Here is a 287,160-nt window from a genome sequence, read left to right as displayed (position 1 = left end):
GTCATAGTCTTATTTCCTACCACACAGAAAGCATCTTGAGAATCTGGTCTTGGTCCTAGGCAAATTCTCCAGACCCTTCGGTCTCTGGTTCAAACCTCCCAGACTTCTAAGGTCCTTCTTGGCTCAGGTACCTCATCTAAGAGACATGCTAATTCAGGCAATTACATTAAAACAGTACTAATCACCATAATGAATGATCTAGGCCTAGATTCCTAGTTTTTTCACAAAACTTCGCGGGCACCTTTCATTTATGATATGTTTTGTAGTAAATCAGAAATTACTAGATGATCTGGTCAATCTTATCTCAGAAATCCCTGTGGTGCATCATTAGGCAATCTGAGCTGCTGATCAGCACAAAACCCTGCACTGTCTGAGCTTATCTTCCAGCCAGAAGCAAACAATTTACCCTTTGTTATTAGTCTGTCTGGATTTATCTTAGATAAATGAGCCGTTATTGTTATGAATTTTTTAAAGATATAAAGTAGTTCCATTATAATTTTTGTGGACTCAAATATCAAGTCCACATGTAGGCAATCATTGACAGAGATTTCCAGTTACTGTCACCACCACACCAAGGCAGTAATTTTGCTCAGCTCTGCCTTTATAGGTCCACAATTTAACCATTCAACAACCACCTGAGATCCTGAATGGCGGGCCCTATGCTAAATGCTAGGACCGCAGTAAGACCTAGTGCCTGACTCCGGTTGCTCAGACTCTAAAGGAGACTATTATTGTGGCAAGTGCTATGACCAGACAAGCACAGAGCACATAGGAGGGGCTCTGTGCATTATGGGAGCACACAGGACGACTTCTGGGAGAAAGTGATAGCCAAGCTTAAACCTGGAGAGGAAGGGGAAGCCAAACACAATACACTGAGCAGTGTACCAGACAGTGGGGACACTGTGCTCAAAGACCTAGAGGCCAGAGGGTGGGGCACTGCAGATTGTTGAGTAGGCCGTGATAAAGCATACAAAAGCATGACAAAAGATGGGGCTAGGCAGACCAGATAATAAACCTGCACTTTAAACTGCACTTGATCCTGAACACAGCAGAGAGCCACTGAAAGATTTTAAGCAAGAGGGTTCCATACAGTGTTGGAATGATTCACCCGGATAGCAATGTGGAAGATAGACCAGAGAGGGCAAGTCCAGAGGCCAACAATAATCTTAGCCTCAGAGTACTTTTTTGAACACCCAAGAATACTATTTCCTTTTATTTTACTTATATTTTTAAACTTTTCTCTATAACGCTATCTCTGCTCCCCCACATTGTTGTCTGGATGGTAAACCTAGGACTGGACTCTGAGTCCTGGTCACAGCCTGGCAACAGAATGTTGCCAAGCAAACTGGGAAGGCTGCCCATGGATCCCTGGTTTCTTATCACCGTCCTCTAATTCTACATTTGCCAACCAGTCTCTAGGAACCCAGCGTGCTCTTGCGCCCCTCCCACCAGGTTTCTAGCTGCTAAGCCTGTCATGTTTGCATTTGAGTATCATCTGCATGCGTGACCGTTTTAATCTCTCTTTCCTTGACTACTTGTTCTACACTGGAGTCTAGGGTGGGGGTGTGTACAGTGGTAAAGACAGGGATAGTGGGAAATTTAGTCTTCTGTTTGGGAAGCTGGATTGTAGTGTGGATTTTCTAACTCCTTGTGGTAATTAAATTCTGGAGCACAGTTTTCAGACCTTTTCTGAAATCTGTTACTGTTGAAGTCAGCTTCATATATTACACTTTTTTTTTTTTTTTTTGAGATGGAGTCTTACACTATTACCCAGGCTGGAGTACACTGGTACAATCTTGACTCACTGCAACCTCCACAGCTCCCAGGTTCAAGCAATTCTTGTGCCTCAGCCTCCTGAGTAGCTGGTACTACAGGCGTGCACCACAATGCTCGGCTAATTTTTGTATTTTTAGTAAAGATGGGGTTTCGCCGTGTTGCCCAGGCTGGTCTCGAACTCCTGTCCTCAGGTGATCCACTTGCCTTAGCCTCCCAAAGTGTTGGGATTGCAGATGTGAGCTACCATGCCCACCCTATTTCACTATTAAGTACTCTCTTCCTGTGATATTAATGACCTTTGTTTCAAACTTTTTTGTGCCATTGAGCTTTCTGGTGATCCAGTGAAGCCTGTGGACCCCCTCTCATAGTAATGTTTTCAAATGCATAAAACTAAATATAAAGGATTGCAAAGGAAACTGATCATGTTAAAGTTAAGATATTTTCAAAGTTTTATGATCCAGCAACATACATACTTTATTAACACAAAATAAGATTGCATGGTGGTTCTAAAATTACTATAAATTCAAATTCATATTTTGAAATATCTAACAACTGTAATATATATAAATGTCTCATTTCTACTGGTGACAAAGTCACAGGTCCTCTGATCCTACTGTGGACTGTTTCCTATATTCGTAATTGAAGGAATGTTATATTTCAGTTAGCAGTTGGTGAAAAGGAGGATTTAAAATTTTTCCTATCCAAGTTCACCAGACCCCTGGTTTAGAGGTTAATTTTACTTTTGTCATTTTAAGAGTAAATTATTTTGTTTTCTTGTTCAATTTTAAATTATTTCGGCTTATTTTACTGCCTCTTGTGTGCTTTTTTATGCTTGAATTGTTTTTGCAGTGTTAGAACAGCAATCATTGAAGCCTTGGGTGGAAGAAAAATCAGCACCTGATTGAAAATGAAAGGTTTCAACAAAAGCTGTTGATAATGTTACCTCCAGGTGTATATCATGCCACCATTATTGGAGCTACAAATCTGTTAATTTATTTATGCTTAAGTATGTAAACTTTAATAAAACTTGGGTCATCTGCATTAAAAAATAATGCTATCTTGTAAAAGTGTCTAACTAGGTAATTCACAATATGGGGTTTGTTTGTTGATTCCCCATGACATTTGCAAAGCCCTTTGTAGCACTCTCACCTATCGCCTTAAATGGATTCTTATAACATCCATCTAGTGGATTAAAGACTTAAATATAAAACCCAAAACTACAAAAACCCTGGAAGACAGCTTAAGCAATGCCATTCAGGACACAGGCACAGGCAAAGATTTCATGATGAAAACACCAAAAGCAATTGCAACAAAAGCAAAAATTGATCAATGGGATCTAATTAAACCAAAGAGATTCTGCACAGCAAAAGAAACTGTCAACAGAGTAAACAGACAACATTCAGAATGGGAGAAAATATTTGCAAACTATGCATCTGACAGAGGTCTAATATCTAGCATCTAAAGGAACTGAAACAAATTTACAAGAAAAAAACAACCCCATTAAAAAGTGGGCAATGGAGTTGAACAGACACTTCTCAAAAGAATCTATACATGCCGCCAACAAGCATATGAATAAAAGCTCAACATCGCTGATCATTAGAGAAATGCAAATCAAAACCACAGGCCAGGTACAGTGGCTCAGACCTGTAATCCCAGCACTTTGGGAGACCGAGGTGGGCGGATCACAAGGTCGGGAGATCAAGACCATCCTGGCCAACATGGTGATACTCCTGTCTCTACTAAAATACAAAAAAAAAAAAAAAGAAAAAGAAAAATTAGCTGGGTGTGGTGTGTACACCTGTAGTCCCAGCTACTCAGGATGCTAAGGCAGGGGAATCGCTTGAACCAGGGAGGCAGAGGTTGCAGTGAGCCAAGATCGTGCCTCTGCACTCCAACCTGGCGAGAGAGCGAGACTCTGTCTTAAAAACATCACACACACACACACACACACACACACACACACACGAAGCTACCATCTCACACCAGTCAGAATGACTATTATTAAAAGGTCAAAAAAATAACAGATGCTGGTGAGGTTGTGGAGAAAAAGGAACGCTTATGCACTGTTGGTGGGAGTGTAAATTAGTTCAACCATTGTGGAAGACAGTGTCTTCCTTGAAGACCTAAAATGCTAAAGTCAGAGATACCATTCAATCCAGCAATCCCATTACTGGGTATATACCCAAAGGAATAGAAATCGTTCTATTATAAAGACACATGCACGCATATGTTCATTGCAGCACTATCCAGAAGAGCAAAGACATGGAATCAATCCAAATGCCCATCAGCGATAGACTGGATAAGGAAAATGTGGTACATATACACCATGGAATACTATGCAGCCATAAAAAGAACAAGATTATATCCTTTGCAGGGACATGGATGGAGCTGGAGGCCATTATCCTTAGCAAACTAACAAACAGAAAACCAAACACCACATGTTCTCACTTACAAGTGGGAGCTGAATGATGAACACATGGACACATAGAGGGGAACAACACACACCAGGGCCAATTGTAGGTAGAGGGTGGGAGGAGGGAGAGGATCAGAAAAAATAACTAATGGATACTCGGCTGAATACCTAGGTAATAAAATAATCGGTACAACAAACCCCCATGACACACGTTTACCTGTGTAACAAACGTGCACATCCTGCACATGTATCCTTGCACTTAAAAGTTAAAAAAAATCCATCTAGGAAAGCAGGATGGGGTTTAACTTGTATATTATACAGTTGAGTAAACACAGAGGAGAGGCAGCCAGCCAGTATCCCAGAGTTGTGGGAGGGATAGAGAAGGAATGATCTATGCTGAAGCAGAGGCTGGGCCTCACCAATAGGCAGGTCTAGAAGCAGATCTCTCAGGTCCCTGGGTCAATCTCCGAAACTGGAAACAGACCAAGGCATCCAGAAACAATATTCCACCCTTAGAGGGTGCAGGGCAATGTCACATATGTGCACTCACTTCATTCCAGCCACTACTCTTTGAATTAAGGATTCTTATCCCCATTTTCCTTTTTCTTTTTTCTTTTTCTTTTTTTTTTTGAGACAGAGTCTCATTCTATCGCCCAGGCTGGAGTGCAGTGGCGCAATCTCGGCTCACTGCAAGCTCCGCCTCCGGGGTCCACGCGATTCTCCTGCCTCAGCCTCCTGAGTAGCTGGGACTACAGGCGCCGGCCACCACGCCCGGCTCATTTTCTGTATTTTTAGTAGAGACGGGGTTTCACTATATTAGCCAGAATGGTCTCAATCTCCTGCCTCGGCCTCCCAAAAGTGCTGGGATTACAGGCGTGAGCCAACTGGCCCGGCCTCTTATCCCCATTTTTCAAATGAGGAAACTGAGACTGAGAGAGTCTGCAGCTCGCCACCTTAAATTAGATAGGTCTCAATTTGGCAGAGTCAGGATGAAAACCCAGGTCTGTGACTCAAGCTGAGGTTTGCTGACCTCGTGTCCAGTGACTCTCCCTTAGCCATAGCCAGGCTAAGAGGAAGACACAGAGCATAAAGAATATAGGTATAGGCAAAGGCAAAGAAGGCTCCTGGCAAGAACGATGGATTTAGAAAGGCAGAAGGAGCCAGCAGAAGTCATCCTAAGAAGTGACAAGCCACAGACTGGGAGAGAGATTTACAGCCCACATAACAAACTATTCAAATCCATCATAAAGAAATTCATAAATCAATAAGGAAAAGACCAACCACCCATAGAAAAATGGGCAACAGATACAAAAAGGCAATTCATGAGCGAGGAAATCCACTTGTGTATTTTAAAAGGAGCTGCATAACGACATAGGGCAGGGCGGTGCTTTTCCAACGTAATGTGCTTTTGAATCTCCTGGGCATTTTGTCAATATGCAGATTCTGGTGTGGTAGGTCTGGGGAGCCCTGGGAATCTGCATCTCTAACCAGCTCCCAGGTGATGTGGGTGCTGCTGATCCACTGGCCACACTTTCGAGTGGCGAGGATAAGAGTGAATTCGTAGGTAAGGATAAGAGTGAATTCAGCCAGCCAGGTCTGAATTCTGGCTCTGCCACTTAGTGGCTGCAAACTGTGGGCAAGTAACTTCACGTCTCTGTGCCTCAGTTTTCTCATGTGTAAAATGGAAATAATAATAGTCTCCATCTCCTGTGGAGGACAAAATCAGCGAATATACATAAAGCATGTAGTACAGTATGTGACAAAAGTAAAGAACTCCATAAATATTAGCAATTGGTGGTAGCAGTAGGACTAACTAGAGAAGCGAAGGTTAAACCACATCCCATTCCACACCTACCAGACTGGCAGGTGTCAGGAAGTCTGGCAATTTCAAGAGCTGGTGAGATAGGAGCTCTCACATACTGCTGATGAGAATGCAAGGTCACTCCCTTTGCAGAGCAGTTTGCTACACTATGATACTAGGGGTGTGTGTGTGTGTGTGTGTGTGTATGTGTGTGTGTTTGTGTGTAAAGAGCAGGAGAGATATGCACACTAACTAGATGTGTCTGTGTGCGTGTGTGTGTGTGTAAAGAGCAATAGAGATATGTACACTAAGATGATATTTATGTCAATGTTTTTAAAAAGCCATAAAGGCAGCACTACATATTTTTCATGCATATATACCCATATGTTAAAAATATACAAACCAGTTACCGAAGAATACATGCCATACTCAGGAAACTGATCAACTCTGGAGAGGGAGGAGAAGAAATACAACTGGGGAAAACAACAGAGGCCCTGAACTGTGCTGAAAAAAATCTGGAGCAAAACTGACTACATGTTAACATTCGTTAACTCATTGGATTCATGATTATTTGTTACATTATTTACATTGTTCTTCCTACCTTTCCATATATATATGTTTTTTTTCTTTTTCTTTTTCTTTCTTTTTTTTTTTTTGAGACAGAGTCTCCCTCTGTCACCCAGGCTGGAGTGCAGTGGTGCAATCTCGGCTCACTGGAAGCTCTGCCTCCCAGGTTTACGCCATTCTCCTGCCTCAGCCTCCCAAGTAGCTGGGACTACAGGCGCCCACCACCATGCTTGCCTAATTTTTTGTATTTTTTTAGTACAGACAGGGTTTCACCGTGTTAGCTAGGATGGTCTCGATCTCCTGACCTTGTGATCCACCCGCCTTGGCCTTCCAAAGTGCTGGGATTACAGGCGTGAGCCACCGTGCCCAGCCACCTTTCCATATTTTTCTTAAGGTTTTGAAACATTTTTCTGGGGGCCTGGCAGGGAGAAGGATTTTGGAGCAGGTGAAGAGAGTGGGCTTGGCATGGTGTTGGGTGAGGAGGGAGGACAGAGAGGTCCACCCAGTGGGGTAGGATCTCCTGTCCTCCTCTTTCTTCAGGAATAAGGGGAAAGAAGTCTAGAGTGGGAGATGGGAAAGTTGAAGCTCAGAGAGGTTACGTGAGCCAGCCAAGATCGCTCAGCTAGTGGTGAAACCATTTGGACTATCAGCTCCAAAACGTATGCTCTTGCTGGAAGTTTACCCAGCCCTAGCCCAGGGGTCCCAGTCAAGGCCAAGGGCCCAACAGGGTGGAACTGGAGGTCGTTCACTACAGCCCAAGCCATTAATCTTCATGATATAACTATCCCAACAACTGCCTCCCACCAGGACAAGAACAGGCAGTGAAAGCCCCTGCCATCAGTTCTAACTAACCAGAAAGAGAGCTGAAGGAGGGGACAACGTGGGCCCAGCATCTGAACCGTGCCCTTCAGGAGCAACTGCTGGGACACACGAGGTTGGCAGCCTGGGGCCTCTACCCTAGGCAAGAAAGACAGTGAGGCTAAAAATAATTGAGGCTGGGCAGGGCATGGTGGCTCACACCTGTAATCCCAGAACTTTGGGAGGCCGAGATGGGCAAATCATGAGGTCAGGAGATGGAGACCATCCTAACACAGTGAAACCCTGTCTTTACTAAAAATACAAAAAATTAGCCAGGCGTGGTGGTGGGCGCCTGTAGTCCCAGCTACTCGGAAGCTGAGGCAGGAAAATGGCATGAACCTGGGAGGCAGAGTTTGCAGTGAGCCAAGATCGTGCCACTGCACTCCAGCCTGGGCGACAGAGTGAGACTCCATCTCAAAAAAAAAAAAAAAAAAAATTGAGGCTGCACATGCCAATGTTCCTGAGGCCATCTGCTGCTGTGGAAGGAGTGCTCGCTGTGCTAGGGTACTGACCATGGTATGGCCTTGCGCAAGTCCCCTCTTCTTTCCAGACTTTAGGTCCCCCTTCTGTAAAATGAGGCCATTGTGCTTTCCGAGCCTCAGGTCCCTTTGACTCTGCTGATCAAAGTTCTGAGTTTCCCTGAGGGACTTTGGCAGCCCTGTTTCCACTCTTTTCAATTTCCTCCTCTAACCCTCGTATGGGCACCACCTTAAGCTGCTGCTAGAACTCTGCATCCGTCCCTCACCATTCTCCCTGCTTTATTTATTTATTTATTTATTTATTTATTTATTTATTTATTTATTTTGAGACAGAGTCTCACTCTGTCACCCAGGCTGGAGTGCAGTGGTACGATCTTGGCTCACTGCAACCTCTGCCTTCCGTTCGTTCAAGCGATTCTCCCATTTCAGCCTCCCAAGTAGCTGGGATTACAGGCATGCGCCACCATGCCCAGCTAATTTTTGTATTTTTAGTAGAGACGGGGTTTCACCATGTTGGCCAGGCTGGTCTCAAACTCCTGATCTCAAGTGATCTGCGCACTTTGGCCTCCCAAAGTGCTGGGATTACAGGTGCGAGCCACAGCGCCCAGCCTCTCCCTGCTTTAGAATGAGACACGTCTGAGGTGAAGCAAAAGAGGACTGCAAATCCTGACAGCACTGATAGTATTTCACAGTTGTCAGGCTGGTGGACGCCAGAAAGTCTGATGGTACTAAGTGTTGACGGACATGTGATCATCAGAAATTCTCATCCACAAGGGAGGGAGTGCGAATCAACTCCACAGGTCCACAGGCTTGGAGTCAAAACTGACCTGGGTTAAAATCTCTGTTCTGCTGTTTACTCACTGTGTGGCTTTGGCAAGTTACTTAACCTCTCTGAACCCAGTTTCCACATCTGTCAAGTGGGTGTAATAATATTACCTATCTTACAGAGTTGTTGTGAAGATCAAGGGAGAGGGCGTGTGTAAGGCGGTGGTGTAGTGCCTGGAGCACAGTAGCTGCTCAGTAAATAATATCTGCCTCCGTTCCATCCGTGCCCTCCCCTTGAGAGTGAGACTGTGAATTGGAGGGGATATGATTCCAGGAAGTTCAAGAATTGAGGCACCAGGGCCTCTCCTTCATGTCACCAGGCCCCTTGCAGCCTTTCCCCCAAGGGTTCTTGGTGACACCCTGAGCCCTGGAGAGCACAGTGCTTTCAGCACAATTGTATGTGGCTGTATCCGGACTCAGCAGACAAAAGTGCATTTCAAAGCCCGAGGAGTCTTTTTTTAGAGGAACACTTAAGAATCACAGAGCCAAGGAAGGCCAGAGGCTGAAGGGCATTAATAGGTTCAGGAATGGCAAATGGTCATCATGTCTGATACCCCTCTCCACTCTTACACCCACGGCAGGCATCACTGGTCAATCACAGTCCTGAACCCATGTTGCAGAGAGCCTTTTCCCATCAGTTGCAGTTGGCATGCCATATAAAATCTAGTTAGTGTCTTTAGCAGGGACCATGGGTGCCCTGCCCATGCTATCAACCCTTTCCATTTCAGGACATATTAGCCTAGCATGCAGTTGCCAAGTTGCCAACACTGGCATCTCCTTTCCTAAGGCAGCCCAGAGGTGCAAGGAATGAACACCCTCTGGCTAGTCTCTTTTTTTGTTTTTGAGACGAAGTTTCGCCCTTGTTGCCCAGGCTGGAGTGCAATGGCGCAATCTTGGCTCACTGCAACCTCTGCCTCCCGGGTTCAAGCAATTCTCCTCCCTCAGCCTCCCGAGTAGCTGGGATGACAGGTGTCCACCACCATGCCCAGCTAATTTTTTATATTTTTAGTAGAGACAGGGTTTTACCATGTTGACCAGGCTCGTCTTGAACTCCTGACCTCAGGTGATCCACCCGCCTCTGCCTCCCAAAGTGCTGGGATGAGCCATCATGCCTGGCCTCCTCTGGCCGTTCTCAACCAGGACTGGCAGAAGCTGGCAGATTAATACCCCAGTTCCCCCGACCTTGAGTGGGATAACTCTGAGGTGCATCTTCTCCCCTGGCTTCCCCGAGTGCCCCAGCAGGGCTAAATTCCACTTGCCCACAGCGGGAACCTGCTTCATAACACGCCTGTTATTGGATCCTTCTCTTCCCTGTCTCATTTCCCTCATCCCACGACCAGCGTTTCCTGGGATCACTCCCAATTAAATCTACTTGCCCTCACATCTTGTCTTACAGTCTGATTCTGGGTAACCTTAAACTAAAACACCCCCTTCATCTAGTTTACATCCTTATTTTCTGGATGAAGGAACTGAGGCACAGGGAAGGGGAGTGAGCAGCCCGTCAGAGCCAGTGGTAGGGCCCTAATGAGAGTCCCGTTCTCCTGGCCAAGGGCTCAGCTCTTCAGAGTGTTACTTCCTGCCTCCCAAGGGCTGCCCCTGTGTCTGCGCCTCCCACTTGGCCCCACGTGGATTCATCATTTTATTTTCCAATGCAAAAGAAAAGGCTGATTGCAGGTTGGAAAATCTATGGGCCTCAGAGGCAGGTGCAAGAACTCCTGAGCTCATTTCTGGAGGTAGACACCTCCCCTCCCTTGGACCGGGTCCTTGGACCTGTCCCTCAAGATTCCAGGGCCTTGGTTTGCTCAGCAGTGGGACAGGCTGCTAGGAAAACCCACTCCCTGGGGGCATAGAAGGGGCTGTTCAGGCAAGCAACCAACCTCCCACCTCTTCCCTACCTCGGGCACCACCTCAGGGGCAGTAAAAATTCACATTGCCACGTTTCTAAGTGAAATAATTTAAAATTACATTTGCTTTATAATTTTAGTGGAAAATGCATATTCTTTCAATCTAGGTTACCTATGTAGTTGAACAGAAGAACATCAATGAGAAAATGACCCCTACTTTCTAGCCACAGAAACATTAATTCTGGGAGTTTCTGCCTGCATCTTCATACCCCTGGAACCTGAGCTCCTCCGGTTCCATCACTGATGTGGAGGACAATGCACTTCCTGAAAAGTTTCTGGGTTTCACTCCTCCCATGTGCTGTGAGACTTGGGGCAGTTTCTCTCTCTCTGAACCTCTGACTCTTCATCTGTGGAACGGGGATGAAGATTCCAGCCTCACAATGTTGCTGTCAGATGGCAGATGAGGGAAGAGCCTGGCCGGAGCGGGGCCCTCCTTTCCTTGCCTCTGCTTGGAAGGCAGCTGGCAGGGGACTGCCCACAGGGAGGGTGTGGCCTGGGCAAGGCCTCCCGCCTGTCCCTCCTCCAGATTGGCCCTGGGGACAAGGCAGGGAACCCGTGCTGAGCTCTCTGCACACAGCCCTGGCCAGGGAGCTGGAAGCTGAAGACATGAACAAGGTCTTCCCCAGGTGAGAGCTGTCCCCAGGTGAGAGCTGTCCCCAGGTAAGAGCTGTCCCAGGTAAGAGCTGTCCCCAGGTGAGAGCTGTCCCCAGGTGAGAGCTGTGCCCAGGTGAGAGCTGTCCCCAGGTGAGAGCTGTGCCCAGGTGAGAGCTGTCCCCAGGTGAGAGCTGTCCCCAGGAAAGAGTTGCCCTGACCAGGCTCCTGGTCTAGGGAGAGCAAAGCTTGGGATGAAGAGTGGGCAGTACAGAGTGGGCATACATGGGAGACACGGAGGAAAATCAGCCCCCGGCCTGCCCCGGGGCTCACTCCCAGGGTGTAGGGGACCCTACCAGTGACACAGCTATACAGTCCAGGTGGCAAGTGCTGGTATGGAAACAGAGGAGCCGGGTGGATGGGAGGGGAGAGCGGCCAGCTTTACTGGGGAGGAGGGTATCAGGGAAAGCCTCACCCAGGAGTTGCTGCCCAAGCCGGTTTGAAGGATGAATGTTTGTCAGGGGGACACCAGAGAAAAAGGCATTCCAGGCAGAGGGCACAGTGCAGGCAAAGGTGTGGAGATAGGAAGCGGGCATGAAGCATCTGGGGTGTAAGCATGCTGGGGTGTGAGGGACCCGTGGTTCCACCTAAGACTCTCTCAGTGACCCCTCTGAAAACCCTGTTGTCTGCCTCCCTGAGGCTGGAGCTCACCTCACCTAAGCCCACCCCTCACTCTGTTCTCTTGGGCAGGGAGAGAATGACTACGCTGCTGCTGGACCCAAAGCCCACCCTGGAGGGGAAGGTAAAGAACCGGAGGGCCCGGGACCAGTGCCCTGTGGGGCTCCTCTGAAGCTGGCAGTTGGCTATAGAGGCATGAGGAGGCTTCGAGGCTCCCGCTTTCCCTCAGACCTCTGCCTCCAGGTTAATGTCTGCTCCCAGCTTCCTGGCCAGCCATGCTGTCAGTCACTTGCTTAATAGGGTTATTCATTCTCTCCACGCACATGCATGTATTAAGCACCTACTGTGTGCTGCCTACCTCACAGGCATCAAACTGCATACAGTGCTCTCCTCTAACACAGGGAAAAGAACCAGCACCAAATTCCTGGCTCAGTGGGTGACCTGGGCAATTCTCTTTACCTTTGAGGGATAAAGTGACACATTTTATTTAGCCCTACTATGTGCCACTGGCCCACAGTGTGACCAGGACAGTTCTCTTTACCCTTCTGAAAACAGAAGAAGGAAGAAACACACACGTACTGAGCTTTGTATATGCCTTGGCTTGGCCCACATTTGATCAATGAGGAAACACACTGAGAGAGGCAGATTAAAATACCAGCTGTGAAGAATCTCACCCCAGTTATGTGCCTGGTGCTGCACAATCCCTTTAATCCTCAGCACAGCTCTGAGACAGGGACCCTGTTATGGGGCAATAACAGATGAGGCAGCTGAAACGAAAAGAAGTTGGGTAACCAGGCCAAGGTCACACAGCCGGGAGGTTGGAAGGCAGGGTTCAAATGTGAACTGAGGTGTCTCTGGTTACAAAGCCCCAGGGCTTCTGTTGCTCCAAGCTGGTGTCTGTTTATTTCCAAGTCCTGACTCATGATGGGCGCGGTTGTGGAAAGAATCGCCTCCTTCTCCTCATCGGTCCAGGAAGGGGACTGGCACCTAAGGGCTTTCTGGCTTTGAAGTGCAACAGCTTCACCTGGGCAGGGGCCTTGGTTCCGCGGGTTCTCCCGTTGCCCCACCTTGCGCATGGTCTGTGCTGTACAAATATTTGAGGAGCTGCTTGGCTGATCAGGACACCTCTCCCTGCCCGGAGTCACGCTGCCTCCCTGGTTACCTGAGTTTACCCAGGTTGCTGATGGCCAAAGAGCCACCAGCTAGGGCTGTAGGGATGACAGGTTTTAGATTTATGCTGCCTCTCCTGCTATTGTCTCCCCTCCCAATGCACATCCATCCTGGAGTCCCACCGCCCCCGGCCACCTGCGACCACCAGGCCTTTATTCCTGCCACGCCCTCTGCCTGGAATGCCCTCTCTTTGCACCCTCCTCTTCTGCCTGTGGAAATCCCACTCTGCTTCTGAGGACACTGCATTGGAAATGTGAATGGATTGGAAATAACCTGGACTGACCCATACTGGGGGCCTTCTCTTGTCTCCCGGGCCCCTGGGTCAGCGTATTCACAGTGTTCACAAAGCCCCAGGCCCGGCGCGGTGGTTCACACCTATAATCCCAGCACTTTGGGAGGCCAAGGCGGGCGGATCACCTGAGGTCAGGAGTTCAAGACCAGCCTGGACAACATGGTGAAACCCCGTCTCTACTAAAAATACAAAAATTAGCTAGGCATGGTGGTGGGCACCTGTCATCCCAGTTACTTGGGAGGCTGAGGCAGGAGAATCGCTTGAACCCGGGAGGCAGCGGTTGCAGTGAGTCGAGATCATGCAACTGCACTTCAGCCTGGGCAATAGAGTGAGACTCCGTCTCAAAAAAACGCAAAAAAACAAAAGCCCCCACTACATGCCTGGCTCTGGGCTGGGTTCTGGGGTCACAGGGATGAATCACACCTGCTCCTGCCCCTTTCTCTGAGGTACCTGTGGCCTGGACAGGTCAGTAGCTCCCATGCTCCTTCAGACATGTCCATGCCTTGCCTTCCAAGTGCAATAACAAGCTGCAGAGGACAAGGACCAGGGCAAGCTGCACGGCAGGGCACCCAGGAGGTCCTCAGTAAAGCCTTCTTTTATTATTTTGTAAGCAGGAGAGAATTAAAGGAGAATTAAAGTGCAGTTCTACAAGAGTAGGGAGGTCCCCTGTCACTGCTATCTCCATAGCACTTAGAATAAGGCGTGGCACATGGTAAGTCCTCAACAAGCAATAACAGACCAGACACGGTGGTACGCGCCTGTTGTCCCAGCACTTTGGGACGCTGAGGCAGGAGGACTGCTTGAGCCTAGGACTTACAGGGCGCAGTGAACTACGATCACACCACTGCACTGCAGCATGGGCAACAGAGCCAGACCCTATCCCTAAAATATAAAAAATAATACTTTTTTAAAAAGCAATAATAATAGCTCATACTCACCACTTACTATGTGCTGAGCACTGTTCTAACACATTAACTCAACAAATTCTAATCCTCTCAACAAACTCGGAGGTAGCTACTGTGGTCCCCATTTTCCACATGAGGAATCTGAGGCACAGGGAAGTGAAGTGGCTTACTCAGTGTGGCCCAGGTAGGATGTGGTAGAGCTGGGATTCCACCCTGCATCCCGGCAGACTCCAGAATGGACAGTGAATTGGGACAGTGAAAAGGGCATGGGTTTTGGCATCAAACAGGTGTAGATTCACACGCCAGCTCTACCCGGGGTGACCTGAATCTTTTCTTCTTGAGCCCTAGTTTCCTCATTGATAAAATAAAAGTTTGTTTTGAAAAATAAAGACCATGGTTATGAAGGGCCAAATGGAGCTTCTGCCCCAAGGTGGGGGCTGGACACACAGGCGTCCATCTCTCCCAGTGTCCTGAGGAGGTCACCTGATGGCGGGTGGGAGAGGAGGATGTCCGCCTCTGCCATTCAGTCATCTGTGGGCCCCGGGCCAGGGTGGCATCTAGTGGGGTGGGCCCACAGGCAGAACAAAGAGCATCACAGAGGGCTTGGGAGCTGCTCCTCCAGGGAAGCCATCCCTGCTCTGCTCACCCCGGTTGGGGACGGGCTGCTTGCAGCGGGCATGGCGGGAAGGGAGCTCCCTGTTCCCAGTGCTGGCCCCCATCACCACCACCCCCGGGCTTGTTTCCCCCCACACAGCAGGCTGCAGCCCCCTCTGCTGCTCGCGTCGCAGGGCCTGCCTCTCTGCCTCTCTGCTGTTCCTCCTGGCAACTCTGGCCGCCCTCATCACCTTGGTCACCATCCTTGGACTCCCATCACGCACCCCAGGTCAGGGCGGCCAAGAAAGGGTGGGTCAGACCCGGTGGGAAGGGCATGGCGGGGCACAGAGAGATGAGGGAGCCCCGACCTGCCTGGCTTCTCTACCAGATGACTTTGGACAAATTCCTTAAGGTGCACGCACAGACACCTGCACACACACTGACTGTACCAGTCTCTGAGCCTCCATTTGCACATCTGTGACATGGTTACCGAGAGGATCCAGCTCTGAAGTCACCTCCTCCAGGATGTCTTCCTAGACCCCCAGGCTGGGTTACAAGCCTCTTCTCAGCCCCACAGTCCCTATACTTCCTCTTCCCCTGGCCTGGGCACTCTGGGGTAGTGCTATCCATCTGTGTGTCCATCTCCACCATGGGGGACAGGGTCACATCCCATACATGCCTGCAGCCCCAGCTTCAGGGGTGAACAACCCCAAGACAGTGCCTGCCCTCATGGAGCTAATAATTGTTCTGAGAGCAGTCTCGACATGAATACATATTACAGCAGGGTCCCTGGGATCCCTGAGAGTCTAGCCCCGTTGAGGAGTCAGGGTAGGCACAATGGGTATTAGTAGTGGGGGGATGCCAGGAAAAGCATCCCAGGAACAGGGAACAGCATGTGTGGAGCCCTGAGGGGTGGGAGGAAGCAGGAAGAGAAGAAGAGACTGCAAGAGGCCAGTGTGCAGGAAGGGCTAGAGTGACAAGTGGGGCCAAGGGCCTCACAGGCTGCACCGAGAAGGGAGGTCATAGTCCAGGAGCCACAGACAGGAGATTAAGTTGGGGGCAAGTGTCACCAGGTGGATGTTTCTGCAGGATGGCTCTGCAGCCGGGCAGGGTGGGTGTAGAGGGCTGAGGCAGGGCCAGGGGCTGAGATTCGCAGCTCTCCCGCTGCCTGTGCAGGAACACAGGCCCTGAGGTGGATGCGAATACATAAGCAGCTGCAGTCATGAGTCCGTGCACGCACCTGTGTGTTTTGTGTGTCTATGAGTATATGCAGCTGTCTGTGTATGCATGTTCATGTCTGTGTGAGAGCATGTGTGTGTCAGTGCATGTGTGCACATCTGTTGTCTGTGTATCTGTGAGTGTGCATGTAGGTGCAGCTGTCTGTGTGTGAGCATGTGTTCATGTGTGTGTGCATCTGTGTGTGTGTCTGTGTCAACATGAGTGTCTCTGAGAGTTGCTCCCCCGTCCCCCCACCCACACTAGCTGAGGCTGCCCAGGGACTGAGAGGTGGTTCACGCATGCAGAAACACAAATGCACAAACCGGCTCCCATCCCCAATTATGCACACGTATACACACGTGGGGCCAAGGGGTTCCCCCTACCTTGTCCGCAGGTTTCCATCTTTTAATTCTTTGCGGCAGCCCTAGGAGTGGGTATTCCTTTTCTCCTCCCATATGGGGGGCCAATGATGACGTGTCTCAGGGGTGTTTGGGGAACTATAGAATAAAGATATGAAAGTGCTTTGCAGTTGTGCCCAGATAGAAGGAATTATGACATATGGCCCTCCAGCCAGCCCAAGTATATTGCTTCTGACACTCTAACCTCATACCAGGAGCTTCACCATTACAACCACTTCACTGAATTGAACACGGTCCTCAGAAGCTTCCCGTGACACTGTAAATAAGTTTTCAATACAGGAGAGAACCATTACTTGTCCTGCACATTTTCTGTTCTATGTTTCTTCACAGAGATGCTTTTTTTTTTTTTTTTTTTTTTTTTGAGACGGAGTCTCGCTCTGTCGCCCGAGCTGGAGTGCAGTGGCCGGACCTCAGCTCACTGCAAGCTCCGCTTCCCGGGTTTACGCCATCCTCCTGCCTCAGCCTCCCGAATAGCTGGGACTACGGGCGCCCGCCACCTCGCCCGGCTAGTTTTTTTTTCTTTTTTTGTATTTTTTAGTAGAGACGGGGTTTCACCGTGTTAGCCAGGATGGTCTCGATCTCCTGACCTCGTGATCCACCCGTCTCGGCCTCCCAAAGTACTGGGATTACAGGCTTGAGCCACCGCACCCAGCCGAGATGCTTTTATTTAATCCCCACAACAGTCCCACGGGGTGTGTGCCATGATCCCCATGTTGCAGACAACCTGAGACTCAAGGTGGTCAGGTCATCTGCCCAAGATCAGGCAGCCGGCAGTGGGTAGAGCTGGGGCTTGAACCCCATTGATGGCGCTGGGTTCATCCTCCCCACTGCTCTAGCCCCTCAGGCCAGCTCTAGGTGGAGTTCAGGTGAGGAAAGTTTGTCCTTGTGAGCACCACCCCTGACCCTCCAGGGCCTTCCCCTACCCATTCAGGAGCCCAAGCTTGTATAACACTGACAAATAGGACAGGCTTCTTGTGCCATGACCAGAGGAGCTGCATTCCAGCCAGTGGGGTCTGTGATGGCGTTCGCACCTGTACCCACGGCGAGGATGAGGATGACAGCTTGTGCCGTGAGTACCCGCTCGGTGCTGCCCCTCCCAGGGGTTCCCCCACAGCCTAATTCTCTCTGCAGCCATACTGAAGCTCAATCATCCCTGAAGACACCAGACACCTTCACGTCCCCATGGTTTTGATGCTCCAGTGCCTTGAGCCAGGAACGCCTGCCCCGACCTGGTCCCAGTCAGGGACATACATGCCCCCACTAAGGAATGCCTTCACCCTGTGCATCTCCACTCCCAGAGAACCCGTATTCATCCCTCAAGGCAGAGTTCAAGTGTTACCTCCTCCAGGAAGCTTTCCCTGACTCCCACACAAGGTTAAATTGTCTCCTTGGGCTTCCACAGTCCCTGTGGTTCCCTGTGTCGCAGCCCTCGTCACACTGGTTGTCACTCGATTGGCACATCTGCTGCCCCCATCAGACTGTGAACTCCTCTGAGGCAGGCCCAGTCCGCTTGATATGGGGGCCCCAGCGCCTAGCACAGAGGGGTATTCAGAATGGCTTGCCGAATGAATGAGCAAATGAATGAATGGGAAGACCTGACCCCGGACCTCAGACACCAGAATGTTCTCAGGAGAGAGAAGCCTGACCCCACAGGAGAGAGAGAGCCCGGAGAGGTGCAGTGGGTGGGGTAGGGGAGCTCATGGAGGGTGAGTCATTGCATCAAAGACCCTCAAGACGAGAAGCAATTTCAAAAACATCTAGTCCTTGTCCCAGCTCATCCCCAGGCCCCTCTTTAGCAAGCCCAACCGAGGCCACCCGGCCTCCATTTGCACCCCCTGAGATGCAAGGGTTGGAAGGTTTTTCCATGGGAAGGTTTTCCTTGTCCCAAACTTAGAGCTGCCTCCCAGAGTGGTTCTTCCCTGATTGGTTCCAACTCTGTCCTTCTGTCAACCCTGCCCCAATAGACCATGCTTTAATCCCTCCCATCATGGTGGCGCTGCATGGATTTGAAGATTACTCCCTTGCCCCCCATGAGGGTTCTCTTGTCTAGGCCGCATCCCCTTCTCTAGGTCACAGTCAGCCCCCTTGTGACCGAGTTCCTGGCCCTCCCCATTCCATCAATGCTCCACAGAATAAATACCAACTGCCCATGTCCCCCTCCCTGGACAGGCCTCAGAAACATCCTCGGCGCTTCTGGCTGGGTCTGGGCAGTCTAAGGAACAGAAGCTTGCTCCCTCCCTGCCCGAGGTTTTCTACCTCTAGTGGTGTGGCCTTTGTGTGAATTTTTGGTAGCCCTATCACACTGCTGCCTAACAGAACACACTTTCAAGAAAGGTCCTCAGACTCTGCCTTACCAGGTGTGTGAACCCTACATCCCCTGAGCTCCGGGGCCCAACTGTAAGACTTCCACATTTATTCCTGTGATGCTCCAGTTGGAGGAGGCTTCCTGGAGGTGATGGAACATGAACCTGAACTTGAAAGTGGAATGGTTTAGGATAGGTATTAAGGAGGCTCTTTGTGGAGGGGCATAGGATCAGCAGTGGTGTGGGGCAGGAACACACCACGACTGGGGAGGAACTGAGGAAGGGAGGGGCAGCTCTCTGGGCCTCTGTCCAGCGACGGAGCTCTCCTCTCCCTCTGACTCTGCCGCCTCCCCAGGAAACCTTCTGCTTGCACCCTTATGGGCTGGATGGTCACTGATCCTGAGTTTGGCAACTGCCAGGGTGGCCAATCCTTCTCCAGATAACCCTCAGACAGCTGTGACCAGATGTGAACTTCTTCCTGCCTCCTCTGTCCCAGGAGATGTGCCCCAGAGCCTCCCCCACTTCCTCGTGGCCCACTGTGGAGACCCGGCCTCCTGGATCTACTCAGACCAAAAATGTGATGGCACTAACAACTGTGGGGACTGCTCGGATGAACTGAGCCCAGGTAGGGGTCTGGGCACAGGCTGGGCTGGAGCCGGTGGCTGGGCAGCAGCCAGAGGGCAAAGGGTGACCAGGGAATCTCTAGGGCTCCCCTTTGCATGCCTTCTCTGCATCCTAGGAAGGAGTGTTCTACCCCTGCTTGAATACATCCTGTGGTGCGGTACTCACTACCACTCCAAGTGACTTTTTCTGGAGGCTCATTCTTCTGCAGTGGGGAAGTCGCCTTCAAGGGCGCAGATGAGAAAACTGGGTCCCAGAAGGTGGTCATGCAAGGAGCACATACATGACCCTGCTCGGATTTGAACCTGGGATTCCCTCATCTCTGCACCTCCCAATAACCCTGTGAGGAAAGCAGGGCAGGAATCACCAGCCCCAATTTGTTTGTAAGTAAACTGAGGCTTTGAGCAGAGAAAATTAGTACAGTGCATGACAGGAAGGGAGCTCAGGTGTGAACCCAGGCCTCCTGATCCAAGTCCCAAGGCCTATAGCTGCCCTAGAGTTTCCTCTCAATCTCTTCCCCAGTGGTCAATCAACAAACATTTTCTGAGCACTGGTGGGGTGCTCAGAACACACCTGGTATCAGATTCAGGTGGGGGACATCAGGTATCAAGCCTGTGTCCTATCCCCAGGACTTACATCATGCTGATGCCAAAAGGAGATGCTGGGGACCTGGAGGAATCCAGGGAGACTTCTCAGAAGAGGTAGCATTCAGGAAGACCAAGAATAGACAGGTTTCAGTAGGCAGAGGCTGAGTGTGTGGGGAGGAATGCCAGAGGCCTGAGCAGAGGAGAGAAGGCTAGGAGCACTCTCAGGGAGTCATGGCAGGTAAATGTGGCTGGACTTAGGGTAAGGAAGGGCACCCATTCATATTGCAGCCTTTACCATGTGCCTGGGACTTTGCCTGACATCCTTTGCTTAATAACAAGTTTGAGCACACTAGGAAACAGGTTCAGACAGGGTGAGCAAAGTCACATAGCCTGTGAGCTGTAGAGTCTAGATTCTCTCTGCTGCAGGAAAACTAGGAACACACTCAATCCATATTAGATAGGTTGGGGCTGTGGGGAGCAGGTTTCAGAACTAGGGAGTGCCCTGCTGCACAGAGCATTCCAGGACACAGCAACTGCTCTCCTGCTGGCTCTTGTCTCCCCAGTGACTGTGTGCCCACGCTGTGGCCCTGGGTGGTGGCATTGTCCTTCAACCTTCTTCAAGTACTGCGACTGTATTTCGAGGCGTCTCTGCCGCGACCACATACAGCACTGCTCCGACTGGTCCGATGAGTATGCCTGTCCCGGACCCTGAGTGGGCTACTCAGGCCAGTATGGAAGGCTGGCTAGAATGGCACTGATAACCCTGCACATGAAAATTGAATCCTAGCTCACAAGGGCAGGAAGGAGCCTTTGAAATGGGATCTACAACCATTTCTGAAGAGGAATTTTCTCTCCTGCTTTCAAGTTGTTCAGTCTCTGCTTGAATGCCTCCAATGACCAGGAGCTCATTACCATGTTAGGTGGCTTCTAACACAGATGAGGTGATGAAACCCTGTCTCTACCAAAAATACAAAAATTAGCCAGGCATGGTGGCGCACACCTATAGTCCCAGCTACTAGGGAGGCTGAGGTGGGAGGACTGTGTGAACCCAGGAGGTCAAGGCTGCAGTGAGCTGTGACCATACCACTGCACTCCATCCAGCCTGAGTGACAGAGTAAGACCTTGTCTCAAAAAAATAAAACAAAACAAAAACATAAACAAAGAGAAAAGGAATCTACTTCCATGATTTCATGCCTGTCTCTGGGGTGTCTCATAGGAAATCTGCTAACTGCTCCAAGACAGACTTGTGGATCCTAATCTCATCACCCCTTGGAGTGATGATATGTCTGGGGCCTAAATGACAAGCCGAGTTTAGCCTTCATGGATGGCACATATGTGAAACATATGCCACTTCCTACCCCTTTGGTACCTAAGGCAGAGATACTGGGCTTGGATGCAACCTTAGCATCTCCCCCAGTTCAGTTAACCCCGCAGGCTCTACTGGTTTAACCACGTGACACAGCACGTGAAACAGGATATCTGGCATCCTACCGGTGGGAAGCCACCACAGGAAACTCCGAGCTGTAGAACAGAAGATCTGGAGAAAGAGCAGCTTAAAGGGCTCCTCACCAGTCTTCTGTCTGTCCACCCTGCTCTCCACACCACCACTCCCCGCCCTCCACTCTATGCCCAGCTGCCCGCCTAAACAGCCCAGTTTTCTGGAAGTAGGGACTATATTTTGGTCCTGGAGCCTGAATGAGCTGCTTCTCTGCTTATCTTTCCAGCTTCACACCGCCCAGGCAGGCAAGGATGATCATTTCCATTAGATGGATGAGAAAACTGAGGCCCAGAGAGGGCATTGACTTGTCCAGAATCATACAGCAAAGTCAGTGCTGGAACTGGGACCCAAATACAGTCTATGGTACCCGAGCCCAGAAGCCTTTCCAGCTACCAGTGTAATTATACCTTGGCCAGGGCAGAGTCTCTGTGGGGTATTTTAAAAGTGAGCTTGTCAGGTGCAGTGGCTCACGCCTACAATCCCAGCACTTTGGGACACTGAGGTGGAAGTGTCCCACTTGAGCCCAGGAGTTTGAGACCAGCCTGGGCAACATAGGGAGAACCTGTCTCTACAAAAAATAGGGAAAAACAATAGCTGGGCATGGTGGTGCATGCTTGTAGTCCTAGCTACTCAGAAGGCTAAGGTGGGAGGATCGTTTGCGCCTGGGAGGTTGAGGCTGCAATGAGGCATGATCATGCCACTGCAGTCCAGCCTGGGCAACAAAGACCCTGTCTCGAAAAATTTCTTTTTAATAAAAAGAAAACATGAGATTGAGGGTCAGAAAGTGTGCAACCCATATTCTGAAAGAGAGACTTGGGATCTGCCTGATGGGAGGGCTCTTGTCGAGGGAGACAGACATGTCCCCACTGAAAATTAATAAAATTGGTTTTACATATCATTTTTCTGAGTTGTGAAAACTGAAAATGGCAGCCATAAGAAGGAATGAGATCATGTCCTTTGCAGAGACGTGGACGAAGCTAGAAGCCATCATCCTCAGCAAATTAGCACAGGAACAGAAAACCAAACACTGCACGTTCTCACTCATCAGTGCGAGCTGAACAGTGAGAACACATGGACACAGGGAGGGGAACATCACACACTGGAGCCTGTCGGTGGTGGGGGGTATGGGGAGGGAGAGCATCAGGACAAATGGGGGCTTAAAACCTAGATGACAGGATGCAGCAAACCACCGTGGCATGTGTATACCTATGTAAGAAACCTGCATGTGTATCCCGGTACTTAGAGTAAAAAAAATTTTTTAGTAAGTAAAAAAAAAGTAAGACTTAAAGTAAAAAAAAAAAATTTTTTTAAAGAAAAAAAGAAAACTGAAAATGGGCATTGAAGGGACTGGTGAGCTCTGATTTATTTATCGCCTCATATAATCGTTCGCTCATCAGCCTCTGCAAACCTGCTTTGGACCAAACTGTGAGCCAGATGCTAAGCCCCCAGAGAAGAGACCTGGATCCTAGTACACGAGGAGCTCAGGGTCACCTGGAGGAAGCACCTCACACCATGGAGGGAGGGCTGCGACTGCAGGAAATGCTGGGCCGAGGGCTCCGAGGAGGGTCTCCCAGAGCAAGGACAATCACATTTCTGACCCGGACCAACTGAGGAGCTCCTGGAACAGTGTTCCTCAGGAATCTTGCCCAAAGGACTGTTAGCTCTCAGCTCTGGCACGTTCCGCTGATTTTCTCTCCAACTGCAGTGCAAGCAGGAGCTGAGAGAGCCCTCGGGCATCCTTAATTCTGACCCTGAACCAGAGGAGCCTTCCTTCCCAGAGGAGGAGGACTTTGGGCCAGCTATGGAGGCTAGAAGAATTTCCAGAGGTAGGAGGGGACAAAATGGACATTCCAGGATGAGGGGGCATGTGAACAAAGTTATGGAAGTGAACTGTACAGCTCAGCCAGCAAATGTCCAACAGGCCAGAGAGGCCACAGTAGAGGGTGGGTGAGGAGCGAGGAGAAGAGGTAAGAGGGATGAGCAGGGGATGGATTATGGAGAGCTTAGCATGGCAGTGGGCTATCATCAAGGGCAATTTAGCCTGGAAACTGGATCTACCACAATCTGTATCTACGTATATATATTTCTAGAGACAGAGTCTTATTCTGTCACCCAGGCTGAGTGCACTGGCATGATCATAGCTCACTGCAACCTCAAACTCCTGGGATCAAATGATCCTCCTCCCTCAGCTTCCCAAGGAGTTGGGATTACAGGTGTGCCCCACCACGCTGAGCCTTTTTTTTTTTTTTTTTTAGAGGTGAGGGTCTCACTGTGTTGCCCAGGCTGATCTTGAACTCTTGGCCTCAAGAGATGCTCCTGCCTTAGCTTCCCAAAGCTCTAGAATTATAGGCATGAGCCACGGTATCTCACCTAGCATGACCTTTCACTACAGCAGCCCAATAAAAGGGATGCCAAGGGCTGGGACCAAGTGGGCAGAGAAAAGGGGTGGTCAAGGGCTATTTACTGGTAGAACTCATGGGTCTTCAGCCCTCCTATGGGTGGGGGACGGGGGACAGTAAGGTGGGGGAATGAGAAAGATGACGAGTCCAGGATGCCTCAGAAGGAGTGTATTCCTGGCCTCCTGCCTTGGGCCATGCCTTCTCTAACAGGATGCCAGTCTCAAGGGAAAGAGGGGTTGAATCTGTCCTTGAAGAACAAGAAAGGTCCAGAGGTTCATCTCAGCACCCAAATGACAACATGTCCTGAGCACTGGCCACAGGAAGCCAGGCAAGATCAGAGCCTGAGCCTATGTTTGCTCATACCAAGTCAGCCGTGGCGGTTCAGGCGGCTGGAAAGCGTCCAGCTCCCCGCAGAGTCTGTTGGTGTGGCAGTTGGGCTTCTTTAGTGGGCAGCCTGGAGCTTCTCTGAAAAAACAACCAGAGGCCCCACCACTGTGGGCAGCATATTAATTTACTCCCCATCAAACCATCCACAGGCCTCTGAGGCTTAAGATGCTTCATTAACAGAATAGGGAAACCAAGTCTAAGACAGACTTGTCCGCGTCCACTCAGCATGTCAATAGCTGGGCAAGGACTAAAAGCCAGGTACCTAGGTGCACACAGCTAGTGTCTGATAAGCACTTACAATGAACCGGCACTATGGTAAGTAAGGGCTTTACCTTTTATCCACACAACAACACTATGAGGTAGGTATTATTTTTAGAGGACCTAAAACCTCTCACTTAGAGAGGCAAGGCAGCTTATTGAGGGTGTGTGACTGGTAGGCGACAGAGCCAGGATTGCCAACTCTGAAGTCCGGGCCCTTGCCATGTGATGTGGTTTGGCTGTGTCCCCACCCAAATCTCACCTTGAATTGTAATAATCTCCACATGTCAAGGGCAGGGCCAGGTGGGGATAATTGAATCATGGACGTGGTTTCCCACATACTGTTCTCATGGTAGTGAATATGTCCAATGAGAGCTGATGGTTTTATCAAGGGCAGTTCCCCTGCACAAGCCCTTTTGCCTGGTGCCCTGTAAGACATGCCTTTGCTCCTCCTTTGCCTTCCACCATGATTGTGAGCCTTCTGCAGCCATGTGGAACTGTGAGTCCATTAAGCCTCTTTTTCTGTGTAAATTACCCAATCTCGGTATGTCTTTATTAGCAGCGTGAGAACAGACTAATACACCATGGTAGTTCAGTTTTGTGCTGTCTCAGGAGGTCTGGGAAAGCTTCCTAGCAGAGGTGACACCTAAGCAGGACCTCGAAGGGGTGATTAGGAATGAGCCAGGCAGGGGGCGTGGAAAGGGCAGTCGAGGTTGAAGAGATGTTCAGCCACCAGGCAGGAAGGCAAGTTGGGTGCAATGTGGGGAGGGCACGTGACAGCTGAGGGAGTGCCTGGATGTCAGGAGAGTCTTGGACCCTGGTAGCAGAGAGGGAGCTTGACTATGAAGGCTGCAGGCTGCCAGCAGAGGTTTTCAGCAGGAGGAACACATATATTTGATTTCTCCTTCTGAGGAGGGGCTGCAAAGAAAGCTGTCCTCTGAACGTCAGGAATAAGGACACAGCGCCAAACCCTCTCAAATGCTTACTGCAAGGAAAAGTGAGCTCCGGAATGCAAATGTCACTTGGAAGCAGTAAAGCTTCATGCAGAAGAAAAGGGTGCCAGGCGCCGTGCCAGGGACTTTAATGAATATTGATAGTCAAGGTTTAGGGAGTGCTCAGTCCATGCCAGGCGCCACTGAGAAGCTCTGTATGTTGTATCTCTGGCATCTCATTTTCTGTAATCCTCACAACCACTCTACCTACCTGGTTTGGTTACTCACACTCCCCAGAGGCATGGAGAGATGCAACTGCTTGCCTAAGATCACAGTTTTTAAGATGCAGGCCCAGGATCCATACTTTGATAGGCCGCCATACCCCTGGTCATGTCTCACTCGTTTTCAGCCAGCTCTCCCTAGAGGGCAGAGCTGGGGTTCTGGCCAAAGGGCCACAGCCTGTAAACAGGAGGTGGCTGGCTTGGGCAGAAGAACCAGTGTTTATTTTTTTCCTGTTAATTGGGTCTTCCTTTCAGAAAGGTGCAGGTGCCTCAGCAACCGCTCAAACAGCACTCAATAAGGTGGTTCCAGAAAGACACAGGACCCATGGCAGCCAGGCATGCCCCTCCTTTGGCTCACGTCAGCAGAGCAACCTGGAGTGAGAACCCAGGTAGCCAGCGTCAATATTTGCCATCTCCCAGCCTCCCTGGCTCCAGCTCCAAGATCAGTACTTTAAGAACAATGGATTTTTTGCTGTGCAAACATGCAGGGATAGATTAATGGAATTTGAACTGGCTCAGGCTGGGCCCCAGGGTTTGGACTGGAAATCTGGTCTGGTTTAACTATCTGCCGTCACTGTTTGCAGGGGACTCTTTTTCATCCTTAGGTTCACAGAACCACAGACGTCAGAGCTGGCGAGGACCTCAGAGCACAGCCAGGCTTTTGACAAAAGAGGACACTACTTCCCAGAGAAGAAAGGGACCAGCCCAAAGATACACTGCCAGGTGGCTATCACTGGGATTCTGAGGGCCACTCGAGGTCAAAGTAGAAGTGATTTCTCTGAGTCCTTGAAAGAATATATATATAAAAGTATGTATGTATACATACATATATATAGTATGTATATATATTTGTACATATGTATATTGTATATATACATATATAATTATATACAATAAAATGCACAGATCTTAAGTATCTAGTTCAATGAGGTTTTTAAAAACAGCTTTATTGAGGCATAGTTGAAATACAGTAAGTTATGCATATTTATTTTTTAATTTTTTTTTTTAGGATGGAGTCTCACTCTGTCACCCAGACTAGAGTGCAATGGCTCGATTTTGGCTCACTACAACCTCTACTTCCCAGGTTCAAGCGATTCTCCTGCCTCAGCCTCCGTAGTAGCTGGGATTACAGGCACCCGCCACCATGCCCAACTAATTTTTGTATTTTTAGTAGAGACAGGTTTCACTATATTGGCCAGGCTAGTCTCGAACTCCTGACCTCAAGGGATCCACCCATCTTGGCCTCCCAAAGTACTGGGATTACAGGCATGAGCCACTGCGCCCAGTCTTATTTTTGAATTAGAGACAAGGTCTCACTGTGTTACCCAGGCTTGTCTCGAACTCCTGACCTCAGGTGATCAGGAGCCTCTCAGTGCTGGGATTACAGGTGTGAGCCACTGTGCCTGGCATGCTACACCTATTTAAAGTGTACATTTTCGCTGAGCATGGTGGCTCACGCCTATAACCCCAGCACTTTAGGAGGTCGAAGCAGGAGGATCATTTGAGCTCAGGAGTTCAAGACAAGACTGGGCAACATGGCAAAACCCCATCTCTACAAAAAATACAAAATATTAGTCAGGTGTGGTGGCGCGTGCCTGTAGTCCCAGCTACCAGGGAGGCTGAGATGGGAGGATTGTGTGAGCCCTCGAAGTCAAGGCTGTAGTGAGCTGTGACCGCACCATTATACTCCAGCCTGGGTGATGGAGCAAGACCCTGTCTCAAAAAAATAAACATTTATGAAACAACATTTTTGAAAGTGTTGACATATATACACACCCATGAACTGTCACAGTTAATACAAAAGAACAAACTCATCACCCTTAAAAGTTTCCTCATGTCCCTTTGTAACCCCTCCCTCTTACCTATCCTTGATCCTCAACCCCATACTCAGGCAACCACTGATTTACTTTCTGTCAGTATAGACTCATTTGCACCTTTCTATAATGTCATATAAATGGGATCATACAGCATATACCAGGTTTTGTCTGGCACCTTTCACTGAAAATAACTATTGAAACTCATCCATGTTGTAGCATGTCCAGTATTCTTTTTAGTGTCGAATAAAAGTCCATTGTATAAACCACTATGTGTTTATGGATTCCAGGCTGAAGAGACGCGTTCTTCACTTATGCTTCACCTATTGACTCACTTATTGATGAATTTTGGGTTATTCCCAGTTTTGGCTATTACAAATAAGACTGCTATGAACATTTATGTACAACTCTTTAAACATTTTTAAATATTTTCTTTTCTTTCTTTTTTTTTTTTTTTTTTGAGACTGAGTTTCACTCTTGTTGCCCAGGCTGGAGTGCAGTGGTGCAATCTCAGCTCACTGCAACCTTTGCCTCCTGGAGTCAAGCAATTCTCCTGTTTCAGCCTCCCAAGCAGCTGGGATTACAGGCACCTGCCACTGTGCCTCACTTTTTTAGATGAGGGTTTCACCATGTTGACCAGGGCTGGTCTTGAAGTTCTGACCTCAGGGTGATCCCCGCCTGGCCTCAGCTCCCTCAAAGTACTTTCAGATTGCAGGCATGAGCCACCACACCGACCTCTTTTCTTTCTTTCTTTTTCTTCTTCTTTTTTGTGTGTTTTTTTTTTGTTTGTTTTGTTTTTGTTTTTTGTTTTTGTTTTTGAGATGGAGTTTCACTCTTGTTGCCCAGGCTGGAGTGGTGACACATCTCGCTCACCACAACCCTCCGGCCTCCCAAGTCTTCAAGCACTCCTCCTGCTCAGCCTCCCGGTAGCTGATTACAGGTTTGTGCCACCACACCTGTTAATTTTGTATTTTTACTAGAGACAGGGTTTTCTCTATGTTGGCTTCAGGCTGGTCTTTTTTTTTTTTGAGACGTGAGTCTCACTGTGTCTCCCAGGCTGGAGTGCAGTGATGCCGAGCCTCGCTCACTGCAAGTCTCACTCGGTTCACGCCTATTCTCCGCCTCAGCCTCCCAAGTTGACTACAGGCGCCATGGTCACCTCGCTAAGCTCTTTTTAGAGTTTTTAGTAGAGACGGGTTTCACCATGCTTAGCCAGGATAGTCTCAATCTCCTGACCTTGTGATCCACCCACTGCCTCCCAAAGTGCTGGGATTACAGGCTTGAGCCATCACAAGCTTCCGGGCCGGGTCAGGCTGGTCTTGAACTCCCAACCTCAGGTGATTTGTTCACCTCAGCCTCCCAAAGTGTTGGGATTGAGAAGCAGAGCCACCACCGCCCTTTTATATATATGTGTATTTAGAGAGATAGGGTCTCACTCTGTCACCTGTGTCGGGAGGGTGGTACGATCATAGCTCGCTATAATCTCTGACTCCTGGCTTCAAGAGATCCTCCTGCCTCAGCCTCCCAAAGTGTTGGGATTACAGGCATGAGCCACCATGCCCGGCCTGTGTACAAGTCTTTCTATAGATATATGCTTTCATTTGTCTTGAGGAAACACCTAGGAGTGGAATCGCTGGATCAAGTAGGTGTGTTTTTAACTTTTAAAAATTATCTGTTTTCCACAGTGGTGGCATCATTTTACATTCCCACCATTAGAGTCTGAGAGTTCCAGTTGTTCTACATCCTCACCAACATTTTGGAGGACTTCTGTAGAGGGAGCCAGACATGTCCACATTGAAAATTAATAAAATTGGTTGTGCATATCAGTCTCTTGTGAGTTTTGAACTGAAAATGGGCATCAAGAGACTGAGCTCTGGTTCATTCATTGCCTCATTCTTTCATTCACTCATCAAACCATCTCTGTGAACCTACAATCAGCCTTTGTTTAAAAAAAGAAAAAATTCATTTCATTTTTGGGACAGAGTCTCACTTTGTTGCCTAGGCTAAAGTGCAGTGGCATGAACACAGCTCACTGCAGCCTCAACCTTCTGGGCTCAAGTGATCCTCCTACCTCTGCCTCCAGAGTAGCTGGGACCACAGGTGTGCACCACCACGCATGGCTAATTTTTTTATTTTTATTTTTGTAGAGATAGGATATCACCATGTTGCCCAGGTTGTTCTTGAACTTCTGGGCTCAAGTGATTCTCTCACTTCACCCCCGCAAAATGCTAGGATTATAGGCATGAGTCATCATGCACAGACCTTTTTTTTTTTAAGAGATGGGATCTTGCTATGTTGCCCGGGCTGGTTTCCAACTCCTGGGCTCAAGTAGTGATCCGTCTCAGCCTCTTGAGTAGGTGGGAAGCCAGCCTTTTTATTGTAGCTATTCTAACTGGTGTGTGGTTGTATCTCACTGTGTTTTTGCTTTGCATTTCCCTGATGACTAATGATTTGGGTGTGTTTCCATGTGCTTATTTGCCACCCATATATTTTCTTCGGTGAAGCATCTGTTCAAATCTTTTACCCGTTTTACTTATTAGATGGCTTGTTTTTTCATTATTGCATTTTTAGAGTTCTTTTTTTTTTTAATACTTTAAGTTCTAGGGTACATGTGCACAACGTGCAGGTTTGTTACATAGGTATACGTGTGCCATGTTGGTTTGCTGCACCCATTAACTTGTCATTTACATTAGGTATTTCTCCTAATGCTATCCCTCCCCCTGCCTCCCACCCATGACAGGCCCTGGGGTGTGACATTCTCCTCTCCATGTCCAAATGATCTCATTGTTCAATTCCCACCTATGAGTAACAACATGTGGTGTTTGGTTTTCTGCCCTTGTGATAGTTTGCTCAGAATGATGGTTTCCAGCTGCATCCATGTCTCTGCAAAGGACATGAACTCATCCTTTTTTATGGCTGCATAGTATTCCATGGTATATATGTGCCACATTTTCTTAATCCAGTCTATCATTGATGGATATTTCTGTTGGTTCCAAGTATTTGCTACTGTGAATAGTGCCACAATAAACACATGTGTGCATGTGTCTTTATAGTAGCATGATTTATAATCCTTTGGGTATGTACCCAGTAATGTGATGGCTGGGTCAAATGGTATTTCTAGTTCTAGATCTTTGAGGAATTGCCACACTGTCTTCCACAATGGTTGAACTAGTTTACACTCCCACCAACAGTGTAAAAGCATTGCTATTTCTCCACATCCTCTCCAGCATCTGTTGTTTCCTGACTTTTTAATGATTGCCATTCTAACTGGTGTGAGATGGTGTCTCATTGTGGTTTTGATTTGCATTTCTCTGATGGCCAGTGATGATGAGCATTTTTTCATGTGTCTGTTGGCTGCATAAATGTCTTCTTTTGAGAAGTGTTTGTTCATATCCTTTGCCCACTTTTTGATGTTTTTTTTTTTTTCTTGTAAATTTGTTTAAGTTTTTTATAGATTCTGGATATTAGCCCTTTGTCAGATGGGTAGATTGCAAAAATTTTCTCCCATTCTGTAGGTTGCCTGCTCACTCTGATGGTAGTTTCTTTTGCTCTGCAGAAGCTCTTTAGTTTAATTAGATCCCATTTGTCAATTTTGGCTTTTGTTGCCATTGCTTTTGGTGTTTTAGTCATGAAGTTCTTGCCCATGCCTATGTCCTGAATGGTATTGCCTAGGTTTTCTTGTAGGGTTTTTATGGTTTTAGATTTAACATTTAAGTCTTTAATCCATCTTGAATTAATTTTTGTATAAGGTGTAAGGAAGGGATCGAGTTTCAGCTTTCTACATATGGCTAGCCAGTTTTCCCAGCACCATTTATTAAATAGGGAATTCTTTCCCCATTTCTCGTTTTTGTCAGGTTTGTCAAAGATCAGATGGTTGTAGATGTGTGGTGTTATTTCTGAGGCCTCTGTTCTGTTCCATTGGTCTAGATCTCTGTTTTGGTACCAGTCCCATGCTGTTTCGAGAGTTCTTTATCTATTTTGTTTTTGTTGTTGTTGTTGTTTCATTTTTTGTTTTTTTTGAGACACAGTCTCGCTCTGTCGCCCAGGCTAGCGTGCAATGGCGTGATCTCAGCTCACTGTAACCTCAGCCTCCTGGGTTCAAGTGATTCTTCTACCACAGCCTCCCAAGTAGCTGGGATTACAGGCAAGTGCCACCACACCTGGCTAATTTTTGCATTTTTTTTAGTAGAGATGGTGTCTCACCATGTTTGCCAGGCTGGCCTCGAACTCCTGACCTCAGGTGATCCGCCCACCTTGGCCTCGCAAAGTGCTGGGATTAAAGGTGTGAGCCACCACACCCAGTCCTTTATCTATTTTGAATACTTATACTTTTTTTTTTTTTTGAGATAGAGTTTTGCTCTTGTTGCCTAGGCTAGAGTGCAATGGCATGCTTGGCTCACCACAACCTCTGCCTCCCGGATTCAAGTGATTCTCCTGCCTCAGCCTCCCAAGCAGCTGATATCATAGGCATGTATCACCACACTCGGCTAATTTTGTATGTTTAGTAGAGACAGGGTTTCTCCATGTTGGTCAGGTTGGTCTCGAACTCCTGACCTCAGTTGATCTGCCCACCTCGGCCTCCCAAAGTGCTGGGATTACAAGCATGAGTCACTGCTCACAGCCTTGAATACATATTCTTTATCAAATATATGATTTACATGATTTCTCCTAGTCTGTGGCTTGTCTTTTCATTCTTTTAATAGTGCCTTTTAAACAGCAGGAGTTTTTTATTTTGGTGAAGTCCAATTGATCAATATTTTTCTTTTATGGATCATACTCTTTTGGTATATTTAGGAATCATTGCGTAACTCAAGGTCACAAGGATTTTATCCTCTGTGTTCTTCTAGCAGGCTTATAATTTTAGGTTTTTCATTGTTGTTGCTCTCTTCAGAGACAAGGTCTTGTTTGTCACCCAGACTGGAGTGCAGTGGCTTGATCATAGCTCACTATAACCATGAACTCAAGCAATCCTCCTGCCTCAGCCTCCCGAGTAGCTAGGACTACAGGCACATGCCACTACAACTGTAGTCTAAGTTAAAATTTTTTTTCATAGAGACAGAATCTCACTATGTTGCCCAGGCTGGTCTCAAACTCTTGGACGCAAGTGATTCTCCTGCCTCAGCCTCCCAAAGTGCTGGGATTATAGGCATAAGCCACCATGCCCAGCCAAACTTAGGTTTTATAATTGGGTCTATAATCCATTTTGAGTTAATTTTTGTATATGGTATAAGTAATAGATCAACATTCCTTTTTTTGCTTTGCACATAAAATCCACTTATTCCAGCACTATTTGTTGAAAAGACAATCCTCTCTCTATTTAATTGCTTTTGCATCTTTGTCAAAAATAAGTAATCCATATGTGTATTGGTCTATTTGTTCCATTGGCCTATTTGTCTATTTTGTTGCCAATACCATACTGTCTTAATATTTGTGGGCTTTTTTTTTTTTTTTTTTTAAGACAGAGTCTTGCTCTGTCACCCAGGCTGGAGTGCAGTGGTGCAAACAACAGCTCACTGTAGCATCGACCTCCTGGGCTCAAGCAATCCTGCTATCTCAGCTTCTCAAGTGCTAGGACTACACGCACATGTCACCACACCTGGCTAATTTTTTTATTTTTATTTTTGTAGAGACCAGGTCTCACCATGTTGTCCAGACTGGTCTTGAATTCCTGGCCCCAAGTGATCTGCCTACCTTGGCCTCCCAAAGTGCTGAGATTACAGGTATGAGCCACCATGCCTGGACTGTTTTTTAAAAAACTTTTAATTTCTAATTTGTAATAGCTAGTTTATAGAAATACTTTTTTTGCATATCAATCATGCAACCTACAATTTTGTTAAACTCACTTATTCTGATTTTTTTCATAGATTTAATCAGATTTTCTTTTTTCTTTTTTTTTTGAGACGGAGTCTCGCTCTGTCTCCCAGACTGGAGTGCAGTGGCCGGATCTCAGCTCACTGCAAGCTCCACCTCCCGGGTTTACACCATTCTCCTGCCTCAGCCTCCCAAGTAGCTGGAACTACAGGCACCCGCCACCTCGCCCGGCTAGTTTTTTTGTATTTTTTAGTAGAGACGGGGTTTCACCGGGTTAGCCAGGATGGTCTCGATCTCCTGACCTCGTGATCCGCCCGTCTCGGCCTCCCAAAGTGCTGGGATTACAGGCTTGAGCCACCGCGCCCGGCCTAATTTAATCAGATTTTCTACATAGATAATCATGTTGTTTGTGAATAAAAACAGTTCCATTTCCTTTTTTCCAATCTGGATGCCTCTTGCCTCTCATTTCTTTTTTTCCTTTTTTATTTTTTTTGAGATGGAGTTTCACTCCAGTCAGCCAGGCTGGAGTGCAGTGATGCGATCTCAGCTCACCGCAACCTCCACCTCCCAGGTTCAAGTAATTCTCCTGACTCAGCCTCCTGAGTAGCTGGGATTACAGGCGCTTGCCACCACCCCCTGGATGCCTTTTTTTTCCTTCTTCTCTTGTTGCGCTGGCCGCATACAATGTTGAATAGAAGTGGTAAGATGAGATATCCTTGTCTTGTTCTTGATCTTGAGGAGAAACCTTTCAGTCTTTCACCATTAAGAATGACGTCAGCTAGGCCAGGAGCGGTTGCTCACACCTGTAATTCCAGCACTTTGGGAGGCCGAGGCAGGCAGATCACCTGAGGTCAGGAATTTGAGACCAGCCTGGCCAACATGGCGAAACCCTGTCTCTACTAAAAATACAAAAAATTAGCTGGGCGTGGTGGTGCGCACCTGTAATCCCAGCTACTTGGGAGGCTGAGGCAGGAGAATCACTTGAACCCAGGAGACAGAGGTTGCAGTGGGCCAAGATTGCACCACTGTACTCCAGCCTGGGTGACAAGAGTGAAACTGTCTCAGAAAAAAAAAAATGATGTCAGATGTAGGTTTTTGGTAGATTATCAGGAAGGATGATGGCCTTTACTGAAGGAGTGGATGTCAAATTTTGCCAAATTCTTCTTCTGTGTCATTGAGATGATCTATATTTATTTTGTCTGTTAATATGAAGAATTACATACATTAATTTTTTTTTTTTTTTTTGAGATGGAGTCTCACTCTGTCACCTGGGCTGGAGTGCAGTGGTGCAATCTTGGCTCACTGCAACCTCTGCCTCCCAGGTTCAAGTGATTCTCCTGCCTCAGCCTCCCAAGTAGCTGGGATTATAGGCACCCGCCACCAAGCCTGGCTAATTTTTGTATTTTTAGTGGAGCTAGGGTCTCACCGTGTTGGCCAGGGTGGCCTCTAACTCCTGGCCTCAAGTGATCCGCCCACCTTGGCCTCCCAAAATGTTGGGATTATAGGCGTGAGCCACCATATCTGGCCTATAAATTGATTTTTGAATGTTAAAATAATTTTACTTTCCTGAAATAAACCCCACTTATTCACAATGTGTTATTCTTTCAGTATATCTTGTGGGATTCAATTTGCTAAAATTTGGTTAAGAATTTTTGCATCTATTTCATGAGGAATATTGATCTGTATTTTTCTTTTCTTGTAATGTCTTTGTTAGGTTTTGGTATCAGAGTAATGCTGACCTCATATAATGAGTTAGGAGGTGCTCCCTCTTCTTCAGTTTTCTAGAATACTTCATGTAGAATTGGTATTATTTCTTCCTTGAATGTTTGGTAAAATTCACTAGTGGTGGTGGCAGTGGTGGCCTGTCTGGAGCAGCTGCTGCCATCATGTCAGCTGCAGCAGGGAGGTGCAGCCAGGGCTGCACCCTCTGTGGAGCCTGCGACAAGCCGAGCTGTGGCTGCAGACTCAGGCCTCTGGCTCCATGTTGTGGGCAGGAGCCCCACCCTCCCAAATTGCGGCTGTGGAGCCAGGCATCCCTGCACTCTTGGGGGCCCGAGAAGGAGCCCCTGTCCTCACAGGCTCAGAAATGCCTGCTCCCACTGCCTGGCTTCTCCCTGCTTTTGGTGCCTGATCTGATCTCAGAGCAAAGTCAGGGCCGAACCTAGGCCCAAACCTAGGTGCTTTCATAGCCTGGCCAGGTGTGCACATGCTTAGGGCAGTGCTGACACGCCAGACCCCTGCTGCCTCGGCCCCCTTTGGGACCTTGGGCACCAATGAGCATGGGAGGGAAGCCAAGTGGGGGCTGAGGGCAGCTCGGCACTGGCCTTCAGGTACCCCTTGGCATGAACAGCCTGGGTGCCATGGATGGCAGTGGGAGGCAGACAGGCTCCTGGGCAGAAGAGGGTGGGTCCCTGGTGAGCTGCCAGTCCTGCAGACAGGAGTGGGAATTGGTGGTGCCTTTTCCAGGCCCACCCATGGCTGCCCATGGACCAATCAGCATGTACTTCCTCCCCCTGAGGCCTATAAAAGCCCCAGGCTCAGCCAGTGCTGGGCAGATGTTGGAATGACCAGCTGCAGAGAGGAGCTACCCACTCCAGGGCCCCCTCTCTGCTGAGATTCAAGCAGACATTAGGGCAACCAGCTTCTGAGAGGAGCTACCCACTCCAGGGCCTCTTCTCTGCTGAGAGCTGCAGAGATGACAGGACAACCTGCCTGTAGAGAGGAGCTTTCCATTCCACAGTCTCCTCTCTGCTGGGAGCTGAATACTCGTCAGGACAGCCTGGCTGTGGAAAGGAGCTGCCCCCTGCAGGAGACTGAGGTGTTCTATCACTCAATAAAGCTCCTCTTCGTCTTGCTCACCCTCCACTTTTCTGAGCACCTCATTCTTTCCAGTTGTAGGACAAGAATTTGGGACCCATCGAATGGTGGGACTAAAAGAGCTATAACACAAACAGGGCTGAAACAGACCCCCTTGTTCACCACGTTGTGGGTGAAGAGGAGAGAAGAGCTGTGGCCCTTCAGGGAGGCCAGACCTGGGAGCTCCCCCAGCCAGGGCTGTGACTCCCTCTTCAGGGCCCTGCAGTTCCTAGCATCTCCAAGCTTCCATTTGCCACTGTGTTCCCTGGTGCCAGCCACGGAAGCTGCTTGCGGTGTGCCAGGTCCAGCCACAGCCTCACAGAGAGCTGCCCACCTCACTGTAGCAGCCGGCATGTCTGACTTTGCACAGTGGCCAGACCCCAGGCTCGTTCACACACCCCTCACTGTTCCACGCCTGACTCACCCTTGACCAGTGTGGGACCCAGGCTGGTAGCATGAGCTGAGTGCAGCCTGCCAGATCGAGTGGGCAAAATGAGCCCAGCAGGCCCGAGCAAAACCCGGGCAAAGGTGCCACCAGTCACAGAGGTTTATGGCCAGAAAAATTGACACCCCAAAGATATTTTTTGTTGCTGTTGTTCATTCGTCAAACATTTTTTAAGCACCTGCTACATGCAAAACACTGTTAACAGTGCATTGCTGTGCACAGTCATTCTCAGAACAACAATCCTGCATTTCCTGGAGAGGGGTGGCAGAAGAGGAGTGCTGCCTTGTTGTGAGGTTCTCCCAACTTCTTTCCTTCCTCGGGAATTGTTCTCTTCAATGTGGCACCAGTGGCAATCTTCATTCTTAGGTTGCACAAACCTTCAGTATCCATCTTGCTTCCTTTATAGCTATTCCACTTGAAAACTAATGTGTGGGAGCACCTCCTGCAGCAAACTGCTCTTGAATTCTTTTTTTTTATTATTATTATTATTTTTTGAGATGGAGTTTCATTCCTGTCGCCTAGGCTGGAGTGCAATGGCGTGATCTCAGCTCACCACAACCTCTGCCTCCTGGGTTCAAGTGATTCTCCTGCCTCAGCCTCCCGAGTAGCTGGGATTATAGGCATGCACCACCCTGCCCAGATAATTTTGTATTTTCAGTAGAGATGGGGTTTCTCCATGTTGGTCAGGCTGGTCTCAAACTCCCAACCTTAGGTGATCTGCCCACCTCGGCCTCCCAAAGTGCTGGGATTACAGGTGTGAGCCACCACGCCTGGCCAACACCCCAAAGACCTTATAACGGTGTAACCATCTGACTTGCAGTTTTCTTTGTGGGATGATTTTCAACTACAAATTCAACTTCTTTAATAGATGTGCAACTATTTAGATTATTTCTTCTTGAGTGAGCTTTGGTATTATTTTTCAAGGAGGAATTTATCCACTTCATCAAAGTTGTTGAATTTACTGGCATAAAGTTACTTGTAATATTTTCTTAGTATGCTTTTATATTTGTAGAATCTGTAGTAATCCCAAACTCTCTCATTTCTTATATCAGTAATTTGTGTCTCCATTTTTTTCCCTGATCAGTTTGCTAGAGGTTGATCAATTTTACTGATATCTTCTCTTTTTTATTGTCATTGGTCTTACTAGAAATACTGTATTACTCTGTGTGCACTGGAGAAGAACGTGTATTCTGCTGTTGTGGGATTCTATGAGTGGACTTCAAAAAGTTCCACTTCAAAAAGTGGAAAAGTGGAAAAAAAAATTTAAAAATTTAAAAATTTAAAAAGTGGAGATAAAAATAAAAAAATGTAGGCCAGGTGCAGTGGCTCATGCCTGTAATCCTAGCACTTTGGGAGGCCAAGGCGGGCAGATCACGAGGTCACGAGACCAAAATAATCCTGGCTAACGCAGTGAAACCCCGTCTCTACTAAAAATACAAAACATTAGCCGGGTGTGGTGATGGGCGCCCGTAGTCCCAGCTACTCGGGAGGCTGAGGCAGGAGAATGGCGTGAACCCGGGAGGCGTAGCTTGCAGTGAGCCGAGATCATACCATTGCACTCCAGCCTGGGCGACAGAGGAAGACTCCGTCTCAAAAATAAATAAATAAATAAATAAATGTAAACTTTATTTCTCAACATAAGCTCCATCAAGTTCAAGATATTTTTGTGAGCAATGATAGCAGCCATTTAGTCCATCCGTAAAGAACTGAGGGTCCTGGGAATTTAACCATGTCAATGCAATCTATTTTACATTATTAACAGAAGAAAAATGAATGCCCTTTAAAGATTTCTTAAGATTAGGAATCAAAAAGAAGTCAGAAGCAGCCAAATGAGGACTGTAAGGTGGAGGCCTAATGATTCCCTAATTGTCGCAATTGATGAGAGGAATGAGCAGGAGTGTTATTGTGGTGAAGGACTCTGGTGAAAATTTCCCGGGCATTTCTCTGCAAAAGCTTTGGCTAACTTTGTCAAAATACTGCATAATAAGCGGATTATATTGTTCCTTGACCCTCCAGAAAGTCAATAAGCAAGATGCCTGCTGAAAAACTGATGCCTTGACCCTTGCTCCTGACTGGTCCACTTCTGCTCTGCCTGGCCCGCTGCTGTGATAGTGCTTTGTCTTCAGGATCACACTGCTAGAAGGCCATGTTTCATTTCTTGTTACAGTTCTTCAAAGAAATGCTTCAGGATCTGGAGCCCACCTGTTTAAAATTTTCACTGAAAGCTTGGCTCTTGTCTGCAGCGGACCTGGGCACAACAGTTTTCACACCCATTGAGTAGAACGTTTGCTCAACTTTAATTTTTCAGTCAGAATTGTATAAGCCGAGCCAACTGAGATGTCTATGGTTTTGGCTGTTGTCTGTACTGTTAGTCATCAGTCCTTTTCAATTATGGCATGAACAAGATGAATTTTTTCCTTACAAATTGATGTGGATGGTCTGCCGCTGTGGGCTTCAGCTTCAACATCATCTCATCCTTTCTTAAAACAAGTGAACCATTTGTAAACTGCTGATGTCTTTGGGGCATTATCTCTGTCAACATTTCATAAGGCATCAAGGATTTCACCGTTCTTCCACCTAAGCTTCACCATAAATTTGATATTTGTTCTGGCTTCAGTGCTAGCAGAAGTCATGTTGCTCTGATGGGGCTCTTTTCAAACTGGAGTCTTATCCTTCTCAGTGTCTCAAGCTAGAGCGCGTTCAGACACGTTATAACAAGTTAGTATGAATTTATTTTGGTGCAAAAAAAAAAATTGAGGCAGGGCACAAAGGCTGATGCTTGTAATCCCAGCTACTTGGGAGGCTGAGGTGGGAGAATCACTTGGGCCCAGGAGATGGAGGATGCAGTAAACTATGATTCCACCACTGCACCCCAGCCTGGGTGACAGAGTGAGACCCTGTCTCAAACAAAAAATTGAAATCCACATGTAGTTTTTCATAATCCACATTTTTCATGAACGTTTTGAAGGCCCTTCATATATATCAGGTCGGTGAGTTGATAGTGCTGTTCAGGTCTACTATATCCTTGCTGAACCTCTGCCCACTTGTTCTATCAATTATCAAGAGAGGGATATTGAAGTCTCCAACTATAATTGTGGATTTGTCTATTTTTCCTTGCTGATATATCAGTTTTTGCTTAATGTATGTTGAATCTCTGTTATTAAGCATTTAGGATTGTTATGCCTTCCTGCTCAATTGACCTATTTATCATTTTGAATTGCTCTTCTTTATTCCTGGTACTGTAGTCCCTCTGTATCTTCAAGGGATCTGTTCCAAGACACCCCATGGATGCCTGAAACCACAGATAGTGCCAAACCTTATATACATTTTGTTTTTTCCTATACATTCATACCTGTGGTAAAGTTTACTTTATAAATTAGGCACAGTAAGAGATTAACAACTGACAGTAAAATAGAACAATTACACAAATACACTATTAAAAGTTAAGTGAACGTGTTCTCTCTCTCTCTCTCAAAATATCTTGTTGTACTGTATTCACCTTTCTTTTTGTGAAGGTGAGATAATAAAGTAATGACACGACGAGATTAAGTGAGAGGAATAACATAGGCATTGTGAAGTAAATGGAAAACTTCAGAAATAAACAGTTCATAAATTTAAATTGCACACCATCCTGAGTAGCATGATGAAATCTCCCACAGTCTGGCATCATCTGCCCAGACTGCCATTAGTCATTCAGTAGCTGTCTTGGTTATCAGGTTGACTGTGCTTATGTTGAAGTGCCAGTGTTCAACTAAATCTTATTTTACTTAATGGCCTCAAAGAGGCAGAGTATTTAAGTGATATTTTAGGGCCTGGTTGATCACAGACAACTAAAACCTCAGAAAGTGAAGCCATGGATAAGGAGGGACTACTGTAATATTCTTTTTTAAAAAACAAAACAAAACAACAAGGCCTTGCTCTTCACCCAGGCTGGAGGGCAGTGGCACAATCTTAGCTCACTGTACCCTCAACCTCCAGGGCTCAAGCCATCCTCTCATCTTAGCCTCCCAAGTAGCTGGGACCACAGGTGCACACCACTACATCTGGCTAATTTTTTAATTTTGTAGAGATGGAGTCTCACTGTGTTGCCTTAACTGATCTCAAACTCCTGGGCTCAAGCAGTCCTCCTGTCTCAGCCTCCCAAAGTGCTGGAATTAAAGGCATGAGCCACTCGCCCGGCCTACTGTAATATTCTTTTTTTTTGGAATCTATTTGTCTAATAATAGCTTGGCCATCCTAGGTTTTTTAAAATTAGTGTTAGTATGGTATATTTTTCTATCCTTTTACTCTTAGCTTTTCTGTGTCTTTATATTTAAAGTGTGTTTCTTTTAGTCAACATATAGTTGGGTCTTGTTTTGTAATTTAACTCACAATCTCCTCTTCTTTTAAATTGAAATGTTTAGGCCATTTACATTACATTTAATGTGAATATTGGTATAGTTTAAATATGTTGCTATTTGTTTTCTATTTAATGCCATCTGTTGTTTGTTTCCTTTCTCCTTTTTTTTTTTTTCCTGACATCTTTTGGGATAAATACATTTTATGATTCCATTTTATCCCCTTTGTTGGCTTTGAAACTAAAACTCTGTTTTATTTTCATGGTTGCTTTAGAGTTTATAGTATAAATCTTGAATTTATCAGTCTATCTTCATGTGATATAATACCATTTCACATATAGTATAAGAACTTAATTATAGTAGACTTCCATTTCTCCTGAGCCGACCTCTGTGCAATTGTCATGCATTTTATAATACATTACTGTTATTCTCATTTAAACAGCCAATGATTTTTAAGGAGATTGAAATAGTAAATAGAAGTGTGCTTAGCGATGTAGTTATTTCCAGTGCTCCTTATTATTTCATGTATAGATCCATATTCCATGTGGTATCCTTTTCTTTCTGCCTGGAGGACTTCCTTGAACATTTCTTACAGGGCAGGCCTGCTGGTGATAAATTCTTTCAGTACTTTAAAGAGGTTTTCCCACCGTTCGCAATGTTTCCAGTGAGAAATCTGTCATCTGTATCTTTGTTGCTCTGTATGTAAGGTGTCTTTTTCCCTCTGGCTGATTCTAGATTTTATCGTTGCTTTTGAGCGATTTGATTATGATGTGTGCTTTTGTGTGGTTTTCTTCATGCTTCTTGTCCTTAGGATTCATTGGGCTTCTTGGATTTGTTTTGATCAAGCCTGAAAATTTTTAAACTAGTATCTCTTTCTTTTTTCTTTTCTTTTCTTTTCTTTTTTTTTTTTTTTTTCTTTTTTTGAGACAGAATCTTACTCCGTCACCCAGGCGGGAGTGCAGTAGTGCGATCTTGGATCACTGCAGCCTTCACCTCCTGGGTTTAAGTGATTCTTGTGCCTCAGCCTCCTGAGGAGCTGGGACTGCAGTTGCCCGCCACCACGTCCAGCTAATTTTTGTATTTTTAGTGGAGACAGGGCTTCACCATATTGGTCAGGTTGGTCTCAAACTCCTGACCTCAAGTGATCCACCTGCCTCAGCCTCCCAAAGTGCTATGATTACAGGCGTGAGCCACTGCACCTGGCCTATTGTTTCTTTAAATGTTTTTTTCTGTCCCTCCCTTTCTCTCTCCTCTCCTGAATCTTCAGTTACATACATGTTAGGCTGCTTGAAGCGTACCACAGTTCAGTGATGCTCTGCTCATCTTTTAAAAATTATTTTTCCTCTCTGTATTTTGTTTTGGATAGTTTCTTTTGCTGTGCCTGCAAATCCACTAATTTTTTTCTTCTGCTATGTTTAATGTGCCCTTAACTCCACCAGTGCATTTTTCACCTTAGACTGTTTTTTTCATCTCTGGGAGTTTGACTTGGGCCTTTTAAAATCCTCCATGTCTCTATTTAACTCTTTCAACACATGAAACACAATGATAACTTTTAATGTCTCTTTCTCTGTAGATTTTAACATCTGTATCAGTTCTGAGTTGATTTAGACAGATGGGGTTTTCTCCTTATTATGGATTATATTTTCTTACTTCTTTTAATGCCTAGTAATTTTATTTTAATATAACAGTTTTATTGAGTTATAATTTACATATTATGCAATTTACCCATTTAAAATATACAATGTCGGCCAGGCACGGTGGCTTATGCCTGTAATCCCAGCACTTTGGGAGACCGAGGCGCGCGGATCACCTGAGGTTAGGAGTTTGAGACCAGCCTGGCCAACATGGTGAAACCCAGTCTCTACTAAAAATACAAAAATTAGCTGGGCACGGTGGTGCACACCTGTAATCCCAGCTACTCGAGAGGCTGAGGCAGGAGAATCACTTGAACTCAGGAGGCAGAGCTTGCAGTGAGCAGAGATCATGCCACTGCACTCCAGCCTGGGACACAGCGAGACTCCATCTCAAAAATTAAATTAAATTAAATTAAATTAAATTAAAATTAAAATACAATGCAATGTTCTTTAGCATGTCCACAGAGTTGTGCAACCATCATCATAATCACTTTTAAAACATTTTAGCCACTCCTAAAAGAAACTCTGTACACATTAGCAGTAGCTCCCCTACTCCCCATCCCTAGGCAACCTCTTTTTCTCTGTAGATTTGCCAATTCTGAACATTTCACATCAATGGAATCCTACAATATGTGGTCTTTTCTCACTGGCTTCTTGTCCTTGCATAATGTTTTCAAGGTCCATCCATATTGTAGCATGTATTAGTACTTCGTTCCTTTTTATTGCTAATAATATTCCACTGTATTGAATAGACCACATTTTGTTTATCCATATTCATCAGTTGGTAGACACTTGGGTTGTTTTTACTTTTGGACTATTATGAATAATGTTGCCATGAACATTTGTGTACCTGTTTTGTATGGATCTATATTTTAATTTATCTAGGAGTGAGACTGCTGGATCATATGGTAACTATGTTTAACCTTCTGAGGAACTGCCAGACTCTCTTTCAGGTGACTATATTGTCTGACATTCTTATCAGCAGTGTATGAAGGTTCCAATTTTTCCACATCCTCATTAACACTGGCTGTTATCTGTTTTTTTTGATGATAGCTATCCTTATGAGTGTGAAGTGGCATCTTACTGTGATTTTAATTTGTATCTCCCTGATGGCTAATGATGTTGAGTACCTTTTCATGTGCTTATTGGCCATTTGTTTATCTTGTTTGGAGAAATGTCTGCTCAGGTAAATGTCTGTTGTCTTTTTGTTGTTGAGTTGTAAGAGTTTTTTTTTTTTTTCTTTTGAGACGGAATCTCGCTCTGTCCCAGGCTGAAGGAGTCTCACTCTGTCCCAGGCTGAAGTGCCATGGTGCAATCTCAGCTCACTGCAACCTCTTCCTCCCGGGTTCAAGTGATTCTCCTGCTTCAGCCTCCCGAGTAGCTGGGATTACAAGCATGCGCCACCACGCCCAGCTAATTTTTGAATTTCTAGTAGAGATGGGGTTTCACCATGTTGGCATGGCTGGTCTTGAACTCCTGACCTCAGGTGATCCGCCCACCTTGACCTCCCAAAGTGCTGAGTTTACAGGCATGAGCCACTGCCTCCGGCCAAGAGTTCTTTATACATTCGGGATACTAGACCTTTATTAGACATGTGACATAATGTTTTCTCTAATTCAGTGGGCTTGTCTTTTCACTTTCCTGATGGTGTCCATCAAAGGATAAAAGACTTTGGTTTTGATAAATTGACAAAAATAAAAAGATAAATTAAAATTTATTTTTCTAATTGACAAAAAAGATAAATTAGAAAAATAAATTTCAACTTATCTTTATTTTTGTCTATTGTGTTTCGTTTATTTATTTGAGAGACGGAGTTTTGCTCTTGTTACCCAGGTTGGAGAGCAATGGTGTGATCTCAGCTCACTGCAGCCTCCACCTCCCGAGTTCAAGTGACTCTCCTGCCTCAGCCTCCCGAGTAGCTGGGATTACAGGAGCCCGACACCATGCCCAGCTAATTTTTTGTATTTTTAGTAGAGATGGGGTTTCACCATATTGGCCAGGGCTGGTCTCAAACTTCTGACCCCAAGTGATCTGTCCATCTTGGCCTCCCAAAGTGCTGGGATTACAGGTGTGAGCCACTGAGCCCTGCCAACTGTCAATTGTTTTTGGTGTCATATCTAAGAAGGCTTTGTCTAACCGAAGGTCATGAAGATTTATGGCTATATTTTCTTCTAAGAGTTTTATAGTTTTAACTCTGATATTTAAGTCTATGATCCATTTTGAGTTACATTTTGGATATGGTATGAAGAAAAAGTCTAACTTTATTCTTTTCTATGTGGATATCCAGTTGTTGTCTGGTACTATTTGTTGGAAAGACTATTCTTGGCTAGGCATGGTGGCTCATGCCTGTAATCCCAATACTTTGGGAGGCCAGGATCACTTGAGGCCAGGAGTTTGAGACCAGCCTAGACAACATAGTGAGACCCTGTCTCTACACAAAATTTAAAAAAAAAAAAAAAAAAAAAAGCCAGGCATGGTGGATGAGCCTGTGGTCCCAGCTACTCAGGAAACTGAAGTAGGAGGATCTCTTGAACCCAGAAGTTCCGGGCTGCAGTGAGCTCTGATCGCACCACTGTACTCCAGCCTAAGTGACAGATCGAGATCCCATCTCTAAAACAAGGAAAAATACAGAAAAGACTATTTTTTTCCCTTTCAATTATCTTGGCATCCTTGTCAAAAATCAATTGTTTGTAAAGTGAGGGTTTATATATAGACTATGCCAAGTAATTTTTTTACTGGACCACACATTAAGATTTTTCATTTGTCAGGTGCTAGGTATTTTTGATTTCCTGTAAATATTCTTGAGCTCTGTTTTTGGACTGCAGTTAAGTTTCTTGGAACAGTTTGATCCTTTAAGGTCTTGCTTTTAAGATTTATTGGGTGGGAGCAGAGGCATGTTTTGTCTAGGCTAATTATTACCTAGGATTAATTATTCCCCATGACTGAGGCAAGACTCTCCTGAGTGCCCTATCCAATACCCCATGGATAATGAGGCTTTCCTGTCTGACTGGTGGGAACAGAAGCTGTTCTGTTTTTTGTGACCTTCAAAGTTAGATTCCTCTCATCCTTCTGGGTGGTTCCCTGGCCTGGAGTGGGTTCCTCACACGCACATGCTGAGCAGCACTCTGCTGAATTTCTCTCTCTCTGCATTATCTCTGGAGCTGTCTCTGTGCTGCTCCTCCTCTCCAGTATTCTGTCCTGGGAGCTCCTGCTGCCTCCGTTCAGGAATTCTGTTGGGCTCCGCTTCTGCTCCCCTTCCCTGTGCTGCAGCCTGGAAACTTCCCCCGCAGTCAGCTGGAGCCATCGCGGGGCTCACCTCATTTGCTTCCTGTTTCTCCGGGATCACTGTCCTTTGTTGCCTGCTGTCTAGCATTTTGAAACTATTGCTTCACACATTCTGCCCAGTTTTTTCCAGGCAGGAGGGTAAATGTGACGCCCGTTATTCCTTCTTGGCTGCTTTCTGAAGCCTTTGAGCAAATAGTGATGTGTTTGTCTTAGTTCGGGCTGCCACAACAGAATACCATACCCTTGGTGGCTTAAATAACAAATAATTATTTCTCACAATTCTGGAGGCTGGAATTCTGAGATCGGTGCCGACATGGTCAGGTTCTTGGTGAGGGCTACCTTCCTGGTTATGGCCTCCGATGGCCTTTCCTTGGTGCAAGCATTTAGGGAGGGAGAGGGAGAAATAGGGGGCAAGGACGAGGAGGAGGTGGGTAGAGGAGGAGAGAGCAAGAGAGCACTGTGTCTCTTCTTCTTTTTATTTAGTTTTTTAGAGATGGAATCTTGCTTATCACCCAGGCTGGAGTGCAGTGGTGCAATCTCAGTTCACTGAAACCTCCACCTCTCTGGTTCAAGCTATTCTCCTGCCTCCAAGTAGCTGGGATTACAAGCATGCACCACCACACCTGGCTAATTTTTGTATTTTTAGTGGAGATGGGGTTTCACCATGTTGGCCAGGCTGGTCTCGAACTCCTGACTTCAGGTGATTCACCCGCCTCGGCCTCCCAAAGTGCCGGGATTGCAGGCATGAGCCACCGCGCCCAGCCTCTTCCTCTTTTTATAAGGGCATTAATTCCATCATGGAAGCTCCATCCTCATCATCTAACGTCACCCTAATTACCTCCCAAAGGCCCTACCTCCAAATACCATCACCCTGGGGATTAGAGTTTCAACATGAATTTCAGGGGGACACAAACATTCAGCCCACAGCAGCTTTCTCCAGAGTGTTCCAGCCCCACTCAGTCCATACTTTGCAGATTTGTTCTCCCTCGTTCATGGAGAATATAGGCCCAACCACCATTACTTCATTTTATAGACCAGGAGACTGAGGCAATGATTTGAGCCTCCTGTTCTGTCCAGGTGGGAGTGATGAAAGTGAATGAGATCAAGGCCTGCAAAATTCTCCATTGAGCCTGCTCAATGCCAAGGGAAAATACCTGGACCTGAGGTCAATCTGGGATTTACACTTGCCTCCAGCCTGTCCCGGCACACGTTCCACACTGCTGAGCCTTGTTTTCCCCAACTGCAAAGCACATCGCCATTTATAGAGCACTTTATTTGGAGAATTGTTGCTATCCTCAGTCCGTCATCACCCAGTTTCTCAAAAGAGGAGTCCTGGGATCTGCCACATCAGATTTTTGATGGGGGTGGAGCACTGTTGCTTATTTAAAACATAGATTCCTGGGTCCAACTTGGGTCCAACCTGGGCTCTTAGAGTTAAAATAGCGGGGTGGAGGTTATCTGCCCTCAAGTGACCTTTGGGAACCACTGATCCAAACCCTAGTCAATGATTTCCTTCTTAAGAGATATAATACTTGCTAGATGTGCTATTTTTTTAAGCCACACTATCCCTTTCTACCCCTAACCTCATGAGCCTTATGTAGCATGATTTTTTAAAAATAAAATGCATCACAATAGTCTTTTTGACCATTTTCCAAAACCCTTCAAGATGACAAAGAAATCTGATAAGTGTTAGATATTCCTAAGTCTGGAAGGGACCTTAAAGGTCATGGAATCCAACCCTGACCTGAGGTTTGGATCATCTGTGTGCCAGCCCTGCCAAATAATCACCCAGCCTCTGCACACTTCTGAACACAAGGGCCTTGCTACTCCTCTTGGCTGCTGGGATTTTAGAAAATTCCCTCTGCTACTGAATCCACTCTGTCTTGCTTTAATTAGTCCTGGATCCAGAAAACATACCTGTTCCCTCTGCCCTAGGAAAGCCCTTCCTCTGAAAACAGTTGATCATCTCCCCGAGGCCTCTCAAGTTGCAGAGTCCCAAGCTCTTTGGCTTGGGACTGGGATTTGGCTGTTCCTCCTGGGATCCAGGTTTTCAAGCACCTGAGCAAACCTCCCTAAACAGCTGCATGTGGCTGCTATCATTCACTTATCACTTGGTTTCCGTTTGCTCCTTGGGGGCCACCGCTTTCCCAAAGGGCAAGGACTGATGCAGCCTGGAGCTTGGTGGCCAGAGACCGCTCTCATTCTCCTGGCTTGCTCCTTGTAGCATATGAACGTGTGTCGTGCTACGGGCTTCCTGATATTAAAACGGCTTTCTTCTCTGGGAGGTTCTTCTCTGCCCACCTCTTCAACTCCAAATCAAATGACTGGTGTCTGCGGGTCTCCTTTACCTGCTCTGGACCAGGAGGCGGTGCTGAGCAGTCCTTGGCTTCTTGGGACGCTCCCCTCTCCAGGTTTCCATAAGGCTACACTGTCCTGTTTCCTCTTTCTTTGCACATTTCTTCTCAGTTGCCTTGTCCTTTGCCTCATTTTTTTTTTAAGATAGGGTGTCACTCTGTCACCCAAGCTGGAATGTAGCGGTGCGATCACGGCTCACTGCAGTCTCGACCTCCAGGGCTCAGGTGATCCTCCCACCTCAGCTTCCCGAGTAGCTGGGACTACAGGCGCTCACCATCACACCCAGCTAATTTTTGTATTTTTTGTAGAGATGAGGTTTCACCATGTCGCCCAAGCTGGTCTCGAACTCCTGGCTCAAATGATCCCTCCACCTCAGCCTCCCAAAGTGCTGGGATTGCAGGCGTGAGCCACTGTGCGCTGCCTGCCACCCTTTCAATATTGCCATTCCCAGGGGCTCCACCCTCCGCCATCTGCTCACTGCATTCTATTTCAGTGTTTCCTAACTTGGAGGGGATATTTTCTCCCCTTTGAGAATGTGATAATGACTGTAGATCCTCTCTACAGAGTGGGGGAAAAAACCAACCAAACGCGCAATATTTTGCCTACAATTCCAGGTTCTTAACACAAAGCCTATTTTTCCTCCCTGATTTTAGTTTCACCCTAGCTTCTTCCCAATCTCTCTCTGACCCATAGCTCTCTTGACCCTCAGATGAACAGATCAATAGTCAATGCCAAGGCCCCTTTGTTCCATCACCAAGCTCCCTAGAAGCAGAGTCCGTGTTGTTTATTATGGAGCTTCATCACTGAGCAGAGGGCCTCACTGGTAACAGGAGCTCGGCCACATGCTGAGGGAATGGTCACCTGTCATTGCCATCCCTCCTCCATCCTCTGCCTCACATCAGACCTCAACTGGCTCCTCACAGGTCCCCTCCAGGTCAGCTTCCACCTGGTAGCAGAGGCACTCTTCTGAAACACAGTTCCCTGTCTCCCCTGCTTGGAGTCCTTGAGGGCTCCCTGTGACTTCCAGGATAAAGGGCATCTCTAAAAGGGGTCCCCTGCTACTGCTCTTGCTTCACTGCTCAGCTCTCTCCAACACCCCTCAGCTCCAGCCACCTGGAACTCCCGAGGGTCTCATGTGCAGAGATGCTGTCCCTGCTTCCCATACTCCTGGGCCTGAAGTGTCTGGCCCCTCTCTTCTTGGCTTTGCTAATCCATATTCATCCTTCAAAACTCACTCAGGCATCACTATCTTGGGAAGTACGTCCTGCCTCACAGCTCTGTTACCCATTTTAATATTCCTCCACTGTGGATCCACAGTTCCCAAAGCACAGCCCACACACAGCACTGGTCCCACGCTACATTGTATGTGGGAAGTCACTTGTCTATTCCCTGCCTGAGGGCAGAGACCCTGTCTTATTTGCTTTGCCTAACAGAGCCCACAGTAGGTGCCTAATAATTATTTGCTTCATGAGGGACAGGATGAATACATCAGTAAGGATTATTCAGAGAAACAGAATCAATAGAGAGTATCTGTGTATATGTACCTAGATCTATAACCTATCTATAATCTATATCTAAATATATACATAGAGAGAGGTAGGGAGAGAGACATTTATTTTAAGGAATTGACCCATGCAGTTGTGGGGGCCTAGCAAGTCTGAAATCTGCAGGCCAGGTCAATCGGATGGCAATTCCAGCAGGAGTTGTTGCTGAAGTCTTGAATTCAAAGGCAGTCAGGAGGCAGAATTCCTTCTTCTTTAGGGGACCTGTCTTTTCTCTTAAGATACTCAACGGACTGGATGACTCCCATATTTTGGAGGGTAATCTGCTTTACTCAAAGTCCACTGGTTTAAAAGTTAAGCTCATCTGAAAAATACTTTCACAGCAGCATTTTGGACTGGTGTTTGACGAAACAACTGGGCACTGTATCCTAGCCAACTGGACACATAAGATGAACTATCACAATGAGTAAACTTATCTCTGAGCCTCAGCTTCTCCATTTGTAAAATGAAGAGCTATGAGAATATTCAAAGATTCCACTAAGGAATAAATATAATTAGATAACTTCTGGATTACACTTTATAATTTAATGCACTTTCACCATATCGTATCATTTAATTCCTATAACAATTCTATCAAGCAAGTTTGTTATTGTCTTTTTTTTAGTTTTTTTAGTTTTTTTTTTTTTTTGAGACAGAGCTTTGCTCTTATTGCCCAGACTGGAGTGCAGTGGCGCAATCTCGGCTTACCGCAACCTCCGCCTCAGCCTCCCGAGTAGCTGGGGTTACAGGCACCTGCCACCATGCCTGGCTAATTTTTTGTATTTTTAGTAGAGATGGGGTTTCACCACGTTGGCCAGGCTGGTCTCAAACTCCTGACCTCAGGTGATACACTCACCTTGACCTCCTGAAGTGCTGAGATTACAGGCATGAGCCAGCACGCCCTGCCTTTACATTAAATTTATTTATTTATTTATTTATTTAGAGACTGAGTCTCGCTCTATCGCCCAGGCCGCAGTGCAGTAGAGCAATCTCGGCTCACTGCAAACCCCACCTCCCAGGTTCAAGCAATTCTCCTGCCTCAGTCTCTCGAGTAGCTGGGATTACAGGCATGTGCCACCCCACCCAGCTAATTTTTGTACTTTTAGTAGAGATGGGGTTTCACCCAGGCTGGTCTCGAACTCCTGACCTCAAGTGATCTGCCTGCCTTGTCCTCCCAAAGTGCTGGGATTGCAGGAGTGAGTCACTACAACCAGCCTATTTATTTTTTAAGAGACAGGGTCTCTGTTGCCCAGGCTGGAGCGCAGTGGCACCTTCTTAGCTCACTGTAGTCTCAAACTCCCGGGCTCAAGCAATCCTCTCTCCTCAGCCTTCTGAGTAACTGGAACTACAGGAGCGTGCCACCACACCTGGATAATTTTTTTGCATGTGTGGAGACAGGGCCTCACTAGGTTGGCCAGGCTGGTCTCAAACTCCTGGCCTCAAGTGATCCTCTTGTCTTGGCTTCCCAAAGTGCAGGGATTATAGGTGTGAGCCACCATACCCGGACTTTTTTTTTTGCGCTCCTCATTTCCCAGACGGTTAGTGGCCAGGCAGAGGCGCTCCTCACTTCCTAGTCAGTTGGGTGGCCGGGGAAAGGTGCTGTCTTCTTTTTTATGGCTGAAGAAACCAAAGCCCAGAGAAGGGAAGAGATTTGTTGGCAAGTGGAAGAATCTGGACTAGAGCCTGGATTTTCCAATTCCAGTCTCAGGCTGATCCTTCTGGGCCTGAAGAACCATCTTTGAAAGCTGAGGCCAGGAGGCAGTTGCTGGGAGCAGGAAGCTGAAGCAGGGGCAGAGGAGACCTCTACTACGGAAACTCAAGAGGAAAACCACAACAGCAGGAAGTCCAAGTGGGCCTGGTCAGGCCAACCTAGGAATTCCATGATATAATTTCTCTTCTCCAATTGAGAGAATACAAGTATGGCCAGGGCTCAGCACCCAGTGTATTAAGGACTCCTAACTTGGGGTTCATGATAACTCATAAAAAATATGGCAAAATATACATTTTAAAGGTGGTCAGAAAAGCTGGGCCATTGATCTTTACTCACCAGGAGTCATGTAGCACTTACCATTGCCAGAATATTCTCTTACAAATCTATTCCAAAGCTACACCTTCATGGCTCTCCCAAAACAAAGCTGCAAAAAGACTTTCAGAGGAGAGATCAGAAACAGAGCAAGGCCTTCTAGTAAGACATTCTATTTATTTTGACTTGCTATTACCTCTGTCTACTTACAGGATTCCAGAGGAGCAAAGCTAAGTTTAACATTAAAACTCAGTGTTAATGGAGTAGGGAGTAGGGAGTAGGGAGTAGGGAGAATCTCAAACCAGAAAAAAATCTGCAAGTCAACTCTGCAAAACCTGTCAAGAAGCTCTCAGTCCCATATTGAACTTGAGTTGGAAGAGGCAAGTCCGGTCTCCAAATGGAGGTAAAACCGCCACCTGTTGACCCCAGCCTGGCTCTAGCCGTCGCTGCTGGAGGGAGGAGGGCCACGATCCAAACGAACCAGAGCAGTTGAGAAAACTGTTTATTGGTGGTCTGAGCTTTGAAACTACAGATGATAGTTTCAGAGAACATTTTGAGAAATGGGGCACACTCATGGACTGTGTGGTAACGAGAGACCCCCAAACAAAACATTCCAGGGGCTTTGGTTCTGTGACTTGTTCTTGTGTTGAAGAGGTGGATGCAGCAATGTGTGCTCAACCACACAAGGTTGATGAGCGTGTAGTCAAACCAGAGAGAGCTGTTTCCAGAGAGGATTCTGTAAAGCCTGGCGCCCGTCTAACAGTGAAGAACATTTTTGTTGGTGGTGTTAAAGAAGACACAGAAGAATATAATTTGAGAGAACTACTTCGGAAAGTATGGCAAGATTAACCACAGAAGTTATGGAAGATGGGCAGAGTGGAAAAAAGAGAGGATTTGCTTTTGCAACTTTTGATGATCATGATACAGTTGATAAAATTGTTGTTCAGAAATACCACACTATTAATGGGCATAATTGTGAAGTGCAAAAGGCCCTTTCTAAACAAGAGATGCAGTCTGCTGGATCACAGGGAGGTCGTGGAGGTGGATCTGGCAATTTTATTGTGGAGGAAACTTTGGAGGTGGTGGAGGTAATTTTGGCCGTGGTGGAAACTGTGATGGAAGAGGAGGCTATGGTGGTGGAGGTGGTGGCAGCAGAGGTAGTTATGGAGGAGGTGATGGTAGATATAATGGATCTGGAGGTGATGGTGGCAACTATGGCGGTGGTCCTGGTTATAGTAGTAGAGGGGGCTATGGTCATGATGGACCAGGATGTGGAAACCAAGGTGGTGGATATGGTGGCGGTGGTGGAGGATATGATGGGTACAATGAAGGAGGAAATTTTGGCGGTGGTAACTATGGTGGTGGTGGGAACTATAATGATTTTGGAAATTACAGTGGACAACAGCATTCAAATTATGGACCCATGAAAGGGGGCAGTTTTGGTGGAAGAAGCTTGGGCATTCCCTATGGTGGTGGTTATGGATCTGGTGGTGGAAGTGGTGGATATGGCAGCAGAAGGTTCTAAAAACAGCAGAAAAGGGCTACAGCTCTTAGCAGGAGAGAGAGCAAGGAGTTGTCAGGAAAGCTGCAGGTTACTTTGAGACAGTCACACCAAATGCATTAGAGGAACTGTAAAAATCTGCCACAGAAGGAACGATGATCCATAGTCAGAAAAGTTACTGCAGCTTAAACAGGAAACCCTTCTTGTTCAGGACTATCATAGCCACAGTTTGCACAAAGTACAGCTATTGATTAATGCAATGTAGTGTCAATTAGATGTACATTCCTGAGGTCTTTCATCTGTTGTAGCTTTGTCTTTTTCTTTTCATTATATCAGGTATATTGCCCTGTAAATTGTGGTAGTGGTACCAGGAATAAAATATTAAGGAATTTTTAACTTAAAAAAACAACCTGTCAAGAAGCCAAATGTCCCAAGCACTTCATGATTGGAAAAGCTAATGGCTGGCTCTTTAACACTCCGTGGGCTTTTCCATTCTCCTGCATTTTCCTTCTGCCTAGAGGTTTTGTGGGAGAATCCATTTCCTTGCCTTTTTTAGGATCTAGAGGCCACTGCATTTTCTGGCTTTTGGCTTCTTCAGTGTGTCATTTGAACCTCTTGCTTCCATCTTTGTATCTCTTACTATTTTTTTTTTTCGGGGAGAGACAAGGTCTCACTCTGTCACCCAGGCTACAGTGCTGTGGTGTGATCATTGTTCACTGCAGCCTTGAACTCCTGGGCTCAAGTGATCCTCCTGCCTCAGCCTCCTGAGTACCTAGCACCACAGGTGCACACCATCATGCTTGGTTAATTAAAAAAATTCTTTTTTGTAGAAACAGGGTCTTGCTATGTTGTTCAGGCTGGTCTCAAACTCCTAACCTTAAGCGATCCTCCCTACTTGGCCCCTCAAAGCATTGGGATTACAGATATGAGCACATCTCCTACCTTTTTTTTTTAAAGAGACGAGGTCTCTGTTGTCTAGGCTGGAGTGCAGTGGCACAATTATAGCTCACTGCAGCCTCCAACTGCTGGACTGAAGCAATCCTCCCTGCTTAGCCTCCAGAGTAGCTGGGACTACAGGTACATGCCTCCACACCTGGCTAAATTTTTTATTTTTATCTTTGTAGAGATGGGATCTCACTATGTTGCCCAGGCTGGTCTCTAACTCCTGGCTTCAAGTGATCCTCCTGCCTTGACCTCCCAAAGTACTGGGGTTACAGGCATGAGCCACCACTCCTGGCCCATCTCCTGACCCATTTACTATTGACTTTGATCCTCCCGCCTCCCTAAGGGTCTATGTGAATATACTGAACCCATCTAGATAATCCAGGATAATCTCTCTTCAAGATCCTTAATTTAATCACACACACAAAGTCCCTGTTGCTGTGTAACATATCCACACGTTCTGTGGATTATGACGTGGACATTGGGGGCCATTATTCACCCAAACACAATGGATAATGAGTACATGGGGGTTTGTTCTACTTTTGAATATGTCTGAATAAAAATTATGAAAGAAAACCTTCTTTTGACCCCAAGACCTGTTATTACCAGAAGTTTGAATTTTTACTCCCTTAACTAGTAAAACTTCCTGAACATTTTCTGCAGTTCTTGTCTCTACTTCCTTGTCTCCCATTCTCTTTAAGCTACATCCAGTCAGGTTTTTAACTTTCATCTCTCCACCCAACCCAATTAAGGCCACCAACTCCAACTCACCTCTTCTAATAGTCATTCACTAGTCACTTCTTGTTGAAACATTTACATTTCTAAGTTTATATTAAATGCTCTCCTGGGTTTAATCTTCAACCTCAACATCTACTGCTCTCTGCCTGATCTTAAGTGTGGGAAGGATTGAGGCCCAGTCTCAGGCCCTCTACTTGTCTTTCTTTCTGTCTCTTGAATGTGCCGAACATTTCCCACCTTGACTTTTGCACTCTTCTTTCCTTCCCTGAGACCCTTCTCCTCTAGATGTGTGCATTATCAGCTCCTTCTTATCATACTTCTCAGCTCAAACGTCACTTCCCCTGAGAGGCCTTCTGTAACCCCCTAAGTTAATTAAAAATTTAAATTAACTTTCCATAACTCCCAATATCCCATTACCCTATTCCATTTTCTTTACTTATCGCTATGTGAACTTAGCTTCTTGATTGACTGTTCTGTTCACTTAACTTTGTGTCTGTCTCACCCTGTGCTCTTTAAAGGCAAATACTGTATTTTGTCTTGTTCATTGCTGAGTCGCTAGCACCTGGTACATGTTAAGTGTCCAACAGACACATGTTCAAATAAACTGATGAATGGCTCAGTTTTTAAAAAATGAATAAATGGAAAAAAAAAAGGCCTGATATCAGATTCTTAAGTAATTTTCATAAACTAAAAGATTCTGATTCAGGCCAAGCACGGTGGTTCATGCTTGTAATCCCAGCACTTTGGGAGGCTGCACTGGAAGGATCACCTGAGGTCAGGAGTTCGAGACCAGCTTGCCCAACATGGTGAAACCCCGTATCTACTAAAAATACAAAAATTAGCCAGGTGTGGTGGCAGGCACCTGTAATCCCAGCTATTCAGGAGGCAGGGAAAGGAGAATCACTTGAACCCAGGAGGCGGGGGTTGTAGTGAGCTGAGATTGCACCACTGCACTCCAGCGTGGGCAACAGAGCAAGACTCCATATCAAATAAATAAATAATAAATACGAGATTCTGATTCAATAAACATGGGTGGGGTCTAAGAATTTTCATTTTAACAAATACCACAGAAAACTCTGGGGCAGGGGTTCACAGAACATGTTTTGGAGAAATACTGATTTATTCATTTTTGTAAGCATTATGTAGGTAGGCAGCATAGTTTTAAAGAGGTATGAGGATTTTCGGAATTGAGTCACTTTGCAAAGTTCATAACGATTCAGTAAGTAAATTCTAAGAAGGCAGAAACAAATTCTAATTTTAAAAAACAGCCTATCCTCACATGTAAATTACACGAACACACAAATTACCCTATCTATTGTATGCTGGTCATAAATTCTTAGCCTTCATCTCAGTCATGAAAACAAAGCCTAGACTTCTATAACTCTGTTTCAAAAAATGAATTGCTCAGACCAAAACAAGAAATATTTGTTTAAAGGAATCACCAGCAGAGAAAAATGTGCTTCTTGAAAAAAAGGATTGAAGAAAATGAAATCTTAGCTTTAAAAGTATACTGTGTTGATAAAAGAGAAGTGAGCACAAGTTGCTCTTAAGGGGTAAATGTGGAAGGAAGATTTGCCTTCCACAGTGATCAAAATGGGTGGATGTTTGAAGAGTAATTCCAGATGCTACTTGTTAACATGGCATTGCACCACAGGCAACAGTGGAGTCAGGTGGTGGTGGTATTGTGTGCATGAGGGGGTGATCAAATTAGACTCTGGTTTGATGAACAATACATGCCAACTTTGACAAGTAAAGCCGGCTGTTGATTGGCATTTGGAATTTGGCAAGGAGTGCTACTGTCCACTCAAATGATTTTTTTGTTTTGTTTTTAAAGATGGAGTCTTGCTGTCTGTTGCCCAGGCTGGAATGCAGTGGCGTGATCTTGGCTCACTGCAACCTCTGCCTACTGGGTTCAAGCAATTCTCCTGCCTCAGCCTCCCGAGCATCTGGGATTACAGGCACCCACCGCCATGCCTGGCTAATTTTTGTATTTTTAGTAGAGACGGGGTTTCACCATGTTGGCCAGGCTGGTCTTGAACTCCCGACCTAAAGTGATCCGCCCGCCTTCGCCTCCCAAAGTGCTGGGATTACAGGTGTGAGGCACTGTGCCCGGCCTCAAATGGTATTTTAAAACTCTAATTTTGTTACAGAGAAAACCAATCTGCACTGTATTTGCTTTTTCATCTTATAAATTTCAGAAATCAGAGCTTTTGATATGATCCTGGGTAATGGCCCACCTTTACAGAGGTAAGTACCTTGCCTAGCTCAGAGTAGCAATTAACACATACTATATCTAAGATCTACCTTTATTAAAATCCTGGTTAGACAGAAAACCACAGACTGCATGTTCTCACTTACAAGTGGGAGCTAAACACTGAATACACATGGATACAAAGAAGGGAACCACAGACACTGGGTGCCTGTTGACGGTGGAAGGAGAGGATCGAAAAACTACCTATTGGGTACTAACTATGCTTATTACCTGGGTGACGAAGTAATCTATACACCAATCCCCTATGAGATGTAAGTTACCTATGTGACAAATCACCACAAGGACCCTTGAGCCTAAAAGTTAAAAAACAATAAAAATAATGAATAAATAATAAATAAAATCCTGGTTAAACTCCAGAGCACTTGCAAATGTCAAACTAACGTTGTCAATTTCTTGAGGTATTTTCTCCCTTCCTTTTATTTGCCAGTAACTCTTGCTTTTAGCTCATGTTTTAAAGATGAATATGGTCTACAGCGGTCCTGTCCAGTAAAAATAAAATGCAATCACAAATGCAAGCCATGAATGTGATTTTAAACTTTCTAGTAGCCATATGAGAAAAATAGAAACAAGTGAAATTATTTTAAATTACCACTTTAACATGTAACCAGTATTTCAAAATGGAGACATTTTTCTTTTCTTTTTTTTTTTTTTTTGAGACAGAGTCTTGCTCTGTCACCAGGCTGGAGTGCAGTGGCACGATCTCAGCTCACTGCAACCTGCGCCTCCCGAGTTCAAGGGATTCTTCTGCCTCAGCCTCCCAAGTAGCTGGAATTACAGGCGCATGCCACCACACCTGGCTAATTTTTTGTATTTTTAGTAGAGACGGGGTTTTACCATATTAGCCAGGATGGTCTCGATCTCCTGACCTCGTGACCCGCCCACCTTGGCCTCCCAAAGTGCTGGGATTACAGGCGTGAACCACCATGTCCCCGACCGAAACATTTTTCATTCAAACTTTTGGATACTAAGTCTTTGCTATCCGATATCCAGCGTGTATTTTATAGCACATCTCAATTTGGACCAGCCACATTTCGAGTATTTAATAGCTACATGTATCTAGGAGCTACATATTGGACAGTAAAGGTCTAGAGCTTTGCTACTCAGTGTGTAGTCCACAAATTGGAGGCACTTTCAAAATATTTCTGTTCATAGATAATGTACCTGATCACCTACAAAATTACAAGATGAATGTTGTTTTCATGCCTGCTACAACACCACCTATTCTGCAGCGTATGGATCAAGGAGTAATTTCAACTTTCAGGTCTTATTATTAAATATGTTTCATAAAGCAATAGCTGCCATAGATAGTGACTCCTCTAACAGATCTGGACAACGTAAATAAGTAAATTAAAAACCTCTTGGAGGCCAGGTGAGTGGCTCACGCGTATAATCCTAGCACTTTGGGAGCTGAGGTGGGCAGATCTCTTGGACCCAGGAAACCAGCCTGGGCAACATGGTGAGACCCCATCCCTACAAAAAATACAAAAATCAGCCATGTGTGACAGCATGCACCTGTAGTCCCAGCTACTTGGAAGGCTGAGGTGGGAGGACCACCTGAGCCCAGGAGGTAGAGGCTGCAGTGAGCTGTGATCACACCACTGCACTCCAGCCTGGGCGACAGAACAAGACCCTGTCTCAAAAAAACAAAACTAAACTAAACTTTCCCTCCTGGAAAAGACTCACCATTCTAGATGCCATTAAGAACATTTGTGATTCATAGGAAGAGGTCAAAATATCAACATTAGGCCAGGTGTGGTGGCTCACTCCTATAATCCTAGCACTTTGGGAGGCTGAGACGTGGATCACTTGAGATCAGGAGTTCAAGACCAGCCTGGCCAATATGGTGAAACCCCATCTCTCCTAAAAATATAAAAATTAGCCAGGCATGGTGGCATGTACCTGTAATCCCAGCTACTTGGGAGGTTGAGGCAGGAGAATCACTTGAATCCAGGAGACAGAGGTTGCAGTGAGCCGAGATCATGCCACCGCACTCCAGCTGGGGCCACAGAGTAAGACTCTGTCTCAAAAAAAACCCAAAAAAGTCAACATTAACCAAGGTTTGGAAGTTGAATCCAACCCTCATGGATGACTTTGAGGGGTTCAAAACTTCAGTGGAGGAAGAAACTGCAGATGTGGTAGAAATAGCAAGAAAGCTAGAATTGCAGCCTGAAGACAGGACTGACATGCTGCAATCTCATGAAAAAACTTGAAAGGATAAGGACTTACTTCTTATGGATGAACAAAGTAAGTGGTTTCTTGAAATGGAATCTACTCCTGGTAAAGATGTGACCATTGTTGAAACAACAAAGGATGGAGAATATTACATAGACTTAGTTGATAAAGCAGCAGCAGGGTTTGAGGGGACTGACTCCAATTTTGAAAGAAGTTCCATTGCAGGTAAAATGCTATCAAACAACATCGTGTGCTCTAGCAAAATATTTTATGAAAGAACAGTCAATCCATGTGGCAAACTTCATTGTCTTATTTTAAGAAATTTCTACAGCCACTCCAACCTTCAGCAACCACCACCCTGATTAGTTAGCATCCATTCACCAACAAAGGAAAGACCCCCCCAGCCACCAACAAAACAACTGGAACTTGCTAAAGGCTCAGATAATTGTTAGCATTTTCTTTTCTTTTTTTTTTTTTTTTTTTAGCAATAAAGTATTTTAAAATTAGGGTATGTACTTTTTTTGTTTTTTGGAGACAATGCTATTGAATATCTAATAGACTGCTATATAGTGAAAACATAACTTTTATATGCACTAGGAAATGAAAAAGTCTGGTGACTCACTTTACAGTGTTTGCTTTACTGCAGTGGTCTGGAACCAAATCTGCAGTATCTCTGAGGTATGCTAAGCTGCCTTGTTAGTTCACCTGGCCTTCCATTCCAAACCAACGTGTTATTTCCTGCGGCTCCAATCTATAATCCACAAGCAGAACTTAAGGACAGCAAAAATGTTTATTTGAAAAAATTACTATGTATTGAAAATATACATTAGAAATTATTACATACTTCCATAGCATTCCCCTCCCCCACCACAAAAGTAGAAATATCTGCTTGCTATGCTAATGCCATAGGTAAATTCAAACAAAAAGTAAATCATCCTCAGTCTCCTTTACTCAAACATTAGAGCTGGGGGCCAGAGAAAGGTCAACCTGTATCTACTAATCAATAGGAATTTAACAAGTCCCAGTCATCCACAGCAAGACATACATATTTCTGCTTTGAAGGTTGTGAAGAATTATTCTGTTCTGTCTCTGACTCCTCAAAAGGTCTCTTCTTGCTCTTCTTTGACTCCTGGCTTGAGATAGCTTCGTGTTTCAACACTGGCCCGTGGCAATCTGGGGCTTTCTCTTTATAGAACTGGAGTTTCTCAGAAGAGTTCATGTGGGGGTCTGCCAGGGGACACTTCAGTGGGGCTTCTGCTCGAGACCGCTTCCCATCTGTGACAGAGGTGAAGGGTGATGAGTTCACTACACTGGCATGCTAATCCCCTCATCAGTCTAGGATACCCCCAGGGATATGACAAAGGCCCAAACAGGGTGATATCTGCATTGACTGCATTTTGCCTTGAGTGCCCTGTAAGGTCGCTGTGGTATGCATGCAGGCATAGGTTGAAGGCAAGGACTCATACTACAGTTTGACAGATTTGGATTTAAATCCTAGATCGGCCTCTTCCTAGAAGTGACTGTGGGCAAGTGACTTGTCTGAAATTCTGTTTAATCACCTCTATAGGGATACAAAACCTATTTCATAAGGGTAATATGAAGATAAATGAAATAATGTACATAAAGTGATTAGCACAATGCTTGACACACACTAAAAGCCCCCGAAATGTTAGCCTTCATTATTTGAAATCTGGATTTGACTCCGTCTTCTAAGGGCCAAAGAGCAAACGATACAACCTATTTTACATTTTTTTTGGTATGTCCTGGATTCTTACTTGGTACCTTTATATTTTCTTCACTTTGATTTCATCAATTCCTTCTCTTTTAAAATCATGATAAAATATACATAACATAAAGTTTACCATTTGCGCCATTTTTAAGTGTACAGTTCAGCGGTATTAAGGACATTCACATTGTGGTGCAATCATCACCATCCATCTCCAGAACTCTTTTTACCTTGTACAAATGAAACTCTGCACGTATTAAACAATAACTCCCTATTCCTGCCTGTGCCACCCCTGCCTCCCTAGTCACCACCACCATTCTGCTTGTTCTATGAATCTAACTATTCTAGCTACCTTATAAAAGAACAATCACATAGTATTTGTCCTTTTGTGACTAGTTTATTTTGCTTAGCATAACATCTTGCAGGCTCATCCACGTTGTGTGAAAGTTTCCTTACTTTTAAAGCCTGAAATACATTGTACGTACATTTCACATTTTGTTTATCCATTTATCTGTTGATGGACACCTGGGCTGATTCCAACTTCTGGCTACACTTAATTCCTTTTTCATCTTCTGTATTCTATCTACTTTTGTACCACCACAAATCTTTTTTGGAACAAGATGGTACATAAGTAATTTTAAAAAGCTGTCTTCCTGGTGCTGATGCTCAAAGCTAAGTGTGAACTTCTACTGTAAGCTATGCTAAGGGAATACAAGTCTTGGTGATCATACATAAGCCAATACTACCATAATTAATTTTTCCAAGGAGGGAAAACAGGTGAAACTGCTTTAAGGATGCAAATAAAGGGCAAAAAACTTCAAAGGAAAGGGAATTTCTCACAGAAGCGCTGAGCTGCCGTTCTAGGCTCTGAGGTTTCCCGTGGCTTCACAGCTTCCGCAGTCACACGCTCCCACTGCAGAACGATCTGAAACATATTTGGAAAGATCTGAATCCAAACAAAATCTCGAGATTTTAATCTCAAGCCTTTCTTGTTCCCCCTTTTTCCCTCTCCATAAGCACAAACCCCTCTGGGAAATTTTACTTCAGATGCCTGGTGATAAGAATAAGAACCAAGTCAAGTCTGAGTTTTCTGTTCTAATGCAGGAGTTGAGTCAGAATGCAAACACGTTGGATATATGTATCTGCATGACTAAGGGAAATCTATAAAGCTGATTTCCCTGTCTATTTTCATCTTTATTCCAAGCTGGAAATAAATTACATATCCTTAAACTAAATATTAAAACTTAAAACTTTAGTCATAACACTTTCCACACATTCCTAGACTTACTCTCGTGCCTTAAAATACTCTAACTCAAACTCTTGTATGTAAAACGCCCATGTTTCCATACTCTCATAACATTATCATGACCAGTTTTTACTTTTTAAACTGTTACAAATATATTTTTATTATAAGCTGCTACCAATTCTTTTAGAAATAAGTGGCTGGGCCCGGTGGCTCATGCCTATAATCCCAGCATTTTGGGAGGCCGAGGCGGGCGGATCACGAGATCAGGAGATCGAGACCATCCTGGCTAACACGGTGAAACCCCGTCTCTACTAAAAATACAAAAAAAAAATTAGCTGGGCATGGTGGTGGGCGCCTGTAGTCCCAGCTACTCGGGAGGCTGAGGCAGGAGAATGGCGTGAACCCGGGAGGCGGAGCTTGCAGTGAGCTGAGATCACGCCATTGCACTCCAGCCTGGGCGATAGAGCGAGACTCAGTCTCAAAAAAAAAAAAGAAAAGAAATATGCCTGAATATAAACTATACATAAAGAAAAGCTAGGCCAGGCGTGGTGGCTCACGCCTGTAATCCCAGCACTTTGGGAGGCCGAGGCAGGCAGATCACAAGGTCAGGAGATCGAGACCATCCTGGCTAACACGGTGAAACCTGGTCTCTACTAAAAATACAAAAAAATTAGCTGGGCGTGGCGGTGGGCGCCTGTAGTCCCAGCTACTCGGGAGGCTGAGGCAGGAGAATGGCGTGAACCCAGGAGGCGGAGCTTGTAGTAAGCTGAGATCATGCCACTGCACTCGAGCCTGGGCGACAGAGTGACTCCGTCTCAAAAAAAAAAAAAAAAAGAAAGAAAAGCTAATGATCCTCTCAGTATACCACGAATAACAAGAACTTTAAATTTAATATTTTTTTTTATTATGGAATACAATGAAATGACCATAAAAAAGGTCAAGAAAAACATTTTCAGGACATAGGCAGTACAACACTGAATTTAAGAATATAGCTCCAGGCCAGGCTCAGTAGCTCACACTTGTAATCCCAGCATTTTGAGAGGCCGAGGCAGGCGGATCGCAGTCGAGACCAGGCTGGCCAACATGATGAAACCCTGTCTCTACTAAAAAATACAAAATTTAGCCAGGCGTGGTGGTCCCAGCTACTCGGGAGGCTGAGGCATGAGAATCACTCGAACCCGGGAGGCGGAGGTTGCAGGGAGCCAAGATCACGCCACTGCACTCCAGACTGGGCGACAGAGCAAAACTCTGTCTCAAAAAAAAAAAGAATACAGTTCCAGGCCAGGCATAGTGGCTCACACCTATAATCTTTGCACTTTGGGAGGCCGAGGTGGTAGGATTCCTTGAGCCCAGGAGTTCGAGACCAGCCTGGGCAACATGGTGAAACGCCATCTCTATTTAAAAACAAACAAAAAACCAGTTCCAGAGTTGGCTCCACTACTTAATTGCCAGGGGACCCATGGCAAGTGATTTCTTAGTCTCAATTTCTTCATCTGTTAAGGATCAACGATAGTACACACTCCATAGGGCTATTTTAAGGATTAAACAAGATAATATACATAAAGAGTTTAGCACAGTGTCTGGTACATAAAAGGCACTTAATAAATATTAGTTGCCATCTCTTCTATAATTTCCTGGTGATAAAAATGGGAACGGATTTCAGGGAACACCAGGATGGATTAATCAAACGTGTTGACTCAGTGGGCAATAGGGAAAATGGTGCTTCCTTCCATTAAACAGAAATAAGAATGTCAGTAAGAGCTGGTCGGGGATGGGGAAGAAGAAAATGAGTTTGGTTTGGGACAAGCAGAATTTGAGATGGCAGGTGGAGATTTACAGAGGATACCTGGGAATGGGTCTAGTGTCTAGAGAGGAATGCACAGTCATCCTCACAAGGACAGCTGGAGCTCTAAGAACACTGAAAGAGCACCTGGGGAGTGTGGAGATGTGGGAGAAGAGGAGAGGAAGAAAGAGGAATCAGCCACAGCCAGAAGAGCGAGAAAGCTGTGGGAGAGCCAGGAAAGAGGCCCAGAGAAAAATAATAAGGCATGCATGTTTCTATCAAATGCTGCAGGAAAGCCAAAGAAGGTAAAGAATATCACCACCCACCTTCAAGAGGACCCTGTCAGGAGAGCAGGAGAGGCCAGAACTAAGTCGCAAGGGAGTAAGAACTGAGTAGGCACCGAGGGGATGGGGCAGACTGGACAGGAAACAATGCACAGCTGCACTGGGGAATGAGAATCATGCTAGAATAAGGACATCTTGCATTTATCTACAGAAAGCAGATGGACAACAAAGAGGGACAAATGAAGACATGCTGGGCAGGGGCAGGAGGGAAAAATCATTATTAGTAATTATCACAAGGGAAACTGGATATCTTCAGGAACAAAATTTTTTAAAAAAGAAAAAAAAGGGCTTGTGACTAGAATAAAGGAGCATACTTGTTCTCTCCAATAGTAGGGAAGTGGAATACGGTTGAAGAAATGGAGAAATTCTGAGACAGGAATAGGGAATTAAGTGGACCCCTGTGAGACAAGAATGAGGGCAGGTGAGTGGAGTCAGTACGCAACAGTTTCAATAACAGATCCCCAAGACATAAGCAAAGCAAAGCATTGCTACCAAGTCCTAGGGGCCCAGCTGAGGGTGGAGGGCAGGACTGCACTGGTCATCAACTTACTCTCAGGTCAGGCTGTCAGGTATTCTGCTTGATCCTTCCCAAGCCCTGCTCAAGAGAGAGCCTGGTTTCTGCATTTTATGGATGAAGACAGAGACTGAAAGTTGCTTTAGGTTGTACAGCTATTGGGCTGCTGAGCCAGGATTCCGTGCCCAGGTCTTTCTGGCTCCACAGCCTATGCTCTTTCCACCATGTCACCTGCTATCAAACTGCAGCAAGCCTTTGTTAAGACCATCCCACACCTGTCCCAAGTCCACTGGATGCATCTAGGTCTCATACAGCACTAGAAACTTTATCTGGCAATGCACCATGGTAATTCTTTCATCATGCATGTTCTGGACCAAGCTCAGTGTGCTTCTGAAACACAACTCACCAGTCTCCCTGCTTACTGTGGAGAGGTGATGCTACAATCCAGCAGGTAGACAGTTCTACCATTATGCATTATGGCTTGGAGCTAAGAAGGGATCCTGGACAGTTTGGTGGGTCCTCTAGGCCTCCACCAAGAAACACTGGTTAAAAGCATCTAAAGGAGAAAGGCACCAGTCACAGGGAAGGTGACATCTACTTGTGCTGTCCTACTTGGTTACTTTCTCACTTCCAACTTACATAGAAGACTCTGAATCTCACTTAAGTCTGTACTTTACCAAGTGAAGAAAGACCATCAAGACAAAAGGGAGTCAAAGTAAAGTTCTCTCACTGGTAAGACTCAGTGAGAGACGGACACGAAAGACACTTTCTCACTAAGGCCGTGGGAGGTAAGAAACTTTCCCAAAAGAAAGAGAAGAATCATATTTGAATCCTTATTTGCTGACACCAGAGTTTATTCTCTCTCCTGTATATACATACTACTAAGAGAATCCGTCCTTCTGAAGTTGGGTCAGACTGCTTTTTTGTATAGCAAGCCAGAATTCACTTATTTTCTGAGTCATTTGTAAGATGACATTTTCTCCTAGGTCCAGTAAAGATAAGGCACAATCTAGTGACCAGAGCATGAGATATAAGGTCTGGTATCAATTCTTTAAGTATATGGGCCAGTTATAGCCCATCAGTGTCTCCAATTTGACATGAAGATGACAATTTAGCCAAGGAATACCAAGTGGATTACTGTTTATTCAATGTGTTGGATAAGACACTTGGAATTAAGATGAAAAACTGCATCAACAGCAGGGAAGAAAAATCTGGAGTACCTGGTCAGCCCAGCCCTCTGTCTTGCAGTTACTATGATCAAATTCCTTCAAAGGCACTTTGGAGTGAACAAGGCCTATGTGGGTCTGGAGCTTGTGCTTGACGGTTTTGATATCCTAGTGAGGCAGAGACAGATCAGAAATGCAAATGCATTTGGTTAATTCTTACTTGCTTTCAGTAGTAAATAAAGACCATCATAAATACCAGCCCTTTCTAAATACCAATTAGCACAGGCAAAATATCAAATTGCTGAGTCTAGAAAAATGAGCGAAGGAACCAAAAGTCTTACCTTGAGCCCTGTCCCAGAGATATCTAAGCAGTTTAGTTTCCTAAAAGAAAAGAGGTATCCAATGCCTGCATCTGTGATCTCAGGGTTACCTAGATGTCAAAAACAAGGTAGCATTCTGTTACAATATAAATGTTGTTAAAATGACAACCAAAAATAAGCTCAGAAAAAAGTCCAGGCAATGATAAACTACAAAACATTTGAGTTGGCAAACTTTTCAAAGTAAATTAAATGCAGAAGTCTGATCTTTACTATTCATAATATAGAAGAGCTACACTCAATGATCCTTAAAGATCCTTTACAGCTCTTACTTTCTAGGAGTTGGGGATGAGCAGAAAAATAAATGAACCAGGTAGTTATCCCAAAGGGTTTAATTTGGAACCATATGAAAACATATATAAACATGTATTAAAATGGTTCACCATACTTTATTCATGGCCATTTCACCTCCAAAGTAAAAGCATTTATTTTAAAAACATATTCAAGGGAACTTAGACACAGATACTATCATCACTCTTACCAACTTGCATTTTTTTTCAGAATCCTTTCTTATATATTACTTTCTCGCATCAGAGAGTACTACACTTAGCATCGAGTCCTCAAGGCCATAAGCATACTGCCTGGCACATTATAGATGCTCAAAAAATATCTGGTGAATGAATACACTTCCCTGGGAGGCAGACAGGACATTCATTATTATCCTCATTTTACAAAGGCCAAAACCAATGCTCAAAGTGGTTAAATAACTGGTCCGAAGGTATATAACTGGTAGTAAAAGTGGCAGAGCAAGAAGGGTCCTCAGACCTCAAACCCCTGCTCTTTCTATTCTTTTGGCACCATACTGTCCTGCCATAGAGTCAATGGATGCTCAGTTCAATTGCAAATGATCTCTGTCAACCTCTTACCATTGGAGTCAATGTCTTGTTAATTCGAGTAAGTTATCCGTTCATCCAGCTTTTCATCAGGCAAACATTGATAAAAAAGGACCTAGCTGACAGATACCAAGGATCAGAGGCTCAAGGAAAATAAAGATGAGTCAAAAGTCCTTTAAGTATGCAATGAATATGATGAAAGGTATCTCTGTTTGCACACAGCGAGTGGCATGGATGAATGTGAAAGGGTTTTTCCTACCCTAAAGAGGTGGTATATGCTGGAAAAGTCATTTGACCAGGAGTCAAGAGTCTCTGGCCTCGGTCCCGCTCTGCCACCAAGTTTCTATGGCACCCTGGAAAGTCACCTTTCCTTTCTTACCTCTAAAATGAAGGGGAAGAACAAGATGATCTCTAAGGCCATTCTTCCAACATTAAAATAATCTATAATTTCTAAGAAAACTTACATGATAAGTCTAATAACGTTAGATTCTCAAGGCCTCTTTTCATCACTCGAACTGGTGCTGTCATCTTCCGCACCCCAGCATCAGATAAACAATTATCCTTCAGGTGGAGCTGAGTTACACTAGGGAAACAAAGTACATACATAAATTATTCAGAGTTTGAGACAGTCTAGGTATAAAAACATGCTTTCAACATTTTCATTTAAAAATACAACATATCCTCTACCTCTTGCTATTTCATACCCAATGCATTTAAGAGAGTTAAGCTCTTTTGGGCTGGGCATGGTGGCTCACACCTGTAATGTCAGCACTTTGGAAGACTGAGGCTGGAGGATCACTTGGGCCTGGGAGTTAGAGACTCCATCCCTAAAAGAAATTTTTAAAAATTAGCTTGCCAAGGTGCTGTGTGCCTGTGGTCCCAGCTACTTGGGAGGCTGAGGCAGGAAGATGGCTTCAACCAAGGATTTCAAAGCTTGCAGTGAGCTATGATCGCACTACTGCACTCCAGCCTAGGAGACTCACAAAAAGAAAAAAGATTTTTTGGTGCCACTTCAGTTACCAAGTGAGGGTTAATTTAGTGTCATGCAGTACTAATTTCAGAGGGCAGAGGGCACTAAAGGTATATTGTTGAATAAATGGACTTCCACTAAGGGGATAAATATACTTTAAAACAAAAGCTGTTTTTCTGACACATCGTGTGAAAATCAAAAACATTCTAAATATGTCAGGAAAGGCTGCTAAAGAACTCCTATGAGAATTCTTTTTGCAGAGCACACAATCCTCTAAATTTAACCAGCTTTATCAATCTAGATTTTCAGATTGGGTTAATAAAATACACCCATAACCCAATCCATCTGCTGCTAAGCTGGAATTGGTGTATTAATATGCTCCATTTTCACATAAGAAATCTGAGCCTTGGTGCTGCCTAGGCTCACACAACAGTATCTTTTTATGGGGCAGTGGGTAGGTGTCACTGTCAGAAGCAGGCCTCAGGTAGCAGGTTAGACCCAGGTTTGTAATGCTGTTGTTCTGGGTGTTTATAAAACCACAGAGGAATCCATCTGTCCTCGTCTTTGTTGGTCAGAATAATCTGAGAGCAGTCAGACTATTTGTGAATGGTATGAGCTGGGCTATTTCTTTAAATCATGGTTCCTGAAAATAATTTCTTTGGCTATCTTTAATAGCTCATTTCCTTTATAGTTGTAGCTCATTGATAGTTAAAGTAGCAAATGATAATGATTATTGACTATGGTATAATGTCTCATCCCTTGCTAGAATAAACTAGGACTGGATAAATAAAGGGCAAAACCCGAGGCGGGCAGATCACCTGAGGTCAGAAGTTCGAGACCAGGCTGGCCAACATGGCAAAACCCCTGTCTCTATTAAAAGTACAAAAATTAGCTGGCGTGGTGAGAGGCACCTATAATCCCAGCTATCAGGAGGCTGAGGTAAGAGAATAGCTTGAACCCAGGAAGTGGAGGTTGCAGTGAGCCGAGATCGCACCACTGCACTCCAGCCTGGACAACAAAAGCAAGACTCCATCTAAAAAAACAAATAAATAGGGCTGGGTGCATTGGCTCACGCCTGTAATCCTAGCACTTTGGGAGGTCAAGGCAGGCGGACCACCTGAGGTCAGGAGTTCGAGACCAGCCTGATCAACATGGAGAAACCCCGTATCTACTGAAAATACAAAATTAGCTGGGCGTGGCGGTGCATGCCTGTAATCCCAGCTACTTGGGAGGCTGAGGCAGGAGAATTGCTTGAACTCTGGCGGGTGGAGGTTGTGGTGAGCTGAGATTGTGCCATTGCATTCCAGCCTGGGCAACAAAAACGAAACTGTCTCAAAAAAAAAAAAAAAAAAGAATAAATAAAGGGCAAAACCATTTTTCAACCCAGGTAGCTTCAAGTATTACACGTTTAAATAAAAGTTACTTAGAAAAAGAGAATCAACTAACTGACTTGAGTCAACTGACTGACTTTCTAAGGGTTGTCTAATCTACATTGCTTGTACCAAGTAAATGGAGATTTGGAGATTGACAATGTTTTAGAAAAAAATAAGCAAATCAACATAAGAAGAGGAAGTAATCAGCACTCCTGAAGATAATCCTGTTGGATCAGCCTTTAAAACAATACTGAAACAATTCATCTACAAGTGGTGACAGGTCAGTACCTAGATAGGGCTTCATTGGTGAGATGTTCTAGAAGTTCATGCTCATCTCCAAGCTTGCAACATGAAAGATCCAGGCAGGTCAGCTCCCGGAAAGACTTAATTTCCTCAAGTTTTTCTGAAATCACCAGATACCTATAAAGCATGGAGAGCAATCAATAGCTTCCCCCAACTCCTCTTAAAGCATTACCATTTGCGGATTTCTATCATAGTCAACATCCCACCATCCTATCAGGACACAGTACTATGGAATAAGCAGACTTCACTAATTACTATCAGGGCAAAGGCAGAAGTTTTCAATTAGTAAATGCCTTGAACATCTTTTTATGTGATGGTGAAATAAAAATTCTGAATAATAAATAAAAAAATGTATATTAGCAAAGGAAAGTCACAAGTGAAGACATCTGCTTTGTTATCAGACAGACCTTGGCATTGGTGTTGGGACCTTACCTGAGAATTTCCAAACTTTAGGATACTCAAATTTTTAATTACTAATTCTTTTAAAGTCGCTTTTAATCTAACGCTCAACATCCTGTGATTTGAAAACTGGAGCAAGGTCAAGACCAGTTTCCAATCTGCACATCCCCCAGAACATACCAAGAGATATTTGGCACATCACATTTTATCTTTCCTGAACACTCCCCTGTGCCTTTGTTACCCTAACTTTACTCCAAAAGTATGTACAGCAAGACTGCTACAAGGACTCACTCCAGTCTAGATGGATATTAAGACAAACCCTGAGCACCAGCAACTTAATTACATTGTAGCACCTTGCCAAGTTGTTATCTGGAAGCGTCAGGGAAGCCTCTGGAGAGGGAAAGGAGATCAAAACAGCATTCCACAGCCCAGGCTGGGGCCTCCGCCCTGCTTTCTAGTGGTTCATCTATCTCAGATGAGGTCAGTGAGAAAAAATGAAAGGGATTAGGTGTGACAGGAAACGGAGAAGAGAGGAACCTAAGAGGACAGGGAAACTGACTTGTGGCAAGAGCAGGCCTCTCTCATCCACCTTCCTCTTGGATGTCTAGAAGTTTCCACAGTAAGATGGTGTGTTAGGATCAGTGGGGTTACACCTAAGAGGTCACACCTCTCTTCCATCAGCAGGATCACAACTGCCAAAAACAGGATGGAATAATCAGAGGGCAAGAGGGGAGTTAATCTCTTTTCTTCCTACTTCCAAACAAAAAAAGATGTACTCAAACTAATGACTGGCCTTGCTGCTAGGTACAGATGGCCTGAGGCACTGATACCCCTTTAAAGGGTGGAACCTAAGCTGTCAGGAGATCGAGCTCAGCTGGGTACACAAAAGAGCCTTATTTACTCAGATGTATTTTAATTGCACTGTAAATACAGCTGCTGTTTTTCACCTTCCAATCACAGAGTTGAAGTGTGTTAATGGGGATTTAGGGGATTACTGGCAATCAGAGAAAGGAAAACACATATCCTTTGATCAATTAACCAAAAGATTTTTAGTAATTCTGAAACAAGGGTTCTCTGCAAAGGACATAACACTGTGTAATGTGATTAAGAAACATTACGAAACTCAAGGTTGAGGAACAAACGTGTTAGGCCGTAGACACTACTAGATGCTAATCTAGGACATAATCGAAGCTCTAGGTTCTTGCTTGCAACCAGTCTTCCAAATTTTCCCTTAAAGGGTTCAGAACGGTACAGTGGAAAGGCAATAGAAAGAGCACAGACCAGATCTGAGTTTGGATTCTAACAGCCCAATTACTTGTGTGATTGTGAGACAGTTACTTAACCTTTCTGACCCTCAATTTCTCCAGCTACACAATGGGGCCAATGATTACTTCTTTTCAGGATTATTGAGAAAAAGAGAAACAGTATTTTAAAATTCCATGGCATCTTGCAGAACCTCATGAAATAGTAGCTATTACTATTATGTCAATAACAAAAGGTGGTATTTTAAGGAAAACATACTTGCCTCCCCGTGACCACCAGCGGGATTAAAAATCACTGGGGTTTCAACACAAAGAAGAGAGTTTTCGTAAGGTTGGAATCCAGTTGCAAAGACACTTGCTTCTGGCAGGTAGCTTTGTGACTTAACCCCAAGATAGCAAGTGCCTGCACCTACCCAGTTATTTTATTTTCATTTATTTTTTCAAGCTCATTACTTTTGACCTGAACCCCTTTGTGCTGACAAAACCTCTTGGACTGCAGCTACAGCCCTGGATTGCAAATGCAGCCTCAAATTTCCTGCCCTCTATTTTCCTTCAAGGATTCAAAAGAAGAGGGGTTTTGATCACAATTCAAAGTCTTACATTTGAATGAGACAGTCAAATCTGGAATTGCAGCAATAAAATACGGGCTAAAAGATTATGTTCAAAATGTTTCCTGTATTTTCTGGCTGGGCGTGGTCGCTCATGCTTGTAATCCCAGCACTTTGGAAGGCTGAGGTGGGTAGATCACTTGAGGTCAGGAGTTCAAAACCAGCCTGGTCAACATGGTGAAACCCTATCTCTACCAAAAAATACAAAAATTAGCTGGGCACGGTGGCAGGCGCCTGTAGTCCCAGCTACTCGGGAGGCTGAGGTGGGAGAATCACCTGAACCTGGGAGGCGGAGGCTGCAGTGAGCCAAGATCACGCCACTGCACTCAAGCCTGAGCAACAGAGTGAAACCCTGTCTCAAAAAGAAAAAAAAAAAAGTTTCCTATATTTTCTGATTATTATATAAATGTAAACGTTTCTTACATTTTCTGATAATGTATCACTTTCATTGAAAAAAATAAAATATAGAAAAGTATAAAGAATATAAAATCAATTCCAATCCCACCATCTAGACTACTTTTTGGTAGGTTTCTTTTTTCTATCTATGCAGTACATACATTTTAAAAATCTCTTTCTTAGAATATTATCTTAATAGTTACATAATATTTCATCATATAAATATACTATAATTTGCTTAACCAATTCCCTACTGTTGAACACTTAGTTTTTAGATTTTCACTCATACAAACAGTACTACAATGAACACTCTTTTGTAAAAATATCCGTTCCCATCTTTGATTATTACATTAGGGATTAGAATAGATTCTTAGTAAGTAGAATTAATGGGTCAAACAAACAGTATGGATGTTTTCAAGGTTCTTGATACATATTGCCAACCTGCTTCCAGAAATGCTACACTAATTTATGTCCTCATCAAATGTGAATGAAAAGTGCTATTCTCATTCCAGTCCGACCAATCTGCCACTACAACAGTATCCAGATATTGCAAATGGATAAACAGCATTTTCAATAGCATGGGAAATATTAAGCTATAAAGGTAGGTGGGGAAAAAACAGAATACGAGTTGTACAAAGTATATATTCCCAAATGCATAAAAATAATATATTTGAAAATGATCACATGAGATTATGAATTTTTTAGTACCACAATTTTATGTATTCCCCAAATAGTATATATTGCTTTCATAAAATAATTTTAAAACAAGATATACATCACAATTCTATTTTGCCACTGTTCTAACTTTTCAACAATGAACATAAATAACTTGGAAGAAAAAATGAAGGGTAAAATGTATTTTAAATGCATAAGCTACAATGAAATATTGCTTGACTTTTTCCTTTAGGCAAGGTAATTTTTTTCCTTTCCACTGGCAGCAGCTCCAAGCCCAGCCACGACTGAGACCATAGTCCAGAGACAGAGCTTTCAAGGTGCCTGCTCAGTTTATGAGCCAAGTTTCTGTCCTTTTCTACATGTGTTTATGTCTTTTCTTTTTAAAATATAGTATTTGGCCTGTGGTGAAACCATTAATTCTATGAGCTGATTAAATAAAGATCATTTTTCCTTTATTAAGCATATGAGTTTACCTTCTGTTTTCAGATATGGCTTTCTCTTACATACATTTTTTGTTCAGCCCTTGTTATAATGCTCATACAGATAAGCTGCCGGCTGGGCACAGTGGCTCACGCCTGTAATCCCAGCACTTTGGAAGGCTGAGGCGGGTGGATCACCTGAGGTCAGGAGTTTGAGACAAGCCTGGCCAACGTGGTGAAACCCCGTATTACTAAAAATACAAAAAATTAGCCGGGCGTGGTGGTGGGTGCCTGTAATCCCGGCTACTTAGGAGGTTGAGTCAGGAGAATTGCTTAAATCTGGGAGGCGGAGGTTGCAGTGAGTCGAGATTGCACCACTGCACTCCAGCCTGGGAAACAAGAGTGAAACTCCATCTCAAAAAAAAAAAAGAAAAAAAACAGTAAGCTGCCTTTCAGGTCTAATCACAGAATAGTTCATACAGTAGTATACAATAAAGCTATTTTAAAAACCTACAAGTAGGCCAGACATGGTGGCTCACGCCTGTAATCCCAGCACTTTGGGAGGCTGAGGTGGGTGGATCACGAGGTCAAGAGATCGACACCATCCTGGCCAACATGGTGAAATCCTGTCTCTACTAAAAATACAAAAATCATGGTGGCACATGCCCGTAATCCCAGCTACTGGGGAGGCTGAGGCAGGCGAATCGCTTGAACCAGGCAGTTGGAGGTTGCAGTGTGAGCTGAGATGCCACTGCCACTCCAGCCTAGTGACAGAGTGAGACTGTCTCAAAAGAAGAAGAAGAAAAAAAAAACCTACCAGTATTGATGATAAATGATTTTCAAATTATGTGAAGAAAGCAAGGTCCATTAGAATGTATGCAGCATGCTGCCATTTGTATAACAAAGAAGGGAACTACATAAACATGTATGTGTGTAGAACATCTTTAGAATGGTATTTTAAAAACTGGTAACAGTATTTGGTCTCTGGGGAGAGGAAACTGGAGATGAGATAGGAAGAAGGCTTCTGTTTCATTTTATGCCCCTCTGTGTTTGTGTTTAAATTGTTTGCCTTGTATATTTTTATTGTTTTTTGCAAGTTTAAAAAGAAATTAGATGTTTTGAAAGTGTTTTTACATGATGGTAGAGTAAAAATTTTAAATAAAGCATATGAGCAAAGGCAAGTCACAAGAGAAAAAATATCTGCTTTGTTAGACTATAGACCTTAATGTAGGGACTTTATCTGAGAATTGCCAAACTTTAGGATATTTGAAATTTTAATCACCCAATCTTTTAAGGTCATTTTTTATCTAATGGTCAGTATTTAGTGGTCTGAAAACCAAAAACAGGCCCCAGAACTCTGGATACTAATCTCCCCATCTGCAAGAGCATATCAAGAGATATTTGGCAGATCACATTTTGTCTTTTCTATTTTCTCTTTGAAAGCTGGTAGAAGAATATTTTCTACTTAATGGAGGAGCTGTGACAACTAATCCTTGTAAAATGATTTCAGAATAAAGTTAAGTGTCGTCTCGTCTAAGACATGAGGAGAAGGAAGAGTGATTTTTTTCAATATGGTCTTTCACTTTGTATATGGAAGTTCTAACCTGAAGTGCTATTTGATGAGGGAAGCCCCTGAGCCCACTAAGCCCCAGAGCTTGACAGAATTAACACACCCAATAAAATACTGAATAACCTAATTAGAACACCCACCTGTTTCGCAAACACAGGGAGCAAAGCACCAAACTTCCATAGGCCTCAGTGAATTTCTGTAAAGCCCTCAGCCCTGCACCTGGCTCAGTGAATTTCTGTCTGGCTTCAGCAGCAGAGAACAGCTTTTCGGCAATCTGCTCAGGAAAGCCAATAAGGGAATCAATGTGATCCACATTGTCGGAGATGAAGCCCAGGACAAGGCTGAAGAGGGATTTGGCGGAGTACCGAAGATTCCCCTCCCGGGTATATGTGAAGATGAAATGATCAGTCTTCTCTTTCCGTGCAGTGTCGTCTTCCCTGTTCATGCAAAGCTCCACAGAAAAGCCTTTGGGGAATAGTCTGAAAGGCCTTGGCTTCTGCAGGCTACTCCTGACACCATCCAGAGCCAGATTGACCATGTGCAGCTGCCCATTTTCTCGCACGTAGATGGGCCCTGGGTCTAGGTGGTTTTCTGAGCTGAGGTAGTAAGACATTGCCTTGGTAGCAACTGTGAAAGCAAGGCACAGGGAAGCAAATCCAATTAAAATGCCATTTGTAACATGTAACTTCATCTTGCTGTGCCCAGGGCTTTATGAGCCTACCAGGCAGGACTGGTGGCTGTTTTAGGAAAAGCAAAACTTACCAGTTGCCTGGGAACTTTGGCATTCGAGGTTGCCTTTATTGCCTCTACCTGGAATGCCCCTTCCTACTCTCCCCTTTTTCTTGTTTATCTGGCCATCTCCTACTCATCTTTCAAAACCCAGGTCAAGGCCAGACGCAGAGGCTCACGCCTGTAATCCCAGCACTTTGGGAGGCCGAGGCGGGTGGATCACCTGAGGTCAGGAGTTTGAGACCAGCCTGGCCAACATGGTGAAACCCCATCTCTACTAAAAATACAAAAATTAGCCAAGTGTGTGCCTGTAGTTCCAGCTACTCGGAAGGCTGAGGCAAGAGAATCGCTTGAACCCAGGAGACAGAGGTTATGGTGAGCCAAGATCGTTTCACTGCACTCCAGCCTGGGTGACAAGAACAAGACTCCAAAACAACAACAACAACAACAAAAACCCCAGGTCAAAATCTCATCTTTAAAATTCACACTAAGGAAGTTGTCACAGATGTCAGCAAAGATTCATTTATGTGTAAATTAATGGCAGCAAGTTTATACTAGCAAAACAATTGGAAAATAACCTAAATGTCCAATAATTGGGATGTTAATAAATACGTTACGACTTATACGTACCATGGAATGTGATAAAGTGATTAAAATTACAAATTTTTTAAAGATGTGTTTACACACAGAAAAAAGACTAGAAATAAATAACTTCCTGGCTAGCTTGACACAGTCCACAAACTTCTTGGTTGCGCTTGGTTCACTGTTCTATTTATTTGTTCCTGAGTCTGCCATCTGCTGCTTTGAGCTCCTTGAGACGAGGAACCATGTTGAATTCATGCAGACTGTATAATACAGTCCCCTGGCATCTTACAGTCCCTGAGCAGATAGTGTGCAACCAACGTTTACTCATTTGCTAAATTTTACAAAGCCCAAAAGTAACAGGATTTTTTTTAAATCTAGAAATAAACACCTCCACTACAAGAGCTACATAAAAGCTATTCTAGCCTTTGGACACTTCGTATCTATTAAAGTTCTATTAGGGCAGTTTTAACATTAAAAAGTCAAACAGTTGGGCATTTCTGCAGTCATGTGGGTAATATTATGTGCCCAAGAACTGGAATACTTGTTTTCCTCCTGAGTAACCGTGAGATTTCAAAATACATGAAAAAGTGCTATGTTAAATAAAATGAAGGTATTTATTTGATGATCATTTCTACAATTTAAAGGGAGAAGAGAGGTAGACTATCATACAGGCCTGATAATATCCCTAAAAGAATATGATTGAGTTTTAGAGTGAACCAACTCAGCTTCTTCTGCATCAATGTGGGGCCACAATGTGGCCCTGAAGCCACTTACGAGTGTCAGCCACATTTAAGTCCGTGATCAAAAATGCTGAGTCTCTGGAGATGAAACAATGGTCCTGTGTGTGGGAATCAGTACTATCCATGTTTCTCTCAAGGATAATTATGTGTATAAAAGCACGAGAGAAGAGTATTCTGCCTAGCTCTAGAGCCTCACCCTTTCCTGCTCATCTCCTTATGTCCTACAATCTTTGGCCCTGTCATACTACCCAGGTAAACTGGCCATGCTCTCAAGTCCCACTGGCCATTGCCTGTTCTGTTCCCTTTGGCTGGAACATCCTGCTCTGCCTCCCTGACCTAGCTAATTCCTACTCATCATTAACATCGTTCCTCTTCTGGGAAACCTTCCCTAACCCCTGCACCAGTATGTGCCTGTCTGGTTTTCCCAGAGCACCTAGTCTCTCCTACATAGCACTTAGAACCATGTACTATGTCTGTTCACTTGTTAATGTACCCAGAGTGGTGAGCTTTTTGAAGGCAAGGTACTTATTTGATTCATCTATCTTTCCCAGGCCTGACATAGTGCCTAGTACTAAGTAAGCCCTCAAAAGATATTTGCTGAACTGTATGAAAGGAAGGGTAAGACCTCAAAGGACAAACTTAGTGCTCTCAGTTGCAGGGCCTGCTGATACTGTTGCTAGGAGCCAGCTCCTTTTCCAGGCAACAGCTGCAGGCTCCTCCCCCACTTGCCAGACCATTCTGCAGGTGGCAAAGGCAAAGCAGACGATGGGAGTATATTGCTACTGGTACTACAAGGGATGGGAGACAACTAAACTAAAAAACAAGGGGAAAAAAATTCTGTCACAGTGCTAGCTCTTACAACCCATACTTTTCTCTTGCCAGCATTTACAGCGCCTGCTGCTAAGGAGATGCCTCATTTATTCTGAGCTCTTCTTCCAGTAGGGGTGAGCATCTGGACCCTCCAACCTTGCAGACCTTAATTTTGACTGAGGAAGTAAAGCAGATGTCCTTTGGTTTTTATCCCTGTCATTTAACATTCAGAGCTCTACTCTACCTGTAGATCAGAAAGCAGATGCTAGATATGGCCCTAAAAAGGACTGATGTGATTTTAACAACAGAAAGACAAATTCTATGGAAGATACCCTATTATAGTGGATGAATACACTGTGAACTCCCTGAGCAATGAAACAGGGTCTGCCTATCTGTATTGCCCCCAACCCTCACCCCTAATAGTGTCTTCCACAAATACTGTTGTAAAATGGACAAATGGATGGATGGCTGGGTGGGTGGGTGACCACTTCAGATGAAAATTAGAAGTCTGATTCCATCCAGCAGAGGGCACAAGCAGCTTGGGACTAGAGTAAGGACCCTAATCTGGGTTCCTCAAAATCTGGGATGCTTTGGCTTCCAGGGATCATTTTCAAAAAAAGGGAACGGTTCTGGTTTTTTGTTTGTTTTTCTTTAGATTACCCATCAAATACCATTTCTCTTTCTAAATGAGGAAAAAATAAATACAATTTTTTCTTGGAGAGTAAACCCACATCATTTGTCCAGAAGCCACTGGAGGAATTGACTTTGGTTCAGGAATCCTGGTGTCCTTTAATTTCTACTACTAAATCAGCACATCCTGCATTCTCCCAAAAAGGAGCTTCCTGAGAGTCTATGAGGTACTATAACATGATCTGAGGTACTATAACATGATCTAAGCATTAAATTAACATTTGAACCCTTCAAGGTTAAGGACAAGAAAGGCAAGAGAATTCTACATAAAACTTCTCTACTTGGGTTTATTTGACCCTCGCTAATGTACAGGATGGTGTACAGGGTGGTGTATTACAAATGGACCTGTTCTAAACCATGGTGAAAACCCCATCCAAATTAAAAAATTAAAATACTTAGTCACTACAATAATAACAATGTCCAATGTAGATCGTAGTAGCTGTATTATATATTGGATCAAGAGTAACAGCGACATTTTGATAGTCTCCCAGCCTGCTACAGTAAGGCAGCTTTGTAACCCATACGACAGCATAGAAAAATATTATAATCATGTATGTTCTGGCATTTGGTCACCACAAGAGAGCCAAAGTTACCACGAAGTGTACCATTTCATCAAATGAATGAAACATAGCTGTATTACATTAAACACTCAGTTCTATACAGCTTTCTTGAAAAAGGTCAGATAAAATTCTTGATACTACACATGACAGTTTTTTAGACCTTGAATCCAGTTTTCCAAGCAAAAAGCATGACTATCCCAGTCAGGTGAACTGGGGTTATCAGGGAGCCCACAGGGTAAAATTATGAGCTGAATTTACAGCTAATTTGAAGAGAAGAAGAAGAAAATACCTAACTTCAGAAGATAAAGTAAGATAAAAATCCCCTAAGAATAGTAAGTTGTAGGAATAACTATGATGTTTAACGATACTGGATGATGGCTACCATTTATTAAGCACCTACCAGTTGCCAAGCACTGTTAGGTACTATATAAAGTGATCTCATGTAATCTCTAATGAACCTATGAGGTCAGTATTGCCTTTTAATAGACAAAGAGACCCACGGAAATAAAATAACTTACTCTAGAACAGAGCTAGTAAGTGGCAGAGCCAGAATTCAATCTCAGGGTCGCATTACTGCAAAGCTCAAGCTCTTTCCTTGGCATGATGCTGTTTCTCAAGACTAAAAATATGACATCAGCCTTAAGGATAGAAAAAAAAAATGTGAAAAATTAATCTCACCCACCTGTTTGATCCCTCTAGTATTCACTGGTTGAACCCTGAGGGGAGGGGGAAGGGATAAGATTGAAAAAAAAAAAAAAAAACGAAAACCGGTGCACATCTAGGGAAAGAGCTGGTGGGAACAGAGCCAGGACAGTTACAACGAGGCCTCCCTTCTTCCCTCTGCCAGGCCCAAAATGAGCTACATCCATATACCAGGAGAACATCTGCCAGCCCATGGCCTTCATCCCAAGGCTGCCCACACTTAGTTTATCTGAAAATGCAGTATTCTTGGGAAAATTTCTAAATAAAAACCTGAACAGAAACTAAACTGTGGGTAGTTCTAAACCAGCAATAACCAACAATCCACCTTCATTGTTCTGTGTGTCCCCATTCTTCAATTTTCAACTTTCCTCACTACTTTTTTCCTATAATATGCACTTTACTGCCTTCTCACCCATACCTTTTCCTCTCTCAGGCTCCCTACTGCCCCCCAAGAACATGCCAATCTCTCCCACAATGTGACTCTTAACAACTCTAGCGCTTCTCACACCAAAAATCCTAACCCCACTCCCTTCGCTCACCTCAGCTCCCCTGCCCGCCTCAAGCCTCAGACCCTTCCAGCCCTTCCGTGCTCCTGCTGAAAGGTGGCTTGCTTGTTCCACAGACCCAACCCTTCCAACCTCCAATCTCCCAACCTCCACCTGCCTCCCTTTCTTCCCCAACTCCTCCACCCCCACTCCTTCCCTCCACCATCTATTCTTCCCGTCTTCCCACTCTAGGGGCTTCCCTCTCCTAGGCCCCCAATCTCTCCAACCCTTTCCTTGCCTTCTGTTCTCAATCTTCAAGACCCTCTTCCTTCACGCCTATCCCTAACTTGGCATTCCACACCCCCAACTTTTCTTCCCTGTCCCCAAGACCCCACCCTCTCTATTCCTATCCTAGCTCCTTTCCTCCTTGAACCCCTAAAATCCCATTTCCTTTCCCCATTCCTTCTTCCCGCTCTCTCCCCACGCATGCCTTCGTTCCGCTCTCTCCCCACGCGTGCCTCTCCCCGAGTCCACCCAGGCTAATCCTGCTCCCTATCCCACCCCGGCCCCGAACCCCAATTCTCACACGTCCCCATAGCCTGCCCCCGCACCCCTACGCCACCCTTAAACCCATCGTCCACACCCATATACCTCATCCTCCCCTCAACCCGCGCCCCGCCGTCCCTCTCGGGCTTCCCCTCCCCCACTCCGCCGCTCCCTAACACCCCGCCCCCGCTCCCACACGCAACCCGGGGCCCCGCGAGCGGCCCGGCCCGCGGCCGCCACCTACCTGTGCCCCTGCCCGGGGCAGCGAGCGGCAGCTCCTCTGTGGCGGCTCCCTCCTCCCGCGGCGCGGCTGACGGGGAAGGGCTCAGCACCCCGGGCACAAAGCTAGGGAGGGTGGGACACAGCGAAGGTGGGAGGAGGGAGAGGGCTGGGGGCAACCCGGCGCTGTGGGACCGCGGGACCAGCGGGGACGGGGGCAAGGCTGGGCCGGGGAGGCGCGCGTGCGCGGGCCCCGGCACGAAGGCGGGGCCGGGTCTGGAGGCGGGGCCGGGCCCCAGGCAGGCCACCCGAGGGCCGAGGGTTTGGAACTAGCAGAGGTGGGCCCTGCGCGTGCGTGCTCGCGGGAGGGCGGATCCCCTGGGTCCTGCGGGCCCCAGGGATACAGCTGAGCTGGGGGAGGGTAGGCAGCGCAAGTCCTGGGACTGCCCTGGGGAAAGGCGCTCGGGAGTGGTTGCGCATCTTGGCCCGCGAAGTAATGGGAGCTGGAAAAGGCGGGGTCAAGGGCGGGCGGGGCCTGTGGGAGGCGTGGCGCGAAGAGCTAGGGGTAGGAGGGGCCGAGGCCGCGGCGAGGGGGCGGGGCTGAGGCGGGGTGGGGCCTGTGGGAGGCGTGGCGCGAAGAGCTCGGGGTAGGAGCGAGCGCGCCCGGGAACTCTGCGGAGGCCGCGGCGGCGCGGGGGGCGCGGCTGAGGGCAGGGCGGGCCTGTTGGAGTCGTGGCGCGAAGAGCTCGGGGTAGGAGCGCGCGCCCGGGAACTCCGCTGTGGTCGCGGCGAGGGGGCGGGGCTGAGGGTGAGACGGGGCTTGTGGGAGGCGTGGCGCGAAGATTTCGGAGTTGGAGCGCGCGCAGTCCCGAACTCCGCGGAGGCTGCGGCGAGGAGGCGGGGCTGTGGGTTGGGGCGCTCTGCGTGGGGCGGGGCGAAAGGGAGGTTTCGAGCCAGGAAGGTACGGCGCCCAGAGCTAACGGGAGTCCCAGGCGAGCGGGCCGCGGGGTGGGCAGGCTGGTACCAGGGGGTGTGGGGGCCTGGCCGGGCAAGGCAGAAGGAAGGGGATGCTGGTGGGAAGGGAGCAACAGTGGAGGGTGGTGAAGAGACGAGCAACGGGAGGCGTGGAAGGGCCGTCGCGGGAGGTCTGACGCGGACCCGCCTTCTCTAGACCCTGGAGGCGCCAGTGCCAGCCCTCGAAGCTCTTTGAGGCCAGAAACAGCGTCTTGACCACCAAAAGGGAAAACCAATTGTAAATCGAAATTAATTAGCCTACCAAAATGTAAGCTGTCAGCCGCAACGTAACCCATCTAGCTATGAGTTGTACTTAAGGTCGGGGGCATTTATTATGTTCTTTACATAATTTGGGGCGAGGCCTCCACAAGTCTGAGGCTCTAGGGCCCTCGGAAGTCTGTCTCCGCAGGGCCTTGGACTGAGGAGGAGGGTTTGGGATGGAGGTGAGAAGGTGGTGCCAGGGCTGGTTTGTCTTGGAAGCCGTGGCCTTGTCCCCGCGGAGACAAGCCGTAGGCCGGGTCCGCGTTTTCTAAAGTACACCACGTTCCCAATGGATGGTACTTGAAAGAGCATGAGGAGTCCAGCTGTAGCACCAGAACCAAGGGGGCTGGTCAGGTTGAAGGTCCTCTAAGGACTTGACCTGAAGAGGTTTGGAGAAAGAAGGACCACAAAGGGCATGTGAGCTAGCGATGAAGGGGTGAACTGGGGACGAAACCAGTGGCCCTAATTTGAAAGACAGGATAAAGCATCAGGGAATTCCAGGGTCAGGGATTGTAAAAAATGGAAAGGATAGCACCCCAGAGTGTACCACCTTTGGTAAACTGCGGCCCTGAGGAAAAGGGGTGGGGGATTAGACTACCTCCCAAACCTACACTTTTGTTTTGTTTTTTGGAGACATCATCGCTCTGTAGCCCATGCTGGAGTGCAGTGGCGCGATCTCACCTCACTGAGCCTCCGCCTCTTGGGTTCAGGCGATTCTCCTGCCTCAACCTCTGGATTAGCTGGGATTACCGGCGCCCGCCACCACACCCGGCTAATTTTTATATTTTTAGTAGGGACGAGGTTTCACCATGTTGGTCAGGCTCGTCTTGAACTGCTGGCCTCAAGTGATCCGCCTGCCTGGGCCTCCCAAATGCTGGGATTACAGGCGCCTGCCAACAGGTCCGGCTAATTTTTGTAGTTTTAGTAGAGGGGGTTTCGAGGTTTCACCATGTTGCCCAGGCTGGTCTTGAACTTGTGAGCTCAAGCTGTCCGCCCATCTCGGCCTCTCAAAGTGTCAGGATTACAGGCGTGAGTCACTGGCGTCATTGTATGTATTTCTCTAAGGTTGGTTGCTTCTTGTCATTAACTGCAACAAAAGATAAAGAAAACCCAGTCTCTGCCATTTCTACTTAAGTAATTCTACCCAAAACAGGAAATAGGAAGGATAATGTTGAATATAGAAGGTGTGAAATGAGTTTTGCATTAAAGCATGTGTTTGCTTCTCAGAAAACTTAAGAACGTGAGGTAAGAAAAGAACTGAACACTTGGGAAGTACATTCTTTCCTATTCATCTGCTCCATATCAACCCTGAAGTGTAACTCTTTTTTAAAAAACAAGTTCTTGGCCGGACACAGTGACTCGCTCCTGAAATCCCAGCACTTTGGGTGGCCAAGGTGGGCGGATCGCTTGAGCTCACGAGTTAGAGACCAGCCTGGGCAACATGGCAAAACCCCGTCCCAACAAAACAAAAAAATGAGCCGGGCTTGGTGGTGCGTGCCTGTAGTCCCAGCTACTAGGAAGGCTGAGGTGAGAGGATCGCTTGAGCCCAGGAGGCAGATGTTGCATTGAGCCGAGATCACATGGTTGCACTCCAGCCTGGGCCATAGAGCCAGACCTTATCTCAAAAAAAAAAAAAAAAGTTATCTCCCTATAGCTCCAACCCTCACATTTCCACCCCCAAATAGATTACTGCATAGTTTCCCCAGCTTTACACTATTTATACATGGGTCCAATAATTACTTGTGGATGTGCTGTCCTCTATATGATGGTATATTTAGCAGCATTTTCCCTCCCAAGTTGTGACAGCTAAAACTTCACATGTTGTGAAGTGTCCGTTGGAGGCCAAAATCTACCCCCAGTCCAGTTGAGAACCACTGGAGTATGAAGTACAAGATAAACTTCATTGCCGTTAACTTGGCTTTTCAGATCTTTCATTATCTTTTCCCAATCTACCTTTCCTAGAATTTGACTCAGTCCAAGAGAACTACCAATGCAGGAATCCTGTCTTTGGCTTCCTCCATAGATTTCTTTGGCTTCTTCCATAGATTATGATCTTTTACTGACTTTTCTTGGATGTTTCCAGGGATGAAAAAAATTTAAAATCTTTACTTTGCACGAAAGTCCTTGTCTCTCCAAAGTTCCTGCTCAAAATGTGTATTTGTTGAGTTCAGTTCACACCCCTGGAGGTGTAAAAAAAAAATCCTTTTTCCATTTGTGAGCACCACTGAGAATAAAAATGGTAGTCATATTTCTATTTTTCACCTTCCTCTATGTAATATGGTTTATAGATCATCATGAACTTTTTACTCTCCTCTGAACAATATCGCGCCTGACGATGTCCTACTTAAAACATACTACCCAGAACTGAACACAGTGTTGTGGATGTGCGTCACACGATGCTAGTACGTAGTATATTATACTATTAGTTTCATGCTTATTCATCTTCCTTGACTCTGAACTTGAAGGCAAGAACCAAGTCTTAGTCACTAGGTTGTTATATTCGTCTTTGCAATACTAGCACAGTGCTTGGCCCTTAGTTCAACTGGTGTTCAAAAATGTTGATGGAATGTGGTACTTCCTTAAACTCTAAGATAGCATTCCATTACCTTTAGGGGCAGATAGAGTACACTGTTGCCTTATATTGACTTTGTGATCAACCAAACCTATATGTATCAGATCAGAGGTTGGCAAACTTTTTTGTAAAGGGCCAAATAGTAAATATTTCAGGTTTTATGGGCCTTGTAGTCTGTTTCAGTGACTCAGCTATGTCACTGTAACATATAATCAGCCATAGGCAATATATAAGCGAATGAGCATAGCCACTTTCCAATATAATTCATGGACATTAAAATCTGAGTTTCATGTAATTTTTGTGTGTCACAGTATATTTTGATTTTAAAAAATATTTTAAAATGTTAAACACATTTTTAGCTTGTGGGCAGTACAAAAACAAATGGCAGGCTAGATTTGGCTCACAGGCAGTAGTTGATTTAGACTAACCCTTGTATGATTGATTTTTTCCAAAACTGAGTAAAGGTTTTTACTTTTATCCTTATTAGATGACTTACTCATTGCAAGCCATCTTTCTAGCTTGCTCATTTCTTTTTGAATGCTAATTCTGTCACCTAGCGTATCAGCTGACATCCCAAGCTTTGTGTCTGCAAAATTGATGAGCATACTTTGTGCATCCTTAATTAATAAAAATGTTGAGTAGGATAAGGATAGAAGTCCTCCACAAGTTCATTTTCTTCCATTAATCATCATTCTTTGAGTATAGCCACTCAGAGTTAGAAATATCTACCTAGAGTACTGGCTGTCACCCAATTCATATTTCTCTGTCGGGTTCACAGGGTATCTTGAGAAGCTTTGTCTGAAGCTTTGTCGAAATGTTTAGAACATGTTCCAAATGGGTAGGAATTCCATCAGACAAACAGAAATGTATAGGTTTGGTTTAGCTTGTAAACTAATGTTACTGCTACTTCCAATTTTAGTACTTCCTTGGTTACATTTTCAAGGCTACCATTTTAATAATGAAATTTAATAATTTTAGGGTTTTGTTGAGAATTAGCATTCAAGTTTATCAATCTGTATTTACAGAATTCATCATCTTTCTCCTCTTAAAACTAAGGCTTGACAATTCATCCCACACTGACTGTTTCTCTGGTATCAATAGTGTCAAAAGCTGTGGTAAGATTGATAGAGAAAAGAGGCACAAAAAATTAAAATATATGTGTTTTCTTACCAATGTTACCACACTTTTAATACTATCGATACTAGTTTTTAAAATATAATAGAAAGTAAACTGTATTCTAATAAAAACTAAGAATAAATGCATTTTTATAAAATACTGATACTGGCCGGGCACAGTGGCGCATGCCTTTAATACCAGCACTTTTAAACGCTGAGGCAGGAGGATCACTTGAGGCCAGGAGTTTTAAGACTAACCTGAGCAAGCTGGGTGTGGTGGCTCACGCCTGTAATCCCAGCACTTTGGGAGGCTGAGGTGGGCGGATTACGAGGTCAGGAGTTTGAGACCAGCCAGGCCAACATGGTGAAACCCCGTCTCTACTAAAAATACAAAAATTAACCTGGCGTGGTGGCGGGTGCCTGTAATCCCAGCTACTCAGGAGCTGAGGCAGGAGAATCGCTTGAAACCGGAAGGCAGAGGTTGCATTGAGCCAAGATCGTGCCATTGCACTCCAGCTTGGGCAACAAGAGTGAGACTCCGTCTCAAAACAAAGACTAGCCTGTGCAGCATAGCAAGACCCCATCTCTAAAGAAAAAAAAAAAATTTTTTTTGGCCTCCCAAAGTGCTGGGATTACAGGCATGAGCCACCGCACCCGGCCTAATTGAGTATTTTTATGGTATTCCATGTTGTTCTCCTCTGTTGACCTTCTTCCTGTACCTCTGTGTTTTTGTGTTTTTGTTTGGCTAGGGTAGTCAGGGACTTATTTTGTGAAGCAGAGTGGCAGAAATAGTCATGTCATATAGATTATCCCTGGGAGAGGTTTCTTATACAAACAAACATGTTAGAGTCCCTCCCACATGTTGAATAGCTTGGCTGTTAAACCATCTGCTAGGCAACAGCCTGTCCTTCTCACTTGGTTTTCTCAGATAAAGTTTAGAGAATCAAGAAGTTGCTTTTTTTGTTATTTTTCGATTTGCAGGTTAAACATTTTAAGATGAGAAAAATTGATCTCTGTCTGAGCTCTGAAGGGTCCGAAGTGATTTTAGCTACATCAAGTGATGAAAAACACCCACCTGAAAATATCATTGATGGGTAAGAGTTACTATAGTTTGTTGTTTACAGTCTTAAATCAGTGAATCCCTTGAGTACTTGAACTGTGTTTTATAACAACTTGCCCTATTAAACATAGTTTAATAAATGTTTGGTGAATTATCTGATATCCACTTTTGGTACCATTTCTGAAACTAATTCAGTTGTGTATATTTAGGTTTTTGATCCTTTTCTTTATAATGCCTAAACTGAACTCTTCATACAAATAGGTTTTTTTAGAAGTGGTTTACCAAGGCAAAAACTCAAACAACTTCATTTTATGGAAGTGTAAATTTTAAGGTCTGGTTTTGGTTTTACTCCAAGTTTTTCTTGGAATAAGAATGTAAATATTATAACTTCCTATATACTACCTATTTCCTTACTGGTCTAAGTGATATCTTTGCAGAACTGAATGCTTCATTCCGTGCTATCACGTATTGTTTTGCCTCTCCCCTTGTTGATATCCTTCCAATTTCTACTCTTCATTGTGCTACAGCTTTTTCTAGGTAGATATTTTTCTAAATATTGTTCTTAGACTTCTGATTCCAAGAAAAAGCAGTTAATGGGAGAACTCCTTTTTTTCTTTTTTTTTTTTTTTTAAAGACAGAGTCTCACTCTGTCACCCAGGCCAGAGTCCAGTGGCGCCATCTTGGCTCACTGCAACCTCTGCCTCCCGGGTTCAAGTGATTCTCCTGCCTCAGCCTCTTGAGTAGCTGGGACTACAGGAGTACGCCACCACACTGGGCTAATTTTTGTATTTTTTAGTCAAGACGGGGTTTCACTATATTGGCCAAGCTGGTCTCAAACTCCTGACCTTGTGATCCACCCACCTCAGCCTCCCAAAGTGCTGGGATTACAGGCATGAGCTACTGAGCCCACCTGAGAACTCCTTTTTATTTTGAGACAGAGTTTTGCTCTTGTTGCCCAGGCTGGAGTGCGATAGCACAATCTCGGCTCACCAAAACCTCCACCTCCCGAGTTCAAGTGATTCTCCTGCCTCAGCCTCCCGAGTAGCTGGGATTATAGGCATGCACCACCATGCCTGGCTAATTTTGTATTTTTAGTAGAGATGGGGTTTCTCCATGTTGGTCAGGCTGGTCTTGAACTCCCGACCTCAGGTGATTTGCCCACCTTGGCCTCCCAAAATGTTGGGATTACAGGCGTGAGCCACCGTGCCTGGTGGAGAACTCCTTTTTTAATACTTCTGGCTTATTACATTCTTGAACCCTCTTTCTTGGTATATGTACAGTGACCAGAGTTTGACTCATAGAACCATCTAATTTTAGGCCTGGAAGGACTTGTGGGTTTATTTTGCCAAAACCCTTTATTTCAGACTTGTGGTAAGAGAGGTCTAAGGAGGTTAAGTACTACTTTTAATTATTGAAGGCAGAACCAGTTGTAACAGAGGTTTCATGATACTTTATGTATCTTGAAGCCCATGTATCTGGATGAAATTCTAGCAACTCAGCCTCTTCCTTGAAGCCTAGTTGTAGTCTTTATGACAACTGACTTTTCCCCTCAGATTCCTTTATGTCTTTGCTGGGGTCCAATAACAGTTGGTATATACCTCTGTTACCTTACTTTTTCCTTTATTGTATTGTTTATTTTTAATGTTTATTTCCTCTCTCAACTGTGAATTCCTAGAAGTCAGAGACTATTTCTATGAGTCAAACTTGACTAATATTGGAAAGTAATCAACATCTACACACACACACATACATATAAACACATATATATGCACATATTACTCTACATTTGCATAGGGCTTTATAATTTCATAGATACTTTGTCAGTTGACCCTTACAGTAATCTTGGGGAATAAGAAGCACAAAAAAGTATTTTCAACTCCTTCGTAAAGATGAAGAAAAGAATGATCAGATGACTTGCTCAAAAAATGACTTGCTCAAAATTACACAGATAAGCAAGAGGCAGAATCAGCTAACACTCATGTCTTCTAACTTGTACTCAGGGATCTTTGTGCTACACTGGGTTAACTCAAACTTAGTTTGAATCAAAAATTTAATATCTGCTTTTTGCCTGTGTCTCTTCTTTCTTTTTCTTAGTTGTTTACTTCCTGAAATTCAGGTAATAGTTACTATCCTACTCTGACTTGGAGTAGAAAAATTAATATGGGAATTGCTTTAAGAATACACAGAACTGTGGAGATTTGCCTTAAGTTGTTTGCCAGAAATAGAGGACTTTCCAGAAACACTGCTTGATTTTGATTGGAGATAGATTAGTTTTCCAAGACAAGATCAATTTACCTTGCAATACTTTGGTGATCTTTCTCTCAAGCGAGTCTGTTTTATATGTTTATAGAATGTTAGGATTAGCTATCATATATTGCAGTTAATATTTTAGGCTCTGTCCATTTTGATAAATAAGGACATAATATTTTTTAGATTAGACAAAAACTCTAGTACAGGAAAACATAAGGAATAATGTAGTTACTGTCCTGATAACTGAACAGAGTACATAGGGGACTTTTAATGCATATGCAGTTCCAGAAAATATAATTAGACTGTATATTGTAGACACTAAAAGTTAATTTCTGGCCAGGCGCGGTGGCTCATGTCTGTAATCCCAGCACTTCAGGAGGCTGAGGCAGGCAGATCAGTTGAGGTCAGAAATTCAAGACCAGCCTAGCCAACTTGGTAAAACTCTGTCTCTACTAAAAATACCAAAAAATTAGCCAGGTGTGGTGGCATGCGCCTATAGTCCCAGCTACTCGGGAGGCTGAGGCACCAGAATTGCTTGAACCCAGGAGGTGGAGGTTCAGTGAGCTGAGATCGTGTCACTGCACTCCAGCCTGGGTGGCAGAGCGAGACTGTCTCAAAGAAAAACAGAAAGTTATTTTCTGTTCACAGTTGCTTTATCTAAATAGAGTAACCATAGAATTATTTGGAGAAAACAGTGCTATAAATGTGTCCCTACGGGATAATGGAATATTGTTTTATGGCCCTGCTCCAAACTCTCCATTCCTTCAGAAATAAGAGTTAAATAAATAGCCAGGCATAGTGGCTGAGGCAGGAGGATAGCTTGAGGTCAGGAGCTTGAGACTAGCCTGGGCAACATAACAAGACCACATCACTAAAAAAAGAAAATGATTATACTTCTACTTTTCCTCTGCTCTTTGTATTTAATGTGTCAGTGAAAAAGAGGAAAAGAGGTTCTACACTAGGGAAAAAAAAGCCAAGTAAAAAAGAAGAGAGAGAATCAGTTCTTTTGGTGTAGTGTAGAAGAATACTGTATTTAGAATTAAAATTCCTGGGTAAGTGAACTATGTGTTATCTTGGTCAAAGAGTATATATATTACTCTTTGAGCCTCAGTTACTGATCTGAAAAATGGAGGATAATACCACCTTTCCTGCTGACCTCAGAATTGAGAAAAAAATCACATGAGATAATCCGTGTAAAATAGGTGTTAGCTATAAAGTCATATTTAAAAGAAAACTACCACTTTGATGACTTCCTTATATATAATTACAAGATTTAGTTAGATGTCTTTTATTTATTTTTTTTTTTTGAGACAGGGTCTCACTCTGTCACCCAGGCTGGAGTGCAGTGGCATGATCTCGGGTCACTGCAACCTCTGCCTCCTGGGTTCAAGCGATTCTCCTGCCTCAGCTTCCCGAGTAGCTGGGACTACAGGCATGCACCACCATGTCTGACTAATTTTTGTTTTTTGTTTTGTTTTGTTTTCTGAGATAGAATCTTGTTCTGTTGCCCAGGCTGGAGTGCAGTGGCATGATCTCAGCTTAGTGCACCCTCCGCCTCCCAGGTCCAAGCAATTCTTCTGCCTCAGCCTTCCGAGTAGTTGGGATTACAGGTGCACGCCACCACGCCCAGCTAATTTTTTGTATTTTTAGTAGAGACAGGGTTTCACCATGTTGGCCAGGCTGGTTTAAAACTCCTGACCTCGTGATCGGCCCGCCTCGACCTCCCAAAGTGCTGGGATTACAGGCATGAGCCACCGCACCCGGCCTAGTTACATGTCATTTTAAAATTCAAGTGTATCTCTACATGATATTTTATGTTATTCTATTGGTTATGTTCATTGAAAGCATCCAAAGAAAAACATGGGGCAATTAAAATTAATTTAATTAATTTCACTAAGTAAAATTTAAAATAATATAAATATGAAAGGAGACTGTAAAATATTAAGCATTTTATAAAAACCCAGAATTTTGAGTTAGGAGAGCTGACCTTGGCTGGACACGATGGTTCATACCTCTAATCCCCAGCACTTTGGAAAGCCAAGGCAGGAGGATCACTTGAGCCCAGAAGTTTGAGGCTACAATGAGCTGTGATTGTGCCACTGTATTCCAGCCTGAGTGACAGAGCAAAACCCTGTCTCTTAAAAAAAAAAAAAAGTAGTTCTGGCCTTTTTTTTTTTTTTTTTTGGTAACAACCTTATTGACATATTATTCACATACCATACAATTTGCCCATTTAGAATATACAATTCAGTGGCTTTCAGCCTATTCACAGTTACACAGTCATCTCCACAACCAATTTTAGAACAGTTTCATCATCCCAAAAAGAAACTACACACACACAAGAAACCTCACACTTGTTATCAGTCACTCTGTATTTTCCCATCCATACTAGCCCTAGGCAAGCATTAATCTACTTTGTTTCTGTAGATTTTATCTATTGAGATATTTCATGTAAACAGAACCATACACATGTGGTCTTTTGTGACTGGTTTCTTGGTTTCTTTTTTTTTTTTTTTGAGACGGTGTTGGAGTGCGGTGGCGTGACCTCGGCTCACTACAGTCTCTGCCTCCTGGGTTCAAGCGATTCTCCTGCCTCAGCCTCCTGAGTAGCTGGGATTAAGGCAGGCACCACCACATCTGACTAATTTTTGTGTTTTTAGTATAGACGGGGTTTCACCATGTTGGCCAGGATGATCTTGATCTCTTGACCTCATGATCTGCCCACCTCTGCCTCCCAAAGTGCTGGGATTACAGGCGTGAGCCACCACCCCCGGCCATGAGTGGTTTCTTTCTTTTGTTTTTTGTTTTTTTGAGACAGTCTTGCTCTTTCATCCAAGCTGGAGTGCAGTGGTGCAATCTCAGCTCACTGCAACCTCTGCCTCCTGAGTTCAAGTGATTCTCATGCCCCAGCCTCCCGAGTAGCTGCGACTACAGGTGTGCACCACTACACCTGGCTCATTTCTTTATTTTTAGTAGAAACAGGGTTTTACCATGTTGGCTATGCTGGTCTTGAACTCCTGACCTCAAGCAGCCTACCTGCCTTGGCCTCCCAAAGTGCTTGGATTACAGGCATGAGCTACCCACACCTGGCCTGGTTTCTTTCACTTACGTGTTTTCAGGGTTAATCCATGTTGTAGCACTTATCAGTACTTCATTCTTCTTTATTGTCAAGATTTCATTGTATGGATATAGCACATTTTATTTATGCATTCATCAGTTTATGGACACCTGGGTTGTTTCTACTTTTGAGCTGAATTTTCCCCAATTTTATTTTAAAATAACAAATTATGGATCCAAAAAACTCAGCAAGTCCCAAGCTAGATAAATACAGAGGTTGTATCTTAGTCAAACTGCCGAAAAAGAAAAAGAAAAAAAATATTTTAAATAGCTAAAAGGAAATAAAAACTATTATATACAGAGGAACAATAGCACTAATGACAGCTGACTTTACATCACAAACAGTGGAAACCAGACAACAATGGAGCAATATCTTTAAAATACTGGGAAAGGGAGAAACAAGCAAATATTTAAAAACCCTGTCAACCCAGAATTCTGTGTCTAGCTAAACTATCTTCCAAAAATTAAGATAGGATAAAGGCATTTTTCATCACAAGTAGACCTGCATCACAAGGAATGCTAAAAGAAATTCTGCAGTTTGAAGAGTATAATACTAGGTGGAAAATCAAACCTATAAGAAGAAATTAAGTGTACTGGAAATGGTAAATATTCAGGTAACTATAAAAGACTGCCTTTTTTTCCTCTTTTAATTTTTTTGAAAGATAACTGACCACTTAATGAAAAAAATTGTATTATGGGGTATATTATATATATAAAATATATGACAACAATGGCACAAAAGTGATGTTCAGTGTAAATTGACTATCATGAGGATTTTATGTTGTAACCTAGAGAGGAGCTATTGTAAAAATTTCTAATAAAAGAGGTATAGCTAAAAAAGATAGATGAATTAAATGGAATGTAAAAAATTTATTCACTCAGAAACAGGAAAGGAGAAACAGAACAAGAATAGATGGGAGGGATGAAAATGAATAGCAAGATAGTAGATTTATACTCAGCCATATCACTAGTTACACTAAATGTCAATGGGGCTAAACACTCCAATTAAATATCAGAGATTGTCAGATTGGATAAAAAGCCAAGACCCAAATATATATTGTCTAAAAGATACGGACTTTAAATATGAAGATACGAATAGGTTGAAAATAAAAGGATGGCCGGGCGCGGTGGCTCAAGCCTGTAATCCCAGCACTTTGGGAGGCCGAGGCGGGTGGATCACGAGGTCAGGAGATCGAGACCATCCTGGCTAACATGGTGAAACCCCGTCTCTACTAAAAATACAAAAAAACTAGCCGGGCGTGGTGGCGGGCGCCTGTAGTCCCAGCTACTGGGAGGCTGAGGCAGGAGAATGGCGTGAACCTGGGAGGCGGAGCTTGCAGTGAGCCGAGATCGCGCCACTGCACTCCAGCCTGGGTGACACAGCGCGAGACTCCGTCTCAAAAAATAAATAAATAAAAAAAAGAAAATAAAAGGATGAAAGAAGATGCATCCTACAAACAGTTTACATAAGAAAGTCGCTGTAGCTATATTCATATCAGACAAAGTAGAATATAAGACAAGGAGTATTACCAGAGACAAAGGGGACATTTTATAATGTTAGAGGGTCCATTCATTAGGAAGAGAGGATAATCCTAAGTGTATATGGACCTAATAATAGTTATTTAAAATACATAGAGCAAAATCTGACAGATAAAAGGGAGAACTAGATAAATTCACAATTATAGTTAGAGATTTTAGTACCCTTTTCTCAGTAATGATAGAACAATTTGGCAGAAAATCAATAAAGACATAGATGATCTGAATAATATCATAACCTCGACTTTGTTGATGGTTATAGAATACTATAATCAACAACATGGAACAAGAACATATTGATGAGTTGCGTGTGGTGGCTCACGCCTGTAATCCCAGCACTTTGGGAGGCCAAGGCAGGCAGATTGCCTGAGCTCAGAAGTTTGAGACCAGCCTGGACAACAAAAAAAAACCCCGTCTCTACAAGAAAACACAAAAATTAGCCAGGCATGGTGGCGCATACCTGTAGTCACTGTTCCTTTTGGAGCTGAGGCAGGAGGATGGCTTGAGCCCAGGAGGTCAGTGCTGCAGTGAGCCAAGATAGTGCCACTGCACTGCAGTCTGGGTGACAGAGCGAGACTCAGTCTCTTAAAAAACCTAAAACCCAACATGTTGAACATTCACTGAAATGTGCTGAAACATAAAATAAGTCTCAATGTATTTCAAGATTAAAATCTTAAAGAGTATGTTCCCTGACCACAGTGTAATTAAATTAGAAATAAACAACAAAAAGATATTCAGAAAACCCCCCCAAAACTTAGTAACTAACCACTACACTTCTAAATAACCCATGGGTCAAAAAAGAAATCATAAGGGATCTTAGAATTTTATTTTATTTTATTATTATTATTTTTTTTGAGATGGAGTCTCCGTCATCCAGGCTGGAGTGCAGTGGTGCAGTCTCGGCTCATGGCAACTTCCACCTCCTGGCCTCAGCCTCCCAAGTAGCTGGGACTACCGGCGTGTCCCAGACACCTGGCTAATTTTTGTGTTTTTAGTAGAGACGGGGTTTCCCCATATTGGCCGGGCTGGTCTTGAACTGCTGACCTCAGGTGATCCACCCTCCTTAGCCTCCCAGAGTGCTAGGATTACAGGAGTGAGCCACCATGCCTGGCCTTAGAAAATACTTCTAACAGAATGATGTTGAAAATATAACATACCAAATTTGTAGCATGCAGCTAAAGCAGTGTCTCAAGGGAAAGTAATAGCATATATACTTATGTTAAAAAGGAAAAAATTGTAAAACCAATAATCTAAATTTTCACCTTAGGAAGCTAGAAAAAAAATGAGCAAATTAAACCCAAACTAAGTAGAAGAAAATAAATAGTAAAGGTAAGAGCAGAAATCAGTAAAATAGACAATTATTAGAAAAAATAATAAAGCCTAAAGTTGATCATTTGAAAGAATTAATAAAAGTTATAAAGAACAAATTTAAGCTAATACATTTGACAACTTAGATGAAATGGACAGATTTCTTGTAAAGCTCAACTTATAAAAATGACACAAGATCAATTGGAAATTCTGAACAGCCTCATATCTATTATAGAAATTAAATTCAATAAAATATTTAGAGAAGAAATACCAGTCTTCCACAAACTTTCTCAAAAATAGAGAAGGAAACATTTCCCAAATTGTTTTATGAGAACATTATCCGGATAGCAAAGCCTGACAAAGACATGACATGACAAGAAAGAAAATGGAGTGCAAAATAGTACAACCACGTTGGCAAGCTGACAGTTTCTTATAAAGTTAAATATACTTTTACCCTATGTCCTAGCAATTCCACTCTTAGTAATTACCCAGAAAAATGAAAACATGTTCACAAGCACTTGTACAAGAATACTTATAGCAGTTTTGTTCCTAATAGTGAAAAGCTGCAAGCAATTAAAATATCCAACAAAAATATCAAACAAAATCACGAATGAAAACGTTGTGGCATAGTTGGTGGTGATAGAAATCAGAGCAGTGGTTGCCTAAGGGAGGTAGGGATTGTCTGGAAGGAAAGTTAAGGGAGATTCTGGGTCATGGAAATGTTCTGTATCTTCATTGGAGTATTGGTTACATAAGCATATACATTTATCAAAACTCACTAAGTTATGCACTTAAGGTAAATTTCACTGTAGGTAAATTTTACTTCCCAAAAAAGTAAAAAGCTTATATAGTTAAAATAGAAATGATTATTTCTGTAGTCAAAACCATATATACTATTTTGACTATATATGACTTAAAATTCAGTGCATGTTTTAATTTTGTTTGAACAAACATTTAGCATATATCTACTATGCGTGAGCATTGCAGCAGTTGTAGGGTTATAAAGATGAGTAAGAGAAAGAAGCTGGACTCAGAGCTCAGCATCTAGTGGGAGCCATAGAAACACAGGAGATTAAGTGCCAATGTAGAGATGGAGGCTGAGTATGAGATAAGTGCAAAAGAGGGAGGAAGTGATTCTGATTTGGTGGTGTTAGATAAATGGGACCAGAAAGTGAATTAACTTATGCAAGGGGAAGAAGGGTTTTTCGGGTAAAAAAAAAAAACAAAAAACAAAACCTCATGAATGAGCTAAGGTACAGAAGCAAGAGCCTGCATAACGTATTTGCAGAATTTTAAGTGGCCCAGTGTGACCACAGTGGTGGAAGAGAATATAACTTAATGATGGAACCAGATTGTACAGTCTTAAATGCCATACGAAGGAGTTTAGAATTATAGGCAATAAGGGACCCCTGAGGCATTTAGATAGGAGTGACATCAATTCCGTTTCTGTGTTTTAGAAAAGAATACCTGGTAGTAGTAAAGAAGAATTATTAAAGTTGGAGAGAGATTAGAGGCAGAATTAATAGAAAGGAGATGTAAGAATCCAGTAGTCATTTAATTTTAAAAAAACAGGTATTCAGTAAAATTTTATGATTAACCATTTGTATTTGGCTATTCTTATTTTTTCTTTAAAATTAACAATAGGAATCCAGAAACGTTTTGGACCACCACAGGAATGTTTCCCCAGGAATTCATTATTTGTTTCCACAAACATGTAAGGATTGAAAGGCTTGTAATCCAAAGTTACTTTGGTAAGCAAATCTTACATTAATTTTTTCTTCTTTTTTTTTTTTCGGTGCTCCAGGTAAGGCTCATGTGTTGATTTTCATTTTCCTTTCATTTTTTCCATAGGCAGAAGGCATGTATGTAAACTTTTGGCAAAACACTAGTTTTTCTTTATAGCATGGAATCCAGTTTTATTGCTGGGGTGAAAGGATGGGGATTATGGGTTAACTGCCTTGAGCTCAACTGGCCTCTCTGAAACTGCAAATTTGAAACCCTTCCAAAGCACATAATAATTTCCATGCAATTTACTATGTAAAAGTCTGGCAAAAGGCCCTATTAGGAATATAAGATGCCAGCTTGCCAGAACACTAAGTTCCATGACATCTTTATTCTAGATTCATTTGTCCTGGAGTTCTTTGTCAAATTCTTGTTGAAAATCTGATAACCCTGATTATTTACATTGGATAGTTGTGATTCTTCTATTACTAGTGGCATTTTCTCAGGAATTTAGGGGGATAATCTCCCTTGGGACATCATTCTAATCCTATTTATTTAAGGATAAAATGTATCAGACAAAATCATAGCAGGAAACAGAATACATCCCAGATGGTTCAAATGAAGAGGCTCTATTGATGGGGCTACTTGCAAAATTATGGCCTGGGTTAAGGGAAGAAACAAGGCAAGGAATGATGAGGCCCTCAGAAACTAGCTGTAGCAGGAAGCTGTGACCAGCCCTGGCACAAGGGAAGGAAATAGTGTTATCAGAGATCTGTGAGAGCTGGAGCCTGTGTAAAAGGGCCTAATAGGAGCTGTAGGCAGGAGAAACTGTCAAAGATGTCACACTGAAGCAGGAAGGGAGTGGAGATAAAATTGGCTGATCTCCCTTCCCCACCCCAATCTCCCCCTGGTGTCTCCCACTGGACAAATCCAGTCAGAAGGCAGTGGTAAATTAATCCATGTGATACAGTCCACAGAGGTTAGCCCCTCATGGCACAGAACAGGACAAAGAAGAGGAGGAATGGATCTGGAGTGGTAGAGACTGGACTGAGAACAGTGGAGAAAAACCAGTTTAGAAGGAAGATGATTGTATTCTTGATAAGTCTCTTTTCTCATTAATTGTGGAGGCTCTGGGTTTGAATTCCATTTCTGGTACTTACTAGCTGTATATCATTGAACACCTTGCTTGGCTCCTCTAAACCTGTTTTCTCACCAGTAAAGTGGGTTAAAATACCTTTCTCATAAGATTGTAGTCAAAAGTGAATGGATAAATATGTTTGACTCATCATAGGCTCTCCATAAATGTTTATGACCAAGACCACCAATAGTATTATTATTGCCAATACACACAAAAAAATTGGAATAATGCCAAATTCAAAAAAGCTCTACTTGCTCTGTGTTGTATGGTTGCAAACATTTGGAAGATTAGTTATACAAGACTATATTTTACCATAGGGTTTTTTGGAAAAATACAGAGTAACTTCCATGATGTTTCTGATCCCAGTGTTTGTGTAGTTCCACTGTGCATGACAATCTCAGGCAGAGGGAAAAAGAAATATAGGGTCAAAAACGTAGAGACAGATTAACACTTTACTTACTTTGTTTGTTGACAATGTCAGTACAGACCTTGAAGATTGAAAAGAGCACGTCTAAAGAGCCAGTTGATTTTGAGCAATGGATTGAAAAAGGTATGTGTTTCACCAGCATTGTTCTGAGCATGAAGGAGTAGATAATATTCCTTTGACTCTACATTTCTCATCTAGCTGCACATTGGTGAAAAAAGATGACTTCAGTGATCCTTGTGACACATTTAGGACCTAGAAAGACCCAGGTTTGAACACAAAGCTGCTGCTTCATTTACTGGTTATATAACTATTAACATGTGACTTAATTTTTCTCAGTTTCAAAATCCTTATTAGGAAAATGGCGATGATATCTATCATTTAAGGTTTTGGTGAACTAGTGTCTGGCATATAATAGACAATAAATATTAGTTTCTCATCTTCTTTCCTTTCCTCCCGATTAATGGTACTATTTAAATATCACCAGCAGAATTGATAGCCTCTACTTAATTAAACACAGCATCTTGCCTTCATATGTCTATCTCTTTTCCCTCTCAAAATATCATGAAAATAATAGTAAAGGAATAAAAACAGGCATAAACCTACAAGGACAAAGATTAAACAACCAGCAAACTAAAGCAAATGTGAGAAAGCAGATGGAAGAGTAGTAACTTCTTTAGCTGAATGAACTAGGTTATAACCTAAGGTCTTGCCAAGGAGCATATCAATAAGAAGCAAGCCACTTTGTCACACAGAACCCCAGAAAGGCCTAGAGCTCAAAGGCAACAGGTGCCATGGGAAGTATGAATGAGACCTGGGTCAGAAAATAAGGATGATTAGTTGAACATCTATATACAGAGTAATCAGACTCTAGGTACCTTCTTCCATCCTGCAAAGCTAAGTGACCACTCCTTTCTCCCACAGACCTCCACCACCACCCTCAAGAGACAACTGCAAATATAGAATGTTGAGGCTCAGGAGACCAGATACATAGTAGGGAGTGAGTGAGACATGGAGTTGAAAATTGGATACTAGTGGAAGTCTACATATTGAATAGCGGGAACACCAGCCTCCTTCCTGTGTTCTGGTATTAATGTCAGCAGCCAAGAATATACCCTCAGCTGGAAGACTGGAACATTCATCTTTGGAGAAACTAAATGGCCCTAGAAAAAAGACCTATGGATACTGATAAAGGCCAGCTCATTTCTGGTCACCCTATGGTCCAGTAATCAACAAGTGTAGCTCATGCACACAGTTTTCAAATGATGCACAGTTTTCAAATAATCCAGAAGTAACAAAAGACAAAGATCACAAGACATTGATGAAGACCTCAGACCATGAATATAATCAAGTTTTTAGCTCTAATTTCCAATCTATAAGAAATATAGAGGATAGAGGAACAAATTAAGTGAAACTACGAATAGGCAAGATGATAAAATCTAGAATGTGGGGCATGGGCACAGTGGCTCACGCCTGTAATCTCAATACTTTGGGAGGCTGAAGGAGGAGGATTGCGTGAGCCCAGGAGTTCGAGACTGGCCTGGGAAACATGGCAAGATGTTGTTTCTACAAAAAAATTTTAAAATTAGCTAGGGATGGTGACATGTGCCTGTAATTGTAGCTACTTGGGAGGCTGAGATGGAAGGATCACTTGAGCCCAGCAGGTTGAGACTGCAATGAGCTGTGATCATGCCACTGCACTTCAGCCTTGGTGACAGAGCAAGACCCCATCTCTAAAAAAAAAAAAATCTAGAATGTGGGACACTGTACGGGACAACTGACCTGGTGTCTTCAGTAAGTCAGAGCCATTAAAAAATGGGGGAGAGAAAGCAGTTCAAGGTTAAAAGATACTTAACTCTGATTTTAATAAACCAATTATGAAAAGACAGGGACAATTGGGAAAATTTGAATAGGAATTGGGTTTCATATTATATTAAAACACTATTTTTAATGTTGTTATGATGGTGGTATTATGGTTATATAAATAATTACTATTTAGAAATGGATAATTAAGTATTTAGGGGAAGCTAGGCTCACGCCCATAATCCCAGCATTTTGGGAGGCTGAGGTGGGTGGATCGCTTGATCTCAGGAATTCAAGAAACTACCCTGGGCAACATGGAGAAATCTTGTTTCTACAAAAAATATATATACATATTTGCTAGGTATGGTGGCATACACCTGTAGTCCCAGCTACTTGGGAGGCTGAGGAAGGAGGATCACTTAAGCCTGGGAGGTGAAGGTTGCAGTGAGCTGAGATCGTGCCATTACACTTAAATCTAGGTGACAGAGTGAGAGCCTGTCTCAAAAGAACAAAAAAGTATTTAGAGGTAAAATGTCAAATAATGTCTTGAACTTAAGCTTTAATTTTTGTTGTTTTTTTTTTTTGAGGCTGGAGTGCAGTGGCACAGTCTTGGCTCACTGCAACTTCTGCCTCCCAGGTTCAAGCCTCAGCCTCCTGAGTAGCTGGAATTACAGGCATGCACCATGATGCCTGGCTAATTTTTGTATTTTTGGTAGAGAAAGAGTTTTCACCATGTTGGCCAGGCTGGTCTCAAACTCCTGACCTCAAATGATCTACCCACCTCAGCCTCTCATAGTGCTGGTATTACAGTAGTGAGCCACCACACCTGACCTAAAATACTTTAGTGAAAAAAAAAATTGATAAATCCACTTTGATGAAATGTTAGTAATTATAAAATCTAGCTTATGGGTATATGTGGGAGTTTTGTTATGTTCTCTCCTAAGTATGTTTGATATTTTTCTTTTCTTTTTTTCTTTTTTTTTTTTTTTGAGATGGAGTCTCTCTCTGTCGCCCAGGCTGGAGTGCAGTGGCACGATCTTGGCTCACTGCAAGCTCCACCTCCCAGGTTCACGACACTCTCCTGCCTCAGCCTCCCGAGTAGCTGGGACTACAGGTGCCCACCACCACGCCTGGCTAATTTTTTGTATATTTTTTAGTAGAGATGGGGTTTCACCGTGTTAGCCAGGATGGTCTCGATCTCCTGACCTCATGATCTGCCCACCTCGGCCTCCCAAAGTGCTGAGATTATAGGCGTGAGCCACCGTGCCCAGCTGATGTTTTTCAATTTTTCATAAATTAAAAAACTATGCAAATGAAAAAGTTTATTATTAATTTCTGGTGATAGAGTTGTACAAGAAAGAAAATATCATTATAATTCATTACTTATTTCAGGAGTAAATAACCTTTAGATAGACAAAGTAATGTAACCATCAAGTAGGATTTCAAATTTGAGAGGAGGGAAAGAGGGAGAAGTTGAAGGAGGAAAAAGAGGGATTTCGGCTTTAAAAAGCTAAAATTTCACCTAGTATACTATAAAGTCAGTAAAAAATTTATCAAAAAGGAATAAAAGCATATAATTTCAGGAAAAACAGCTTAAATAGTTGAGAATGTTTACTTTTAGGAAGCAGGACTAAAGGAGAAAGAAGGGGTAAAGCAGATTACTGATTTTCATTATTTCAGAAAAGGGTTAGGAAACAGAAACACTTCTTTTAATACTATGGGGCTTTTACATTGTATACATTATTTTATATGAAGTTAATTTTGAATACTGTCATTAGCTATCATTATAGCAATTAAATCTTTCATGTTTCCAAAAGAATGTTTGATATGATTAACTCATGATCAAATAAATTAATCTGCTCTAAAATTAGATAAGGAAACATTTTTAAAACTTGGATACCAGAAAAGATTACTTCATGGGCCACACAATTATGCATCATAGTGAAAGTCTCACTGAGAAACTCAGCTCTAATTGTTACCTTTGGGTATGGCAAAATGGCTCCTTTCTGTTAGTAGCTGGATCCTCAAATGTTCACTTTTTTTTTCTTGAAAAGGGGATTTTTTAAAATAAATGTTTTAAAAAGAAATTTTCACATTTTATCAGTTCCTTATATTCTTTTACTATTAATATAATTGACATTTACTTTTCCTTTTGCTTATACTCACTAGGATATTTTATAGCTCATAGATTATCTTTTTTGCCTTATATATCATATACTTCTATTTTTAAATCAAATTTCAACATGCAAACGATGAGTCCTTCAAACCTGGTCTTATAATTTACCAGATATCATATTTTGCTGAACATAAATTTCAGTAGCTATTCTCATGTATTTTGACCCTTAACTCATTTCTTCTGTTACATTTGTGTTTTAGATTTGGTACACACAGAGGGGCAGCTTCAAAATGAAGAAATTATGGTAAGTGAATATACTTTATAGAATTAAAAATTAACGTGCACAATGTATTTAGACTTTAAACCTATCTCCATAGTCATATATAATAAATATCCTCATGATATTATAGGTTCTGTATCTAAATCAACCAGTAGAGAAAGTTATTCTCAATAATAATATAAGCTAAATGTACATTCATAAATTAGGCTCTTTCATAGAGAGTGACGGCAAGATAAAACAATTCATTTTTTTGTTGTTTTATTTTTCTCATTCATTTACTTTGAAGTATTTATTTGGTTTGCTTTTTTTCGTTTGATTCTGTAGGCATTTTAGAATAGGAATCAAAAAAGGTAGAGATGCCAAAATTGAATGTTAATTTAAGCATGAAAGGACAAGGGAGATTCAGATAAGGGGAACTAGAGCATAGGATCAGCAACAAATAAGCCAAAGAGAGGTGAGGTGGAAAGAGAACCAGTATTTTTCGACAACATTCCATTGGGCTTTGCTTGTCAAGTGAAATGAATGCCTGTTGATGAGGAAGCTGCTGCCTCATCAGGAGTTCCTCTGTTCCTGGTAGTTGGTCAGGCCCCGGTTTTAGACTAACACAAAAAAGTAAAACAACTGAATATCTATTAGGTGGTCATGCTTTGTTTAATTAAAGTTTCCCTAAGTGAGGGTTAAAATCGTACCTTATGCATTAAGTTTACTTCTTCACAACTTGCTGGAAGCTACTATTAAATCAGTGTTTCAAAAAATTCTGTAGGAAGTTTTTGAATCCCTTTTGTTCCTTTCTCTCCCACCAAAATTCACCCGAGTACTGGGGAGGCCAGTGAGGTCCTGAAAAATAATTAATGTTACTGAATTTTATCTTCCTGTTTTTTTCTGTCTTTACCTAGTGGGTTATGATTAGTAAGTCCCTGCTACCTTTCGTATATTGTTTCAGGACTCCACTGTGGAGAGTCACAGCATTATAGAAAATTTGAAAAATAGCAGGGGGGAATGGGAGGCTGGAAATCACCCATAATTTTATTACCCTGTCACAAAAACTTTTACTGTATTTATTTTCTTCTAGTTGTTGACCATTTGCTGTACAGTTAGAATAATAATGTGTGGACAATTTTGTGTCATTTTTTTTAACTTAGTATTATATTATACAGGCCTCATAAGTATATTATACAGGCTTCATAAGTACAATTTTAAAATAATGTTTGCCAATTGGCATACATTTAAACTAATTTTCTTTTTGTTCCCTCTGTCATTACACAGTTTGTCCCCTCTGTATACACAGGGGACATCTATGCATATTCCTGCTACTGTGACCTCCACCTTTTTTCTTACTTTCTAAGATTAAATTTCAAGGAATAGAATTACTGGGTGCAAGGTTATAAGCATACTTACAGCTTTTAAAATATATTGGCTAATTGCTTTCCAGAGAAATTATGTAAATATAAAAATGTAGTCATGCTTCAGGGTAGTATATTCTGAGGCAACACTAACCAAAGGAAACTTCTTTATTATGAAAAATACTTCAGAAAGACACTTTTTTTCTTTTTTTTGAGACCGAGTTTTGCTCTTGTTGCCCATGCTGGAGTGCAATGGTGCAATCTCTGCTCACTGCAGTCTCCACCTCCCGGGTTCAACCAATTCTCCTGCCTTAGCCTCCCGAGTAGCTGGGACTACAGGCATGTGCCACCACGCCTAGCTAATTTTGTATTTTTAGTAGAGACAGGGTTTTTCCATGTTGGTCAGGCTGGTCTCGAACTCCCAACCTCAGGTGATCTGTCCGCCTCAGACTCCCAAAGTGCTGGGATTATAGGCGTAAGCCACCGCACCCAGCCGACACTTTTAAAAAATTAGAAACTGGGCATAGTAGCTCACACCTGTAATCCCAGCACTTTGGGAGGCTAGTTTTGAGGCTAGTTCAAGACCAGCCTGGGCAACACAGCGAGACCCTGTCCCTACAAAAATGAGAGTTGCAGTTTTTAGCTCCAGTTGCTATTTTTCATCAAACCAAGGCTTGTATTTAGCTGATACGTACCACAACTATTATATGTAGCTGGCATTATATATTGTTATGTATTTAGAATATTACTCTTGCATCAAGCCATTTCTTCTGCTAACTGCTTGTTAACAGTTAACTAGCACTGCTAAAAGCATTTATATTGATTTTTTTCCCATACAGGCACGTGATGGCTCCGCTACTTACTTGAGATTCATTATTGTATCAGCCTTTGACCATTTTGCATCTGTGCATAGCGTTTCTGCAGAGGGAACAGTAGTCTCAAACCTTTCCTCATAATTATAACAAAATGCTCTTGCATGATTTTTTAACAATATATTTATTTAAACAGGAAGTTGTCACTGATATACTTTATTAAAAGGATTTGTATCAATTTGTTTCAGTTTTTATTTACATTGTTTTCAGTATTTGGGGTAAAGGAATTTTGTTTTTGTCAGTCAGCAGTACTGGCCACCATGGAGGAAATGAGGAAACTTTGGCTTCAGTATATAGCTTAATCGAGGAAGTGACTGCACATGAAAATTTAATGTGTAATACATTGCATCCCCACAGCATCCACTCTGGTGCTCTTCAGATTGTAGTGTATTAATTTTTTAATTGATTGATTGATGCAAAGAACTAAGTGAGCAATATAGACAGTAAACAATTTAAGAGGTCGGAAAAGAGAAAGTACTTATGGACAGGTTTCATTGAGGTCATGGAACCTGAGGTGGGCCCTGTAAAACAAGTGATTTTACTTTTTCTTTTAATTAAAAAAAATTTTTTTTGTAGTAGGGTCTAGCTGTCCCCCAGGCTATAGTGCAGTGGCTCAATCTTGGCTCACTGCAACCTCTCCATCCCCTGGGCTCAAGTCATCCTCCCACCTCAGCTTCCCAAGTAGCTGGGACTACAGGTGCATAACACCATGCCTGGCTAATTTTTTTTTTTTTTTTTTTTTTTTTTTTTTTGAGACGGAGTCTGGCTCTGTCACCCAGGCTGGAGTGCAGTGGCCGGATCTCAGCTCACTGCAAGCTCCGCCTCCCGGGTTCACGCCATTCTCCTGCCTCAGCCTCCCGAGTAGCTGGGACTACAGGCGCCTGCCACCTCGCCCGGCTAAGTTTTTGTATTTTTTTAGTAGAGACGGGGTTTCACTGTGTTAGCCAGGATGGTCTCGATCTCCTGACCTCGTGATCCGCCCGTCTCGGCCTCCCAAAGTGCTGGGATTACAGGCTTGAGCCACCGCGCCCGGCAATGCCTGGCTAATTTTTGTATTTTTTTGTAGAGAAGGGGTTTCACCTTGTTGTCCAGGATGGTCTCAAACTCCTGAGCTCAAGCGATCTGCCCACCTTGGCCTCCCAAAGTGCTGGGATTACAGGCATGAGCCACCGCACCCAGCCTTTACTTTTACTTTACTAACCTCAGAGAAGGGTTAGGAAATACATCATCCTACTTTTTGTTGTTGTTTTTGAGACAAGGTCACCCAGGCTGGAGTAAAGGCTTGTCTCAAACTCCTGGGCTCAAGCAATCTGCCCACCTCAGCCTCCCAAAGCGCTGGGTTTATAGGCATGAACCACCACACCTGGCCCTCTTTCTCTTTTTTAAGAATACTATTTCTTAAGTCCATGAAAAGATCTAGAAGCAGTGACATCCAAATATCAGTGAGCATATAAAGTACCCAGATTGTGATCTCTAAATACCTTTTCCATTAATTGGAACCAAGACTCTTTGGAGGAATGGCCAATTCCAAAAGTGTGACAAGAAATAGACAAGATGAGCCTGGGACATTTTGTTGTGCCAGAAAGTAGAGACTAATGGATAATGTCAAGAGGATACAGAAGCCACCATGAAAGTACTATTATTAGCAAAAAAAAAAAAGGGCAATTTGAGCAGGAAAAAAAAATTTACAATTGACTACAACCATACTGAATGTATTTAAAAGTGAATTCATATTGATAGAAGAGAAAAAATAAAAGACCAAAACAAAACCCTCATTGGACTACATAGGATGTAACTAGGGCAGAATTACTCATTTGAATATTTGTATTTAAAAAGAAAGAATTGGGCATCTATCTATCATGTACAGACTATATTTGAGAGTTACTGGATAACCCTAGTAGATGAGAGAAAGTGCTTTGCAGAAGAATTCCTGCTCAATAATGTGCAAGATATGATAGAATTAGAGAATCATCATTAGTCCAGGCATGGTGGCCCATACCTATAATCCCAGCACTTTGGGAGGCCAAGGTGGGAGGATGGCTTAAGCTGAGAAGTTCCAGACTAGCCTGAGCAACATAGCTAGACCCCATATCTACAAAAAAAAAAAATTAAAAATAACAAAACCAGGCAGAGTGGTACATGCCTGTAGTCTCAGCTGCTTGGGAGGCTGAGGTGGTAGGTTTGCTTGAGCCCAGAAGATCGTGGTTTCAGTGAGCCATGATTGTGCCACTGCCCTCCAGCCTGAGTGACAGAGCAAAACCCTGTCTCAAAACAAAAAAAAGAGGAAAAAAATAATCATTGATTTGCATGAAATTAAACATTGATATAGGCAACAATCAGTGGATGAGCTGATTGAAAGATTGGTGGGGAAGTTTGCAATGCAGGGATCTGAGTCTATTGATTTATTAAAGATGGATTTGTGTATCAGTTAGCTTTTGCTCTGTTACAAACCACTTCAAAGCATAATGGCTTAATGCAACAATTTCATTTGCTCACAATTCTGGGGATCTGCTGGCATTTTTTTCTGGCTTGTGCTTGCTTTGCTGTACCTGTGGTCAGCTGGCAACTCCTATGGTCTAGATAGTGTAGGATGATTTCACTCACATGTTTTAAGGTTTGCAGGTTTCTGCTGCAAGTTTTTTCTTGTCCTCCAGGGGGCTAACCCAGGCTTCTTCAGATGATGGTCTCAGAATTCTGAAAAGTAGCAAAGAGGGAAATCCCCAGTATGCAAAGTTTTCTTTTTCTTCTGCTATCTCTAAACACAGTGCAAATGATTTTTGAGTCTCGGTTTGCCATCAGATTTGCTGTTGTCTGTTTGCCAAATCATGTCATGTGTCCAAGCCCAGAGTGAAAACAAGAGGTGCCTGCCCAAGGGCATAAATACAAGGAAGTCTGAAAAAATTGGGGCCAGGCACGGTGGCCCATGACTGTAATCCCAGCACTTTGGGAGGCTGAGGTGGGCAAATCACCTGAGGTCAGGGATTCAAGACCAGCCTGGCCAACACGGTGAAACCCTGTTTCTACTAAAAATATAAAATGAGCCAGGTGTGGTGGCATGCACCTGTAGTCCCAGCTACTCAGGAGGCTGAGGCAGGAAAATTGCTTGAACCTGGGAGGCAGAGGTGGCAGTGAGCCGCGATCACGCCATTGCACTCCAGTCTGGACAACAAGAGCAAAACTACATCTCAAAAAAAAAAAAATTGGCTGGGGTGAGAGGGAGCCATTACTGCTACAATCTACTACAGTCAAACACGGTATGCTTCCTGATGTGATTTTATGTGAAGCACACAGACCAACCTATGAAGTCCTCTTGCCAAAATTACTGAACCTGAAATTTAATCAAACTCTAGCGATAACCTCCATTTTCAGGAAACTCAAGAGATAGAGGAACAAGTAAAGCAACACTGCAAGGAATGAAATACACTAGTAGCCATTAATGCAACTTACTGAAATGTCCAGATCTGTGCTTTTCCTGGACATGGCAAGATAATACTTCCTGGCATTTGTTTTTTTTTTTTCTTTTTTTTTTTTTTGAGACGGAGTCTTGCTCTGTCGCCTAGGCTAGAGTGCAGTGGCCGGATCTTGGCTCACTGCAAGCTCCACCTCCCGGGTTCACACCATTCTCCTGCCTCAGCCTCCCGAGTAGCTGGGACTACAGGCACCTGCCACCTCACCGGGCTAGGTTTTTTTTTTTTTTTTTTTTTTGTATTTTTTAGTAGAGACGGGGTTTCACCTTGTTAGCCAGGATGCTCTCCATCTCCTGACCTCGTGATCCGCGCGTCTCGGCCTCCCAAAGTGCTGGGATTACAGGCACTTCCTGGTATTTGTTTAGGTAGTACCATGTGACCAGTTCTGGCCAATGAGATGAAGAATACTTGACTTCGCGGCTGAGGCATTTAATTGCCTATGAGAGCTCGTTTCCTCCTGTGCCCCTTGGGGCTCTTTTCCTCCTGTGCCATAATTGACCAACGATGTTCTGCATAGTAACTACTTTATCAGTCTGGGTCTGGAAATGATACTGATGTTTGACAGGTAGCAGAGCTCCTCAAATCTTTCCTAGTAATAACAAAATGCTCTTGCATGATTTTTTAACAATATATTTATTTAAACAGGAAGTTGTCACTGATATACTTTAAAGTATTTTATCAATTTGTTTCCATTTTTATTTACATTCTTTTCAATATTTTGGGTAAAGGAATTCTGTTTTTATCAGTCATCAGTAGCTCAATCTGAGATGGGTATATAGGAGAAGTAAGAAATTAAGCCTCATTGTTTTAAGCCAATTAGATTTTGGGATTGCTTGTTACCACAGTATAACCTAGCCTATCCTAACTGATAGACAAGTCTAGAATGTGGCTAATCCTACAGGGCAAGTGACCTGGTTTCTTCATAAATTCAGTGGCATAAAAAATGTTAATTAAGGAAAGGGGCCAGCTGTAGATTCAAGGAGACCTAAGAGCTCCTATAACCACATGCCATGTATGGATCGTGATGGATGCTGATTTGAATAGACAAACTGAAAAATGACTTTTTTTTTTTTTTGAGATGGAGTTTCTCTCTTGTTGCCCAGGCTGGAGTGCAGTGGTACAGTCTCAGCTCACTGCAACCTGTGCCTCCTGGGTTCAAGTAATTATCCTGCCTCAGCCTCCTGAGTAGCTGGGATTACAGGCACCTGCCACCACACCCGGCCAATTTCTGTATTTTTAATAGAGTTGGGGGTCTCACCATGGTGGCCAGGCTGGTCTCAAACTCCTGACCTCAGGTGATCTGCCTGCCTCGGCCTCCCAAAGTGCTGGGATTACAAGTGTGAGCCACTGTGCCTGGCCAAAAAAGGACATTTTAAGATAATTGAGGAAATTTTCTTGTAGACTGGATGTTATTCATTTTACTACGTGTGAGACTGGCTTTAAGCTTATGTAATAAAATGCATAAGCTTAAATGCATATAGAACTATGGGTGACTGAAATGCATATAAAGCATATGAGATGCATATAGAACTATGGATGAAATGCATATATACATGAGATGCATATAGAACTATGGATGACTGAAATGGTCTGATAATCTGGAATTTGCTTACTATTTAAGCAGAGACTTTATAAAGGAAAAGGGGTTAGTTGAAGAAGCAAATGTGACAATAATTTATTGAATCTGGGTGATAGATATATGGAGGTTCATTGTACTAGTATTTCTACTTTTATATAAGCTTTAATTTTTTTTTTTTTTTTTTTTGAGACAGAGTCTCACCAACTTTTTCTTTTTTTTGAGATGTAGTTTTTCTCTTGTCCTCCAGGCTGGAGTGGGATGGCGCTATCTTGGCTCACTGCAACCTCCACCTCCTGGGTTCAAGTGATTCTCCTACCTCAGCCTCCCTAGCAGCTGGGATTACAGGCATCTGCCACCATGCCCGGCTAATTTCTTTGTATTTTTAGTAGAGGCAGGGTTTCGCCATGTTGGCCAGGCTGGTCTTGAACTCCTGACTTCAGGTGATCTCCCCGCCTCAGCCTCCCAAAGTGCTGGGATTACAGGCATGAGCCACTGTGCCTGGCCAGTTAGCAACAGTTTTAAGGCTGTTGGTACTTATTGATAAGTCACCTTCTAAGATTTGTTACACAGATTTACTCTTGGAAAAGCAGGGGTTTCTTCGTTTGTTTGTTTAGATAGAGTCACATTCTGTCGCCCAGGCTAGAGTGCAGCGGCATGATCTCAGCTCACTGCAACCTCCGCCTCCCAAGTTCAAGTGATTCTCCTGCCTCAGCCTCCCGAGTAGCTGGGATTACAGGTGCCCACCACCATGCCCAGCTAATTTTGTTGTATTTTTATTAGAGACGGGGTTTCACCATGTTGGCCAGCCAGACTGGTCTCGAACTCCTGACCTCAGGTGATCCACTGCCTTGGCCTCCCAAAGTGATGGGATTACAGGCGTGAGCCACTGCGCCCGGCCTGGAAAAGCAAGTTTTAAATGGAGAAGAGTAGGAAAGGCATTTCAAAAGTCACACTGGTATAACAGATAAAAGATGTGAAGGTGAGTAGTCATTCATAATAATGAATTTGGGGAAAGATGAATAGAAAAGTCTAAGTAGAGCAAAAAGTAAAACTAAAACTGAACATTACAGCTATATCACAGGCTTTCAGGTATTTTCTTGTAACACTGGAACCATTTAAGGTTTTTGAGAAGTAATGTGAATTACAGCAATTGTGTTCATGTTCAATAAAATGAAATGCTGAGCATTTTCTTTTTGCCAAGTTTCTAAACTGAAATGGCAATAACTCTTTGTGTAAGAAACACTGTGTTGAGGCTTACAGATTGCTAAAAGGGGTCTCCAGAGGTTATCTGATTGATTTCTTTGGCATAGGCCTGGTGAGTTATCTTTAAGTCTTTTTTCTCTGTCTTCTGTGGATGCAGGAAACAAATGATGACTGTAGAACATCCACTTCATATATAGTATTTGAAAACAGCATGCTTTAACCTTCATTTTTCTAGGCTTTAAAAAACTCATTATCACCTTAAACCACTCCAAATTTCAGGCAATAAATATGACATGTAACTTTACCTTTTTGCTTTGTTTTGTTTTTCACTGCTGAACTACCCCCTCACCTCTTTTCTTTTTTTGAGACCAGGTCTGTCGCCCAGGCTAGAGCTCAGTGGTGCAAACACAGCTCACAGCAGTCTTGACCTCCCAGGCTCGGGTGATCCTCCCACCTCAGTGTCCTGGGTAGCTCAGACTGCAGACATGCCACCACACCTGGCTAATTTTTTCTATTTTTATAGAGATGGGGTTTCACTATGTTGCCCAGGCTAGTCTCAACCTCCCGGGCTCACAGGATCGTCCCGCCTTGGCCTCCCAAAGTGTTGGGAATATAGGTGTGAGCCCCTGCTTCCAGCCCCTCACCTTTTTAAAGTCTCATTTGTCCTCAACTAGCATCCTTTCTCCCCCTCATGTGGCCTTTTCTCCACCTGCCCATGGACTCCTGACTGCCACTGTGCTGTGTGTACTACGTAATGAGGCCTTTGTGTTTGCTGTTTCCTCTGCCTGTAGTGCTCTTGCCACTGGTATCGGTATAGCTGGCTTCCTCATTGACATCAGGTCCTTACACAAAATTTCCTTCTCAATAAGCCTTTCTCTGGCCTCCCTATCTAAAATTAGAGTGTTCCTGCACCTTTCCCTCGCAAGAGAAACACATTCAATCTTTTTTCCCTGTTTTATTTTTCTCCTTTTCTTAGGTTAGGGACCTGACGCAGCCACCCTGTGTTCTGTATTTGGGAGTTTTTATACCTGACTCTTCATTTCTATCATTAAAATTCCACTTACATTTTTTTCTTTTAATGATATTAATGATAGCCCAAGTATCCTTTGAAAGATGAGGGCAGTGCCACCTGCATTCAGGTGTGAGTCTCTTGAGTAGGAAGTTTAATCAATTGAATTACCCCGGGCGCTCTCACCCTTATAGGGACAGCCCTGCTTATCACTCTCTAACATATATTTTTTCTATTTATCATGTATATCATGTTTATCAACTCTCTCACTAGAATGTAAGCTCCCCAAGGCAGGGAGTTTTGTTGTTTCTGCTCATGACTGTATGCTCAGGGCTTAGAATAGTGCCTGGCATATATATTCTCAATAAATATCTGTTGACTGAATAAGTGAACATTGTTCATTTATTTGCATGCTTGTATCTCTTTATACTATAGAATCTTTGAGGAGCTTTGAATAAAGCTAGTCAATAATATATGAATTTTTGGATCACTTACTGTGGACCAATGCCTATCACAGCGCCTTGCATAAAGTTTAAACCATAAATACTTATTTAAAGGGATGAATAAAAAAGTAAAAATCTAATGACCTTTTAACCATGTACCAAGTCTAGGCAAAGAAATATTACAGAAATGAAAATTGTGTTTATCACTCATTTATACAGATTTTTTTTATAGCACATTGCATTTATTGAGCCCTCTCTCAGTAATGCCCCTCTGCAGGGGCCAGGCTAGGGGAGGCATCCTTTGTGGGCTTCACCTTCTAGGTGATGTTCCAGTAGCCCTTTGTAACTTGACCCTGATAGACAGCCTTCTGGGAGATAGTGTGTGGCAGTGTACATCAAAGTTTTAAACATGCATGTAGTCTTTGACACAGAAATTCCATTTCTAGAAATATATCCTATTAATCAGATAAAGGAATATACAAAGATAAGTGGACAAAGATTTATAGCAATGTTTATAAGATAGAAAAACTGGAAACTACTATGCAGCCATATATTAGAAAGTATGATATATACAAACATCATTTTATAATGGGATATGAATTTTTTATATATATATATAAGCTTATAAATACAAAATGGATACTTCTGGTTAAAGATGATGGGGTAAAGGGATTTTTACCTCATCCCCTTTCTCAAAACATTCACAACAAAAGGAATTATAAAAAGAAAAACATTTTATCTTCGAGGAAGCAGCTATAACCCCTAACATCAAAATGGGACACCTACTCACTAAGTACTGTGAAATGAGGATTTTGGTAAAGGAAGAAGCTGAGAACTGGCATATGTTCTCTCAAAGCTAGAGACTTCATTAAACGTGTCATGGTTATGAAAGGCTTATCCAAGAGTCCCTTGTTTAGATTGAAAAAGGCTGCAGGTGAGTCAGGAGGATGGCGAATGTCTCCAGAGAGCCTTGAGGTTAATCACAGAATGGCAGGGAAGATGGAGCTGGAGGAGAATCAGGCAGGATACACCAGAGGAGACTGCTAGAGGTAAAGCATGATGAAAGAAGTTGTCTTAGCTCCAGCTGCTCTAACAAAATACCATAAACTGGGTAGCTGAAACAACAGACATTTATTTTCTCACTGCTCTGGAGGCTGGAAGTCTGAGATCAGGGTGCTGGCATAGTTTCTGGTGAACCCTTTCTTCCTGTGTTGTAGGTAGCTGCCACCTTGCTGTGCTCACACGAGCTCTTCTTTGTGTGTGTGCAGAGAGTGCACTCTGGAGTCTCTTAAGGAACACTATTCCTGTCTTATCAAGGCCACACCCTTATGACTTCATGTGATTTTCATTACCTCTGTAAAGGCCCTATCTCCAAATAAAAGGAGGTTAAAGCTTTGACATAGGCATTTCGGGGGTTAGAGGGGCACAATTCAATCCATAACAGAAGGTGGAAAAGCATCCAAAGCAAAGGGAGTGTAACTGAACGGGATTTCCCTGAGCCCCATCTCAAAGGAAGGAACTTAGTTAATAATAGGCGACTCAAGACAGCGAACGTCAATGAAAGTTGCAGATTGCGCCAGCTGACTCCTCATCCCACACTATGTTTCAGCAGATAACAAGCCCCACTAATGAAGACTCATAATCAGAAAAGACCCAGAAGGGAACTGCTGTGGGTCAGGTTCTCTAGAAGCAGAGCATCTGACAAGGATTCTTTGAAGAGTGATTTATTGAGGGAGCGCTCTCAGGAGAAACCTCTAAGGTAGTGAGAGAGAAGCAGGATCAGGCAGAGGGAAAAATTAAACATATGGCTTCTGCTGAAGTCTAGCGTCAGTCTGATCCCATAGGGAGCTCTGGAGCATGACTGGCACCAGAGAAGTAGACTGCCCCCACCTTGCAGCAAGGGAGCAGGCTTTTATAATTTCAATCCATCAGCCATTGGCTGTGGGCCACACTCAGGTGGAGGACATAATCTCACAGGTATTTCTGGGTAAGATAGCTCCTATCATGAGGGCAAATTCTCAGGAAAGAGTGCATCTGTGAGTCATTAGCAGCCAACACTCACAGCAGCTGGCTGATGAGTACAATGGCTTGGTAAAAGCATCTGGGCAGAGCACCAACACCACCTACTATAGCAGCGGTTCTCAAAGTGTGGTTCCTGGGAAAGCAGCATCAGCCTCACCTGAGAACTTGTTAGTAATGCAAATTCCCTAGCTCAACCCCAGACCTATTGGAATCATAAACTCTGGGGATGAGCCCCAAGAATCTGTGTTGCAGCAAGCCCTCCAGGTGATTTTGTTGCATGCCCAAGTTTGAGAACCATTGAACTACCCTGGCCTATGGCTAGCACTGTAAAACAAAAGGATTGGAACTGACCCCAAACTTCTTGCAGTCTCCTGCACATAGCCCTTTTTCCACCTTTGCCCATGTAGTTCTCCCCACTTGAAATGCCCTTCTCCCTTCCCATCTTCTCAAGGCTCCCATCCCAACTTATGGAAGTACTGGGCATCTTTGAAGACCAAGCTCAAATGCCACCAGCTCCAAAAAGCGTTGTTGGATTCACCCAGCTCTGAGCATTTAGTCTTCACTCTAACATATATTCCACCTTGAGTTATTGTCATTGGAGTGTATGTCTGGTCCCCTGTGAGATTAAGCTGCTGGAGGACAATAGCTGTTCCGTGTCTATCTTTGCATAACTCTGCACCCAGAAAAGTATCAATGCTCAATGTTTGATGCATTAAGTTGAAGAGAATCGAATTGGAAAGCCGGGGGTCTATTTTTATCATTCTGAAAACCTCCTCAGTTTCAGCTACTATTACTTGTTGAAAACGGGGAGATTTCTGTGCATTTATAGACATGAATTGGAAGACCATCAGAGAAGTGATTCAGAAGAGCCTTGCCTTATATGCTGTCTCCTTTTGTGGAACTTAGGAGGGACAGTGAGTGCTCAGCTGTACTTCAGTCCTATCATTCTCACAGCTTTTCATTTTCAGTATAACCTCAAAAACTCATGCCTGTATTGGTCATGAGTGGCTTTGGTAGGATGGAAAATTTTTATTCAGCGTCCCTATTGTCTTGTCCTCCTTCCACCCCCAACCTCCAAAAAGAGGGCCTGAGGAAGCAGTTGTGAGACAGTAATTATGATAATCATAATAGCCAACACTTCATGACATTTTCTCCAAATCAGGCACAGTTCTCAGTGCTCTACTGATGAATCTATGGACTAGGCACTATTGAAACCCTGTTTTATAGGTCAAGATACCAAGGCAGCTTGATCAAAGTCACCCAGCTGGCAGGAACAGAGCTAGGACTCTGGCCTTCGAGTTAGAGATCCGGTTTGAATCTCGGCTTGTTACTTACTAGTTCTGAGAAGTTATGCAAGTTACTTAACTCTCTGAGCCCTGATTTCCTCATCTGTAAAATGGGGATAATCATCTCCTCTTTGAGATATAGAGAGATTAAATGAGATAACATATCTGAAAGTGAAAGTGACTGTGCCTGGTAGATGATTAATAATGACTTTTTTTTTTATGGAGTCTCGCTCGGTCACCCAGGCTGGAGTGCAGGGGCACCATCTTGGCTCACTGCAACCTCTGCCTCCTGGGTTCAACGGGTTCAAGTGATTCTCCTGCCTCAGCCTCTTGCAATAATAACTATTTTTAAAATAATAAAGTGACAACATTAATAATATTAACTTTGTAGCAACTAAAGTATAGCTAAAGACAATATGTTCTCATGCTAGCAAAAGGTCTCCAGATCCATTCTTTGATGTCATGTTGTAAAGGCAATTTGATTCCAATGTGAAAAATTGTTTCACTCCAGCAGGAGTTCATAAGACAAAACCACATTTAACATGTAACATAGGGCCTGAATGTTCTTCCCCCCAGATGAGGCCCTTCCAGCATATGGTAGTTTTGCTGGTCAGATTACATGGGTAATCAGATACAAATTGGAAAAGAAAATGTAAAGATCACACTGAAGCCATCCAAAATAGCCTGATATATTTTAATCATTCTGTTATTAGCTTACTGCATCTTATAACATTTTCTTTTGAATCAAGTCACAGCCGTGTGTACTTTAGGCTGTGGCCATCATAAACAAATATGTAAAGACACAGAGTTGAAATAGATGAATACCAATGGTTATCCGTCAGTTTGATGTAATCTAACACAAATGACCATTAAGAGACTTGCGAAGAAATCAGAGAAACAGAATTTCACATATGAGCTTCTGCATAACTGAATGACAGCATTGCTGGTGCCTATTGTTTGGTTTGGTCAAGGTTATACTTTTGGGAAGCCAACCCTCCCTTCTAGATGACTCTGTTGAAAAGTAGACGAGTGGAAGATTTCAGGGTACAGAGAGCTAGATTTCTATGAAATATATTCAAAGATGGTAAAGTGAGTACTCTCCTCTTCCCTGGTAAAATTAGAGATGTGTTACCATGGGAACTCACCCATCATCACCAGCCATGTGGACAGGTTTAAATCTTTTGGCAAGGAGAGGATGACTGCCTCCTCCTGTTTCTAATCCCTCCTCTTCCAACTCCTCATCTCTTCCTAACAACTGGAATTCTTCCCATACTTGGTTCTAAAAACTAATTTAGTGTCTTAAATGATCAATTCCATAAATGCAAATTGGATAAAATGAATTTCCCTAGTAGAAGGAATGTCAGCTTGAATTACTTGGTATCGGAGTGGCTGGAGAGAGATCCCGTACCTCAGAAGTGTGCCTGTACAGTGCAACTGCTCTTTCAAAGATGGTGTGCAGGGAATGTGGTCTCCACAGTGGGAGCAGTGTCAGGCTGTACTTTCTTCAACAGGGAACTAGCCTGAACAGCTCAAGTGTTGCGTCATTTTCTGATAATAACAATTTGTCTTGATTGGGTGCTGTGGCTTGCATTCCTCAGCTGGGAATTGTTTGCTTAGATCAGAAAAATTTGAGCTAGCGATTCAGCTAGGGACACAGGTCAAAGGTAAGAGCTAGCTGGGTCTCAGGGAGAGCCAAGCCTTGAGAAGCCCTCCCGTTGGTCACCTAGAATTGAGGTATCTGTCCAGATTAACTGTAGAGCTTTTCCAGAACAGCACGAACTTCTTCTGGATTGTAGTTCCAAGGGCCAGATTTACCCTGCAAGAGAAATGAATCAGGCATTCCCAGATTTCCAACTTGCAAGGAACATGTAGCTCTGGAGGTTAGTTGCAAGATCTGGTCAAATGATGTCTATGTAGGAGCTGTCAGCATGGCTAATTCAGTGGCAGATGCAACCGTGAGGTGGGTGAGAAAGTGTGTACAGTGGCATCAGCAGTTAACAGGAAGGTTGGACAGAGAAGCAGGAAAACTAGAGGACATAAAGTGACATAGTCTTTCAAAAAGAGAAGAGTTCTGTACAAATAAGCTTTTCTTCCATACTTAGACCTTCAGACTGACCTAATCTTCTCCAGCCTTCACATCAAGTTCTACCCATCCTGCCTCAGAACCATCTCTGCCTCTCCAGTTCTACTGCCCTAGGTCAGCCCTTCTCATCCACAACTTGGGCAGCTGCCACCCCTCCCAACTATCCCCAGTCCTTAGTCCCTGCTCCCTCCTGTCCATTTTTCAACCAGGAACCAGTGAACTTTCTTTTTTTTCTTTTTTCTTTTCTTTTTTTTTTTTTGAGACAGAGTCTCACTCTGTTGCCCAGGCTAGAGTGCAATGGCGCAATCTTGATTCACTGTAACCTCCGCCTCCCAGGTTCAAGGGATTCTCCTACCTCAGCCTCCTGAGTAGCAGGGAATACAGGTGCACTCCACCACGCCTGGCTAATTGTTGTGTTTTTAGTAGAGATGGGGTTTCACCACGTGCGCTAGGCTGGTCTCCAACTCCTGGCCTCAAGTGACCCACTCGCCTTGGCCTCCCAAAGTGCCAGGATTACAGGCGTGAGCCACCACGCCCGGCCATGGAACCAGTGAACTTTCTTTTTCTTTTCTTTTTTAGAGAGTCTCACTCTGTCACCCAGGCTGGAGTGCACTGGCACAGTCTTTGCTCACTGCAACCTCCGCCTCCTGGGTTCAAACAATTCTCGTGCGTCAGCCTCACAAGTAGCTGGGATTACAGGTGTGCGCCACCACGCCTGGCTAATTTTTTTGTATTTTTAGTACAGACAGGATTTCACCAGGCTGGTCTTGAACTCCCGACCTCAGGTGATCCACCCACCTGGGCCTCCCAAAGTGCTAGAGTTACAGCCGTGAGCCAGTGAACATTCTAAGTACAGGTCTGATCATGTCTCTTTCCTGCTCCAAACCTGTCAGTGGCTCTCCTTTGCCCTAAGATGAAGGCCAAACCCCTTGGTCCAGAATGAGACCCCTGTGTAACCCCAATGTCCCCAATTCTTTATTCACACTCTGCCCTACTAGGCCTCAGTGCCTCTGCCCACCCTCTTCCCTATACTGCAGTGATTTTCACTCACTGTGCTCACTGGGCCAACTCCTTACCCTTTAAGGCCCAAGCAATTGCTGCCCCCTCTGATAAGCCTACCCTTCCCTAGAGGTTGAAAACCTTACAGTCTGAGAGCCAGACCAGTCCTGATGCCTCACATGCTTTCATTTGCATGTTGTCTGCAGCTGCTGTTGTGCTATAACAGCAGAATTGAATTGTTGCAACAGGGATTACTTGGCACAAAGTTGAAAATATTTACTATCAGGCCCTATACAGAAAAGGCGTTCTGACCCCTGCTCTGGAGTCCCCCAGCAGTTGGGACACTGTAATAGTCTTATTTGGGTCTTCCTTATCCCTCAGCCTGTGAGTAAGGGTGTGGGCCATTTTCTTTTTTTCTTTTTTTTGAAACGGAGTCTCGCTCTGTTGCCAAGGCTGGAGTGCAGTGGCACAATCTCGGCTCACTGCAACCTCCGCCTCCCGGGTTCAAGCAATTCTCCTGCCCCAGCCTCCCAAGTAGCTGGGATTACAGGCACATGCCACCATGCCTGGCTAATTTTTGTATTTTTAGTAGAGACGGGGTTTCATCATGTTAGTCAGTCTGGTCTTGAACTCCTGACCTCATGATCCACTTGCCTCGGCCTCCCAAAGTGCTGGGATTACAGGCGTGAGCCACTGTGCCCGGCCGGTCTTTTTTTTTTTTTTTTTTCAAGATGGAGTTTTGCTCTTGTTGCCCAGGCTGGAATGCAATGGCGCAATCTCAGCTCACCGCAACCTCTGCCTCCTGGGTACCAGCTATTCTCCTGCCTCAGTCTCCCAAGTAGCTGGGATTACAGGCATGCACCACCACAGCCATCTAATTTTGTATTTTTAGTAGAGACAGGGTTTCACCATGTTGGTCAGGCTGGTCTCCAACTCCCGACCTCAGGTGATCTGCTTGCCTTGGCCTCCCAAAGTGCTGGGATTACAGGCGTGAGCCACCGTGCCCAGCTAGGTGTGGGTCATTTTCAATTCATTTTTGTGTTTCCGGTATTTGCACAGGGTCTAACTCAAGGTAGGGACTCAGTGCCCAGGGTACCTCAATCATGCCTGAACCATGTCCCAAGGTACAGGAAAGGATGAAGGACCCAAATTCTTCTACCGTGACCGTTGCACCATGGGGAATTTGCCTGCAAGTTTTTGCTTGTTTTATCTGAATAAGTAGGGTCAGCTTGATCTTGATCTGTGGACAGAGGAGCATCCATATACTTGGTTTCATCTGCTCCCTAAGGCTTGAAATCCCTCCAATCGCTTTAAAACGTAGTTTCTACCTTCTTAAGGGAGGCCAAGCCAACTGTGTCTAAAGAGTCAGAGGCTATGCACTTACCTCCCTCACCCTGACCAGGCTGGAACTTTCGAGAGGAAGCAATCACAAGAAAGGGAGCCTGAAATGCATTTCTGCCTCACATCCCTGTGTCCAGCATTTCCAGCTCCAAACCACGGGTTCCATTCCCCTTGAGCCTTCTACACCACCAGTCCTGGTTCAGGCCTGTCTCACATGTTAGCAGCTTCAGACCTTCTCATTTCTGGCCCACCCGATCAGGGGATTTAGAATCGAAATCAGAGCCTTGCCCAGTGTGACCTTGGACAAGTCAATTCCCCTCTCTGAATACTGTTTATAAAACAAAAACAGACTGGGCATGGTGGCTCACACCTGTTATCCTAACACTTTGGGAGGCCAAGGCGGGCAGATCACTTGAGGCCAGGAGTTCAAGACCAGCCTGGCCAACATGACGAAACCCCGTCTCTATTCAAAATACAAAAATTAGCTGGGCATGGCGTGTGCCTGTAGTCCCAGCTACTTGGGAGGCTGAGGCAGGAGAATCGCTTGAATCTGGGAGGTAGAGGTTACTTGGGAGGTTGAGCCAAGATCACTCCACTGCACTCCAGCCTGGGCAACAGAGTGAGAATCTGTATCAAAAACAAACAAAAAACAAAACAAAAACAGAACAAACAAAAAAACCCCAAAAACCAAAACCAAAAACAACATTCTCTGTCTCTCAGTTTGAAGCCAGACCAGGACTGGGCCATCATCTGGGTTTGAAAGGCAGCCGGGAGGATGCAGCTCCAGTCCAAATGCTAGGGACTTTTGTGTGCATTATTTCATCCCCTGTGAGGTGGAGACCAACATTCCCATTTTGCAGAAGAGGAAATTGAAGGTACTCCAAGAAGTGAAAACACTCGCCCGTGGTCACATGGTTGGTAAATGGCTAGGTGGTGATTTGAATCCAGTTCTGCTTGATGCAAAACCTTCTCTTTGCCCTTCCCCTCCCTGGGCCCCTTTGCCCTCCCTGGACCCTCTGTCCCCAGGTCACCACCTTGTAGAGGATCCTGCCCTCCTGGATTACGTAGAGCCTCTCAGGCAGTGCTGCGTAGAGCTGGCTGCTCTGGTTCTGCATGGTGTCCACCACCACAGGGCACTGGGGGCTCCTGGCCAGCAGTAGATGGGCTGCCTGCAGGCGGTCCTGAAGGTTCTGGTGATTTCTGATGTCCATGTTGTTCTTAAAAGCCCAGCCATCTACAAGAGAAAGGCCAGGCACCAAGTCCCACTGACATAGCACACACTTCCTGCAGACTAAATAGCCCCTCACTTTTTTTTTTTTTTTCTTTAAGACACAGTTTTGCTCTTGTTGCCCAGGCTGGAGTGCAATGGCGCAACCTTGGCTCACCGCAACCTCCGCCTCCCAGGTTCAAGCAATTCTCCTGCCTCAGCCTCCCGATTAGCTGGGATTACAGGCATGCGCCACCATACCCAGCTAATTTTGTATTTTTAGTAGAGAAGGGGCTTCTCCGTGTTTAGGCTGGTCTTGAACTCCTGACCTCAGGTGATCCGCCTGCCTTGGCCTCCCAAAGTGCTGGGATTAGAGGCATGAGCCACCGCGCCCAGCCAATAGCCCCTCGCTTTTAACTGAGGTTCTCAGAGCCCTTGGCAATGATTTGGTCTAGTTTCCTATTATGGTTGAATGTGCAAGGTCACATCAGGAATTAGTGATTGATCCAGAACTGAAGCCCAGGGCTCCTGGCTGTCAGGCCCCTGCTCTTCAATGTGAAATAGTCCAATAAACCAGCACTCCTTGATCTTGAATGTGCATGAATCATTTGGGGACCTTGTTATAGGAAGATTCTGATTCGGTCTGTCGAAGGTGGAACTGAGAGTCCTTCTAACTCCCAGGATGCCAAGACTGCTGGCACCTAGACCATACTTGGAGAGGCAAGGGTTTAGATCAGTAGTTCTCTGAGTGTGTGTCCCCAGACTAGCAGCATCAGCATCACCTGGAAGTTTGTTAAGTAGTGCAAACCCTAGACCTCAGCCTAGATGGACTAGGAATGGGACCCAGACATCTGCATTTTAACAGCCTTCCAGATGATTCTAATTCATACTGAATTTAAGTACTACTGCTCCAGAGTCTAAACACTTTTCTCCTAATTCTTCACCACAGTGTTCTTTCAAAAATGCAAATATAGGCTGGGCGCAGTGGCTCATGCCTGTAATCCCAGCACTTTGAGAGGCCAAGGTGGGCGGACTGTTTGAACCTAGGAGTTTGAGACCAGCCCAAGTAACACGGTGAAACTGTTTCTACAAAAAAATACAAAAATCTAGCTGGGCGTGGTGGCGTATACCTGCAGTTCCAGCTACTTGGGAGGCTGAGACGGGAGGATCGATTTAGCCCAGGAGGTTCAGGCTGCAGTGAGCCATGTGAGTGCTACTGCATTCCAGCCCCAGCCCAGACGACAGAACAAGACCCTGTCTCAAAAAAAAAAAAGTTCTTCTCCCTTAACTTCCCTATTTATCCAATCAAAATGTTAGAATCCTCTCCTAGCCAGACCCTGTCACTCCAGGTGTTCTGCTCTCTGTACCCTGGTTGAAAGCACAGACTGTGAGGTTAGCCTAGTGCAGGGCCTGGGAGTGATGGGTGCTCAGTGAATAATGGCTCTTTCCCTCTCCCCTCCTCTTCCTTCCTCTACCTCCCAACCTTGAGATGGGGCCTGGGGAAAAGGGAGAGAGAAAAGAGAGTGAGAAGAGCTAGAAGAGGCAGAGAATCTTTCTGTACCTGATGCATGTGCTTCTTCAATGTAAATGATGAGAAAATCTGCTATGGATCTAAAGTCTTCAATAAGCCTCTTGAATTGGTCGAATTTGAACATAAATGAAGGTCAGGTACAACTTCCAAAATTCAGCACCAGTGGCCTATTGCCTGAAACAGCAAGAGCCATCACAAACTGAGAATCCACACACAGTTTTCTTTTACAAGCACCATTTTCACTCCTATGTTCAATTCTGTTATTTTTATTGCCCCCCCACCCCCAACCCCAGGATGGGTCCTAGGCACTGGGGTCCAAAGCCTAGACGGCATGACTTAGCAGGGGATGAAACTGGTTTACTCCTCTCCAAAATGAGAGGTTTTTTTAGGTGGTCTCAGTGGACCACCTGTAGTTGCTGCATGGTAGTTTAAATATAAGAGGAGTCCCTTTCAGGCAGTTTATAAGGCAGGTATGCATCCATTCTCTCCTGCGATGGGATTAGTAATACAGCAAGGTTGGTAATTTTTTCCCCCATTTTATAGACAAAGAAACTGAGTTTTACATACTTGCTTCAGGTCACACAGCAGGTCAGTGAGGAGTTAAAATGAACATTCTGGTTTCTGAACTCTCAATTCAGTGCTTTCTATTCATAGCACTTCAGTTTCCTCATCCACAAGGGGGCATAATAATACTTTGTAGCATTGTTATGATGATTAAATAAATTAATAGAGATAAGGGCTTAAACTGGTTCCTGGCCCATAGTAAGTGCTTAATAAATGTACGCTCTTGCTATGAGCTTTTATCTCCTCCCTGAGCTATGAAGTAGGGAGGCACCGAAGGCAGCTCCACAAAGACAGTGAACGCTAGGAGCAGGACCAGCTGCATAATTTGCTGGGCCTGCTGCCAAATGAAAATGCAGGGTTCTTTGTTCAAAAAGTGGGGGAAAGTGCCGTTAAATTTATCAAAATATAAAAACTTTTCTTTCTTTTTTATTTATTTATTTTTTTGAGATGGAGTCTCGCCCAGGCTGGAGTGCAGTGGTGTGATCTCAGCTCACTGCAACCTCTGCCTCCGAGGTTCAAGTGATCCTCCTGCCTCAGCCTCCTGAGTAGCTAGGACTCCAGGTGTGCGTCACCACACCTGGCGAATTTTTGTATTTTTAGTAGAGATGGGGTTTCGCTATGTTGGGCAGGCTAGTCTTGGACTCTTGACCTCAAGTGATCCGCCAGCCTTGGCCTCCCAAAGTGCTGGGATTACAGGCCTGAGCCACCATGCCCGGCCTAGAATACAAAGACATTTCTAATCTTCTGCAGTCCCTCTCTTGACCTGGCATCGTGTATTTTAGTTGCTATTTAATGTCATATTCCCCTGGCACAGGGATATTCATAGAGTGAGAGCAGATCCTCACAGCTACCCAGCACCCCAGAGACCGAGTGTGCGTGCACTTCCCTCTCCCTCCAGCCACCAGACCAACATGCCATGCCCTGCCCAGCATCACAGAAGTTGAGCCAGACATGGCCCCTTCCCACCTGCCCACCACTCCAACCCACAGGGTACTGCAACCACTGTAAGGGACATACTAGGTACCTTGATGGGGGAAAGGATGGGCAAGAGGCTTCCCCCACCCTCAGTCACTTGGCGAATTGCACCATGGCACTGCGAGTCCAGGATGGGGACAGCTGCCATGCAACACGGGGATGTGACACCTGCCCCCACCTTCCTCACATCTGTATCCAGGCCCACTCTGGGGTCAGGAGATGGCAGAAGTCACTGGGTGGGAGCAGGAAGGAGCACCTGGGGATGGGAGAGTGGGCCTTAGAGAACATGTCCTGGAGGGGCAGGGAGGCTGTGGAAGACAGGAGCCTGTGTGAGCAGAGGCTCCAAGTCCTCGGGACATGCTCCATTGTCCCATAGGGTTTCACTTACAAAATGCAGATTCAAAGATAAAATTACGAAGAATTTCAAGACATACTTTGCAACTCTGGTGTGCTAAAAACAACAGCAACAAAAATTCAAGACAGCTGCTGCAGAACATTAAACCTCAAGGACAAGGCCCTTTTGAGTGTAGGTCCCTGTGTGCTTCACTGGTCCCATATCCATGAAGCCAGCCCTGAGTGGAAACCTTCTGTAACTCTCCATCCTAGACCAAGGACAACTCTGAGGAGCAGCCGACCCCCTCTGGTTTACGACCAGAGCTGACGTTGTTGAGCCCTTACCATATATTTATTGGAGCATGGCTGGTCTTGCACTGTGACATGGCCTGTTTAAGTGTCCACATACCCCCAAATCCCCCTACTCATTGTCCCCTGAGGGCAGGGCCTGTTCCTCATTCATCCTCAAATCCCCCGCATGTAGCACACTCTCATTCTATCTACAAGTATTTATTCAGCACTTTAAATATGCAAGTCTCCCTGCCACACACTGGGGATCTGGCAGAGAATGAGACCAGCAGCTCTCTGGCTGTGTGCAGTTTGAAGTCTGCTTAATGGGGAGACAGGCAAAAAAAAGGTAAGTAAATGCATAAATGAAGAAGTTTCAAATTGTGATCAGTGTTATGAGAGAGGCTGTAAAGGAGTGACCTACTTTAGACAGGTGGGGTAGGGAAGGCCTCTGAGGAGCTGCCATTTAACCTGAGAAATGAAGGACAGGAGAGAACCAGCCATGGGCAAAGGGAGAAGGAGATTCTAGTCAAAGAGACTCACACAGAGCCCCCAAGGAGGGACAGAACTTGGTGTGTTCAAGGCCCCACAAAACCACTGGCAGGAAGCAGGCATGGAGAGCAACAACAGAAGGGCTAGAGAGTTAGGGATGGACCAGAACAGGCAGGCTCCCATAAGCCTTTGTAAAGAATCTGGATTTTATCCTAGGTATGTGGGCTATCATAGGAATATAAAGCAAGGGTGGTGAATATTGTTGCATATTTTCTTTCTTTTTTTTAAGAGACGAGATCTTGTTATGTTGCCCAGACAGGAATGCAGTGGCTATTCACAGGTGCTATTGTAATACACTACAGCTTTGAACTTCTGGGCTCAAGTGATCCTCCTGCCTCAGCCTTCTGAGAAGCTATAACTATAGACACACTTGACTATATCTGACTCATTTGTTGCAATTTTGGCTGCCCAGCTCTTAACTCTCCTTTCTACTTAGAATTCCCTATTTTGTATTCTATTTATCAAACAGTGTGCCCAGCCTTGCTCTATGGAAGACAGAAGGGCCGGGTTCACACTCTGCCCCTGGCAGCCAGGGCTCGGGCAGTGAACCCAGCTGGGCTAATTATACCCTTCCACATAGATCTTTGATTCTGGGAGTCATTGAGATGGCAGAATTCATCCACAGCCCAGTTGTGGTGCCCCGTAAGGGATGGTGATGGGTTCCCATGGCAACCACAATGACAGCAGGATCCAAGCCCAACTATTGATGCTAAAAGACAGTCCAATCAAGACCAGCTGGTATTGTTTCTGGAAAGCACTCAACATCTTTCCAGTATGTTCCTTTATGTACAAATGTGTGTGTGACCAAGAAAACCAGAGGGAGCTTCTGTTGCTTACAAGCCAGAACCCTGACAGCTACAGTAGGGCCATGTAATGACCAGACGTACACTTGAAGATCCCTCTGGCTGCTCTGCGGAGAAAGGACTAAGAGTGAAAATGAAAGTGAGGGATAAGCAGTTAGGGGGCACTGGAGAAGTCTACATGAAAGACAACGGGCCTGGACGCAGTAGCTCACACCTGTAATCCCAGCACTTTGGGAGGCCAAGGCAGGAGGATCGCTTGAGCCCATGAGTTTGAGACTACTCACAGTGGGCAACATAGTGAGACCTCATCTCTGTAGTCCCAGCCACTCAAGAGGCTGAGGCCGGAGGATCCATTAAGCCCAAGAGGTTGAGGCTGTGGTCAGCTGTGATTGTGCCATTGCACTCCAGCCTGGGCCACAGAATGAGACCCTGTCTCTAGAAGAGAGAGAGAGAGAATGGGAGCCTGGGCTAGCTAGTGTAGGGCAGTGGAGCTGGGGAGGAGGCAGAATTGACAGAGTTTGCTGAGAGATGGGGAGTAGAGGGCATCTTAACTTGCATGTGGTTTATTTGGTTAACTATATCCCCTCTGTGTTCTGCAAAGAATTTAAAGCTCCTTACACCTATACTAACACATTAAATCGAATTTTTTATTTTTTATTTTTGAGACGGAGTTTTGCTCTGTCACCCAGGCTATAGTGCAAAAGCGTGATCTCAGCTCACAGAAAGCGTGATCTCAGCTCACAGAAACTTCCGCCTCCCAAGTTCAAGGAATTCTCCTGCCTCAGCCTCCCAAGTAGCTGGGATTACAAGCGCACACCACCATGCCTGGCTAATTTTTGTATTTTTAGTAAAGACAGGGTTTCTCCATGTTGGCCAGACTGGTCTTGAACTCCTGACCTCAAATGATTCGCCAGCCTTGGCCTCCCAAAGAGCTGGGATTACAGACGTTAGCCACTGTGCCTGGCCAGAATTTTTTAAATCATGCCCCTCTGGGAGGCAAAGAACAGGAGGGGAAAATGGAATACACACAGGCCATAGGTCCCATGCATTTGTTGTAACTGAGCTATATTTTGACTCTGAGTTTCCTGGTGGCCAAGTAAAAGAAGAAACAAAATTGGCTTATAGTCCTCAATGTTTAGTATATGAGAGGAAAGCAGACTAGTTTCACTGGACACACGCAGCAGCTCTCCTTGTCTTTGGGTCACAGACTTTTTCCTAAGAGGCCTGAGGAGGCATTAAGTGACCTCAGTCTCTGCTGGTTGACTGCACTATGATTCCTCACCCACGTGACAAGGAGGTCCAGGCTTCAGGAGGGCAGCTAGCTCAGAGGTCAACTGTGGCCAAGTGGCCGGTCACTGGCCTCCGATGACCCCAGAGAGTCAGTCACTGTGTCACTCTTTAGGTAGGAACCCAAAAAGCCTGGGCAACATAGCAGGACCCCATCTCTAACAAAAAATTATCCAGGCGTGGTGACACATGTCTAGTCCCAGCTACTTGGGAGGCTGAGGCCTCAAGACCGCTTGAGCCCAGGAATGAGGCTGCTGTGAGCTATGGTCATGCCAGTGCACTCCAGCCTGGGCAACAGCGTGAGACGCATCTCAATAAAAACAAAAAATAAAGAACCCGAAAGACTTATGGTCATGATCAACTCTAAGTATCAGCGGTATGAAATTTTGTTTTTAATTGGGAAAAAAACTCAACATCCACTGATTCAGATGCTGGAAGAAACAGTCATTTGTTTAATTATTTATAGTGTGGGTGGGTACAGTGGTCAGTATTGAGGGCAAAGTTTAAACTAAGTTCTCTGCTTTCCTCAGCAGCAGAGAGATAAAGGATGGGTGCATGGGGGCTGGCACCCTGCCCATGTCCACAGACCACAGTGCAGAGAACACCATTTCCAGAATCCAGTGAAGACTATCAAGTCCAACTCCTTTGTATAAATGGGAAAACAGCCCAGACCACTAAATTACCCCCGACATCAGGATCTCTCAACAGAGAAATCCTATTTATAGTTACTGGACAACACTTGTAAGTACACTTGGAAAGATGTTAGAAGATTTTAAACAGGGGCTGAAATAAAACCAGTTTCAGATTAACTCTCAAGTATCCAGAAAGTAAATCATCCAGAACTTGCCTTCTGCCACACCATGCCAGTTACTCGATGTTTTATTCTGTGTGTGTCCAAGAGTGTGTGTATATTGTGTTATTGTGTTTGTGCATGTGCATGGACACACAGAGGACTGGAGGTGGCTGAGAGTTTCCCTGAGCTCCTGTTGTCTTATCCAGGAACAGCAAGTGCACGAGCTGAGAGTCAGAAGTCCAGTTCCGGCTCTTCTAAGAATTCACTGTGTGACGCCAAGCAAGTAATTCACCTCTCTGGGCCTTTGCATCTCAAAAACGAAGCAGTTGCTTTAGATTATCAGTAAAGATTCTTTATGTCTCTCTGTCTGTGGCTCTGAGTTCAGAGTTCATACACAAAGCATACAACAGAGCTTTTTGGTGGCCGGGTGGGTTTCCAAAGTAGTTACAACATGTCTTTTTTTTTTTTTTTTTTTGAGACAGAGTCTCATTTGTTGCCCAGGCTGGAGTGCAGTGCTGTGATCTCAGTTCACTGCAACCTCCACCTCCCGGGTTCAAGCGATTCTCCTGCCTCAGCCTCCCAAGTAGCTGGGATTACAGGCGCCTGCCAGGATGCCTGGCTAATTTTTGTATTTAGTAGAGACAGGAGTTCATCAGGTTGGCTAGGCTGGTCTCGAACTCCTGACATCAAGTGATCCACCGGCCTCGGCCTCCCAAAGTGCTGGGATTACAGGCGTGAGCCATCGCGCCTGGCCAATGTCTTTCTAATAAGCAGAACTGATCATGTTTACTTCCTGCTTGGAAACCACTCCAGAACTCACCAGTACTCTCAGGATACAGTCAACCTGCAGCTATGACACACAAAGCCCCATAAGCTCTGGTTCCTGATGATGCCTTCAGCCTCATCCTTCACCCCTTCCTGCCTCTGGGACCCGACTTGTGCCAACCTGAATGTTGCTCCTCCACTGACCTCTGCTCCTCCTCCTCTCTGCCCTGCCCAGCTCCCCATGCCCCTCTTCCTCACCCACCCCAAGGTTTCACTGCCCCTAGACAATCAGCTCACCATCCTTTCCTCTAGGAAGCTTTCCCTTGGCCACCTCCTTACCCTACTCTTCCCCTAGTGCCCTCTGCTTCCCTGTCATGACACCATCTCTCACTCTGGGTTATGAGGCCTTCCAGGACAGAGGCCCATGGTGTTTATTTCCGTATTGTTAGTACCTATGATTTCAGGGGACTTTAGGTTAATGTGTTGAAAGTAAACTCTATTTTGCAAATAGATTTTTTTTGCCTCAGTCCCCTCCTCTTACCATTAAAAATTTTAAATTAATTAATTAATTTTTGAGACAGAGTCTTACTCTGTCACCTAGGCTGCAGTGCACTAGCACGAACACGGCTCACTGAAGCCTAGACCTCCTGGGCTTAGTGACTCTCCTAACTCAGCCTCCTGAGTAGCTGGGACTACAGGCTCACACCACCTCATCCCACTAATTTTTAAATATTTTGTAGAGACAGGGTTCCACTCTGTTGCACAGGCTGTTCTTGAACTCCTGGGCTCAAGAAATTCTCCCACTCAGCCACTCACAGTGTTGGGATTATAGGCATGGGCCAGTGCACCTGGTCACTCTTACCATTTTTTAGTCTCAGCTGCAGCAGCAGGGAGCAGAGACAAATTGAACAGTTTTTTATTTTATTTTATTTTATTTTTTTTTATTTTATTTTGAGACAGAGTCTCTCTCTGTCACCCAGGCTGGAGTGCAGTGGTATGATCTCGGCTCACTACAACCTTTGCCTCCTGGGTTCAAGTGATTCTCATGCTTCAGCCTTCTGAGTAGCTGGGATTACAGGTGCATGCCACCATGCCTGGCTGATTTTTGTATTTGTAGTAGAGACAGGGTTTCATCATGTTGGCCAGGCTGGTCTTGAACTCCTGACCTCAAGTGACCTGCCCGCCTCAGCCTCCCAAAGTGCTGGAATTACAGGCATGAGCCACCGGGCTCAGTCCAAATTCAACAGTCTTTAACATGTAAACTGCCTCACTGAAAGTGGACAGTTACATGATGCAAGTACATTCGTTTCAGGGAACTGATCTGCAGATGATTGACATTCAGCAAATTGGCCTGGTTCTGTTATAGTGCTTGGCACATGGGCATGTGGTAAGTTAGTTATTACCATTCCTCTTACTACCAGTGGAATTGGTGAACATTTGTTGAATAAATTGAGGTCATCTGTGCACTGTGGTTTAAAATTATGAATGAACAACAACAACAAAAGAAGCTCTTGCCTTCCCCTCTGAAACACTCTTCCCTTTTTCCTTGTCAGGCTACAAAAATCTTACTCATTCTTCAAGGCCTAGTTCCAGAATCACCTCCTCCAGGAAAACTTCCAAGTCCTCCAGGCAAAAGTTCTATTTTTTATAGCCTCCCCCATTTCATGGGACTGTAAGGATTTGTTTATTACCTCCATCTGTTCTATGGAACTGTAAACTCCTCATGTGCATACGCTCATATGCACATGAAATTCCAGGAGGAGGATATAGTATTCAGGGATTCCCAACTACTTGGACCAGGCAACACTACATAGTGAAGCATATCTGTGGAACTTAGGTTCTAAAGAACATGCTTTCAAAAACACAGGATAGGCCAGGCACAGTGGCTCATGCCTGTAATCCCAGCATTTTGGAAGGCCGAAGTGGGTGGATCACTTGAGTCCAGGAGTTCGAGACCAGCCTGGGCAACATGGTGAAACCCCACCTCTACAAAAATTGCAAAAATTAGCCAAGCATTGTGGTGTGCACTTGTAGTCTCAGGTACTAGGGAGGCCACGGTGGGAGGATGACTTGAGCCTGGGAAGTCGAGGATGCAGTGAGCCGTGATCATACCACTACACTCCAGCCTGGGCAGTAGAGTGAGACTCTGTCTCAAAAAAAAAAACAACAACAAGAAAAACACGGAATAAACCAACTGCCTCAGGTGCCTTCTCTACCTGCTGTATCTAGGCCCTGGGCCAAGCATGCTGAAGAATCCAGAGAAAAATCAGACACACACCCTCTCCTGAGGCTCTCCATTGGGCAGGGAAATAAGACTTGTGCTTAGGTACCAGGTGCTGAGCAGGAAGCAGCAGTGTACAAGGACAGGTGCAGACAGAGAGGCATGAGCCGAAGGGAGAGAGCACATGCCTAGCTGTAGGGAGCTGAGGTGGCTTCACGGAGGACAAGGCGGCATGAGAGCTGGACCCACATGAATGAGGGGGATTTAGACAGCAATGGAGAGGGGAAGGGCATTCCTGACCAGCTGATATCAGCAAAGGCAAAGACAAAGGAAAGTACAAGAGATGCATAAGGCCCAACAGTTTGTCCGAAAGAACTGAGTGTGGGGGGGAGCTTGGAGGTAGAATTGAGAAGAAAAGCTGGAGCCTGACCAGAGAGGACCTAGAATCCACGGCTGAGCCTGGGCTTCATCCTAAATGCAGAGGGGAGCTGCTGAAGGTGGTTGAGCTGGGATATACTCACAGAAGAGTAATCTGGCAGTCATTCACAAGCTGGGATGGCTGAGTGGGCAAGTAGGGGAGAAGGAAGTTCTGGCAGGAAGAGAAGCTGGGAGGACAAAAAATAGAAAACTGGAGAGGTCAAGAAAAGTAGATGAAACTGGTTTTCCTGGACTGGGGAGTGGGTGCAGTTAGAGAAAACTGAGACTTTTTTTTTTTTTTTTTTGTGACGGAGTCTCGACTCTGTCGCCCAGGCTGGAATGCAGTGGCGCAGTCTCTACTCACTGCAATCTCCGCCACCCGGGTTCAAGCGATTTTTCTACCTCAGCCTCCCGAGTAGCTGGGATTACAGGTGCATGCCACCACGCCCGGCTAATTTTTGTATTTTTAGTAGAGACAGGGTTTCATCATGTTGGCCAGGATGGTCTCAAACTCCTGACCTCGTAATCCAGCAGCCTCAATCTCCCAAAGTGCGGGGATTACAGGCATGAACCACCACGCCCAGCTGAGAGCTCTTTAACAAGTATTTACTGAGCAGGTACCATGTCCCAGCATCAGGCATGGGTGTAATAGTGGGTGAGAGCAATGGTGTCGACCTGCATTGAGTTTGCAGGCTAGTGAGGGAAACAGACATGAATCCTAGCCAGCCATACATAATTACAAACCACGACAGGTGAAATAAAGAAAAGTTTAGGATGTTAAGCAGGCAGATGAGAGAGGGTACTCTAGTATGGGGGAGTTGGGCTTGGCTTCTCGAAAGAAGTGTCGTTGAGCAACAGTCTGAAGATTGAACAAGAGTTAACCAGGCAGAGGGGTGGGCAAAGAGCAGCCCAGGCAGATCAGCCTGTACAGTAAGAGCAGTGTTCCAGGGGCTGAAATGCCAGACAGGATGGTTTGCGATTTGAGTGCCTGGGAAGGTGGTGATGTTTCTTAGAGAAACAATCTACAAGAAGTCCTAATTTCAGGAAGCAGGAAGAGGACAAGAAGGTCCAAAAGGAGCAGCAAGAGTAGTAGGAGAATTCAGGACTTTCCAACCCATCTCTTCATCCCCCTCTACCACTGCTATTTCAAGCACCCCTCAAGTGTGCGGCAGCCTCCTGACCTTGCATAAAGTCCCAAATGTTGCACCTCTGTCCTGAGAGGCGGACCACTGGGCAGTTTGGGGCCAGACCCCCTAGCTCAGTCGTGTCCTCTAGTCGCTGCCAACGGACCTTCAAGACGAACCAGAAATACTGGGTGCTGAAAAAGGTCGGGATCCAGTTGTCGTGGCTGAAATGGGGGTTCCTGGTCATACCGGTCTTCTCGCCCATGGCCAGGATGTTCCGCTTGACTCTGTCTGGAAACAATATCAGAAGCACTTTACCCACGACCACATGGACAGCCACCTCCAAGAGCACCCAGAGCTTCTTCACCCACAGCCCTGACTGGGGCAGCCCCATCTCGGCACAGCCAGAGTAAGCTCTGAGGCCTATGGGCAGAGAGGCTGCAGCCAGGCGACACTGGGCGGAGCTGAATGAAGGCTCAGGGTAGAAGCAGCCAACCCTGGGCCAGGGGAAGGAGTCAGGTCAGAAGGTGTTTGCCTTTCTGTCATGAGACAGAAAATTCCTAACCAGGTGCTCAAAGGTCTGTTCTAATCACTATCATTTCCGATTCTTTGCCTTAGCTTTTGAGAGATTCTTGGATTGGTAGATTCCACATCTTAAATTCTCCCTCTGATTAATTTTTTAAAAAACAAATACTTAAAAAGACCACACTTAAAGAGACCCTGTTAGATGCTCTCTCACAAGTCAGTAGGTTTGGATGTTAGTTATTCTTTATACACAAACTCTTCTGCTACTAATGAAAGATGTTTTTCCCAATCATGGTTTTTTTTGTTTTTGTTTTTGGAGATGGAGTCTCACTCTGTCACCCAGGCTGGAGTGCAGTGGCATGATCTCGGCTCACTGCAACCTCCGCCTCCGAGGTTCAAGCAGTTATCCTGCCTCAACCTCCTGAGTAGCTGGGATTACAGGCGCCTGCCACCACACCCGGCTAATTTTTTTTTTTTTTTTTTTTTTTTTTTTTTGAGACAGAGTCTCACTCTGTTGCCCAGGCTGGAGTGTGGTGGCGTGATCTCGGCTCACTGTAACCTCTGCCTTCCGGGTTCAAGCAATTCTCCTGCCTCAGCCTCCCAAGTAGCTGGGATTACAGGCATGCACCACCACACCCAGCTAATTTTTTGTATTTTTAGTAGAGATGGGATTTCACCATATTGGCCAGGCTGGTCTTGAACTTCTGACCTTGTGATCCGCCCACCTCAGCCTCCCAAAGTGCTGGGATTACAGGTGTGAGCCACTGTGCCTGGCCCCCCATCGTGGCTTCTAGCTGGTGGTTGACTATTTCTGTAGTCAGAGCCCTCCCCAGGGGACATGGATCTGAAACCTTCCAGGGCAGAGACAGAACTGGGACCATCCCTAACAAAACCTGGGGCCTGCAACTCCCCTTAGCACTGGGAGTAGAGCAATAAATAAAACATCCTCTCCTCTCAAGAAGTCATGGTTTAGTGAGGGGAATAGACAAGTAAACAGAAAACTACCATTTCCTAAATGAAGTCCAGAGGCGGAGTGTGTGTGGGGGCTACCAGAGCAGGGAGAAGGGGAAGCTTATTCTGATTAGAGAAGTCAAGAGGACTTCACTGAGGAAGTGATTTCTATGCTGAAACCAGAAAGACGGCAAGCAGTCAGCTGACCAAAGTGGGGCTAGTGTACTGGTGGAAGGAAGCACGTGGCCAAAGGCCCAGAAGCCAGAGACAGCATGGCTCATTGGAGAAACTGAAAGAAGAATCATAGAGCTCAGAGTTGGAAAGTGTTTTAAAACACAACCAAGATTTTGTTGTTGTTGTTGTTGTTGTTTTTAAATAATTGAGAGGGGGTTTCCTTGTTCTGTCACCAGGCTGGAGGGCAGTGGTGTGATCATAGCTCACTGCAGCCTCAAACTACTGGGCTCAAGCCATCCTCTCACCTCAGCCAGGGTAGTTAGGACTACAGGTGTGCCACCCAAACCCAGCAAATTTTGTGACTATTATAGTGTCTCCTTATGTTGTCCAGGCTGGTCTTAAACTCCTGACCTCAAACAATACTTCCTTGGCCTCTCAAAATGCTGGGATTATGCGAATGAGCCACCACGCCCAGCCCCCAACTTCTTAAAGTAATCAGGGCCGATTTTCCCTACCATGTGTCACATTTATTTATTTATGAGACAGAGTCTCGCTCTGTTGTCCAGGCTGGAGTGTAGTGGCACAATCTCGGTTCACTGCAACCTCTGCCTCCCAGGTTCAAGCAATTCTCCTGCTTCAGCCTCCTGAGTAGCTGGGATTACAAGCGTGTGCCACCACACCCAGCTAATTTTTGTGTTTTCGGTAGAGATGGGTTTCGCCATGTTGGCCAGCTGGTCTCGAATTCCTGACCTCAGGTGATCCGCCCACCTTGGCCTCTGAAAGTGCTGGGATTACAGGCGTGAGCCACCGTGCCACTCTTTTCTTTACCTGCTGGTGCAGTGGTATGAGAAGCCAAAAATGCTTAAGTGGCAGTTACAGCTTCCAATTCAGCGGAACTGTAACTGGAGTGGAAGTGTTCTCTCTCCTCCTTCCCTACTTCCCTGGGACCAGGATCTCCAACCAAGCAGAACTTGTGAGGCAGGAGGCACACATTCTATGTGTGTAGGTTTCACTGAAAGTGATAGTAAGAAGTGCTACCCCTTGGTTTGCAAATCTATAGGTATTTAGAACAAAGTACCATTATAAATAATTGATAAACCATTGGTTTAGTGTATGTACTCCGTGCTGGAAGACAATGCCTCAATCTCCTGAGTGTTTTCCCCAACCTGGAGCCCTAACTGTGCCTTTAACAAGCCATTCCACCATCCTATTAGGCCACCTACTGTTGGATGACTGAGTCACATGGTAAGACCAGTGGGTAAGACCCATGGTTTTGTGTCACTGTTGCATGTTCTTTACAATTAAATTGGTCCCTTAGTCCAAAGCAATGTTGTGCAGGTAATCATCACAGGATCTCTAAGCAAGAGGACTTCGCTTTCCTCTAACAAGGGGGAAGGGACTACTTCTGCCACCGCCACCTTTCCCTTGAAGGATTCAAGAGAAACTGGAAACGAGGGATGGTCAAGTCTCAGGCTTTCCCACCCAAATATCCTCATCCCAGTTCTCCGGTTCCCATTCATTTTCTGACAATGCCCCAGCTTTGATGGAGGAGACCTACAGAGGCTGTGCATTCAGTCTTCGTTGCAACTTTGCCACCCTTACAATTAGATCTTGGGCCTGATTTTCAGTCCAGTCTTTCTCAAGGCTATAGAAGAATAAGAATCTTCAAAACTTCCATAGAGGCTCTCTAGCTTTCACAAAGTGCCTCAAGTTGACAGTTGGCTGTTCTAACTCTGCCATTTTATTTTCAAGGTTTCCAATGGAGTTAAGAAAACCCAGTTAATTCCATAGTCCTTATAATTACCATTGTCCTCTTAATGTTCCAGTGCCACAGCCACTAGCTAACTTAGCACCTTATCTTCTACTTGCACCTTATCCCAATCAACTGTAGACAGACACCTTAGTAATTGTGATGCCATTCTATTCTAAGTGTTATCACACCACCACCACCATCCTCCTTCCCTCTGCCCTTAACACCAGCAATATATTTGTTGTTGCCATGTGACTGGTGAGCCGTTCAGTTGCAAAATGCCAACCTCAGGTTTTATTTTCTGGGGCCACTTTTGGTACCAACATGCCTTCATATTGGTTCCTCATATGAGTAGTTTATTGGTAAGTATGAATCCAAGGACCAGGAGTGAAGGACAGGGCTTGTAAATCAGGGAAGGAAGGAGACCTACTGTGAAGATGCATTATCAAATGCGTCACTTCTAAAGGCATTTGGTTGCTTAATCCTGCTAGGTAGTTTGAAAGCTATATGAAAAGGCGCCTGAGGGGAAAAACAGGAAAAGCATGTATTCATCAATTGTTGACCCCATTGGTCAGAGATTTGCCTCGTGAGAGATTAACAACTCTCTACCTCTACACTTCTGGGATGCATCTGTCTGGGTGCTGAGTAGTTCCAGCAAGGTCCCATGACCTCATAGTATCAAGAAACAAGCCTTGAAGCAGAAGGTGAGAAGCCTGAGGCATAGACTGGAGGCAAAACTCAGTCAGGTTATATCTGCTGACGCTGGAATAAGATGAGTGGCGGTGAAATAAGCAGCAGGCCAGGCCAAGATGATCTGAAATGGGACATAAGAGGTGGCTGATATACTAGCACAGCTGAATTCATGAACTGAGATTCATTCCTGGTACATATTCAACCAAAAGTGCCCTGCGCATGCTCTAAACCTCAACTTTCTCTTTGTAAAATGAGGATAATCACCCTAAGATAGCAGGATTATTCTGATAATTAGAGATCCTGCATGTACAAAGCCTGATCATAATAATCTTGGGGAAAAAAAATACACTATATATGGCTACTATTAGATGTAAAGTCTTTCCGATTGCTCACTTACTTGGGGTGTTCATATGAACAGACATCAAGCTTTCGATCACTCATTCAGAATGTAATTGACTCATGCAACTTCTCACTGGTGAAATTTTTATGGCCAAAAGAAACTGAGGGACTGGTAACACAGGTGACTTATTTTTTTTCTTTCACAGTCGTCTTCCATTACCCGATTTTATATTTCCATAGCAAAACAGGTATAAACACACAGTAAGAAAACCCTAAACTCGAGAATTTTCTGCGTTCCCTGGAGCAAGGCCAGCCAAAGTAGTCACACTCAGCGACCCCACCACTCCGCCCTCGCCTGTCTCTTTAAGAACCCGAGACTCACCCTCGGGAGAAGGGCGGGAGGGAGCGGGCTCTGAGCGCCGCAGCACGCAGGTGTCTCTGGGAGCTGCTGCCTCTTTAAGGAGGCGGGGCTCTTCCCGGAGGAGGCGGGGAAGTTCCACCCCCCGGATCTCCGGCTTCCGGCAACTGGGCTGGACCGAAACCGGCGCGGAGCGACTGAGGCCCGAGCTTTGCCGGGACCCGGGGGACGCCTAGCCCCGCGAGGTGAGGCGGCCGGGTTTGCGGGACCAGTACGGGGCTAAGGGGACTCAGGATCTCCTGCTCGCCGGGGCCGCCGTAGCCCAGCTTCTCTCCCTGAAACACTGCCTCTGCTTCGCGGTGTCCCGGGCTGCAGGGTCCCCGACACCCCATTGCCTACTAATTGCCTGACTCCGCGCTAGGCATCTTACACGCACTGTCCCATTTAATGACCCCCGCACTGTGTGACTAGGTACCATTATGCACCCATTTTACAGATGAGGAAACTGAGGCCGCGGGGAGCGCGCACACAGCAGAGAAGCAGCAGAATCGGGAATCAAACCCAGCTCTGTCTGACCCCAGAGCCTGTGCCCTTAACCACTGGCTAGGCTGAACTGCCTTTGTTCTTCACTGTCCCCATCACCTCTTTCAAACCTCAGCCTCATCCTTTCTCATCGTTACATCTCTAGGCTGCACCTGGTCTCTAAACTTACACAGTGAGTTGAGATTCATTCCTGGTACATACACAACAAAATAAGGTTGAATTGGAACCTTTGGACCCCCGGGGTTAGTTTCTTTGTAACAATTTTAATATTTAATAATACCTGACGCTTAGTGGTTATCTTTATATAAACCTATTAAACCCCACTGAAAAGGGAGGCAAGGTAAAGTGATAACATTTCTAATACTGAAATAAGATTTGTTTGCAGATACTTTATACTGTTATCCTATTACGTTTACCTGTTTTTTTTTTTTCTTTTAGACCCCTGCAAATTTTCTTCCTCACAACTGGGAGAAGATTCACTGGCCGAATGGCAGCAGTAGATGACTTGCAATTTGAAGGTATATCAGTTGGGTGCCCACCTTTATATTCATGATTACTATTTCCACGGTTACAGCAAGTACTTTCATTGCTATACTGCCTCACACATTGAAGGATATTATTTCAAACATCTTGGTGGCTGTTGGCCACATCCAGGTATTTTCCGTTTGTCCACACCAGCTGTTTTTGTTTTTTTGCCAGATAACCCTTCAAATTGGTAGCAAGTATCATAAATTTAGTACAGTGGTTACAGAAAATGTTTATACAGTTCCTGCTTTAGTTCAGAAAACATTTATTGAGCACTTACTTTGTGCTTAGAACCGTACTAGATACTGGAGATAAAAAGATGAAGAAGTTTATCCACTGGTGGAGTAGATAAAAATGTAAAAAGATCATTAGGATGAAATGTGATCAGAGCATTCCCTCATTGAATCAGTAAATATCTCCTGATTGTGACCAGGAACTGGGCAATTGTTCTAGTTATCAGAAATAGAAGAGTGAACAAAGTAGTCAGTTTCCTTCCTTGTGAAGCTCTCAGTCTAGTGAGGGGGACATTTATTTATTAAATGATCATTTAAATATATACCTACAAACTATGAAAGTGCTAGAGGAAAAGTTCGAGATATTAGAACTCATAACCCAGAGCCTGACTTAGGCTGGGTATTGATGAACACTTTGTTTGTTTGTTTGTTTTGACGGAGTCTCGCTCTGTCACCCAGGCTGGAGTGCAGTGGCGTGATCTCAGCTCCCTGCAACCTCTGCCTCCCGGGTTCAAACGATTCTCCTGCCTCAGCCTTCTGAGTAGCTGGGACTACAGGTGCCCGCCACCACACCTGGCTAATTTTTGTATTTTTAGTAGAGACGGGGCTTCACCATATTGCCCAGGCTGGTCTCGAACTCCTGACCTTGTGATCCACCTGCCTTGGCCTCCCAAAGTTCTGGGATTACAGGCGTGAGCCACCATACCCGGCCCACTTACTTGTTTTATTAACACCTTACCTAACACTTACTATATGTCAGGCACTGTTCTAAATGCTTTACAGATAACTCAATCCTTATATCAACTTTATGAAATAGTTACTTTATTCCCCTGTTTTATTAATGAGGAGACTGAGGCACAGAAAAATAATTTGCCTAATAGTCACACAGTTAGTAAGGGATAAAATCAGGATTTGAACCCATCCAGTCTGGTGTCACAGCTTATGCTGTCTCTGTTATCTAAGGAAGAGATACACGGTTTAAAAATAAATCTATTTCATTTGCAAGTACTAGAAATCCACCTCAATTTGAAAATACTGTCAACTCCATCTTCAAAATTAATCTAGCATCTGACCACCTCCGCCACTACTCTCACCATGCTCAAGGTCACTGTCACCTTTTGTCTGAATTATAGCCCTTACCTTCCTTCTGGTCTTTCTGCTTCCTCCCTTACTCCTCTACAGTCTGTACTTTGCAGCTAGAGTAGTCCTTCTAAAACTCAACCAGATCATGTCATTCTTTCAGAACCTTCCAGTAGCTCCCATCTCACTAGAATAAAAAGCCAGGCAGTGTACAGTGGCTCACACCTGTAATCCCAGCACTTTGGAAGGCCGAGGAGGGCAGATCACCTGGTGTCAGGAGTTCAAGACCAGCCTGGCCAACATGGTGAAACCCTGTCTTTACTAAAAATACAGAAATTAGTCGGGCTTGGTGGTGCACGCATGTAGTCCCAGCTACTCTGGAGGCGGAGGCAGGAGAATTGCTCAAACCCAGAGGTTGCAGTGAACCGCGATTGCACCACTGCGCTCCAGCCTGGGTGACAGAGCGAGACTCCATCTCAAACACAAACAAACAAACAAACAAAACCCGAAAAAGCCAGAGCCTTTACTGTGGCTTAGGAGGCCCCTACATGATGCAGCCTCTATGCCTCTTATTTCATCTCCTACTGCTCTCATCCTTTCTCTCTCTGCCCAAGCCGCATGGGCTGTCGTAGTTCTTCCTATGCACCAAGTACATTCACAGCTTGGGACATTTGTGCCATCTTTCTGTGTGGGACATTCTCCCTTCAGATAGCCTTATGACTTGCTCCCTTGCTCTGTTCGAATCTCTCCTCATTAGAGAGGCCCTCCTCAGCCATCCTGTCTCGGAGTGCAGTGCAAGAAAGTTCAAGCATAGACATTGGCCCTTGCAAAAGTCCCTGTGGAGTGAGGAAGTTTAATTTTTTTCCTGAAGGATTGGGAGAACGCCTGTGTTCAGATCACGGATGGTGGGGGAAGCTGACACAAGGTGATGCTTAGGAGGAGGCAGGTGACAAATCACCTAGGGCTTTATCAACTGTGTTACGGACTTGGGTCTTTAGAAAAGCACACGGGATGCTGGGGGTGGGGTGGGAGGGGTGGGTCATGGAAGGCTTCTCTGGTGGGGAACGGTAGTGTTGGATGAAAAAATGGAGGTCAGAAGCCTTCAGGTGAGAGACATTGTTTCAGGAAAGGAGCAGAGGCCAAAACTAGCTTAGGATATGCCAGGATGTAAAAGCAGAGAATGTTGGTGGCAGAAATAAGACACATACCAGTTTTATGCTCAAGGAGCCGAGATGGACAAGAATAACCAACACAGCGGACTGTGAAGAGTTGTCACGTTAGGGGTGCACGCAACCCACACTCCAGTCAAACTATGCCATCACTGTCCCTACATCATGGGGCACACTTTCCATCTTCTGGGTCTTGCTCATGCCCTTCCCTTGGCATGAGATGCCATCCCCAGCGCCTCTGGCCATCCTTCTCATATGGTATCTTCTCCAAGAAACCTTTCGTGATCCCAACAACTAGAGGAGTTACTGTCCTCCTTGGAGCCTTTTTACCCTTTATATTTGTAAAGTGGTACTGTCTGTTCCTTCTTTTGGCATACCTTCCCCCTGGTAAACTACTGCTTTTGAAAAATTTTTTAATTTTCGTGGGTACGTAGTAGGTGTATATACTTACAGGGTGCACTCATGTATTTTGATACAGGCATGTAATGTGTAGTAATCACATCAGGGTAAACAGGGTGTCCATCACTTCAAGCATTTATCCTTTGTATTACAAACAATCCAATTACACTCTTCTTCTTCTTCTTCTTTTTTTTTTTTTTTGAGACCGAGTCTCGCTCTGTCACCCAGGCTGGAGTGCAGTGACACGATCTTGGCTCATTGCATCCTTCACCTCCCAGTTTAAGTGATTCTCATGCCTCAACCTCCCAAGTAGCTGGGATTACAGGTGCCCACCACCATGCCTGGCTAATTTTTATGTTTTTAGTAGAGATGGGGTTTTACCATGTTGGCCAGGCTGATCTCGAACTCCTGACCTCAAGTGATCTGCTCGCCTCAGCCTCCCAAAGTGCTGGGATTATAGGCATGAGCCACTGCATCTAGCCCAGCTATACTTTTCTGTTTTTCTTTCTTTCTTTTTCTCTCTCTCTCTCTCTCTCTTTCTTTCGGCAGAGTCTCACTCTGTTGCCAGGCTGGAGTGCAGTGGCGTGATCTCGGCTCACTGCAACCTCGGTTTCCTAGGTTCAAGCGATTCTCCTGCCTCAGCCTCCCAAGTAGCTGGGACTACAGGTGTGCGCCACCATGCCCAGCTTCAGTTACACTTTTCTGGTTATTTTAACTACTGCTTTTTGATTGTGAGACTTAAGTATATCCTCATTGGTCTAATTCCCTCCAGCAAAGTTGTGACTGTCTTTTTAAATGTCATTGCCCTGTACAATCAATAAGAGGTACCTGTAATGATAGTTACTATTTCATCATCCTCAAAATCTCTTTGTGGGGTAGGTATTATCTATGTTTTATAATTGAAGAAGTAGAGACTCAGAGCCATGGAGTAATTTGCTCAAGGTCATGGAGCTATTGAGTATTAAGAGTCTTACCTTGAACAAAGGACCATCTCACTCCAGAACCTCATGTTGCCTAAACTACCCAAACATTGCCAATTGAGGCTTCAGTAATTGTTACATATTAGCTACCCAGTTAATTTCAGTCAGAGAAGTTCAGATAACTTTAGTGTTCTCCATAAAATTGCTCATATAGTTGAGAGGCAATAAGAGTGAACTCAGTTGTCCTACTACCAGGACTGGTGCCCTGCTTGTAGTGTTATAATGGTGCCCTGCTGGCACTCTTCCTTTGGCCTTCAAAGGTTCAGAGCTGCCCTGAGTTTTATTCAAGGGCAGCTGAAATAAAGTATGTTAGGATATTCAGAGACAGGAAGTCTCAATCACTGCTGGTGGACATAAATAGGGAAGGTTCTTTTGGAAAGCAGTTTAGTAACGTGGTTCAGGAGCCTTGAAAATGGTTTGCACCCTGTTGACCTAGTGATCATACTGATAGGTGTTCATCTTAAGGCTGCCCCCCAAAAAGCTTTTTCTACACAGACACTCCTTTTGTATTTGTAATAAAATCTTCATTGATGGAATATTATGCAGTCACATAAGTGATCATTTTAAAAGACTGTTATAATATGAAAAATCATTTTTTTGTATAATCCCGAATTATACATAGTCTTGACAAAGCAGGATGCAAAATTAATTATAGTATCATATTCTAGATCAGTACTTGGCACATTGGGGACATGCAGTAAATATCTGTTGAATAAATGAATGATCATCAGTGGCATGAATCTCACTATGTGAAGAAAAGGAAATATACTAAAATGTTAATAGTGTTTGCCTTTATATGGTGGAACTAAGAGTGTTTTTTTTGTTTTTTGGGTTTTTTTTTTCTTTTTTTTTGAGACAAAGTCTTACTCTGTTGCCCAGGCTGGAGTACAGTGGCATGATCACGGCTCTCTGAAGCCTCTACCTCTGGGGCTCGAGCAGTCCTCTTGCCTTGGCCTCCCAAAGTGCTGGGATTACAGACATGAGCCACCATGCCTGGCCTAAGAGTGATTTTTATCCTGTGATTTCTATTTTCTTTTTTCCTTTTTTTTTTTTTGAGACATAGTGTCTCTCTGTCACACAGGCCAGAGTGCAGTGGTGCGATCTCGGCTCACTGCAACCTTTGCCTCCCGGGTTCAAGTGATTCTCCTATCTCAGCTTCCAGAGTAGCTGGGATTACAAGGCATATGCCACCACAGCCGGCTAATTTTTGTATTTTTAGTAGAGACGGCATTTCATCATGTTAGCCAGGCTGGTCTTGAACTCCTGACCTCAGATGGTCTGCCTGCCTCAACCTCCCAAAGTGCTGGGATTACAGGCATGAGTCACTGTGCCCGGCTGATTCCACTTTCATTTTTGTTCCCATATTTTCTGTAGTGATTATGTAGACTTACTGGAAAAAATAACTTTCATTAATATTTTTTGGACTTGAATCGAGAGAAGTTTAGGACTTAGGTTATATTCCTAATTCTCCCAAAAGTATTCAAAATAAATGTTATTCTACCCATGATACAGATGAAAACACTGAGGTTTAGAGAAGTTTAGTTGCTTACTTAGGCTTGTTTATTTAGTAAGTGGCTAGCTGAGCCAGGACCAAAATCTAGGTCTGACTCCAAATTCTGTTGTCTTCATAGTCATTTTTCTGTCAGATTGATCTGATGAGATTTTTTTTTTCAAAGCTTTTGCCTTTTGTATCAGGTAGGGTCTATAGCAAAGCTGAGGTTGTGACAGCTTGTCTTTAAATGGAAAATAGAGCATTTCTAGTGTGGGTAAGGTTTCTGAGGCCCTTGTGCTCTAATTGATTTCAGAATTTGGCAGTGCAGCCACTTCTCTGGCAGCAAACCCAGATGCCACCACAGTAAACATTGAGGATCCTGGTGAAACCCCAAAACATCAGCCAGGACCCCCAAGAGGCTCAGGAAGAGAAGAAGATGATGAGTTACTGGGAAATGATGACTCTGACAAAACTGAGGTTTGAACTTGTCTTTGAGATCTTTTTTGAACAATTTTTAAAACTTGTTTATGTGCTTATTCACTGTCTACTGTGTGCCAGGTATAGTGTCAGGCAGTGACAGCTCAGAGATAAATGACACATGGCCTCTTCCTTGGTGGGGGAAACAAGCAAGCAGACCGTTATTATTTGTAAGTACACTGGTGGAAGGGAACACTGGGGTAGTGAGCAGAGAGCCTAGCTTATGGAATGCGGGACTCCCATGCTCAGTATTTTTTAATATTGGAGTAGGAAAGAACCTTCATGGCCCCCTGTCTTAGCGTCTCTCCCAAGATATTCCTGGCTGTGTAGGAAGGATAACACTTGGAGCCAGGCGTGGTGGCTCACGCCTATAATCCCAGCATTTTGGGAGGCTGAGGCGGGCAGATCACTTGAGCCCAGGAGTTGGAGACCAGCCTGGGCAACATGGTGAAACTCCTGCTCTACAAAAAATACAAAATATTAGCCGAGCATGGTGGTGCACACCTGTAGTCCCAGCTACTCGGGAAGCTAAGGTGGGAGGATTGCTTGAGCTTGGGAAGTGAAGGTTTCAGTGAGCTGAGATTGCACCACTACATTCCAGCCTGGGCAACAGAGTGAGACCCTGCCTCTGGAAAAAAGAAAGATTGAAAACCCTTGCTTGAATACCTCCAGGAATGGGCTGCTGTTTACCACCATGTAAGGCAGTTGCTGCCATTGTCGACTTTAATTGTGAAAATGTTTTTGTTAATTTTTTTTTCTTCAACTTTTAAGTTCAGGGGTCATGTGCAGGAGGTACAGGTTTGTTACATAGGTAAACATGTGCCACAGTGGTTTGCTGCACAGATGACCCCATCACCTAGGTATTAAGCCTAGCATCCATTAGCTATTCTTCCTGATGCTCTCCCTCCCTTGTGTCTATGTATTCTCACCATTCAGCTCCCACTTATAAGTGAGAAGATGTGGTGTTTGGTTTTCTGTTCCTGTGTTAGTTTGCTAAGGATGATGGCTTCCAACTCTATCCATGTCTCTGCAAAGGACATTATCTCATTCCTTTTTATGGCTGCATAGTATTCCATGGTTGTATCTATACACACACACACACACACACACACACACACACACACACACATATATATATCATATTTTCTTTATCCAGTCTATCATTGATGGCCTTTTAGGTTGATTCCGTATCTTTGCTATTGTAAATAGTGCTGCAGTGAGCGTATATGTGCATGTATCTTTATAATGGAATGATTTATATTCCTCTGGGTATAAACCCAGTAATGGGATTGCTGGGTCAAATAATATTTCTGCCTCTAGGTCTTTGAGGAATTGCCGCACTGTCTTCCACAATGGTTGAACTAATTTACACTCCGACCAACAGTGTAAAAGCATTCCCTTTTCTCTGCAACTTCATCAGCATCTGTTGTTTCTTGACTTTTTAATAATCACCATTCTGACTGGCATGATATGATGTCTCATTGTGGTTTTGATTTGCATTTCTCAAATCAAGATATTGAGCTTTCTTTAATATGTTTGTTGGCCACATGTATATCTTTTGAGAAGTATCTGTTCATGTCCCTTGCCCACTTTTTAATGGAGTTGTTTTTTTCTTGTAAATTTGCTTAAGTACCTTGTAGACTCTGGATATTAGACCTTTGTTAGATGGATAGATTGCAAAAATTTTCTCCCATTCTGTAGGTTGTCTGTTCTGTCTGAAGATTGTTTTTTTTGCTGTGCAGGAGCTCTTTAGTTTAATTAGATCCCATTTGTCAATTTTTGCTTTTGTTGCAATTGCTTTTGGTGTTTTCTTCATGAAATCTTTGCGCATGCCTCTGTCCTGATTGGTATTCCCTAGATTTTCTTTTCTTTCTTTCTTTTTTTTTTTTTTGAGATGGAGTCTTGCTCTGTCGCCCAAGCTGGAGTGCAGGGGTATGATCTCGGCTCACTGCAACCTCCACCTCCTGGGTTCAAGCGATTCTCCTGCCTCAGCCTCCCGAGCAGCTGGGACTACAGGTGTGCACCACCACACCCAACTAATTTTTGTATTTTTAGTAGAGACGGGGTTTCACCATATTGGCCAGACTGGTCTCGAACTCCTGACCTCGTGATCCACCCATCTTGGCCTCCCAAAGGGCTGGGATTACAGTCGTGAGCCACCACACCCAGCTGGTATTCCCTAGATTTTCTTCCAGGGTTTTTTTAGTTTTGGGTTTTCCATTTAAGTCTTTAATCCACCTTGAGTTAATTTTTGCATATCATATAAGGAAGGGGTCCAGTTTCAATTTTCTGCATATAGCTAGCCAGTTCTTTCAGCACTATTTATTGAACAGGGAATCCTTTCCCCATTGCTTGTTTTTGTCAGATTTGTTGAAGATCAGATGGTTAGAGGCGTGCATTCTTATTTCTGAGTTCTCTATTCTGTTCCCTTGGTCTATGTGTCTGTTCTTGTACCAGTACCATGCTGTTTTGGTTACTGTAGCCTTGTAGTTTAAAGTCAGGTAGCATGATGCCTCCAGCTTTGTTCTTTTTGCTTAGGATTATCTTGACTATTTGGGCTCTCTTTTGCTTCCATATGAATTTTAAAATAGTTTTTTTCTAAGTCTGTGAAGAATGTCAATGGTAGTTCAGTGGGAGTGGCATTGAATCTATAAATTACTTTGGGCAGTATGCCATTTGCACAATATTGATTCTTCCTAACTATGAGCATGGAATGTTTTCTCATTTGATTATTTCTTTGAGCGGTGGTTTATAGTTCTCTTTGAAGAGGTCCGTTACTTCCCTTGTTAGCTATATTCCTAGGCATTTTATTCTTTTTGTAGCAGTTCATTCATACAAAAGAATGAGAGTTCATTCACAATTTGGCCCTCTGCCTGCTTGTTGTCGGTGTATAGGAATACTAGCAATTTTTGCACATTGATTTTGTATCCTGAGACTTTGCTGAAGTTGCTTATCAGCTTAAGAAGCTTTGGGGCTGAGACCATGGGGTTTTTTAGATATAGGAACATGTCGTCTTGCAAACAAAGGTGATTTGACTTACTCTCTTCCTATTTGAATACCCTTTATTTCTTTCTTTTACCTGATTGCCCTGGCCAGAACTTCTAATATTATTGAATAGGAGTGATAAGAGAGGGCATCCATGTCGTGTGCTGGTTTTCAAGGGGAATGCTTTCCTTGGTTGTGGGGGGTGGGTGTTCCTTTGTCTCCATGCTGCTCCTTGGTGAGCCATCGCCCCACCCTGCTTTTCTTCATTCTCCATGGGTCGAGCTACTTGCCTAGTCAGTCCCAGTGCAAGAACCTGGATATTTCAGTTGAAGGTGCTGGATTCATTCAACGCTTTCACTCCTCTCTGTGAGTACTGCGGACCACAGCTGCTTCTAATCGGCCATCTATTTTCCTTTATAATGAACAAAAAATATCTGCCTATAGCACCTACCCTTGTCCTGCAAAGCAGCTCAGTGTTCACCTGTACTTTTTGCTGTATGAATTCCCTTCATACAGCAAAAAGATGACAGGCATAATTCCTGGCATTGGGCCTGCATTCCGCCACCAGAGAGCTGTGTTATTGGGATAGGTGTGGCCCTCCTCGTGTGCCTCTTCTCAATTGGAATTTTTTTTTTTTTTGTCAGAGTAGTAATATTTTTAGTACTTTAGAGTGAGTCAATATATCAGATTTTTGAGAATTCAGGTGGCCATAGTAGGGAGGATTGTGGATGGACTGGGGAGGAAGAGATATTTACACTGCTGGGTGCAGTGGCTCATGCTTGTAATCCCAGTGCTTTGGGAGGCTGAGGTGGGAGGATCACTTGAGCCCAAGAGTTTGAGACCAGCCCGGGCAAAATAATGAGACTCTGTCTCTACAAAAATTAAAAAATCAGCTGGGCATAGTGGTGCATGCGTGTAGTCCCAGCTACTTGGGAGGCTGAGGTGGGAAGATTGCCTGAGCCCAAGGGTTCAAGGCTGCAGTGAGCTATGATTGTGCCACTGCACGCCAGCTTGGGAAACAGAGTGAGATGCCATCTAAAAAAAAGAAAAAAAAAAAAAGCGAAAAGATATTTACACTGACTGCCTTCTGTATGTGTTGTATGTATGTATATGTATTTATTATTGTACATAATTCTATATACTATTGAATCTAGATGAGAGAACTAAGCCTGACAAGAGTCTAGTGATTTGCCAAAGCTCCCGTCAGTGCCGGGGGGCAGGATTTGAACCCTTTTGCTGTGACTTCAAAACCAATGCTTGTTTTTCGAATCAGGCTGGGAGCTGTGAATTGGCTATTTCAGAGTTAGTTACTGAATGCAGATGAGCCTATTGTTTCAAATGTTTTGATTTTCCATTAGATCAGATCCCTCCTGCACCCCCACGCAGCTGGAATTAAGAAATTGCTTATGTGTTCGTTATGTTTTATTTTATTTATGACAGTTACTTGCTGGACAGAAGAAAAGCTCGCCCTTCTGGACATTTGAATACTACCAAACATTCTTTGATGTGGACACCTACCAGGTTTGGAAACCAATTTCACCTTCGCTTTTACGTGTAATAGAGACTTGTTTCTTTAATGGTTGAACAACCAAATAATGTGAAAGCCTTTATATGCTGGAAATGGTCTTACAAAAGTAAAGGGTTATAAGCATTTGAAAATACTGTCATAAAAGCTCTAATGACTGAGTTTCAGTTTTGTAGTAGTTGAATTTATTAAAGTTAAAAAACTTCAGTAGAATTACTGCTATGTTGTTTTCCAGGTCTTTGACAGAATTAAAGGGTCTCTTTTGCCAATACCCGGGAAAAACTTTGTGAGGTTGTATATCCGCAGCAATCCAGATCTCTATGGTATGTGTAGTACTGATTTGTTTACCATATTTCAGTTGACTTGGGTGAGTGTGAGGGTTGCCTGGAAACGTGGAGAACTGCACTATTGGTGGGGCATGCCATGTTTTATTTGACTCTTCTGAACTTCAGTAGCAACTCTTGGAAATAATTTTGGAGAAATACAATTATGTGTTATATTAGTGCCATGTCGTCATTACAAGTACTAGTATATCTTTCAAAGGTCTTTAAATGGGGCTGGGTGCAGTGGCTCATGCCTATAATGCCAGCACTTTGGAAGGCTGAGATGGGAGGATCACCAGAGACTAGGAGTTTGAGACCAGTCTGGGCAACATAGCGAGACCCTGTCTCTACTGAAGGCTGGGTTGGCACAGTGGCTCCTGCCTGTAATCCCAACACTTTGGGAGGCCGAGGCAGCAGAACTGCTTGAGCCCAGTAGTTTGAAACCAGCCTGGGCAACATAAGGAGACCCTGTCTCAACTAAAAAATAAAAATAAAAATAATTTAAAAAAAAATTCTTCAAATGACATTACAACTTGAGACAAATTTAGTCACTTTGACTAAGTGGAGGTTGGACCATTTGATGTTGGAGGAGAAGGTATTCTCACACTTTTTCATTGATATGCTGAGTTCCAGCTCTGCCCTCAGATGAGCTGGCTCCTTTTAGGATTTGGTCACCAGCAGTGGAAGTCTGAAACAGGATTGGGCCAGGGATGGTTGTCATCCCTGACCTTAATGCTGTCTGAGAAAAACTCAGAGGTCCACCCAGTACTCCTGAGGAAAAGGCCCCAACAGTGGCCTGTGTTTGAGGGGAGAAGAGAGTGCTGTCCGTGTGCCAGGTGCTATACCAGAGACTGTGTGTGTACTTGATCATATCTCATTCTTGCAACAACCCTTGCAAAGTATCCCCACTTTTCAAATGAGGAAGCCGATGCTCAGTGAGGATCATTGATATATATGCTGAATCTGAAATGATAAATAGTAAAGCAGTCATACATGTTGATTTTAAATATGGACTCTAGGGAGCCTGGTGTGAAAACCATTGCATTGGCCCATGCTTTTCATCTGAGGGTTGTCAAGCGGGTGTCGCTGTCTATCTCATTCATTCTTACTTGTAGCCTGAGAACATCCTGAGGGGCAGGCTCTGTGTGTCAGTGTCTTTAGTGCCTGGCAGAGGCCTTGGCACACAGCAGGTGCTCAAACAATTTTTAGCACCTTATTTTATGCTAGGCCCTGCGCTAGAGGCTGAGGATTTAAAGATAAGGCCATAGTCCCTAGCCCCAGTGAGGAAGAAGAGAGAACACTAACATCTGTTGAATACCTTATAAGTGCCAAGCGTGGAGATAAGCACTATTTTAGTATTTTATGCTATTTTATTTCCTATACTCCAAGGTGGCCTTATCTTACAAAAGAGAAAACTGAGGTTAAGGAGATAACTTGCTCGTAGTTACAGAGTTAGCAATAATAATGGCAAACACACATATAGTGCTTATTATGTGCCAGACACTATTATGAGGGCAGTACTTATATTAACTCATTTAATCCTTATGACAGATCCAACTTTATGAGGCAGATACTATTATTATGCCCATTTTATAGATGAGGACACTGAGTCACACAGAGGTCCAGTAACTTGCCTAAGATTATACAGCTAATAAGTGCTGGGCTCAGTTTTCAAATCAACACTGTAGCTCATAATCCATTTTTTCATCACTGTGCTATGCTGCCTCTCATGACAAAGCCAGGGCTTGAATCTAAGGCTTGCTTCTTTTCTGTGACACTAGTAGCCTCATTAGCTCATAGACATGGTTAAAAGAAGAAGGTACAATATAGGTGAAGTGTTTGACAGCAGAGAGGATTAGGTTTTGTTGTGGGTGGAGGTTAGAGGAAGGCAGTTAAGAAAAAGATGACAATTTGGCCGGGCGCGGTGGCTCAAGCCTGTAATCCCAGCACTTTGGGAGGCCGAGACGGGCGGATCACGAGGTCAGGAGATCGAGACCATTCTGGCTAACCCGGTGAAACCCTGTCTCTACTAAAAAAATACAAAAAACTAGCCGGGCGAGATGGCGGGCGCCTGTAGTCCCAGCTACTCGGGAGGCTGAGGCAGGAGAATGGCGTAAACCCAGGAGGCGGAGCTTGTAGTGAGCTGAGATCTGGCCACTGCACTCCAGCCTGGGCCACAGAGCGAGACTCCGTCTCAAAAAAAAAAAAAAAAGAAAAAGATGACAATTTACAGAGTGTAAGGAAAAGATTGATAACTTTGACTGAATTTCAACTAAAATTTAAAATTTCTACACAACAAAATAAACCATAAACAAAGTAAAAAAAATAAACCACAGACCAGGGGACATACTTCCAATGCATGTAACTAACAAACAGTGAGAAACAAGAATATATGTCAAACTCCCACAAATTACAAGAATAATAACAAGCAACTCTGGAGAAAAAATGGCCAATAAATATATGAAAAGATGCTTAGCCCTACCTGCAACCAGGGAAATAAAAAGTAAAATAAGATTATTTACGCTCATCATTTTAGTAAACATATACAATTTGGCTTGTCTTCATTTATTCATTCAATTCATTCAACATTGAGCTCTTACTGTTCTAATACTGGAGATACAGCAGTGAAAAGAGATAAAAATCTCTACCCTTAGGCAATTTGTAATGTACTGAGCTTAACAATAAGCAAAGAAAAGTAAAATATATAGTTTTCTAGTAATGAATGCTTAGGTGAAAATTTAAGAGCAGACAGAAGAAGGACATGAAGTGTTTGTATAAATGTGTGAATTTGAAAATTTAAAAGGGTGAATTTTGAGTAATGACCTGAAGTAATTGGGAGTGATTTATGTAGATAGATCTAAGGGAAGAGCACTTGAAACAGAAGGATCAGCAAGTGCAAAGGCCCTGAGGCAAGAGCTTGCCTAGTACGTTCAAAGAACAGCAAGAGGCTACTGGCACTGGATGAGAGTGAACATGGGGACCTAGAAGGAGATGAGGTGAGAGAGACTGTGGAGGGGCAGGTAAGGTCTCATAAGTCACAGTGAGGACTTTGGCATTTGCTTGAATGCAAAGCCATCGGAGGGTTTGGACAGAGGAGTAACATACTTTTTTGTTTTTCGGGACAGGATCTTGCTCTGTTGCCCAGGCTGGAGTACGGTGGCATGATAATGGCTCACCGCAGCCTCAAAATCCTGGGCTCAAGCTATCCTCCCCAACCTCATCTTCATGAGTAGCTAGGACTACAGCCATGTGCCACCATGCCGGGCTAATGTTTGTATTTTTTGTAGAGACAGGGTCTCACTATGTTGCCCAGGCTGGCCTCAAACTCCTGGCCTCAAGCAGTCCTCCTGCCTCACCCTCCCAAAGTGCTGACCTTACGGGCATGAGCCACTGCACCAAGCCAGGAGTGACACACTCTAAGTCAGATTTCATGAACATTGATATTAAGTGTGGTCAAGGATATGGAGCAGTGGAAACTTTTGTATGGTGGGTATGTAACTGCTGGGCAGGTAACTGGTACACAAATTGGAGCAGTTTGAAGATGCTCATACCCTATAATTCAGCAGTTTCACTCCTAGGTAGATAATTTTAGAGGAATTCACATATATATGGGACAACATATAGAAGAATATTATTCACTGTAGCAGTATTGCTTGTAATAGCAAATATTTAGAAACAACCGAGATATCCATCAGCAGGAGAATGGACACATTATACTACTGTATTCATACATGGAATTCTGTAGCTTAAAAAAATGAATGAGAGCTAAAAGCATAAATATAGATAAATCTCAGCACAATGATTTTAAAAAGCATGTTGTGGAAGGATATAAATAGTATGACACCATTAAAAATATATATATATTTTTGAGATGGAGTCTCATTCTGGTACCCAGGCTGGAGTGGCAAAGGTGCAGTCTTGGCTCACTACAACCTCCGCCTCCTGGGTTCAAGTGATTCTCCTGCCTCAGCCTTCCCAAGTAGCTGGGACTACAGGCATGGGCCACCACACCCAGCTAATTTTTGTATTTTTAGTAGAGACGGAGTTTTACCATGTTGTTCAGGCTGATCTCGAACTCCTGACCTCAAATGATCTGTCTGCCTCGGCCTCCCAAAGTGCTGGGATTGTAGGTGTGAACCACCACGGCCGGCCTAAAAATATTTTTTAAAAGTGACATGATAGGTAACCAGTGTTTGTGTTATTCTTCGTGCTTTTCTATATGTTAGAAATTTCATAATATAAAAATGCATAATATGAAATTTTAATTATAAATACAACCTAAATTAAGGCTCTCTCCCACCCCCATCCCATAATAAGAGTAGGAATTTGGCAAGAAACAGGGAGAAGGCAGTATGAAGCAACATGGCGGGTCCTGGGATGAGTGGGTGTCGTATGTCTCTGGAGTCCAGCCTTCTGCTGGGGGTAGCTGGAGAAGTTACAGAGCCCAGATCCTGGGGCCTTTTATATCAGCCTCAGGAATTAGGATTTTGTCCTTAAGCAGTGGAGGTTCACTGAAGAGTTGTAAACAGGGGAGAGGGATGATAATAGGAGAGGGACAAAAATGCTGAGGGCTGGGAAGGTTTTCTTGTTTGTGTCCAAGGATGAGCATTGGGCCACATAGAGGTGGTGGGTGCGCAGGTGTTGGACCTTTCAGGCCACCTGAAAATATTGTTTCTCCAACTGTTCCTGTGCCAGAGTTGTTAGGTAACTTAGAGCATGGGGCAGCTAGAGAATGCTAGACAAGTCTTCAAATTAGTATAAATATCTTCCCATACCAGCCTGCCTTTAAAAAAATTAATTAATTAATATTTTAGTGACAGGGTTTCATCATGTTGCCCAGGCTGGTCTTGAACTCCTGAGCTCAAGTGATCTGCCTGCCTCGGCCTCCCAAAGTGCTGGGATTATAGGTGTGAGCTAGGTGTGAGCCACTGCATTCTCCCCCGCCCCCATCATTTTTTTTTGAGATGAGGTCTTGCTGTGTTGCCAAGGCTGGAGTACAGTAGCTATTCAGAGGCATAATCATAGCTCCCTGCTGCCTCAAACTTCTAGCCTCAAGTGATCCTCTCACCTCAGTGTCCTGAGTAGCTGGGACTACAGGCTTATGCCACCAGGCCCAGTTCACAGGCTTCCTGTTGCCCTCAAGATAAATTCCTAACTCAACAGGGCTTCTAAGACCCCTCATGATCTGACTCTGGCCCATCTCTTCAATCTCTAGTTACTCCTGACCTGAAACTTGGCCTTGAACTGTTACCTCTTACTTCAGAGTCTCTGCTCCTGCTGTTCCCTCTTCCTGGACCTCTCTTCAGTCCTCACTTGGTGAACTCCTGTTCTTCTTTAGATCCCAGCTTACACATACCTTTCTCTAGGTTTTGCACCCTCCCTATCTGCTCCCATAGGCACCCTGTACTACCCTCTGAGATTAGATATTTTATTGACTGTCTCCCCGAAGTGCATGGATGCACTAGAGGCAGTGACTGTGTCTCTGTTCCACATCATCGTGTCCCCAGTAGAGGGTAGTGGGTACTTAGTAAATAATGACTGAGAGGACATGATATTCTTGGTTTTCTAGTTATATGGGTATCGTAAGTTAATATTTTGGCCACTTGTGGTCATATGCTTGGATGGTCTCAGCTCATCTATAACACATGGTCAGTTTTATTCATTCATTCAATAAAGCTTTTTGGCTATAGGGGTTTTGTGGTGTTTTTTTTTTTTTTTTTTTTTTTTTTGCCACTCTTATGTGTGGGCCCTCAGAACAACACTGTGAAATTTAGTCCTTGGCTACAGCAGAGAGTTTCCGTCTAGTGAGTAAAGAGACAGTTTGTGGAGAGCTAATATTGGTGACTTTTTGAAGCACCCCATTTGATTGCTTGTGTTCCTTTTCCCACACTCAGAAGCCAGTGCTTGGCTTTGAAAAGTACTAATCTGTTTCTGCTAGTCATGTCGCCTATGATAGTAATGTTCTTAATTTTGTGACGTGTCAGGGTACCTGAAATTATCCCAAAGGGTGTTGCAAAGTATTAGTGAAATTGAAAAATGAAATTCATGTAATTTATTAAAATCTCTCAATCTAAAGATTGTATTTCTTCCACATAGTACTTTTTCTAGATGGGGAGAAACAAGGATAGTATTCATGAAATCATGCAAATAATGTAAGAGATTTGCAAAACATGGTCCACTCATCTGCTCAGTGGTATATCTTAAAACTATTAAAAAAGAATAAGCTGATTTTTATGAATAGCTGTGATAGACTCTCTAGGCTATATTAAGGTGAAAATAGCAGGGTACACAGGAGGACATGTATGTATCTTATCTGTATAAAGTGTACACATACACACATATGCATTTGCTTATGTACATGAGTGGAATATTCCTGGCAGTTTTCATCAGAAACAGGTTACTTGGTGAGCTTTAGGGAGGAACGATACAGAGCCAGGGCACAGAGAGGGAGTGGATCTTGCTGTTCTCCATATTCTTTTTGTACCTTTTGAAACACTGGACCATATACATGTATTACTTTTTAAAAATTTTTTATTTTAATTTTTGTGGGTACATAGTAGGTGTATATAGTGCATTGTATTACTTTTTCATTAAAAAAAAGACAAAGCCTTAAGCACACACACACACACACACACACACTCACACTCAACACGGCCGCGGTGAGCTGGTAGGTTTCATCGACTCTGCCCTCGTGGGTTCTGCTTGCCCTGCTCTTTCTGTGTGCTGCAGAAGCTCTGTCTGATTTCACTTCTTTTTCTGTGATGCTAACGTTTGGCACTTAGATAAGGGAAGTAATCTTTACTTCATGTATTCTGGTGGAAGGTTTAATAAAAAGCCTGTGAATTTTTCTTTGTCGGTGGTGATCCTCCAATAAAAGAAGCTATACACAAATCAGTGTCTTCATTCACCTAATTGTGGAAGGCATTTTGGCCTTTGGATTGGAATACCAACCCCCCACCTTCTTTAAGGCAGCTAATTACTGAGTTGTGTTTAACCTTTGAAAAAAGAAAATTTCCTTTAAGCAAGTGTTGATCCCATCTAGAAAATTCATTTTCTTTTGCTAACATGAATTCAAGAGGAAGATAAGAAATTCTGTAAGAATCTAAAGGCTTGTGCTTCATTTTCTTGTTTCTGAATTTTCTGGTTTCCTTTGCAGGCCCCTTTTGGATATGTGCCACGTTGGTCTTTGCCATAGCAATTAGTGGGAATCTTTCCAACTTCTTGATCCATCTGGGAGAGAAGACATACCATTATGTGCCCGAATTCCGAAAAGGTTGGTGAATAGCTTCACTTATTTGGAATGCTGTCAGTTTCTAGCTTTGAGTTCTTTTTACCCCCTGAGCTCCTGGGCCCCATCTCTAGGTGCTGTAGCCCTGCTTTTGTGTTTTAGGGTTCAATGTATCTACTCAAATGTGTAGATGAGCTTACCACCCATCTATATAAATCCACTTAATCTTTTTCTTCTTACAGTGATAAAATACATGTTACATAAAATTTACCATTTAAATGTGTAATTCAATGGCATTAAATACATTCACAATGTTATGAGTCCACATAATCTTTGGGAAAGCTGTAAATCAAGGCCCAATAACAACTGCAATTTATTCCCCCTCCTTTTTTTGAGATAGTATCTCACTTCATCGTCTGGGCTGGAGTGCAGTGGCGCAATCACTGCTCACTGCAGCCTCCACCTCCCTAGGCTCAGGTAATCCTCCCACCTCAGCCTCCTGAGTAGCTGGGATCATAGACATGCAACACCATACCTGGTTAGTTTTTCCATTTTTTATAGAGACAGGTCTTCCTATGTTGCCCAGGCTGATCTCAAACTCTTGGGCTCAAGTGATTCTCCCGTCTTGGCCTCCCAAGGTGCTGGGTAGGATTACAGGTGTGAGCCACCACAGCTGGCCACAATTGGAATATATTCTAAGACAAGGGTACAAAATAAGTTAAAGGTGTGCGTGAAGGTCTCCTGTGTGGCATTATTTGTATTATCCACATTTTGGAGACGATGGAAACATTGTTTTAAGTTGTGATGGCTCAACTAGCTGGGGTCATCTGCAATTGCCAATCACAAAGCACCTAGAGCAATGTGGAAAATTCATAACTTATTCCAAACTGGTGCCTATTCTGTTAGCAACTTAGTTGAAGAGAAATCTGGGTTGGGCATGGTTGCCCATGCCTGTAATCCCAGCACTTTTGGAGGCCAAAGTGGGAGGATTGCTTGAGCTGAGGAGTTTGAGATCAGCCTGGGCAACATAGTGAGACCTTGTCTCTGAAACCCAAAGCTAAAAAAAAGTTACCGGGTATGGTGATGCATGCCTATACTCCCAGCTACTCAGGAGGCTGAGTTGTGAGGATCACTTGAGCCCAGAGATTGAGGCTGCAGTGAGCTGTGATTGTACCACTGCACTCCAGCCTGGGTGACAGAGCGAGTCACTGTCTCAAAAAAAAAAAAGAAAAGAAAAAGAAAAAAGACACCTGGTGTGGTGGCTCACGCCTGCAATCCCAGCACTTTGGGAGGCCGAGGTGAGTGGATCACAAGGTCAGGAGTTCGAGAGCACTCTGGCCAACATGGTGAAACCCCCTCTCTACTAAAAATACAAAAATTATCCGGGCACAGTGGCACGTGCCTGTAATCCCAGCTACTCAGAAGACTGAGGCAGGAGAATTGGTTGAACCCGGGAGGCGGAGGTTGCAGTTAGCCGAGATCACGCCACTGCACTCCAGCCTGGGCAACAGAGAGAGAGACTCTGTCTCAAAAAAAAAAAAAAAAAAGAAAAAAAAAGGGAGAGAGGTCTGTAAATGATCAAAGACTGGAAGGGAAAATGCAGAAATGAATGTGTCCAGGGATGGGCTTGTGAATGACATTCTTGTTTTAAAACGTCCTTTCTTGTGTCAGTATTGATACTTAAAAGAAAAAGCAAAACAGCTTTTAGAGACCTACAGGTGACAGCTGCCCCCAAATGAGGAGGTTTGGCTTTGTCAGAGATTGACCTGTACCACTTTCTCGGTTCCCTGGCTCCCTCCCTGCCTGCTCTGCTGTCGGGGGGCTCTAAGTAGCCTGGATAAGAGCACTAGTTCTGGAACTAGATTGCTAGCTTCAGTTCCAGCTCCACCACTCACTAGTTTCTACTCTGTTGGGCAAGCTATTTCATCTGTCTTAGCCTCAGGTTCTTCGTTGGTGAAATGGAAATAATAATATTTCTGTTACAGGACTATTGTGAGAATAAAGAGTTAATATATATAAAAAGCTTAGAATAGTGGTTTGTACCAAAAAAAGTTCAATAAACATTACCTATTACTACACACACACACACGCACACACACAAATATGTACACATATATTCAATCCCATTATTTATCCAGTAACCTTGGTTTGAGTTTAACTCAATAAATATTAACCATGAGATAGAACCCTGCCTTCAACTAGTCCAATGTATGTGCATAGAAAGATATGTATTTGCCTGTGTGTGTGTGTGTGTGTGTGTGTGTGTATGTGGAGAGAGGTGAGAGAGACAGAGAGAGAGAGAGAGAGAGAGAGAGAGAATGTATCCATGTATCCTTCCTTCTTTTCTTCCCCTCTACCTTCCATGCCCACTTTCCCTTCTTGTCCATCATGGAGTCAGACTTGGATTCAATCCCAACTCTATCAAATAACCTTGATTTGAGTTTAACTCAGTAAATATTAACCATGAGATGTAGATCTTGCCTTCAAGTAGTTCAGTGGTTAGAAAGCTAGTGAATGACTATTGCTGTAAACAGTTTACAGCAATAGAGCAATAATATGTTTACAATGTAAACATATTAACCTCTATATCAGAGATAAGTGTAGGTATATTGACATAGAAGAAGGAGTGACCTACTTTGCCTGGGGATCTGGAAACTCAGGAGAGTCTTTATCTGTTCTTATCCTCTTTGGCTGGGCATCCCAGTATCAGGAAGAGTTGTCATGTATATACTGGTAAAGTGGTCATTGACCCTATCAATAAACATTTTTCCATTTCATGTAAAAAGTATGAGTCACGTCTGAGATGAGATCCTGCTTCTACCAACTTGTTAATTATGTGACCTTGACCAAACAACTTAGCTTCTCTGACCCGTTTTCCTCATCTCTAAAATGATGATATAGATTGTATGAAATAAATGTAGCTGCATATTAGTTAACAAAATAAACACTAATTCTTGACTGAGCATTTATTATCGATCAGTCACTCTTCTACTTAGAACAGTTCTTACCTGCTTTTATTCATTTAATTCTCCTATTAATCTTAGAAGGTAGTATATTATTTTTCTTCCCATTTTATAGATGAGGAAACTGAGACAGGAAGGCTAAGTAACTTACCCCCCAGAGTTACTTTTCCTAGGACTAGAACCCGTGGAATCTGCATACAGAATCTGTGCCCTTGACCATTATTCTACATTGCCTCTCAAAAAAGCACCGAGTGTAATACCTGATGCCCAGTAGTTGATCAGTAAGTGACAGCTATAGCCATGGGAGTAATTCCCTCCTCGTCCCTTAGTTATCCAAGAAAAAGGCAGTATATCAGCAGAATTACATTTGGCCTAATGAGGCAATTCCCAATATGAAAAAACTGTTCTGGGAGCTCAAAAAGTTTTGGGCATTCATGTCTTAACCAGAGTCTGACTATAATTGTTAGGGGTGCCTTTGTTCTTGCCAAGATGCATTAAGTGAGTTACCTGCTGATTTCATGTAGAAAGGGCTGATGCCATGGTTTACCCATAACTTCATGACCCTCCATTCCAGAAGAGGGAAAGGAAATCCTCCAGGGCATGCTGCTACTAGAGGAAGAGGAGAGATGTACATGGATATGCAGAATGTTGCTGTTCTGAGGAGCCACTCAATAGCATTTTTTTTTTTAAGAGACAGAGTCTTGCTCTGTTGCCCCGGCTAGAGTACAGTGGTGTGATCTCAGCTCACTGCAAGCTCTGCCTCCCAGGTTCACACCATGCTCCTGCCTCAGTCTCCCGAGTAGCTGGGACTACAGGCACCCGCCACCACGCCCAGCTAATTTTTGTATTTTTAGTAGAGACGGGGTTTCACCGTGTTAGCCAGGATGGTCTTGATCTCCTGACCTTGTGATCCGCCCGCCTCGGCCTCCCAAAGTGCTGGGATTATAGGCATGAGCCACCACGCCTGGCTCTATTCAATAGCATTTTTGCCACAGTGGCAGAATTATTTATTTAAGGAAGAAAGGAAAACTGGAGAATATTTCAAGCAGTTAATCAGTGAGCTACATCTCCCAATTTCAGAGACAGAGGAACTCTAGAGAGCATGCAGAGTGAGTTAATCTCTACCCAGGGCTTTTTGATACATTTGCTAAAGAAGTCAGTGTCAGCTCTCGTTATACCAAGGAAGAGAACGTGTTCTTCCAAGGGGATAGTCGGTTTTTATTTGATTGAAATATCTCCTATATATAAACATTTGCAGTGTGGCCCTCTGAAGTATTTCATTTGCATAGTTCAACTGTTTAATAATATTAGTTGTTAGTTATTAAATGAATTATAAAAACCATATGAGGGACTATTGTTCCTCACCACAAAGACGAATGGTAAAGGTTCATTAATTCAACAAACATTTCTAGAGTACCTACTGTGTGTTAGGTATTGTGCCAAGCTCAGGGATTACAGACCAGTAAGACATGATTTCATGGTCCAGTGAAGTCAATTGACATGTTAGGATTTAAGTACAATAAGGTGTTGGAAGTGCTCTGATAGTCTATTAAGGCATAATGGAGATTGAAACTTGTATCCTGTCATCCTCAGTGTCCATAGCAGCTACCATCATCTATGCCTATGCCTGGCTGATTCCTCTCGCACTCTGGGGTTTCCTCATGTGGAGAAACAGCAAAGTTATGAACATCGTCTCCTATTCATTTCTGGAGATTGTGTGTGTCTATGGATATTCCCTCTTCATTTATATCCCCACCGCAGTAAGTACCACACTTAGGGAGCAGATTCTGAGTGATGCCCTGTTCTTGGTGGAAACTTCAACCAAGAATTTGACCTAACATCATTATTTCCAGTGCAACACTCATGTGCTCCTGAAAAATCTCCTTTGAATTTAGAAGTTCAGCATGAAAGGGGTCTGGGGAGCCAAATGCCTTCACTGGATCTTGGGCCCTTTGTTATGAAAGTCTATGCCTCAGTCTACATGCTGGTGGTGTTCCTCCAGCCTATACTGAAAAACCAGGGTGGCAGTGGGGGCCCAGCTGCCGATTGGCTCAGGGGCCTTTGTAAACATATGTGCCTGGAATGAACGAATGCCTCCCAAGACCTCCCCCCTCCTCCTTTTCTCTTCTTTCAGATACTGTGGATTATCCCCCAGAAAGCTGTTCGTTGGATTCTAGTCATGATTGCCCTGGGCATCTCAGGATCTGTCTTGTCAATGACATTTTGGCCAGCTGTTCGTGAGGATAACCGACGGGTTGCATTGGCCACAATTGTGACAATTGTGTTGCTTCATATGCTGCTTTCTGTGGGCTGCTTGGTATGGGTTCATTCCTATATTCTTTTGGTGTGTTTTATATCCAAATGCTAAAAGACCTCAAACTGTTAGACACAACAGTTCTTTTAAAATTGACTCCATAGGCTGGGCACATTGGCTTATGCCTGTAATCCCAATATTTTGGGAGGCCCAAGTGGGTGGATCTCTCGAGCTCAGGAGCTTAGGACCAGTCTGGGCAACATGGTGAAACCCCGTCTCTACTAAAAATACAAGAATTAGCTGGGCGTGGTGGCTTAAGCGATCCTCCCACCTCAGCCTTGCAAGTAGCTGGTACTTGGGAGGCTGAGGCGGGAGGATCGCTTGAGCCCAGGAGGTGGAGGTTGCAGGCAGCTGAGATCACACCACTGCACTCTGGCCTGGGTGACCAAGGGAGACCCTGTCTCCAAAAAAAAAAAAAAAAAAAAAAAAAAAAGGATTCTGTGAAATAAAATTTCATTTTAAGTAGACTCATCTACATGGAAAGTGGTGAAATTATGAGAATTTGGCTTTAGTCTTTGGTTTTGCCTAATTTCAGTAATCTGATCAGAATTTGGGGTCTGACCAGAGCAAATAGAGATGGATGAGTGTCTATATACATTTGTTCCTCAGTATTGGGGTTGTGGGGGTATGGTTGGTTCCAGGACCCTCTATGAATACCAAAGCATGGATGCTCAAGTTCCCTATATCAAAATGGTGTACACACATCCTCCTATGTGCTTTACATCATTTCCAGATTACTCATAATACCTAGTGCAATGTAAATGTTATGTAAATAGTTATTATATTGTTTTTTAAAATATGTGTTATTTTTATTGTCATATTGGGTTTTTTTACTTATATATTTTTTAAAAATATTTTTCATCATGGTTGGTTGAGCCTGAGGATGCCGAGCCTGTGGGTGTGGAGGGCTGACTATATAGGGTTAGGGAGCTGGGGTGGGGGATTCTGTTTTTGGATGCCTTTGCTGATTTTCTGCACATACCTAGAAAGATTTTTGAAATTTAAAGTTTTATTTAAATGTAGAAAGTTTAAAGTTTAAATTTAAAGGTAGAAATTAAAAGTTTTAAATTTGAAGGTAGAAAGCTTGAAAATGAAGTCAGATATGGGAAAGTGGAGTTACTTTTAAGGTGAACAACATTTAAAATAGTGTTTGGGTTCATATGTAGATTCTTTTTAGGGAGAGCATGTGCTTTTGAGTCAGATTAGCAGATTGAAGAGCAGCTCTGTCACTCATTGGCTGTGTGAACTTGGAGATGTTATTGTTCCTCTCTGAATCTTAATTTCTTAATCTGTGACATGGGTATATTTCCTGCCACAAGATTGTTCTGAGAGCCAAATAAAATGATATCTATAAAGCACTTAACATGGAACTTGTCCTATAAATGCCCATAAATTAGGTCCCTTTCCTTTGATCCTAAGGAGACATGGTTCTGTGTCTTCTGTATGCATTGTACACAAAATTTGCTGTCCACGGCCTTAACAAGCCCTGTTGCAGGTTTTGAAAAAAAAAATCCGAGTCCAAGAATGTTAAGGTCCCTAATGAAGGAAAGGACATGGCCATGGGAAGGTGTCTTATAGCACTTAGAAAATTGTCCACATGGCAGGTTTCCAAACCCTTGGTCATGTTTTGCAATTTTAGGAGTAAATGTTTCTTTGGCATCATTTGATCTTCAACATTTTTGTGTAGATAACCTGTCTCATTAAATGCATCAATGAGATCCCAATGCTTTATCATTAAACAAGTTTCATAAAAAGTGCCAAGTTGTGAAACACAAACCTAGTTTTCATGCACTTTACATGTGCGTAAGCTTTAAACCCTTGAGGCGGGCCTGTTGGTTTGACTCATGGCAGAATGACACTATTCATTTCTGGCACTTGGAATCTCTGAGTTGATCAGTTAAAATGCTGCCGTGATTCTTCTGGAACTTTTCTGTCTGCTGAAGAACATCCTTTTCATTGTGACCAACTCTCACTGGCATCTCTTGTCCCTCACTGGCATCTCCCGTCTCTCTTCTGAAGTTCTTCCGCTCATGTACATGGCTGAGAAGTTGGTGAGGAGAAGGAGGCAGGAGAGGAAGCATTGCCTTTCTCATTTCTCTAAGGAATAGGAGCAGGGCAGGTTGAGCAGTGGAGCAGGGAGGTATTATGGTTATTATTAAGAACCCATTTCAGGCCAGGCTTGGTGGCTCACGCCCATAATCCCAGCACTTTGGGAGGAAGTCGCAGGCAGATTGCTTGAGCTCAGGAGTTTGAGACCAGCCTGGGCAACATGGTTAAACCCTGTCTTTACCAAAAATATAAAAAAATCAGCCAGGTATGGTGGCATGTGCTTGTAGTCTCAGCTACCAGGGAGGCTGAGGTGTGAGAATCGCTTGAGCCCAGGAGGTGGAGGTTGCAGTGAACTGAGATTGCACCACTGCACCCCAGCCTGGGTGACAGAGCGAGACTTCATCTCAAAAAAAACCAAAAAACAAAAAAAGAACCCATTTCATCTAGTACCTATGGCAGGACCTTTTACCTCCTGTGCCTATTGTTCCGTTTCGGGGCAGAAGGCGCTGAACCCAGCATTTACCTGCCCATCTCGCTGCTCAGGAACTTTCTCAAAGAGAGTATAATTCTGAAGCAGGGAGTGCCCTGGACTGAGAGGTGCTCAGCGCTGCAAACATAGGCAACAGACTTGCTTCTCAGAACCTTGGTTTCCTCATCTGTGAAAGGGATTGTTGTTTTCATGGGGTTTTGTGAGATGCCGTGAGCTGGCTGTGAAAGCCCTCCACATACTGTGAAGTGTTCCTCAGATGCAAAGTCATTAAAGGAGCCTGTGTTGTCAGACGCGGCCAGGGCCAGTATGCTGCTTATTCCTCCACAGCACCCAAGTGAGAGTGGTCCAAGGTCCCACAACTAGTACTGAGGCCAAAGCTGAAGTCTCCCACTCTTAATGACAATGCCCTTCCTTGATGCCTCTCACTGACATCTTCTCATCTCTCCTGAACTTTTTACCCATTACACACCTGGATGAGAAAGCAGTGGAGATGAAGAGGCAGGAGAAGAGGCTGTTCAGTCTGTAAGGGACTCAGAGGAGCAGGACGGGTTGGACTGTGGAGCAGGGAGGTCCTTGTGGGGTGCAGGGCCTCTTCCTGGAGCGGAAGGCACAGTTTTCTCCTTCTGGAGGAAGGGAACCATCCTGTGGTCAGGTGTCTAGCCAGGGGCCTACCATGTCTGGGTTTTGTTCTCCACAGTGACCAGCCCCTCCTTTTTCTTCTGGAGGCGTTGTTTACTGCAGAAGGACTGAGCCAGAAGTTAGGAAACTTGGGTTCCAGTCCCAGCTCCACTACCGCCTGCTTGGGTGATTTCCCTTCTCTGGATTCCTGCCCTCAGTTAGAAACGGGCCAATCGTGCATGCCATGGCAACGTCTTTACTGTTGCAAGGATTGAATGATATATGCAGCATGGAAAATATGATGAGTCATGTAAATGGAAGACATTATTGTTAAGGCAGAGGGAGGAACTGGCAGGGGAGTTATTTGAGCTGAGGGGTACCGGCTGAACCAGACAGCTTGGCTTGCTCACTCTCCCCTGGGGAACACAGATTGGTGTTTTTGCCTTAGTGCAGTGAAGCATATAACAGCCCCACACCTGCCAGGGGCCCCTTGGTGATTGCACATGTAAATGATGTCTAAGTTATACCAGAACACACCTGGCAGGGATGACTAAGGAAGCACCTAGAAGCTGCACCCTTGGTGTATGTTGGGAGATGTACAAGCCTAAGTTTGAGGTGGTTACTGCCGGCTTTTACAAAGAACTGTGCCCTGTCTCTACTCACAGAAAGCCTGCTGATTCAGCTTCGAGGTCTCCATGGTGCCTAGATCTGGACTGGACATAGACTAGGCAACAAATCGCAGGAAGTGGTGGAGAATTAGAAGAGCACAGACTATGGAGATGGACTCAACTGGATTGAAATCCTAGCTCAGACACATAGTTGTCTAGCCTTGGGAAAATTCCATCTGTTTGAGTCTCAGCTTTCTCATCTTTAAAAGGGATAAAATGGCCTGTTATAGCATTTTTTGAGCAGATTAATGATCAAGTATGTGTCTGGTGCACAGTAGGCATTCCCCAAATGATGGCTGTGATTATTATTAAGCATTTGTGGAATTAATGAATCATAGAATTCAAGATTGTTCAAGGAATGGTCCTAAGAGATCATCTTTTCTTTTTCGAGTCAGGGTTTCCCTCTGTCACCCAGGCTGGAGTGCAGCAGTGTGATCTAGGCTCACTGACTAACTCTCTTTCGCTCTCTCTGGGCATCACACGCAATTCTCTGTCCCTCAGCTCTCTCTGAGTAGCTGGAATGACAGCGCATGCGCCACCATCAGCCTGGCTAATTTTTGTATTTTATAGATCAGAAAGCTGAGGCTTTTGCCATGTTGGCTGTGCTGAGTCTTGAACTCCTGGCCTCAAATGATCCACAGTGTGAGCTAATAGCAGAGCCAGGTGTAGAACCTGGGCGTCTTTGCTCATTCTGTCTTACAAGGGTGTCCTGCGGTAACCTGGAAGAAAGACTTTGTTCCTGCATCCTGGGGGCCTGTGGCACAGTGCACCTGTGGGAGAACTGGAGGAGCCCAGCACTAGCACTGCGGCCCTATCCCCCACTTAAGTTAGGGACTCTTCTTTTCTTGCCTCAGAAAACAGCTGCTGGAAGGGTTCCTAGGGAGGAAGCTTCTTAAAAGTAATAGAGTTACTCTGGGAATGGGGCAAACTAGAGGGAGTCTGCAGAGAAAGGCATCATCTGGAAACTTCAGAAAGTTAACACGGAATAGCAACAGATAGGGTAGAGCTCCAGCATGTTGTGTTGGTGCCCCCTTCTGGCTGATAGCAGAGCTGGTGAAAGATGGTTGTTGGCTTTCTAACAGTGTACCTTCCTAAGGGCACTGACCCCAAGGTGGTGTCATGAATATTCAGTGGGCCTTGATATAGTAACAAATTCACCTTTCCTTTGAACAACCAGTATTCAAGGGTAGTGAGATTGGTATTTTCCTGGGCTCAAGTTAGGCTTCGCTCAAGTTAGGCTTCTCTAGACCTTGAGATGGGTGGAAAGATTCTCCTTATGTCTTCCCTCCTCTACCTCCGTCTGACTTTTGACAGCTAAGTTGTAGATGGTGAGTGGAAGCACTTAGCAAACCTTTCGTTTCCCAGCTGAAAAATTTTTAGGGAAAGCATGCCTAGCACTTTCTTTTCAAGGTCTTCGCAGAAAGCCAACTAACTAGTTTAGCAGCAAGCTAATGTAGTTCAGTTCATTCGGTATTGATTGGTTACCTAGTATGCCAGGCCCTGTGCAGGGGTGCTGGTGACACAAAGATGAAGAAGGATGCAGCCTTTGCCCTGGAGGAAAGACTGTATAATGTAGTGATTAAGAGCTTGTGCTTTGGAGTCAGACAGACCTAGCTTTGAGTTCTGGCTTCACCACTCATTAGCCATGTTCACCTGATCAAATGACAGTCTCTCTGAGTCTTAGTTTCTTTATCTGTCTAATGAGGATAATCCTAACAACCTCATCGGGTTATTAAGAGTAAGTCATGTAATATAGTAAGTGCTCAATACATGGTAGCTAAATTTTTAAAAGTACTCACAATTTAGTGAGACAAAGGTAAACAGATGGTTGTAGTTTAGTGTGATGACAAATATGGTGGGAAGAACTTAGGGACCGTGAGAGCCCAGAAGTACTGTTAGCATGGACTCTAAAAAATACTTACCCGGACCATTGTCTTTTTAACTCCCTGCTGGGTCTTTGTTTCCCACAGGCATACTTTTTTGATGCACCAGAGATGGACCATCTCCCAACAACTACAGCTACTCTGAACCAAACAGTTGCTGCAGCCAAGTCCAGCTAATGAGGAAAGTAAGAGATTCTATTTTTATTTTGCTGTGTGGTGCCATAAAACATGGGCAGGTGTATCAATTCTGTTACTGTTAGCTTTAAGCACAGAGGGCCAGACCCTTTTATCCTTCTGCCAGTTCAGTGTGGGTTTGTGCATGTGCATGTCTGTGTTTCTGTGTTCCTCTTATTGAAGGCCTCTATTTTGAAATCCACATGATACTGGCTTTATACAGTTGGATAACATGAGCTGTTAGGTTCTTCTGTAAGAGGAGCTCCTGCCTTTGGTCCCAGCAGAGAGGACTCTCTTCTCCTCCCTGAACCCTTTCCTAGAGCACAATATGGGTTTGTTCCATTTTATAACAATCCTGGTGATTTTTTTCTTTTTCTTTCTTTTCTTTTCTTTTTTTTTTTTTTTTTTTGAGACAGAGTTTCGCTGTTGTTGCCCAGGCTGGAGTGCAATGGCATGATCTCAGCTCACTGCAGCCTCCATCTCCTGGGTTCAGGTGATTCTTCTGCCTCAGCCTCCTGAGTAGCTGAGATTACAGGTGCGTGCCACTAGCGCCTGGCTAATTTTTATATTTTTAGTAGAGATGGGATTTCACCATGTTGGCCAGGCTGGTCTTGAACTCCTGACCTCAGGTGATCCACCTGCCTTGGCCCCCCAAAGTGCTGGTATTACAGGTGTGAGCCACCGTGCCCGGCCATTTGTCTGGTCCTATCATTTATCTGGTGATCCCATTACACTTTGTATTAAGCATCACTGTCATGGTGCTTGAAACACTAATGGCTGACTAACCATGTGTCCGTCTGCCTATTCATTCATTTGTTCAGCTATTTATTCATTCATTTGTCCACTGTATACTACAGTGTTTCCCCAGTTAGACTGAGCTCCACAAGAACAAGGAATGGTGTTACTCTGTATCTTCATTGCCTACCACATAACCTAGTATACAGAGGGCACTCAGTAAATGTTTGTGGCAAGTATAAATGAAGCACACTCTGCACATGATCTTGCTGCAGGCCAAGAACCTTTACTTTGCTTTGTAATCACAGACTGTCCTTTCTGCCCAAGCTGCTCTCTCCCAGAGCCACGAGATATGTGCAAAAACCAGGGGCTTAGAATTAAATAAAATTACAATTTAATCCCAGGCTGGCTGTGGTGGCTCACGCCTGTAATCCCAGCACTCTGGGAGGCCAAGGCAAGCAAATCACTTGAGCTCAGGAGTTTGAGACCAACCTGGGCAATATAGCAAAACCCCATTTCTACAAACAATACAAAAAATTAGCTGGTCTTGGTGGCATGGTCCTGTAGTCCCAGCTAGTTGGGAGGCTGGGGTTGGAGGATCACTTGCACCTGGGAGATGGAGGTTAAAGTGAGCTGTGATTGCTCCACTGCAGTCTAGCCTGGGTGATAGAGAGAGAACCTGTCTCTAATAATAATAATGATAAATCCCAGCCCTACCATGTACTATCAATGTGCCTCGGGTAAGGGGCTTATAACTCTTTGAGCCTCAGCTAACTTGTCTTTGAAATAAGAATGACACAACCTATATAAGATTGTAGTGAAGGTTGGAGATCATTTTTATAAAAGCTCCTGGCACATAGTTAAGGTGCTCAGCAATAAAATCAAAGCTACTACCCCTCTCAGAGTGCATCAGTAGTTTGTGTTCGGTGGCTCCCACTGACTTTACCTTGATCCTTTTTTCCTTTTGTAAAACAAATGGAGATTTTCCCTCTTAGCTGAGGAATCCAGGTTGTAGGCCCTGCAGGTTGACTAGATATGACTGGTCAAATGCTTCCAGTTCCTTGATGGTAAGACAGTCACCCTGGCCAGTAGAATGACTGGGGAACTATTGTAAAATGTCATAGTCTACCACTTTTGCCTCTTTCTCTCTTCTCATGAGTATGCGATGTTAGAATCAAAGGAGGTCAGGCCGGGCACGGTGGCTCACACCTGTAATCTCAGCACTTTGGGAGGCCAAGGTGGGTGAATCACGAGGTCAGGAGATCGAGACCATCCTGGCTAACAGGATGAAACCCCATCTCTACTAAAAATACAAAAAGAATTAGCCGGGCGTGGTGACAGGCACTTGTAGTCCCAGCTACTCAGGAGACTGAGGCAGGAGAATGGCATGAACCTGGGAGGCAGAGCTTGCAGTGAGCCGAGATTGAGCCACTGCACTCCAGCCTGGGCGACAGAGCGAGACTACATCTCAAAAAAATAAATAAATAAATAAAAATAAATAAAAAATAAAAGAATCAAAGAAGGTGAGAGCCCTTGTACACATTAAATAGCATGGGCTTCCCTCCTCATTTTACAATAAGGGAGCTGAGGCTGAGAGAGGACAGTGCCTTACCCAAGGCCACCCCAGAGTTCTGGGGCAAACTAACATGTGTCTATCACATTCCATTTGACAAACCACTTTTTTTTTTTTTTTTTTTTTGAGATGGAGTCTCACTCTGTCGCCCAGGCTGGAGTGCTTGGTGCAGTCTTGGCCCACTGCAACCTCTGACTCCCAGGTTCAAGCAATTCTCCTGCCTCAGCCTCCCAAGTAGCTGGGATTACAGGCATCCACCACCACGCCTGGCTAATGTTTTGTATTTTTAGTAGAGACAGGGTTTCACTGTGTTGGCCAGGCTGGTCTCGAACTCCTGACCTTGTGATCCACCCACCTCAACCTCCCACAGTGCTGGGATTACAGGTGTGAGCCACCGCACCCGGCCTGACAAAACACTTTCTAGTTTATTCTTTCATTAGCCACTCTTACCCGCCCTATTGACCACATTTTATGTATAGATGAGAAGGCTGGGCTTAGTAAATCTGGGTTGACTAAGATCACCTATCTCTTAGAGGCAGAGCTGGGACTCATATCTAAGTCTTGGGGAGCCAATTTTTGAGGTTTTTCACTTTCCCATTTTTTAGACAAATGTTCTTTTTATCACTAAAATGCAGGTTCTTAACAGCCTTTGGCTGTTTGATGGAGCCTTCCTCTGCGCGTCTAAAGGTGTTTAGTAGCAGTCTCCACACTCCTTTGATTGCATGTCTTATCAGCTGAGAGTTTGCGTGCTGTGTTGATTATCTATTGCTGCCCAGTGGCATTACCACAATACACATTCTCACAGTTTCTGTGGGGCAGGACTCTGGGGATAGCTTAGATTGCTCCTCTGCTTCAGATTCTCTCCCAAGGCTGCGGTCAAAATGTTGGCCAGGGCTGGTGTCTCACCTGAAATCTAGACTGGGAAAATATCTGCTTCCCAACTCACAAGGTTGCTGGCAGAATTCTATTCCTGTGGCTTTGTAGAATGAGGACCTTCTTGCTGACGGTCATTTGGAGACCACCCTCAGTTCCTTGCCACGTGGGCCTCTCTGTATGATCACTCACTTCATCAAAACCATAAAGGGAGAGAGAGGCAATCGAGTCTGATAGTGAAATGGAAGTTGCTGTCCTATATAATGTAAATATAGAAGAGATGGTCATCACCTTTGCCATCTTCTATTGACTCGAAGCAAGTCACAGGTCTTGCCTACCTTCTAGGGGAGCGAATTACACAAAGGCATGAATGCCTGGAGACAGGCAGGGATCATTGGAGGCCATTTTAGATTCTTGTACACAAGCATAAACTAGTGATATGTGTATATTTGAAGTATTTGCATATACTGTTGTCAATCCATATAGGAACTATTAAAGCTTTAAATGCCATAGCCAAGTTGTCAGTGTAGCATTATAGGGTCAAGAAGGGTGGGACTCAGTTGGAGTTGGCCGGGAGGGAAGCGTCAGAGAGGGGCTCTTGTTTGAACTGGGTCACGAAGGTTGAGCACAGTCAGTTAGCTGTTCTGGAAAAAGCAGTCTGTTTCCCATGGCTTTTGGGAAGGTGAAGACCTAGGCTGTACAGGGGAACATGATAACACGATGTGGACTCACATCACTGAGAACAAGACAATTCGAGCCCAGCTGGAGAGGGACAGAGGTAGAGAACGCAACGGCAACAGTTTCCTGGGTCTCTCTTTTGGCCCAAAGTACCTGACATCGCCATGTTGAGGTCTCTCTCAACCTGGCCCTGAGCTAGGACTTAAGTTACTTCATTTCATTTTGGTTGTAAAGGCCTTCAGAGAGTCAGAGCAGCATCTGAGAAGAGCCTGGCCCTCAGGGCCCTTGAAGACTTCACAGACTGGTGTACACAGATTTGACACCTCTGCGCTTTGCTCAGATCTATAACGTGGGTGTTAGTGTCTCCATTTGGGTGTCAAGTCTCCAAATGAGATAGTGATTAACAGCTTCTTTGCAACCTCCCTGGCAGAAGCATCAATTGCTTCTGAGAGACTGTCCAGAGCCCTGAATGCTGCTGATTTATGAGCTGGCTGTGCCTTCTACTGTCATCTCTGGACTCCCAGCTTTCACTGAAAAATAAAGGTTTCCTTCTAATCTCACCAGTAACCTACCTTCCCTGTGTAAATCTGTGTATTGGAAAACTTAGCTTAGGGCACATTCCCAGGAGAGCATTGGAAGGCTTAGGTTAGAACACATTCTAGGGAGAACCCCTTCTCTCCCTGGAACCTCAGGATCATAGGGGAGCTTCCAGTTACAGTCATGCATTGCTCAATGACGGGATACATTCTGAGACATGTGTCATTAGGCAATTTCATCATTGTGCAAATATCATAGAATATACTTAAACCTAGATGGTATAGCTGACAACACACTTATGTGGGATAGCCTATTGCTCCTAGGCTACAAACCTGTGTGGCATGTTACTATACTGGATACAGCAGGCAGTTGTAACACAATCGTAAGTGTTTGTGTATCTAAACATAGAAAAGGTACAGTAAAAATATGATGTGATCTTATGGGACCACTATTGTATATGTGGTCTGTTGTCAACTGAAACATCATTATGCAGTGTGGGACTGTACTTGTAATCAGCATGCTACCCCTACGTAAGTTACTGAAATAATATAAAGAATATCTGGCTTCCATCCTTCCTTCTTCATTAACTTTTCACCTGAGGGCAGTGCTATGTCTTCTCTGAGCCAAGACCCTGGTAGAGCCTGGAAACTGTACCTGGGAAGCCCTGCTTTGGCTTGAGGGATGGAGTATCTGAAGGGCAGCATCCAGATTGGGGCGAGCTTTTGAGGGGCACTGACAGGTGGGGCTGTGCAGAGGAGGGCCATCAGCAGATTATCATATCGCAGTGTGATCAGGGCTTTAATTAATGATGCAGAGAGGGCTTCTGGAGAGTCCTGTGTCATTAAACCCTCCTGACTGGATACACAGGGTTTGTATGCTGGTATCCTTTCAGTCACTCACGTTGTCAAGAGTGTGCATTTCACAAGCCTTGTCTACTTGGCAATTTCCTGTTTATTTTTCAGGACTCTATTCAGATACCCTCTGCTTGCTGAAGTTTTTCTTGACTTCTCCAGGTAGTATTACTTATTTTCTTTTCTGTGCTCTTCTACAGCTCTCGTATGTTCTTTTATTATGGCAGTTTGCTTATTCACTGTAACTTCATAGACTGAGAGTTCCTTGAGGGCAGAACTTTATTTACCAATATAGCCCCCTAGCACCCAGCAGACACTCGGAGAAAGCTTCATTTGAACAAGTTGTTAGGCCTATCATATAGCATCAAAACTTTCCTGGGTTTATGTGGCAGGTTACTTGGGAAATCTTTACTTGTTCATTCATTGAAATTCTACTGTGTGCTGGTGAACGATGGAGATCGGTCCTTACCCTCCCAGATTCTATACTCCAGTTTTACATCTCATGTGCCACACAGACTAGAAGGCCCTTTTACATTGAAGAGAGAATCATGATTATAGGAACTTCTGTTTGGAACATCCCAGATCAGACAGTGGTGACATTGGAAGGCTTGGCTGCAGGGCTGAGCCGAGGAAAGGGACAGAGAATGCCCATGCCATAGTGTAGCCACCCAAGATGGGAGCCAAAAGTGGTCAAGAGTCAGGTCTTAGGCCAAGAGGTGGTAGAGGCAATCTTCAAGAGATAAGGAAGTGCTGGCTGATGGTGACACTGGGGACCAAGTTTGGCACAAAGGACAATAGCGTCTTACTTTTCTCCCTCTGGCCTAAGTGCCAAGAATTCCCAACATCTTTGCTTCCGGCCCCCCATTAAAAGTTGGCAGCAGGAGAAGGAAATTTCTTTTTTCTTTTCTTTTTTTCAGACAGTCTCACTCTGTTGCCCAAGCTGGAGGACAGTGGTGCATTCTCGGCTCACTGCAACCTCCACCTCCCAGGTTCAAGTGATTCTCATACCTCAGCCTCCCGAGTAGCTGGGATTACAGGAATGCATCATCATGCCTGGCTAATTTTTTTGTATTTTTGGTAGAGATGGCATTTTGCCATGTTGGCCAGGCTGGCCTCTAACTCCTGGCCTCAAGTGATCTGCCTGCCTCGGCCTCCCAAAGTGCTGGGATTACAGGCATGAGTCCCCATGCCCGCCTGAGAAGGGAATTTTCTAGTCTTCAAATTCTTCCCTAGTTTTGACATTAATTTGGAATAGACAGCCAGAAAGATGAGAGAAAAACAGAGTACATATCTATGCAAATAAAATCTTGAGTGCTTGCTCTGTGGGCCCGTTTGTCCCTGCCGTTACTTAGCATTTCAGAACCCAAGTTGATGGTTACTAAAAGGCTGATCAGGGCTTTAGGTTCTTTCACGCCTGCAAATTACAGTGTCTGACCTTCTCCAGCCACTTTTTACAGATATTTCGTTAGCAATGTTTCTCTTTTCTTGAGCCGGTAGACTTGGGCAGATAGCCCTTGCCTCAGCCTCACCTTCGTGGTATCATCAAACGCTGACATCTGAATGTGGTATTGCCCTGTTGATGTCTCCAGGAAGGCCTAGCTCATTCTCCCAAGTGGAAGGCTATGCATTAGGAACTTATTCTCCAACATACTCCTTAGTCTCCCCTGGATTTAACTCTCTCTCTGGCCCCTCTTTCCAAGTTTCTGTCTCTTGCAAATCCCCAGCTAGGTATTCCAACAGTTGCCTCTAATTCATTACATTCCAAGCTGTACTCATCCCCCACTACAACCAGATCCTCCTCATGTTTTTCTGTCTCAGGGAATGGCACCATCATTTATATTGTCCCTGACTGCAGAGCAGGTTAGATTCTTTATTACACCCTCGCCTGGCAAGTTAAGATTGTAATTAAGGCCGGGCATGGTGGCTCACGCCTGTAATCCCAGCACTTTGGGAGGCTGAGGCGGCGGATCATGAGGTCAGGAGATCGAGACCATCCTGGCTAACACAGTGAAACCTCATCTCTACTAAAAATACAAAAAATTAGCCAGGCGTGGTGGCAGGTGCCTGTCGTCCCAGCTACTCAAGAGGCTGAGGCAGGAGAATGGCGTGAACCCGGGAGGTGGAGCTTGCAGTGAGCCGAGATCACGCCACTGCCCTCCAACCTGGGCAACAGAGCGAGACTCTGTCTCAAAAAAAAAAAAAAAAATTGTAATTAAATAAATAATATTTTCTATATTTGTTTGCCTGCCCTGTTGCTTCTCTTGGTAGACTGGTTCCTCGACAGTTGGGACCGTGTCTGTCTTGTTCATCACCATACCCAGTACCTGGCACATGGGTCCTCAATATTTGTTGGATTAATTAAGAAATCCATCCAGTCACCCAAGATAGAAACCTCAGCATCAAAGTAGATTGTAGATTTCCCCCACTCACCTTCCACATAGTATCAGTCAGCAAGACTTGTCTTTTCTACCTCTGAAGTATTTCTCGTCTCTGTCCTGTCGTTACCATACCTAGCCTTCAGGACCGATCATTTCGTATTTGAACTGTAGCAGTAACATGATGGCTTTCTCTACTTCTTTTCTTTTTCTCCTTCCAGTTCATCCTATACACAGCCACAGGGGTCTTTGAAAATTTATAATTCTGACCACGCCTTTAACTATGTCACTTCCCTACTTAGAAACTTTTTTTTGGTCCCCTATTGCCCAAAGAACAAACTTGAAACCCCTGTATTGCCACAATCTATCCCTGATTTATTTGACCTGCCTCATATCCTGCCATTATCTCCTGTATAACTTTCCATTTCAACTACCATGGTTTTCCAGGTCCCAGATCTTTAAGTCCCTCCATATCCACTCTTACCTTTTCTCCTCTAGTGCTTAACACAGTGCTGTCATGGAGAAGAGAGAGAGAGAAGGATGGGCAAAGGTAGCTTTGGGATCTGGCTTGGAGAGAGTCACTGGGTTTCCAAGGAAATAGAAGAAAACTTTTTAAAGCATCATCTTTCTTCCAACAGTAAGCTCTACTTTGAGCATCAAAATCAGACTCAAGGCTCAAGATTTGGGGAATTGGTGGCAGCAGACTGCTCTGGTGTTGGAGTTATACCTCTAAACATACATGAATATCCTTTTCTACAATGTGGCTCTTTCCTTTTGTGGGGGTTCTTTATCTTGAAAGTGTCCCGTTTTGTTTTTCAGTTCTCTTTTGTTTTTTGGAGCATGGTTCTTTGGGAAGTGGCATCCACTGCAGGAAAGCAGAATGAGCAGAGCCAGCAGAACTGATAGAGTGGCACAAACTCCCAGTGTCTGGATGGGGCCATACTGGTGCCTAATCACCCATTTAACAAGCAGAAATTAAATGTTGCTCAGCACATGTGTCTTTCAGCTCTTCTTTTTCACACATGGATGGTCATTGTGAGCATGCGCTGATTGGACTGAAATGCTGGGGAATGGGTTAGGCATGCTCAGTGTCGTCCCTTTGCCACCCACAGTCAAATGACATGCTTCACTGTGGTACCTTAATACCCAAAACAGACCCATGCTAAATTCTGATGTCCTCTCTCTGAATTATGTACAGACTACCTGGGGGATCCTCTTCTCTCCAAATGCTAGCCATCCTGAAGTAACCGAACAGTAGAAACTTTGGTGGAGATTAACCGGGAGCTTGAAAATTTGTCTTTGGTAACCTGATACTGGACAGCTGAACTGAATGGTTGCAAAATAAATACCTCACATGATGTCTGTGACTGCATTTTGTGACTTTGACCTTAAATTTTTCCTTGATGGGTTGTCTGTACTGGAGGCTGCTGGGAATCGGATTGAATGTGCTCGGTGTTATGATGTGTGGGTTAAAACGGGACATCTGAATGTTTCCTCCTGTAAGAATGGAGTATCAGTTTTAAAGAACACATTTGGCCAGAAGTTGTGGCTCACGCCTGTAATCCCAGCACTTTGGGAGGCTAAGGTGGGTAGATTGCTTGAGCCCAAGAGTTGAGACCAGCCTGGGCAACATGGTGAAACCCAGTCTCTACCAAAAAAAAAATACAAAAAGTTAGCTGGGCATAGTGGCGCATGCCTGTAGTCCCAGCTACTCGAGAGGCTAAGGTGGGAGGTTTGCCAAGGTGATGTTAAGCATCCTCAAGAAGCTGAGCCCAGAGGTTGAGGCTGCAGTGAGCCCCTCCCACCTAGGTGACAAAGTGACACCTTTTCTTTAAAAAAAAAAAAAAAAGCTCATTTACATCCCATTTTGACAAATTTCAGAAAATTCTCTTAGGGCACTTTGAGTATCTGGCACTTTGACTTCTTGGCTAGTGTGCATTAAAGAGAGAAACCAGTGACACTGCAAAGATAGCTTTAACATACTTTTTGTTCAAAATGCCTATGATCTGGGAGGCTGAGCTTCTGATGGTCAGGATTGCTGATCCCCTACTGTTTCTGTTGTTCTCTGTATTAGTCTGTTTGCATGCTGCTGATAAAGACATACCCAAGACTGGGAAGAAAAAGAGGTTTAATTGGACTTACAGTTCCACATGGCTGTGGAGGCCTCAGGATCATGGCAGGAGGCAAAAGGCACTTCTTACATGGTGGTGGCAAGAGAAAATGAGGAGGATGCAAAAGCGGAAATCCTGATAAAACCATCAGATCTCGTGAGACTTACTCACTATCATGAGAAGAGTATGGGGGAAACCACCCCCATGATTCAAATTATTTCTCACCAGGTCCCTACCACAACATGTGGAAATTATGGGAGTACAATTCAAGATGAGATTTGGGTGGGGACACAGAGCCAAACCATATCATGCTCTTCCAGACAGAGTTCCCTATGTATTTCTGAGATAGCTACAAAGACACATTTGGACTTAAAAGGTTGACCATGCAGGTAAAGGAAGACACACAAATTAGGCTATAAGGAGCTTAACATCACCTTGGCAAACCTCCCATCAGATGCTGAATATATTCTGAGCACCTACTCTGTGCTGGGTAGTATTGTAGGTACTGAGGCTAGAACAGTGAACAGAACAGACAAGCTCCCTGTTCTGGATCTCACAGTCCAGTGATCACTGCTCAGTGGCTGCCGGCGTCCGGCTTTCTCCAGGCAACGTTTCCTCCTTCAGTGGCCTGTTCTGTCAGAAGTGCCTCTGCAGCCATCACTGGGTGGTCTTAGCTCTGCCCTTGGGCCTAACAAAACAAGTCTGAGCCTTATTCCCTTCAGATATTTGAAGACAGCTGTTTTGTGTCCCCCCGCTTGAGTCTTCTAGGTTTTTTTTTTCTTTTTTTTTTGTCTTGCTCTGTCTCTTACGCTGGAGTGCAGTGGAGCCATCATAGTCCATGGGCTCAAACCCCTGGGCTCAAGGGATCCTCCCACCTCAGCTTCCCAAGTTGCTAGGACTACAAGCTCCTAAGTACTTTTAAGTTGGTATCACTGATCAATTTTTCCAAAAATATGTTTAGAGATTCTATAATAAAGTGGCCAGGATTTAATTTTTGAGTAAGGATTTTAGACACAGCATTGTCAGCACCATTATCTTTATAGAAGAAAGGACGTTATAATATCAAATAATCTGGAAGGGCAATATCACTAAAAACTTGATAAGTTTAGCTTTATGAAAAACTGTTAATTTTTTCTCGCCTAGCCAAGACCAGTGAAAGTTTCATGAACCAACCAGCACCACCATTTGGGAGCCACTGCCCTTGGGACCTCCATGCAGCTCTTACAAATTACATTCAGCTGTAAAAGAACCCTGAGAAGCAGTAGCTTAAATAAATTTACCATTTTGTCTTTCCTATGTAAATAGAAATTTAGAGATAGTCTGAGGTTAACATGGCTGCTCCATGATGCCATCTCTTTTTATTTTTCTTCTGCCCAGCAGTCCTTAGCATGAATTTGTCATCTACTCCCAAGATGCCTGTCTTACCTCCAGCAAAGAGTAGGTGGTATGGTATGTGGCTCTAGGCCAAAAGTCTGTGCCTGATCTTTCAGGCCTGACAAGAGCCTTACCCAACAGGCCTCTTGGGAAAAGCTGCCTGCCCACACCAGACTGGGTGCCCAGTGAGTGCCACGTGTCTCTGAAGGGACTACAGTCAAGGATACTTTTATGCATATTTGCGTTTCATGCCCAGGGTCCTCCATTTGGATGCCTCCTAGCCGTAGCCTTTTTCAGGTGCCTCTGCAGAGACCGATTTATCTGTAGGGGACCGGGGAACTTGAAGATATTTTTTTCACTCCCAAGGCTCAGTACTTTCCTACTCCTAGCTCTTCCCCCTCTTCCTCCTCTCAGCCCCCAGGCCTGTGAAATGGCAGGAGCCTTTTGTTTAGGGATCAGTTGGCAGTGAGACCATCCCCACGTTTGCGCTGATCCACTTGACCGTTGCCTGGCACTGGTCCATGGTGGGAAATGGAACATTAGGGGAGCCAGTGCTTTCTCCTGGTTAGCCTCTTGCTTATACCATCACAGTAAGTGATGAAAGGCTTGCTGTTACTTCATTTTCACTTGTCTTAACTCTACTCCAAGTCTTGGCAGCTCAGCTGTTTCCAGCTCAACTCAGATCTCGACAGGCAGCAGGAAGGGAAAGGGTAAAAGAGGGTTGGCCAGTGGAGTTGGCCTGCCTTGTAATGAGCTTTCTCCAGAGAAAAAGGTCATGTCTTATTGGTTAGAACTGTATCCCATGGTTACCCCTAGCTACAAGGGAGGCTGGGAAATGCTCTTTAGCTGGGCACACTGTCACCCTGAATGAACCAGAATGCTGTTGGTAAGGAAGGAAGAGAGAATGGGTTTTAGACAGATAACTAGTACATCTTGGAGCTCCTACTTTTACAAAAGTTGATGGTGGTTTGTCCATTATCAGGTTGATTTAATTGGTTGGTATCATACAAAGAATTGAGAGAAATGATTTTTGGGAAATTGGCAGTGGCACTAGTATACTTTTTGAAGCTCTCTGAATTCTCTCATAAAAACAGGGCATCTGGGATAGCAAAATCAAAAACAAATCGGCATCTACAACAAAAGGTGAAAAGGTATCCGCACAAACACAAAAATTCAAGCAGAGAGAATCTTCTGGCAGTGCCAAGACTTACACGGTATCAGCATTTTTATAGAAAGAAGCACAGGAAAGCAACAGAGTGTCTGCGAAATTGGAAAATAAGAGCACTCCAAAACAGCCTATAGGTACTCCCTGGAAAGTGTAATGGGCTAATAGGAGAACAGCAGCTGGAACTGGAGTTTCGTAATACCCAGTGTGCAGCACATGCATGCAAGGGATCCGCAGCAAGGTCTGAAGAAGCTGGAGCAACCAGGCACCAGAAAGCAAAACGCAAACAGAGCAGGCCAGTGATATTTGGGGCAAAGGAAAGAGAAGTCCAGATGAGAGTCGGGGAGGGGAACAGAGCAATGTCAGAAAGATGAAGCTGCATTTTTGAACATGTCATGAAAACAGAAAAGGAAGCTGTAAAGCCTTGAATTTAGAGAAGCTATTCTGCCTCACCTCTTCCTCCTAAATGTTCAGGAAAACTAATTTCACGTAAGAAAGAGTAACAGAAAGGATCACAGTCAAATCTTGTAATGAAGTTATTGTGTGAAAAATGAGAACAAGGAGCAGAATAACATCCCTAATGGTAATGAAAGCATTCCAGACAGTCATGCCCACAAAACCAGATAAAAGCCATAACTTAATGTTTTAAAATGAGCTAAAATAAGAAAATGGTACAGGATATGAAAGAAAATCACTAATCAGAATTATAAGGCAGAAATTAGGTAATAGTACTCAGGAAAGAATTGGAAAGAAAAGAGAAAACTCATTTCACAAATGAAGGCTGAATTATAATAGAAGGGATATTAGAGTGAATAAGCACAATAGATAATGCTTTAGGGAATACAAAGTGAAAAAGGAGGAAAACAGATTAAATTCCAGAATGAATAAAGAGAAATCAAAGAACTTAAGAAAAAGCGACCAATATGGGCCAGGCGCAGTGACTCACACCTGTAATCCCAGCACTTTGGGTGACTGAGGCGGGTGGATCACCTGAGGTCAGGAGTTCAAGACCAGCCTGGCCAACATGGCGAAAACCTGTCTCTACTAAAAATACAAAAATTAGCTAGGTGTGGTGGCGGGCGCCTGTAATCCCAGCTACGTGGGGGGCTGAGGCAGGAGAATAACTTGTACCCGGGAGACAGAGGTTGCAGCGAGCTGAGATCGCACCACTGCACTCCAGCCTAGGCTACAGATCAGGACTCCATCTCAAAAAAAAAAAAAAAAAAAGAAAGAAAGAAAAAGTGACCAATATGGAAGATAGGCAGAGAAGATCTAAAGATTTATTATAGATGTCCAAAGAAAAAACAAAAGCAATGGAGAAGAATACACTTTAAAAAAACTGTAATTAAAATTTTCTGGAATAAAAGACTACATATAAAACAGGCACACTCATACCTGGGGAGATCAACACAGAAGATCAACACTGAGACATAGTTGGTGACACTGATTTATGTCCAAAGACAGTGGTAACATATCTAAGATACCCAAAGAAAGAAAATATGAGCTAAGGGTTTTATATCTAACCAAACTGGCCACAGACAAGACGTTATGAACGTGGAAGAACACAGGGAATATTCCCATGAGACCTTTCTGAGGTATCTTCTAGAGAACGTACTTCAGACAACCAAAATGACTGGTAAGACATTGAAATAGCAGGTGGTGAGCACTAAATATGTGTTCACCTGTAGAACTAAGAGTAAATAATGCTTATGAGGGAGAAAATAGAGTTTATAATGGTTATGTGCCCTTAAAAGAATCTACAGTATAACTAAAAAAAGAAGAAGGAGAATGGGGAGAGCATGTTTAAAGCAGAATAAGCCTGCTGGTTGCCTTATAGATATAGCAAAAGAACTTTGCTTCAAATCACCTGCTGGAGGAGAAGAAGGGGAGGAGGTAGAAGTTACTAAATAATGTCTATGTTGTTCATAAGAGGAAAACAGTAGACAATCATTACCTCTCTCCCAAACAGAGGGGATAAAAGATGTTATAGATAGGAAATGAGGCTGGGTGCAGTGGCTCACACCTGTAATACCAGCACTTTGGGAGGCCAAGGCGGGCAGATCACCTGAGGTCAGGAGTTCAAGACTAGCCTGGCCAATATGGTGAAACCCCGTCCCTACTAAAAATACAAAAATTAGCCAGGTATGGTGGTGTGTACCTGTAATCCCAGCTACTTGGGAGGCTGAGGCAGGAGAATCGCTTGAACCCAGGAGGCAGAGGTCGCAATTGAGCTGAGATGGAGCCACTGCACTCCAGCCTGGGTGACACAGCAAGACTCCGTCTCAGAAAAGAAAAAAAAAAAGGCCGGGCGCGGTGGCTCAAGCCTGTAATCCCAGCACTTTGGGAGGCCGAGACGGGCGGATCACGAGATGAGGAGATCGAGACCATCCTGGCTAACCCGGTGAAACCCCGTCTCTGCTAAAAAATACAAAAAACTAGCCGGGCGAGGCGGCGGGCGCCTGTAGTCCCAGCTACTCGGGAGGCTGAGGCAGGAGAATGGTGTGAACCCGGGAGGCGGAGCTTGCAGTGAGCTGAGATCGGGCCACTGCACTCCAGCCTGGGCGACAGAGTGAGACTCCGTCTCGAAAAAAAAAAAAAGGAAATGATTAGAACAAAAATACAAACCTTCACAAATTTTTTTTTAAAAAGCAAGCAAGCAAATAAGGTATAACAAACTGAAAAATTATTTATATAAAAGAGCTGAAATGTTAAAATGAATGTGGAGTGTGAGTCCATATTTTGTTTCACCTCTCAGCTTGGCTTACTCTCCAGTATCTAAATATCCTAGATATATATATATATCTATCTAGATATCTAGATATATAAATATTTATATATATTTTATATATTATATATAAATATTTATATATATTTATATATATTATATAAATATTTATATATTTATATATATTATATATAAATATTTATATATATTATATATATTATATATGATATTTTTGGAGTAAAGCCAGGCTGAAATCTCCGGGCATATCTAGATATATTTTTGGAGGCTGACCAAGCTGAGAGAGGTAAAATATATCTAGATATATATATATGAAATCATTCTTGAAGGGCAAGTGTGATAATTAAATTTATATGATGTGGCTTAAGAGTGTCCAGTATATAATAAGCATTCAACCAAAGCATGGTCTCCAGCCTTCTCATTTAGGAAGGGGCAAAGCTAGGACTTAAGCCTAGGACTGTCTGGCTCCAGAGTTTGCTCTTTCTCTACGATGCTACTGATGGCAGGATGTATTCAATAAGGGGTAAAATTCTAGGGTTTTTAGAGGAGGAGGAATTCAACAGGAAATACTTCATGGAAGACATGGAATTTGAAGATGCAGAGAGTCCAGATGAAGCAGAGGTATGAAGGCAGAAAAAAAATAAACATGATGTCATGATGTGTTGGTGAGGGGATGAAGGATCTGTCAGATCGGCTTTAGTGTCTTAAACCTGTACTTCGAGCCTTCTTCCATTTTCCAAGGACAGCCTGTAAGGTAAAAACAGATAAAGCCATTTCTACCAGATGCATGCACTGGTTGGGAGTATGGTTGAAGAGTGTGTCTAAGGATGAGGCCTTGTGTACTCGACAGAAGGGTCCTGACAGCAGAGACTGCACTCCTGTGTCTACCCCCACAGAGTCTAGCAAAGTGCCTGGCCGATACTTATTGCCTGGTAAATGCTGGTGGGGTGAATTAATAAGGTGATGCATAAAACAAAGTTTTTCAAGGACTTTTAAAGTCCTCTTCAGGTAATTGCATTTATTGATTTACTACTGGCATCTTTGGGGATAGGTTAGGCTCTTTTAAAATAATCAAGAACTGGCTGGGCGCGGTGGCTCACGCCTGTAATCCCAGCACTTTGAGAGGCTGAGGTGGGCAGATCACAAGGTCAGGAGATCGAGACCATCCTGGCTAACATGGTGAAACCCTGTCTCTACTAAAAATACAAAAAAATTAGCTGGGCGTGGTGGCGGGCACCTGTAATCCCAGCTACTCGGGATGCTGAGGCAGGAGAATGGTGTGAACCTGGGAGGCGGTGCTTGCAGTGAGTCGAGATTGCGCCACTGCACTCCAGCCTGGGCGACAGAGCCAGACTCCTTCTCAAAAATAAATAAATAAATAAATAAATAAATAAATAAAATGAAATAAAATAATCAAGAACTGTAAATGATAGTTTAAAGCAGCTTAAATCAAAGTTTTATTTCCTGCTCATGTTGTAAGTCAATCACAGGCTGGCAGGAGACTGTTCACTGTGGTCACTCAGGCATCTGGGGGTGATGGAGTAACAAACATCTAAAATATTGTTGATCCGTGTGCCAGAGGAAAGAGAGCTCTGGAGAGTCTCATAATGGCAATTAAATTCCACCAGTAAATGATACATGTTATTTCTCACAATTTATTGGCTAGAACTGTTACATGGCCATACCTAACTTCAAAGGGGGCCACGAAGTGCAATCCTATCATGTGCCTGGAGTATTAATGACTGTCACATTATTTGAAGGGTGGGGGCTCAATTTAGATAGGTCCATAGAAATAAAGGTCCATAGAAATAAGGAGCAGTGCACACTGCACCTGTAATCCCAGCTACTCGGGAGGCTGAAGCAGGAGAATTGCTTGAACCCAGGAGGCGGAGGTTGCAGTGAACCAAGATCGCGTGCCGTTATTGCCCTCCAGCCTGGGCGACAGAGTGAGACTCCGTCTCAAAAACAAAACAAAACAAAACAAAAAAACAGTGCAGAACAGTGCACACTATTATCCCCCTTTTCACAGTTGAGAAAACTGGTGTACTAAGAAGTTGAGTTACTTGCTCAAGCTAACCACCCTGCCATGAAGCACAGAGCCAGGACTCACATCCCCATTTGACTCTAAAGCCTTTACCTATTGCCTTGCATATGTATTTATGTGAAAAGCCTTTGATCCTGCCTCTTCCTCATATCCTTGGAAATGAGACACTATGGAGCCTTACCTTCAACCACAGATTTTATTTTACTGTCTCTGTGTCACAGGCAAAGGGGTAAGTCAGTTTTTTTAACAAATTAGGCAGAAAAAACCTTTTAAAAAACCTTTTAAAAATCTAGGAGAGAAAACGTTAAAAAGCCTAGATTACACACTTTGCAATATGATATGAGTTTCCCCTCCTGGATCTCCTTCTCTCTTCATCAGCCTTTACTTTGAGATTTCACCCCAAAGAAGCAGGCAGCAGAGGACAGCCCACCAAACTGCCAACCAGGAGTGCAGCCTGGCTCCAGAGAGGGGGCATCAAAGGAAGAAGGAGGAGCCTGACTTTTCTTTCCACGTTGCTATGCCTTTTGAATTGTTCCCAGAGGCTTGGAGTTTGGCAATAAAATAATAATAATAATAGATACTTCAGAGTTATTCTGGGATATGTGTTCTCCATACCCCACAGGCAAATACCATCTATATGTTTTAAATTTATTTTTTGTTTGACTCACCACAAAAATGCTGTTGTACAAGAGATGTTGTATGTCCAAGGAGCTGTCTTTCAAAGTGAATGTCTTTTATTTTGTCTTTGCAAATGGCTAATCACTTTTTTTTTTTTTTTAGATAGAGTTTCACTCTTGTTGCCTAGGCTGGAGTGCAATCTTGGCTCACTGAAACCTCTGCCTCCCAGGTTCAAGCAATTCTCCTGCCTCAGCCTTCCGAGTAGCTGGGATTACAGGCACGCGCTACCATGCCCGGCTAATTTTGTATTTTTAGTAGAGATGGGGTTTCTCCATGTTGGTCAAGATGGTCTTGAACTCCCGACCTCAGGTGATCCGCCCACTTCAGCCTCCCAAAGTGCTGGGATTACAGGTGTGAGCCACTGTGCCCTGCCGGCTAATCACATTTTATCACAAGTTAGCAGCCTTTCTCTTGGATGGACTGAATTTGAAACAGGTTACAGATTGGGAGAAAGAAGGGCTATTTGCCACCACCACCCTTTATATTTTTTAGGCTATAAAATATTAAAGGCTATGCAACAAGTGAAGATTTTGAAGGAAAAACTTCAAGCAAATGTCAACTCATTTAAAAATATTAGAGTAATTTAAAAACAAAAAGGAATTCCCACATCCCTGCGTGTTGTTGGGCGAGACAGTGATGGTTTAAAATGAGATTCCAGAGTCTTCAGGGACTCCCGTTATTCATATGTTAGATCTTCTTTGCCTATTTATTTGTCACTTAAAATTGTTTTTGTTTCTTTGTTCCTTTTTTGATTAAAAAATGTTCTTCTTGGCTGAGCGCAGTGGCTCAAGCCTGTAATCCCAGCACTTTGCGGGGCCGAGACGGGCAGATCACGAGGTCAGGAGATCGAGACCATCCTGGCTAACACGGTGAAACCCCGTCTCTACTAAAAAAATACAAAAAACTAGCTGGGCGAGGTGGCGGGTGCCTGTAGTCCCAGCTACACGGGAGGCTGAGGCAGGAGAATGGCGTAAACCTGGGAGGCGGAGCTTGTAGTGAGCTGAGATCCGGCCACTGCACTCCAGCTTGGGCAACAGAGCAAGACTCCATCTCAAAAAAAAAAAAAAAAAAAAGTTCTTCTTTTGTTATGACATCACTGTTGTGTTTCTTTGCTCTTCTAATTCAACTTCCATTTTATAATAATTATTTAAATTTTGATTTCTTCCCTGAGTTCTATCACATAATTTCTGAGTTTTTCTAATACTAACTGGTATTGTTCTTCATGTCTTGTATCATTTTTTTTTTTTTAAGTTTTTAAAAACCAGAACTTTTTTTTTTTTTTGAGACAGAGTCTCACTCTGTCATCCAGGCTGGAGTGCAGTGGCGCAATCTTGGCTCACTGCAACCTCTGCCTCCCGTATTCAAGTGATTCTGCTGCCTTAGCCTCCCGAGTAACTGGGATTACAGGTGCCCACCACCATGCCCAGCTAATTTTTGTATTTTTAGTAGAGATGGGGTTTCACCATGTTGGCCAGGTTGTTCTTGAACTCCTGACCTCAAGTGATCCACCTGCCTCAGCCTCCCAAAGTGCTAGAATTACAGGCATGAGTCACCACGCCCGGCCAACCAGAACATTTATTGGGTGACTAATCATCAAAATTCTTTTTTTCTTTTCTTTTTTTTTTTTTGAGATGAATTTTCGCTCTGTTGCCTAGGCTGGAGTGAAATTCTCAAGATGAACTGGATGCTGCAACAGCTGCCTTCTTGGGTTTAGGTGTTGTTCCTTCACGGGATCCATACCTGAATCTGTGATACACACTTTTTAGGTGCCTTATTTGACTAGCCCTGGTGGTGTTTCATCTTTCAGCACTGGCACTCCAGTTTTACTTCCTCTTGTGCTTGGCAGCGTAGCCACATTTGCCACGGGTTGACTTCTGAAGGTGGTAGGTCTTAGAGGCACAGCGGCAGCACAACGTGTGTGTCTTATTGCAATGCTTTCCAAACGACGATGTTCCCTTTGTCTCGCTTCTGTGACTGAGACCAAAGAGGTCTTGTATCATTTAAAAAATTTATTTTATTCTATTTCAAATAATTAGTTTATAGCTTTCTTTTTCTTTTTTCTTTTTTTTTTTTCTTTGAGATGGAGTCTCGTTCTGTCTCCAGGCTAGAGTGCAGTGGGGCGATCTCGGCTCACTGCAACCTCTGCCTCCCTAGTTTAAGCCATTCTCCTGCCTCAGCCTCCTGAGTAGCTGGGACTACAGGCACGTGCCACCACGCCCAGCTAATTTTTGTAATTTTAGTAGAGACGGGGTTTCACCATGTTGGCCAGGATGGTCTCAATCTCCTGACCCTGTGATCCACCCACCTTGGCCTCCCAAAGTAATCCAAACGGATTACAGGTGTGAGCCGCCACGCTTGGCCAGGTTATAGCTTTCAAAGGCTCAGAGAGCAACTCTGGATAGTTGCAGGCACTTCTGGGTAGTGCTTTCAGCAGCTACAGGGTGCTCAAAACAATAGTTCTGACAGCAGCAGGGGCACCACCCTCAGTAGCTCAGCATTCAGTGTTGTCTCATGGCTCTAATGGAAGTAGTAGCTTCCTGGTATTTGGGCAATAACTCCTTTCTGCTGTTTGCTACTGCAGCCCCATTCTTTCTTTCCCATACTTTTTCAGCCTCTCCAACAACTTTGTTACCAATTCCCTGCATTAAATCCCCCTTTGCCATAGGTATCAAAAGTTGTTGTCCTGAAGAAACACTGTCCAATATAGTTAATTTCCTCCACTCATTCATTATTCATTAAATAAAAATTCATTGATTACTTACTAATGTAATGGCTACTTTGGAAGCAATGATAAACAAGACAAAGTCCCTGCTGTTGTGAAGTTTGTATACTAGTGAGAAGTCAGACAATAAGAAGTAAACAAATACACAAGATGATTTAAGATTGTGATAGGTGCTATAAAAATAGAAGCAGAGGCCAGGCGTGATGGCTGATGCCTGTAATCCCAGCACTTTGGGAGGCCAAGGCAGGTAGATCACCTGAGGTCAGGAGTTTGAGACCAGCCTGGCCAACATGGCAAAACCCTGTCTCTACTGAAAAATACAAAAATTAGCCAGCATGGTAGTATGCACCTGTAATCCCAGCTACTCAGGAGGCTGAGTCAGGAGAATCACTTGAACCCGAGAGGTGGAGGTTCGGTGAGCTGAGATCACGCCACTGTACTCCAGCCTGGGCAAAGGAGTGAGACTCTGTCTCAAAAAAAAAAAAAAAAAAAAATATATATATATATATAGATAGATAGATAGATGTGGCTTAAACAATAAATAATTGTCTCTCTTGTATAAATGAAATTAGGAGGTAAAGGCAGGTAGCCTAGGACTGATATGGTTGCTGTAAATAATCAAGTCTCCTTTAAGCTCAGTACTTCATTTTCCCTACAGTGTGACCCCCTTTCTGTGGTCCAGTATGGTGCTAGAGCTCCAGCCAACACATCCCAAATCCAGGCGGCTGAATGGAGGATGGGATTAAGAAGAGGCAAAGACCACCATGCAGAAGCTCCCTTTTAAGGGGGTTTCTAGGAAGCTACCATGCAATACTTTGATTATATTTTATTGGCCTGAACTCAGTCAGCTGGCCACACTTAGCTGCAAGAGAGGCTGGGAAATGTAACTATATGCCCAGTTAAAAACTGGGAGTTCAATTATTATGAAAGAAGGGGAGAATAGATATTGAAGCAGACAACGAGTAGTCTCTACCACAAGAACCTTAGAACGTGAGGTATCTTTATGAACACTCATTTGGACTAATTTTTTTTTTTTGGACAGGGTCTCACTCTATGGCCCAGGCTGGAGTGTGATGGTGCCATCACTGCTCACTTCAGCCTCAACCTCCCAGGTTCAAGCAATTCTCCTGCCTCAGTCTATGGAGTAGCTTGGACTACAGGTGTGCACCACTACACCTGGCTAATTAAAAATTTTTTTTTTTTTTTTTGGTGGAGATGAGGTCTCACTATGTTGCCCAGGCTGGTCTCAAACTCCTGGCTTGTGATCCTCCTGCCTCAGCCTCCCAAAGTGCTGGGATGACAGGTATGAACCACTGTGCCTGGCCTGGACTAATTCTTTACAAGTTTTCTCCACCACCAGATGGGTCTCTTCACGGCAGAGACTTGATCTATCAGTTGTATTCCCAGTTTGTCCTGCAGTGCTTTAGACACGATTGATAGTAACATGGTTTTGGAAGTGAATAGGATATAATCTTAAAGCATTCAGGAAGCCGTTGTGGGCAAACATTGCAGAGCAGTAGGTGCAATCTCAATTCCTCTCACCAGCCTATGCATTTCTTTAGTCAGTAAATCACTGAATCTATTTCTGTCTTGAGTATTGAATGTTGTCTGTGGCATGTGATTGAGCATGAAAAGGTGTTAGCGATATGCATCCAGGGATCTCACTGAGGTCTAAAGCACTGAGAAGACTTCATTAGATGAAACTTGGGTTGCTGAAAAACCTTTTTTCTTACCGGCAGTATATTAATGATAATATTTGTATAGCATATTATTTACATCCTCACAGTATCACCAGGATATTTTTATTTTCATCCTTATCTTACAGTTGAAGAAATGGAGGGTCAGAGAAGATAAAAATATTCAATTTAGCAAGTGGCAGATCTGGAAGTAGAAACCAGATTTTATGAAACCAAAGGCATCTCTAGAGAATTTTTTTTTTTTTAATTTCTGTAAAATTACTGCGTACCTATTGTGGAGAGGACCACCACATCCTTTGATTTCACTTTTAGGTGACTGATAAAGTAATAGGGAGAAATGAGGGCAAATCATTTTGCTAGCTCTTTCTAACTGCAGAATTCCAATCAATCAATACTGTGGCTGTTATCGGCTTTATAAAAGACTACTATTCCCAGCATGCCTCAAGGCACCTCCAGGAAGACCTCGACTCCCTGCATTCTGTACTTTGGAACTCCGAGTCCCAGAATGCAACACTCCTTCTATTTTCTCCCAGGGGGCCGTCGAGACTACAGTTCCCAGCATGCAGCGCCGCCACCTGCTTCTGGCGCCCCGCTGGACCCTGCTTCGAAGAGACCTTTCGGACGCCACAGGGCGGTTCCTGTAGTTACAGCCCCGTTTGCGGGATGTGTCTGCGCGGCAGTCCTGGCCCGTTGAGCTTGTCCAGACGAGGCCTCGCAGGGATGGGTTGAGGCCTGGGCCAGGCTTCGCTCAGGCAGCGTTTGAGGCAGCCCCAGCAGGGTCCTCCTGGGGCTTTCCTCCCTTTGAACTGCGGTGGCGGGCGGGCTCACTGTCTCCCGTACTCCCTAGACTGGGGGCCGCCATCTCCATGGCCACGGCCGTGAGTGGGCCCTGCGCTGGCAGGTCGCGGGACATACTGTGGCGCGTGAGTGCGGCGTGCACTGTGGCACGCGCTGCCAGGATCGGGCCGGGCGAGGAAGCTCTGACCGCGCGTGCGCGCTGGGCGGGGGAGGGCCCGTCCCAGGGTAGCGTGGAGAGAACGCGTGTGGAAGGCACCACCTGGGGGTCTGATTGCGGGGTTGTGGGGCGTCCTGAGTGAAAGCTGGTTACGGGGTAGGAGAGGGGTCCCGAGTGGAAGGAAGTTGGTCAGAACGGGACGGATGTACTGAATGGAGATTGGAATAGGGAGTAAGGCGGAGTTTTACGCAAGGGTACCGTCTCCAGTAGGTGCAAAATAAATAACTTTCGTTAAGAAGTGGGAAGGAATGCACGGAATTGGAAAGAAATGTGGCATTAATAGAGGCTGGGGTTAGGGTCCAGTAAGCAGGGCAGGTGTTCTTTGTAAGGTAGAGTGGGACTGAGCTGAGGGTAATAGTACTTCCTCCTTAACAAGTTGTAGAATTAACAGTACTACATCCTTTCTCTTGAGTGCAAAGAGAAAGAGAAGAAAGATCCCTTTTGGAAAAGTGCTTCTATCCCAGTGCACTGCCATCTCCCCTGTATTCCAAACTAAAAACTTTTGAGTCCTTAAGTCTTATCTTTTTTTTTTGAAACGGAGGCTCGCTCCCTGTTGCCCAGACTGGAGTGCAATGGCGTGATGTCGACTCACTGCAACCCCCGCCTCCCGGGTTCAAGCAGTTCTGCCTCAGCTTCCTGAGGAGCTGGAATTATAGGCACGCACCACCACGCCCAGCTAATTTTTGTATTTTTAGTAGAGATGGGGTTTCACCATGTTGGTCAGGCTGGTCTTGAACTCCTGACCTCAAGTGAGTCATCCACCTCGGCCTCCCAAAGTGCTGAGATGACAGGTTTGAGCCACCGTGCCTGGCCCCTAAAATTTTTTTTAAAATTATTTTTATAATAGAGATAGGGTATCTTCTCCAGGCTGGCCTTGAAATCCTGGGCTCAACCAGTCCTCCGGCCTCAGCCTCCTAACTATATGGGACATCAGGTGCATGCCATCATGCCTGGTGCATGTTTAGAATGCATGAGTACTTCATTCCTTTTTGTGGCTGAATAATCCACTGTATGGACATACCGTATTTTGTTTATCCATTTATCAGTATGTGGGTATTTGGGTTGTTTCCACCCTTGGCTGTTGTGAGCCACCGCACCCGGCTGGCAGTGTCTTTTAAGCAAAAAAGTTTTAAATATTGCTGATGTCCAGTTTATATTTTTCTTTTGTTGCTTATGCTTTTGGTGTCATATCTAAGAAACCATTGCCAAATCCAAGATCATGAAGGTTTACTCCTATGTTTTCTTCCAAGAGTTTTATATTTTAGCTCTTACATGTAGGTCTTTAATCCGTTTTGAGTTAATTTTATATAGAATGTGGAGACTGGGCACAGTGGCTCAGGCCTATAATCCTAGCACTTTGGGAGGCTGAGGCTGGAGGATCACTTGGGGTCAGGAGTTTGAGACCCCGTCTCTACTGAAAAAAAAAAGATTAGTTGGGTGTGGTGGAGGGCACCTGTAACCCCACCTACTCAGGTGGCTGAGGCAGGAGAATCACTTGAACCCAGGAGGCAGAGGTTGCAGTGAGCTGAGATGGCGCCATTGTGTCTAGCCTGGGGGACAGAGCGAGACTGTCTCAAAAACACAACAACAAGAAGAATGTGGGACAGGAGTTGAACTTTATTCTTTTTTTTATTTTAGACAGAGTCTCGCTCTGTCGCCCGGGCTGGAGTGATGCTTGGCTAATTTTTAAAAAAATTTTTTGTAGAGACAGGGATTTACCATGTTGACCAGGCTGGTCTCAAACTCCTGGCCTCAAGTGATCTGCCCGTGCTGCTCTCCCAAATTGCTGGGATACGGGTGTGAGCCACCACGCCCGGCCTCAACTTTTTAGTGGACTGCCTCCTAACTGCTTTGTCTCCTGTTTAGTTCTTGTCCCTTCTGATCCTTCTTCCTTAAAGCCAGCTTTCAGTAAAAAGACATGTTTTACCTTGAGCAACTTGAATTTGATTGTCACTTCCATGTTTAAAACCCCTCTATATCTTCTTGTATTATTCAGCAGTAAAGATTTTCCTCCTATGATAGATACTGGCAATTCAAACATGAATAGAATACTACAGTGCAGTAGTTGCCCAGTAAAGGTTCATGTCTGATGATTGTAAATACAGTATACAGGTGGTTCCCATAAAATGTGTACAGCCTTTATATATTAATATAGCTATCAATTAAGCCTAGAGGGACAAGTATTAGTTGCTCTAAAACAGCTGTAAATCAGTGCCCACCACCCCTTATACAAAGTATGATATTTGATGTTGCACCTAACTTTGTACTAATGCAAGCATCAGCTCACTGATATTATAAATTCTTTAGTGGTATGTAATGTTATTAGTAGAAGTGAATGTTTGATTAACGGATTATGATCTGAGTTAGTGATTTAACATCCTGTATGAAAAGATAGGATTTGCATAACTGAAATAATTTAACTGACTTCATGATTGAGGGTTTTTCTTTTTGTTTTTAGGTTTTGGGCTGGAGGATAGTTGCAAGTATTGTTTGGTCAGTGCTGCTTCTACCCCTCTGCACCACAGTGTTTATAATTTTCAGCAGAATTGATTTGTTTCATCCTGTACAGTGGCTGTCTGGTAAGTGATACTCAATTTGGAGAGAAAGTTATAGGACCTACTTCTCAACATAAAATTTGCATTATGTTTCAAGCAGTTTATTTTTAATTACTGCCTATGTTATATTGACACATCAAAACATTCACTTTGAGATAATTTTAAGATGTCTCCTTCATAACATAAATCACCTTTTTATTATGTAATAAGATTAATAAGCTTGTCAAAGACTATATGTGATCATAGGAACAAAAACATCATTAGAAGACCCCATAAATGAAAACTTAGTTTCATTTGTTTTTTCTTTGGACAGCTTTATTGAGATTGTTTGTCTCTTTAAAATAGAGAACTGTTCCTGTCATTGATTTGAAATTGTGGGTAGAAAATATGACATGTAGCTCTTTTAAAAATACATCTAAATTAAGAGCATTTGATTTCTTTTTTTGAAACAGTCTCGCTCTGTCACCCAGGCTGAGTGCAGTGGCTCAGTCTTGGCTCACTGCAACCTCTGCTTCCCATCTTCAAGCAATTCTTGTGCCTCAGCCTCTTGAGTGGCTGGGATTACAAGCATTCACCACCATGCCTGGCTGATTTTTGTATTTTTAGTAGATATGGGGTTTTGCCATGTTGCCCAGGCTGGTCTTGAGCTCCTGACTTCACAAAATCGACCTGCCTCGGCCTCCTGAAGTGCTGGGATTACAGGCGTGAGCCACTGCACCTGGCCTAAAATGTGCCTTAAATTCCTTAGAGACTAAATAAGATTACTAAATTTATTAAAAGTAACTTGTTTTCTGTTAACAACTACCCATTATTGCCTGTTTACTGTATGCCAGCTCCTTACGTATATTACCTCTTATCCTTCCTGTAACTGTGTAGTTAAGGGTTATTATTTCTACTTTATAAATGGGATAACAGATTCAGGTTAAATAATCCATGCATAGATATACAGCTAGTGAGGAACTGATTTAGGATTGAAAATTGGTCTTTCTTTTGCCTTGTGAAGTGGGAAGTGAGTTTTTAATTTCTTTTTTTCACAAGAAAATGCCAGTTTTCAAGGAGTTGGACTCTTTACCTATGACCTTTGGAGATAATTGGTGTTAAGTTTCTTGTTGACGTATGTCCATCACGTTTTTGATAGGTCCCACTGGTCAGGTGAAATTAAGCCATAAGTCAGCACAGGCATAGCAAATATTTCTTTAGCCACCTTACCTGTGTCTGCTTTACTTACTGATCATGACTGTCTGGTGGCAACCTCAGAGTACTCAATATTGTATTTGAGAGCCATTACCAACTGTTCACAATTGGCACTGGGGACAAAAACTTTTTGCCATTTCATGGCCAGAGGTTTTTTAATCCTCATAACACTTTCTCTCCAGGTTGGATTTGATTTATGCCATTTTCCTCATCAGAAGCTTGAGTTTAATTGTGGATGCTTAGTAAATATTCCTCATTAATTTAGGTCCATGGGCCAGGTGTGGTGGCTCACCCCTATAATCCCGGCACTTTGGGAGGCTAAGGTGGGCAGATTGCCTGAGCTCAGGAGTTCATGACCAGCCTGGGTGTGGCAGCGTGCACCTGTAGTCCCAGCTACTCGGGAGGCTGAGGCACGAGAATTGCTTGAAGGGGGAAGGGGGGCAGAGGTTGCAATTAGCTGAGATCATACCGCTTCACTCCAGCCTGGGTGACAGAGTGAGACTCCATCTCAAAAAACAAAAAAATTTAGGTCAATGAATCGTACTTTTAAAAATAAGTGGTTTTATTAAGTCTTAGCCTATTTAGCAAATATGTTCTTGTTTTTATTTCTTTTGTTCATGTTTTTAGGCATAATATATATATATATTTGAGATGGAATATCAATTGTTGAACTACTCTAAAATGTGAATGTATTAGTATTTCATGGGGACATCCTAATTTTTTTGTTTTTTAGTTCTGCTCATTTAGATGATGTGTGGATTATTCTATTTCCAAAAATGTTACTTTCGCTATATGAGGTAATTGCATTTATGAAGAAGAGATCTGAAAAATACTCTTTGTATTTTAAGAAAAAACTTTGTTAGTGTATAACTAAATATGGTACTTCTCTTTCACGTGATTAAATATTTGCATATGCGTGGCTGAGTGGCTCATACCTGTAATCCCAGCATTTTGGGAGGCCGGGGTGGGTGGATTACTTGAGGTCAGGAGTCCAAGACCAGCCTTGACAAAATAGTGAGACGCCATCTCTACTAAAAATACAAAAAATAGCTGTGGCGGGCATCTGTAATCCCAGCCACTGGAAGGCTGAGGCAGGACCCAGGAGGCAGAGATTGCAGTGAGCCAAGATCGAGTCACTACACTCCAACCTGGGCGACAGAGCAAGACTCTGTCAAGAAAGAAAGAAAGAAAGAAAGAGAGAAAGAGAGAGAAAGAGAGAAGGAGAAGGAAGGAAAGAAGGAAATGTTTGCACATTCTAGTATTTTGTCTGATGTTAGCTAGGTCATTTAAGAAATTCTAGTATAATTTTAAAGTACCTGGGGCCAGGCACAAATAACTCGTCCTGTACCTCCTTTTTTTTTTCCCCCTTTGTTTTTGAAACAGGGTCTTTCTCGGTTGCCTAGGCTGGAGTGCAGTGGCATGATCACTGCTCACTGCAACCTCAAACTCCCAGGCTCAAGTGATCTTCCCACCTCAGTCTCCCGAGTAGCTGGAGACTACAGGTGTGTACCACCACACCTGGCTATTTTTGTATTTTTGTAGAGATAGGGTTTCGCCATGTGCCCAGGATGGTCTTGAGCTCGCTGGCTCAGTGATCCCCCCATACCCAGCCGACACTTTAGTTCTTGAGTTGATCTCTCATTGAACCTGTCAGCAGTGTACAATTAAATTCTTGAAGAAAAGATGACCTTTAAAATTAATGATAATTGTGGTTCAAGCTCTTTTTATTTTGCAGTGTACTAAACATGACTACATGACTGAATAACCTTTACTAATTCATCTCTCTTGTGTTTTAGATTCTTTCAGCGACCTGTATAGTTCCTATGTAATCTTTTACCTCCTGCTGCTGTCAGTGGTAATAATAATAATAAGTATTTTCAATGTGGAGTTCTATGCAGGTGAGTTTTCAAATGTTAACCTTCTTAGAAATATCCGAATGTATTTAAGGGAAAACTTAGTACATTTTATGTGTGAATGTGTTTTGTGTCAAAATTTTAAAAATGTATACAGAATCATATGCTTTGAATGTTGTACCTTAAAATTTATTTGGGTGTTACTTTCTGTTTTTAAAATATATTTAGACTTTTTAGGACAAATATGATTCTACTTATATGAGGTATCTGGAGTACTCGAATTCATAGAGAAAGAAAGTAGAATGCTAGCCTGGGGGAGGGGAGTGGAGAATTGCTGTTTAATGGGTAGAGTTGTGGAGATAGAAACGTTTGGGAGCTGGATGGTGGTAATGGTTGTACAACAATATGAATGTACTTATGCCACAGAACTTTGTACTTTAAAATGATTTGAATTGTGAATTTTGTTATTTTACAACAATAAAAAAATTTAGACCTTTTAATAGTTCATAGCTAGTATTAAAGCTGTGATTTAGTAGATACATTATAAAAAGAATTCCTTTATAGGGAAGACCAGGTGATTTCTAAGTTTTTTTTTTTTTCAAATATAATAATCTATAATACTGTGATTAAAAAAAACTTGTTTTTCCTTGGAGAATCACCTGCTGGATTCCAGAACTTTTAATTTTTCTGTTTCTCTTCATACTCTTTCTGCCTTTTCAGATTCCTTGAGTCTGCCCTTAAGATACAAGTTGTGGCAGATTTCACATAAGGAAAAAAAGATAACAATAAAAAGCTTTTCCTGACACTTATTTTTTAGCATTTTCCTTTTTTTGTTGTTTTTTTGGTTTTTTTTGAGACAGAGTCTTGCTCTGTCGCCAGGGTAGAGTGCAGTGGTGCGATCTCAGCTCACTGCAACCTCTGCCTCCTGGGTTCAAGCGATTTTCCTATCTCAGCCTCCCAAGTAGCTGGAATTACAGGCATGTGCCACCACGCACGGCTAATTTTTGTATTTTTAGAAGAGACGGCGTTTCACCATGTTGGCCAGGATGGTCTTGATCTCCTGACCTTGTGATCCGCCCTCCTCGGCCTCCCAAGTGCTGGGATTACAGGCATGAACCACCACGCCTGGCCAATTTTCCTTTTTTTAAAATTTAAAAACATTTTTTTAAATGTACATGTTGAATGTGCACTAACATGTCTAAACCTTAGTTTATCATAATGACATGTTTTAGATTTTACATTTCATTGATTATATGAATATTTTGTTTATTGATTTATTTATTATTATTTTTGAGATGGAGTCTTGCTCTGTCTCCCAGGCTGGAGTGCAGTGGCGCAGTCTCAGCTCACTGCAAGCTCCGCCTCCTGGGTTCACGCCATTTTCCTGCCTCAGCCTCCCGAGTAGCTGGGACTGCAGGTGCCCGCCACCATGCCTGGCTAATTTTGTTTTTGTATTTTAGTAGAAACGGGGTTTCACCATGTGAGCCAGGATGGTCTCGATCTCCTGACCTTGTGATCTGCCTGCCTCGGCCTCCCAAAGTGCTGGGGTTATAGGTGTGAGCCACCATGCCTGGCCTTTTTTTTTTTTTTTTTTAAAAGAGAAAACAGATGCAGTGGGATCATAGAATACTCAGACCGGGAGGATTTTTTTTTTTTTTTTTTTTTTTGAGACAGAGTTTCGTTCTTGTTGCCCAGGCTGAAGTGCAATGGCATGATCTCGGCTCACCGCAACCTCTGCCTCCCTGGTTCAAGCGATTCTCCTACCTCAGCCTCCCGAGTAGCTGTGATTACAGGCATGCACACCACACCCAGCTAATTTTTTCTATTTTTAGTAGAGACGAGATTTCTCTCTGTTGGTCAGGCAGGTCTCAAACTTCCAACCTCAGGTGATCGGCCTGCCTCGGCCTTCCAAAATGTTGGGATTACAAGTGTGAGTCTCCGCGCCCAGCCTACATCATTTTCCTTTTTAGCTCTTCAGTACTTCTTTGTAAAATATGGTGTAAATTTTTAAATTCTAACTCTGGATGTTACAGTACTTATCCTTTTCCCTTGCTTGCTTTCTTTTTTTGGTCTCCAAGACGGAGTCTAGCTTTGTCGCCCAGGCTGGAGTGCAGTGGCGTGATCTTGGCTCATTGCAACGTCCACCTCCCAGGTTCAAGCAATTCTCCTGCCTCAGCTGCCTGAGTAGCTGGGATTACAGGCGTATGCCACCACGCCTGGCTAATTTTTGTATTTTTAGTAGAGACGGGGGTTGGGCAAGCTGGTCTTGAACTCCTGACCTCAAGTGATCTGCTTGCCTTGGCCTCCCAAAGTACTGTGATTACAGACGTGAGCCACTGGGCCTGGCCTCGCTTTCTTTCTTTCTTTCTTTTTTTTTTTTTTTGAGATGCAGTCTCGCTCTGTTGCCCAGGCTGGAGTGCAGTGGTGTGGTCTTGGCTCACTGCCACCTCCGCCTCCTGGGTTCAAGTGATTCTCCTGTCTCAGCCTCCTGAGTAGGTGAGATTACAGTTGCCCACCACCACACCTGGCTATTTTTTTGTATTTTTAGTAGAGACGGGGTTTCACCATATTGGCCAGGCTGGTCTCAAACTCTTGACTTTGTGATCTGCCTGCCTCGGCCTCCCACAGTGCTGGGATTAGAGGCGTGAACCACTGCACCCAGCCTGCTTTCTTAATTCCTCTCTATTGGCTGGTAGGCTTTTTCCATGCAAGCCCTGTTCAAAACTCTTTGGCTTACAGCCACACTTAAACAGAGTGTTCTTTCATACTCTCCCTTGTGCGTGGGTCATCTTCTGTATGTAATATGTCAGTCGAGGGGTCCCCAGCCAGTCCTTCTTAAAGCCTGACTATTCACTTTGGCTCATTCCTTTGGTAACCATCCCTTATGCATTTACTATGTGCTATGCATTGTGTGAGGAGAAGAGAGAAATGATACGGTTCCATCTTTCTCCAGAGGATTGTGGTTAATGGAGAGACAGACAGTAAACATGAAGCATATTTGATTACAGTACATTGGATGGTAAGAGCTTATATAGGAGCACCACTTGCCCCAGCATGGGGGAACTTGAGGAGATGATGCTTAAACCAAGCCTTGCAGGATGAGTTGAATTAAGTAAACAAAGAAGGAATATGATGTTCTAGAGAGAAGGTATAGCATATAAAAAGGCTTAGTGACATGAGAGGATTTGGTATATTTAGAGTGTTACAAGTTAGTTGCACAGTCAGTAGGACCTTGTGGGCATTTCTGGTAGGGAGGGAGAGGTGATAGGAGCCTCTTCCTCAAAGTGTAAAGCACCTGAAACTTGTCCCTTCATACTTAATTTTCTACCTCCTGCCATCTCTTTACTTTGAGTATAGTAAGAGGAAAATACCTGCATAGATAGATCAGGGAACCCTAGGCTAGCTGTTTCCAAAGGTAAACATCCCTCATGTCCTACCCATACTTGCCTCCCTAGCTCATTTGCAGAAAATGTTTTTGGATTGTCTGAAGGGTATTAAAAATCCCCATATAAGCATTTATCTTAGCATTTATGTTGTCAGTATTTACCTTCTTTATGGTTTTTTTTTTCATAAGTGGACTATATATTGACAGTTTCAAATGCTGATGGTAGGAGCTCTTTTTAAAAAGTAGGCCAGGCATGGTGGCTCATGCTTGTAATCCCAACACTTTGGGAGGCCAAGGTGGGTGGATCACCTAAGGTCAGGAGTTTGAGACCAGCCTGGCCAACATGGTGAAACCCTGTCTCTACTAAAAATACAAAAACTAGCCGGGCATAGTGGCAGGCGCCCATAATCCCAGCTACTTGGGAGGCTGAAGCAGGAGAATCGCTTGAACCCGAGAGGCAGAGGTTGCAGTGAGCCAAGATTGTGCCACTGCACTCCAGCCTGGGCAACAACAGTGAAACTCTGTCTCAAAAATAAATAAAATAAGATAAAATAAATAAATAAATAAATAAAAAGTCAGTATTCAGGAGCTGAGCCCAGTCACTCTCCCACACTGCAAGACCATTGCAGTAGTCCATATATGGAAAAAAAAAATCATTACTCTTTTATGGTGCTTATGAGAATACTAGGATAGGCACTATTTGAACTATTAGGAAATTTTAATGAAAAATGTTCATCATGGTGCCCTTAGGTTTCATCTCTAGATTCTTTGGATTTTTTTTGTGTCTGTTTATTCATGCTTTCCTCAAATTTTTTTAACTTAGAATTTTTAACTTTACATTTTTCTGTTTTGTGTTTTACATTGACTGTGGGTTTCTTTCTGCCTTTGGAGCATTTGTGCCAGCATGAGAGGGGACAGTTTAGATCCTCTAACTGCATATGCTGCAGATTATAAAGCCACAGTAATGTGTTTCCTTTGCAGTTGTGCCTTCTATTCCTTGCTCCAGACTTGCTCTGATAGGGAAGATCATTCATCCTCAGCAACTCATGCACTCATTTATTCATGCTGCAATGGGAATGGTGATGGCCTGGTGTGCTGCAGTGATAACCCAGGGCCAGTACAGTTTTCTCGTGGTCCCCTGCACTGGTACTAACAGGTAATATTAAATATATTTTTCCTTAGGAACTTCGTTTAATTACTAAGCCAAAGGTGACCTATATAGGTTAATCCTATGAGTAATCTTTGCTTTCCAGACTTCTGTGAAAGGTGCTTTTTTGTATACATCAAATGTTTTTAATATTTTATGTTTATTGAATTCAGCAATTAAAAAAACTATGTGCAAGGTGCTATGCGATTTATGAGAGTGATTCAAACATAGACTATAAGCTCCTTGAGAGTTGAGAACAATAGAGAAATTAAGACATGGATGCAGAGGAATGTAATAGGACGAAGAAAGTGAGATGTGCAGATAAAACCTGTGGAAGTTCAGAAAACGAGGGATCCACACATGTTCTTGGAGGAGGTAGCATTTGGTTGGAGTTTGAAGGAAGGGTAGTATGGAAAGAATGAAGAAAAAATTTTAAGAAATTGTAACTGCCTTTTATAGAGCGCTTTTATAATTTTGAAACTCCTATAGTTCTTGAACACATGGCATTGATACTAATTGCAAGTTGATATTCTGACTTTAAAAATTAGAAAAGATTACTGGGAGCCAGGAGTGGTGGCATGCGCCTGTAGTCCCACTGCTTGGCAGGCGGAGGCAGGAGGATCCCTTGAGTTCAGGAATTGGAGGCTGCAGTGCCCTGTGATTATGCCTGTGAATAGCTCCTGCACTCCAGCCTGGGCAGTGTAGTGAGACCTTGTTTTTGTTTTTGTTTTTTTTTTTTAAACAAAGATGATTGGAGTGATCTTAAATTCTCTGTTTTCCACTGACTTTAAAACAGTGTTACATATTACTACTGAATACTTGATTTTCTTTTTGCCTCCAGCTACTATTATATAAGGCAGGTAGTTTTTCCCCCCCTTAACCTCATAAGCTTTCTTGGTGAAACCTGTCCTGTTGATAAACATTAAATGATAAAAGACTGTGAGTACAGGATTGCTATGAAAAAGGAAATCCCAACTGCTCACCATGGATGAGTCTTGAATTCTTTTTTGCACTTCTCTTCCTAATGGAGGTGGCAGTGAAGTTCCAGGGAGCAGAAGGCAACCGTAAGCTACAAGTTGTTGAAGACATTATAGTGCCTATTACAAATACATTTCCTGATGATTTCACAGTCAGAATCTTTAACAAAACGAATCTTTCTTCATCATTTTGTAACTCGGAGTTCAGATAACAGTTAACCTTGAGTCTTACCTCTCCTGGAGTTAGATGGTGGGGCAGGCCTACAACGTGTGTGCGTCTGTTAAAAATGGCGTTCTACTGAATTATGATGTTGTCTCTGTATACCCCCAGATATCTGATAGATCATAGAGATTCTCAAAAAACTCGCAAAGGAGTTCTTTTTTTTTAGAAAGGAGTTTGAGAGCTTGTTGTTTACCAAATAGATCTTATGCTTATAATGAAAGCTATTGTAAAATAATAGGGGAGGGGGCTAAGAGCAGTGTCCAGCAGGGGGATCCTCTTAGATTTGGGAAGCATCAGGAGTTCCTCTTCAGCAGGAGTCCTTCAGGCAGTTCAAACAGATGATAAGTCCCATAGCCACGTGGGAGCTGCAGTCTTGTCTGTGGATACAACTCAGGTACAAGGAGGAAAAAAAATCAGTATCAGACATGTATGGGACTCTCTGCTTTAAAGACCTTGTGCCCCACAAAATCCAGTAGTATCTCTTGTAGCAGTTTTTTGGGCACAGCATCCAGGATCCCCATGAGGGAATACTCAGTTTTAAAGAGATAACACAAACCCAATGTTATGGCATCTCTATCAGGTATGTGTAACTCATTTATAGTTGCTCTCAGCCCGGACACAGTTTACCAGCTTGTAAGCAACACTGTTTATTATTATAGTAGATATTCTTAATCATATCAGATTTCCAGGGGAATAGAGGTAGAATTAATTAAAGATCAGAGTTTCATGATTCAGGAAAAAAGGTTTTGTTAATTTTGTTCACACTTACCGAAAACGAGCCATCTTGTTAGAATTTGGGACATTTCTTAAGTCTTAAGTCATTAAAGTAATTAAGCTTTGCCTTCGGTAAACATTGAGCCTAAAACAGTGATATATGTCCCTGACTGTTGAATTAATAACTTAATTTTTTCCCTTCAGCTTTGGTAGCCCTGCTGCGCAAACCTGCTTGAATGAATATCATCTTTTTTTCCTACTGGCTGGAGCATTCATGGGCTATAGCTATAGCCTCTTGTATTTTGTTAACAACATGAACTATCTTCCATTTCCCATTATACAGGTAAGATCACTTGAGCATTGCTTTATGTCAAAATTTGGCTGAGGTAAAATTGCCTTGGTGCTTATGTATATAACTGGATTTATCTGATTCATTCAATATTTGGTAACCAAAACTTAGAACTGAAATCCTCAAAATGCCATTTAGAGAGAAAATATTTGTCTTCATGAGACTTCAGCATGTTTTTGAGAGTTGTAGCTACCTTTTGCCATTCTCAGAATACCTCTTTGCTACACTGTTTCTCTTCCTGCTAGGTAGTGGCACTTGCTGTGATCCACCAGGGTTTGATGACGTTCATACATAGTAATCTGTAGCTTCTTTTTTTTTTTTTTTTTTTTTGAGACAGAGTCTTGCCTTCGCCCAGCCTGGAGTGCAGTGGGGCGATCTCGACTGACTGCAACCTCCGCCTCCCGGGTTCAAGCAATTCTCCTGCCTCAGCCCCCACATGCCACCATGCCCAGTTAATTTTTGTATTTTTAGTAGAGACAGGGTTTCACCATATTGGCCAGGCTGGTCTTGAACTCCTTACCTCAAGTAATCCACCTACCTCGGCCTCCCAAAGTGCTGGGATTATAGGCATGAGCCACCACGCCCAGCTGCTGCTTTTTTTTTTTTTCTTTTTTTTGAGACAGAGTCTCACTCTGTCACCCAGGCTGGAGTGCAGTGGCGTGATCATGGTTCACTGCAGCGTTGACCTCCTGGCTCAAGCAGTCCTCCCACCTCAGCCCCACCGAGTATCTGGGGCTCCAGGTGTGCAGCACTGTGCCTGGCTAATTTTTGTATTTTTTGTAGAGACGGGGTTTCTCCATGTTGCCCAGGCTGGTCTCAAGCTCCTGGGCTCAAGCTATCTGCCCGTGTTGGCCTCCCAAAGTGCTGGGGTTACAGGTGTGAACCATCGTGGCTGGCCTGCTAGCTTCTTTTTGAACTTAAGAACCTTGTGAGTTTGGGGATGTGCAAGTAATTTTAGAATATGTCACTTACTGTCTCCTACCATTTTCAGAACAAGGCAAAGTTTGTATAAATAAAACAGTTTCAGCTGGTTTGAGTGGTAGAGTATAATCTACCTTTCAGTTAGGTCTTAAAAATGTAATCTGATAGGAGTCATTCCTGGAACTGAGAAGCAGTCCTCTGGCAGGAGAGGGAAAGATGGTTGAGATGTCTCACGGATGCGTGAGGGCTCTTCCCAGCCTGTTTCTGCTGCTCCTCATTTGCACAATTCTATTACTTCCTTCATTCATGCCCTGGTAGACTAAAGACTGGACATTGGAGCAAAAATTATTGTTTCTACAATGTAATGTCAAAATTTGTAAAATTTTAGTACTTTTTTTTTTTTTGTGATTTCTTTTGGTAAAATGTTAGATTTATTCTTAATCCCAAAAGTTTATTCTGTGATGGTAATAGCTTTGGCTTCAGCTTTGGCAGAATATTGATTTTTAACAATTGGTGATTCAGTATTTGGTCAAAAAATGTATTTGGGGCATGTCTTATAGCCATGAGTGTATAGTGGTATTGGTCTGCTGAGTTGGGTGCTGTTCTCCAGCCTGGGGATAGTTGGAGCAGGTGTTTTGCTGGGTGGTGCGGTGGAAGGGCAGTGGAATGAAGAAGCTGAAGATTTGGGAAGGCTAGTGGAAATGATGGCTCTTGATGCCTAGGACCATAGTTTCCTGCCCATCAGGTTTGTAAGTGTCTTGCCCAGCAGGATAGGTTTGCCTCCCGAGAAGACTAAGAGGGAGGGATGACACCATAGCTTATCCTTCTTTCATTAATTCTAGGAGTGCGGCATACGGTGTATGACCTTTCCATATGCATTTTAAGTTGCTAAGGAAGCAAGTTGGATTGTCAGGAAACTGTGAGAAGTCAGACCCATTCCCCTTCTGACCCTCTGTAGAGCGCGATGTGGTGATTAATAGCCAAGTTGACCAGAGAACTTTAGAGCTTAAAGAATTTTATAAGCAATAACAACAATTAACATTATCATCGTTATTTATTTATTTATTTATTGCCAGACAGTCTGAGTATGTTTATATCACCATTATTTTTGATGCTACCTGTCAGGTAGCTTTCCAAGAATGATAATATTTTTATTATAAAATATTTAAATATCATATTGATAAGTTGAATGTTCCCTTGACCACCCCGTGGCCAGTCTCAATCTCTGTCCCACTGGTAACCATTGTTACCAATGGGATTAAGGATAATACACTAAACTGGTAAAGTTTATATTCTTCCAGACCGTTTAGTGTACATTTACATGTATGTACTTATAACATTATATATTTTGTGGAGTGGGGTTTATATAAGTGGTTTTATCTTATATACATTATTCATTAACTACTTTTTTCATGTAACTATGAAAATTTAAGGCTTTTTTTTGAGACGGAGTTTTGCTCTTGTTGCCCAGGCTGGAGTGCAGTGGCGCAATCTCGGCTCACTGCAACCTCCACCTCCTGGGTTCAAATGATTCTTCTGCCTCAGCCTCACGAGTAGCTGGGACTATAGGTGTGCACTACCACACCCAGCTAATTTTTGTAGAAAAATTAAGGCTTTTAAAAGATCTACTAATTTTAACCAATTTGCCATTAGTCCATTAGTTTTTTCTTTAAACTTGCCTACACTACTAAAACCAATTCTATTGCCTTTATCAAATTCATTGTTCTATGAGTTACCAGGATTGTAAAAAATACAAATAATAAAAAAGATGAAAACAAAACCAACCAACCAAAAAAGAACATTAACAAAAAATAATTCTTAATGATGGACCGATAGGGAAAAGCAGACTGTTAGTATGAAGTAGGGCACAAAGAAATGTACATCAAGACAGGGCTTGGCAAACTATGCCAACAAGACTGTTGAAAGTATTAAATGAGATTTATAGAGCGTTTAGCATAGTGCCTGGCACATAGTAAATATTTAGTGAAGGGTAGTTCATAGCCAAATCACAGAAGAAATCCAACAGAGAATTGAAAAACACTTCAGCATGGGAGCAAGAGGTGGGGGAAATGGTATTTTCTGCCTGTCTGCTGAAATGTCTCCCTGCTTCCCTAGCCTCTCTGAACCTTTGTGAAGAATGGTTGAGGTGAAAGCTGTGGTAGGAATAGTATAGGAACTATGCCGTTTTTATTGGGGCAGGTGTGTGGTAGTGGTAGCACCCAGTGGCTACACAGAATAGTGCAATTCCACATCTTGTACTTCGAAAATAGTTGAACAGACCAATATAATTGAAGCAATATGATTAGTGACCAAGTATTTATATGGACTACTTTTTGTTTGTTTTCTTTTTGAGACATAGTGTCGCTCTGTCACGCGGGTTGGAGTGCAGTGGTGCAGTCTCAGCTCACGGCAACTTTTGCCTCTCAGGTTCAAGCAATCCTCCCGGCTCAGCCTTCTGAAGAGCTGGGATTGCAGGCGGCTGCCACCGTGCCTTATCTTATATATATTATTTTTGTATTTTTAGTAGAGACGGGGTTTTACCATGATGGCCAGGCTGGTCTCGAACTCCTGACCTCAAGTGATCTGCCTACCTTGTCCTCCCAAAGTGTTGGGATTACAGTCGTGAGCCACTGCACCTGGCCTGGGCTGCTTTTTGTAAGATACTGTAGGCATCTCCATTCATGATATGAAGATATAGCTTCTCAGTACTATAATTCTTTGCTATTCTTAAGCTTCTGAAATTCCTTAAGGAAGGATCAGTCCTAATATAAGCATACAGGTGCAGTGGCTCATGCCTGTAATCCTAGCACTTTGGGAGGCCAAGGTGGGCAGATTGCCTGAGCTCAGGAGTTTGAGAGCAGCCTGGGCAATATGGCAATACCCCACCCATCTCTACTGAAAATGTAAAAATTAGCCAGGCGTGGCGCACCTGTAGTCCTAGCTACTCAGGAGGCTGAAGCACAAGAATTGATTGAACCTGGGAAGTGGTGGTAGCGGTGAGCTGAGATGGTGCCACTTCACTCGAGTCTGGGAGGCAGAGCAAGACTCTTATCTCCAACAAAAAAAAAAAAAGAGAAGTTCATCTTTTTTTCTTTTTCCTTAGATTCCTTCTAATCATTTATCTTGTTTTCCATTGGTATTTTAGAGGCAGAGAGTGAGAAGGAGAGAGAGGCAGACAACCTTTGTTTCAGAAAACGTGTAGGTTTTTCAAGAAAAGACATTTGATTTTTTTTCTTATTTGATTCCTTTCTCTTAGATCAAGCTTTTCCAACCTGTGGCCCAAGGGCGCATGTGGCCCAAGACAAATTCATAAACTTTCTTTAAACATTATGAGATTTTTTTTTTCCTTTCTTTTTTTTTTTTTTTTTTTTTTGAGACAGAGTCTCACCATTGCCCAGGCTGGAGTGCAGTGGCACAGTCTTGGTTCACTGCAACCTCCGCCTCCTGGGTTCAAACGGTTCTCCTGCCTCAGCCTCCCGAGTAGCTTGGATTACAGGAATGTGCCACCACGCCTGGCTAATTTTTGTATTTGTAGTAGAGACGGGGTTTCACCATGTTGGTTACGAACCCCTGTCCTCAAGTGACATGCCTGCCTCAGCCTCCTAAAGTGCTAGGATTACGGGTGTGAGCCACTGCACCCCGGCCTCTTTTTTTTTTTTTTTTTTTTAAGCTCATCAGCTATCGTTAGTGTATTTTATGTGTCGCCCAAGACAATTCTTCTTTCAGTGAGGCCCAGGGAAGCCCAAAGATAAGGCACCCCTGTCTTAGATCATTAGAATTTTCAGGTTCCCACTAAGGAACTATTTAGCTGGTTCAACTTTCTTATCTTTCACATAATTAGAGAGGAGGCATGACTTACTGAGGGTTATACAGAAAGAGGGAGCACTAGAACTCACAATTCTTTATTCCTAGGCTAGTATCTTCTTCACTGCCTCCCATTTTTCTGCAAATAGCATTTTAAAAAATTTAGTACAAAGGCAGTATGCATTATTTTTAAGGTTGGAGGCTCTGAGGCTAGCCTGCCTGGATTGATAGCTCAGATTTTCCTTTTGCTGGCTGATAACATTGGTTGTTATTTAATCTCTCTGTGCCTTGTTTTCTTCATCTCTAAGATGAGGGTAGTAGTAAAAACTCCCTCATAGGGTTCTTATGAGGTTTAAATGAATTCAAATATGTAAAGTGCTTAGGACAGTACCTGGTACATGGTAAGCAACAAAAAAATGTTAACTGCTGTTGTTACTGTGTTTCTTGTACTTTCTTCATCTCCATAGTGTTTAGTACCAAGTATGGATTGATACGGTTAATTTTCTTATTTCTCATTTTATATCAGTGAGATGTTGAATAATATAAATATTAAATTTTTTAACATCTGAAATAGTTGATGTTTTTGCTTCTGCAATACCCTTTGTCTTCTTGTACAATAATTATGTTTTTTATGTAGACTGACTGTTACAGCTAAGTGCTTGCTTTAAGATGATGTTGAGTGTATCATTTGATTTGGATGTGTCATTTGATTCTGGTTTTTTTCCCCCACAGCAATACAAGTTCTTGCGTTTTAGGAGATCTCTGCTTTTACTAGTTAAACACAGTTGTGTGGAATCACTGTTCCTGGTTAGAAATTTCTGCATTTTATATTATTTTCTTGGTAAGAATTTCTGTTTTTTGATACAGTGATATATTATCTCATAACCCAGAAAATGTCAGTTACAAAGTCATTCTTGTGTTTGTGCGTTTTCTACATTTATAGGTATGTGATTAGCCCAGCTGATTCATTGTTTAAATTGTCAAAGAGAATGTATTTAGTCGTATGTATTTAGGAAAATATTGTTAAAGAAAATGTTACATATACCTATAATGAAATATTGTTTAGCCTTTAAAAAGAAGGAAATCTTGTTATGTACTACAGCGTGAATAAACCTTGAGGACATTATGCTAAGTGAAATAAGCCAGTCACAAAAAGACAAATACTGTATTATTCCACTTATATGAGGTATCTAAAATAGTCAAACTCTTAGAAAACAGAATGGTGGTTGTTGGGCTAGAGAGTTGGGAAGGGGTGGAGTTTCAGTTTTGCGAAATGAAAGGTTCTAGAGATCTGTTGCACAAAAATGTGCATATAGTTTACTGTACTGAACACTTAAAGATGGCTAAGATGGTAAATTTGTTTGTTTTTTTTTTTGCGCTCTGTCACCCAGGCTAGAGTGTAATGGCACGATCTTGGCTCACTGCAACCTCCACCTCTTGGGTTCAAGCAATTCTCCTGCCTCAGCCTCCCAGGTAGCTGGGACCACTACCAGGCATGCACCACCACGCCCGGCTATTTTTTGTATTTTTAGTAGAGACGGTATTTCACCCTGTTGTCAGGCTGGTCTCAAACTCTTGACCTCAGGTGATCCGCCCACCTCTGCCTCCCAAAGTGCTAGGATTACAGTCATGAGCCACCACGCCCGGCCTAAGATGGTAAATTTTATGTTATAGGTTTTTTACCACAATTAAAAACAAATGCATTCTTTTTTTAAAAAAGAAAAAATACTGTGCATCATTTGGTCATTACTTTGTCTAGAAATGACATACTCCTTTTTATAACTCGTAACTCAATACTAATATGATGTATTTTGTTGGTAAAGGAAACTGATGGCATTTATTAACATGACTATTAAGCACAAAAATGCAGTTTATTATTTAATATCACGAATAGTGCAAGGTGAAAACATTAATCTTGTTAGCAACACGTAATAATTTAAACAAAATCCGACCTTCAGGTGTTCTTTGTGCTTCTTGTGTTTGGATGTCTAGGTCTAGCAAGGCCAGGGAAATTTTCTTTGATTATTCCCCCAAATAATGTTTTCCAAGGTTTTAAAATTCTCTTCTTCCTCAGGAACACCGATTATCCTTAAGTTTGGTCGCTTAACATAATCCCAGACTTCTTAGAGACCTTGTCCATATTTTCCTATTCTTTTTTTCTTTGTCTTTGTTGGATTGGGTTAATTTGATGATCTTGTCTTCAAGCTCTGAATTTCTTTCTACTTGTTCAGTTCTATTGCTGAGACTTTCCAGAGCATTTCACATTTCTAAAAGTGTGTGCAAAGTTTCCTGAATTTTTGTTTGTTTTTTCTTTAAGCTATCTATTTCTATGAATATTTCTCCCTTCACTTCTTGTATCATTTTTTGGCTTTCTTTGCAATGGGCTTCGCCTTTCTCTAGTCCCTCCCTGATTAGCCTAATAACTAACCTGAAAAAAGAATTTTTCAGGTTAAGTCAGGAATTTCTTCTTTGTTTGGACCCATTACTGGTGAACTAGTGTGATTTTTTGGGGGTGTTGAAGAACCTTGTTTAGTCATATTACCAGGGTTGGTTTTCTGGTTCCTTCTCATTTGGGTAGGCTCTGTCAGAGGGAAGGTCTAGGGCTGAAGGCTGTTGTTCATATTCTTTTGTCCCACGAGGTGTTCCTTTGATGCAGTACTCTCCTCCTTTTCCTATGGATGTGGCTTCCTATGAGCCGAACTGCAGTGATTATTGTTTCTCTTCTGGGTCTAGCCACCCAGTGAGTTTACCAGTCCCTGGGCTGATACTGGGGGTTGTCTGTACAGCGTCCTGTGATGTGAACTGTTTCTGGGTCTCTCAGCCATGGATACCAGCACCTGTTCCAGTGAAGGTGGTGAGGGGGTGCAGCGGACTCCATGAGGGTTCTTAGCTTTGGTGGTTTAATGCTCTACTTTTGTGCTGGTTGGGCCTCCTGCCAGGAGGTGGCGCTTTCCAGAAAACCTCAGCTGTAGTAGTATGGAGAGGGACTGGCAGTGGGTGGGGCCCTAGAACTCCTGAGATTATATGTCCTTTGTATTCCAGTAGGGAAGGACCATCAGGTGGGGGTGGGCTCAAACACTCCTTGGTCAGGTTTTGCTGCAGCTGCTGTGGGGGATGGGGGTTAGATTCCCAGATCACTGGAGTTGTGTACCTAGGAGGATTATGGCTGCCTCTGCCAAGTCATGCAGACTGTCAGGGAAGTGGGGGAAAGCTGGCAGTCACAGGCCTCACCCAGGTCCCATGCAAACCAAAGGGCCAGTCTCACTCCCACTGCCCCACAACAGCCCTGAGTCTGTTTCCAGGTGGAGGGCGAGATGGGCTTGAAAACTTGCCCTGGGCTACCCGCCTCCCAGCTGGGAGAGAAAAGAGCTTGGTTGGTTCTTGCCCGCCTGTGGAGTCTGCACATTAGATTTGCCCCCTTCCCCAGGTTCTGGCCAGGAGGCTTCTTGCCTTGTTCAAATTGTTACAGAGTTCAGCTGGAGATTTCCTTCCCCCTGTGGAGTTTTACCCCCTGCTCCTCTGGTCACCCGTCCGATGAAACCCTGTGGTGCCAGGCAGGAATGGCCTGCTAGGGAACGCAGCGAGCTCCCAGGGCCTTTCTGCTGCTTCCTCTACCCCTGTATTTCTCTTGACTCTCTAAATTGGTTCAGCTCCAGGTAAGGTCAGAAACTTCTTCTGCAAACAGACCTTCAGCTTCTCCAGTGGGGGTGTGTGTTCAGGAGAGGAGGGTCTTCCTTTTCCACTTCCACAGTTGGGGCACTCACAGTATTTGGGGTGTTTCCTGGTTCCTCAGGAGCAGTCTGCTTCCTTCAGAGGGTCTGTGGGTCCTCTTGGGATTGCTGGTTTGTTCTTGCAGTTGATCTGGAGCTAAAAATCACGACACGAGCTTCTGCAAGCTGCCCTGTGTGGAGTTTTGCCACCCATCCGCCATGATGATTGGTAGCGGCTCTTTTCTTTTAGAGATGGGGTCTTGCTGTGTTGCCCAGACTAGTCTTGAACTCTTGGCCTCAAGTGATCCTCCCACTTTGGCCTCCCAGAATACTGGGATTATAGGCATGAGCCATCATGCCCAGCCTCATTGTAATGTATTAACCTACTACATACAGTCAGCCTGGTTGTTCCTCTAGAGTTGTATATTTGGGCTAATTTAGTGACTATGATCATTTCCTTGATTTGCTTTTTCTCTTATAACTTCATTTATGTTCAATTCAAGTTTCGTTTTCAGCGTTATCACTTTTCATTTCTTTGTTGCACTTTGATTTTTTTTTTTGCCAGTTTCTTTTTTTTTATTAAAACCATTTTTTTTTTTTAATGGAAGGCTTCATGAATTTGCATGTCATCCTTGTATGGGGGTTATGCTAATCTCTCTATCATTCTGATTTTAGTATATGTGCTGCTGAAGCAAGCACTACTTTCCTGTTTTAGCTATTCATTTTTTAAAAGTATCATTTGGATTTATTATGGGAAACAAGGAGGCAACACAACTACAGGCTTTGCTGTCCGTATCTGTACTGAATAACAGATCCAAGTGACCAATCAGCAACAGACCTTGAGAGAACTGATGGGATTGGGTCACAGATTATAGTGCGCATCTGTTATCTACATATTGATTTGCATACTGAAAAGTACTGTATGCAGTCACTTATAGTTAATATACCACAGTAACTAGAGTTTGAACTATATTTTTGGGTGACTGGTATTTTTTAACTAAACCGTGGTAACTGAAATGTGTGTATATCAGAACTGTGCAAAGCAAAGACTGCCTGTGTTAGTAAGTACTGTCTTTCCTACTGTCAATTGCTAATCAGTCTAACATTTTGACTGAGGTCTTGGTGTTTATGTGGCCATGTCATTGACCTTATATTCTAAAGCTTGACTAAAACTTGTTTTATAACTTTTTATGTTCATAGCTTGGTATTTTTTCCCCTCAGGCTATATTCCCAAAGCTTGGATTAGCACTGCTATGAACCTTCACATCGATGAGTAAGTGATACATAAAAAGTCTAATTTTAACTCTGTTTCCATTCTCTTAGATGTTAGCTGTTTTCCAGATATTTTGTTTAGATTTTGCCTTTAACATATTTTAAAAAATTGTATTCATTTTTGAATACATATAGTTTATATGGTTTAAAATTCCAAAGGTGTATAAAAGGGTAAAATTAGCAGGAGATGGTGGTACATGCCTGTAGTCCCAGATACTTGGGAGGTTGAGGCAGGAGGGTCGCTTGAGCCCAGGAGTTCAAGGATGCAGTGAGCTATAATTGTGCCACTGCACTCCAGCCTAGGCAATAGGGTGAGACCCTGTCTCAAAAAGTAAATAATAGTAATAATAGGGTATAAAATGAAAAAGTCTCCTCCTCTGTCTCCACTCACCCAGTTGTCTGCAGAAGTAAGCAATGATAATTGTTCTTAGATGCAGCTTTTATACTCTACAAAAGTGGATTTCTCGAGTTGCATGGTCCAGTCCTCTGCTTTGTCTTTCTCCCCAACAATCATTCGTTCTCTGGTGTCTCATGAATATACCAATGCTGTGGCATTGTTCTAATTTAGCCTGTGAGGAAACCAAAATTGAGCAAGGTCAGGTGATTAGTTGAAGGTCACAAGTGGCAGTCGAGTGACAGCAATGGTGTATATTGTTCTGGTTATCCTCTATGCACTTTGCACATAAAGGTTTAATCTCTTGTATTTGCTGAATAAAAGTCAGTTTCTCTTGGTGTTTGTTCTTATTGTGTATTCCATTGTAAGGGTTTTTGTTTCATATATGAAATTCACTAATAGCAGTTTTAGGGAGTGGGAATATTGACATGCATGGTATTTAAGAGATATTATGGTTTCTCACTTTTCAAAGTTTCTAGGCAAAATTCAGTTTTGTCTTCTGCTTAATTGCTAGGCATGAAACCAAATGCATGAGTCATTTATTGTTTTAGTCCAGATTTTAAACTAGGTGAAATGGAAAGAGAAAAGTAATAATGGCATTTGATAGAGATTTAACAATATTTTTTTCTTCTTTGCACTCAAAAAATGTTTTGTGGGTATGGCTGAGTGCCTGATATTCTGTCCTTCATTTATGTCAGGGCCTCAATAAATGTTTACTTAGAAGTTAAAAATAACTTCATCATTGGTTGACTCCCCCAGTGAATGTCAAGCACTGTATTGGGCACTCCTAATGTAAGCTGTTTTAAAAATTGTGATAGGATTAAGAGGAAGAATGAAGAGATTATGCCACTGTTATATGGATGAGGAAACCGAGGGTGGGATGGGTGGAGTGATTTACCTAATCACAACACTTAGAAATGGCAGAGTCAGGTTCCAATCCTGGTTTTCACAGTGCTGGTTGTAGGATTATAATAACTTTGCCAATTGATCTAGTCAAAGTTTTGGAAAGATGGCAGCATTAGCTTTACTTAGCATTCTAACAGAGTATCTTAAATTGCTTTAACATTGTTTAGGAGCATGTGCTTTTAATGACTGCGAATCTGTGGTTTATAGGGCATAAGGATAAAGCTGAAATCTGGTCCAGGAGAGGTACTAGTCATGTTTAATGGTTTTGCGGCATTAGACTACAAAGCAACAATAATAATCTTTTATCCAGCTGCTCGTAGTAAGGCTTATAAGCTTAGCTCGTTCTTCCTTCGTAGTAAAAGTCATTGAAGATTTTTAACACGAGAAACTGTAGTCCCGATTTAGGTCTGTGCTTTCCTTAAAGCTCCCTCATGTACCTTATAGAAAGTATTAGGGAAAGAGCTCTACAAGGGTACCAAAGGAGAGGAGTCTGTCAACATTGTTATTTAGAAATAATATTTGTGTCTCAGTGTGGAGACTTCAGTGTGTTAATATTTAGATTGCATTTTTCCTAGAGGATTAATAGTAATTTCTGTGTTCACAGGCAGGTTCATAGGCCACTTGACACAGTGAGTGGCCTCTTAAATCTCTCACTACTCTACCATGTCTGGCTGTGTGGTGTCTTTCTCCTGATGACTTGGTATATCTCATGGATACTCTTCAAAATCTATGCCACAGAGGTATGTTTTTTAAAATACTTTTTGTTAATACGTCTGTGTTTTGGAGTGCACGGTTGATTTTTAGCAGAGCATACTGATCAGCACGCCCAAAACGATTTCCCTAAGTTGATTTTTGGTCTCTCTTCTGAGACTATTGGAGCTGTATCATTTGTAACCACCATTTATGTGGTATTTTTTTTTCAGAGGAACAGTGTGGATATTCACTTAATTTTTGGAAATTAAACTGAATGGACTGCCACTATGCTTTATTGATATCCTAGTTGTCTTCTGGAGGCTCCATTTCTCTACTGAGTACATACTAAATGGATTTGAATTTTAAATTAATTTTCCATGTCATTGGCACAGCTACTATTAAAATATTTAAATATGCGGCAGTAAGAGGTTTTTTTTTTTTTTTGTGATAGCGTCTCACTCTGTCACCCAGGCTGGAGGGCAGTGGCCTGATCTCGGCTCACTGCAATGTCTGCCTCCCGGGTTCAAGTGATTCTCCCACCTCAGCTTCCCGAGTAGCTGGGACTACAGGCGTGTGCCACCACGCCCGGCTAATTTTTTTTGAATTTTAGTAGAGACAGGGTTTTACCATGTTGGCCAGGCTGGTCCCAAACTCCTGACCTCAAAGTGATCTGCCCTCAGCCTCTTAAAGTGCTGGGATTAGAGGCGTGAGCCACCACACCCAGCCAAGATATTTGTTTTCTGAAGGGAAGTTTTAAAATTTATATTAAAGAAATGATTTTGGAAATTGAGGTGAGCTTCTGGATAATTCCCACAGAAATCTTTTTAAGTGATTGAGAATTACATTGTTTTTGTCATCCAAATGTTTGTCTTAGAAAATTAGTGTTTCTGTTTTATTTTACCATCTGTGTAGGTTTGTATTCTTCAGTGGCTTCAGAGAATCCTTGTTTGTGAAATTGGTTTTTGTTATTCAGAACCAGAGTCTAGTAAAGTTGGGAAAGTAACATTAAAAAAAAAATGGTGTGTTTGGGTTTATTTAACTTTAACCTGTCTTTGCAAGGAGCACGAAATATGTCAGTTTGGTTGTGCTGTCTATTTTTATAAGAAGTTTTAATTTGTGCATGCTTATTGAATGTAAGATGATCATGAAAATAATCATTTTTGGTTTTTAATTATATTTGATAGGCTCATGTGTTTCCTGTTCAACCACCATTTGCAGAAGGGTCAGATGAGTGCCTTCCGAAAGTGTTAAATAGCAATCCTCCCCCCATCATAAAGGTACCAAAACTGTGTTTCATATCTTCACATAGTTATCTCTAACTTTATTCAATAAACTTAATATTTAGCATATTTAAGTAGTTGTATTTTTTGAGGGCCTATAATATTCTCGTACTGGTATAATAAAAATCACCTACTTGTTAATGCTGTCTGTTTTTTCAATTTTCATTCCAAGTGACTAAAATGCAGGTGCACAGTACAGTCTATGTGTGTAAGCTAGTTAATTCTATATTCAGAAGCAGAATATTTCCAAGCATAAAATACAGTGATGTGCAGTCATCTACATTAACTTCTCACAAACAGTTTATGATAGCATAACAAAACATTATTGATTTTTTGATCACTGGATCAAAACTTTCACTCTTGTAGTATTAGTTGGCTTTTGTGATCAAAGATAGTGCTTAGTAATGTATAGATATTCGGTGAACTCTCCTTAAGTATGAATTGCTGGTAATGATCCTAAAACTAATTACAATCAAGAATTTAAAGAAATTGCAGTAATTTTACAAATCAATCTAAGTAAGCATAAATGGTTTCGATTGAATTTGCAAGTTGAAATTTTAAGCTAGATCTACAATATGTGTATTCCTGTTAAAAGGTCCTTTAGAAAGAGCTAAAAGAGGCCGAGTGTGGTGTTCAGCACTTGGGAGGCCGAGGTGAGAGGATCACTCGAGCCCAGGAGTTCAAGACCAGCTTGGAAAACATAGGGAGACCTCATCTCAACAAAAATTAAAAAATTAGTTGAATGGCATGGTGGTACATGCCTGTGGTCCCAGCTACTTGAGAGGTGGAGGCAGGTGCATTCCTTGAGCTTAAGAGTTGGAGACTGCAGTGAGCTGTGATCCTGCTACTGCATTTTAGCCTGGGTGACAGAGTGAGACCTCATCTCTAAACAAACAAACAGAAATGCTAAAAGAAAGTAGTTAGAACCCAGTTTTGATCACACTCTAAAAAATTTATAAACAAATAAAGAAATGAATTGAATTACTTTTAAATACTAATTATAACTAATTTGTTAGAGAAACTTAAAAGTATCAGTTACTCATTTGGTTATTTACCAAATATTTATTTGATGGTACATCAGTCTCTGCTAGTTTGTGGTAGAATGATGAATAAGACATAGCACAGCCTAGTGGAAAGTACAGACACCCAAAATAATTAAAATGTACCGTGGCAAGTACATTGGGACCTCTTACTCTGCTTGGGACCAATAAAAGAAAACTTCAGAGAGGGATGGTGTCTTGAAGGGTGAGTAAAGAGATTTGCCTGGGAAAAGATGAAAATTTTCAGTAAAGAAAAAAAAAGTGATAGGGCAGGTGGGCGTGGTGTCTCATGCCTGTAATCCCAGTACTTTGGGAGGCCAAGACAGGTGGATCACTTGAGGTCAGGAGTTCGAGAGCAGCCTGGCCAACGTGGTGAAACCCCATCTCTACTAAAAATACAAAAATCAGTTGGATGTGCTGGTACGTGCCTGTTGTCCCAGCCACTTGGGAGGCTGAGGCAGGAGAATCGTTTGAACCCAGAAGGTGGAGCTTGCAGTGAGCCGAGATCACGCCACTGCACTCCAGCCTGGGCAACAGTGTAAGACTTTGTCTCAAAAAAAAAAAAAAAAAAAAAAAAAAATTAATAGGTATCACGTGCTAGGCACTGGCTTTGGATGTGGTAGCAAGATTTTCCATTTTTTTGTGGGCCGTACAGTTTGGTGGGTGGAATCAGATGAGACAATAAACATTCAATTACGATACATGATGTTAGTGCCATGGTCGAGAGCTATGTGAGTGTACGTTTGTGTGAGGGAAACCAGGGAAAGTTCCAGGAGGAAGTGATGTCTCAGTTTCCCACCACAGAGATAGGAAAGAGCGCAGAGAATTCTGTAGTTCCTTGTAGCTGGAACTTGTTGTAGGTAGGGAGGGTAGAGGCAGGAAAGTTCTGAAAGTCTGGAAAGGAAGGTTATGGTTCTGAGATTTTTTTTTTTTCATGAAAAAGTTTAATTAATTTCCTCTTGGATATATAATGATGAACCCAATTAGATTTTATATAGAGGTTAAAAAAATTTAAATAATATATGTTTTTTCCCCCTTTTAGTATTTAGCCTTGCAGGACCTGATGTTGCTTTCTCAGTATTCTCCTTCACGAAGACAAGAAGTTTTTAGCCTCAGCCAACCAGGTATTGCTAAAAGTAATAGACCTGATTAGGCATATGTGTGTAGAAAGTAGTTCACTTCAAGTTTTTGGTGAGAATGATGTATTTAATAAAATATCAGACGTCGGTGAGTCCATTAAATGAAGTATTGAATTAAATCTTACACAACTTAAGCATTTATTTCCTTCAGCTCCTTCATTTCCTTAACCTGAAGAAATTATGCAGTACATTGACAATTTTAGGGCAGAAAAATACAGTTTAAGAATTCTAAAAGTTTGACTAGACGTGGTGGCTCACCTCTGTAATCCTAGCACTTTGGGAGGCCAAGGTAGGTGGATTACTTGAGCTTAGGAAATTGAGAACAGCCTGGGCAACATGGTGAGACCCTTTCTCTACAAAAAATACAAAAAATTAGCCTAGTGTGGTAGCATGTGCCTGTAGTCCCAGCTACTTGGGGAGCTGAGCTGGGAGGATTGCTTGAGCCCAGGAGGTTGAGGCTGCAGTAAGCCAAGATTGCGCCGCTGCACTCTAGCCTGGGTGACAAAGTGAGACCCTGTCCCCCTCCCCACCCCCAAAAAGAATTCTAAAACTTTTAATGCTATGACGGATCTTAAAAATTAGGTGGTCTAATCTCTAGATGGGAGATTTAAGTCTCAGAGATTGGCTTAAATAAAGTTAATGTCAGAATTGGAATAAGAGTCCTGTCATTTGGCTCCATGTACAGGACTCCTGCTATGCTACTCTGCCTCCCTTTAAAAAAAATTAGGAAGAAACTAGATTTGATGGTGACTCAAGGATGCTCTCAGCAACTCTGAAACACTTATCCACTGTTCTTGCCATGCTGTTCAAGACTGTGACTTTGCCAGTTCTCTGTTGTTCCTAGAGGGAAAACAGTCCAGTCCCAGGCACCGGTGGGAAACAGAACCTGGGTAACTTTTCTTTTGTTTTTTTAAGAGACAGAGTCTCACTGTATCACCAGACTGGAGTACAGTGTCATGATCACAGCTCACTATAACCTCAAACTCCTGGGCTCATATGATCTTCTCACCTCAGCTTTTCAAGTAGCTGGTATTATAGGTGCACACCAGGTGTGCACCACCACACCTGGCTAATTTTTTTTTAAGTTTTGTTGAAACACGGTCTTGCCATGTTTCCCAGGCTGACCTTGAACTCCTGGGGTCAAGCAGTTCTCCTGCCTTGGCCTCCCAAAGTGTTAGAATTACAGGTGTGAGCCAGTACACCCATCCAGCTTTTCATCTTCTTTTTAATGATTTCTTCATTATTTTGCCAAGCTTGCGAATTACCAGATAAAACACCGGATAATAAACCTTCTACAGTTCAGTGTTACATGGAAATAAAATCCAGTTATATAAAAATATAATTGACTGGAACCACTCTCCTTTTAGTAGCATGAGAAACCCAGAACTGATACTGTGGAAAATTAGCTATAACAATGCTTTTCTATCAGATTTGAGTTAACCTAGGAATTCTATACTCTAAATGTTTTTTACCAGAGATTCAGGTAAACCGTAAAAGGGTGGCATTTGCTCTGCCAGAGAGTGTGCATTCTAGCACATAATAAAATTTAATTGGCTGGGTGTGGCTCACATCTGTAATCCCAGCACTTTGAGAGCCTGAGGCAGGAGCATCATCTGAGGTCAGGAGTTTCAACATGGTGAAACCCTGTCTGTACTAAAAATACAAAAATTAGCTGGGCTTGGTGTTGCACACCTATGATCCCAGCTACTCGGGAGGCTGAGGCAGGAGAATTGCTTGAACCCTAGAGGCAGAGGTTGCAGTGAGCTGAGATCCCACCACTGCACTCCAGCCTGGGCAACAGAGCAAGACTCCATCACAAAAACAAACAAACAAAAATTTAATTGGATGGTTACACAGTTCCTAGTGTACCCACATTACAGTAGTACAAAATATCCTGAGGCCTAGTGATAAGAGTGTTGTGCGTGTGTGTTTGTAGGTGAAGTGGTATTCCTTCTGAGTTGTGCAGTGCAGGGAGTGTTTAAGGAGAGATCCAAGTGAAGAGGGAATGATCATTTGGCACATAGGATAGGGAAGCCAGTTTTCAGTGGACTTCTCTGCTATTTATGCATAATGAACCTTGCTTGATTTTTATATAATAACTCTAGGAGACAAAGATCTCCTATGAGAAATAAGGGAATTTTTAAAGGAATAGGACGCAGTAGTTTAAGTTAAATAATAAGATAATAGAACTGTAAGCTCTCTGAGTGTGAAGTGTGATCATTATTAATGAGTCATTCCCACAGATGTAACAGCAAATAGGGGCTATTATATACATGAAAATGTAAGGAAGCCCAGGGGTCAGACACAACAGTTTAGAGGTCACTGGGGACCATGGAGGTGCATCTCATTGGACATCTTAGTGTTCATTGTCTTAGTTCATTGTTCACAGTCATAGCAGTCTGTTTAATACTGCTAGTGTGGTAACCCTGGTCTTTCTCACTCAACCTGTGATCTAGTGTTTGGCTTTATTTTAGCGACCAATTTGAGAGGTTTTTTTTCTTTTTCTTTTTTTTGGTATGTATGTGGTAAAATAGTAAAATAGCAAGTTTTTGCTTGTAGACTTTTGGGAAACTTAATTCATCCAAATATTCATTGAACTCCTGCTGTGTATTAGATGTCATGAGTATAAACAGTAGCTTCACTAAGAAAAGTGGGTCCTGATGCAAAGCGTAAAGTAGAATTTCTTACTGACCTTTTCCCCCACTTCAAGAGGAGAATATAAGATTATTTACATTTTAAAAGCTGGTGTTTGGACCTCCTAGGTGGACATCCCCACAATTGGACAGCCATTTCAAGGGAGTGTTTGAATCTTTTAAATGGTATGACTCAGAAACTGGTTCTCTATCAAGAAGCTGCTGCTACGAATGGGAGAGTGTCTTCATCTTACCCAGTGGAACCTAAGAAATTAAATTCTCCAGGTAATCCCTAGGACTACTAAGAGGGGAAAACATTTACATTTTATTTCCTAAGAAAGATGTCCGTAGTAGACTGGGTGCGGTGGCTCATGCCTATAATCCCAGAACTTTGGGAGGCCGAGGTGGGCGGATCACAAGGTCAAGAGATTGAGACCATCCTGGCCAACATGGTGAAACCCCGTCTCTACTAAAAATACAAAAATTAGCTGGGCGTGGTGGCATGTGCCTTTAGTCCCAGCTACTCAGGAGGCTGAGGCAGGAGAATCGGTTGAACTGGGGAGGCGGAGTTTGCAGTGAGCTGAGATTGCATCACTGCACTCCAGCCTGGCGACACAGCGAGACTCTGTCTCAAAAAAGAAAGGGAGAGATGACCGTAGTTAATCTAAGGATACATATATGAGTGTGAGGTGTATATTTTTAGGGAAAATTGATCCAACATGGCATCTCATATTGAACCAAAAAAAAGACCTGGGTATCATTGTAGATTGAAAAAATTAAGCCCAAGACATCACGTTGTACACTCTAAGTATGTGCAGTTTTTCATTGGTAAATTTCAAACAAATTAAGTTCAGTGTGGTGGTAGCGTTAAAAACACTACCAAAATGATGGCTATTAAATAGGAGACTTCAGCTTACTTTAGTACAAAGCCAGGTGAATTTTCGCAGATAATATTCGATGCTGTTCTGGTTGCAGTAGCCCAGAGACAAAAAGTTGCTGTCCCAGAGAAGAGCAGCTGAGACGATTGGGTGATTTGGGAGTGGGGCATAATGTTAGTACCCCCTCCATTTAAAAGACAAAAGCTGAGGAGAAGTAGAGGTGGAGGAACCTGTCTTGTGCACCAGATCCCTTAAGTAGAAGATACCTGTGAATGTAAGACTGATAAAAGGACTTAATGTTTCACGTGTTTTGGAGCCAGGCATTTAGTGAAAATGGATGAAACTGGCTGGGTGAGGACAGTGGTGAACCTGCAAGGACGGGCTTCATCTGAAGGGGGAAGCTGTTGGTTAGCCCTGCTTCATTGTTCCCGTATGGGACTTTGGATACCATTTGTGAACTTCCGGTCTTTTTGAAAAAGAGAAGGCTGAAATCTCAAAATTTTGAGATGAAGTCTTTTAGTTTTTAAACATTGGCAACTAATCTTGATACTTAAAAATCACTATATGGATCAAAGCAAACTCATCGGGTTTCAAAGTCATTACTCTGGTGGGGTCATAGCCCCAAAACAAATAGATTACATATGAAAAATGATTTAAATAAATTCACACATGTCAGATTTTGAAAGGTTTGAGAGTGTTTCAGATGTTAATCAACTTTCAGATCAGCATTCCTCTATTCAACAAATACTTATTGAATTCCTACTGCATACCAAGCAGTGTGCTAGAAGCCAGGGAATCACAGATGAAAAACACTCTTGGATCTGATCTTTTAGTGGAAGGCACATAAATAATGATGCAATATAACTGCCAAAAGGAAATCTGTCCAAAAGGAGTCCGATTGGGTAAGATGATGTTTGATGATGAAAGGAAGCCTTGCTTGCAACAAAAAAAAATTTAGATTTTATTCTATGGGGATATGGAGCCATTGGAGAACTTTGAATAGGCTAGTTCCATCAAATTAGCATGTTAGAAAGATCATTGTAATTCTGAGTCGGGTAGATCATGAGTCTGACCAAATATGGAGCATTCATTATTGTAAGTTTTTGTCATATACCATCACTCAGCCATATTTTGAGGAATAATTGTAAAACTCTTAAAAACTCCAGTCTTAATTTTTTTTTTTTTTTTTGAGACGGAATCTCACTCTGTCGTCCAGGCTGGCGTGCAGTGGCCGGATCTCAGCTCACTGCAAGCTCCGCCTCCCGGGTTTACGCCATTCTCCTGCCTCAGCCTCCCGAGTAGCTGGGACTACAGGCAACCACCACCTCGCCCAGCTAGTTTTTTTGTATTTTTTTAATAGAGATGGGGTTTCACCGTGTTAGCCAGGATGGTCTTGATCTCCTGACCTCGTGATCCGCCCGTCTCGGCCTCCCAAAGTGCTGGGATTACAGGCTTGAGCCACTGTGCCCGGCCCCAGTCTTATTTTTAAATTGATTTTTCAAAGATTTCTAATTTCCATTAACTTCTAAAAAGTCATATAATGGGCCAGTTGTGGTGGCTTACGCCTGTTAATTCCAGCCAGCACTTCGGGAGGCCGAAGCAGGCAGATCACTTGAGGTCAGGAGTTTGAGACCAACCTGGCCAATATGGCGAAACACCGTCTCTACTAAAAATATAAAAATTAGCTGGCTGTGATGTTGCACACTTATAGTCCCAGCAACTCAGGAGGCTGAGGCAGGAGAATCACTTGAACCCGGGAGGTGTAGGTTGCAGTGAGCCGAGATCATGCCACTGCACTCCAGCCTGGGCAACAGAATGAGACTCCTTAAGAAAAATAAAAAAAAGAGAAAAGTCGTATAACGAAAATTTGGTATTTGGGATGTTTAATTTCTTATATTTCTTGTGGTGGTTTTATTAAGATGGAACCCAGCTGGGCAAGGTGGCTCACATCTGTAATCTCAGCACTTGGGGAGGCTGAGGCGGGCAGATCATGAGGTCAGGAGGTCAAAACCATCCTGGCCAACATGGTGAAACCCCGTCTCTACTAAAAAATACGAAAATTAGCTGGACGTGGTTGTGCGTGCCTGTATTCCCAGCTACTTGGAAGGCTGAGGCAGGAGATTCACTTGAACCAGGGAGTCGGAAGTTGCAGTGAGCCAAGATTGTGCCACCCATAGCACTCCAGCCTGGCCACGGAGTGAGACTCCATCTCAAAAAAAAAAAAAAAAAAAAGAAGATGGAATCGGAATCCTAATGCAGTGTATTTGTTTTTGTGGTTTGTGCTGGAGTGGCAAGAAAAGTTCCTTTGTTTTTGTATAACAGACTCTATTACTAAATTGGAGAATCATAAGATGACTTTTGAAAAAGTTGTTTACAGATCAGATTTATAGATATTCTGGGCAAATTATCCTTTGGTGTGACTTTTGTTAACTTGAAAGAACTTTCAGGCCAGGTGTGGTGGCTCATGCCTGTAATTCTAGCATTTGGGGAGGCCAGTGCAGGAGGATTCCTTGAGCCTAGGAGTTCAAGACCAACCTGGGAAACATGGCGAAACTGTCTCTACAAAAAGTTAAAAAATTAGCCAGGCATGGCAGCGTGTGCCTGTAGTCCTAGCTACTCAGGAAGCTGAGGTGGGAGGATCGCTGGAGCCCTGGAATTTGAGGCTGCAGTGAGCTGAGATTACACCACTGCACTGCGTCTGGGCTACAGAGCAAGATCCTGACTCAAATAAAAGAAAAGAAAAAGAAAAAGGAAAGGAAAGGAAAAAACTTTGGAGAAAATGGGGTAAGGTTAATATTTTTTTCCTGTATATGTTCACAATATAGATTTGTTTGTTCAGTCAAGTAATACTTAAAATAGTAATGCAGTAAAACTGGATGGATTCTAATGCAGTAATTAAAGTTGCCAATTAGAAATAAAATGTGAATTGATGAGTTCATTCAAAATTGCTTAAAGTTAGATAAACTGACCTTGAAGATGAAGATGTTCATGGAGGGGGAAAAAAAACAAGAGAGACTATATCAGTCTGACAGAAGAAGATGTATAAAGCTCTTTGAGTGGAGCTTGAATTGCAGTAGTAAAATCTGAATCTTGAGACTGTAATCCTAAATGGAAACAATCTACTGAGCTTTGGGTAAATGTGTTACACGAAAATTTGGTATGTGTAAAATTTGAAAGCATTGCTTCTAGCCCGCTTGGATCAGATTGCCTCTTCAGCACTGGATCTGTTCTTTTACAGAAGAAACTACTTTTCAGACACCAAAATCTAGCCAGATGCTTCGGCCTTCAGTGCCACCATTAGTTAAAACATCACTGTTTTCTTCAAAATTGTCTACACCTGATGTTGTGAGTCCCCTTGGGACCCCATTTGGCTCTAGTGTAATGAATCGGATGGCTGGAATTTTTGATGTAAACACTTGCTATGGGTCACCACAAAGTCCTCAGCTAATAAGAAGGGGGCCAAGATTATGGACATCAGCTTCTGGTGAGAATTATATATTTTCTAAGATTTTAAATGTCATAGTTGCAGAGTATCAGACAGCCTAAGTTCTTATCTTGCCTTTTCTTTTTTAAAAATAGATCAGCAAATGACTGAATTTTCTAATCCTTCTCCATCTACCTCTATTAGTGCTGAGGGTAAGACAACGAGACAGCCCAGTGTGATTTATTCATGGATTCAGAATAAACGTGAACAGGTAGGATGATATGGTTATAGGATGTATATTTGCATGTAAAATTGAGAACATTAGGGATCTCATATGAGTAAGTCATCAGGAATAATAAGGGTTTTTCTCTTTTTTTTTTTTTTTTTTGAGACGGAGTCTCGCTCTGTCACCCAGGCTGGAGTACAGTGGCGCGATCTCCGCTCACTGCAAGCTCCGCCTCCCGGGTTCGTGCCATTCTCCTGCCTCAGCCTCCCGAGTAGCTGGGACTACAGGCGCCGCCACCTCGCCCAGCTAATTTTGTTTTGTATTTTAAGTAGAGACGGGGTTTCACCGTGTTAGCCAGGATGGTGTCGATCTCCTGACCTCATGATCCGCCCGTCTCAGCCTCCCAAAGTGCTGGGATTACAGGCTTGAGCCACCGCGCCCGGCCAAGGGTTTTTCTCTTGATGCTTCATGTATTAAGTTGACTCAAATGAAACAGCCAATATTTGACTGGTTTGAGCTATACACATTGTAATTTCATATGGCTTAACCTGATAATCTGTGAATTATTTCATGTAAGAAATATTTGAGTTCTTTGTATATCCAAGGTATGCTTTTAGGCACTGGGAAAAAAGCAAACAAAACAGAGTCCTTGCCCATGTAATATTTACATTCGAGTGAGGGGAAATCAGTGAGTAAGCAAATGTATTATATTCTGTTTCTCTGAAATATAAAATATCATTAATTGTAAGACTTATGTACTATTAAGAAAAAAATGATACCTTAAACCATGACATGCTATTATTGACTGTAAGATGCATCTCAATAGGTCATATTCAAGATATGGAAAATATGCATAAGAAGGAAGACATTTGAAATGTCTTAAGTCTTATCTAGAAAAATAGAGCAAGGAAGACAGAGAGTTCCTAGGGGAGTGGGTATCATTTTATGTGGAGTGATAAGGGGAAGTCTCACTGATAAGGCAATGATTGATCAGAGACCTGAAGGGAGAGCAGGGAGCAGCCCAATGGATCTGAGATGGGAATGGACTTGGCTTGTGTGAAGAACAATGTGGATACCAGTGTGGCTGGAGCAGAGTAAGTGAGAGGAGAGTGGTAAGTGGGTGATAAGATCAGAAATGTAACAGACACCCAGGGCTCACTGGGTCCATCGGCTGTAGTAAAGACTGGCTTCATCTCTGAGTGTGATGGAAAGCCACTGTGTGGTCTTGCCCACAAGAATGATATGATGTAACTTACATTTTGAAAGTGCTACTCTAGGGGCTGTGTTGGCACTAAACTCTTGCAAGGTAGGTGTGGAAGCCCAGTTAAGGCTGTTGCAGTAATCTAGTGGGAGATGGTGGTATCTGTGAGCAGAGTGGTTGTGGTGGGGGCTGTAAGATGTGGTCAAAGTCTAGGTATGTATTTTAAAGTAGATGGAATAGGATTAGCTTATGGTTTGGTTGTGGTGTATACTAGAAATAGTGTTAACTGTTAAAGATTTTGGCCTGAAGATCTGGAATCATATAGTTGCAATTTATTGAATTGGAATTTACTGATCTTTCTGGAGAAGGAAATTTGATAGAGGTGAGGGGAGGGAAATCAGGAGTTTGATTTTGGAGATGCCAATTTTGAGATGCCTATGAGACAACCAGGTGAAAATACCGAGTAAGAAATTAGGCATATAGCAGTAGTGTAGGGGAAAGTTGTGGACTAGAAATGTAACTTTGGAAGTTTTTAGAGTATAGATAGTATTCAAAGCCATGAGACTCGATGCAAACTCTTGAATGAAATACAGAAGAAAAGAGATATCGAAGAAAGGGGCCCTCCAATGACTAAAGGTCTGGGAGATGAAGAATAGCATGGAGACTGAGGAGCAGCCTCTGAGGTGGGTAGAAAACCAAGGAAAGAAAGAGTTTCAAGGAGGAGGAGGTGCAAGTGTCAGATGCTGCTGATGGGTAGCCTGGGCGGGAGCTAAGAATTAACTGTTGAGCTAGAAATGTGGAGGTCACTGAGTCCTTGACAAGAGCTGTTGGCTGGAGTAGTGCAGACAAAAGCCAAAATGCATGAGTTCAGGAGAGATTGGTAGATGAATTGGAGACCACAAGAAAAGCCACATTTTTCAAGGAGTTTGTTGTAAGTGGAGCAGAAAAATGGGGCAATAGCTGCGAGGAATTGAGGGGTCAAGGAACTTTTTAAAAATTTTGAGATGGGTTCTTGGTCTGTCTGTTGCTCAGGCTGGAGTGCAGTGGTATGGTCATGGCTACACTGCAGCCTTGAACTCCCAGGCTCAAGTGATTTTCCCACCTCAGCCTCCTGAGTAGCTGGGACTACAGGTGCATGCCACCATGCCTGGCTAATTTTTTTAATTTTTGTTTTTTGTAGAGACACAGTCTTGCTATGTTGCCCAGGCTGATCTCAAACTCTTGGCCTCAAGCAGTCATCCTGCCCGAGCCTCATAAAGTGTTGGAATTACAGGGGCGAGCCACCACGCCCAGTCGGGAGAAATTATAACATGTTTGCTGATGGAATGACTTTATTAATAGGGAATTAATGGTTAAAGGCATTTTATAAACTTCAGGATCCCATATGGCTCTATATGCCATTAGTACTGCCGTGTCACTTTTACCCAACCAGACATGTGCTGCTTACTGCAGCCTTCTGACTAGTCATGCAGCTTTGGGTGAGAGTATGGTAGGAGCAGATTCACTTTTAAGTTAGTTCGATTAGCTTTTAGCTGATACTAAGAACATTTTTCCCCCGGGATTGTCAACTAGTAGAAAACTACTTTGTGTCTTAAGATATTTTTTTTCCTGTAATCTCAGCACTTTGCGATGCCAAAGTGGGAGCATTGCTTGAGCCCGGGAATTTGAGACCAGCATGGGCAACATGGCAAAACTCCATCTCTACTAAAACTACAAGAATTAGCTGGGCGTGGTGGTGCATTCCTGTAGTCCTAGCTACTTGGGAGGCTAAGGCAGGAGAATCACCTGAGCCCAGAAAGCAGAGGTTGCAGTGAGCTATGAATATGCCACTGCACTCCAGCCTGGGTGAGACCCTGTCTCAAAAAACAAGATTTTTTTTTCCTGTGAGAGAAACATACTCTTTTTTGGGGTATTAAGAGGTTAAAGGGCAGGACAGTTATAGAGAATTGAGAAATAATATGGCCTTGAAAAATATCTCCAGTCTGTAATCCTAGCACTTTGGGAGGCTGAGGTGAGAGGACTGCTTGAGCCCAGGAGTTTGAGACCAGCCTGGGCAAGATGGTGAGACCCTGTCTGTACAAAAACATTTAAAAATTAACTAGGCATGGTGGTATGCCTGTAGTCCCAGCTACCCAGGAGGCTGAGGTGGGACAATCTGTTGAGCCCAGGAATTTGAGGTGGCAGTAAGCTGTGATCATATAACTGCACTCCAGCCTGGGTGACAAAGTGAGACCCTGTTTCTGAAATAAAAAGAAAAAAATTTCAACAAAATCACTTAGAATTTTTTTTTTTTTTTTTTTTAATGTCAGGCCTCTAATTTGGGGGTTAAATGTGTATACATGGGAATACAGTTTAGGTTAGTTGGCTCATCTTGGTTATCTAATTTATAGTACAAAGGTATTTAGTTACATGGCGTATCTAAGTATTATTATTCTTTGCCCACAAGATGTGAAGTGTTTCATTTTTTTATTTAAGTTAGTGTCTGGAAGAACTAGGAAATGTGTTATATTAGAATAGAATTTAAAAGGTAAATGTGTTAATTCTTCCTTTTTTCCAACTCAGGTTAAGAATTTCTTGTCAAAACGGGTGCTGATAATGTATTTTTTCAGTAAGGTAAGAATATGTGGTTATAGCGTTGGGAATGGGGAGGGAGGAAATGAAATATGAAATAAAGTAGCAGATAGGATCTGACTTGTAAATATTTTATAGCTTAATCCTATCAAGCCAGGCAGCTTTGCATAGTGCTTCACTGAACCTCCGTTTTAACAATAGTTGCCCTAGACACACATCTCACTTCAGTGGCTTCCGAAGCTTGACTGTCTAGTTGCCTCTCGAGTCTCTTGGCTGCTGGCAGCTTTGTGTTGATAGGCAACACGGACCCCTTCCTGCTGTCTGGATCTTCACAAAGTGAACAAATTTGTGTGACTATCTGGTGCTTCTTGACTCATGTCCTACAAGCATCTTTGTGACCAGTTTGGTGTTCAAAAGAGAGATGATGATATCACAGGTGTTAAATTTATGATGAATAAAAAGTTATAATTCAGACCACACATGAAATGACTCCCCAACTTGTGTATCCGCTGTTCCAGCTGCCACAGGAGAGAAAATCTTAGTTGTAGAAGCTAAAGATTCATTCCTGTTTTTGCTGGCTATGGCTATTGTGTCTTTAATCGTTTGATGTGCAAAACCTTTGCCCTTATGTAGGAGAAAGAATTTTTTTTTTAGTTTTTAAAATCTAGCCTCTCTTTCTGCAGATATTGCAGTATTATCTAATGTCACACTCACTCCATTAATACCTTCAAGTGAAAATTTATATTGGCATCTGTTATATTTATTATTTGGGAGTCATACTCTGGTGGAAAAAGAGGTCTAAGCAACCCTGATAGAGTATAGATAACACATAACACAGTCATTTCAGGGGCTTGAAACTGCTTTTCCACTATGGTGGAAGGGACGATCCACCCAACTAGCCATTAACCTTTACCAAAAAATAATCCACTCTGGGCTACCCATTAGAGGAAGGTGTCTTGTCTTCCACCAAAAGGAAGAGAGTTTGTCTGAAGTTTTACCTCAGTGCTTGATTTTAAAAGAAGGAGAAAATAACTCACCGTGAGTGTCTTATGTGTGCCATACTCTGTTTTCGCTTCAGTTCCCTCATTTAATTCTAACAGCATTCCTGTGAGATATGTATTCATGCTGGGCGCGGCGGCTCAAGCCTGTAATCCCAGCACTTTGGGAGGCCGAGACGGGCGGATCACGAGGTCAGGAGATCGAGACCATCCTGGCTAACACGGTGAAACCCCGTCTCTACTAAAAAATACAAAAAACTAGCTGGGCGAGGTGGCGGGCACCTGTAGTCCCAGCTACACGGGAGGCTGAGGCAGGAGAATGGCGTAAACCCAGGAGGCGGAGCTTGCAGTGAGCCGAGATCCGGCCACTGCACTCCAGCCCGGGCGACAGAGCAAGACTTCGTCTCAAAAAAAAAAAAAAAAAAAAAAAAAAGAGATATGTATTCATTTTACAGATAAAAAGTAGCCAGGTGTGATGGTGGGCTCAGAGGAGTCAGGTAGCTAGCCTAAGGCACAGAGACAGTAAGTGGCAGACCACATGGTGACCAAGATCTCCTGTTTTCTTGAAAGTGAAAGGCTAATTTTGATCCCAGTTTTGCAAGTGGATCTATTATGTGATAAATTATAGACAGTGCTGCTATTTGATGTTAAAAAATGTAACTTAATAGGCTTGTTATATGGTACTCAATAGGCTTCATTGGGTAAATAACCAAAGACAGCATTTGTTAAAATGGACAAATTGTTCCACCCCATTCCATAGTGGTGAAACCCCGCCTCAATAAAAAATACAAAAAACTAGCCGCGCGTGGCAGGCGCTTTTGCAGTCCCAGCTACTCGGCTGGAGGTGAGAATGCATGAACCCGAGGCTGGCAAGTGAGCTGAGATCCGCCACTGCACTCCAGCTCATTAAGGACACCTGGCCTCCAAAAAAGAAAAAGAAAGTTTAGGTAGCTGCAGTACCAAGGCTATTCTTAAGTAAATATGGATAGAATTGACATCATAATCTTTTTTTTGAGATGGAGTCTTGCTGTGTCACCAGGCTGGAGTGCAGGCGTGATCTTGGTTTCATCGTAAGCCCGCCTCTCCTGGTTCACTCCATTCTGCCCTAGCCTCCTGGTGAAGCTGGGACTACAGGCTTCGCCTACCTTTTTTCACCCCCTGGCTAATTTTTTTGTATTTTAGTGAGATAGGGTTTCACCATGTTAGCCAGGATGGTCTCTGACATCTTCTTGGATATCATATGATCCTCCTGCCTCGGGCCTCCTAAAGTGCTGGGATTAGTTAGGAACCACTGGGCCCTCTTATTGACACGTAATCTTTATGAAATAAGGTTAGTACAGAGATAAATATTGTATATTCTTATATAAGGAAGCTAAAAAATGACATTATGCTGGAGAAATGGTGATAACAGAGACTGGGAAGGATGGGTAGAGGGTAGGAGGAGGGTGGAGAGAAGTAGGTTAAAAGGTATAAATACACAGATAGATAGAAGGAATAAATCCAGTGTTTGATACCAGAGTAGGATGATTACAGTTCACAAAAACGTATTATACTCAGGTGATGGATACCCAAAATGCCGTGACTTGATCGTCATGCATTATATACATGTAACGAAATTTCACATGTACTCCATAATTTGTACAAATAAAAACATTTTTTAAACGAAGGTTAGGTGGTTTTTCTTTGAGTGGGGTTGAAGGTAGACAATTTAAGAGCGATAACAAGTAGGCAGTTTTGTTGTTGTTGTCTTTATTTTGGTTTTTTTTTTTTTGAGATGAAGTCTTGTTCTGTCGCCCAGGCTGGAGTGCAGTGGCGCGATCTTGACTCACTGCAACCTTTGCCTCCCGGGTGCAAGCGGTTCTCCCACTGCAGCCTCCCAAGTATCCAGGACTACAGGCATGCGCCACCACGTGGGCTAATTTTTTGTATTTTTAGTAGAGATGGAGTTTTACCATGTTGGCCAGGCTGATCTCAAACTCCTGACCCCAGGTTATTGGCCCTCCTTGGCCTCCCAAAGTGCTGGGATTACCGACATGAGCCACTGCGCCTGACCAATTTATTTATTTTTATTATTTATTTATTTATTTATTTGTGTTTTTTTTTTTTTTTTGAGATGGAGTTTCGCTCTTGTCGCCTAGGCTGGAATGCAATGGCGTGATCTCAGCTCACTACAACTGCCGCTTCCCAGGTTCAAGCGATTCTCCTGCCTCAGCCTCCCAAGTAGCTGGGACTACAGGCATGTGCCACCACGCCCAGCTAATTTTTGTATTTTTAGTAGAGACAGGGTTTCACCGTGTTGGCCAGGCTGGTCTCGAACTCCTGACTCAGGTGATCCACCCACCTCGGCTTCCCAAAATGCTGTGATTACATGCGTGAGCCACCACGTCTGGCCATCCCAGGCTGGAATGCACTGGTGTGATCTTGGCTCGCTGCAATCTCAACCATCTGGATTCGAGCAATTCTCCTGCCTCAGCCTCCCAAATAGCTGGGACTACAGACGCATGCCACCACACGTAGCTAATTTTTGTATTTTTAGTAGAGATGGGGTTTCAGCATGTTGGCCAGGCTGGTCTCAAACTCCTGACCTCAAATGATCTACCCACCTTGGCCTCCCAAAGTGCTAGGATTACAGGCATGAGCCACTGCACCCAGCTAAGTTTTTTTCTTTTTCTTTTTCTTTTTCTTTTTTTTTTTGAGATGGAATTTCACTCTTGTTGCCCAGGCTAGAGTGCAATGGCGCTATCTCAGCTCACTGCAGCCTCCACCTCCCGGGTTCAAGCGATTCTCCTGCCTCAGCCTCCTGAGTAGGTGGAATTACTGGCGCCTGCCATCATGCCCAGCTAATTTTTTGTATTTTTAGTAGAGACGGGGGTTTCGCTATGTTGGCCAGGCTGGTCTCGAACTCCTGACCTTGTGATCCACCTGCCTCGGCCTCCCAAAGTTGTGGGATTACAGGCCTAAGCCACCGTGCCCGGCCCCTGCCAAGTTTTTTAAAAAGAGTTTCTGTAACCATTCACTTAAGTGATCTTTGTGCTAATCCTCCGAGGTGGTTTGAGTATATGTAACTTTAAATTAGAAACTGAGGCACAGAGATTTAGAGACTTGGCAAGAGCCACACAATGAGTTGATGGTAGAATGCTTTGTTGTATTAAATGAGTAATTACCAAGTTAAATATAAAATAATTTATTTTAAATTTTAATTCTTGAGAGGCAGCTGTGAATTTTTTATTTTATAGTCTACATATTTAATTAAAGGAAATAATGGAGTTTTCAGGGGAACTCACTTAAATGTTTTTGTTTTTATTTGTAGCACCCAGAGGCCTCCATTCAGGCTGTTTTTTCAGATGCCCAAATGCATATTTGGGCATTAGAAGGTAAGCATTGGCTGTGAACTGTAACTGTGATTTTAACTGTCAGTTAAATATTGAAGTATCATCCATGAAAGATGAAAGGTCAGTTCTGGTCCTTGATCTCAGTCTTTGAATGTACAGATTCGTTTTTATATCTTTGTTTTATGTAGATCATTTTGAAAAATATATTTAGGCGTACGTCGATTTGGGCACAATTTTTTCTTGTATGTAAGCAGAGAAACTGAGCCTGGGTTCTTTTTTTTTTTTTTTGAGACAGGGTTTTGCTCTGGTCCAGGCTCAAGTGTAGTGGTATGAATGCGGCTCACTGTATCCTCCACCTCCTGGGCTCAAGCAATCCACCTCAGCCTCCTGAGTAACTGGGGCCACGGTTGCACACCACCACGCCCTGTTAATTTTTGTTTTAAAAAAATTTTTTGGGCCGGGTGCGGTGGCTGAAGCCTGTAATCCCAGCACTTTGGGAGGCTGAGACAGGTGGATCACGAGGTCAGGAGATCGAGACCATCCTGGCTAACACGGTGAAACCCCCGTCTCTACTAAAAAATACAAAAAACTAGCCGGCCGAGGTGGCGGGCGCCTGTAGTCCCAGCTACTCGCGAGGCTGAGGCAGGAGAATGGCGTAAACCCAGGAGGCGGAGCTTGCAGTGAGCTGAGATCCGGCCACTGCACTCCAGCCTGGGCGACAGAGCAAGACTCTGTCTCAAAAAAAAAAAAAAAAAAAAAAAATCTGGACCAGTTGCAGTGTCTCACGCCTGTAATCCCAGCACTTTGGAGAGGCCGAGGCAGGCGGATCACCTGAGGTCAGAAGTTCGAGACCAGCGTGGCCAGCATGGTGAAACCCCTTCCCTACTAACAACACAAAAATTAGCCAGGCATGCTGGCATGTGCCTGTAATCCCAGCTACTTGGGCGGCTGAGGCTGGAGAGTCACTTGAACCTGGGAGGTGGAGGCTGCAGTGAGTCGGTATCATGCCACTGCACTCTAGCCTGGGTAACAGAGCGCAACTCCTTCTCAAAAAAAAAAAAAAAAAATTTTTTTATAGAGACGAGATTATCCAGTCTGGCCTCGAACTCCTGGGCTCAAGTCATCTTCCTGCCTTGACCTCCCAAAGTGCTGAGATTACAGGTGTGAGCCACCACACTTAGTCTTTTTTGTTTGTTTGTTTTAAGAGATGGAGTCTTGCTGTGTCTCCCAAGATGGAGTTCAATGGCATGATCATAGCTCACTGCAACCTTGAACTCCTGGGCTCATGCAATCCTCCTCCCTCAGCCTCCTGAGTAGTTTGGACTACAGGTGCATGCCACCACACCCAGCTAAAGAGACAGGGTCTTGCTATGTTGCCCAGGCTGTCAAGCCTGGATTCTTTTGTATCTTTCTCTACTTCAAAAAAGTGCAACAGATAGATTGTTTTTAACTTATGTTAACTTATGTTAATTATGAAAACTTAGTTATTAAAGAGCTGTTTCTTTTCATCATATAGATACAGCCTTCTCAGTGCTTAAATGATGCTCAGAGGCCTTTGCTGACCATTCTCTGAAAAGTATCGTCCTCATAAACCGTATGCCCTTACCACATGGTTTTTTTTTTTTTTTTCCTGGCACATATCATTACCCAACACTATATTATTTTTAAAATTTTCTTCCTAATAGAATGTAAAGCCAGAGACTGTTATTTTATTCATAACTAATGCAGTTGAGTACTTTTTTCAGTGCCTATTCCGATTTTTTTGCCCATTTTTCTATTGAATTGTTCCTCTGTTTATTTGTTTATTTATTTATTTCTTTATTTTTACTTTCTATTTTCGAGACAGTCCCTCTCTGTTGCCCAGGTTGGAGTGCAGTGGTGTGATCTTTGCTAACTTCGACCTCTGCCTCCTGGGCTCAAGTAATCCTCCCACCTCAGCCTCCCGAGCAGCTGGGACTATAGGTTTGTGGTGCCACACCTGGCTAATTTTGTATTTTTTGTAGAGAAGGGGTTTCACCATGTTGCCCAGGCTTGTCTTGAACTCCTGGGTTTCAGCGATCTGCCCACCTCAGCCTCCCAGAGTGTTAGGATTACAGGTGTGAGGCACCATGCCCAGCCGTTATTTCTTTTTATATTCAGAATATTAATCCTTCCTAAAATAGATGTATTTCAAATAGTTTTGCCTAATTTTGATTTACTTTTAACCTTTTTTTCTTTTTTCCCTTGAGGTCTGTCGCACTTAGTAGCAGCATCATTTACAGAGGATAGATTTGGAGTTGTCCAGACTACACTACCAGCTATCCTTAATACTTTGTTGACGCTGCAAGAGGTAAGCAATCTGTGGGTTGGGAGGGGGTAGAGATCATCTTCCCCTCCCACCCAGTGCTTTGCTTGTTTCCTATATATCACATTTATCGAGTGACAGAACATGTTGGAAGTTAAAATAATGTACTTTTTCGCCCTCAGGAAATTACAATCTAAAAGACAGAAAAGAGGCCGGTGTGGCTCATGCTTATAATCCTAGTGCTTTGGGAGACTGAGGCTGGAGGGTCACTTGAGGTTGAGAGTTTGAGATCAGCCTAAGCAACATGGCAAGACTCAGTTTTTACAAAAAATAAAAAATTAGCTAGCCATAGTGGTGTATGCCTGTAGTCCCAGCTACTCAGGAGCCCGAGATGAGAGAATCATTGGAGCCAGGAGTTTGAGGCTACAGTGAGCTACGATTCCACCACTGCATTACAGCCTGGGTAACAGAGCGAGACCCTGTCTCTGTTTTAAAAAACAAAACTAAAAGTTTAGGAAGAGAAAACTTTTAATCTGCGTATAACATTTTACAGAAACAGAAAAAGAAAGTATACTAAACCTGTAGGGTATGCCCCTGGTATTAAACACATTGTTTAAAATACTAGACTTCTGTTCACTGACAAAAGTGAATCCTTACACAATTTGTAGCTACCGAAAGTGACCTGTAATTAAATGACCCATACAAAGTGCCCTTTTGGGTTGAGGCTCAAGAGCTGAGGCCAATAGATGCCTATCACCAGGCTTGATGGCTAGTTTTAACTAATAGGTTTTCTTGGTCCTAGACTTAAAGAAGGGCAAAAAATAAAACACATGCTTTCTGCTTTGCAGCAGGCTTCTTTTTCTAACTTCATGTTGCTTGGTACTTTTTATGTCACCTTATGTCACATGACAGCTGTAAACACTAAGTGCTAGAGGCATGTAGAGATAGCATCTGGAGGCCAGGTGCAGTGGCTTGTACCTATAATCCCAACACTTTGGGAGGCTAAGAGGGGCAGATCATCTGAGCTCAGGAGTTCAAGACCAGTCTGGGCAACAAGGTGAAACCCTATCTCTACAAAAAAAAAAATAGAAAAATTAGCTAGGCACAGTGGTGTGAGCCTATAGTCCCAGCTACTCGAGAGGCTGAGGCAGGAGAATTGCTTGAACTCAGGAGGCAGAGGTTATAGTGAGTGGAGATCGTGCCACTGCACTCCAGCCTGGACCGCAAAGCGAGACCTTGTCTCACAAAAAAAAAAAAAAGGCATCTGGTGGATATAGTAGGCCTTCTGGAGGAAGTGGAATTGAACTAGGCTTAAATGATAAAATGATAAAACTGGGGCATCTTTTGGTCTTGGGAAACCATTTAAGATATGAAGAGAAGCTTGGGCAACATGATGAAACTCCGTCTCTACAAAAAATTTTTTAAAAATTCGCGGAGTGTGGTGGTGTGCACCTGTAGTCTCAGCTACTTATGAGGCTGACGGGGGAGAATCTCTTGAACCCAGGAGGTAGAGGTTGCAATGAGCCAAAATTACGCCATTGCACTCCAGCCTGGGTGACAGAGTGAGACCCTGTCTCAAAAAAATAAAAGATAACGAAGAGAAAATATGCTTCTCCATTTCTTTCTTTAAAACTCAATTCATTTTACCTATTAGAAAATCTTATCCATCAAAACCAGTGATTTTTTTGCTTTGAGCACTTTTTGTGAGTACTTTCTCATGTGTGTTACTTGAGATGTGTGTGTCTACATGGATAGTTTTATTATTTGTACTCTTTCCCAAGTACCTTTCTGTAAATAAATAGTTTCCTAGTAATTCCCTGCAGCTTCGAGTATTTGGTTTTTCTGACTGCACAATAGGATGACCATGATTTGGGCATATCTTTGATGCTCATAACATTATTTTTTTTCACTCTCTCAGTATAGTTAAAATAACAATAATGGTACAGTGCTTATAGTCTAGAGAGTAATTTGATATCATTATTATTTGATCTTTATAACTGTCTTGTGAAGTCAGCAAGGTGGAAGTGTTTTCGCCCTTTTTTTAATAGATGAGGGAGGCTTAATAGTGCAGCAACTTACCTCAGATCTCACACACAATCTCCTAGGTGGCAGAGCTGAGACTAGAGCCCAGTCTGATTGCAGGGCATTAGCAGTGCAGTAGACCTGGGAAGAAGCTACAGATCCACATCCCTTCCCCGCTTTTTTTTTTGTTGAGACAGAATCTCTGCTCTGTTGCCCAGGCTGGAGTGCAGTGGTGTGATCTCAGCTCACTGCCACCGCCGTATCCTGGGTTCAAGTGATTCTCCTGCCTCAGCCTCCTGAGTAGCTGGGAGTACAGGTGCATGCCACTATGCCCAACTGATTTATGTATTTTTTTCTTTTTTTTTTTTGAGATGGAGTCTTGCTGTGTTGTCCAGGCTGGAGTGCAGTGGTGCGATCTCAGCTCACTGCAAGCTCCGCCTCCTGGGGATCACACCATTCTCCTGCCTCAACCTCCCAGTAGCTGGGACTACAGGCACCCGCCACTATGCCCAGCTAATTTTTGTTTTTTTAGTAGAAACAAGGTTTCACTGTGTTAGCCAGGATGGTCTCTATAATCTGCATTAACTCATTCTTGAGAGTGGAGTCCTCCTGACCTAAATACCTCCCATTAGGCCCCACCTCTCAACACTGGTGCATTGGGGATTAAGTTTCTAGCACATCCTTTTTGAGTGACAAATTTAAGTCATAGCAGGCCCTGTTTACTTAGAAACAGGGGAGTTGGAATGGAGAATACTTTGGAGGATACTTTGGAGGGGTAGAGTAGAACAAGGCAAAGAAGCATATTTTTGGATGTTGAGAAAAGGTAGAACAAAGAGAACAGGACCAGTGACCTGATACTTAGCTTCTCAGTATAAAACTCCTCCTTATGTGGGCTTATAATGTCTATTTTCCCTTAAACCACATCATGGTCAACCTTTTGGTCATGCTCTGCCATCATCAGATTTTGCAAACTGCCTCACAGTCTTTTTTTTTTTTTTTTCCACTCTACATTCTGAGGTTGATTGTAATGAGTAATTCAGAGTCTGTGTGGGTAATCTGCCCGACACCCTGTCTGCACAATTCTTTGACTTCCTCCTCTTCACTACCCATTTGTATACCCTCTCAACCCACAACTATCACCTAGGCTCAATTATCCCCTGAATACTCCACCGCCAGAGCTTGAAACTCCAGGATTCTACCCTGTAAGCTAGAGTCCTTAAATGTTTTTGTTCCAAGGATTCCTTTGGCAGTCTGTTGAAGCCCATGAACTTCTTGTCGGAATCATATTCTTAAATGCATAAAGTGCTTAGGATTAGAAAGAAAATCAGTTATATTGAAATATAATTATCAAGATGTTAAATTTATGATACAGTAATATGTGGTTTTTAATTATTGCATTACATAACAAGATCTGTCAGTGAGTCCAGTAACTTATTTTGAGGTAGGGATAGGATGAATGGTATTTCAGGATAACTGTAACAATTGTATTGAGATATGGAGATATTGGTGATTTCTGTTGGTGACAAAGTCACAGGAATTGCTAATGCTACTACGATTTGTTGCTTACATTCATAGTTGAAGGAAATGCTGGATTTTAATTAGATCTTAGTAAAGATAAATGTGTAATTCAAGTTTGTACCCCCGGAATTTTTCCCTTAGGTCTATGGACCCAGTGTAAGAGCCCTTGCTCCAGGTGCAGCCCTTTCATGTCCTTGCTGCTTCTTACAGTTTCTTTGATCCTACCAGGATTTCCAGTTCCTTTTCCCCATGTTCTTTGTCTTTCAGCTCCCTCCTGACTACGTATATGCCTTTCTGTATCCAGTTTGGACCTTGTAGTCTATTATTTCAACCACTTTATTACCAATTCCTTCAACTCCTTTGTCCCCATGTCCTTGAGCTGCACCCATGTGGCAGTTCCACTATCTACCCATTCTCTTGCCGATCCCTCCTGCCTTGCTTCAGGATCTTGGCATTTTTGTCCTGAATTATTACATCCTCTTGCCCCTATAGACTCTCAACTGAGTTACTTCATGCTCTGATTCCAGCCACTCTGCTATTCCCATGAGTCCTCTGCTCTTATAACCACCATAGACTATTCAGTCTCTGCCTCCCACCAAATATATCTTCTTTTCTTAACTTGACTCTAACTCTGCACATGCTGCCTTTTTTTTCCTTTTTTGTCTAGAACATATTTTTCTCCTTTGGTCTGACTCTACTTTATAACTCCCCCCTCAATACTTTATTGTCTTTATTGACTTTTATTGTCTCCTCTTCATATTAGCCAGAGTAGAGGTGGGGACTTTGTCTTACCTCTATTCCCATCATCTGATATAGTAGCTGGCAAATGACAGGCACTTATTTAATGCTTGTTGGATGGCTGCTGGATTGCGTCATTGCTGGTTCAGTGGACAAAGGCTTCTGTTTTGGGGCTTAAATTTAGTGACAATTCTGATGCAATGGGTTGATTAAAATGCTCCCAAACCATCTTTTTGTTTTGAGAGGCAGGAATGTGATGTGACTCATATGATCCCTGTTATATATTTTTGGCTTTCTGTTCTTTGGTCTAGAAGGGATCAAAGTGAAGACAGTAAGTTCTAAGTATCTCTGTAATTTAAGGCAAGTTGTACATTACTGGCTTCTGGGTGTTACTAAGGAACAATTGTGTGGAACTGTTCTATCCTTTTGTTTTACTTTTCAGTATCAATAACGTCAGCCATTTCACTGAATCATTAAAGGCAAAATGTGAAAGGGAAGGGGAGCCTTTCACTCTTCAAACTATTCAGAGGGCAAGGAGTAGAGTGATGGAAATGCTAGCCAGCTCAGTGGTTTCTGCCAATGGCCAGACCATCCTGGAGATCACAGTTATTATAAGGGACATACATACTTTCATTTGAATGATTACCATTTCTCCAACATGTTTGCAGCTGTTTTCTCAGATGTTTTTACATGCTGTTTTGGTTAATTAAAATACAAATTCATTTGAAAACATTGCTGAATTCATAGTAGTTATTTCCTTTATCAGTGGATGGACAGCAAGTATTAACCTCTGGAAGTCCACAGGATTTTATTGTTGTTTTTAAAAAGGGTGCTTACATACAAAATATTAGGAACCAAAATGACATATTTTATAATTAAAATTTTTTGGCTAAATGCGTTGGCTCATGACTGTAATCCCAGCGTTTTGGGAGGCTATGAGGCAGGAGGATAGCTTGAGGTCAGGAATTCAAGACCAGCCAGGGCAACATAGTGAGACAGTATCTATAAAAAAACTTTAAAAATTAGCCGGGTGTGATGATACTTGGGAGGCTGGGGCTAAAAGATCATGTAAGCTCAGGAATTTGAGGCTGCAGTGAGTTATGTGACTGTACTCCAGGCTGGGCAACAGAGTGAGACCCTGTCTCTAGGAAAAAAAAAATTAAACTTAGTAAAATATACATAACATAAAAATGACAATTTTTAATCTATTTTTTAGTGTATGGTTCTATGACATTGAATATATTCACATTGTTATGCAGTCATCAGCACCATCCATCTCCAGAACCTTTTCGTCTTTAAAATATGTTTTACATTCTTTAGATAGCCTTGGTTTCTGTGGAAAGGCCGATGTCATCCTGATGAAGTTGATCAGCCCTATCTATTATATTTTTTTGCCTCATCATTTGAAGGTCAAATTTTGATGTACTTGGAATATTGATGTTTACCTTTATGCCATTCACAGATCCATCCCTCCAGTAACTATTTAATTATCAAGCAGTTAGCATGTGATACGATACAGAATGGAAAAAGACAGGGTTCCTGCCCTCCAGGAGCTTCCAGGATATAAAACAGATAATCATACAAAGAACTACAGTTGTAGTCAGTGCCACTGTGCAGAGAAATGCAGGATGAGGCTGGGCACGGTGGCTCACGCCTGTAATCCCAGGACTTTGGGAGGCTGAGGCGGGTGGATCACCTGAGGTCAGGAGTTTGAGACCAGCCTGGCCAACATGGTGAAACCCTGTCTCTACTAAAAATACAAAAGATTAGCCGGGCGTGATGGTGGACGCCTATAATCCTAGCTACTTGGGAGGCTGAAGTGGGAGAATCGCTTGAACCTGGGAGGCAGAGGTTGCAGTGAGCTGCAACTGTGCCATTGCTCTTAAGCCTGGGCAACAAGAACAAAACTCTGTCTCAAAAAAAGAAAAAAAGAAATGCAGGATGATCAGAGAACATATGACAGGTGAATCTGAGCTAGTCTTGCAAGTAGGGGATAGAGAGGTGAGATAATTAATGGCTCCTGGAGAATGTAGGGGTTGGAAGGAGGAATGGGGGAAAGAAAGGAATATTCTTGAGGGCCAGAGCTATGGATTTGAAGGCCCAGATACCCTTGACCAACATTGTACCAGTCAGAGTCTATTCTTGGTTTCTGTAAAGTCCTATGCTGCTTTACCTAACATTTGCATAGTATTCCAAAAGAAATTGTTTAAAAATTTTTTTTTGTAAAACCCTGTGAGGTTAAAAGAAGGCTTATTTTGCATCCTGAAGTCTCTTTCAGAAACTGTTTTCTGTGTGAGTACAACTTATTCATGATTGTACCTAGTAAATGGTTGAGTCAAAATTAGAAACTAGGGTTTTGAACCCGAAGTCCTTCGCAGGCCACCCTTTTAGATTACCTTTGGGAGAGCTTGGCAGAGGTTTGCATTTCTTAACCTCCTTTTTTACAATAGAATGGCAGTATGGCAGATATGTCAAAGTGTGAGATCTGGAGTCAGACTGACTTGTGTCTGAATTCCAGCTTCTACTGTTTCCTAGTTGGAAAATAACATTTATTATATTTCTTCGAATCTAAGATGCCATTAATTGGAACATATATCTTCATTTCAGAAAGCATTAAATGTAGAAACAAAAACAAAAAGTATAGAACCAATAAATATGGCGATCACTAAACATCAGTTTTTGTATCTGGAAGATGGGAATGATGATAATGGTAGCTAGCTAACTCATAGGGTTGTGAAGAATAAATGAGATTATCTCTGTAAAGCCCTTGGCATGTATGACCCATAATAGGTGCTTAGTAAAGGTTAGCTCTTATTACTTTGTTGTCATTTTTCCTATGCTGCATGACTTTTTTTTTTTTTGCGTGACAGAGTCTTGCTCTATCACCCAGACTGGTCACTGCAACTTCACACGCTGGGCTTAAGTGATCCTCCCACCTCAGCCTCCCAAGTAGCTGGGACCACAGGCATGCACCACTATGCCCAACTAGTTTTTTGTACTTTTAGTAGAGACAGGGTTTTGCCATATTGCCCAGGCTGCTCTTGAACTCATGAGCTCAAGCGATCTGCCTGCCTCGGCCTCCTAAAGTGTTGAGATTATAGGCGTGAGCCACTGCATCCAGCCACCTGATAATTCTTATACAGGAGAAAAGATCTTTCAGATTAAAAGAAAGGTTTAAAAAAAAGTATTGCTGTCAATACTATTAGCAAGCAATCTAGCAGACATAGTGTCAGATACCCAGTTTAAACCATTCATATGTTACCTTCATAATTTTTGTCATAACTATATTATCACATACTGTTGTCATTTAGTCATATCTTATTTCCCTGAGCTTTTATCTACTTAGTGTTTTAAGTCATTCATTTATTCTTTTTTTTTTTTTTTTAATAAAGAGATAGGGTCTCCCTTTGTTGCCCAAGCTGGTCTCCAACTCCTAGGCTCAAGTGATCCTCCTGCCTTGGCCTCCCAAAGTGTTGGGATTACAGGCGTGAGCCACCACGCCCAGCTAAGTCATTTATTTTAAACATAAATTTATTTAAAAGGAAATTTTATGACTATTGTAAAGGAAAACTAGTTTGACTTGCTACAAATCGAATATGGGTCTATAGTCCTTTATCTCAAACCCTAACATATATTTCAGAATTCAGATGTTTTTTAATTTTAAAAATGTGACATAGTGTGTGTGTATATATATCATATACTATATTACATTCCTTTTGGTATCTGAGGTAGAATCCCCTTAATCAGATACATTAATGCTTTTCTCCAGTTAACTCTCTGAATATTCAGATTAAGTGGGGTAAAGTGGGATGAAGACTGTAAATAGCCTGTGTCAGCACAGGTCATGTTTTACTGCCAGATGAGTCCAGGTCAGGTCAGCTTTGCCACCAAAAGATTTACATCTTTTGTTACAACATCACATCACTTTAAAAAAAAAGATTGTCTGGGCATGGTGGCACACACATGTAATCCCAGCACTTTGGAAGGCCAAGGCTGATGGATTGCTTGAGCCCTTGGTCAATATGGTGAAATCCTGTCTCCAACAACAGCAACAACAAAATTTAGGTGGGGAGGTGCACAAGCCTATAGTCTCGGCTACTTGGGGGCTGAGCGGGGAGGATCACTTGAGCCTGGGAGGTCAAAGCTCAGTGAGCTGTGGTCATACCACTACACTCCAGCCTGGGCAACAGAATGAGACCCTGTCTCACAAAGAAAAAATAAGGTTACAGAAATTTTTTTGTTTTCAGTGCTTTTTGATATCAGAATTAAGGATAAGGCAATTAAAGTGAGAAAAGTTAATGATTTTAAATTCTAGCTTGATACTCTTATTTGCTGAGGTCTCTAAACCTGAGGCCTGCTTATCTTTTGTTACAAATGTGGCTAGTGTGAGATTAGTGAGAATAAGAGAGGGGTTAAGGACACATTTACTCTAAACTGAGATTTTCCTTCTTAATTTAATGCTTATACCATTAGGGTGTGTTGGACCTAATTGATTTTTTGCATTTCTTTTTTGAGCATTTCTAACTACTTATAAAGATTGCTATTTTAGGACCTTTATTCTTTCTTAGAGGTCTTGTACAGAACAAAGAGAGCAATTACTTATTTAAAAAATTCAACAGGGTTGGGTGTGATGGCTCACATTTGTAATCCCAGCACTTTGAGAGGCTGAGGTGGGAGGATTGCTTGAAGCCAGGAGTTCAAGACCAGCTCGGTCAACAAAGCGATATCCTGTCTCTATAAAAGGTTTTAAAAAAATTAGCTGGGTGCTGTGGTGTGCACCTGTAGCCTCTAATAGTGAGGAGGCTGAGACAGGAGGAGTGCTTGAATTTGAGACTACAGTGAGGTATGATTGCACTATTGCACTCCAGCCTGGGCAACAGAGTGAGACCCTGTCTAAAAAAGCAAAAAAAAAAAAAAAAAAAAAAAAAAATCAACAAAATGTATTCTCTTGCAATTATCCATATAGGTCTGTTGGGCCCTTTCAAAATCTAAGGTATATTATAGATCTAGTGATTGTACATTTTCACTATCTCGTAACAATTTGCTGTCGATTATCCTAGGAATTATTTTATCATTACTCATTAGTTATTATGTTGTAAAAAAGACTAATATGAAAACAGAAGAATGATAAAATCATGTAGTATTGCATGATTTTTCATGAAAAGCTATATAAAAAGTCTAGACACACATCTTTGTAGTCTTTTTTAAAGCTTTCACTGAATACAATTGATAATTCATAATTTTTAAATTTTCTGTCCACAATGGTAAAGGGAAGAAAATTGCCAATAAAACAATTACTGAGACACATTGGAAGACAAATGCAGAGAGACAGATAGCAGCACTCTAGACCAGTTCTGTCCAATAGAAATAAAATGCAGTCACCTATGTACTCTTGTATTTTCTGGTAGATAAATTGACAAAATACAGGTGACATTAATAGTACAGTTTATTTAAACCAGTATTTAAGGTAGTATCATTTTATCATGTAATCAAGATAAAATTACCAATGAGATCTTTTATATCCATTTTTACATGCTAATTCTTAGAAATCTGGTGTTTATTTTTCACTTTGTAGCATATCTCAGTTCAGACCTGCCACATTTCAGGTGCTCAATAGCTACATATGGCTAGTGGTTGCCACATTGGACAGCATAGCTCTAGACTTTAATGATGATGGTGAAATACAAGTGGAATTTCGGGACTGGGCGCAGTAGCTCACGTAATCCCAGCACTTTGGGAAACCGGGGAGGGCAGATCACTTGAGGTCAGGACTTCGAGAGCAGCCTGGCTAACATGGTGAGACCCCTGTCTCTACTAAAAATAGCAGTAAATTAGCTGGGCATGGTGGCGCATGCCTGCTAATCCTAGCTACTAGGGAGGCTGAGGTGGGAGGATTGCTTGAACCAGGGAGGCAGAGGTTGCAGTGCGCTGAGATCATTAGTTATTGCACTCCAGCCAGGATGACAGAGTGAGACTCCGTCTCATAAAAAAAAAAAAAAAAAGAGGAATTTCAGACTGTGAACCTTCAGTTGATGTATTCTAGATATGTTTTCCTGAAACCTAAGGATTACAGAACAATATGTTTTTAAGGAGAGAAAGGAAATGTATCTGGTATGGTATGCTTATCTAGTAAGTCATTCAACAGGAAAGACTTCATCCCACAGTATTCTATAATAAGAACTTAAATCTCTCATTTTGCTAAGAGTACACATGACCAGTGTTCCTTCATTTTCTGTTGTATTTGTGTGCCAAAATTTACTTTATACAATTTGTAAGGGGATAGGTGCTGAAGGTGGGTGTGTGTATACAAAGATAAGAAGGCAATAGGTGATGTCAAAGAAAAAAGCCACTGGAATTGATCATTTGAATTTGTATTTATAAACCTAAGAATGAAAATGTTTTGCAGCTGGGTGTGGTGACTCATGCCTGTAATCCCAGCACTTTGGGAGGCTGAGGTGGGCGGATCACTTGAGGTCAGGAGTTCGAAACCAGCCTGGCCAATATGGTGAAACCCTGTCTCTACTAAAAATATGAAAAAATGGCCGGGCGCGGGACTCACACCTGTAATCCCAGCACTTTGGGATGCTGAGGCGGGCGGATCATGAGGTCAGGAGATTGAGACCATCCTGGCTAACACAGTGAAACCCCGTCTCTACTAAAAATACAAAAAATTAGCCGGGCGTGGTGGCGGATGCCTGTAGTCCCAGCTACTCGGGAGGCTGAGGCAGGAGAATGGTGTGAACCTGGGAGGCGGAGCTTGCAGTGAGCCAAGATCATGCCACTGCACTACAGTCTGGGCAACAGAGCAAGACTCTGTCTCAAAAAAAAAAAAAAACCAAAAAACAAGAAATGAAAAAATTAGGTGGGTGTGGTTGCGGGCGCCTGTAATCCCAGCTACTTGGGAGGTTGAGGCAGGAGAATCGCTTGAACCTTGGAGGCAGAGGTTGCAGTGAGCCGAGATCGCACTACTGTACTCCAACCTGGGCGTCAGAGCGATACTCTGTCTCAAAAATAAAAAGAAAGAAAAAGAAAATGTTTTGCAATTAAGGTGCAAAGAAAATGGCTGTACTTCTTTGTTCAGCAAAATTATGAGTTGTCTAAAGTTTTTTAAGGTACTGCATTTTGATGGTGCAAATACAAGAAAAAGAACCAGCAGTATTGATGAGCTAGAACCTATTAGAGATACAGCTTAAATTTGGAATTAGTATTTACAAGATGGATGTATTCCAGATTTATGCATAATAGCTGGTGAACAGCTGGTTGCATTCAAAGGACATTGCTCATTTCAGGTGTGTATACCTTCAAAACCTAGAAAATACGGAATAAAAATTTGGATTTGCCATGTTTATATTCTTATTTTCATTTTTATTTTGTTTTATTTATTTATTTTTTTAGAGACAGAGTATTGCTCTGTTGCCCAGGCTAGAGTACAGTGACATGATCATGGTTCACTGTAACCTTGAACCCTTGGGCTCAAGTAATCCTCCCACCCACCTCAGTCTCCCGAGTAGTTGTGACTACAGGTGTTGGACCACATCCAGCTAATTTTTAAATTTTTTGTAGTGACAGAATCTTTCTATGTTGCCCAGGCTGGTCTAGAACTCCTGGCTTCAAGCAATCCTCCCGCCTCAGCCTCCCAAAGTACTGGGATTACAAGTGTGAGCCATTGTGCCTGGTCTTCTTATTTAAAGTTTTATGATGTTATTTTACATTACCTTGTCATCTGTAAATTGTTTGTAAAATGATTTTAGACTACCGATATAAAGTATTCATAGGACCCAGGCAGTAATGATGATGACTGTTTTTCTTGGTATACTGAGGGTTAATCAGGACGTTTGCAAGAAAATTGAAAAGAATATAACTTTTCCATTATGATGGAACAAAATTTGATGCATTTGTTCAATCTGCCACGATAACTCTGAGTCCAATCATTTATTTTTTCTACTATCAACTTTAAAAATGTTTCCCAAGACTGGAACATGCTTGAGATAATTTTAGGTAGTAGTTGAAATTCAGTGAAATACTTAAATAGCACTAAATTCAGTGAAATTCAGTGAAATATTAAATAACACTGAAGTTACTGTGGCAGACTGAACACATGCATCAAATTTTGTTCCTTCCCCAAAACTCTACTAAACTATAGAAAAGGTATTTTATAATACATAAAACCATAAACAGGAGAGGACATAATAGCAACAAAACTTTCAAAGCTGGAAAGCGGATGGTTGAGATAGCTAACTTAGCAGATTCCAGAGGCAGATTTCAAATTGGTGGTGGGAGAAGCACAAGTAACTCAAGAACCAAGGGTGAAGGGACAGGTAGCCAAAATAAAGAGGTTTGGGTGAGAGCTGTATGAAAATTAGTTAGATCCCTAGATCCTATGCTGTGGGGTAATTGCTCCTCCTCCACTGTCGTCTGAGGTTTATCCTTTAAGAGAGAGTAGAACACCCAGTCTGGGGGAGTTGTGGGTGCTGTACTAAAGAAGAGGGATGAGTTCAGAAGCCCTGGTGTCCTCTTGGCTTCAGAACACTGGGGCCAGGCCCTGTAGTCAGGATACTAGAAAACTTTCTTTGGGCACTCTGACCAGTCCAAGAAGAAAGACGTAACGTGACTGAGTTGAAGGTTCACCCTGCAAAATTCCCTGCAGATGACCCACTGTGAAGCCCCTTGTCTGTAATTCCCAGTCATGCACTTATAATTGGTGCTCAGCTCTTTAGCAGGTCCCACTTGCATTTGTGAGCGAGGATCGCTAGATTTCTGAGGAAAGTCTCTCATGCAGAAGTTAGAGACTAAAAGGAGCAAAGGGGGAAAATCAGCTTGGAAGAAACTAAAAAACAAAAAAGCTATCAGAATCCTCAGAAATAAAGGATATTGCATCTGTGAAACAAAAATGGGATGCTATTAAAAAAGAACAGATGATGTTAAAGAGCTCTTGAAATTAAGAACATGATGGCAAACATAATTTTAATTATTTTTGTTTTCAGTTCTTTTGGTGGTTACATTCATAACTATAAATAGTATGCTTATACCGTTATATCTTGTCAGTTTATTTTTCCATGGGGACCTCATGATGTAACAGTATCATCTGTCATTGCTCATAAATGCCTTATTTGAATTGAAAAGGAAGATAAACTATTTAGTGAATAGCTATTTCTGTAAAGTGTAAAGTTTGGTCTTTTTTTTTTTTTGCTGAGGTCTTTTAATAAAGCTCCTCCTGCCTGTCACACATCATAAGCAGAGTAGGACATCGGTGTTTGGCTTCAGGCTTTGCATTTTCAAGGCTATTGAATGATAGCTTCGTTTCTGAGGTCAAGTCTGGATTTGTGGGGGGCCTGGTAGCTGTCATAGTAGCTGAGCTTCCCTATTGCATTGTTTATGAAAACTATTTTGACTGTGATCTACAATAAGAAATGTGTTATAGCATATCTATAGATATGTATATATCTCTCTGTATATATCCATTTGTATCTATCTCAAATCTTAATTCTTTGGACTAAAGTGACTTTTTTCTTTTTAATGTTTAATTTAATTTAATTTAATTTTTTTGAGACAGGATCTCTGTTGCCCAGGCTGGAGTACGGTGGAACTCCTGGGCTCGAGCAGTCCTCCCGCCTCATCCTTCCAAAGTGTTGGGATTACACATGGGAGCCACAGCACATGGCCTAGGTTGACTTTCTCTATAATCTAAACTGACGTGTTTTCTTTCTTGGTGTAGGCAGTCGACAAGTACTTTAAGCTTCCTCATGCTTCCAGTAAACCACCCCGAATTTCAGGAAGCCTTGTGGATACTTCATATAAAACATTAAGATTTGCATTCAGAGCATCACTAAAAACTGCCATCTATCGAATAACTACTACATTTGGTGAACATCTGAAGTAAGTTTACCTGTTTTGATCCATGATGAGACCCCTTCTGGGGAACTTTCCTTAGAAACAGGTGTGGGAATGATGAGGCTCATGTGTTGAAAGTGTTCTCTTGGGACCTCGATGATTCTCATTGGGAACTTACAGCTTGGATATGGACTTAATATTTATATTTTAATATTTGGCCCATCCTAAAGCTTTGGGGATTTCTTTCAAACGGACAAAAGAGGACAGAAAGTTATAAATGCAGCAAATTTAATTATATATATATTTTTTAATTACCAAAAGATCCTTAAGGGAGAAAAAAGGGCAGAAAATCCGGATACCTTTCCAGAAAAGTGTATTAAAACAATTCTGTTGTTATATCTTGGTCAGCAAACTGAAGACTTGGGGTGAGCAAAGTATTCCAGAAATGAATCCCTGGTGCTTTGTGATTCATGCTGGAAAAACACCGACAGATCACAACACCTTGAGAAACAGAACCAGAGAGAAAACCACAAATGCCAAGCCTGTTTATATTTAGTTTTATTGATGTTTACTGCTTTCCTCTTGTGAAATGATCTAGCTAGGCAGGATGAGGGATACTAGCTTAGTAACTAAACTATATTTATATTTATCATAATTATAAATGAACTTTAGAAGACACGAGAGATTGCTCTGTTGTTTTTGTTTGCAATCAATGAATAGTTTAAGACTTCCAATTTAAATTAAAGTTAAGTAAAGTTAAAAATTCAATTTGTCAGTCACCCTAGCCACATTTGAAGTACTTAATAACTACATATGTTTAGTAGCTAATGTATTGGATAACAGAAGTATAAAATCTTTCCCTAATTCTAGAAAGTTTTATCAGATAATGCTATTCGACAATTCACTTAGAACTTTGTTTTTTCATTTACTCTTTTCAAATACCCTGTGAAGTGTAGAAATTATCATAATTGTACAGATATGAAAACTGAGGCACAGAGATGTTAAAACTTGCCTGATAGCACAATCTAGTGCATGTCAAACATGAACCTGAAATCAGGTCTTTCTTACTCTTAAAAATCTTTCATCTTTATCTACAACACTAGACTGCCTCCAAGATATAAATTAATATGTAGGACACATTCAGAAAATACTGATGAATGTAAAGAATGAAATAAATATGACGTATATTAATGATGGAACAAAAGCAAGGAGAAGGGCATACCCGTAGACCTTGCCTGACTGTGCTCATGGCCAGGCAGGGGGGACATTGTATGCGAGATTAATTTGAAGTTCCTGCCAGCTTTAGCCAGCTTAATCAGTGGCTGGATAAATAGCAGGACTGTAACATTGCCCTGGGGGAAAAACGACAAGAAGAAAAGGGGAGCATAGGGATTTATTAGATGAGAAAGAGCTATAGGCCAGGCACAGTGGTCCATGCCTGTTATCCCACCTCTTTGGGAGGCCGAGGTGGGCGGATCACCTGAGGTCAGGAGTTTGAGACTAGCCTGGCCAACATGGTGAACCCCATCTCTACTAAAAGTACAAAAATTAGCTGGGTGTGGTGGTGCTCACCTGAAATCCCAGCTACTTAGGAAGCTGAGGCATGAGAATCGCTTGCACCCAGGAGGTGGAGGTAGCAGTGAGCTGAGATCGTGCCACTGTACTCCAGCCTGGGCAACAGAGTGAGACTCTGTCTCAAAGAAAAAAAAAAGAGATATAGATGACTGATTAAAAATTATGAGAATAGGCTGGGCGCAGTGGCTCACGGCTGTAATCCCAGCACTTTGGGAGGCCAAGGTGGGCAGATTATCCGAGGTCAGGAGTTTGAGAACAGCCTGGCCAACATGATGAAACCCCTTCTCTACCAAAAATACAAAAATTAGCTGAGTGTGGCAGCAGGCAACTATAATCCCACCTACTCCAGAGGCTGACACAGGAGAATCACTTGAACCCCGGGAAGTGGAGGTTGCAGTGAGCCAATATTGCACCATTGCACTCCAGCCTGGGCAACAGAGCAAGACCCTGCCTCAAAAATAAATAAATAAATAAACAAATAAAATAAAAATTGTGCGAAGGAAATTCTGCCTTAGTTTCTTTTCTCTGAAAAGAGCCATATTTTATATATGCGTCAAAGTTGATAAAATCAGTGGAGGCTATTTGTACAAATGTAGGATAATGTCGTATAGTGAAAAGAATGTTAGATCTGGAGTTAAAATATCTGGATTTCTGTCTGCTTACATCATTGGCTATCTGTGATTGTGAGCAAGTTTCCTAGTGTTTTAAGTAACTCACCCAAGATTATGCAGGTAGTGAGTTGCAGAACCAGGATTCAGATGCAAATCTTCCTAACCCTAGGGTTCTGTCTATAGTGTCTGTACTCCTAACCAATAGACTGGTGTTTCCCCTAACTGCTGAATTTTTCTGATACAGCTTATGTCTCCATGAAAGGGAACGTTCTCACACCCACTTGGTTTCATTTGTTGTTAGTAAAGATAAAATGGATCATACATAGGTAAAGCCCACTGTGCAGTCTGCATTATCGTGATACTTATTACTGTATAATACCTGATTATTCACTATTCAAAGCTCTACCTCTGAGAACTAGGTATAAATGAAGTTAGCTCTTGAGGTCTGAAAATCAACTAACAAACACAGGCTACTCATTGGACACATTCATTCAACACTATTTACTCATTTTTTAAAAGATAAATTGTATTGTGTATATTTGAGATTTATAACATGGGGTTTACATATAAAATGTTTACTGTTGTGAAGTAAATTAACATGTCTGTCATCTCACATAGTTACTTTCTTGTGTGTATGTCAAGGGCAGCTAAAATCTGCTTATTTAACAAAAAACCTAGTACAATACAATTTTGTTAGCCATAGTCCTCATGTTATCATGTTATACATTAGGTCTCTAGACTTGTTCATCCTACATGTGTGCAACTTTCTTTTTTTTTTTTTTTTTTTTTTTTTTTGAGACGGAGTCTCGCTCTGCCGCCCAGGCTGGAGTGCAATGACGCGATCTCGGCTCACTGCAAGCTCCGCCTCCCGGGTTCATGCCATTCTCCTGCCTCAGCCTCCCGAGTAGCTGGGATTACAGCCGCCCACCACCGCGCCCGGCAAATTTTTTGTATTTTTAGTAGAGACGGGTTGTCACTGTGGTCTCGATCTCCTGACCTTGTGATCCGCCCGCCTCGGCCTCCCAAAGTGTTGGGATTACAGGCGTGAGCCACCGCGCCCGGCCATGTGTGCAACTTTCTATCCTTTGACCTACATCTCCCCATTCCCTGCCACCTCCCATTTACTCCTAATTTAGGCTAATTTAATTCTGGTTTTCCAGCCTATAACATATCAAAAAAATTTTCTTTTGAGTCCAAGTCTTGCTCTGTTGCCCAGGCTATAGTGCAGTGACAGGATCATAGCATAGTTCACTGCAGCCTCAAACTCCTGAGCTCAAGCAGTTCTCCTGCCTGAGCCTCCCAAAATGTTGGGATTACAGGTGTGAGCCACCATGTCTGGCCCATATGAAAATTTATTTGAGGAGCAGAGATTGCTACTAGAGTCAGGAGTACTAACAGTAAATTGTAAGGGACACTTTACTACCTGCTAGCAGAGAGCAATGTCATGGAAAAGTCACAGATTTGGTGTTTGAGAGAGTTTCAGAGCCATTAAATTAGAGAAGACAGCCTCACTAGCACCTAGAGGGCATCTTTGTGCAGTAAAATACTTGAAATGGTTCAATTAGAGGGTACATGGTTCAAGAAAGTAAAGATGTCTATAAGACATTTTAGGACGATTCATAACAAAATTATTAAAATAAGACTGTTTTGGCACTTTAAAAAGCGGTGACCTATTCAAGAACTAGAAAACCGGAATCTTTCATTATATTCAATTTTTGTCCAAAAGCTTAAGAGGAAGTGTTATACTAGTTTCAGTATATATTTGCCCTAATTTTGTCAAGGTAATATATTTTTGTGATGGTGAGGGTGGAGAGAGAACTCAGTGTTCCCATCTAAAACATAACTTATGTTCAAAGGGAGAGGTAAATCTAAACCACCAAGCTGTTACCTTTGAAGGTAATTAATGGAATCTATTGTGTTTTAACCAAACATTTAAGTTTAAAGGATTTTGTATTGAAGGCAGTTCAGATACTCTGCAGCTCAAAGATAATGTTGGAATCTGGTTTAAATAAAATAATAAAATCCAGAAAATCTACTGCAAGGCCTGGAACTCTGCACAGCAGGTTCCATCGCAGAGCAGGTTAAAGTCAATGCCTTCACTTGTCGGTCTTAATTTGCTTTGGTCTTTTAGAAGATAGAAGCATGCCATTACTGAATACAAGCCCTCCTCTTCATTAGATTAAAAAGACTTTTCATCCAGCTTTTTCAGAAATACTAAAGAAGTGAAGATTTCTATTCATTTTTAATTGTTTTGAAAAATATTGACTCTGTGCTCTGTGGTTCACTTAATATGCTTAATGTAAAATAAAGCTTATGCTTTGAATTTATGTTTCATTTAGTGCTGTGCAAGCATCTGCAGAACATCAGAAAAGACTTCAACAGTTCTTGGAGTTCAAAGAATAGTTAAGTAATATAAACTGTGTTCATTACACTGCTGATACAACTACAGATGGGACAGTAAATGTTCAGCATTCTTGGATCAGAAGAAAACGGACTAATTAGATGCTTCCTTTGTCGTGGTGGTTGCTTTGAAAACTATACTTTAATGGGAGAAATCATGGAAAGAAATTCTCAACAGAATAACTGAAAACTGCCTTTTCTGTACCAATTGCTTTTTGTGTGTGTGGTATAATAAAATCTTTATTCAATTTTACAGAAGCATTGAAGGCAGTCGAAATGTCTCTAGCTCATATAACTTAGTAATAATAACTAAAAAACTTTTAGAATTTACTTTTGAAAAGAGGGAAGCCAGTTCTGAAATGAGTATAGGTTGACTTCATAGTCTTCTTAATTAAGAGTTTAGCTCTTTGTAAACTCAAAATACATAAACTTTTTAAGTGTAGTTTCATTTACTGAAGGATAAAAATGGTAACAGTGCAGCAAAATTCACGGAAAAAATATTGTCTAAAGGACATACTTTGTTAATCTGTTAGGTTGTGTTTTTGTTTCCAGGGACAAATTAAATTTGTATGATTACCCAAAAAAGGGTCTCAGTTTACAGATGCTAACTCTATATAAAGGAATGTGGAAAAACTCAGTTCTTAAGTTACAAGATTAAAAATTCACATTTGATCTTTAAGAAACAATTGACTGACATCTATGAATTTATTTTGTATCATGCTAGTAAACACCGAGTATTAATGTATGGGTATTTTCCCAGCTAGTTTTGCTTTCTTTTTCCAGAACAAAACATTAAGTGATTGCAGAGTTTTTCAAGCAAGAGAAAAAGGTTTGCAAAAAAACCCAGGAAATGTTCCCTTTTTTCCCCACCATTCATCTTCATTAGATCAAATTCTGTGAAACTTGTCTGGTCTCTCAAAGGGAGCAGCCTCTGTAGTGTTAAATGGCGAATTAAAATAGGAAGATCTTTATAGTCAGAAACAACTTAGTCATCAAATAGCAAGTGAAACCAAAACGTCAGAGGGATTACTGTACTTGGAAGTATGCTGTGTGTCCCAAATGTGAACGAAGTATTGTTAGAATTTATTAGATCAGCTTCTTTGGAGATCAAAGATTGGAAATCCTAGTCATAGATATTCACTGGACTAGCTTTGGACTGAAATGCTCCTTTGTAATTCTTTTCCTTCTAGTGTCCCAAAATATTTTCTTTAAAGTCAGCACAGTATTGTATATGAATCTTTAATGTGGTATCATATATGTCTATTTTTGTCTGATTCATCAATGTATTATTATATCTTTATAATTGAATATTTTAGCTCTGGGTCCTGTTGCCCCTTCAACCAGTACATGCCAAATTATAAATGGGTGCTACTGGCCTTGAGCGTATCTCTGTGGGACAGTTCCCCGATTGTCAAGTGTTTAGATATGTAGGCTATTGCCATTTGTTTTTTGTTTTTGGCTTTGCTTTGTGTCTGAAGCTGAATTGATTTCTTTTGTTGAATGTGAAAGTTGAATTTCAAATGTAGTCATTTCTTGTAGATGGCCAAGACAGAAAATTGTGGCTAGGTTGACTGAGAACTGTTGTATTCCATGTATTAACACAATTAAGCTTTTTATATTCCACTCTCTGTGCTGACCCTGGCTGAGGCATTTTGGGAGACAAGGACTCGAATCTTCTGCTTCCATTAAAGAAGAACTGTGGTATTCAACCCATTGGATTTCTGAGAATAAAGATAGGATGATTCCTTTGAACTTTGACTTCCTTGTATAAAATGTCCAGCTAGGTTTAGGTTTTTGCCATTTCCTATATACTTTGGGTAAAACTACATTTGATGAGCAATGTGAATGTTTCTGAGAATGTTCATTCCTGTTTTCTCTCAAGAGAATATGCTGTGTACTAAATACAGGCCGCATAATGTCTGCCTGTTGAAGATCTGGAAACTGCCTCCCCAGATCTGTATTCTATTTAGTAGGTAAGGGGGTTTTCTTTTTCCCATTGTGTGTGGATAATCTACACACCATCTGTTGGAACTAGGGTGTTATTATGGGGAGCTCCTCCTGCGTACTAGGAGGAGGACCTTAGGGAGACCAAGAGGAGAGAAGCATTTCCTCTGATGAAGTCACATCCTGTCTGTGAGCCCACTGATGCTGTAACATTGGTCTGAAAGAGAGTGTTCTTCAAAAACCTTTCTCGGCTGTTAGTATAAAAACATGATGGTATCAGCTCTTAGCATGTTTGCTTGACCCTTATGGAAGGTATAAATCCACAGAACTTCTTTCCCAGAGAACTGGGAAATTGTCCTAGAAATAAACCTTGTACAGTTGAGTGGACATGGATAAGCAACAATTTGTTATTTTGCAGGATTTGTTCCTTGGTAATTGTTTGGTGTGTCATCTTATAAATATTCATGATAGTCTGTTTATATCCTTTTGTATATCATTGATACTGGATTGGGTAGAAAAATTAATTGGTGATTTTAAAAAATGGAACATTAATTGAAATATGTGTGTCTGTAAGGTCAATTATTTAATTTCTGGGCGGGGGTGGTGGTGGTGATGCTTCCTTAATCATTTCAGTTTAGTCTCAGAGTTGTTGCTTATAAAACCTAAAAGAGCTGAACTTTTTGAGAAGTCAGCTTTTGCCCTTAGCTTAGACTGATTTGGTGGGTTTCGTGGTAACTCTAAGGAGCCTGAATTCAGAAAGTCTCATTTCTTGTTGTCTCGGCTGACAAAACTAAACAAAGGGTGAAGGTGCTGAAAACCATCTCTTAACAGAAGTTTCTTTTCTTGCCAAAATAGCGTTTCCAAACGAATCGTATTCCCCTAGGCTAACAGTTACGTCTGTCAACGTTACTTAAATTAATCTGAACTTCACCGCTAGATAGTTGAGGTACCTCAAACTACCTCTAGCTGTCCCAACCCATAGTTATCTTTCTTTACAACCAGATCGCTTAAAACAAAGATGACTTTCATTTATCAGTTAACAATCCAGCTATGCTTAACAAGCTGCTGACCGTTTTTAAGTAAGCAAAATCTTTATTAGGGCAAGAAAGGGGATGGATAAACACATACCTCTACAGTTCTGCCATGCTCCTAAGCAGCCTTGGCACAAATTGCTGTCATGATGGGCAAGTTGATGTGGAACTAGCTATCATTCACAAACCTTCACTGAGTGTCTCTTACGGCACAACAATTAGAAGTAAACTGAACAAGACAGTCCCTGCTCTCGAGGAGTTTATAATCTAATGGGTGGTATTTGAAACCTGCTGTGCATCAGAATCACCAGGAGTGCTTAGTAGCTGTGTGGAATCTGGGCTCCACGACACTGCAGATTTTGCTTCAAGAGGTCTGAGCTGGGCCGGGCGCGGTGGCTCAAGCCTGTAATCCCAGCACTTTGGGAGGCCGAGACGGGCGGATCACGAGTTCAGGAGATCGAGACCATCCTGGCTAACACGGTGAAACCCCGTCTCTACTAAAATACAAAAAAAAATTAGCCGGGCGAGGTGGCAGGCGCCTGTAGTCCCAGCTACTCGGGAGGCTGAGGCAGGAGAATGGCGTGAACCCGGGAGGCGGGGCTTGCAGTGAGCTGAGATCCGGCCACTGCACTCCAGCCTAGGCAACAGAGCCAGACTCCGTCTCAAAAAAAAAAAGAGGTCTGAGCTGGTTCCCAAGAGATCTAGTTTTTAATAAAAGTCTAAGCAGAATCACATTGTGAGAAGGGTTTATTCTAGATCAGACTTTAGCATGTATCAGAATCTCTTGAGGAGCTTATTAAAACAGATTCACTGTCCCCACCTCCAGAGTTTCTTTTCCTTCCTTCTATCCTTCCACAGGGTCTTGTTCTCTATCACCCAGGCTGGAGTGCAGTGACGTACATGATCCTGGCCCACTGCAGCCTTGACCTCTCAGGCTCAAGCAATCCTCCCACATCAGCCTCCCAAGTAGCTAGGATCATACTGCACACCACCACGCCTGGCCATATTCTCTATTTTTTGTAGACACAAGGTCCCACTATTGCCCAGGCTGGTATCAAACTCCTGGGCTTAAGCAATCCACCCACCTCAGCCTCCCAAAGTGCTGGGATTACCGGTGTGAGCCACTGTACCCGGCCTAGAGTTTCTGATTCAGTGAGTCTAGGGTGGGGCCCAGTAATTTGCATTTCTAGCACATCACCAGGTGATGCTGACGCTGCTCGTCCTGAGACCATACTTGGAGAACCACTGTTCTAGTGGATTGCTAATGTGTTCTCTCAGATGAGTGTCTGAAGCAATATGAACTATCATTTGCTGTAGAGTTCTTCCATCTGATTCAGTTACTGAAAAGCTTGAAGAGTACAGTTAAATCTCTAGGTAATGCAGGAATGCTGAGCAATGCTCAGGTGTTCAGATACTTATCTTGAAGTTGCAGCAGGTGACATGACATGGGTTGCCTTTTCACACTATTGTGTGCTGGTGCGTGGTCCCTTTACCTGAATTTCTTCCTTTTTGGCAAACTTCCCATTTAGTCCTATTTAGAATGAACTTAACCATCATTATCATTAACCATAGCATGTCCTTAGATGTCCTGGTGCTAGCCCACTTTGTCACCCACCTCATTTTGCAGAGCTATGTGGCTGGACCGCCCTCAAGTGCTCATGCTCTCCCTGCTCACATGTATTTTACCAGATTTTGAGTGTGCCTTATAAGTGATTCTGGTGGTAAAGTGGTTCTGGAAGTCCCATAGAATGCCTGGCGGAGAAACAATGGAAGGTGATCTCTAAATCAGACTTTTACCTTGATAGTCGTTTGAAGATGTGTTTACTGTTGATTGGGTTATCCTTTTACCTCTCAAGCCATTAGTAACAGTGGTGTGTAGTCTTAAAACAAACAAAAAAAATTAAACGCTAGTCTCTTCCTAACTATATTATGATGTTTGGTTGCAAGGACACAACTTCTACCTCAATTAGGTTAAGCATAGAAAGGAGAGTTGATTCTGAGGGCACAGGAAAGTCTTGATGAGCACAAGTATAGATTCCAGACCCCAGGAAGAACCTGAAGAGCTCTCAGGGTCTCCTTCTCAGCTATTTTCTGCACATATGTTTTATTCTCCCTCCTTGCTTTCTGACACTCCATCCAGCTCCCGAGTTTACAATGTAATAGAGACTGACCAACTGGTTCTGAATACCAACCAAATTCCTGATTGAAAGAAATTAGCCCAAATGGATGAAGTATCCAAGGGCCTAATTAGGCGTGAGGGACAAGGCCGTGGTGTGCCAACATAGCTTCTACAAGCCTACCTTTGTTGATCAGGACGAGATGGAGAGTAGGGGCAGTTCCCAGAGCCTCCCAAGACAGAGGACAAAATTTGGGATTCAAGGCCTGCAAAGAGGAGCTGGCAAATCCCCTTGCCTTGGGTTGGGACCCCAAAGTGCTTCATCTTAGGAGGAAGGATGAAGAGGAAGTAGATGCCATAAACTAGTTGAGGGAGAATCCTCATTAAATTGGATTGAGATGATCCCTGTTTACCAGTATTTCCAGGCCCTGGCAGAAGCTATAATAAATTCTTTCTGAGGAACACAACACCCTAGGCCTCAATTATATCTGTAAACAAGTTTTCAAATATAGTGTCTACACACCTTTAAAAATAGGCTCAGGAAGAGACGGCACGACATGAATGAGAACCAACAAAAGCAATAGACAATAGATTGATCCATAGGGACTCCGCATGAGAGTTATCAGATATTAAAATAGTTACTACTGCTGTATTCAATGAGACTAAAAATTCTAATTCATTAGAGAACTGGAAACTATACATATACTATGTAATTTTTGGTCAGGTACTTATAAAACATTTATATGAAATTTGATAGAACCATGGAGAAAATCTAGAACAGAAACAGGATAACTAAAAATAAGAGGTCGATGGGTAGGTTTAATGGCAGATTAGATATAGCTGAAGATAGGTCAGAAGAAACTATCCAGAATAGAGCTTTGAAAGTCAAAAATATTAAAGTGCAGAAGACAGGTTAAAATAGATACAGTGAGAAAATGTGTAAGTGTAACTGGAATCCTGGAAGGAGAGGGAGATCTAATGGAACAGAAGCAGTTTTGAAGATATGAAACAGAGAACTTTCCAAACTTGAGACATCAAGCCACAGATTGAAAAAGCTTTATGAGCCCTAAACAGATAAATAAAAAGAACCCACACTGAACTACATCATAGTAAAGGCACTGAAAACCAAAGACAAAGACTTCAAAGTAGAGAGAAAAAAGACCACTTATCTTTTATTTTTGAGACAGGGTCTCGCTATGTTACCCAGGCTGGAGTACAGTGACAGATCTTGGTTCACTGCAGCCTTGACCTCCCAGGCTCAAGCAATCCTCTCACCTCAGCCCCCTAGTAGCTGGGACTATAGGCATGTGCCACCATGCCCGGCTAATTTTTAAATTTTTTATAGGAACAGACTCTCACCATGTTGCCCAGGCTGGTCTCGAACTCCTGGGCTCAAGTGATCCCACCTCTGCCTCCCAAAGTGCTGGGATTACAGGTGCATCGTGCCTGGCAAAAGGCCATTTTCAAATAAGCAGCAATTCTCAATAAAAACAACTGAAGACAACGAAATGGACATTTTGCAGTGCTGAAAGGACTCTGCTAACCTAGAATTTTATACCCAGCATTAATGTTTTAAAATGGTGGGGAAATAAAGACTTTTTTTCAGACAAACAATAACAGAGAGTTCAACAGGCTGAGAGATTTCAACAATAGCTGAGAGATTTCATTGTAAGGATGGATATGTTGAAAGTAAAAGGATAGGAAAAGATAAACATGCAAACACTAAATGAAAACTGTTATAGCTAATGTAAGTTTTTGACAAAGTACACTTTAAGACAGAAAGCCTTACTAGAGATAAATAGGGGCACCTCAAAATAATAAAAGTTTTTTTTTAAAAAAGGTTCATTTAATATGATACAATTCTTTTTCTTTTTGTTGTTGTTGTTGAGACGGAGTCTCACTCTGTCACCCAGGCTGGAGTGCAGCGGTGCAATCTTGGCTCCCTGCAAGCTCTGCCTCCTAAGTTCACGCCATTCTCCTGCCTCAGCCTCCCGAGTAGCTGGGACTACTGGTGCCCGCCACCATGCCCAGCTAATTGTTTTTTATATTTTTAATAGAGACGGGGTTTCACCATGTTAGCCAGGATGGTCTCCATTTCCTGACCTGGTGATCTTTCTGCCTCGGCCTCCCACAGTGTTGGGATTACAGGTGTGAGCCACTACACCCGGCCAATATGATACAGTTCTAAATGTTAATGCAACTTATATAGCCTCTAAGTACATAAAGCAGTATGGGCAAAAGATGAATAGGTGCTTCAAAAGAATTTATCTCAATGACCTGTAAGAGAAATAAGCACCCTTAGTTATTAGGAAAATACAAACTTAAAATATAATGAGACACCACTACATACCCTGATATGGTTGGCTCTGTGTCCCCACCCAAATCTCATCTTGTAGCTCCCATAATTCCCACGTGTTATGGGAGGGACCCAGTGGGAGATAACTGAATCATGGGGGTGGATCTTTCCTGTGCTATTCTCGTGATAGTGAATGAGTCACATGACATCTGAGGGCTTTAAAAATGGGAGTTTATCGCTCAAGCTCTCTCTGCCTGCTGCCATCCACCTAAGATGTGACTTGCTCCTCCTTGCCTTCCGCCATGATTGTGAGGCTCCCCCAGCGACGTGGAACTGTGAGTTCTCCATTAAGCCTCTTTCCTTTGTAAATTGCACAGTCTTGGGTTTGTCTTTATCAACAGCATGAAAACAGCCTAATACAGTAAATTGGTACCAGTAGAGCGAGGCGCTGAAAAGATACCCGAAAATGTGGAAGTGACTTTGGAACTGGGTAACAGGCAGGGGTTAGAACAGTTTGGAGGGCTCAGAAGAACACAGATAAATGTGGGACAGTTTGGAACTTCCTTGAAACTTGTTGAATGGCTTTGCCCAAAATGTCGATAGCAATATGGATGATATAGTCCAGGCCGAGGTGGTCTCAGATGGAAATGAGGAAGTTTTTGGGAACTGGAGCAAAAGTGACTCTTGTTTATGCTTTAGCAAAGAGACTGGCAGCATCTGCCCCTGCCCTAGAGATTTGTGAAACTTTGAACTTGAGAGAGATTATTTAGGGTATCTGGTGGAATTAATTTCTTCTTCTTTTTTTTCTTTTTTTTTTTGAGGGGGAGTCTTGCTCTGTCACCCAGGCTGGAGTGCAGTGGCATGATCTCAGCTCACTGCAGCCTTCACCTTCTGGGTTCAAGTGATTTTCCTGCCTCAGCCTCCCAAGTAGCTGGCACTACAGGCACATGCCACCATGCCTGGCTAATTTTTGTAATTTTAGTAGAGACAGGTTTTCACTATATGGGTCAGGCTGGTCTGTAACTCCTGACCTCAGGTGATTCCACCCACCTTGGCCTCCCAAAGTGCTGGGATTACAGGCGTGAGCCACCATGCCCAGCCAGTGGAAGAAATTTCTAAGCAGCAAAGCATTCAAGAGGTTACTTGGGTTCTGTTAAAGGCATTCAGTTTTAAAAGGAACACAGAGCATAAAAGTTTGGAAAATTTGCAGCCTGACAATGTGATAAGAAAGAAAATTCCATTTTTTAAGGAGAAATTCAAGCTGGCGGCAGAAATTTGCATAATGAGAAGCCAAATGTTAGTCACCAAGACAATGAAGAAAATGTTTCCAGGGCATGTCAGAGACTTTTGTGGCAGCCCCTCCCATCACAGGCCTGGAGGTTTAGAAGGAAAAAATGGTTTTGTGAGCCGGGCCTAGGCTCCCTTTGCTGTGTGCAGTCTAGGGACTTGGTGTCTGCATCCCAGCTACTCCAGCCATGACTGAAAGGGGCCAAGGTACAGCTCGAGCTGTTGCTTCAGATGGTGGAAGCCCCAAACCTTGGCAGCTTCCACATGGTGTTAAGCTCGTGGGTGCACAGAAGTCAAGAATTAAGGTTTGGGAATCTCCGCCCAGATTTCAGAGGAGGTATGGAAACACCTGGATGCCAAGGCAGAATTTTGCTGTAGGTGTTGGGCCCTCATGAAGAACCTCTGCTCAGGCAGTGCAGAAGGAAAATGTGGGGTTGGAGGCCCCACACAGAGTCCCCTTCTGGGGCACTGCCTAGTGAAGCTGTGAGAAGAGGGCCACAATTCTCTAGACCCCAGGATGGTAGATCCACTGACAGCTTGCACCATGTGCCTGGAAAAGCTGCAGACACTCAATGCCAGTCTGTGAAAGCAGCCAGTAGGTGGGCTATACCCTGCAAAGCCACAGGGGTGGAGCTGCCCAAGGCTGTGGGAGCCTACCTTTTACATCAGCGTGACCTGGATTTGACACATGGCGTCAAAGGATACCATTTTGGAGCTTTAAAATTTGGCTGCCCCACTGCATTTCGGACTCGCATGAGGCCTTTGTTTTGGCCAATTTCTCCCATTTGGCATGGCTGTATTTACCCAATACCTGTACCCCTGTTGTATCTTGGAAGTAACTAGCTCACTTTTGATTTTACAGGCTCATAGGTGGAAGGGACTTGCCTTGTCTCAGATGAGACTTTGGACTGTGGACTTTTGTGTTAATACTGAAACAAGTTAAGACTTTGGGGGTATGTTGGGAAGGCATGACTGGTTTTGAAATGTGAAGACATGCGATTTGGGAGGGGCCAGGGGCAGAATGATATGGTTTGGCTCTGTATCCCCACCCAAATCTCATCTTGTATCTCCCATAGTTCCCATGGGCTGTGGGAGGGACCCAGTGGGAGATGACTGAATCATGGGGGCGGGTCTTTCCTTTGCTCTTCTCATGATAGTGAATAAGTCTCATGACATCTGATGTCTTTAAAAACAGGAGTTTCCCTGTACACACTCTCTTTGCCTGCCACCATCCACGTAAAATGTGACTAGCTCCTCCTTGCCTTCTTCCATGATTGTGAGGCCTCCCCAACCACGTGGAACTGTGAGTTCTCCATCAAACCTCATTCCTTTGTAAATTGCCCAGTCTCTGGTTTGTCTTTATGAGCAGAGTGAAAACAGACTAATACACACCCATTAGAAGGGCTAAAAATCAAAGGATTGATAATAATGGGTGTTGATGAGGATGTAGAACAACTAAAACTCTCATATAATTGCTGGAAGGAGTGAAAAAATGGGCAATATCTACTAAAGCTAAACATGTGCCTCCCCTGTGACCTATCAGTTCTGCTCATTGGTAAATGTCCAAGAGAAATGAGTGCGTATGCCCACCAAAATCATGTTTACTAGGATGCCTCTGGCAGGGTTTTTCACAATAGTCCCCAATGAGAAACAATTGAAATGTCCATCAACAGTAGAATAAAGTGTGCTATACTTTTACGGTGCAATGTTACTTAGCAATCAAAAGAATGAACTACTGCTAAATGTAACCATGTGAATGGAGCTCACAGACACTAGCCAAAGAAGCCAGACACAAAGGAGTATCTACTGTATGATGACATTTATATGCATATCGAGAACAGGTGGAATTTAATGGTAATAGAAGTCAAATAGTGGTAATGGGGAAGGAGGCAGTATATTGACTTCATGGAAGGGCATGAGGAAAACTTCTGAGGTGCTGGAAATGTCCATATATTGATTTGAGTTATGGGGGTGTATACATATAAAAATTAATTGAATTGCATATGCAAGATTTGTATACCTTATATATGTTGCTTTAGTAAAAAAAATACATAAAAACTGACAGAACAGGCTGGGCACGGTGGCTCATGCTTGCAATCCCAGCACTTTGGGAGGCCAAGGTAGGCTGATCATTTGTCAGGAGTTCGAGACCAGCCTGGCCACATGGTGAAACCGCATCTTTACTAAAAATACAAAAATTAGCCAGGTATGGTGGTGTGCACCTGTAATCCCAGCTACTCGGGAGGCTGAGGCAGAATCACTTGAACCTGGGAGGCGGAAGTTGCAGTTAACCAGGATCACGCCACTGCACTCCAGCCTGGGTGACAGAGCAAGATTCTGTCTGAATTAAAAAAAAAAAAAAAGTTATTTTCCACACCTCTTGGTAACCAATAGAAGTACACTTTGGAAATCAGTAAGGATGTAGAATATTCGAATGACATAATCTGCAGAGTTGACCTATGGGACACATGAGGAGCACTGCACCTGACTACTGAAGTCCAAGCATTCTTTTCAAGCTCATCTTGAACATTTACAAATCTGGTTATATGGTGGTCCATAAACCAAGTCTCAGTCTCAAAGGATTAACATCATTTAAAATTTGTGTCTATAAGGCAATTTAAGTAGAGATCAATTTTAAATGATAGAGCATTCCATATGTTTTGAAAGTAAGGTACATTTTAAAATCACCTACAGGTCAAAGGAGACATCACATAGGTAGAAGTTAGGAAAAAATATTTTTCAATGAGTGATAATAAAAATACATATTGAGGCCAGATGCAGTGGTTCACGCCTATAATCCCAGAACTTTGGGAGACCAAGGCGGGTGGATCACCTGAGGTCAGGAGTTCAAGACCACCATGGCCAACATGGTGAAATCCTGTCTCTACTAAAAATACAAAAATTAGCTAGGTGGTAGTGGCATGCACCTACTCAGGAGGCTGAGGCAGGAGAATCATTTGAACCTGGGAGGCGGAGGTTGTGGTGAGCCAAGATCGCGCCACTGCACTCCAGCCTGGAAGCAGAGTGAGACCTTGTCTCAAAACAAACAAACTACAAAAAAAGAAAGACGTGTGAGATACAGCAAAAGACATGCTTAGAGGGAAATTTATACCCTTAAGTGCATATGTTAGAAAAGAAGAAAGGCTGGACATCAGTGAGGTAAGTACCTCAAAAAGCTAGAGAATTGATTTAATCCCTTTAGTTTTTACAACTTTTATACCTTTCCAATGCACGTGTCATAATGTATGATTAGTGCCAGTTGACTTGCCCTCTTTTCCAAGGGTCTATGGGTTCCTTGGATTTAGGGATCATGTCTTCCTCTTTATATCCCTAGTGCCTATTAAAGTACCTTGTACACAGCTGATATTTGTTTGAACTGAATGGAACTCCTCATCATCAGTGTCTTGGAGCTGTTACACACCCAAGGTCTCAGACTTAAGTGTTCACAAAAGTCAGACAATTGACGAGGTGAGTGAGGCCAGCTGGGCAGGGAACAGCACACTGGAGAGCGTGTGGAAGGCTGCTATTGCTGCTTGGCACAGCTGCTGTTGTTGCTATGGGAGAGTGCTGGCCCAGTGTGGCTAGAGCTCCCTATTTGTTTACAAGAACGAGGCCAGGCGTGGTGACTCATGCCTGTAATCCCAGGACTTTCGGAGGCCGAGGCTGGAGGATTGCTTGAGCCCAGGAGTTGGAGACTAGCCTGGGCAACATGGTGAAACCTTGTCTCTACAAAAAGTACAAAAAGTAGCCGGGAATGGTGGCATGTGCCTGTAGTCCCAGGTCCTCACGAGGCTGAGGCAGGAGGATCACTTGAGTCCAGGGTGGGGGGGGGTGGGGTTGGGGGAGGCAAGGCTGCAGTAAGCCATGTTCACACCACTGCATTCCAGCCCGGGCGACAGTGAGACCCAGTCAAAAAAGAAAAAAATTGCATTTTGATATAAAATCTCCCTTTTTGAAGTGTTGGCAACTGATGAATTCAAAACAAAACAATACATGCCAAACTAAACTACATAGCCTATGACTGCCGGTTTACAACTTCTGTTTTATTTCCTACCTTAAGAGGTGGGAATGTGTTTTACATCGAACTGTTCCAGTCAGTAGCCTCTTGAGTGGCCTCCTCCATCAGGCACACTTCTGCCTGAAGAAAAGACTCCTGACTAGGTCCTAATGGGATTTCTGGGCCCTATCTGTAAGAAGTTTGCAGGGATTTTAAAGCCTTTTTTGTAGTTGTCTGTTTACCCCAGTTGAATCAGACATGTGCTCCCAGAGAATTTTTTTTCCTCCTTTTGTTGTAACATTCTTAATGATGCATTCTGACTTTTTCACTCTGTTTTCTACACATTTGTCACCACTTCTGCTTTTGGATCTTCATGCTGGAAAATCTGAGGCTTACATGGAAGATTGATTTTTAATGCCCCTTGCGTTGTTTTTCTGCTAGAACATTTGCATGCAATTATGACATTTTAAAAATAAGAGACTATGGGGCTTGACAAAAGAATCTTCTGGGTGGATGAGCAAATGGAAAAGCCGGCCTTTAATTTTGTTAACATCCCAATTACATCGTGGTAACCCTTGTGACGATTTCTGTCCCTTGTAATGCAACACCTGGTTTTTGTTCTGTGGACAAGGACCAAGCCTGCCTCGCTCAGCCCTTGCTCAATCATGGAAGAGTTGATTGGAAGGCTCGTGTTTTCCACTGGCCAGCAGAGGTCACTATTTCAAAGTGGTTAGAGGAAAAGTTGTCTGCCGTCCACACCATTTCTCTTTTGTTTGGGGGAGGTTTTATTCACAGTACCGGTGGGTTATTTTTTCAGTCATACTTCTCTGTATTTTCCAAAATGTTCTACACAATGAATTATTTGCATATAGTATGTTGAAAAGTGCTGATGACTTGAGTAGGCGTCTGTGTGGCTAGTTGCTTATGGAGTGACAGTAGCTACCATTTATTGAGCACTTACTATGTGCTGGACCCTGTGCTCCTCATTCTACAGGCATTATCTTTAACAGCAATCTATCCTCCAGGGTCATTGTGAGGTTACTTCAGAGGAGCCTGAGGGGAGAAGTGAAATGATTTGCCTAAGGATACACAGCTAGAGGAGACAGATTCATATACAGGGAGATATGTCTTTAAAACCAAGCTCTTAAGTTTCTTGAGAGCTGTATTTTTTTTTCCCCCAGAGAAGAACTATTTTAGCAGCTTGAAGCAGCAATCGCCAAAAATGTATGAGGGGAGTATGTATTTTTGAAGCAAAATCTTAGAACTTGACATTTTTTCTTTTTTCAAAATTCAGCTCACTATCGGCTTGAAGAAGCTAGATGTTGCTTCTTGGTCTTCTTTGAAAATGGAACCTGGGGTGTTCTGTCAGGCTTTACTCCTTCTCCAGATGAAAACAAATATTAGGAGTGCATTGTCTCAAAAAATGTCCTGAGCTTAAGACCTCTTTAGTGAATAGAGTTTACTAAGAGATTTATTATTTCAGTTTACAAGGCCAACTGAAAACCTCCTAACTTGAAAAGATTCACTGTTTGTGAATGAAAAGATAAATCTGTTTTAGTGGACTTTTATTTGTGTTTTAAAATTAACCACCAGGATTTTCCATAAAGCTGGGGAGTTAAGAGAAGACAGTTGTGTTCATTACTGGACAATGAGTGGTCAATTTGACCCTCCTCTTCCCACTGAGGAGGTGATGTGAGAATAGTAAGAAAAGGCCTTGGCTGGGCACAGTGGCTCACGCCTGTAATCCCAGCACTTTGGGAGGCTGAGGTGGGCAGATCACGAGGTCAGGAGTTTGAGACCAGCCTGGCCAACATGGTGAAACCCTGTCTCTATTAAAATACAAAAATTAGCTGGGTGTGGTGGTGGGCGCCTGTAATCCCAGCTACCTGGGAGGCTGAGGCAGGAGAATTGCTTGAAACTGGGAGGAGGAGGTTGCAGTGAGCCGAGATCGCACCACTGCACTCCAGCCTGGGTGACAAAGTGAAACTCCATCTCAAAAAAAGAAAAAAAAAAAAAGAACAGGGTTTATTTTTGGGGGGCTGTCACAAAAGGACATTAAATTCTGGAGTCTTACAACTTGTCTGGTGTACTGCACTCCATTATTCCTATTTCAAAATGTTTAATGTTTTGTGGTTGTTATTAATGATATCATGACTATCAGAATAGAAAACCCTATTGCCTTTTAGATCTTCTTAGTTAACTGATAAGAAGAAGCTGGCTTATCTTTGTTGTCAGCAAATATTTAGCAAGTTTTCACAGAGATAGCAAGTGGCTCCAATAGTAATATTCGTACATGGAGCAAATGCACCTGGATTTCAATTAGAGGCAAAGTGACATAGTTAAAAGGGCACAGACTTAGCATTCATTTACTCATTCATTCAATCATTCACGTGTATGCTAGGCCTAGCGTGCTAGGCAGTATTGTGGGTGCTGGGAACACAGTAGCCAACAACACAAATGAGCTTACCCTTCTAATGGGTGGAGAGAGAATGAATATAAACAAATGCCATGTGGTGGTGAGTGCGCTGAGGAACAAGTAGACAGTAGATAGTGGAGTGGCTTTCCTTTTTATTTGTATTTTTATTTTTTTGAGACAGGGTCTCACTCTGTTGCCCAGGCTGGAGTGCAGTGGTGTGATCACGGCGTGATCCTAGCTCACTGCAACCTCAATCTTCTGGGCTCAGGCGGTCCTCCTGCTTCAGCCTCTTGAATAGCTGGGACTACAGTCACATGCCACTACACCTGGATAATTTTTTGTAGAGACGAAGTCTCACCATGTTGCCCAGGCTGTTCTCAAACTCTTGGGCTCAGGTGCTCCTCTCACCTTGGCCCAGGGTGAGCAGCAGACAGATTTGGTCTGTTTTGAAGGAAGAGGTGACAAGCACTGCTGGAGGAATGGTTGTGGAGTGTGAAAGAGAAAGTCGCTAGTATTGACTCTAAGGTTTTTGTCCTGAGCAGCTGGTAGAATGGAATTGCCATTTAGTGAGATGGGGGAAGCAAGATGGGTTAGTTATGTCTGGCTGCATGTAAGTGAAAACTCAGAATAATGGTGATTTAAGTAACACAGTTATTTATTTATTTATTTTTCTCACATAAAAGAAGAACCAGAAACAGGCTGTCCAATCAGCTATGGTGACTCCCTTAAGTTATCAGGGATTCAGGCTCGTTCTAGCTCTCCACGTAGCCAGCCCCAAGGTGTGGTCCTGACTCTTGTGGTCCCACATGGTTCCTGGAACCACAGCCCTCATGCCTTCCTTCCAGGCAACAGGAAGAAGGAAGGGGAGGGAAAATAACATCCTCCCTCCCTTTTAGGAACACTTCCTGAAAGTGCACATACTTAATGCTTAGCATCTCATTGGCCAAAGTGGTCACGTGGCCACATCTGGTTGCAAGGAAGTCTAGGAAATGTCTTTTAGAGGTTGATTGTAACCCATTAATAAAATTGGGGTTCTGTTACTAGAGAAAAATGAAAGGATGAATATAAAGGTAGGTTTCCAGCTGTCCCTGAGAGTTGGGTTTCAGAAATAATGAGTTCTAGTCTTATCTCTGGCACTATCTAGCTCTGTAAACTTCAGCTAAGATTTCACATCACTTATCTATTTCGACTGAAAAATCAAAGAATTGGACTGAATGATCATTTGAAGTTCCCTTCTAACTGTAACATTGCATGAGTGTTTGCATTTGGGATACAGTAAGTATGGTTTCATAAAAGAGATAAAATGTCTTTGAAGAGTGGATTATGCAAGATGTCTATTAGATGTCTTAAAACCGATTTTTGTAATTGAAAAATTCATTTCAAACTTATTCATGCATACAATTCCACTCCTCTATTTATTAAAATGCTTTCTGGATATAGGTCTAGATGACTTTAATATGTGCCTGGAAAACAGCATAGGAATTACGTAATACTAGTGTGTACTGGATGAGTCTTCTGTTTATTTTATAAGAAACATTTTAAATAAAAATCTACATAAACAACTATTCTGTTCCTTACTCCATGTATGCATTTGGTTCAGCCTCATTTACCAACTTGTTGATCTGTCAAATCAATTTTGTACACGGGTTCATATCCACAAACTACTGAACATCTTCCACACACATATAAAGTCCCTGCTTTCAAGGGGTCTGCAGTTTATTAGTGGGAATACAGTAAATGCACAAACGGGTAAGTAACACAGCAGAGAATAAGTGCTCTGAGAAGGGCAGTGACTCCAGAGTTCACAGGAAGGAGTTATGGCGAAGGCTTTGTGCTTTTGCTGTTTGTTTGGGAGGGGAAGCCTTATGTGGAGAAGGGGCCATTTGGAGATCTGGGTGGGCTGGGGTGGGAGTGGTCAGCCAGGAAGGCATTCTAGGGGAAAGGAGAGGAAGGGACGGGTGACAGAGAATGGTCCAGATCAGCTAGAGATGAGGTGTGGTAGTGTGGTGGAAAGATGGTGGTATTTAGAGTCAAGCCTGACTCTGCCACTTGCTGGTTCTGAGGTCTTGAGCAAGTCACTTAGCCTCTTTGGGATCTCACTTCCACGTCTGTAATAGGAAACAATACTACCCTGTTCATAGGACTGTCCTGTGTATGGTTGTGTGTACACAGCATTGTCTGCATTAATGTATGGAAAAGCACCTGCCACAGGGCCTGGGACTGTGTGCTTCCATAAGTAACAGGCCCTTCCTCACATATCCATAGCTAATATTGTCCCTTATAATTGTTTAAGCTATTAGATCTTATTGTCCTCATTAGCAGCATTTGACATGCATATTATAGTAAGTCTGATTCTGTTTCTCTGTAAAGACAGTGATGAGCTGAGAGCCAATGAAAGTTTCTCTAGAAAAGCCATTGCAATGATGAGCATGAGGAAGAGATATAGCTTAATGACTTGGTAATGGTGACGTTGACTTTGCTTCTGGAAACCACCACTGAGGACTAAGAATGCCTTGGGCCTCCCAGGGGAAGTTCCAAACCCTAAAACTGCCATTTTTCTAGATGCCCAGCCATTGCTTCCCTTCACTCTCATCACCCAGGTGTATTGAGTTTGCCTCCTAAATAAAGCTGTGTCCCAGTCACTTCTCCTGTAGTCCAGGCTCCTCATCTTTGGGATTTCTGACTGTGCATTCAGCACCCACTCTTGCCTCTTTCTCAGCTCATTTCCCACATGACACTGGGATGCTACTTTCTTTTTCTTTTCTTTCTTTTTTTTTTTTTTTTTGAGATAAGGTCTCGCTCTGCTGCCCAGGCTGAAGTGCAGTGGCACAATCATGGCTCACAGCAGCTTTGACTTCCTGGGCTCCAGCAATCCTCCCACCTCAGCATCCCGAGTGGCTGAGACCACAGGTGTGTGTCACCACACCTGGCTAGCTTTTTAATTTTTTTGTAGAGACAGGGTTTCACCATGTTGCTCAGGCTGGTCTCGAACTCCAGAGCTCAAGTAATCCTCCCGTCTGGGCCTCCCAAAGTGGTAGGATTACAGGTGTGAGCCACTGCACCTGGCCTATTTTCTTTTTCTTTCTTTCTTTCTTTTTTTTTTTTTTTTAAGAGATGAGGTCTTGCCCTGTCACCCAGGCTGGAGTACAGTAGGATCAGAGCTTATTTACTGTAGCCTTGAACTCCTGGGCTAAAGAAATGGTTCTACCTCAGCCTCCCAACTAGCTGGGACTATGGGTGCATGCCACCACACCTGGCTACATTTTTTCATCTTTTTTTGAGACAGAGTCTCACTATGTTGCCCAGGCTGGTCTTGAACTGCTGGTCTTAAGTGACCCTCCTGCCTCGGCCTCCCGAGTAGCTAAGATTACAGGCATTGGTCACCATACCTGGCTTGGAAGGCTATTTTCAGAACAGATCTGATTGTCAGTCTCCAGGTAAAATCTTTCATTCCTTTAGCATCCAGCCCTTGCCCTTCCTCAGTCTCATCTGATGCCCTCCTGCCCTTCACTCTGTGGCTCCAGTCACACCGCCCTTCTTTTGCTGCCTGGAAGGGATCTTAGTTCCTTTAGTTTCAGGGCTTTTGGACATAGTCCTCTATCTAGCTGGAAAGCTTTCCCTCAATGCCACAACCAGTAACTTCTCCTCCTCGTACAGTCTAGTTTACTTTTTACATATTTATTTATTTGTTTATTTTTGAGACAGAGTCTCACTCTGTCACCCAGGCCAGAGTGCAGTGGCATGATCTCGGCTCACTGCAACCTCTGCTGCCCGGGTTCAAGTGATTCTCCTGCTTCAGCCTCCCTAGTAGCTGGTACTACAGGCACCTGTCACCATGCCCAGCTGATTTTTTTGTATTTTTGGTAGAGATGGAGTTTTGCCATGTTGGCTCGCCTGGTCTGGAACTCCTGACCTCAGGTGATCTGCCCACCTTGGCCTCCCAAAGTGCTGGGATTACAGGTGTGAGCCACCGCGCCCGGCCGTAGAGTCTAGTTTAATGATCACCTCCACAGGAAAGCCTTCCTGGACCCCGTAGATGGGGTCAGGCCCCCAATTCTCTTCCTCATTTTCTGCCCTCTCATAGCATGGAGGATTCTCCCTTAGGGTCTTATCATTTGTGATGATGCATTCATTTGTATGATTAGTTGAATACTCTGTGTCCACAGAGAAGCTCCATGAATCTCTGGCACCTAGGACAGTGCCAGGTACATTGTAGGCATTCAACCAATAGTGTTGGATGAGAATAGAGACTGCTGGGATACAGACCTTGGTGCCTCCTCCTTGCATTCTTAGCCATTGTGTTTTGACCTCCCTGAATGAGGTTTTGAAGGGCCTGCACCTCCTTCAATAAGTCCTTCATCTGCTTTATTAACATGCATTTATTCAATCGTCATTCGCTGAGTGCGCATGGGCACCAGGCATGGGCTCGGTCCTGAGGCCACTGTGACAAAGAATTCCTGCCCCCAAGGAGCTCCCCAGCATTCAGAAGGCTTGGAGCTAGGAGAGCCACATGGTTGGATGGGTGATTTAGGAAGATCGCTCTGGCTGCAGGGAGAATGGACTGGAGGGGCCAGGCTGGAGGCAGGGAGACCAATGGGAAGCTGGCCTGGTGATTCAGGATGGACATGATGGGGCTTCACAAGGACCACTGCTGTGGTCGTGGAGAGCAGGTGCTGTTACTGCAGGTGCTCGGGAGGCAGGAATCACAGCTTCGGTGTCTGAAGGGGCGGGTAGGGAGAAAGGAGCCTGGGATAACCCATTAGATCCTGGTTTGGAGGGGTCATCACTCATGTAAGAGAAAACACAGGATGAGGAGGGAAGAAAGGAGGAGAAACAGGAAATGAGTCGGGAAGAACCTGGCTTCCCAAGCCGTTTAATTTTCCATTTTGAGAGCAATTCTGATTAACCTAAAGTTTCATTCAGAAGAGAGTCTACTTTTAGGAATGATCAAGTTGACTGTTTTAAATTGTATATATTCTTTTGCCAATACCACGCTGTCTTGATTACTGTAGCTTTATAGTGAGGTGTTTTTTTTTTTTTTTTTTTAAGACAGGCTCTTACTCTTGCCCAGGATGGACTGCAGTGGCATGATCAGGACTCATCACTGCAGCCTCAACCTCCTCAGCTCAAGCAATCCTCTTGCCTTAGCCCCAAGAGTCTGGGACTATAGGCGTAAGCCACCACACTTGGCCTATAGTGAGTTTTAAAATCAGATAGTGAGTTCTCCAACTCTGTTCTTTTTCGAAGTTGTTTTGGCTATCCTAGTTCCTTTGCCTTTCCAAATAAATTTTCCAGTTGGCTTGTTGATTACTAACAACAAAAAAATCCTGCTGGGATTTCAATTGAAGTTGTATTGAGTCTCTAGATTAATTTGGGGCAAATTGACATCCTAACAATATTGAGCTTTCCAAACTAGGAAAACAGTATACCTTTTCTTTTCATTTAGGTCTTCTTTGATTTCTTTTGTCAGTGTTTTTTTTTCAGCAAATTCTGTACATATTTTGTTAGATTTATATCTAATTTTTAGTGCTATTATAAATGGTACTTTGAAAATTTTTAATTTCTAATTGTTTCTTGCTAGCATATATAAATACAACGGACTTTTAAATATTAAACTTGGATCCTGCAACCTTGATAAATTAATTGATTAGTTCTAGAAGGTTTTTTCTTTTTTATAGATCTCATGGAATTTTCTACATAGATTATGTCCCTTGCCAATAGGGAGTTTTGTTTCTTCCTTTTCAGTCTATATGCCTTTTATTCTTGTGGTTTTTTTTTCTTGCCTTACTGCACTTTCTAGGACTTCAGTATGTTATTGAATAGGAATAGTGAAAGCATGAATCTTTACCTTGTTCCTGATCTTACGGAATTTAGTCTTTACACTAAGTGTGGTGGTAAATATGTGATGTTAGCTATAGGTTTTCATGGTTGGGGGGGGTTGTTTTTGTTTTGTGTTGTTGTTGTTAGATATTCTTTATCTAGTTAAGAAAGTTTTCTTGCATTCCTAGTTTAAATTGGTTCTTATTTTCTAATCATATGAGTTTTTATCTAAAACATCCTTAGGGGCCTTTTGTGACTGTGTTCTCTTGTTCTGTACTGGGATTCTTCAGGGTTTTGTTTTGTTTTGTTTTTAAAAGAGCATCTTCAGGTTATAAGATGAACACCAGAAATTGTGGGAGAAGTAACCGGGATATTTCATTAATCATCATCATCATCTTCTCTCATTTTGATTTTACTTTTTCTACCTTTGCATTGAGTCTCTATGGAAGCTCCAGTGGGTCAGGTATTGTCATCTTTATTTGGCAGGTTCAGTGTTCAGAATTCAAGTGTGGTGACTTGTCATCCCTCAGCTTGATAGCACCAGAGTTACAACCATTATAGATGCCATTCTATGGGCTGTTCCCAGTGAATGCCCCCAAAGTGCAATGAAGGAAGCCTAGCTTTGGACTCAGGCAGATACTCTTTTTTATTTTCATTAAATTAATTGTTTTGTAGTTGCAGTAAAGTTCATATAACATAAAATTAACCATTTGAAAGTGAACAATTAGGCCAGGCGTGGTGGCTCATGCATGTAATCCTGGCACTTTGGGAGGCTGAGGCAGGGGGATTTCTTGAACTCAGGAGTTCAAGACAAGCCTGGGCAACATACTGAGACCCCATCTCTAAAAAAATACAATAAAAATGAATAATTGAGAAGCATTTAATGTATTCACAATGTTGCACAACCATCACCTCTATCAAGTTCCCCCAAATTTGTCTTACTCCAAAAAGCAAACCATACCCATTGAGCAGATACATTGACCCCTTACCCTAGACCCTCGCAACCACCAACCTGTTTTCTGTCTCTATGGATTCTGGATATTTCATATAAATGGAATCATACAATATGTGACCTTTGTGTCTAGCTTATTTCACTTAGCATGTTTTTGAGGTTTATCCACATTGCAGCATCTATCAGTACTTCATTCCTTTTTTTTTTTTTTTTTTGAGACAGTCTTGCTCTGTTACCCAGGCTGGAGTGCAGTGGCACTATATCAGCTCACTGCAACCTTCGCCTCCTGAGTTCAAGTGATTCTCTTGCCTCCACTTCCTGAGTAGTTGGGATTACAGGTGCCTGCCACCACGCCCAGCTAATATTTGTATTTTTAGTAGAGACGGAGTTTTGCTATGTTGGCCAGGCTGCTCTTGAACTCCTGACCTCAGGTGATCCACCCACCTCAGCCTCCCAAAGTGCTGGGATTACAGGTGTGAGCCACTGTGCCCAGCCTACTTCATTCCTTTTTATGGCTGAATACTATTCCACTGTATGTATATACCACAATTGATTTGCCTGTTCATCTGTTGATGAACATTTAGGTTTCCACCTTTTGGCTATTACAGATAAAGCTGCTATGTACATGCATGTACATGTATTTGTTTGACTACCTGTTTTCAGTTTTATATATCTAGGAGTGGAATTGCTGGGTCATATTATAGTTTTATCTTTAACTTTTTGAGGAATTGCCAAACTGTTTTCCAAAATGGCTGAACCAGCCAGGTGTGGTCGCTCACGCCTGTAATTCCAGCACTTTGGGAGTCCAAGGGGGTGGATCACCTGCGTTCAGGAGTTTGAGACCAGCAGGGCCAATATGGTGAAACCCCATTCTCTACTAAAAAATACAAAGTGGCTGAACCATTTTACATTTCCACCAGCAATATTTGAGGGTTCCAATTTCTTCACACCCTCACCCACACTCATTTTTTTTTTTAATGATTCCTCATCATTCAACTTGAGACATTCTTTTTTATTCAATTATATCATCCTATTGGATGTGAAGTGATATTTTATTGTGTTTTGTTTTTATTTATTTTAAGAATTAAAAAAAAAATTTGTGGAGATAGGGTCTCACTATGTTGCCCAGGCTAGAGTGCAGTGGCTATTCACAGACGTGATCATCAGCACTGCAGTCTCGAACTCCTGGCCTCACACAATCTTCCTACCTCAGCTTCTCTAGTAGCTCATTCTGGTTCTGATTTGCACTTTCCTAATGACTAATAATGTTGAGTGTCTTTTCATGTGCTTGGCCACTTGTATATCTTCTTTGAAGAAACGTCTATTCAACTCCTTTGACTATTTTTTGGTTGGATTGTGTTTTTGTTTTTGAGTCATGTGAGTTCTATGTATATTCTGGAGACTAGACCCTTATCAGATATATGATTTGCCTATATTTTCTCTCATTCTGTAGGTTGTCTCTTCAGTATTTTGATAATGTTCTTTGATGTACAAAAGTTTTAAATCTTGATGAGGCCTAATTTATTTTTTATTTTATTGCTCGCGTTTTTGGTATTGTATCAAAGGTCCAGGGTGGTGTGGTGGCTCATAACTGTAATCCCAGCACTTTGAGAGGCCAAGACGGGAAGATCACTTGAGCCCAGGAGTTCATGGCCAACCTGGGCAATATAGTGAGACTTTGTCTCTACAACAAATTTAAAAACTTTGCTGAGCATGGTTGCACACACCTGTTGTCCCACCTACTTGAGAGTGTGTGGTCCCACCTACTTGAGAGGCTGAGGTGGGAGGATCCCTTGAACTCAGGAGGTTGAGGCTGCAGTGAGCCCTGATTGCACCACTGTGTTGCAGCAGAGAGAGACTGTAAAAAAAAAAAAAAAAAAAAAAAAAAAAATTCCACTGCCAAATCCAAGATCAAGAAAATTTACTCCTAAAAATTATTTTTTTGGAAAGGTTTACCTCTGTGTTTTCTTCTAAGCATTTCATGGTTTTAGCTGTTACATTTAGGTCATCGGTCCATTGTGAGTTACTTTTTGAATATGATGTAAGATGGGATCCAACTTCATTCTTCTGCAGGTGGATATCCAGTTCTCCCAATACCATTTGTGGGAGAGACGATTCTTTCCTCAATGAGTGGCCTTGGCATTCTTATTGAAAATCAATTGGCCATAGATGTATGGGAGGCAGACGCTCTTGACTGTGGGAACTTTGGGAGGTCACTTAATTTTGAACTTTTATCTTCTCACCTGTAAAACAGGGATGATAACCTTTTTATCCCAGAGCTGTCAGGATTAAGTGAGATCACATATGGAGAGTGTCAACCATGGTACATGGTAGGTTCCCCATTGAATGTTAATTCTTCCCTTGCTGCAAGAAACAGAGGCAGGGTAAGCAGTGTAACATCTACCACCTCTCTTCCTTCTCCTTCCTCATGTCTCCTGGACACGGGACACCTTAGAGACAGAAATGTCTATTTTTACCTCAACCATTTGCTGAGTGAATGCTTACACCCCTGAACAAAGACAGTGAGGCGAGAGGTCTTGGTAGGGTGGGGAAGCTCTTAGCTAGAAATGTAGGCAAGCAAATGAATTAGTGGTGAGTCTTTAATAATTCAATCAGCATTCAGTAAACATTTACCTACTTTGTGCAAGAATCTCTTCTAGGTTCTGAAGATAGAAAGGCAAAAGGCTGCCCCTGACCTCACAGAGGTCTCATTCTAGAGGTGGTTGGTGGGGGGGACAGGCTGTTACATAGGCAGTTACAAAACTGTAAGAAGTTCTCAGAATAAAGCAGAGCATTGTGAGAGTGTGCAGGGAGAAAATAGCTATAGCCCCCTCGAGGATTCAGGGAAGGCTTGTGGGAAAGGACACTTGGGCCGGGTATTCATAGGAATAGGAAGTATTATAGGAATAGGAAGTATAGGTATACTAAGAATACCTAAGTATTCCTATAGGTATTCATAGGAAGAAGCAGGCAAGGTGAATAAGGGGAGAAAGTATTAGCAAAGGAGAAATCATATACAGAGCTATGAAGGCATGAATATATGTTCCTGATTCTAGGAGATGAAAACTATTCCAAGGTGCTTGGAACATAGGGTAGGGGTGGGAGCAGGGTAAGAAAATGGTTTGATTTTATTTAGCTGGCAATTGGGAGCTATGAGATTTAAACAGGGAAGTGCCATGGTCAGATCTACATTTTTATTTATTTACTTATTTATTTAGAGACAAGGTCTCTCTCTGTCACTTAGCCTGGAGTACAGTGGTATGATCATAGCTCACTGCAGTCTCAAACTCCTAGACTCAAGGGATCCTCCATCTCAGCTTCTTGATTAGCTGATATTACAGGTGCAGGCCACCATGCCTGACTATTTTTTATTTTATTTTTTTATAGAGACAAGGTCTTGCCATGTTGCCCAGTCTGGTCTCCAACTCCTGGCCTCAAGTGATCCTCCTGTCTTGGCCTCCCAAAGTACTGTGATTACAAGTGTGAGCCACTGTGCCCAGCCAGATCTATACTTCAGAGACCGATAAGGAGACCAGTGTGGAAAATCACTAATTGAGAGGAGGATGAGAATGGAGGCAAGAAGAACTTGGAAGAAATGTAGTAGTGAGGATGGAGAGGAGGAGGAGTGTTAGTTGAATTTATGACAAGTCAGATATAGGAGTATGGGAGCGGAGGGGCTCAGGATGACTCAGATTTCTGAATTGGGTGAGTTGACCATGGGGCTGTTGGGTTAGTGTAAAAAGTAGACATTACTGTCTACTAGCCTGCTAAAGTGAGAAGCAGTTTACTTTGCTTCACTTTATTTTGTTTCTGACAATTGAAATATTGAGTTTTATTTGAATACCAAAATTATAAAGGAAAAAAATGCAGCACATAATCCCACTGCTCAAATAACCCCTATTGAAAGAAAGGGAGGGGCCGGGCACGGTGGTTCACGCCTGTAATCCCAGCACTTTGGGAGGCCAAGGTGGGTGGATCACAAGGTCAGGAGTTCGAGACCAGCCTTGCCAATATGGTGAAACCCTGTCTCTACTAAAAATACAAAAATTAGCTGGGCATGGTGGTGCCCGCCTGTAGTCCCAGCTGCTCCGGAGGCTGAGGCAGAAGAATCACTTGAATCCGGGAGGCAAAGTTTGCAGTGAGCTGAGATTGAGCCACTGCACTCTAGCCTGGGCAACAGAATGAGACTGTCTCAAAAAAGAAAAAAAAAAAAAAAAAAAAAAAAGAGGGAGGATAATATATACTTAGAAAATACAAATCGGTTCAGACAAGTATAAAACTGAAAAGTGCAGGCCTTCCCTCAATCCTCTATTCCCTTAACCACTGTTAACAGTTTCTTGTGTTTCCTTTGAGGAAAAATAAAAGCATATACCTACTAGATTCTGAATATCCCCAAAGGGGTCCTGCCATCTACAGTGTTGAAGAGGTCTGTTTTATTGAGCAGATTAAACTTCTCATCACTTTGCCAGCCTTCGCAAACCCACCTATTTTGGTGAGTAGGACCTGTGAGTTCACTGAGGGAAAGGGGAGGGGGCGGGTTCTGTGTTTCTGTGTTGCTAGCTCAGGTATAGGGGCTGGCCCAGGGTGAGTGCTCAAAAGAATAATGGAAAGAGCTGTTTCTTCATTTGGAAATTTGGAGGGCCTCTGCTTTCAGGTCCAGTTGGTTAAATGACTCATTCAGCAAATGTTTTCAGAGTCCCAACTAAATGTGCAGGGCAGTGCTTGTTGTGTGTGTGTGGCGGGGGTGGGGGTGGAGGGAGGGCAGAGGACTTGGATCCTGGCCTTACTGAAGAGAAGAGCAGAACTAGAAAGGCCAGAGGTCTTCCAACTTCATGCCTTTGGAGGGGGAAGCTGAGGTCCAGAGTGAAGTTACCATTCGTCTAGAATGGCTTGTTGGCAGCAGAACTAGCTGGGACTCCACAAGAGTGTGTGGAGGTGGGGGGAGGGGTGCAGGCACTGAGTGAGGCACAACCCTTGGCCTGTATGTTATGGGCATGGTTGATTTACACCCTCTGCCTGTGAGCAGCAGAGTGGTTGGTACTGGAGGAAGAGCATTGCCTGGAGTCAGGAAGCCTGGATTCCCCGGCTCTGCCACCCCCCACCACATTGACACAGGCCAGTCACATCCCTTCTCCTCTGAATGGAGGGTGGGTCTAACTAAAACCTCAAAGTCTTTCTTACTATTATTACCCTAATTGTTAGATACTATTTTAAACACATTATAAGAAATCCAATTTTATGATTTTGAAATTCTAAAATTCTGGTTTTCCAGGATTCTGAGGATGCTGCCTGGGGTCAGTTATTCTGTGCAGAGTCCTGTGCTATGAAGTTGACATGTTGTGTAGTCCAGAGGGGCGCCATATACATTTTTCAGTTTGAGACCAAGGCCAAAGGGACCAGACTTCAAAGGAGTTTGAAACCAGTCAGGACCCTTGGAGCCAGCCCAGACCACCAGCAAACAGTGCACAGGAGGCACCTAGGTGAAATGGAGAAACCATTTCAGGGCTTGGCTGGATCCTTCGGTAGCCATGGCAGGTAGACCAGGCCTAGGCGAACACTCCCATTTCACACGGGAGGACTCAGGCTCAGAGCGGGGAACTGAGCCATTGCTTCCAGGTGCTGTGAAGCCTTACTGTTCTTTGTCCCGTGCTCTTCCTACACGTTGGGCAGGGCCCCCTGAGACACTGCTTGCTGTCTGTGGGGGGATCCCAGAAGGCAGGGCAACAGGATGTACCCCTAGAGTGGGTCTCAATCCCCAGATCTGTAAGGATCTCCTGGGAGCTCGAAAGCCTAAGCGCTGGGGGCCTCTTCCCCCAGACTCAATTGGAATATTTCCTAGTTGGGATCAGGCATCATTTTTTATCTTTAACTTCAGAGTCTGACACCTTTTACCCTGGACTCTTGCCAGCGGAAAAACACAAAAACAAACTTAAGAAAGTGGGCTGAGAGGCCTGGGTTTGGGTCCCAGATTTGCTGCCCACTCGCTGTGAAATCTCTACAAATTCTCCAGTGAGCGGGTTGGATTCTGCAAGAAAACTTTTCAAGCACTTTCGCATCTGTGCGCTTCGCGTTAGCAGATAGTGCCATTCCCATCTGATGGAGGAGAAAACCGACTAGGAGAAGGGAGGATCCTGTCCGGGGCTAGTGGAGAGGCGGGCAGGGAGCCTGGTTGAGCCCGGCGCTCCTCACGCCCAGCGCACTCCGCCGACTCCCAGGCCCAGCCTCTTTCGTCGCGGCGACGCCCCGCGGTCCTGCCCGGCTCGGCCGCCCGAGAGGTGCGGGCACCGCGGGGCTACAGCCGGCCGCAGCCTGTCAAACCCTCCGCTCAGCCCCGCGCCGGGCCCCGCCCAGATCCCCAGGGGGGATGCCCCGCCCTCGCGCCACGATTGGCCTGGGTGGCGCGGCCGCGGCCAGCCAGTGGCTGGAGCAGCTGTCGGACAGACGCGGGCCCGCCCCCGTCCCCCGGGGAACCGCCCCGTAGGACGCGGCGGCGGCGGCGGCTGCGGGGGCTGCGGCGCCAGTGGAGGCGCGCCGAGCCGGGCGCCCAGCTATCTGCAGCTGCAGCTGCGAGGTGAGAGGGGGCGCGGCCCGCGGCCGAGGGAGGGGCGGGTGCGGGGCCCGAGATCCGAGGCTGGCGTCCCGGCGACGCTCGAACCCCGGCAGCTTGGGGATGGCGCTGGGAGTGCGGAGGGGAACGGAGAGTTTGGGGCCCCTGACTGAAGGGCCGAGGCCCCGGCGCGGCCCCCATCTCACGCGCGTGTGGCAAGAGCGTGGGACTGGGTGGTAGTGCGCTGCCGAGCGTCTGACCAGTGGCAGTGTGGGTGGCGTGTACGTCTCCGGGCGTGCCTCGACGGCAGTGCGGGTGTGTGGCGGCGGCCGCGTGGGCATTGCTCACTGTGCGGGTTTGCGCGCGCGACGGGCTCGATTCCTCCGCTGCGCATGGGAATGTGGGTGTCCCGGCTGCGCGTGATGGGTTCGCGTCGCTGGATTCAGCGCCCATCCTGGGACTGGCGTTTTCCCGGTTCGGGTGGTCGCGGGTGAGTCTCTGGGGGTTTCCTCCGGGCCTTTGGGTTCGAGTCCGCAGCCTCCGCGCGCAGCTCGGCCCCGGAGCCTCGACGAAGCGCGCAGCCAGTGACCCAGCCGGAGCCGTCTCCGGGGCTTCGCTCGAGTTCTCTGGGACTCCTCGTTGCCGCCGGCTCCCTGTTCCACTTGGGGACAGGGAAGAGGCGCGCTACCCGCTCCAGGCCTCAGTTTCACCATTCGTGGAAAGGAGGCTGGTTTCGGTGGAGGCGGATTTGGGTGGGACTTCTCGGTAATGCGCCGCGGCGCGGGGGCCTGGGGTCTTCAGCGCACCTGGGAAGGGCGAACCGCTCCTGGGTGAGGGGGCTTTTGCGTGGGATCAGGTGGGTTTGACCTCTGATTGGGCTAGGTGTGGTGGCGCTAACCTATGTTAGAGACGCGGAATCCACGGAAGGGGCAGTGACCTGCTCAAACTCGGCCCCGGGACGAGACGGGGGCCGCTTTCCGCATTCTAACTCGCTGTGCTGTCTCCCCTCCCCAGGAGCCCGGCGCGACCCCCAGCCGTGCGCCCCGCCCCGGCGCCATGCATTGCGAGGTGGCTGAGGCACACTCGGACAAGAGGCCCAAGGAGGCCCCCGGTGCGCCCGGCCCCGGCCGCGGCCACGCCAGCCTCGGTGCGCACATGGCCTTCAGGGTCACCGTGAGTGGCGGCGGCTGCGCGGACAGGGGCCCGCGGGACCTGCTAGCCCGGCCTCCCGCGCCGCCACCGCGCTCCCACGACCTCCTCCGGCCCCGGAGCCCCCGAGACTACGGTCCATCCAAGGCCGCTGCCGCCGGGAAGGGTGAGTCCGGCCCTGACAACGTGCCTGGCGGCTCCTGTGGAGATTCGGGCTGCCCGGCGTCGCCACCGCGTGCTCGGAAGAACTTAGTGGAACTTTCTTCTGAGTTCCTCAGTTTCTCTCTTATTGTTTGGGACTAGCTTGTCAGTCTGAAAGTATGCCTGCTTTGCGAAGCATCTAATTTAAACTCAGCCCCGTTTGGGCAAATGTGTTTGTAGAAAGCTCTCAGCTTACATAATTTTGCTTCTGTATGTTTCTGATAAAGCTTGCATAGAAACTTGTCAAAATTTTATTATATATGAGGGCGAATAGCAACGCATATATTGGTATCTGTTTCTGAGCAGCTCAAGGCATAGTTTGAAGTATTTCAATCTTCTTAACTAACAAAACCCAGAGGCCTTTAGCAAGATCTCCTTTTGGGACCTCAGTTTCCCCATCTGTCAAGTGAGGAATTAATTAAACCAGATGATTTCTGGATTCCTGAGGGAAAATTTTCTGCATCAGCAATCCAGCCTGGGTCACGTCCTAACTTAAACATGACTTTTCTGTGCTTGGGGCTTCGGCAGCCTAGTCTTGGATCACAAGCTCCTTGGCAAGCCCCTTCGTCCCCCAGTGAAGCTGGCCACGGGAAGGTGGAGGTCCCAGTATGGCTTATGGGCTCAAAGTCAGAGATGGTGCTGGGATTTTCAGGAACACGCTCTTCTCATCACAGTTAATTATTATTGAGTCATTATTTATGAGTTTCGTGCTGACAGATAATTAACCAGGAATTGGAGAAATTGTTAAGATGCCGTGTCCTCGTCCTCCCCGTTTTTTTCCCTTAGGGAAAACCAAGGCTTTGGGGTTTGACTATCGGCATTTGGGACCTCTTGGTTCTCTTTCCAAATGATTTTCAAGGAAGACAAAAACAGTTTGGGTTTTATGGTTATAGGCATCACTTCCTAGCATCAGCCCCACAACTCAGAAGAGGTAGGCAGCCTGCTTTTAGAGTTGAGAGCTCCTCGTGGATCAAAAACAGCCAACTCCCTGGTTCAGGGATTAGTAAAATGAAATAAACATAAGCAGTTTTTTTCTTTTTTAAAGAAAACACTCGACTTTGTGAGAGAGAACTATTTCCCATCTCTTTGTTTTAGATGCCAGCCTCTTTTTCAAGGGATAGAGATAATATTTTAGAAGGACAGATACAGTGGGGAGGGGCGGGAAATGCCTGCAGAATGTTATTGCTGGAATACACACATATGAGGTCTCTTTTACCAGAGAGGAGCGCTGTGCAGCGAGACATGAGTAATGTTTGCTGCCGGGAGCTCCCTGGCTTGCCCGGCTCCATACACAATCCTCCCTTAAATAGATACCCTCCTGCAACGTTCTATGTTTAAAAACATCGTGGCTGTCATCTGAAGATCGAGTTCTCTGCAGACCTAGCGAACGACTCTCCCGAACATAACCTTTGTTCCACGCTATGGTGAGATCTTTTGTCTGGGGGCTTTGTGTCTGATCTTCCTACTTCCATTCCCCCTAACCCCAGTTATTTTTATGCACACCCCCAAACATGTCCAAAATAAAAGATCTTCAGGTCAGGATTACATTTGGAAAGGGCAGGGGAGAATAAAGGGATGGGAAGAAGAGCCTCTTTCTTTGTACCTTAAGCTGGTCTGTCTGGTGAAGCTTTTTTCCAAGAGGTTTCACAACTTTTCTTCATAGCCTCCCAGTGAGGCTGGTGTGGTGGGATATAACCCACTCATTTGAAGGGTGAGGAAACTGAGGCCTGAAGGTGGGAAAGTGTTTGGTATGTGTAGGGCAGGGGTTAGGGAAGCCACAGCTCTATCCTAA

At 43.4% G+C, this 287,160-nt stretch overlaps 6 protein-coding genes, 2 non-coding genes and 2 pseudogenes across 35 annotated transcripts; 6 read left to right on the top strand and 4 right to left on the bottom strand.

The window, feature by feature from the left end:
- Nucleotides 1–13,846: 13,846 nt before the first annotated feature.
- On the top strand, nt 13,847–20,861 carry LDLRAD1 (low density lipoprotein receptor class A domain containing 1). The gene is made up of 5 exons (XM_021936205.1): nt 13,847–13,960; nt 14,821–15,142; nt 17,422–17,559; nt 19,290–19,418; nt 20,565–20,861. Exons 1-5 carry the CDS (start codon nt 13,847–13,849, stop codon nt 20,711–20,713), a joined length of 852 nt encoding a protein of 283 aa, XP_021791897.1. The 3' UTR covers nt 20,714–20,861.
- Nucleotides 20,862–52,254: 31,393 nt separating this feature from the next.
- Nucleotides 52,255–53,751, top strand: LOC116275925 (annotated as a pseudogene). Its single transcript, XR_004185368.1, has one exon. The product of XR_004185368.1 is annotated as a heterogeneous nuclear ribonucleoprotein A3 pseudogene (transcript).
- A 6,502-nt stretch (nt 53,752–60,253) lies between these two features.
- Nucleotides 60,254–82,005, bottom strand: LRRC42 (leucine rich repeat containing 42). Of its 5 annotated transcripts, none has more exons than XM_003891921.4 (9): nt 81,538–82,005; nt 80,243–80,276; nt 75,587–76,073; nt 70,103–70,234; nt 67,936–68,054; nt 66,603–66,691; nt 66,316–66,429; nt 62,049–62,133; nt 60,254–60,757 (listed from the first exon to the last, which is right to left on the bottom strand). In XM_003891921.4, the coding sequence occupies exons 3-9, from the start codon at nt 76,057–76,059 to the stop codon at nt 60,483–60,485; spliced, it is 1,287 nt and encodes a 428-aa protein (XP_003891970.1). In that variant the 5' UTR covers nt 76,060–76,073; nt 80,243–80,276; nt 81,538–82,005; the 3' UTR covers nt 60,254–60,482. The 5 variants fall into 5 exon arrangements, with proteins under 5 accessions (XP_003891970.1, XP_009207210.1, XP_031524856.1 ...); XM_009208946.2 differs by lacking the exon at nt 80,243–80,276 and adding an exon at nt 80,079–80,198 and having other exon boundaries at nt 81,538–81,741; XM_031668996.1 differs by lacking the exon at nt 81,538–82,005 and adding an exon at nt 81,399–81,420.
- HSPB11 (heat shock protein family B (small) member 11) lies at nt 81,774–105,621 on the top strand. 6 transcript variants are annotated; one of them, XM_017961675.3, is made up of 8 exons: nt 82,455–82,473; nt 82,684–82,794; nt 85,076–85,189; nt 87,456–87,568; nt 97,390–97,496; nt 99,087–99,155; nt 103,209–103,252; nt 105,411–105,621. In XM_017961675.3, the coding sequence occupies exons 3-8, from the start codon at nt 85,184–85,186 to the stop codon at nt 105,525–105,527; spliced, it is 456 nt and encodes a 151-aa protein (XP_017817164.1). In that variant the 5' UTR covers nt 82,455–82,473; nt 82,684–82,794; nt 85,076–85,183; the 3' UTR covers nt 105,528–105,621. The 6 variants fall into 6 exon arrangements, with proteins under 6 accessions (XP_003891972.1, XP_003891971.1, XP_003891973.1 ...); XM_017961673.3 differs by lacking the exon at nt 82,455–82,473 and having other exon boundaries at nt 82,606–82,794; XM_003891923.4 differs by lacking the exons at nt 82,455–82,473; nt 82,684–82,794; nt 85,076–85,189 and adding an exon at nt 81,774–81,850.
- An 11,500-nt stretch (nt 105,622–117,121) lies between these two features.
- DIO1 (iodothyronine deiodinase 1) lies at nt 117,122–134,182 on the bottom strand. The gene is made up of 4 exons (XM_021941857.2): nt 133,793–134,182; nt 123,644–123,787; nt 121,910–122,109; nt 117,122–118,268 (listed from the first exon to the last, which is right to left on the bottom strand). The coding sequence occupies exons 1-4, from the start codon at nt 134,127–134,129 to the stop codon at nt 118,200–118,202; spliced, it is 750 nt and encodes a 249-aa protein (XP_021797549.1). The 5' UTR covers nt 134,130–134,182; the 3' UTR covers nt 117,122–118,199.
- A 4,462-nt stretch (nt 134,183–138,644) lies between these two features.
- YIPF1 (Yip1 domain family member 1) lies at nt 138,645–186,242 on the top strand. 14 transcript variants are annotated; one of them, XR_002523616.2, is made up of 12 exons: nt 138,646–138,770; nt 139,022–139,240; nt 139,507–139,586; nt 145,260–145,423; nt 149,849–149,929; nt 150,169–150,256; nt 157,413–157,529; nt 162,041–162,207; nt 162,582–162,764; nt 168,557–168,654; nt 174,002–174,052; nt 177,464–177,637. XR_002523616.2 is itself a non-coding variant. In XM_009208905.4 (11 exons), exons 3-10 carry the CDS (start codon nt 139,556–139,558, stop codon nt 168,644–168,646), a joined length of 921 nt encoding a protein of 306 aa, XP_009207169.2. In that variant the 5' UTR covers nt 138,646–138,770; nt 139,022–139,240; nt 139,507–139,555; the 3' UTR covers nt 168,647–168,654; nt 186,081–186,242. The 14 variants fall into 14 exon arrangements, 10 of the variants coding, with proteins under 10 accessions (XP_021797527.2, XP_009207173.2, XP_021797535.2 ...); XR_648359.3 differs by having other exon boundaries at nt 177,085–177,637; XR_002523619.2 differs by lacking the exon at nt 162,582–162,764 and having other exon boundaries at nt 138,645–138,770; nt 177,085–177,637.
- A 1,753-nt stretch (nt 186,243–187,995) lies between these two features.
- Nucleotides 187,996–188,380, bottom strand: LOC108587079 (annotated as a pseudogene).
- A 1,991-nt stretch (nt 188,381–190,371) lies between these two features.
- On the top strand, nt 190,372–258,114 carry NDC1 (NDC1 transmembrane nucleoporin). Of its 5 annotated transcripts, none has more exons than XM_003891914.4 (18): nt 191,425–191,722; nt 194,273–194,393; nt 197,360–197,461; nt 201,783–201,957; nt 204,067–204,205; nt 209,669–209,777; nt 213,868–213,919; nt 215,823–215,958; nt 217,096–217,188; nt 219,274–219,355; nt 222,133–222,288; nt 226,120–226,365; nt 226,461–226,576; nt 230,295–230,345; nt 234,612–234,675; nt 236,862–236,962; nt 250,911–251,071; nt 255,552–258,114. In XM_003891914.4, the coding sequence occupies exons 1-18, from the start codon at nt 191,666–191,668 to the stop codon at nt 255,613–255,615; spliced, it is 2,025 nt and encodes a 674-aa protein (XP_003891963.1). In that variant the 5' UTR covers nt 191,425–191,665; the 3' UTR covers nt 255,616–258,114. The 5 variants fall into 5 exon arrangements, with proteins under 5 accessions (XP_021797479.1, XP_003891963.1, XP_031524820.1 ...); XM_031668960.1 differs by lacking the exon at nt 191,425–191,722 and adding an exon at nt 191,893–191,910 and having other exon boundaries at nt 255,552–257,364; XM_009208922.4 differs by lacking the exon at nt 191,425–191,722 and adding an exon at nt 191,938–192,020 and having other exon boundaries at nt 255,552–257,364.
- Nucleotides 213,242–213,345, bottom strand: LOC116272062. Its single transcript, XR_004180793.1, has one exon. It is a non-coding gene; the product is annotated as a U6 spliceosomal RNA (small nuclear RNA).
- On the top strand, nt 252,241–252,376 carry LOC116272275. The gene has a single exon (XR_004180997.1). It is a non-coding gene; the product is annotated as a small nucleolar RNA SNORA58 (small nucleolar RNA).
- Nucleotides 258,115–287,160: the final 29,046 nt, after the last annotated feature.

Source organism: Papio anubis, chromosome 1, assembly GCF_008728515.1.
Source record: "Papio anubis isolate 15944 chromosome 1, Panubis1.0, whole genome shotgun sequence".
NCBI lineage: Eukaryota > Metazoa > Chordata > Mammalia > Primates > Cercopithecidae > Papio > Papio anubis.
Note: the sequence above shows the minus strand (reverse complement) of the source record. Positions and strands in the feature narration are given on the sequence as shown.

Coding starts and splice junctions, on each gene's coding strand:
- LDLRAD1 (XM_021936205.1), top strand. CDS start 13,847: ATGTCCATGCCTTGCCTTCCAAGTGCAATAACAAGCTGCAGAGGACAA. Junction 13,961..14,820: donor AAGCCTTCTTTTATTATTTT/GTAAGCAGGAGA, acceptor GGTGGCATCTAG/TGGGGTGGGCCCACAGGCAG. Junction 19,419..20,564: donor CTCGGATGAACTGAGCCCAG/GTAGGGGTCTGG, acceptor TTGTCTCCCCAG/TGACTGTGTGCCCACGCTGT.
- LRRC42 (XM_003891921.4), bottom strand. CDS start 76,059: ATGTCTTACTACCTCAGCTCAGAAAACCACCTAGACCCAGGGCCCATC. Junction 66,692..67,935: donor AACGTTATTAGACTTATCAT/GTAAGTTTTCTT, acceptor TTTGACATCTAG/GTAACCCTGAGATCACAGAT. Junction 66,430..66,602: donor TCTCTGGGACAGGGCTCAAG/GTAAGACTTTTG, acceptor CTGCCTCACTAG/GATATCAAAACCGTCAAGCA.
- HSPB11 (XM_017961675.3), top strand. Junction 87,569..97,389: donor CCTGAAAATATCATTGATGG/GTAAGAGTTACT, acceptor AATTAACAATAG/GAATCCAGAAACGTTTTGGA. Junction 99,156..103,208: donor TGAGCAATGGATTGAAAAAG/GTATGTGTTTCA, acceptor TTTGTGTTTTAG/ATTTGGTACACACAGAGGGG.
- YIPF1 (XM_009208905.4), top strand. CDS start 139,556: ATGGCAGCAGTAGATGACTTGCAATTTGAAG. Junction 157,530..162,040: donor TGTGCCCGAATTCCGAAAAG/GTTGGTGAATAG, acceptor TGTCATCCTCAG/TGTCCATAGCAGCTACCATC. Junction 162,208..162,581: donor TCATTTATATCCCCACCGCA/GTAAGTACCACA, acceptor CTCTTCTTTCAG/ATACTGTGGATTATCCCCCA.
- NDC1 (XM_003891914.4), top strand. CDS start 191,666: ATGGCCACGGCCGTGAGTGGGCCCTGCGCTGGCAGGTCGCGGGACATA. Junction 197,462..201,782: donor CAATGTGGAGTTCTATGCAG/GTGAGTTTTCAA, acceptor TTTCCTTTGCAG/TTGTGCCTTCTATTCCTTGC. Junction 234,676..236,861: donor GCATATTTGGGCATTAGAAG/GTAAGCATTGGC, acceptor TTTTCCCTTGAG/GTCTGTCGCACTTAGTAGCA.